Here is a 276,699-nt window from a genome sequence, read left to right as displayed (position 1 = left end):
AGGGCTACAGAGCTTCACAAAGCACCATTACCATATACTAACACCCACAGAAACATGTTATAACAGTTAAAACATCAAGAAAACCATTCAGCCAGAAGTTAAATGCCAAACATTGTAAATGCATTGAAAACCCTATTCAGGAGCTGAAAAGCACTTTAAAGCAATACAAAAGTGAAAGTCTCAAAATATGAATCTAAGGGTTACAGAATTTCACAAAGCACCTTTACCATCTACTAACACCCAAAGAAACATGTTACAACAGTTAAAACATCAAGAAAACCATCCATCCAGAAGTTATATGCCAAACATTGTAAATGCATTGAAAACGCTATTCAGGAGCTGAAAAGCACTTTATAGCAATAAAAAAATGAAAGTCTCAAAAACTGAATCTAATGGCTACAGAGCTTCAGAAAGCACCTTTACCATATATTAACATCCACAGAAACATTATATAACAGTTAAAACATCAAAAAAACCATTCAGCCAGAAGTTAAATGCCAAACATTGTAAATGCATTGAAAACGCTATTCAGGAGCTGAAAAGTACTTTAAAGCAATAAAAAAGTGAAAGTCTCAAAAACTGAATCTAAGGGCTACAGAGCTTCACAAAGCACCTTTACCATATACTAACACCCACAGAAACATGTTATAACAGTTAAAACATCAAGAAAACCATTCAGCCAGAAGTTACATGCCAAACATTGTAAATGCATTGAAAATAATATTTAGGAGCTGAAAAGCACTTTAAAGCAATAAAAAAATGAAAGTCTCAAAAACTGAATCTAAGGGCTACAGAGCTTCACAAAGTATCTTTACCATGTATTAACACCCACAGAAACATGTTACAACAGTTAGAACATCAAGAAAACCATCCATCCAGAAGTTAAATGCCAAACTTTGTAAATGCATTGAAAACGCTATTCAGGAGCTGAAAAGCACTTTAAAGCAATAAAAAAATGAAAGTCTCAAAAACTGAATCTAATGGCTACAGAGCTCCAGAAAGCACCTTTACCATGTATTAACACCCACAGAAACATGTTACAACAGTTAAAACATCAAGAAAACAATTCAGCCAGAAGTTACGTGCCAAAGATTGTAAATGCATTGAAAACGCTATTCAGGAGCTGAAAAGCACTTTATAGCAATAAAAAAATGAAAGTCTCAAAAACTGAATCTAAGGGCTACAGAGCTTCACAAAGCATCTTTACCATGTATTAACACCCTAAGAAACATGTTACAACAGTTAGAACATCAAGAAAACCATCCATCCAGAAGTTACATGCCAAACTTTGTAAATGCATTGAAAACGCTATTCAGGAGCTGAAAAGCACTTTAAAGCAATAAAAAAGTGAAAGTCTCAAAATATGAATCTAAGGGTTACAGAGCTTCACAAAGCACCTTTACCATGTATTAACACCCAAAGAAACATGTTACAACAGTTAAAACATCAAGAAAACCATCCATCCAGAAGTTATATGCCAAACATTGTAAATGCATTGAAAACGCTATTCAGGAGCTGAAAAGCACTTTAAAGCAATAAAAAAATGAAAGTCTCAAAAACTGAATATAAGGGCTACAGAGCTTCAGAAAGCACCTTTACCATATATTAACACCCACAGAAACATGTTATAACAGTTAAAACATCAAGAAAACCATTCAGCCAGAAGTTACATGTCAAATATTGTAAATGCATTGAAAACGCTATTCAGGAGCTGAAAAGCACTTTAAAGCAATAAAAAAGTTAAAGTCTCAAAAACTGAATCTAAGGGCTACAGAGCTTCACAAAGCACCATTACCATATACTAACACCCACAGAAACATGTTATAACAGTTAAAACATCAAGAAAACCATTCAGCCAGAAGTTAAATGCCAAACATTGTAAATGCATTGAAAACCCTATTCAGGAGCTGAAAAGCACTTTAAAGCAAAAAAAAAGTGAAAGTCTCAAAATATGAATCTAAGGGTTACAGAGCTTCACAAAGCACCTTTACCATCTATTAACACCCAAAGAAACATGTTACAACAGTTAAAACATCAAGAAAACCAGCCATCCAGAAGTTATATGCCAAACATTGTAAATGCATTGAAAACGCTATTCAGGAGCTGAAAAGCACTTTATAGCAATAAAAAAATGAAAGTCTCAAAATATGAATCTAAGGGTTACAGAGCTTCACAAAGCACCTTTACCATGTATTAACACCCAAAGAAACATGTTACAAAAGTTAAAACATCAAGAAAACCATCCATCCAGAAGTTATATGCCAAACATTGTAAATGCATTGAAAACGCTATTCACGAGCTGAAAAGCACTTTATAGCAATAAAAAAATGAAAGTCTCAAAAACTGAATATAAGGGCTACAGAGCTTCAGAAAGCACCTTTACCATATATTAACACCCACAGAAACATGTTATAACAGTTAAAACATCAAGAAAACCATTCAGCCAGAAGTTACATGTCAAATAGTGTAAATGCATTGAAAACGCTATTCAGGAGCTGAAAAGCACTTTAAAGCAATAAAAAAGTGAAAGTCTCAAAAACTGAATCTAAGGGCTACAGAGCTTCACAAAGCACCATTACCATATACTAACACCCACAGAAACATGTTATAACAGTTAAAACATCAAGAAAACCATTCAGCCAGAAGTTAAATGCCAAACATTGTAAATGCATTGAAAACCCTATTCAGGAGCTGAAAAGCACTTTAAAGCAGTACAAAAGTGAAAGTCTCAAAATATGAATCTAAGGGTTACAGAATTTCACAAAGCACCTTTACCATCTACTAACACCCAAAGAAACATGTTACAACAGTTAAAACATCAAGAAAACCATCCATCCAGAAGTTATATGCCAAACATTGTAAATGCATTGAAAACGCTATTCAGGAGCTGAAAAGCACTTTATAGCAATAAAAAAATGAAAGTCTCAAAAACTGAATCTAATGGCTACAGAGCTTCAGAAAGCACCTTTACCATATATTAACATCCACAGAAACATTATATAACAGTTAAAACATCAAAAAAACCATTCAGCCAGAAGTTAAATGCCAAACATTGTAAATGCATTGAAAACGCTATTCAGGAGCTGAAAAGTACTTTAAAGCAATAAAAAAGTGAAAGTCTCAAAAACTGAATCTAAGGGCTACAGAGCTTCACAAAGCACCTTTACCATATACTAACACCCACAGAAACATGTTATAACAGTTAAAACATCAAGAAAACCATTCAGCCAGAAGTTACATGCCAAACATTGTAAATGCATTGAAAACAATATTTAGGAGCTGAAAAGCACTTTAAAGCAATAAAAAAATGAAAGTCTCAAAAACTGAATCTAAGGGCTACAGAGCTTCACAAAGTATCTTTACCATGTATTAACACCCACAGAAACATGTTACAACAGTTAGAACATCAAGAAAACCATCCATCCAGAAGTTAAATGCCAAACTTTGTAAATGCATTGAAAACGCTATTCAGGAGCTGAAAAGCACTTTAAAGCAATAAAAAAATGAAAGTCTCAAAAACTGAATCTAATGGCTACAGAGCTCCAGAAAGCACCTTTACCATGTATTAACACCCACAGAAACATGTTACAACAGTTAAAACATCAAGAAAACAATTCAGCCAGAAGTTACGTGCCAAAGATTGTAAATGCATTGAAAACGCTATTCAGGAGCTGAAAAGCACTTTATAGCAATAAAAAAATGAAAGTCTCAAAAACTGAATCTAAGGGCTACAGAGCTTCACAAAGCATCTTTACCATGTATTAACACCCTAAGAAACATGTTACAACAGTTAGAACATCAAGAAAACCATCCATCCAGAAGTTACATGCCAAACTTTGTAAATGCATTGAAAACGCTATTCAGGAGCTGAAAAGCACTTTAAAGCAATAAAAAAGTGAAAGTCTCAAAATATGAATCTAAGGGTTACAGAGCTTCACAAAGCACCTTTACCATGTATTAACACCCAAAGAAACATGTTACAACAGTTAAAACATCAAGAAAACCATCCATCCAGAAGTTATATGCCAAACATTGTAAATGCATTGAAAACGCTATTCAGGAGCTGAAAAGCACTTTAAAGCAATAAAAAAATGAAAGTCTCAAAAACTGAATCTAAGGGCTACAGAGCTTCAGAAAGCACCTTTACCATATATTAACACCCACAGAAACATGTTATAACAGTTAAAACATCAAGAAAACCATTCAGCCAGAAGTTACATGTCAAATATTGTAAATGCATTGAAAACGCTATTCAGGAGCTGAAAAGCACTTTAAAGCAATAAAAAAGTGAAAGTCTCAAAAACTGAATCTAAGGGCTACAGAGCTTCACAAAGCACCATTACCATATACTAACACCCACAGAAACATGTTATAACAGTTAAAACATCAAGAAAACCATTCAGCCAGAAGTTAAATGCCAAACATTGTAAATGCATTGAAAACCCTATTCAGGAGCTGAAAAGCACTTTAAAGCAAAAAAAAAGTGAAAGTCTCAAAATATGAATCTAAGGGTTACAGAGCTTCACAAAGCACCTTTACCATCTATTAACACCCAAAGAAACATGTTACAACAGTTAAAACATCAAGAAAACCAGCCATCCAGAAGTTATATGCCAAACATTGTAAATGCATTGAAAACGCTATTCAGGAGCTGAAAAGCACTTTATAGCAATAAAAAAATGAAAGTCTCAAAAACTGAATCTAATGGCTACAGAGCTTCAGAAAGCACCTTTACCATATATTAACATCCACAGAAACATTATATAACAGTTAAAACATCAAAAAAACCATTCAGCCAGAAGTTAAATGCCAAACATTGTAAATGCATTGAAAACGCTATTCAGGAGCTGAAAAGTACTTTAAAGCAATAAAAAAGTGAAAGTCTCAAAAACTGAATCTAAGGGCTACAGAGCTTCACAAAGCACCTTTACCATATACTAACACCCACAGAAACATGTTATAACAGTTAAAACATCAAGAAAACCATTCAGCCAGAAGTTACATGCCAAACATTGTAAATGCATTGAAAACAATATTTAGGAGCTGAAAAGCACTTTAAAGCAATAAAAAAATGAAAGTCTCAAAAACTGAATCTAAGGGCTACAGAGCTTCACAAAGTATCTTTACCATGTATTAACACCCACAGAAACATGTTACAACAGTTAGAACATCAAGAAAACCATCCATCCAGAAGTTAAATGCCAAACTTTGTAAATGCATTGAAAACGCTATTCAGGAGCTGAAAAGCACTTTAAAGCAATAAAAAAATGAAAGTCTCAAAAACTGAATCTAATGGCTACAGAGCTCCAGAAAGCACCTTTACCATGTATTAACACCCACAGAAACATGTTACAACAGTTAAAACATCAAGAAAACAATTCAGCCAGAAGTTACGTGCCAAAGATTGTAAATGCATTGAAAACGCTATTCAGGAGCTGAAAAGCACTTTATAGCAATAAAAAAATGAAAGTCTCAAAAACTGAATCTAAGGGCTACAGAGCTTCACAAAGCATCTTTACCATGTATTAACACCCTAAGAAACATGTTACAACAGTTAGAACATCAAGAAAACCATCCATCCAGAAGTTACATGCCAAACTTTGTAAATGCATTGAAAACGCTATTCAGGAGCTGAAAAGCACTTTAAAGCAATAAAAAAGTGAAAGTCTCAAAATATGAATCTAAGGGTTACAGAGCTTCACAAAGCACCTTTACCATGTATTAACACCCAAAGAAACATGTTACAACAGTTAAAACATCAAGAAAACCATCCATCCAGAAGTTATATGCCAAACATTGTAAATGCATTGAAAACGCTATTCAGGAGCTGAAAAGCACTTTAAAGCAATAAAAAAATGAAAGTCTCAAAAACTGAATATAAGGGCTACAGAGCTTCAGAAAGCACCTTTACCATATATTAACACCCACAGAAACATGTTATAACAGTTAAAACATCAAGAAAACCATTCAGCCAGAAGTTACATGCCAAACATTGTAAATGCATTGAAAACCCTATTCAGGAGCTGAAAAGCACTTTAAAGCAATAAAAAAGTGAAAGTCTCAAAAACTGAATCTAAGGGCTACAGAGTTTCACAAAGCACCTTTACCATATACTAACACCCACAGAAACATGTTATAACAGTTAAAACATCAAGAAAACCATTCAGCCAGAAGTTAAATGCCAAACATTGTAAATGCATTGAAAACCCTATTCAGGAGCTGAAAAGCACTTTAAAGCAATAAAAAAATGAAAGTCTCAAAAACTGAATCTAAGGGCTACAGAGCTTCACAAAGCACCTTTACCATGTACTAACACCCACAGAAACATGTTATAACAGTTAAAACATCAAGAAAACCATTCAGCCAGAAGTTATATAACAAACATTGTAAATGCATTGAAAACGCTATTCAGGAGCTGAAAAGCACTTTAAAGCAATAAAAAAATGAAAGTCTCAAAAATTGAATCTAAGGACTACAGAGCTTCACAAAGCACCTTTACCATGTATTAACACCCACAGAAACATGTTTTAACAGTTAAAACATCAAGAAAACCATTCAGCCAGAAGTTAGATGCCAAATATTGTAAATGCATTGAAAACGCTATTCAGGAGCTGAAAAGCACTTTAAAGCAATAAAAAAGTGAAAGTGTCAAAAACTGAATCTAAGGGCTACAGAGCTTCACAAAGCACCTTTACCATGTACTAACACCCACAGAAACATGTTACAACAGTTAAAACATCAAGAAAACCATTCAGCCAGAAGTAACATGCCAAACATTGTAAATGCATTGAAAACGCTACTCAGGAGCTGAAAAGCACTTTAAAGCAATAAAAGAATGATAGTCTCAAAAACTGAATTTAAGAGCTTCACAGCTTCACAAAGCTCCTTTACCCTATATAAACACCCACATTTACATGTCATAACAGTTAAAACATCAAGAAAACCATTCGGCCAGAAGTTAAATGCCAAACATTGTAAATGCATTATTATTATTATTCAGGAGCTGAAAAGCACTTTAAAGCAATACAAAACTTTAAGTCTCCAAAACTGATTCTCAAGCCAAAATCTTGTCACAACTATGTTTTTTAATGCATTACATGGTTTCGTGTAAAACCTCTAGGTGAATGCCTAAAACAGGCCATACTGACTGAAAGCAACTGTATTTAATTCTATCCACATCTTACTTAGAAGATTTTGGCTTCAGAATCAGTTTTCGAGACTTTGAGTTCTATATTGGAAGTGACTTTCAGCTCCTGAATAGTGTGTTTTCAATGCATTTGCATGGTTTTGTGTAACACTTCTGGGTGAATGCCTAAAAAAGGCCATACTGAATGAAAGCAACTGTATTTCATTCTATCCACATAGTTGTGGCAAGATTTTGGCTTCAGAATCAGTTTTGGAGACTTTGAGTTTTCTATTGCTTTAAAGTGCCTTTCAGCTCCTGAATAACGTTTTGAATGCATTTTCATGGTTTTGTTTAAAACTTCCAGAAGAAAGGTTTCCCATCAAATATGACTGTTATACCAAAGTAATAGTCACTAATATCATGTTTACTTCTTTGCCACACATGATATGACAGTGCTTACATTTCTGGCTAAAACAGGTCAAACTAACTGAAAACAACTGTATTTCATACTATTCACATAGTTGTGACAAGATTTTGGCTCCGGAATCAGTTTTGGAGACTTTGAGTTCTGTATTGGAAGTGCCTTTCAGCTCCTGAATAGTGTGTTTTCAATGCATTTGCATGGTTTTGTGTAACACTTCTGGGTGAATGCCTAAAACAGGCCATACTGACTGAAAGCAACTGTATTTCATTCTATCCACATAGTTTTGACAAGATTTTGGCTCCGGAATCAGTTTTGGAGAATTTGAGTTCTGTATTGGAAGTGCCTTTCAGCTCCTGAATAGTGTTTTTTAATGCACTTTCATGGTTTCATGTAAAACCTATAGGTGAATGCCTAAAACAGACCATACTGACTGAAAGCAACTGTATTTCATTCTATCCACATAGTTGTGACAAGATTTTGGCTTTAGAACAGTTTTGGAGACTTTGAGTTTTCTATTGTTTTAAAGTGTCTTTCAGCTTCTGAGTAACGTTTTGAATGCATTTTCATGGTTTTGTTTAAAACATCTAGGCAAAAGGTTTCCCATCAAATATGACTGTTATACCATGTTAATAGTCAGTAATATCATGTTTACTTCATTGCCACACATGATATGACAGTGCTTATATTTCTGCCTAAAACAGGTCAAACTAACTGAAAACAACTGTATTTCATCCTATTCACATAGTTGTGACAAGATTTTGGCTCCGGAATCAGTTTTTGAGACTTTGAGTTCTGTATTGGAAGTGCTTTTCAGCTCCTGAATAGTGTGTTTTCAATGCATTTGCATGGTTTTGTGTAACACTTCTGGGTGAATGCCTAAAACAGGCCATACTGACTGAAAGCAACTGTATTTCATTCTATCCACATAGTTGTGACAAGATTTTGGCTTCAGAATCAGTTTTGGAGACTTTGAGTTTTCTATTGCTTTAAAGTGTCTTTCAGCTTCTGAATAACGTTTTGAATGCATTTTCATGGTTTTGTTTAAAACATCTAGGCAAAAGGTTTCCCATCAAATATGACTGTTAAACCATGTTAATAGTCAGTAATATCATGTTTACTTCATTGCCACACATGATATGACAGTGCTTATATTTCTGCCTAAAACAGGTCAAAATAACTGAAAACAACTGTATTTCATCCTATTCACATAGTTGTGACAAGATTTTGGCTCCGGAATCAGTTTTGGAGACTTTGAGTTCTGTATTGGAAGTGCTTTTCAGCTCCTGAATAGTGTTATCAAAATATTTGCATGGTTTTGTTTAAAACCTCTGGGTGAATGCCCAAAACAGGCTATACTGACTGTTAGCAACTGTATTTCATTCTATCCACATCATATTGACAAGATTTTGGCTTCAGAACCAGTAGTGGAGACTTTGAGTTTTGTATTGCTTTAAAGTAATTTCCAGTTCCTGATTAACGTTTTCAATGCATTTGCATGGATTTGTCTAAAACTTCTAGGTGAATGCCTGAAATGTTTACTTCTGTGCTACACATGATATGACAGTGCTTACATTTTTGCCTAAAACAGGTCAAACTAACTGAAAACAACGGTATTTCATGCTATCCACATAATTTTGACAAGATTTTTGATCCAAAATTAGTTTTGGAGACTTTGAGTTCTGAATTGGAAGTGCTTTTCAGCTCCTGAATAGTGTGTTTTCAATGCATTTGCATGGTTTTGTGTAACACTTCTGGGTGAATTCCTAAAACAGGCCATACTGACTGAAAGCAACTGTATTTCATTCTATCCACATAGTTGTGACAAGATTTTGGCTCCGGAATCAGTTTTGGAGACTTTGAGTTCTGTATTGGAAGTGCTTTTCAGCTCCTGAATCGTGTTTTTACAATGCATTTGCATGATTTCGTGTAAAGCTTCTGGGTGAATGCCTAAAACAGACCATACTGACTGAAAGCAACTGTATTTCATTCTATCCACATCTTACTTACAAGATTTTGGCTTCAGAATCAGTTTTGGAGACTTTGAGTTCTGTATTGGAAGTGCTTTTCAGCTCCTGAATAGTGTTTTTTAATACATTTGCATGGTTTTGTGTAAAACTTCTGGGTGAATGCCTAAAACTGTCCATACTGACTGAAAGCAACTGTATTTCATTCAATCCACATCTTACTTACAAGATTTTGGCTTCAGAATCAGTTTTTGAGACTTTGAGTTTTGTATTGCTTTAAAGTAATTTTCAGTTCCTGATTAACGTTTTCAATGCATTTGCATGGATTCGTCTAAAACCTCTAAGTGAATGACTGAAATGTTTACTTCTGTGCCACACATGATATTAAAGTGCCTACATTTCTGCCTAAAACAGGTCAAACTAACTGAAAAAAATGTATTTCATCCTATCCACATAGTTGTGGCAAGATTTTGGATCCAGAATCAGTTTTGGAGACTTTGAGTTCAGTATTGGAAGTGCTTTTCAGCTCCTGAATCGTGTTTTTTCATTGCATTTGCATGGTTTTGTGTAAAACTTCTGGTTGAATGCCTAAAACAGACCATACTGACTGAAAACAACTGTATTTCATTATATCCACATCTTACTTACAAGATTTTGAGTTCAGAATCAGTTTTGGAGACTTTGAGTTCTGTTTTGGATGTAATTTTCATTTCCTGAATCGTGTTTTTTCAATGCAGTTGCATTGTTTCGTGTAAAACTTCTAGGTGAATACCTAAAACAGACCATACTGACTAAAAGCAACTGTATTTCATTCTATCCATATCCTACTTACAAGATGTTGGCTTCAGAATCAGTTTTGGAGACTTTGAGTTTTGTATTGCTTTAAAGTAATTTTCAGTTCCTGATTAACGTTTTCAACAGATTTGCATGGATTCGTCTAAAACCTCTAGGTGAATGCCTGATATGTTTACTTCTGTACCACACCTGATGTGAAAGTGCCTATATTTCTGCCTAAAACAGGTCAAACTAACTGAAAACAAATGTATTTCATCCTATCCACATCTTACTTACAAGATTTTGGCTTCAGACTCAGTTTTGGAGACTTTGAATTCTGTATTGGAAGTGCTTTTCAGGTCCTGAATTGTGTTTTTACAATGTATTTGTATGGTTTCCTGTAAAACTTCTGGGTGAATGCCTACAACAGGCCATACTGACTGAAAGCAGCTGTATTTCATTCTATCCACATAGTTGTGACAAGATTTTGGCTTCAGAATCAGTTTTGGAGACTTTGAGTTTTGTATTGCTGTAAAGTATTTTTCAGCCCCTGAATAACGTTTTCAATGCATTTGCATGGTTTTGTTTACAACTTCTAGATTGGTTTCCATCAAATATGACTGTTATACCATGTTAATAGTCAGTAATATCATGTTTACTTCAATGCCACTTACAGTGCTTATATTTCTGCTTAAAACAGGTAAAACTAACTGAAAACAACTGTAGTTCATCCTATCCACATAGTTGTGACAAGATTTTTGCTCCAGAATCAGTTTTAGGGAATTTGAGTTCTGTATTGGAAGTGCTTTTCAGCTCCTGAATAGTATTTTTTAATACATTTGCATGGTTTTGTGTAAACTTTCTGGGTGAATGCCTAAAACTGGCCATACTGACTGAAAGCAACTGTATTTCATTCTATCCACATCCTACTTACAAGATGTTGGCTTCAGAATCATTTTGGAGACTTTGAGTTTTGTATTGCTTTAAAGTAATTTTCAGTTCCTGATTAACGTTTTCAATGCATTTGCATGGATTCGTCTAAAACCTCTAGGTGAATGCCTGAAATGTTTACTTCTGTGCCACACATGATATGAAAGTGCCTATATTTCTGCCGAAAACAGGTCAAAGTAACTGAAAACAAATGTATTTCATCCTACCCACATAGATATGGCAAGATTTTGGATCCAAAATCAGTTTTGGAGACTTTGAGTTCTGTATTGGAAGTGCTTTTCAGCTCCTGAATCGTGTTTTTACAATGCATTTGCATGATTTCGTGTAAAGCTTCTGGGTGAATGCCTAAAACAGACCATACTGACTGAAAGCAACTGTATTTCATTCTATCCACATCTTACTTACAAGATTTTGGCTTCAGAATCAGTTTTGGAGACTTTGAGTTCTGTATTGGAAGTGCTTTTCAGCTCCTGAATAGTGTTTTTTAATACATTTGCATGGTTTTGTGTAAAATGTCTGGGTGAATGCCTAAAACTGTCCATACTGACTGAAAGCAACTGTATTTCATTCAATCCACATCTTACTTACAAGATTTTGGCTTCAGAATCAGTTTTTGAGACTTTGAGTTTTGTATTGATTTAAAGTAATTTTCAGTGCCTGATTAACGTTTTCAATGCATTTGCATGGATTCGTCTAAAACCTCTAGGTGAATGCCTGAAATGTTTACTTCTGTGCCACACATGATATTAAAGTGCCTACATTTCTGCCTAAAACAGGTCAAACTAACTGAAAAAAAATGTATTTCATCCTATCCACATAGTTGTGGCAAGATTTTGGATCAGGAATCAGTTTTGGAGACTTTGAGTTCTGTATTGGAAGTGCTTTTCAGCTCCTGAATAGTGTTTTTACAATGCATTTGCATGGTTTCGTGTACAATTTCTGGGTGAATGCCTAAAACAGACCATACTGACTGAAAGCAACTGTATTTCATTCTATCCACATCTTACTTGCAAGATTTTGGCTTCAGAATCAGTTTTGGAGACTTTGAGTTCTGTATTGGAAGTGCTTTTCAGCTCCTGAATAGTGTTTTTACAATGCATTTGCATGGTTTCGTGTAAAACTTCTGAGTGAATGCCTAAAACAGACCATACTGACTGAAAGCAACTGTATTTCATTGTATCCACATCTTACTTACAAGATTTTGGCTTCAAACTCAGTTTTGGAGACTTTGAGTTCTGTCTTGGAAGTGCTTTTCAGCTCCTGAATTGTGTTTTTACAATGTATTTGTATGGTTTCCTGTAAAACTTCTGGGTGAATTCCTAAAACAGACAATACTGACTGAAAGCAACTGTATTTCATTCTATCCACATCCTACTTACAAGATGTTCGCTTCAGAATCATTTTGGAAACTTTGAGTTCTGTATTGGAAGTGCTTTTCAGCTCCTGAATCGTGTTTTTAAAATGCATTTGCATGGTTTCTTGTAAAACCTCTGGGTGAATGCCTAAAACAGACCATACTGACTGAAAGCAACTGTATTTCATTCTATCCACATCTTACTTACAAGATTTTGGCTTCAGACTTAGTTTTGGAGACTTTGAGTTCTGTATTGGAAGTGATTTTCAGCTCCTGAATTGTGTTTTTACAATGCATTTGCATGGTTTCGTCCAAAACCTCTAGGTGAATGCCTGAAATGTTTACTTCTGTGGCACACATGATATGAAAGTGCCTACATTTCTGCCTAAAACAGGTCAAACTAACTGAAAACAAATGTATTTCATCCTATCCACATAGTTGTGGCAAGATTTTGTATCCAGAATCAGTTTTGGAGACTTTGAGTTTTGTATTGCTGTAAAGTGCTTTTCAGACCCTGAATAACGTTTTCCATGCATTTGCATGGTTTTGTTTAAAACTTCTAGGCGATTGGTTTCCCTTCAAATATGACTGTTATACCATGTTAATAGTCAGTAATATCATGTTTACTTCATTGCCACACATGATATGACAGTGCTTATATTTCTGCTTAAAACAGGTAAAACTAACTGAAAACAACTGTAGTTCATCCTATCCACATAGTTGTGACAAGATTTTGGCTCCAGAATCAGTTTTAGAGAATTTGAGTTCTGTATTGGAAGTGCTTTAAAGCTCCTGAATAGTATTTTTTAATACATTTGCATGGTTTTGTGTAAACTTTCTGGGTGAATGCCTAAAACTGGCCATACTGACTGAAAGCCACTGTATTTCATTCTATACACATCCTACTTACAAGATGTTGGCTTCAGAATCATTTTGGAGACTTTGAGTTTTGTATTGCTTTAAAGTAATTTTCAGTTCCTGATTAACGTTTTCAATGCATTTGCATGGATTCGTCTAAAACCTCTAGGTCAGGGGTCGGCAAGTAACTTGGGCCACGGGCCAGTATTTTTCCTCGCCACTAGACGGCGGGCCAGAGTCTGGGTTACTGCCTATTTAGACGCTGCGATAGGTGCCCTTGCGATACGTGCACTCGCAACAACTAGGCCTATATGGAGAATGGGTAGGTCTACTACAAATAGCTAACGATAATAAACCATGTGCATGAGCCCATTGGTGGTCTGTTAACGAACTGTATCAACATGGTCGTCACTGTCATCCCAACGTGGTGGGTCGTCATCGTTGGTGCACATAAATACTGTCATCAAGTGAGAATAGGATTACTAGGACCTAGTCAAGGTTTTAATGTGAGGTGAAATCGGAACTTCACATTAATGCGAGCAAAAATTTAATTTTTTACCTGGCTTTTTCAGTTCCTCCTGGGATCTTATCCCTTCCATTTTATTTTTTTCGCTTCAGCTTAATCTAGCCAACTCCCTCCACAACAATAAATTATGGTTTGTGTTTGAGAAACATGCGCGACAACTGAACTGCACTTTTTAATGCACGGTCTGATCATGCGCTTAATTAGATTAAAACATAATGTAGCCTATTAGCTTACTTTTCAGTCACACAGTAACTTAACAAACTTAAGGCATATCCTGTTATTCGGTGTGTGAAAAAAACAAAGAGAAAGCAGGCGATCTTCTGGCCCAATTTAGAAGCGGGCAAAGCGGCCCACCGTGAATTCTCCCTATTCTCCCGATGGCCATTCCGGGCCTGAAACTATAAATTAATAAGCAATGTCGTGGGGGGTGCTATCGGGGTGCTTTGGTCTTTCTTGGGGGTGCTGAAGCACCTGCTAGCCCCTTCCTAGCGCTGCCATAGAGAGCGCTGCCCATGATTACTAACCATAACTGTGCTTTCACCTCAGGCGATCTGTCAGCCGTGAGGTGTAGCGATCATATGGTAGCGATGACATGGCGAAAAAATACTTCAGAAAAGTCAATAAGTGTATTCGACTTCATGCAGCGACGGCAGCGCCGACAGCCGGCTGCCTTGAAGCTGAGAATTCCATTGGTTACTTCAAGTCAACCGGGCTGCAGGCGACGCCGGCGCTGCATGAAGTCGACAACATCTAATGACACCATACCCAGTTTCCGGTTTCAAAATAAAAGTCGACGGGGAAAAAAACGTTATAAAAAATATATCATTGGAAATATTTTGACGGGCCAAATAAAATCGCTGGCGGGCCACAATTGGCCCGCGGGCCGCCTGTTGCCGACCCCTGCTCTAGGTGAATGCCTGAAGTGTTTACTTCTGTGCCACACATGATATGAAAGTGCCTATATTTCTGCCTAAAACAGGTCAAACTAACTGAAAACAAATGTATTTCATCCTATCCACATAGATATGGCAAGATTTTGGATCCAGAATCAGTTTTGGAGACTTTGAGTTCTGTATTGGAAGTGCTTTTCAGCTCCTGAATCGTGTTTTTACAATGCATTTGCATGATTTCGTGTAAAGCTTCTGGGTGAATGCCTAAAACAGACCATACTGACTGAAAGCAACTGTATTTCATTCTATCCACATCTTATTTACAAGATTTTGGCTTCAGACTCAGTTTTGGAGAATTCGAGTTCTGTATTGGAAGTGCTTTTCAGCTCCTGAATAGTGTTTTTTAATACATTTGCATGGTTTTGTGTAAAATGTCTGGGTGAATGCCTAAAACTGTCCATACTGACTGAAAGCAACTGTATTTCATTCAATCCACATCTTACAAGATTTTGGCTTCAGAATCAGTTTTGGAGACTTTAAGTTTTGTATTGATTTAAAGTAATTTTCAGTGCCTGATTAACGTTTTCAATGCATTTGCATGGATTCGTCTAAAACCTCTAGGTGAATGCCTGAAATGTTTACTTCTGTGCCACACATGATATGAAAGTGCCTACATTTCTGCCTAAAACAGGTCAAACTAACTGAAAACAAATGTATTTCATCCTATCCACATAGTTGTGGCAAGATTTTGGATCCAGAATCAGTTTTGGAGACTTTGAGTTCTGTATTGGAAGTGCTTTTCAGCTCCTGAATAGTGTTTTTACAATGCATTTGCATGGTTTCGTGTAAAACTTCTGAGTGAATACCTAAAACAGACCATACTGACTGAAAGCAACTGTATTTCATTGTATCCACATCTTACTTACAAGATTTAGGCTTCAAACTCAGTTTTGGAGACTTTGAGTTCTGTATTGGAAGTGCTTTTCAGCTCCTGAATCGTGTTTTTTCAATGCATTTGCATGGTTTCGTGTAAAACTTCTGGGTGAAGGCCTAAAACAGACCATACGTACTGAAAACAACTGTATTTCATTCTATCCGCATCTTACTCACAAGATTTTGGCTTCAGAATTAGTTTTGGAGACTTTGAGTTCTGTATTGGAAGTGCTTTTCAGCTCCTGAATCGTGTTATTTCAATGCATTTGCATGGTTTCGTGTAAAACTTCTAAGTGAATGCCTGAAACAGACCATACTGACTGAAAGCAACTGTATTTCATTATATCCACATCCTACTTACAAGATGTTGGCTTCAGAATCATTTTGGAGACTTTGAGTTTTGTATTGCTTTAAAGTAATTTTCAGTTCCAGATTAACGTTTTCAATGCATTTGCAAGGATTCGTCTAAAACTTCTAGGTGAATGCCTGAAATGTTTACTTCTGTGCCACACATGATATGAAAGTGCTTACATGTCTGCCTAAAACAGGTCAAACTAACTAAAAGCAACTGTATTTCATGCCATCCACATAGTAATGACAAGATTTTGGCTTCAGAATCAGTTTTGGAGACTTTGAGTTCTGTATTGGAAGTGCTTTTCAGTTCCTGAATAGTGTTTTTCCAATGCATTTGCATGGTTTCATGTAAAACTTCTGGCTGCATTTCTGCATTTCTAAAACAGACCATACTGACTGAAAGCAACTGTTTTTAATTCTATCCACATCCTACTTACAAGATGTTGGCTTCAGAATCATTTTGGAGACTTTGAGTTTTGTATTGCTTTGAAGTAATTTTCAGTGCCTGATTAACGTTTTCAATGCATTTGCATGGATTCGTCTAAAACCTCTAGGTGAATGCCTGAAATGTTTACTTCTGTGCCACACATGATATGAAAGTGCCTACATTTCTGCCTAAAACAGGTCAAACTAACTGAAAACAAATGTATTTCATCCTATCCACATAGTTGTGGCAAGATTTTGGATCCAGAATCAGTTTTGGAGACTTTGAGTTCTGTATTGGAAGTGCTTTTCAGCTCCTGAATCGTGTTTTTTCAATGCATTTGCATGGTTTCGTGTAAAACTTCTGGGTGAAGGCCTAAAACAGACCATACGTACTGAAAACAACTGTATTTCATTCTATCCGCATCTTACTCACAAGATTTTGGCTTCAGAATTAGTTTTGGAGACTTTGAGTTCTGTATTGGAAGTGCTTTTCAGCTCCTGAATCGTGTTATTTCAATGCATTTGCATGGTTTCGTGTAAAACTTCTAAGTGAATGCCTGAAACAGACCATACTGACTGAAAGCAACTGTATTTCATTATATCCACATCCTACTTACAAGATGTTGGCTTCAGAATCATTTTGGAGACTTTGAGTTTTGTATTGCTTTAAAGTAATTTTCAGTTCCAGATTAACGTTTTCAATGCATTTGCAAGGATTCGTCTAAAACTTCTAGGTGAATGCCTGAAATGTTTACTTCTGTGCCACACATGATATGAAAGTGCTTACATTTCTGCCTAAAACAGGTCAAACTAACTAAAAGCAACTGTATTTCATGCCATCCACATAGTAATGACAAGATTTTGGCTTCAGAATCAGTTTTGGAGACTTTGAGTTCTGTATTGGAAGTGCTTTTCAGTTCCTGAATAGTGTTTTTCCAATGCATTTGCATGGTTTCATGTAAAACTTCTGGGTGAATTTCTAAAACAGACCATACTGACTGAAAGCAACTGTTTTTAATTCTATCCACATCCTACTTACAAGATGTTGGCTTCAGAATCATTTTGGAGACTTTGAGTTTTGTATTGCTTTGAAGTAATTTTCAGTTCCTGATTAACGTTTTCAATGCATTTGCAAGGATTCGTCTAAAACTTCTAGGTGAATGCCTGAAATGTTTACTTCTGTGCCACACATGATATGAAAGTGCTTACATTTCTGCCTAAAACAGGTCAAACTAACTGAAAACAAATGTATTTCATCCTATCCACATAGTTGTGGCAAGATTTTGGATCCAGAATCAGTTTTGGAGATTTTGAGTTCTGTATTGGAAGTGCTTTTCAGCTCTTGAATAGTGTATAAAGACCCACAAAAACAAGTTTTAACAGTTAAAACATCAAGAAAACCATTCAGCCAGAAGTTATATGCCAAACTTTGTAAATGCATTGAAAACGCTTTCCAGGAGCTGAAAAAAACTTTAAAGCCATAAAAAAATGAAAGTCTCAAAAACTAAATCTAAGGGCTAAACGGCTTCACAAAACACCTTTACCATGTAGAAACACCCACAGAAACATGTTATAACAGTTAAAACATCAAGAAAACCATTCAGCCAGAAGTTACATGCCAAACTTTGTAAATGCATTGAAAACGCTATTCAGGAGCTGAAAAGCACTTTAAAGCAATAAAAAAATGAAAATCTCAAAAACTAAATCTAAGGGCTACACAGTTTCACAAAGCACCTTTACCATGTAGAAACACATGTTAAAACATCAAGAAAACCATTCAGCCAGTTCAATCAGGAGAGACCTGGATAAGTGAAAGATATTTATTACAGAATAATAAATGTACTACAATGTTTGGAGCTTGGACCCCCCGGGGAATTATATAAATCATTGGGCGCCTGCCCAATGCCCAAAGAAGAATCCCCCGCGGACTCCAGACACTGGTGGCGGTGGCACAGCCGACGACCAATCGAGCCGAAGATGGAGACAGGAACCTGGTGGCGACAGGGAGGTGGAGGGTTGCGCACTTGACAGCATGAACGAACTACACAGGGAGAGAATCGTATTTAAAGGCACGGATCATATGACGCCATGTATTGTAGGCGGGAGCGCTAATCAACCTGAACCCCAGTGACCGCCCGACCCGGGAACGGGGGAAGGTAGGGCGTTCTTAGCGGGAGGAGTGAGTAATGTAAACTACGATTGAGCCCGAGTGCAGAGATCGGTCTTGCCTGACTGAACTTGCGCTATGCTTCATTTCAATCAGGAGAGACCTGGATAAGTGAAAGATATTTATTACAGAATAATAAATGTACTACAATGTTTGGAGCTTGGACCCCGCGGGGAATTATATAAATCAACGGGCGCCTGCCCAACGCCCGAAGAAGAATCCCCAAAAGTAAAAGGGTAGGAAAGTAGAGACCAAACGAAAACATACTCACCAACAGGAGGAATCATGAAACCGCTGGGGAATAAGCAACACAAACACAACACGGAGAGCTGCCAACCTGGGTGCGAAGCACCGATCGGAGCGACCGCGATCAATACGAGAGTAGCTATACAGAATGACCAAGGCAAGAGCATACATACCCGGGCCGGATCCTTCAGATTTACATTTACATTACATTTAGTCATTTAGCAGACGCTCTTATCCAGAGCGACTTACAGTAAGTACAGGGACATTCCCCCCGAGGCAAGTAGGGTGAAGTGCCTTGCCCAAGGACACAATGTCATTTGGCTTGGGGCGGAATCGATCCGGCAACCTTCTGATTACTAGTCCGACTCCCTCACCGCTCAGCCATCTGACTCCCAGGAGACTTCAGGAGACGGCAAAGCACAGACAGATCCGTAGACCTGTACCTATACAGAGACGCTAAGGGAAAGAGAAGCATTGATTACGCTGTAGCCTCCAGGCCAGAGGCAATTGCCCTAGTGCATATTGAGAATGTGCTAGAGGGCCGACTCCCTCATGCTGTCGGAGTTTGCTTTGGCTGGCTGAGGCACGACGCCCTCAGATTGGCAGGTGAAAGCCTTTGCCGGCTTTGGTCGGCTAAAGGGCGCACGGCCTGTGCGGGCTGGAGGACCGACGTCCCCGCGTACATGACCTATGTAGGCTAGAGGGCCGACGCCCTTGAATCTATGTGCGAGGCCTGTGATGGCCGGAGGACAAAGTTCCCGCGTACGTGACCTAGGTAGGCTAGGGGGCCGACGCCCCTGAGTCTATGTGACAGCCTGTGCACTGGCTGGGGGACCGGCGTCCCCGCGTACGTATGTCTAGGTGTGCTATAGGGCTTACGCCCTTGAGTCTATGTGCACAGCCTGTGCCGGCTGGAGGACCGACGTCCCTGTGTACAGATGGCCTACGTAGGCTAGCGGGTGACGCCCATGAGTGTGTGAGTAGCCTTTGCCGGCTGAGGAGCATATGAGCCTTTGTTGGCTGGAGGACCGATGCCCTTGTGAAGTCACGTGCCTAATGTATGTACGCTATAGCCAGCCTAGGCTAGAGGACGCTGTCCTGAAGTGCAATAGCCAGTCAAGGCCGGGGCTAGCAACGCCCTGAGAGTGCAATAGCCAGCAAAGGCCATGGGACCGACGCCCCAATGTATGATGTGTAGCATGCGTTAGCTATAGCTATAGAGGACCGATGCCCTCATGTATCTATGTGATAACCTGTGATGCTGGAGGACCGATGCCCTCTGAATGATGTTATGGCATGCTGCGGAAGGCCTGGGATCAGCCAGCAACGGAGAGGGCATCGATGCCTGCAGACAGAGGAGCAGTTTACGCAAACATGTTGCCACCACCACCAGTTATTTGCAATTGCTCATCGAGAGCCATCAAGGCCGTAGCGATCTTTGGCATTGATGACGGCAGCATCATCGGGACGAAAGATATGACATGTACGCTGACGACGAACAGCTGCGTCGAGACCCACACTACAACCTGCGATGGCGAACTAGCAGCACCTATTCCAAAAAAATAGCCCATTAAGGACAGGAAAGGACAGAAAGGACCCCTGTGTGCAATGACGAGAGCCTTAAACATGTGGGTAGCCAAAGCATTAAGCATACATGATAAAGGCAAATAAATGCCAAAGGGAAGAACCATAAACCATGTAGGGGCCTAATTAAACAAGTTGGACAATTAAACAAAATGAACCTCGAAGTGCAAGAGAGTACCTGTAGGAAAGCAAACAAAGATAACTATACAGCAAGTACAAGAAGTTAAATCAGTAGTCTAGTAGTCTGCAGTCTAAGAAGCCCCCCCAAAAAACCCTGAAGGTGCAGCATATGAGCAATGGCGTATAGTGACTCCAAGCCAAGGCCTACACGCACCGTTTCAGAGACCCGCGATACACAGAACCAAGTACAACCGGGTAGAGAGGAGCAGCCTCCCCAAAGGGCACGGCAAGGTCTGCAATGCCCCACTAGCATGACAAGCGAATCGGCGTCCAACAGAAACAGCAAGCAGGGATGTCTTATCCGTAGTAACCTAGCCAAATGCCACTGAAGCGCACGTTTTACCAGCGCTAAAGATGTACATTCACACGGGAGGCGGATACGGGCTGCTTCTACCCGACCGGCCGCTGCATGAAGCCTCTGCGACCTGCGCTGAGAGATAGAAGCAGCATAGAATGGGGAAACGGAGGATAGCGATCCGTAGGAGTCACAACCACACGACCGTCCTAGTGATTAAGCGCAGGAGCAGGGGAGCGTAAGACCTCCCCCCCCCCCCCCCCCCACTGTAGGGAAGATGTGACATTTCACCTAGAAAGGGTACAAAGTCTGGTCTGCCCTCCTACGAAGCCTACTTTCGCTCAATTTTCATACATGTATTGACTAAGATAGCATGGATTTAAAAGCATAACTTGTTGCTCATCAACGATTCAAATGTGAACGGTAGATGAAACAGTTGACTTCACATTTCCTCTGCAAGAGGAAATGGTGATGTGCGATAGCTAGCAACCTCAGTTGAATTAGATCAACGAAGATATTGGGCAATCCGGTGCAAATGTCCTACCTCCATGACTTACGTCACCTTAGGAGTTTCCCTCAAGTGATATTGACATGCATTTAGCCATGCTATAAATTATTGTGAACCCCCCTTTGAAACAAGCTGAACCCCTTTAGAAACAAGCTATTCTAACAAAGGTGTCAATTGACAATTGACACCGTCAGAAATCTATCGTCGGAGAACCTTTAAAACATTTAAACATTGAAAAAAACTAACCTTATAGAAGAAAGCAGAAAAAGAGGTTGTGAGTCATCCAACTCCCCCTTCTCTGCTACCATTGGGAAGGCATAGTGGGTTTTGACACGAGACCGGAAAATGGGTATGCAACAGCAGAGGATCAATACTATGGCCAATAAGGTTAGTAGCACAGCTATCCCTATCCTCACACAGCTAAACCCCCAATCTCCCAAGCTTTGTCTCATGAATTCGAACCAATCAGTTTTGTGTCCTGCATTAGCCTTCATCTCCTCTCTCAGTGCTTTTAAGTCAGACATGGCTTGAGTGAATCGTCCTGTAGGGGCAGTGTTATTTGGTATAAATGTGCAACATACCTGTCCAATCAGAGTGCAATCCCCCCCACGCTCGGCCAGCAGCCAGTCCAATACCTGACGATTCTGCCAGGTCATTGCTGATGTTGCTGACAGCTGCTGTCCCAGGGTGGCGAGAGCCTCGTCAGTATAGTTAATGAAACGCTGCTGATTATAATACAGGTAATTGATCCATTCAGTGTTCTTATTTACCGTTATCCAGGGTAAGATGGATTCAAACCCTGAAGCCACCTCATTTCTAGCTTTAAAGTCATTGGGCACCCCCCTTGGCTGACCTATGGCATCGATTGTTACGTCAGATGTGAAAGCCCGCCTCTTGCGAGGAGCCTCCTCAAGTTTCTCTACTGCGTTCGTTGATGGCATTGCATGGGCAATTACTTGTGCTATACATGGTGTCAAGATTAATGCTGCTCATCCCTTTTCCTAAAACATCCCGTGTCATCCCACTTACCTCTCCCTCACCGAGCGATTCGCTCGGGAAGGGGTTCTGCGGTGTGGGGTCTGCCAGGATCGTCCCCTGCTCGCTCACAGCTGCATGTCTCTTAGCGGCTGCAAGAGTAGTGGCGTCATCGGGTTCACTGGCGGGGCTGCTGGAGGTCGATGGCCTCAGGTGCTGTCCCCCCTTGGTGAACCTTCACTGGCTCGACCCCTGGATCTGGTTTTGGTTTTACTTTCTCCTGGAATTAGATACAGTCCAGGAACAGGATACTTCTGTGGTCAGGGGAGAGTCTTATTCTGTTAGATGATCTTGGTGCATTGGTTGGCACTCTGTCATCATAGTGGAGGTGAGTTTTATAGAAACCGGGACAGAGAGATGGGTATACAGTCATAACAGCTTCAAGCTTAGGATGTTTAGTTTAGTCATAGCTTTTGTGAAACTTCATCAGGAACAATGTGGATGTAGGCATACATCTCCAATCCCCACATTCCTCTGCCACTCGCCAGTTGTTCTCCATGCAAGGGCAGTGGAGCCTGGGAGGTGTTAACTCCAGCCAACAAACATCGTTAATGTCATCAATAAACCCTGGTTCTATCAACCTAAACCACCTATGCATGTTGTTAACAATTACTTTAGTTTCACATTTCAAATGACAATATTGCTGTTGCATCCACCTCATGTGTCCCCGCTCCACTCACCCCCCTTCTTCCCAGTTGGAACGCAACCAGGAAGGGATTGTTGGCATTCGGCGGTTGAGTTTCATTTTCTGATCCCTCAAAGGGAGCAGGTTTGAGTGACTGTTCGACGTTGACCAGGGTGGCTTGGTAACTTCTGGCCCTGGATTTGGTCCTTGGCCTTAAGCACAACCTTGACTTCTGAGGCACGAGCAGGAAGCTTTCAACCTCAGTCTCAGGCCCAGTTCGAGGGCTGAGAGTTAACCAACGTCATTTGTGCGCTTTGCCTTTAGGACAGCACTGTCCTGTACTGTATCAGGGAAATCAGAGTCAATAGGTGTTATAGGTGTGACCAAGTTTGATGTGGGATTTATAACAGTGATTCCAGATGGACCACATGGTTGACCCTTCAAACTGTGTTGTGGTCATCGTTGCTCGTGACCCTGTGTTCAGGCAGTGTTTCTACACGGGGGTGTTGACTTTTCCCCCGGTCGCCTTTACTGGAGACTTGGCCACCAGGCTGAATACTGATTGGTTTCTCCGAGGCTCGTTCTCTCCTCCTTCTCCTTACTTGTATTCCTACAAAACATCTTGAACAAAAAAAGCTTCACCATAGTCTAAGGGTTAGACTATCAAAATTATAGATGTTACTTAGGGTGTGCTTTGCTTAATTATCAAATAAATGATCGATTTAAAATTGCCTCTGTTTCTGAGACCATAGTCCAAATTTTATATCATTAGCTCCCCCCTTCGCATAGTTTAATTATACGATTCCTAAGGGACAGAAAATATGTTAGTTACTGACAACCCAAATTCTTCATATTCCTTCACATATTTATAATATTTTTACCTCTTCTTTTAGTGTAGCGAACACCCCCTGTTCTGCTAGCCTCACCACTGCCTATCCGGCTTTCAAGCCGTCTGGGTCTTCGAAACATTGTGACATAACTCCTGACTCGTGACCTTGTCAGTAGAAATGTACCCCGTTTGACAAGATTTGCAATTTTGTGGTGTGTGTAAATTGTGATTGGATAGCCCACAGTGAGTGTTGATGCCTTCTCATACATGTGGTGTATTGCGGCTAAACCTTGATAGCATGGCGGCAAGGCTGCCTCAACTGGTGTCAGTCCACATGAATAGTAAGCAATTGGTTGCTTTCGTCCTCCGCTGGAGGACTGTGTCAACATTGCAGTGGCGTGGTGTGTGCGGTTGGATACATACAGGAAGAAGGGTTTCTCGTAGTTCGGGAGGGCCAGAGCTGGTTCCTGTTGTAGACTCAGTTTGATATCCGTGAATGCTTTCTCCCCCCCTCAGTCCATTTTTGTGTCTGTAGAGCGGTGACTCCTGCTTCTTTCATCATTTCTAGGAGGGGAGCGGCTACTGGGAAACTAGGCCCAGCGCCAGCACTTCTGGCTTGCTCCCCCACTGCCTGTTTTGAATGTAGCCTTCAGGGGGAGTCGTGAGCACTGCTTGTAGGCCGGACTTGAGTTGGAGTTTGTTCAGCTTCCGCACGTCCTCTCGGTCACTTTGCAGCCTTTTGTGTTCATTTTTCTTTTCCCTTAACACGGCATGGGTGATGTGTTCGCAAAACTGGGCAAAAGGCATGGAATAGAGACTCACTACGTCTCCTAACCGCCCCTGAACAGTCTCTGACAGGCCTCGAACGACCCCTTGTCGAAACATGGCTTGTTGCAGGACCTCTTCTTCTGGATTTTTTTCCAGTTCAGCTCTCCATTTTCCCAAGGTTTTGTGGATGAACGCCATTGGTGGCTCAGATGGTTCAATTGTCTCCCCCATCAGCATGTCCAGCCTGACCCGGTCCGGGAAAAGGGTTCTCAGATTCTCCCAGACTTCGGTGCGAATTCCATTGAAAAGATCTCCATCTTCTACATGTGAACTTAGGACATCTGCCAGGTGTCGTGAGTGCATGACGTCACTCAAGCTTCCCGCCCCCAGGGTACACCCAAGAATCATTTTTATGTCTCCAATGGCTATATTGTGGCCTAGTGTCTCTTGCTCAAACGCCTTAATCCACCTACTCGCTCCCTCATATGGATTAGGGAGCCGAGAAATTAGTCCTGTCATGTCCATTGTCGTCCAGGGCACATAGTACATCTGATCTCCTCTGACCAGGATGGGGGCTTGATAGTATGAGGGAGGCCTTCTGTCAAGGACTGGCCTTCCCTGACTTGCTTCTCTGTCTGGGAGGGGATGGACAGGGCTCTGGGCACGGGGAGGGGCTGGGGTCGTGGACCGGTCCATAAAGATGGATGAAGACCTTGGGTTCTCTGCCTCACCCGCATACAAGGTATTTCTGGGTGGGGCAGAGCTGCTCTTCTCTTTATCATATGGGGGAGGGGAGGCTCTATCTAGAGTCCCATGATCAGTTTTGGCTGCGAGCAGGCAAGCCTTAACTGTGTCACAATAGTTCTGTCCTTGTTGTTCGTACAGCTTCAGAACTCCAGCTTCCTCCTTCTGCTTTCTGAGTTTTTCCTTGACCGATCCAGAATGGCTGTGATTGACGACCAGGACCCTCATGTCGTTGCAGAGGCTTAGATCGAAGGTCCCGTGCTCCGGCCATGACGGTGTCATCTTGGCAGTGCGCTTAGCCCATTTCCTGTTCATCTCGAGGAGACGCTCTCGGAGAAGAGGATGTTGGAGGCTGAGGACCTCCTGGGCGGTCACGCGCGGAGGCCCAGCTGGCACGGTCTGGTCAGGCGACAGGATAGCTCTGGCTCCTCCCTCTACCGGTCTTTTTGGCACACTCATGATGCATTTGGGATGGAACAGGCAGATCTAAACTTAAGGATATGAGTATTACTGGCCAGTTTATATACATATGCCATTTGCGATATATAGATTCCTGTATCTTCCTTAATATACTTTAAGTGTAAATGTAAATACTTTAAGTGTTTGTTGAACGAGGCAAATGTACAGCTGACAGTAATGGAGACACACTCATTGTTCTCTCTTTTCATTTTATTACAGTCAACAGTTTTATTTCTACTCCTTTTATCAGTTTTCAAGCAACATGGGTCTAAATGCCCGGATCAGCGTCTGTAATGTTCAGCGAACAGCATGTAAGATACTTTTTTTACCACATTTGTTCAGTCTTTGCTTTTTGCAGTTTACTTTGATCATTTTATTTATTGAATCTTTGTTCTTGATTCGTTTTCTAAAACATTTCTTAAAAATGTTCTATCAAATAGTTAAATGATTGTTCTCTTAGAATTATAACACTCTTCATTAATTCAACCTTCTTATCATAGTTCTGATATACACACATACTTGAGCAACGCCCTTTGACCCTGCTCAGCCCCGCCTGTACAAGTCACTCTGCTCCCAGCTGTGAGTATGCGAATGATTGCGCAATAGACGCAGCTCTCTTGCCACAGGCTCCTTTTCCTGGTTTTCTTCAGGATTATACGTGTTAATATCAAAACTGTCAATAGATTTATTTCTTCGTTTTACCTGACTCCATTTCACACACATGTTTTTAGCATTTTAACGGAGATTTAGTCTTGTCCTCCTATCCTCCTGCGGCAGCTTTTGTTAACACAGCTGTCTCAGGGAGTTTCGGAGCTAGGCAAGACTTTTATCTCTTTGATTATGTCATCAAAACATTGTTTTTCATTATATACATTATCTACGGATATCAATCTACTGTTAAAGTTTATTCAGCACGTCTTGAGATGAATCATACGGATAGCTAGTCCTAACTCACTTTCGACTAAAGATCTAGTGGCCACTAGTTCCTTGCTGCCACTTTGTTGTTTAGTAGTAAAACTTTAGACAGGACGGATATTACAATAATACAATTTGTTGAGGTCTGTTAAAAAGGTTAGTCACGCAGATGCTCGTCAAATTTTTTACATCTCTGGCTAACATGATTTTTTCCAATAGCCTTGTTTTGTAGTGTAACAACAAACTCCAGTCATTCCACACGTGTTGATATCATTTGTTGACCCTTGAACCCTTGACTATTACCAGTTTAAATCAAGGTTTCTAAACGTTATGGTTACTCAGTTTACTCGAATATCTTTTTACTGGGCCATACATTGTTTTTGCCTTTTTGTCTTTATCTCCTTAGGAATCGCCGGATACTCCCCTAGCTACCCCTTACCGAATACGATAGTTTTGAAGGCTTTAGCAAAAAAACATTTACATTCATTATCCTTTCATTCAGGGAGACATACAAGTATCCTATTGTAACTCAACGTTTGTAACCGACTTCCTCTTCTTTCTCAGCCTTCTCACTTTGCTCAGTTCAAAATTCGTATATAGGCATTTGTCAGGTTAACAGGTTTTTAATTGCCTACCTTAGTCCAAATGTAGATTTCTCCTGAATCTCGTCGGGCTTCACCAGTTTTGTGGAAGGCTTCTGAAGTGGTTCTTATCGATCAAGAATATTAGGCTTTGAGTCGAGGAGTTCGGATTACAAAGGTCTGCTTTATTACAAAAGGTTCTCTGGGATTCACAATCGCTTAGAGCTTCTCAGCCTGAGAAGTTCCAACCTCCTTCATTTCCTCCAGGTCATTTATACAGTTCATACACGTTACACAAATAACTCTTGGCATCATCTCATCAATACGTGTTGGTCAATCTTAAACAGACCCTTGTCTGTTTGTTTACCGGTTGTCATGAGTCCATGGTCATCTCTATCTAGGGGAACAGACTCCATGTCACCCCGACCTTGCTTATCTGTGTGAAGCATACAGCTCCCTAACTGCCCTATTGGGAAAACACATTCTTGACACAGGAAGTTTGAGCTGGAACAGCCAAGTGCTTGTTCCATAACTGACCACGGGCCCTGAGCACAACAACATTGTGACTCATCTATATTATCTTGCGCACAGCCTAGTGCTTTCTACCCTGCTCTATGCCCTACTCTGGGCCTTGCCCTGATGTGACCCCAACATCCATATATCTCACTATAGGATGATTTCTTAGCCTACGACAACATTAGCAATGTTGCCAGTCTGTTGCCAATGACCAAGGGTTGCTACGTTTTTCCAGCAAGTTCAAGTCATTCCAGTGTTGTCCTCTTACCTTCAAATTCGTTCACCCCAGACTTAAACAACTGGTTTTCTGCTAAGTTTTCACATTTTCCTGCAGCTCATTTTTCTGAAATGTTCCCCTTTTTGTTTAGCATTCATCTTCTTTTCTTCTGTTTACTGCCTTCATCTTGCTCCAGGTCCTTTCAAAAATACCTTTCACAGCAGTATTGTCCAACTCAGATTCAGATTCACTTTATTAGCCATTTACAGTGTAACCTGCATTGGAAAAAATGTGCAAGTAGCTCAAATTGCAAAGTCAACACATCAGAGGACACAACATAAAAACAGACAAACAAGCCACATGTAGCCTCAATGTTAAAGATGCTCAATGTAAAAAATGCGGTACAATGAATCCATACATAAATAAATGTAAAGTGCCTAGTTTAAGATGCTTTGTTCAAATCACAGCTTGTGGAAAGAAACTGTGTAAATGGCGATCAGTAGAACATTTGGCAGAACGATACCTTCTCCCTGAGGGAAACATCTCAAAGAAAGCCCCTGCCGGATGGCCTGAGGCATCATCAGCCAGTTGTAAAGCTTGATTCAATAGTCTAGCTTTATATGTGTACTCCAGGAGCGGAAAAGTGCAGCCAATAATTCTGCTAGCTGAACAAACCACTTTATTCAAAGCCTTCTTTTCTTTTTGAGTGAGATTACCAAACCACACCGTAATACAACTAGTTAGGACACTCTCAATTACACAATAGTAAAAATTCTATAAAATCTTAGTATTTTGAGTAAACTCTCGAAGCCTACGTAGAAAGAAAAGGCGCTGTCTCGTTTTCTTAACAATATTAGTCGTATTAGAGCTCCAATTCAAATCATGAGAAAGAGTCACACCCAAAAATGTACATTTCTCAATAATCTGTATATCAGAATCATGAATAGTAATAGGCAACTGAATCCTATTGCGCCGAAAATTAATAACAGGTTCACACATTTTTGAAGTGTTCCAAAGCAAGTTGTTTTCATTACTCCATTGAACAACATTTTCCACCTCCTCGCGATAATGAGATTCATCGATTGAGCTGATCAGCCCAATGATAGCCCAATGTATCATCGGCGTATTTGATTATGACATTATTACCATGAGATGCTACGAGGTCATGAGTATACAATGTAAACAGCAGGGGGCTCAGAATACACCCCTGCGGTGAACCAGTGCTAACATATAGCTCATCTGAGATACAACCATTGATTTTGACCCTTTGTGGTCAACAAGTCAAAAATATAAAATCCATTTACAGATGGCATCATCAAGTCCAAGACATTTCAATTTTATGAATGAGCTTTGTTGGAACCATTGAGTTAAAAGCTGAACTGTAGTCAATAAATAGCATTCTAGCACATGATTTATGTGCATCTAGATGCTTATAGACAGAGTTTAAAGCAAAAGAAATGGGGTCCTACAAACTCCTCTCTTACCTCTGGCACCTTCCCCTCTGCCTTCAAACAGGCCAGAGTCACCCCTCTACTCAAAAAACCCTCACTTAACCCTTCTGTCCTCCAGAACTACAGACCGGTATCACTGCTACCCTTCTTTTCTAAAACAATTGATCGTGCTGTATCTAACCAACTGTCCAACTTTCTCTCTCAGAACAACCTGCTTGACCCCAACCAATCGGGCTTCAAGACCGGCCACTCCACAGAGACTGCCCTCCTTTCAGTCACCATTGCCCTCCAGTCTGCCAGAGCAGCTTCGAGGTCATCCGTCATCATTCTGCTGGACCTTTCTGCAGCGTTTGACACGGTTAACCACAAGATCCTGCTCTACAGACTTTCTGAGATGGGCATCACTGGCACTGCACTCCAGTGGATCTCATCCTACCTCTCGGGAAGATCCTACCAGGTCTCCTGGGGAGGCAAACTGTCAGACCCCCACCAGCTCTCCACCGGTGTCCCACAGGGCTCCGTCCTTGGACCCCTCCTCTTCTCCCTGTACACCACCTCACTTGGACCAATCATCACCTCCCATGGCTTCTCCTATCACTGCTACGCCGACGACACCCAGCTGTACCTGTCGTTCCCCCCGACCAATCCGGGGATCTCAGCTAGGATTGAGGCCTGCCTCGCAGACATCTCCGCCTGGATGACCGAGCACCACCTCCAGCTGAACCTCGCCAAAACAGAACTTCTCATCATCCCGGCTAAACCCTCCATCTCCCACGATCTGTCAATCACCCTGGGATCCGCGACGGTGACCCCCTCATCCTCTGCCAGGAACCTTGGGGTTACTAGGATGACGAGCTCTCCCTCACGGCCCACATCGCCGCAGTCTCCCGGTCTTGTAGATTCACCCTCTACAACATCCGGAAGATCAGGAGATACCTGTCTGAGCACTCCACCCAGCTGCTAGTCCAAGCACTGGTCCTCTCCAAGTTGGACTACTGCAACTCGCTGCTCGCTGGTCTCCCAGCATGTGCAACCCGCCCTCTTCAGAGGATTCAGAACGCAGCGGCCCGCCTGGTCTACAATCTACCCAGACGCTCCCATGTTACCCCGCTCCTCATCTCTCTCCACTGGCTACCCATCAACGCCCGTATCACATTCAAGACCCTGGTACTGACCTTCCGAGCAGTGAACGGGACTGCACCCGTCTACATCAAGTCTCTCCTGCAACCTTACACCCCCACCCGTCACCTACGGTCTTCTTCAGACAACCGCCTGGTGGTCCCACCGCTCAAGACTGCCCGGTCCCAACACCAGCTCTTCTCCTGCCTGGCCCCTCAATGGTGGAACCAGCTCCCCACCTCCATCAGGGAAACTGACTGTCTCCCCACCTTCAAGAAAAGGCTCAAGACGCACTTGTTCCGCGAGTACAACGGCACTTAAGAATGCTTGGCTGGACTTGTTAGTTAGTTTCCTCCAGGATCACTTGACTCTTATTGAGTGACTTGTTGCTCTTTTAGGTTAGATATAATTAAGTTAAGTCTTGTACTCGCTGTGAAATATTTTACTGTTGATTGTTCTTCTACAGGTACAGTCCTGCACTTTTGTGGTTCATGTTGGTTTTTTGTAACTTGTATAACTGCATGCTCTTATGGGTCTTCCCTTTGGCACTTGTTTAGCTTTTCACAATGTATGCTTCATGTTTTGGCTACTTGCAATGTTTGGGACTATCCCGTTGTTATGATCAGTGACCTATGCTATTTTGTAAGCTCTCTCTTGGAAGTCGCTTTGGATAAAAGCGTCTGCTAAATGAATAAATGTAAATGTCCTCAACACTTCTGTTTTTCCTGTATGCAAATTGTAGTGGGTCGACAGACACAGGGATTTGGTCTCTGATAAAATCCAACACCAACCGCTCAAAGGTTTTCATCAGGACAGATGGCCACTGGCCGATAGTCATTCAGACGGCCAGACTTCTTGGGCACTGGAATTATGATTGATCTTTTAAAGCTAGCTGGAACAGTGCAGTGACATGTTGAAAAGATCTGTCAGAACAGGAGCAAGTTGCTCGGAGCACAGATTAAGGACACGAGGAGGGATACAATCCGGTCCAGGTGCCTTCCTAACCTTCATCCTGGCCAAAACCCTCTGGACATCCTCTTGAATGAGGTTAAAACTCTGCTCATTACAAGCAGGAAAAACAACAGGTTCAACATTTCCGATTTCAAAGCGACAATAAAACTAATTTAGTTTGTTTGGCAAGGATGGATCAACATTAGTGATAGATCCTCTTTTAGGTTTCCAAGCAGTGATAGAATTTAACCCTTGCCACATACGTCGTGGGTCCCCTTCCATGAAATGACCCTCTATCTTAGCTCCATAAACTAGTTTAGCAGCTTTTATGGACCGCTCCAGAGAATATCTGGACAGTTTATAAGCAGCGGCGTTACCAGATTTAAAAGCCACGGCCCGCTGTGGCATTTTCCAATTCACATCCGCATTGTACCACGGGTTCTGACTAGCATGCCGTTTTATTACCTTTCTTGGAACACAGCAATCAATGCAAATGTCAATGTATCCAGTCACTGCATCACAATACTCATCCAAGTTTTCTGAATGGAACACAGACCAATCAGTAGCATCAAAGCATCCTTGTAGTTTCACTTCACTCTCCTTCGTCCAGCACTGAACAATACATGACGAAGGATTTGATTGTTTACTCCTCTGTATATATGTAGGAAGAAGTAACACAGAGGAGTGATCGGATTTTCCAAAGGCCGGTCTGAGACTGGATTTATAAGCAGATTTTACATTACTGTAACAGTGATCCAGGATGTGCGCTCCCCTAGTTGGATGTTTAACATGCTGATAGTAGTTGGGAAAGGCAATTTTAAAATTACATTTGTTAAAATCACCAGCTACTATAGCCACAGCATTAACCTTGGAATTCTCAAATTTGTGTACAATGTCACTTAATTCACTCAAGGCGACAGAAATGTCCGCCCGCGGATGTATGTAAACTCCACACAGGAACATCACCGAAAACTCCCATGGGAGAAAAAAGGGGCGGCATTTCAAAATAAGACATTCCAAGTTAACGTTGCAAGTTTTGTTCACGATGACACAATCCGTGCACCAAAGTTTGTTAATTAAAACAACACACACCTCCACCCTTCGATTTTCCGGTACGCTCCTTCACCCTGTCCGAGCGATGGACAGAGAAGCCCGGCGGCTGGAAAGAAGAATCCAGCACACCGCTGTGTAGCTACGTCTCTGTCAGGCAGTACACGGAGCAGTCCCGGGCCTCGCGCTGGGTCTTGATGCGGCTCAGCAGGTCGTCTTGTTCGGCAATGACTAGACATTTGCCAGGTAGATGGATGGCAGCGGGATCCTCGACTGGCAGCTGCGCAACTTCACAAGCAGCCCTCCTCGCTTTCCTCGGTGTCTGCGCTTCCGCCGCTGATAGCCCGTAGCGTCCCCACTCAGGGGCTCAGCTGTACAGCGTATGTGGCGATACCTCCGCCCAGTCCTTTCGCTCTTCTCCCGACTTCCGCGGCCCGACTCCTGGCCTTGTTTGCCTCGAGTGGGGCACGCATCGAAATCAGCACACCTCAGCCCAGTATTGGCAAATGACAGACCACAAACTTCCTCACGGATCCTCAGAAGTATCTCACGGCCATAACTTAAAGTGGCAATTGCATCAAAAACAAACACACAGGAGAGCTCTTGCTACGGTGCCCTGTCTCGGCACTATCTTAACTCAGATCACGGACCTGTTCAACCAACTAGATGGTTGTCAGTGTCATGGCTGTAGTTCTAGTACACTGCCAGTACTTTTTTTTCTCTCTTTTCTGTACTTTTCTGCATTGTTTCTCTTCTTTCAGATTTTTTCACTTTGTTTTGCATTTTTCTTCTCTTTCCTGTAGTTTTATGCCTTCGTCCAGCTCCAGCCCCTATTTAAAATACTTTTCGATCGCTTTGAAGCTTCAGCTTATAAATTTCATATATTTTTTACAATTTTCAGCTGTTTTAGCATGGTCAGCTATCCCCATTCAGGTTTTCAGCATTGTCACTGCTGTTTCGCAGGAACAGCCTTTTCTAGCTGTTGGAATGCTGCTTCAGCATTACAAGTATTGTTCTTTGAATCTTTATTGTTGGAATGCTGCTTCAGAATATAAATCAATATTCATAATATTCGAGTTTTCTTTTAAATCCTCTCAAACTTCTTAAAACTTCTCCAACTTCCAAATCCTTCTTCTTCCTCAATCTTTCAGCTAGAGCCACCATTTAAACTTTAAAATGTGGACAAAACCATAAAATATTTTAAAATAATTCAGCTTTTTGACATCTATTCAACTTTTTTCAATATCACTGATTATGTTTCATGACTTTTTCAACCCGTTTCTGAGATTTACATGGGTGTGTACGGGAAAGCCTAGAGTGCAGACTGAATCGCTTAAAGTGGAGGGGAGCTTCAGATGTCGTTGAAAACATATTTCTAGTTTGCCAGCATTGCCACAATTTTCGCTCTTCATGCTTCGTTTTTGGATCAATAGATAGCTAATTTTGTGCTGGTTGTAGAGAGTTGTATGTGGAATCCAACAGACTTGCACATTTATTCAGAGCCCCAGAAAGCGAGACAAAGTCCAACTCTCGCCCCATAGAGTCCAATGCAAATCTTGTGACAAATTCGTCAGAAAAGGCAAAAACAACCAGATTTAGAGACTGCCGGTAGAGTTGTATTTCTGACCGCACAGACATATAAAGGACATCTCTGGTTTCGGCAGAGTCTTGGGTCTCGGAAATTATCTTTATTTTTTGGATTGGACGTATAGTTTTGCGTCTAGGTTAACTTGTTTGAGGTGTGGATTCTAGCTAAATTTCTGGTATTCTCTGCCCTCAGCACATTAGCAGCCATAGCTGCACCATCACCGTGGCAAACACACAAACACGCGCCAGTCTCTTACACAGGTGATTGGTTTTAGCTGATTAGTGGAGACACAAGACAAGCTATTCAGTCAACTCGTCTCATTAAAAGACTAAGAGCACCACAACACAACTACTACCAGGACTGCTATATCTTATGCCACACTACAACTACTAATTCTGCAGATGCTGCTAATATCTCTTTTACTAACTACAATGCTAATGGTAGGCTACTGTTTTGTTCTACTGCGCCACCGAGTGCCTTCACTTGACTATGAGAAACCCGATAGCCATTGTCGGTTTATGCCAATAATATTATTGCTCCGTTTACATGTGTAATTAGTTGTACGATTACTCAAACACGTCTACATTATTCTTTTTATTAATCGTTGTATGCTCCACGGACAAAACTTGCACCATCATTCTTCTGCAACAAAATGTCGCTGTGTCTTCCTGTATCAGCCCCACTGCTGTATGTTTCATTCAATCAAAACATTGAATCCTACTAAGAAAGCCGAGTAAACGCACTCAATGATAGGCTACATCTGCTACTGATATTACTATCCCAACTATAATTTCAGCTGTTAAAACTATAATATTCTTGTTACAACTAGCCCACTTCTTCTTCTGTTTAACAGTTCAACTTTCAACTTCTCCCGCATTGTAGGCTATTTATGCTCTTAGCTTTGTTGATGCAGTTCAGCTTCCACACTGCCTCTTGAAATTCAACTATTTCTTTGATTGCTTCACAACATTCAAACATATTCTCGCGCATTGTATTTAAGCACTTAGCTTTGTTAGATGATGCAGTTCAACTTACACACTCCCCCTTTTGTGTGAATCATAATTTTTTTAAATTAATTTCAGCTTGCAGGTATTTTCTCATTTCTATATTTTCAGCCATTTAAAAAAATATATTTCAGATTTCAGCATTCCAACGCATTTTCAGCCGGAAATGCATGTTCTAGTTATTATTATTATTGTTTCTCTTCACACCCCTAAAACTCAGTCAATATTTGGACTACATAGACAACCTAGGTGTTAAAAGCTAGGTGACAGAGACGTTTTAGCACGCAAATTGGAGCTTGGATTACGAGTGAAAAATACCACCCCCAAAACATCCCAACCATTTGGCTTTGTTGAGAAAGCGATTTCGAGTGGAACTGCAATCTCGGATGTTTGATTTAGGTCGTCAAAGTCTTTGTAAATGAGCGAGTGCGGGTCGCCCGTGAGACCGCCTAGTCTTTTAGGCGGCAGCCATGCTAGAAAGCGTTATAGTAGTATTTTCATAGCTAATTTTATAGTTCAATCTTACACGAAAAAACAGAAAGAGGGACATTTTATGACGACATGACTATTGTGAACACATCCAGGTGGGGAGATTTTAATGCAGGTTGCTGTAAAAACTTTGATTTGTTTGCTACGTGAGAGCCCCGTCAGCCTCCATTGATGATTGCGGCAGCAACAACAGTGTTGTCAATGAATGTTGACACTCGTCAACAACAGTGTTGTCGATCTGCGTCTAATGAGTATTTTCTTAATTTCGTACCAGGGTCAATTCTACATCCAAATGGAGAGCAGTGTTTTAAAGATATGGCGATTGTGAAGAAAGCCAGCGGGTCAGCATATTTTTGTGATTTGTGTAAAACTTGGAATTTGAGTGAGACCGCGTCTTGTTTTGACGTTAGCCTCAGAGTCTCAGACTCTGCTCGCCCACTGGCAGTGTGTAGTAGTAGGCTATAGTCATGGGCGTCGCCGCAATGTAACTTGGGGGGGTCCCCCCCCAAAAATTGTTTGGACCCCCCCACATTTGCGATCAAAATATTAGTGCATGACTGGTCTACTAGTCCAGCGATCTTTCCATTGCTTCACAATCAAATCCGTTCCACTTTATAAGTAGGGAGAATACCCATAGCAATAGAATTCCACTCCACGTTTTGTAGAAAAACAGCATCAAGCACGCAGGTTCAACTCCCATACTCTTTGATCGACGCATCGCGCTTGTAGCTAGTAGCACTTCAGACATGACTGTTCCACAGACGAGATGGACATAAGGAGGGTTTTTTCGAGGAAGAGGAAAGTAAGTTGCCCAGTTTTCCCTACAGTGGCCAAAGCACCCTGATAAGACATTCTCTGACTATAATAGCATTAGTTAGTCACAAAGATCCTTCTGCAAACATTATGATTATTGCTAGCTAGATAAGCAAGCTTTTTACCTACATCTAGCACTAGGCAATACCATACTTTATTTACCCATTACAAGTGGAACAGCATTTGTTGATTTCTTAATCTGGGTCTGAAATATGTTGTGCTTTTGGCCGTGTTCAGACCTAGGCGTCTGTTTCAGGCAAAAAGAGGATGTTTTTTCCAAGTAGCTACAAAATAAATGGCTGGTGTTTTTTTTATTGCCATAACAACCGTGAGCTAATCTGGAGTTAACCTAGCTAACATGCTAGTTTTTCTAACGACTGAAAAAAAGAAGAAAAAAACCTTTATTTCAGAATTGTCTTCCAATTTAATATGGTTGCTCAACTTGTGATTTTGGCATTTCTGCAAATTGTATTGCTACATGTTAGTCTGTAAAACTGATTCAACCATTAAAACCATATATCCTCTGAAAGCTTATACCTTCAGGATGTTATTTAATGAGACAAGAGACATGTCTATCTCTCCATATTAGTATGCTGCCCATGCATAATAAATTCGGTATTGGTAAATGGAGTAGGCTATGTTTTTTCTGAAAGCTTACATCCTAAGGATGTGATCTGTGGAAAAGACTACAGGTTTGAACAGAAATTTGATCATTTCTGAACTGTCCAGTCATGCTTTATGGAAATGCTATTTTTTTATGTAGCCTATATAATTATTAGGCTACTAAACCTACACCAATTGTGAATTTCATATGCTGATAACATGATTTACATCTCAGAAGTCTTCATATGAAAAATCTACATTGAGCTTATTATTATCAATTATGAAAGAATGCTCAATGCATCTCCATGTCTCCTGATATAGGTGGTAGAGAGTAAGTCAGAGGCAGGGGCAGCATGCAGGGGCAATAGAGACAGCTCTGTTGCTGAGGTGAGTGCTGAAAGGTGACAGGTAGTTGAAGATGTCCCATTGCTTATTGGGAAGTTTAGTTTTCAAAATATTTTTATGTCCAGCCCCTCAGTATATGTATAACAACTATGGTAAATAGTTGTGGTAAATGCAAAAGAATGCGGGAAATTGCATCTAATCTAACTTTTCAACCCCAGCGTACTCTGTTGCTTAATGACATCAGCTGATTTGAAGCCTAAAGAATGTTCAAAGTCTATGAAGTTCAACGTCTTTGGCAAACTATTTCTCTGCTGATCAACAACACGAATGGTAACAAATACATTGTAAAAAGACCCACTGTGTTAAGTTACTATTGTTGGCAAGTAGCCGTGTAATAAGCGGGATAATGTATAGAACGCCGGTCATTATTGGAAACATAAGCCCCTTCAGGGCGAAACAAAACACCTTCGCTTCGCGTCGGGGTGCTGTTCGCCCTGTCGGGGCTTATTTTCCCGATAATGACCGGCGTTCTATACATTATCCCTTACAAAAGAAACGTTCTCATTTCCGGCGCTTTCAAACAATCAGTGAAGTGTGGATAGCAACGGCAGCTAGCTTGCCTCTATTAAACTGCTTTTGAATTAGCCATGTCCCCCTAAATTAATATCGAACTTATTTACGTTTTGGGGGGCTTATTTTCAGTTAACAGATGGTACTATTTGAATTTAAATTCCATCTGAAATACTGCCAGTGACAACGTTGTTACAGTAGCTTGTTTCAAAGGGGGTTCCTTGTTTCAAAGGGTGTTCTTAATGAATTATGCAATATGAGTAGGCTAAATGCTTGAAAATATCACTAGAAGGGAAAACGGACCCACCTGCAACCGACGCAAGCAAGCACACCCTACAATTTCACCAGAAATTGTACCCTCTCTAGTTATATTAATAATTACGATTGAAACGAGTGAGAATAGGAGTTAAGGGGGCCCCATGCCTGTCTTCGCTTGGGGCCCCCAAATCACTAAATTCGCCACTGCGCGCAGTCTCACCCATTGTGCCTATTATCCCCCTCCTAAATCATTTAATCTTACCATACTACCTACTCCGCCTAACTAACAATAAATACATTCACAAAAATACTACCGACAGGTTAATACAAATACCATCCCGCTACCCAATGTTTTAGCACACTGAATAGCTCCCCAGCGCTCACCTCATACAAACACCCCTGTCCTCCCACCAACAAAATCTTACGTTCCGTGCGCCCATGTTTTAAAAGACCCTTCCGACTTTCTGTCGGGTCTTTCCTCTGTCCGGACTTAGGATGTCTCCGTGCCACCGCCCAGCCCAACGTTCGCCATGCGGTGCACGGACGGCTCCCCCGCGACGGTATGTTGTTTGCTAGCAGTAACGGGCTACTGCGTTTAGAATAAGTTTCGGAGACTTTTAGTTTTGTTTTTGTTTTAAATTGCTTTCCAGCACCTGAGTAGTGTTTTCAATGCATTTGCATAATTTGTATAAAACTTCCGGATGAATGCCTAAAACAAGTCAAACTGACCGAAAACAACTGTATTTCATCCTATCCACATAGTATTGAAAAGATTTTGGCTTCAGAATCAGTTTTGGAGACTTTGAGTTTTGTGTTGCTTTAAAGTGCTTTCCAGCAACTGAATAGCATTTTCAATTCATTTGCATGGTTTTGTATCAAACTTCCGGGTCAATGCCTAAAACAGGTCAAACTGACTGAAAACAACTGTATTTCATTCTATCCACATAGTACTGAATAGATTTTTGCTTCAGAATCAGTTTTGGAGAATTTGAGTTTTGTGTTGCTTTAAAGTGCTTTGCATTTCCTGAATAGTGTCTTTTCAATGCATTTCCATGCTTTCGTGTAAAACTTTTGGGCAAATGGTTTCCCATCAACTATGACTATTCTACCTTGTTAATAATCAGTAATATCATGTTTACTTCTGTGCCACACATGATATGACAGTGCTTATATTTCAGCCTAAAACGGGTCAAACTGACTGAAAACAACAGTTTTTCATCCTATCCACATACTACTGAAAAGATTTTGGCTTCAGAATCAGTTTTGGGGACTTTGAGTTTTGTATTGCTTTAAAGTGCTTTTCAGCACCTGAATAGCGTTTTCAATGCATTTGCATGCTTTTGTGTAAAACAAACGGGAGAATGGTTTCCCATCAACTATGACTATTCTACCATGTTAATTGTCAGTAATATCATTTCAGTCAAGACAATCACGTATTAGATTTGAGTATTTATTGTTACATGACATGGACATGTAGATTCACTTTGGCGGAGTGGACGATCTAAGGGAAGCACTCCCTGCTTCCTCGATGCAACACATACTGTACATGACATGACATGACATATGAGGCAGGGAGCAATAGAGATATAATCCCCCTGGTGGATAGAACATACAGACATTATGGGGGAGAAGGGGATGGTGGAGGGTGGCAGCAGCACTGATCATACAACGAATGGCTGAGTGTGTGCGTGTGTGTGTGCCTGTCCGCGCGTCTTTTAAGGACGCCTTATCGGACGTGGCCCAATGGATATGCGCTGTTAACATGGGTGTGGTAGTGGGCGGAGTAAAGGAAGGTGAAGTAAGACGCCTTACGTCCCCAATAAATGAATGACACGCGCTGCCCGATTGCCCTGCCTCAACTAGCTGCGCTTATTTCAGTCAAGACAATCACGTATTAGATTTGAGCATTTATTGTTACATGACATGATTTACTTTGGTGGAGTGGATAATATAAAGGGAAGCCATCCCTGCCTCCTCGATGCAACACATACATGACATGACATATGAAGCAGGGAGCCATAGAGATATAATCCCCAAACACGCCTCCACTCCGCCAGACTATGTGTAGAACGGAGCGCCGCTGCTCCTGAGCCACAGGAGGACCCCCTGACATCCCACTACTTGCATATTAGTGGCGAAAACAAACGTTTTCTGGATGCGAGGGTAATGCTAGCATTAAGGATGACCAGGCCCAAACGGAATACGCGGGCGCAGAATTCCGACGCAAACCCGCGGATTTTCAAGTACAACGCATTGGTCTGAGGCAAAATGTAAATACACTATTCAACTCATATTACGGCTCTATTTTTCAAACGTTAGCCAAAAATGCTAAGAATTGAAAAGGAAACATTTATCGACCCAAATTACAGCAGGAGAAAGGGGCAGGGAGTTTTCAGCCGATATTTATCAGGATGGATCAATACTTTTTAGCAAAGTCTGTCAACATTCAATCGAACATATTTGCCATCAAACTGTTTGGAACATCTTTGGTCGCTCCGACATAAAAACAGGAAGGCTAGCGGAATTCCGCAGATTTCCGCAGATTTTCAGTCTGAATAACCGCAGAAAATGTGAAAAAAATCTGCGTATTCTGTTTGGGCCTGACGACGACAGACTATGACTGTGTGCATATCCATCGTATTACATACGATCTGATGTGCGGTTTACCGAGCCGTCCCACTCGCACATCCCGTCCAGACCCGGTGCTGGACGGAAGGTGAACCTGCGACAAGCCAAATACACCGACCATCTCCAAGGTACCCTTCTCATCCGACATCAGGCAGATAGCTACCTCTAGAGCTGCCCCTCTTTGCGCCCGTCAGCGAACCCATCAGGATGTACACAAAGACAGCATGTACGCTGGAACTCGAAGATATGTTTATCTAGTGAGAATGACTAGTGTCAGCAGAGCACCTGCTGTTCCCTGGCCGGTATCCAGGGTGTCTCCGCAGATATCTTGACTCGGACGCTGAATTCTGATCGATTGCTACCGAATCAAAGCACCTCTGCGGATCACCAGTGCTGAGCTAAGATCTACGGAGACATTCTACCATGCTTGTGATCCGGTAACCTCTCATCCATACTGGGCAGAGTAACAGCTATCTCTAGAGACCCATTCCTCTAGCGCCCGTCGGCAACCCCAAAGATGTACTGAAGTGGAATAATATCACACTGTTGTAATTATGAAGATGAAGAATGAGTATGGATTATATGATGACGAATGCCATTTAATCAATTTAATACTTTATACTTTTATACTTTATACTTATATGCTTTATATCTTTATATGTTATATCTTATACTTTTATATGTTACACTATTGAAAAAGCCTGATGCAAAGTTGTTGACTGTTTAGTATTTCCCCTAAAATATAGAAGGAAAATCAAGCCCAAAGTGTTAATCTGGATGATTGTGGATGGGTGCGAGATAAATCTATGTGAGCAACTTCCTATCATAAAAAACTACAAGACCCAGCTGCAAATGAGGCCGGAGCCCAGTGTAACTGGCCGTCAAGGTCAGAGTAGCTCTACAAAAAATAGATGAATTCTCTATGCACCTGCAACCTGAATCTCTCAGAGAGAGAGATCCAATAAGAAGTAAAATGAATTGTGACAAAACAAATATTGTACCAATAGTAAACTTACAAAAACTGATAAGGTTTTGATATAAAAGAGAGTGTTTGGAGAGGATTTCTTCAGTCTGGTTCTGCAGAATCACACTCACGTTTTTTTGGAATCACCGTGCCTTTTTGGATTCTAATAAAACTCTTTGCACCAAATTCTGTCGGATTTCCTGTGTGGTTTCAAACTTAGAGAATTTTTTGATCAAAGACTTAGTACTTTGAATTTAACTTCTTCAATTGGCGACCACGAACAGGGACAAAAGCGATAGGACCAGTCCTGTCTGGAGGGACAAGCACCTCAAATAAACGCAGTGGCCACACAAAAATATATTTATAAGGTAAGCAGCGTTTTTTCTTTTAGTATCTGCTTAAATTCTGAGCGTTTATGGGGTGTGAATCCGCCCAGGCTAGGTAATTGGTCTCCTTTTGTCAAAGACCCTATTTCTTTAAATTGGACTGATAAAGTTTTTTAGCGCATGGAAAACACAGTTTGATGCAAAAAATAAATAAATAATAATTATATGTTTATATGTATTTCGTATGTCATGTTAAAAGCCATGGCGCGGAAAGAATGAATGATTAATATGTCACGCTCAGCTATAATTTGCTGGCTTCTCGCTTGTTTAATATTTGCACTGTGTTTAATCTGGCTTGCCATAGCTGCCAAACGCAGCTATGGAAAGTGCCGAGCGCTTGATTTGGAGCTATCTGCCGCTGAGCGCTGGAGTGCATATTTGTGGTTTGTGAGCGCACTCTCAAAGCTTGTACGGGGTCGTCCGTGTGTAAAAAGTATAGTTTAGTGTCTGAAACACATATATTTTGGTTTCCCTGAGAGGCAGGGAGGAAAGACATTAATTCGTGTGTGGTGTAGCATACGAAAGTCCGCGGAGCAGGTTATAGCTTCGCTATCGGATGATCTCCTGAGGGTTTTTCAGGAGGTGGGTAACATCTGATTTCCCTGAGAGACAGGGGGTAAGGACACTATTTTGTGTGCGGGTATAGCGCATAATTTGTAGTCCTCAGAGCGGGTTAGCTCTGGTGTAATAAAATTTCCTGAGAGGTTTATCCAGGAAACATATATTTTGATTTCCCTGAGAAGCAGGGAGGAGAGACATTAATTAGTGTGTGGTGTAGCATACGAAAGTCCGCGGAGCAGGTTAAAGCTTCGCTATCGGATGATCTCCTGAGGGTATTCAGGAGGTGGGTAACATCTGATTTCCCTGAGAGACAGGGGGTGAGGACACTATTTTGTGTGCGGGTATAGCGCATAATTTGTAGTCCTCAGAGCGGGTTAGCTCTGGTGTAATAACATTTCCTGAGAGGTTTATCCAGGAAACATATAGTTTGATTTCCCTGAGAAGCAGGGAGGAGAGACTTCGTGTGTGGTGTAGCATACGAAAGTCCGCGGAGCAGGTTAAAGCTTCACTATCGGATGATATCCTGAGGGTTTTTCAGGAGGTGTGTAACATCTGATTTCCCTGAGAGACAGGGAGTAAGGACACTATTTTGTGTGCGGGTATAGCACATAATTTGTAGTCCTCAGAGCGGGTTAGCTCTGGTGTACTAAAAGTTCCTGAGAGGTTAATCCGGAAAACATATATAATTATTTGCGCGCACCAATGGAATAGCGATAAATAACACCGTTGGCCAGAATTTAATGCTTGTAAATTTGCTGAGTAGATAATTAGACAAAAGTAACATAAATTGTTGTATAATAGGTTGTTGAAATAGAGAGAAAACTACGAAGTGAGGCTGCGCTTTGCACAGCATTGTAAATATACAGCAAGGAAAGGGAACGCGGTGGAAGGTAATTCGTTGGCTGTGAGACAACTGAGTGGAGCAGGCGAGAGAGACCCGGAGTAGCGGTGGCTCCGCGAGAGAGACACGGCCAGTAGATAGACGCTGTCTGTCTTCTTGGACGGGGCAGCGGGTGAACTGACTAAAACATAGATTTATGTAAAGTGGTTTAAATATTGGCTACTAATCCCCGATATTTCTCAATCTTATTTTGCTTTAAAGTAACGGCAAACCAAAGAGCATTTGGAGACTTAGAGAGCAAAAAATAAAGTTGTATTTGTACTAAAGGCGGATCAGCATTAATTCCTGTTAAGAGATATAGGATTGTGTTGCTAAAATGTAAGTGTTATATAACGGGAAACGTAGACAAATAGGCTGATATATTTTTTCCAAGTGTTTGTGTCCAACCTAAAAGTATATGAAATAGTTTAAAACCGCCAGTCGCCCCAGGAGTTGTAATAGTTTCTCCCTAAACCCGAAGAAATATATTTTAGAAAAAGGCCGGTGAAACTCGGTGTAGTTTGGTCCGTGCGGCGTGGGGAGGGCAGACGTGCAGCGACACTCAGGCTGGGAGACGGAGTTGGGTCAAGAAGAAAGGTCTGAAAAATCGGCAGGTAAACGCTACTCTGCCCCTGACAGACACGCCATAGAAGTTACAGACAAACGACGGACAAATTGCTGTGTGAGACCCGGCGGAAAGCTCTGGTTCAGTGTTTCATGAGTTTGAGAGTTCTAAGCTGGGAGACACATAACAGGTGGATTTCTGGAACAGTTGAGAACAGATACAGATACTGTGTGGGGAGACTGTTTGAGCTTCAGCTTCAGCTGCCATCTGCATACATTTTGATCGTGGTGTGTGGACCCCTCCGAGTGGCCACGCCCATCTTACGCTCCCTAGCTCAGTTGAGATCCTTCCTCTCTCCTCTCCTCTCCTCACTCCCATCCCCTCCTCTCTCCCATCCTCTCTTCCCCCTCCTCTCTCCCCTCCTCTCTCCTAACTCCTATACACACACACACTACCAGCTCTCTCTCTCTCCCCACTCTCCGCTTACACACACAACATACAATCCTAACCTCTCCTCTCCAACACACACACACACACATTACCAGCTCTCTCTCTCTCTCTCTCTCTCTCTCTCTCTCTCTCCCCACTCTCTTCTTACACACACACATACATACAGTCCTATAACCTCTCCCCCCCACACACACACACACACACTCACACACGACCAGCTCTCTATCCCCACTCCTCCTCTCACACACACATACACACGCACACACACACACGCACACACACACACAGTCCTATAACCTGTCCTCTCCTACACACACACACACACACACACACACACACACACACAACCAGCTCCCTCTCTCTCTCCCCACTCTCCTCTTCAGTCCCCTCTCTCTCTCCCCACTCTCCTCTTCAGTCCCCTCTCTCTCTCCCCACTCTCCTCTTCAGTCCTATAACCTCTCCTCTCCCACACACACACACACACTCACTCACTCACACGCACACACTACCAGCTCTCTCTTTCTCCCCACTCCTCCTACTCACACACACACACCCCCCTTTCTCACACCACACATCTACGCACAACCCATTCTCACACCACCCATATACACACTCCCCCTACACACACACATTTACACACAACGCACACACCCTCACACACACATAATTCGCACTCTCTCTCTGTGCCTTTTTGCCTTTTGTTGCTATCATTGAATAGTGTTTGATGTACGGAGCTACAAAAAGATAAGGAAGGAAGGAATTTTTTAATGAGCTTGGGAAAGAGGCATCAGAGGCGAAGTTTGTGCAAAGCATTGTTCATTTTTGAACATTTCAGAAACCTGAGACATCCAGTTTAGAGACAACGATTTGTGTGACATTTAATAAATTGATATACTGAATTAGAGTGATAAAACTCCACTCTCTGCTAATTCTATTTGATTAATACAAATGCACACACATATTCAGGAAAGATGAGACTTTTCAGCTGATAAACTGAAAATTTGGCAGATCACCAAATCACTAATCCAGCCCAAAAGATCATTTTTCCTTGGCGTGTCTTGCCAACAAGCATTACATAATTGGTTTGAGTCTACAGGTCTGGCCCAGAGTTTGCAACAGACTGCAGTAGCCTCTATTCTGGTGACTTCTGTTTAAAAGGGCCCATAAGGCAGACCATAGCAGTACGGGACAGGCCAGCCACACATCCATCGCTGAGTATTACCGTTGTTCCCAGTGGGTTAAGTGAAGGTAGGAAGGTGGGATAAAAACACCCAGACCTCCAAGAAACAATAAAGAAAGGCTGGTGTAAGACCCCCAGGCCTGGCTTCAATAAACTAACTGGGACAACTAATTAGCTACTGAGTGGAGAAAAATTTAAATCAGGGAAACCGGACAATCAACTGAATTTTCCAGGTCTGTGGTCAACAGTGCACAACAAATTTACATGGGGATCATCGTCGTCGTCGTCATCTGCCGCTTGTCCGGGGATCGGGTCGCGGGGGCAGCGACCTAAGCAGGGAGGCCCAGACTTCCCTCCCCCCGGCCACTTCCGCCAGCTCTTCCTGGGGGACCCCAAGGCGTTCCCAGGCCAGCTGAGAGACATAGTCCCTCCAGCGTGTCCTGGGTCTTCCCCGGGGCCTCTTCCCAGTGGGACGTGCCCGGAACACCTCACCAGGGAGGCGTCCAGGAGGCATCCTAATCAGATGCCCGAGCCACCTCAGCTGGCTCCTCTCGACGCGGAGGAGCAGCGGTTCTACTCTGAGCCCCTCCCGGATGACCGAGCTTCTCACCCTATCTCTAAGGGAGAGCCCGGACACCCTACGGAGAAAGCTCATTTCGGCCGCTTGTATTCGCGATCTCGTTCTTTCGGTCACTACCCATAGTTCGTGACCATAGGTGAGGGTAGGAACGTAGATCGACTGGTAAATAGAGAGCTTCGCCTTTCGACTCAGCTCCTTCTTCACCACGACGGACCGATGCAGAGCCCGCATCACTGCGGACGCCGCACCGATCCGCCTGTCGACCTCGCGCTCCATTCTTCCCTCACTCGTGAACAAGACCCCGAGATACTTGAACTCCTCCGCTTGGTTCAGGATCTCCTCCCCGACCCGGAGATGGCACTCCACCCTTTTCCGGTCGATTACCATGGCCTCAGATTTGGAGGTGCTGATTCGCATCCCAGCCGCTTCACATTCGGTTGCGAACCGCTCCAGTGAGAGCTGAAGGTCACGGCCCGATGAAGCCAACAGGACCACATCATCCGCAAAAAGCAGCGACCCGATCCTGAGGTCACCAAACCGGACCCCCTCAACACCCTGGCTGCGCCTAGAAATTCTGTCCATATAGGTAATGAACAGAATCGGTGACATAGGGCAGCCCTGGCGGAGTCCAACCCTCACCGGAAACAAGTTCGACTTACTACCGGCAATGCGGACCAAACTCTGGCACCGGTCGTACAGGGACCGGACAGCCCCGATCAGGAAATCCGGTACCCCGTACTCTCGGAGCACCCCCCACATGAGCCCCCGAGGGACACGGTCGAACGCCTTTTCCAAATCCACAAAACATGTGTAGACTGGTTGGGCGAACTCCCATGTACCCTCCAGGACTCCGCGGAGGGTATAAAGCTGGTCCACTGTTCCACGGCCAGGACGAAAACCACATTGCTCCTCCTGAATCCGAGGTTCGACAATCCGACGGACCCTCCTCTCCAGGACCCCTGAATAGACTTTCCCAGGGAGGCTGAGGAGTGTGATCCCCCTAAAGTTGGAGCACACCCTCCGGTCCCCCTTTTTAAAGAGGGGAACCACCACCCCGGTCTGCCAGTCCAGAGGCACTGTCCCCGATGTCCACGCGATGTTGCAGAGTCGTGTCAACCAAGACAGCCCTACAACATCCAGAGCCTTAAGGAACTCCGGGCGGACCTCATCCACCCCAGGGGCCCTGCCACCGCGGAGCTTTTCAACCACCTCGGCGACCTCAGCCCCAGAGATAGAAGGGCCCCCCCCGATGTCCCCAGACTCTGCCTCCACGTCGGAAAGCGTGTTGGTGGAATTAAGGAGGTCTTCGAAGTATTCCTTCCACCGATCCAGGACGTCCCCCGTCGAGGTCAGCAGCGCACCATCCCCACCGTATACAGTGTTGACAGAGCACTGCTTCCCCCTCCTGAGCCGCCGGATGGTGGTCCAGAACCTTTTTGAAGCCGTTCGGAAGTCATTCTCCATGGCCTCGCCGAACTCCTCCCATGCCCGGGTTTTTGCCTCCGCGACCGCCAAAGCCGCGTTCCGCTTGGCCTGCCGGTACACATCAGCTGCCTCTGGAGTCCTACCAGCCAATAAAGTCCGATAGGCCTCCTTCTTCAGCTTGACGGCATCCCTCACCTCCGGAGTCCACCACCGGGTCCGAGGGTTACCGCCGCGACATGCACCGACCGCCCTGCGGCCGCAGCTCCGGTCAGCCGCTTCAACAATGGAGGCCCGGAACATGGCCCATTCGGACTCAATGTCCCCGGCCCCCCCCGAGACATGATCGAAGCTCTCCCGGAGGTGGGAGTTGAAGCTCCTTCTGACAGAGGGTTCCGCCAGACGTTCCCAGCAGACCCTCACATTACGTTTGGGCCTGCCAGGCCTGACCGGCGTCCTCCCCCACCATCGAAGCCAACTCACCACCAGGTGGTGATCAGTTGACAGCTCCGCCCCTCTCCTCACCCGAGTGTCCAAGACATGCGGCCCCAAGTCCGATGACACGACTACAAAGTCGATCATCGAACTGAGACCTCGGGTGTCCTGGTGCCAGGTGCACATATGGACACCCTTATGCTTGAACATGGTGTTCGTTATGGACAAACCGTGTCTAGCACAGAAGTCCAACAACAAAACACCACTCGGGTTCAGATCGGGGGGGCCGTTCCTCCCAATCACGCCCCTCCAGGTCTCACTGTCATTGCCCACATGAGCATTGAAGTCCCCCAGGAGGACGAGGGAATCCCCAGGAGGAGCGCTTTCCAGCACCCCCCCCAGAGACTCCAAAAAGGGTGGGTACTCTGAGCTGCCGTTTGGTGCATAAGCACAAACGACAGTGAGGACCCGTCCCCCCACCCGAAGGCGGAGGGAGGCTACCCTCTCGTCCACCGGGGTGAACCCCAATGTACAGGCGCCGAACCGAGGGGAAACCAGTATTCCCACCCCAGCTCGACGCCTCTCACCAAGGGCAACTCCAGAGTGGAAGAGAGTCCAGCCCCTCTCAAGGAGACTGGTTCCGGAGCCCACGCTGTGCGTCGAGGCGAGGCCGACTATATCTAGCCGGAAACTCTCTACCTCGCGCACCAGCTCAGGCTCCTTTCCCGCCAGCGAGGTGACGTTCCACGTCCCTAAAGCTAACTTTTGCAGCCGAGGATCGGACCGCCAAGGCCCCCGCCTTCGGCCGCCGCCCGTCTCACACTGCACCCGACCCCCATGACCCCTCCTGCGGATGGTGAGCCCACTGGAAGAGGGTCCCACGTTGTCTCTTCGGGCTGTGCCCGACCGGGCCCCATGGGAAAAGGCCCGGCCACCAGGCGCTCGCCATCGAGCCCCACCCCCGGGCCTGGCTCCAGGGGGGGGCCCCGGTGACCCGCTTCCGGGCAGGGGCAACTGAGAACCATTGTTGTATTTCTTCATGGTTGGTTTTTTGAGCCACTCTTTGTCTGGTCTTTCACCTGGAACCTGTTTGCCTTGGGGGACCCTACCAGGGGCATGAAGCCCCCGACAACATAGCTTCCAGGATCACTAGGACACGCAAACCCCTCCACCGCGGTAAGGTGGTGACTCAAGGAGGGGTACATGGGGATCATTCACGGTAAAAATAGTGGGAGGGCTATGGATGGCCTGGTGAGAGTTCCAATGGAGCTAATTATACGAAGCCACCCTAACGATAAAAAGTTAATTCAACGGTTTATGAAAAAATGGCATGCTCGCAATTCACTTTGGCCGAAAGAAGGATCCTTTGATTTGGTGTGCTGTGAGGATATGGAGAACAGTATCAAACACCATAAATCTGAAGACCACAGCGACAGGAGATTGGGCAAGAAGACTAGGGAAAGAGAAGTATTGAATTGGTTTAGAAGGGAGGGATACAGACGACAAGTGGCCAGAACAGTGCGGAAAATACGATACGAAGGAACAGAGAAGACAGGGAAAGAAACCAACCGCACAACAACAGGAACAGAGGAAGTACAGGGACAGAGCCCCTCAGCACCAACATGGCCTGTGGAGCCACCTCCATATTTGGACAGTAAAAACCCATTCAGAGTTGGACAATATCCACTCCTGAACACTGACCCTGAGGGAGAGAAAGTGAAAGGACAATTAAAATGAGATTTCATTTCACCCTCGACCAAATATCAGAAATCTATTCTGGACACAGAATAGCAGAAATATCAGACAGAAGAGAGCTGTTCGAGACTGGCATGGGACATGAAGACAAAAATTCAACATGTAGCAGTGAACAATCACAAGACCGTCTAGACAGACTGGAATATCAGAAGAAAACTGCAAGAAAAGCTGAATTGGAGGCCTTGGCTGACAGACTAAATTACCTGGAAAAAACAATAAAAGACTCCACCGAAGAAGAGTGGAGAAAACAAAAACAGAATGACCTTCATGACTCCAGACAAATGGAGTGTGAGGACACTGACGCAACACCTCCAATGTAATCAGATCAGTCATTTGGGGCACGCCCAAAACAAAAAAACTGAGATCAATCACTGAAAGAGTGGGGCAAACAAAAATGCCAAGACTGGGAGGAGTCAATACACAGAATGGAGAGTGAAATACACAACCTATCAACCAAATTAAAAAACCACAGAGATAAGACACCAACTCCCAGGTTAATACCTGAATTTCAACCAAACGAGGACCCCTACGATGCATGGCAACATCCCAGCAGCAGGGGGGTAATGCAAATAAGTCTGAACGGCATGCTAACTCCACAATACAATGGAGGTGGAGGAGGCTTTAAACGGAGAGTAACAACAGGAGAAGCACAGCTATGGGTGAGGGATGGAGGAAGGCTGGGGAGAAGATCCAGCCTAAACGGCTACCCAGAAGAAATAGGAGCAGAGGATCCAAACAATCCATCCCCGCAATGTCCCCTAGTGGTGAAAGGAACCGGACAAGATCCCTTGTATGTACCGTGGTCATTCATGGACATGATTGGCCTGGCAGGAAGGCTGCCTACACTCACTGATGGAGCTAACAAATGGATAACAGCACTGGAAGAGAGCACAGCAGGGGTGACATTGGCTCTGGGAGACATAAAGGCCCTGTTAATGCACACAGCCGGAAAACAGATAACAGAAGAAGTTTTCCATAGTGCACACTTGCCAAAAGTGGTGACCAGAAACCAAGTAGACAGCGTAGGTTTCGGAGGTCACCGCAACCTAATATGGGCAGAGCTAAGAAAACACTACCCAGAGAAGATGGATCCCTCCAAACTAGATGGCGTAATGCTGAAAGACGACGAATGTCCGACAACATTTCTGCATGATTTCCAACGCAGGTGGAGAGATGAGACTGGGGGCACCTGGAACACAAACAACACCACACAGAGACTGTTTATGCTCATGGTCAAAAAAGCTATGCCACCAAATATAAAAAAATGTCTGGACGGTGTAGTAGGCCTGATGAAAATGGACTGGCCATTGTTCTCAGAACATGTAGTCCACCATGTTGATAACTGCAGAAAAGAAAAACGAGAAGCAGAAGAACTGAATAAACAACTTGTCAACAAACTAACACAACTACAGCTGGGAGAACTGTGCAAGCGAAAGAAAGACAAAGCCAAAACACAAGCCCCAGTTGTAACAGCACAGGCCCAGGTTCACGAGAACCCTACACTCCAGGCCCCAGTGGTGCTCCAGTCATCACCTCAACCTCCTGCTCCACCAGGACCGGTGCAGGCAGCACCAATCAATTCCCCAGCTCCCGCCCTGCCACCAATCCATGTACACATTAGTTCCTCAAACTGGAAGGGTAGGGATGGACCCTCACAACGTGGTGGGAAACCACGTGGGGGAGGAGGACGAGGCCCACCCCCACAGCAGGACAGACAGACACTGCCCAACACCAATCCAACTGACAATCGACAAACAGGGTGTGCTGGAGATGTGGACAACAAGGACATTACAAAGCAGACTGTCCATCAAATCAGTTTTTGGCGCCAGCTGCAGACTGGCAATAGAGGTGCCCAGAAAAGCCTGAGGGGGAAAAAATGTCGCCAGTTATCTCATTACAACCACGAGAAGAACCCACCATATCAGTTACAGTGCAAGGCCGAGAACATGCCTTCATGGTGGACACAGGAGCGACATACTCATGTATTGGAAAAAATGGCTTCAATCTCCCCCTATCAAGTTCATCCATCCGAACTGTTGGCTTTTCTGGGAAAACACAAGTAATAGCACTTACGGAGCCACTCACGATGCAAATTGAAGGAAAAACTATTGTAGCACCTCTCCTGTATTCGGCACACACTCCCATCAATCTATTGGGAAGAGACATTTTATGTATATTAAAAGCCAATATTGCGTGTACCCAAAGCGGCCTGCGAATGGAGTTCCATGAAGATCCCGCAACTAACCAGATAATGCCAGTGATGGTAGAAAAAGAACTGCAAAACGTTTTAAGTCCACTAATGAATGCAGCAACAGAAGGCTCCCTCAGCCAGATGCCACCGCTGGCGTACTGGCTACAATTGGCCCCACAAAAATCTTCATTGATCCAATCATGGAAAAAATGGGAGCCGTGGGCACAAGCGTTAGTAGGTAAACCGAAATCGCAACTCATGCCACTTCATTGTACTCTTCTATATGACGAACATCAAAGTCACACGGACTATGCTGACTGTTGGATAGAGTTGATCAATAAAAAACAGTACTCTATCATCAGCCAGGATTTTTTTGTGGGCCCTGAGGGAGCTGCTGCAGCTGTAACACTCCCACCAGACTTGCAAGAATGGTATCAAATACAAAACTCTACTCCACACATTACACTAATGGCAACTGAAGGACATAGGACTAGAGAATTAGGACCAATGGTTAAAGCAACTTTACAGGTATTAGAATGGAGGCCCACAAACAATAAGAACATACACATATCCCCCGACACACGTTTTTATAGAATTTCTGCAAAGAATTATAACGTAGGGACAGCAGAGACAGTGATATTGAATATACAGACACCCACCAAACTCTGCTTACTTTCAGAACATGAAGATTTGTTAGAACAAGTGCCCCCAACCTTATGGTCAAAACACAAGACAGATGTAGGTTATGTAAAATCAGCAGAACCCATAAACGTAAACATAAAGGAGGGAGTAAGATTACCCTACCAGAGACAATACCCTCTCCGACAACACACCATAGACGGGATTAGACCGACCATTACAGGTCTAGTGAATGCAGGAGTCTTGATTGAAACTAAAAGCCCCTGCAATACACCCATCTTTCCAATAAAGAAGCCACATTCTAATGATTATTGATTGGTACATGATCTGCAAGCAATTAACTCCATTGTAAACATTCCAAAGGCGATTGTGCCCGATCCACATATATTGCTCTCGAATATCCCACCAGGCACAAAATGGTGTAGTAATGTTACAATGGTATAATCGCAGTACCTTTACACAAAGACTCGCATTATCTGTTTGCTTTCACCTATGAAGGTAAACAAATGACATACACTCGTTTGCCTCAGGGATTCCTGGACATCCCCGCGGTGTTTAATCGAGCGTTGACCCAGGACCTGCAAAATCTGCATGTTGCAAGTACCGTCTTACAGTACGCCGATGACATTTTAATTTGTAGCAGCTCAAAAGAGCAGTGCGAGAAAGACTCTGTCACGGTGTTAACACAGCTGGCAGAGGGAGGTCATAAAGTCAGTAAAGACAAGTTACAGTTTTGTCAGACAACTGTAGATTATCTGGGCAGGAGGCTTAGTGGGGACAGGAGACAGATAGCCTTGTCACAGATAGAAGCCATAGTCAAGGCACCCAAACCTCAGACGGTAGGACAAATGCTTACCTTGTTGGGAATGGCGGGATACAGCAGACCATGGATTTGTCATTATGCTTTCAAAACAGCACCTCTGCAAGCCCTTATTAGGGCTGCAGGGCAAACTAGCAATGCTGCTACATTGCAGTGGACCGAAGAGGCGGAGGGAGCTTTTTTAGCTCTTAAAAGTGACATGCAATCAGCCCCCGCCCTTGGCAATCCCGATTACTCTAAACCATTTCATCTATATGTTGCGGAACAAGCTGGATATGCTACTGCAGTACTGTTACAGGACACGCCTATAGGGAAACAACCATTGGCCTATTACAGTACAAAACTTGACAATGTAGAAGCAGGACTGCCACCCTGCTATCAGGGCTTGGCAGCCGCTGTTTTTGCGTTCAAGAAGGCGTCATCGCTGACGATGGGACATCCAGTAACTCTGTACATGTCCCATCAGCTATATGCCTTACTCACAAGCCCACGATTTGTGTTGACTCAGGCCAGGAGAACTGGCTAAGAGGTGATACTGTCTGCCCCAGAACTCACCATACAAAGGTGTGACACAGTAAACCCAGCAACTAAGATGGTGTTGCCAGTAGATGGGACACCACACGATTGTGTCCATGACACCGACATATTTATGTGCGTACACCAAGTCCTGCACAACGAACCTATCACAGCAGACCTCACATTGTTTGTGGATGGATCTTGCTTTAGAGATGCTGTGGGCAATCATGCGGGCTACGGCGTAGTGCAGCTCAAAGATGACAGCACATTTGAAACCATCCAATCTGTAAAGGTTGATCAACCATGTTCAGCCCAATTGGCTGAGATCAAAGCTCTTACAGCAGCATGCCTGTTGGCAAAGGGTAAGAGTCTTAATGTTTACACTGACTCTGCATATGCATATGGCGTGTGTCATGTGTATGGTAACATATGGAAGCAGAGAGGCTTCCGCAGAGCCGATGGTACAGTAATCAGCCACGGACAGTCCATTTCACAACTGTTGGAGGCCATGCATGCACCAACAGCCTTGGCCATTATTAAATGCCCTGCCCACCAAAAGACTGACACTCTCATTGCCAAAGGAAACAACATGGTCGATGAGACGGCCAGGCAAGCAGCAACGGGGACAGGGGCAGTAATGGGACCCCTTCAGGTGACTGAAGACCCTGCCCCACTCACCACTTTATCTTCTCTGGTTAGCCCTCAGGAAAAAGATATGTGGTTGAAACGGGGGGCCATGCAGAACACTCAAGATGGACCCAACAAAGGTCTATGGCGGAGCAGTCATGGTCATTTCGTCTTGCCTAGTACGTTGTTACGCTTTGCTATTAAGAATGCACATGGAACTGACCATTGCGCCAGGGGGGAGATTGTAAGACGCCTTCAAAGCGTGTGGTGGTCACCATATTTAACTGCCACAGTTGAAAGAGTGCTACACGAATGCGAAGTATGTGCACATTACAATGTTAGGAAGACATTTTCTGCTCCCATCTCACACATTCCAACGCCAGACGGACCATTTAGACATCTGATGATAGATGATGTAGACATGACACAACATATAGGAAGGCTGAGATACATCTTGGTAGTAATCTGTCAGTTCAGCAGATGGATAGAGGCGGTGCCAACTGCAGGTCCAGACTCCCGATCAGTAGCAACATTTCTGTGTAGAGAGGTCTTTCCAAGATTTGGAATCCCGGACAGCATAAGCTCAGACAATGGACCGCTTTTTGTGGCTGAAACATTTAAATTGGCATTGAAAATGCGAGGTATTAGACAAAGGTTTGGCTGTGTGTATCATCCTCAATCACAAGGGACAGTTGAGAGAGCCAATGGTATCTTGAAGGCCAAGCTAGCAAAAATCATGGCTGATGGTAAGTTAAACTGGGTACAGGCTTTACCGCTGGCTCTAATGGCAATGCGCTCAAGTACTAACCGACTAACATTTCTAACACCGCATGAAATGGCAACTGGAAGGCCACTTCCAGTCCCGTATTTAAGAGGACCCGTTGAGGGTCCTCCCCTTGAAAAATTGGAAAGGGAGCTGCAAAGCTACCTACGACACTTAACACAAATACATAAGAAAGTGTTCTCACAGGTAAAAGGGGCCAAGGAGGAGAGGGAAGCAGAGATTCCACAGAACCTCTAGACTGTTGTGCCTGGAGATTGGGTTTACGTTAAGGTATTCAAAAGAAAGTGAAACGAGCCCAGACGGGAAGGTCCCTTCAAAGTCCGTCTAACAACCCAAACAGTCCTAAAAGTTGAAGGTAAGAAGTTTTGGTACCATTTCAATCACTGCTGTAGAGCTGAAGATCCAGAACAAAATGAGGCACATAAGAGAGGAGCAGCTCGACCAGAGACAGAAGGGGCCGGTGTCACCGCCCCGCAGGGACTCCAGGATGGGGACGGACACTCCTCCCCGCAGGGACCCAGGCGATCTCACAGACTGGTCCAGCAAAGACTTGCAAACAACCAAAACACTAACAGCAGCTGCCCAGCTATTAAGAAATGACCAAAGCCCGAGGCAGCAGACAGCTGAGAGAGCACCAAGTGTTAGGGCCACCACGAGACAGGAGAGGGACGCCCCAGATTGTGCAACTAAGATACGATCAGGGTTAGGGATAATGCTAATATGGACAGCCATAGTGTTGGCAGGCAGCATGATGTGGACAATACGACACCTGACACCCCCCATATATCCCCAACAAAATCTAACTTTACAACTTGGTGGTACTTAGAACTATCATATATAACAGCTAAATCCATCATTTGTATTACTGAAACACAAAAACTGAAGCATGAACACATTGGAGTGCTTTATCTGATTCCCAGGATTGGCACACAAAGAACACATCGAACGCAATCGACTTTTATTTTGAAGGCTCCACAAAACCTGGCATATGGGGTATCGCCATTTACAGCTAGCGCTAAGCTACAAGGATAACTAGCTCATTTCAGGCACAGTTCAAGCCAGTTAGAAAAAATTGTGTAGAGGGGGCGGGGGGGTGGGGGCAGGGGGGGGCAGGACGCACAGACCTGGTTGGCTTTTGAGGGCTGTCACCGGGGCATGGAAGCTCCTATTGGTCAGATCGATATGTCAATAGAAACCTCTGAGTCTAGCGGCCATTTTAAGATCATCCCCGCCTTCGAACTCGACTCCAATTTCTTTCTACAAGCGATACTTACTTAGAGAATGAAAAATAATAATTTGACAAAGGAAGAATGAAGCAACAAGATCGTGGCTATGTGTCGATATAATTCATTGTTTGGACAACTACTCGACATGGTTTGATACTTTGGACCCTTGGGAATGTAAGCAGATGAGGTTTTGATGAGTTGTGTGCATACCTGGAACATTCCTACGTAATCGTAGGTACGTACAACTTTTTTCTGTAGCATTGTTGAAAGAACGGTCACCGGACAAAGACGTTGACTGTACTTTCTGTTGCGAGTTGAGCTTGAATTGGTTCATTTCAATGGAAGCACAAGAATCGTAGCTTTCCAACGAGGTATCATATGACTTAACTTGTTTCACCCACCACACATCCCCAAGAAAATGTAACCCAACAATATGCTTCACCCACCACACATCCCCAAGAAAATGTAACCCAACAATAAGCTTCACCCACCACACATCCCCAAGAAAATGTAACCCAACAACTTGTTTCACCCACCACACATCCCCAAGAAAATTTAACCAAACAACATGCTTCACCCACCACACATCCCCAAGAAAATTTAACCAAACAACATGCTTCACCCACCACACATCCCCAAGAACACCTGACTACACAACATATCTTACCCACCAAATATCCCCAACACGACCCAACCCTACAAAATGTTTTACCCACCAATGAGTTAAAAACACCAAAGGAAGATGTGCAGATGGCCGAGTGTGCATTAGCTGTAGGAACGCTGGCGGCAAATCTAGGATATATACCATTAGCTGAAGACGTCAATTTAATATATAGCATACCACCAGACCGAAACGTGATAATAACATCCAGCCCCGGTAAAACAATAATCTACAGTTATTCCCTGAGTACAATGTGCAAGAAAAATGGAACAACAACAGTAATAATAAAATGCTTGAAAACTCAATGTATTGATGTAAACGCAAAACAAGTAATGGATAACCAAAAAGCCATGAGCCTGATCAAAGTATACTCCGTGACCCGTCGAGTCAAACGCAGCCGGGATATTGGCTATACGCTAAAAACGGCGCAATTAAAGTCCAACATGTTCTATGACTGGCTGAAGTACTGAGCTCAGTAAGTAAGTCAGGAAACCTGTGTAGCATGTTACAATGCAAAAAGGCTTCCACAGATCAGGCCCATTCCAGGCAGCGCAATAGGGTCCTGTATGGACCTAGACCAGTGCTTTGCTTACTGCACTATGTACATGGCAAATGGTAATTACCAAAGTATGAGTAAGGATCCAATCCGTTTCCCCAATCATCTTCACACATCCAACCCCTCCACTGGACATCACCAAACATCAACCCCTTTCCCCAATCATCTTCATACATCCAACCCCCTCCCCCGGACATCACCAAACATCAACCCCTTTCCCCACACATCTTCCCACATCCAGCCCCTTTACTCTGAACCCCATCGAACACCAGTCATTTTCCCTGGACATCATCGGACACCTATTCATGACCCAGGACATTATCAGACATTTATCTTAACCATTTAGTAATAAGACATACTGTGTCACGATTAAACGCCTATATTATGTATTGCATGGAGCACTACTTCACAGTTTATCCTCTTCTGAAACCTGATAAATGTGCCTAAAAACGCCTAAACAGCATACCCAAAGTAAATTGACTGCTGTTCTTGAACTATTTGGAGTAGATGCATGTAAATGGATTCTTTTGAAAGCTGACACTCTGAAGTTATGTTCCTTGTTGTCAGGACCCTTGTCAGTCCTACTAGTGTTGATAAATAGAAGCTTGAACACAAGAAAAGTGAAAGTTTCTATTTCCGCCTAGATTTTGTTTTGAAAACACAGGCCTGAAGAGGCCTAGAGGTAGTAGGTATTAGCTGGAAGACAGGATTGGACCACAGGTTGGAGCCTTACCCAATTCAGATCAAAAGTGAAACATAATACCACAATATATTCATATTTGACACATGTTTTTATAAGAGTACATCCAGGCGTTTTCTAAAAGGGCCTTTTGGAGACTCCAGAATGACCCTTCTCACCAAGGTCAAATTCTTAGGATAAAAAGGTATAATTGTTATCTCTAATGAAAGGTGGTACTTAGAACTATCATATATAACAGCTAAATCCATCATTTGTATTACTGAAACACAAAAACTGAAGCATGAACACATTGGAGTGCTTTATCTGATTCCCAGGATTGGCACACAAAGAACACATCGAACGCAATCGACTTTTATTTTGAAGGCTCCACAAAACCTGGCATATGGGGTATCGCCATTTACAGCTAGCGCTAAGCTACAAGGATAACTAGCTCATTTCAGGCACAGTTCAAGCCAGTTAGAAAAAATTGTGTAGAGGGGGCGGGGGGGTGGGGGCAGGGGGGGGCAGGACGCACAGACCTGGTTGGCTTTTGAGGGCTGTCACCGGGGCATGGAAGCTCCTATTGGTCAGATCGATATGTCAATAGAAACCTCTGAGTCTAGCGGCCATTTTAAGATCATCCCCGCCTTCGAACTCGACTCCAATTTCTTTCTACAAGCGATACTTACTTAGAGAATGAAAAATAATAATTTGACAAAGGAAGAATGAAGCAACAAGATCGTGGCTATGTGTCGATATAATTCATTGTTTGGACAACTACTCGACATGGTTTGATACTTTGGACCCTTGGGAATGTAAGCAGATGAGGTTTTGATGAGTTGTGTGCATACCTGGAACATTCCTACGTAATCGTAGGTACGTACAACTTTTTTCTGTAGCATTGTTGAAAGAACGGTCACCGGACAAAGACGTTGACTGTACTTTCTGTTGCGAGTTGAGCTTGAATTGGTTCATTTCAATGGAAGCACAAGAATCGTAGCTTTCCAACGAGGTATCATATGTGTAGCAGTCTAAAAAAAAATAATGTTCAATTGAATGCGTTTTCACTGAGGGGGGGGTGCAAAGCATTTATGGCTCGCCGGCGAGCCAAGGATCCATTTTCTGAAAATATATCATCACCCTGTATGTGCACCCTTTCTTTTATTTTGTTGTCACTTCACAGGTTTGTTTTCAATGACATTCTAGTATGTTGTATTGTTGTCATTGCTTGTTTAATTTTGTCTCGTATAACCAACGTATAGTCACATATAGAACATATGCAGGAATCCATTACTTCTTAGTTTATGTTTATGAAACGGACCAATTTTTATAAGTAATAGGACCTCAGTGCAAAGCTCCTCAGTGTGGATGGTGAATGAGCAGTATGGTACAGTATGACGACTAGCGATGACTCAGTCTGTCACATATACGTAGAGGCTGGAACGGATACTCATGTCACATTATGAGCATAGTTAACCCATATGGCTCGCGCTATGCGTGTCATTGGCTACGGGGAGTTTCTAGTTCCCCATACCCTTATTATTTTACTCCCATGCTATGTGTTGCAATTAAGCTGAAAGCTTAAGCGAGTATTGGAAAGAAGGACAGTCCTCCAGGCCACCTAGGATGAGCTTCGCATCAACATGATGACATTTCTAAGTAAGGTTGAAATTAATAATGATTTCTTTTGTATTTTTTATGATTTTACTGTCACACTTAATGAGTGCCTTATGTGCTTTTGACTACTGATATTTACAATAGTGTTCACAGTATGAGTTGTGGTGAGATTCTACAAGTCTCACAGGGGGGACTGAAGTGGAATAATATCACACTGTTGTAATTATGAAGATGAAGAATGAGTATGGATTATATGATGACGAATGCCATTTAATCAATTTAATACTTTATACTTTTATACTTTTATACTTTATACTTATATGCTTTATATCTTTATATGTTATATCTTATACTTTTATATGTTACACTATTGAAAAAGCCTGATGCAAAGTTGTTGACTGTTTAGTATTTCCCCTAAAATATAGAAGGAAAATCAAGCCCAAAGTGTTAATCTGGATGATTGTGGATGGGTGAGAGATAAATCTATGTGAGCAACTTCCTATCATAAAAAACTACAAGATCCAGCTGCAAATGAGGCCGGAGCCCAGTGTAACCGGCCGTCAAGGTCAGAGTAGGTCTACAAAAAATAGATGAATTCTCTATGCACCTGCAACCTGAATCTCTAAGAGAGAGAGATCCAATAAGAAGTAAAATTAATTGTGACAAAACAAATATTGTACCAATAGTAAACTTACAAAAACTGATAAGGTTTTGATATAAAAGAGAGTGTTTGGAGAGGATTTCTTCAGTCTGGTTCTGCAGAATCACACTCACGTTTTTTTGGAATCACCCTGCCTTTTTGGATTCTAATAAAACTCTTTGCATCAAACTCTGTCGGATTTCCTGTGCTGTTTCAAACTTAGAGGATTTTTTGATCCAAGACTTAGTATGTTGAATTTAACTTCTTCAGTACGCGAGGCGCATGTTGTACCATCAATGTCCCTATGTGAGAATGAATAAACAAATGTGTCGGCAGAGCACCCGCCGTCCCTGGAGTCCAGGGCATCTCTAGAGATATCTCGATTCAGACACTATGGATTCTGATTGATAACCACCAGATCAGAGCATGTCTGCGGATCACCACGCCTAAACCGAGATCTAAAGAGATATTCTACTGTTATGGGTTAACAAGCCGACCCAGTCACCATCTGTAATACAGGCTCGTGTATTGACACACTGCAATTAGTAATTTGACAACGTGGCCGCAAGCTCGTTCACATCAAGCTCATAGATCTCTGGACTCCTACACTATCCAGGGCATTGGGGCGTACATGGCACTCGTAAGTCGAGGACGGCCAGTCCCCATCATTTCAGCGTGGCTAGGCACTTGAAGATGCCCAGGTGGCAGCCCCAATCCGGAAGCTTTGCGATGTATACCAATCCTGGGACAGCCCACAGCGAATCGTTGAGCGAACCAGGATTTTGTCATGGCCTTGCCGGCATCGGTGACAACAGGGACTCGGAAGGCGTCACCCGGCAGGTACCGTGACATAGAGGAGAGTGGACAAAACGCACTTAGTTCGAGAAATTACAATAGAGGACCCTTGCATAGTATCAGATTGGAATGTTCAGGACACAGTAAACGTCCACTGCAAAATAGTTTTGAATTCCCCACACTGTGAAACATTGAAAGGTTGTGAAAACACTGTTTCGAGTATTATCGCCGTATAGGGACCGAGTACCCTTGTTCAGTTGGACACCAGTAATTCGAAGAGCATAGCCCTATAACAAGAAATGTCACAGAGGGCTCACATACGCCCACAGAAGTGGCCCTCAACCAACCTAACCCTCAGTGGCCTATGTGCAAGATGGGTAGAATGATAGTAGACATAATCTTGATTCTCAATGCTGCTCTCTTGGCCCATTCGTCAGCAGCTTGCTGAGGGCTCCGAACACCATAATTGAATACCCCAAACCAGTGTTTAACACGTCTGCGCTGTGTGCTCCTTCGCCCCTGCTTAGACCACAAAGTTGCATCCTTCATCCACCAATGTGGATTGAAAACCTTCCTCATGTATTCGCCGGCAGTCAAACATAGGCCTACATGTGCGCCGCGCACACATCCGGGCCTAAGGTCTAGCACCGACCGAGAAATGGCGGCATGCTTGCCTATCGGAACTCCTGAAATGAAACAAGACGGTGCGCAACACCGTCTCTATAGCCTGAATGAATGCGAGCGCAATGAGATTCCCACACTGTGGTCCAAGTGAGCAGTCTGACTAGATTGATATGCACAGAACCTCCTTATGATGTGGACCTTGCTTAGATATCACAACAGTAAACTTTTCCCTACGCAATAACAAGCATCACGATGGAATGCAATTCGTGTTAATCCATGAGATATGTCTCAAGTGCCAGGAAGTAACCCCGTGGTCCACAGGGCCTTGTCCGGAGAGCTCGATAACCCCCAACCCAAAGAGGTAGCCGCGTCGGTACGAAAATCGAGGCGGCGGACGACTCCACGGAATCGTGATAGAAGAACTGACGCCACGCCAACGGCCGCACAGCCCACTCAGAATGTATATCCGACCGCACCAGTCGTCTACACTAGTAATTTGTAGCGCATCGAGAAGTCAGAGGATTTCAATTCAGAGGATTCAGAACGCAGCGGCCCGCCTGGTCTACAATCTACCCAGACGCTCCCACGTTACCCCGCTCCTCATCTCCCTCCACTGGCTACCCATAACAGCCCGCATCACATTCAAGACCCTGGTACTGACCTTCCGAGCAGTGAATGGGACTGCGCCCGACTACATCAAGTCTCTCCTGCAGCCTTACACCCCCACCCGCCACCTATGGTCTTCTTCAGACAACCGCCTGGTGGTCCCACCTCTCAAGACCGCCCGGTCTCAGCACAAGCTCTTCTCCTGCCTGGCACCCCAGTGGTGGAATCAACTCCCCACCTCCATCAGAGACACGGACTGTCTCTCCACCTTCAAGAGAAGGCTCAAGACGCACTTGTTCCGGGAGTACAATGGTACTTAGGAATGGTTTGCTGAACCCAACGCTAGTTTCCTCAAGGATCACAATGACTCTTGCTTAGACTGTTGCTCTTGTTTGTTAGTGGTAGCTGATTTAAACTGTTGTATTCTATTTTAGTTAATCCTATTTTTATTGCTTTCCTACAGGTACACCTGCACTTAGAGATTAATGTTGTGTAATTTTAACTTGTTTAACTACATGCTCTTATGGTTTCTTCCCTTTAGCACTATTTTTTGGTTGTTCACAATATGTACTTCTTGTTTTTGACTACCCGCAATGCTGTGGGGCTATCTTGTTGTTATTATCAGTGACCTATGCACTTTGTAAAGTTCTCTCTTGGAAGTCGCTTTGGATAAAAGCGTCTGCTAAATGAATAAATGTAAATGTAAATGTAAGTCCAACAGACGCAACACGAATTCTGGGACACAAACTCTGGGGCACGATGCATAGAAGCGGTGCCCGAAGCGGCCACCACGACGCCGAGGACATGCTCCGAGGGTAACGACGCCCGCATGAAACGCTATCAGGAAATGCCAAGAACTAAGGTAACGGGCCTACGGTCTACTCAAAGACAGATAAATGTCCACGCAATCGGACGCGTCCGAACACCTCGAGGCAGCGCGGGTGGAGATCACGGAACATCCTGCCAAATCGTCCAGCAGGTGCATGATGCCGACTGGTGCTCATTACCAGGATCCAACATGGAGCCACCGACAGCGTGACGATGTGTGCGGGCCGCTGCGACAGCCGATACCACTTTACAGAGAGTAGGCTACAGCTGCCGCCCACCGACGCCAATTAGGTTCCACTGAGAGGCATGCAGCAGAATGCGCGGACCAACTGGTAAATATAGAAAATTGAAATTGGTCGTTGATCTGCAGGCAGGCTGAGAAATAGCTGTCTGCTTGAGATGTGAATGCCAGAGTTAAATCCATTCCCTCAGAACAGACGACACAAGGGGGACCGTCACCGTTGCAATCGTTGGTTACTCGTGACTGATAACCTATGTACTTGCTGTGAATCCAAATATTGGCACTCCGAATAAAGCGTCTGCTAAATTACCAAATGTAAACGCAGTCACATTAACACTGATGATGTCACATCCCAACCTGCAGAGTCCCATTTCCGGGTGGTGGCTTCTCTCACCTCCCCCCCCCCCCCCCCCCTCTCCGGGACGCAATCCGCACGCATGATGTACCCCCCCCCCCCCCCCAGGGACTCAATCAGGAAGCGCCATATGCACCCGTTTCTACCATAATGACCACTGCGCGTGCTTGCTCTAAATACAAAATTCCCGAATTCTGGGAGATTTTATAGCATTTGTGGGCGTCCGGAAGCCGCTATTGAAATGCGGGAGACTCCCGGAACTCCTGGGAGACTTGGAATGTCTGTGATATAGAAAGGTTCGAAGCATGTCATGCAGATAGATGTACCTTCATGCGATGATGCAACAGTACCCATTGACCCACTAGCCACAGCGTAGGGGCACTCTGACGGCCCATCACACGTCAATTACACCCGCAACAATTTGCATAGCCACACTTGGCACACTTAGATGCATGAGTCCAATTATCCCCACGCTCCCACAGCATGAGTAATGCCCAAACCGTAGCTAGCTAGCTATGGTTGGGGCCCACAGCTTGCTAGTTTGTTCCTTGCGTTAAGTACCTAGCATGACACTCGTAGCTAGCAACGCTAGACCTGCTAGACTCTGGTGTTAACCGTTATGTTACCCTCTAGCCAGTAAATGTTTGCAACACCAGCATAGCGCATAGAGCTAGATAATCCGTATGCCCATTGGACGGTCATCTGAAATGTCCGAAGTCACACATCCGTGATGGTAGTCTACGCTTTGGGGCCCACACACAACGACAGACAGATACTGTGACGCTACAAAACTGGTTAACCGATAATATAGGGATACCATATTTCACCTTAGTATGTATTCGACGTTTGAATACATTTGGCTGCCTTAACATCTGGCTGGAGACAGCACACAAAATTAGCGTGTCTGGCTAACTGCACATTTACAGTTTCTATTGATCAGTGCGCACCCCTGAAATAAAGAAAATTACAGTGAACAATATTGACAAGCTGTTACGTAAGCACCGGCTAAAACATTCCCAAAATCAAAGTATTCCGTTTGCACAGCGTATACTACTGAATGCCATGGCAATCAAACAATACAATCGATTTAAAGAGCCGCAGATACACAAACCCTCTCATTCGGGTACGCCATTCCTGATTACCAGCCGGTGGTGTCCTAAGACACGGGACCACTTAATTCCTCCCCTGAAGTCAATGCGAAGTCGAAGGCCACAGGAGCGCCTCCGAAGCAGTACCGGGGATCGGCGGATCCACCGCCGTTGCCGACCCTTCCTCCAGCGCGACGACTCGAGCACTCACTTCGGCCAGAGACCTAGACGTCTAAAGGGGCCAACAGCACCGGGTCTTCCTCCCTTCCTGCCTAAAACAGGTCAAACTGACTGAAAACAACTGAATTTCATCCTATCCACATACTATTGAATAGATTTAGCACTTTTGGCACTTGTTTAGTTTTTTCACAATGTATGCTTCATGTTTTGGCTGATTGCAATGTTTGGGACTACCTCGTTGTTATGACGAGTGACCTATGCTCTTTTGTAAAAGCTCTCTCTTGGAAGTCGCTTTGGATAAAAGCGTCTGCTAAATGCATAAATGTAAAGTGCTTTTCAGCTCCCGAATAGAGTTTTTTCAATGCATTTGCATGCTTTCATGTAAAACTTCTGTGTGAATGATTTCCCATCAACCATGACTATTCTACCATTTTGATCTAGGTGCTTTATACCTGGGAAAAGGGTTTTGGCATTGTTACTAGTCAGTTAAATCAAGTTTACTTCTTTGCCACACATTATATGACAGTGCTTATATTTCAGCCTAAAACGGGTAAAACTGACTGAACGCACCTGTATTTCATCCTATCCACATACTACTGAAGAGATTTTGGCTTTAGAATCCGTTTTGGAGACTTTTAGAATCAGTTTTGGAGACTGAGTACGGTATTGTTTAAAAGTGCTTTTCAGCTCCTGAATAGCGTTTTATCAATATATTTGCATGCTTCATGTAAAACTTCTGGGCAAATGGTTTCCCATCAACTATGACTATTCTACCGTGTTAATAGTCAGTAATATCATGTTTACTTCATTGCTACACATGATATGACAGTACTTATAGTTCAGCCTAAAACGGGTCACACTGACTGAAAACAACTCTATTTCATCCTATCCACATACTACTGAAGAGATTTTGGCGAAGAGATTGTATTGTTTTAAAATGCTGAAAACAGCGTTTTCACAGCATTTTCATTGTTTTGTGTGAAACTTCTGGGTGAATGGTTTTCTTGTCACTTAAACTGTTTGAAATCAGTTTTGGAGACTTTGCGTTTTTTGTATCAATTTAAAGTGCTTTTTAGCTCCTGAATAGCGTTTTCACTGCTTTTTCATGGTTTTGTATGAAACTTCTGGGTGAATGCCTGAAAAAAGGCCAAATTGACTTAAAGAAACTGTATTTCATCCTATCCACATACTACTGACGAGATTTTGACTTTGGTATCAGTTTTGGAGACTTTCCGGTTTTTTATCGCTTTAAAGTGCTTTTCAGCTCCTGAATAGCGTTTTCAATGCTTTTGTGTAAATATTCTGGGCGAATGGTTTCCCATCAACTATGACTATTCTACCGTGTTAATAGTCAGTAACATCATGTTTACTTCTGTGCCACACACGATATGACAGTGCTTATATTTCAGCTTAAAACAAGTTAAACTGACTGAAAACAACTGTATTTCATCCTATCCACATTGTACTGACAATATTTTGGCTTTACAATCTGTTTTGGAAACTTTAAGTGTTTTATTGCCTTAAAGTGCTTTTCAGCTCCCGAATAGCGTTTTCACTGCAATATCATGGTTTTGTATGAAACTTCTGGGTGAATGGTCTCCCATCAACTATGACTATTCTACCATGTTAATAGTCAGTAATATCATGTTTACTTCAGTGCCACACATGACATGACAGTGCATATTTTTCAGCCTTAAACAGGTCAAACTGACTCAAAGCAACTGTATTTCATCCTATCCACATACAACTGAAGAGATTTTGGCTCTGGAATCCGTTTTGGAGACTCTAAGATTGTATTGTTTTAAAATGCTGAAAACAGCGTTTTCACAGAATTTTCATGGTTTTGTGTGAAACTTCTGGGTGAATGGTTTTCTTGTCACTTAAACAGTAATAACATGTTTTTGTGGCTGGTTTATACATGGCAAAGGTGTTTTGGAATAGATATTCTGTGTTCTTAATCAGTAAAATCATTTGCATTTTACTAGTTCACATTACATGACAGTGCTTAGATTTCAGCCTAAAACAGGCCACACTGACTCAAATTAACAATGGTTTTCTTGTTACTTTAACTGTTTTTGTGGCTGGTTTATACATGGTAAAGGTGTTTTGGAATAGATATTCTGTGTCCCTAGTCAGTAAAATTTGCATAGAACATCGCTGAAACATGGAGAGGGCTTGTATTTAGTAAAACATAAGATTATAATTAAAACAATAAAACCAATTTACATTGGCGAATTTAAGTTGTGTTCTTGGTTGGAATTATTTAAAATCAGTTACGGTGGCCCATGGGCACACAACACAACTACATTAGCAAAGCAAACAAGTTGAAAACACAACAACATTCTGACACAACACAACAACATTCACAAAAACGAAACATTTATAAAAACGCTGCATTTCAAAAAACATTCAACTACTTACAACACCAAGTGACAACTCAACAGCATTGGTTCGCCACAACAACATCAGCCGAGAACAGAACAGCATTACCAGAGAAGACAGCAGCATTAGCCCAAAACACAACAACTACGGGCAGTGCAAAGTGGAATTAGTTGGGTTCCCACCAAAATAAAAACTGCTGTTGTAAAGCCACTATTAAAGAAATCCAAATTGGATAACAGTCTGCTTGCAAATTACTGACCAATATCAAACCTTCCATTTATTAGTAAAGTACTGGAAAATATTGTTTTTGTCCAATTAAATAATTTTCTTGAATAAAATAACATTCTGGAAGTCTCGCAGTCAGGTTTCAGGAAATATCACAGTACTGAAACTGCTCTCACCAAAATAATTAGCAACCTCAGACTAAACTCTGATGCAAATACAGTCTCTATCCTTATCCTGTTAGATCTCAGTGCAGCATTTGATACCATTGATCACAACATCCTAATCAATAGACTGGAAAAGCTTATTGGGTTCACAGATAGTGTACTGTACTGGATGAAATCATATATCACAGGAAGTAAGTTTTATGTTAGTTTAGGAGACCATAGGTCTAAGAAACATGAGAACTGCTACGGGGTAGCTCAAGGAAGCTGCCTAGGTCATTACTTTTTTCACTTTATATGTTACCACTCGGTGCCATAATCAGAGAACAGAACGTGAATTTCCATAGCTATGCGGATGACACACAACTATAGATATCCACGGAACCCAACGATGCAACGGCCATCAATTCCATTACCAGCTGCCTGTTGGCAATAAACAAATGGTTGAATGATAACTTTCTTAAATTAAATGAAGACAAAACTGAGGTCCTACTTTGTGTCCCCAAATCCAAAACAGAGATGCTTACTAAGCATCTAGGAGGATTAACCCCCTGGTTTAACCAGAGGTGACAAGTGTAATCCTGGACTCAGAATTGAATTTCAACTCTCACATTAATAAAGTGACCAAAACTGCTTTCTTTCACCTGAGGAATATAGCGAAGGTACGACCATTCATAAACCAATATGATGCAGAGAAGTTAATTCATGCTTTTATATCCAGCCGGCTGGAATTTTCGCTGGTCTTCTCAAGAAAACCACTGAAAAGCTACAGCTCATAAAAAATTCTGCAGCTAGATTATTTCCCAAAACTAAAAGGAGAGAACCCGTTAGTCCTGTCCTTGCTACTTTACACTGGCTCCCTGTTACCTTCAGAATTGACTTTAAAGTCCTTTTCCTCACATACAAAGCTCTACATGGACAAGGACCTTGCTACATTGCTAACTCTCTTATAAACTACACACCAGCTAGAACACTGCCATCATCAAATGCAGACCTATTAGAGGTCATCGGAAGCAGTCATAAGAAGATTGCTGATGCAGCCTTTGCCAAATACACCCCCAAACTATGAACAAAGTACCCATAAATATTAGGAAAGCAAATACGCTAGACATTTTTTAAAGACAGCTTAAAACCTACCTTTTTACCAAAGCATTTAACAATTTTTTTTTATCTCAGAAGGGTTTTACAACTTTTAGTAGTTATATTATTGTTTTTATAGATTTCCTTTGTATTTCCGCTTAGATTGCGGCTTGTGTTTGACTTGCACTATTGCTTATCTGTTACATTTTATTTATTTTGTTGAGTTATTGTATTTTGTTATTTTGTAGTTTTTATTATTATTATAATCATTTTACTTTATTCTTGTTTTTTATGTTTTTTTGGGAAACCACAAAGACTGTGCGAGAGTGCATGTGTTTTGTTGTATAATTGGAAACGTAAGTGCAGCTCGGATCTAAGACGGATTCGAGAGACTGCAGATAGAGTGCGGCTTGTCTGGGTTGTTATATGTGTGGAAACTGCAAGTGACAGCTCGGATCTAAGACGGATTCGAGAGACCGCAGATAGAGTGTGGCTTGTCTGGTTTGTTATGAGTATGGAAACTGCAAGTGGCAGCTCGGATCTAAGACGGATTCGAGACACCGCAGATAGAGTGCGGCTTGTTATATGTGCGGAAACTGCAAGTGGCAGCTCGGATCTAAGACGGATTCGAGAGACCGCAGATACAGTGTGGCTTGTCTGGGATGTTATATGTGTGGAAACTGCAAGTGGCAACTTGGGTCTAAGACGGATTCGAGAGACCGCAGATAGAGTGCGGCTTGTCTGGGTTGTTATATGTTTGTAAACTGCACAAGGCAGATAGAGTGCGGCTAGTCTGGTTTGTTATAAGTTTTAGATCTATTACTTTTATCACTTGTATAATTATTTTTTTTGATTTTATGTAAAGCACCTTGAGCTGCAATTGTTGTATGAAATGTGCTATATAAATATTCTTACTTACATTAGACAGTCAGCCTCGGAACCAGACCATACACCGCGTCCGGAGTAGAAAGCAGGGTCCTTGCTCGATCCGTCTTCGCCAGCTGTTACCACAAGGGAGCTGTACACAATATGCCAGTATGCCAAGGTGCATATCCCCAGGTTCCCACACACCAAGGTAAAAACAAATACATCCCTTTTTGGAATACTTAGCGTTCGTTGTGTTACATCTGTTGAGTTGCGATTGCCCGTGTCAGTCGTGTGGATCTCCGCCTCTCGTTTGTCTCCCGTATATTTTCCGTTCTTCCCTGCCCACTACCCTCTGTATACAGGGAAGGGACCTATCCCCATGAATTACACCACTACAGTCCCATCAAGCTAATTGCCATGTAATTGGCAATTAGATTAGCAGCAAGCGTTTGTAGGCCAATGTCCAGGTCCTAGCAACGCAACCATAACAGACGCACACAATACATAAAAGTCCAGTTCATAATACACTTGGCATTTACAATAAATCATTACAGTACTTATTTCACTCATTAAAATGCAAATCAATTTATGACAATTTTGACATGCGTTCTTCTGGATTTTGTTTTTGTTATTCTGTCTTGAAGGACTTAAATTGTTGTCTCTAATCCAATATGTAATGATAGTATTCAATGACACAAATCTGTGTTCTAGAAAGAGTCACAGAGGTCCGATAATATCAGCTTTAATGCAGCAGTTGGAAATCAACAAGTACAGAGCTCTGGGGTTGTCTACGTCTCCCTACCCGCAACAGAGTTTGGGTTGGTTCACAAAGTCCAACTGAATATCTGTCCCTGCCCCAGCATATATTATACAGTGCAGTAAAACAAAAACACAAGAAGAGGGTTGAGCTTGTTCTCCTGTGCAGTAGGGAGTTGTTCTTGCCCACGCGTCCCACCTGCTCGGGTGCTGTCTCAGCCCGGTTTCAAGGTTACTTCTGAAATGGAGAGATAACGACACAAAAAACACAGCCTGTTTCCCACACCCTGTGTGAAACACAATGTTTAAGCCTGAGCACACTTTAAGTTCATAAGACATACATTTAATAAGCACAATACATAACTTTAATACATGCATCCTTTATAAAGTCGTGCGGCTATTGTTCCCGTTGCTATATTCACTAGTGCACAGTGCCCGTGATGCAGCTAATGATTAAAGTTCTAGAATTGTACTGTCATGTATTATAAATTATTTAGTCTCTCACTATTAAACTGATTAACCTACCATTACAATTATAGACTTATAATGTATTTGTCAGTGGGCTGATGTACAAAATCAGCAGGGGATCAAATATTTTTTCCCTCACTGTAGGCCTGGAGCCCATACTGCAGTGGGTCACAGCAGCAACCACCGTGGGAAGAGGCGGCAGTGTTCTCCACGACGACCAAAGGGCAGTGGTCCAAGTTTGGTGCTCTGCATCTGCGTGAGGGAGTGCTACAGCGGGCATGGAAGGAGCCAGCAATGGGGGAAGAGAGGTGGCAGGTGGTGGTCCCCAAGGGTCTGCGAGGGATGGTGCTTAAGGCCATATATTGAGCAGTAGGGTCGGGGCATTTTGGAGTCACAAAGACACTCACGCCAGAACTTCTACTGGGGGCAGGTCAGGAGGCACATGGAGGAATTTTGCCGCCACTGTGACCCCTGTATGGCACAGAAAGGTCCCACTGGTCGTTCACACGTGCCGCTCCAACAGGTTTTAGTGGGAGTTCCAATGGAAAGAGTGGCGGTGGACGTAGTAGGCCCGTTGTTGCGCTCCAAGTAACCGCTATGTCCTCTTGGACATACACTATTTTCCCAAATGGCCAGAGGCGTATGCCATTCCCAATCAAGAGGCAGATATCATTGTTGATGCCTTGGTGGAGGGCATGTTCAGTTGCTTGGATGTGCCAGAGACCCTACATAGCGATCAAGAGAGGAACTTGCCACCATGTGTGAGTGGTTGGGACCCACCCCCTCGCGGCCCCAGAGTGACGGCTGGGTAGATAGATTCAATCGCACCTTGGGTCAGCAGCTGGCCATCCTCACCTCTCAGCACCAGAGACCTCAAACAAGATGTCTGAGACAATAAATCTCAACACCTCAGTCATGTCTCTTCAGAGGACTATCATTTATAGGACACAAGAACACTAAGAACATCAGGCCCAGCCAAGCATTCCTAAGTGCGGTTGTACACTCGGAACAAGTGCGTCTTGAGCCTTTTCTTGAAGGTGGAGAGACAGTCAGTGTCCCTGATGGAGGTGGGGAGTTGATTCCACCATTGGGGGGCCAGACAGGAGAAGAGCTTGTGTTGGGACCAGGGCGCTCTTGAGTGGTGGGACCACCAGACGATTGTAAGAAGAAGACCGTAGGTGGCACGGGGGGTGTAAGGCTGGAGGAGAAACTTGATGTACTCGGGTACAGTCCCGTTCACCGCTCGGAAGGTCAGTACCAGAGTCTTGAATCTGATACGGGCCGTGATGGGAAGCCAGTGGAGGGAGATGAGGAGCGAGGTAACATGGGAGCGTCTGGGTAGATTAAAGACCAGACGGGCCGCCGCGTTTTGAATCCTCTGGAGAGGGCGGGTTGCGCATGCTAGGAGACCGGCGAGCAGCGAGTTGCAGTAGTCCAACTTTGAGAGGACAAGTGCTTGGACTAGCAGCTGGGTGGAATGCTCCGACAGGTATCTCCTGATATTTCGGATGTTGTAGAGGGTGAATCTACACGACCGGGTGGGCTGTGAGGGAGAGCTCAACAGGTGCGGGGGGGGAACGACAGGTACAGCTGCGTGTCGTCAGCATAGCAGTGGTAGGAGAAGCCATGGGAGGTGATGATTGGTCCAAGCGGGGTGGTGTACAGGGAGAAGAGGAGGGGTCCAAGGACAGAACCCTGTGGGACACCAGTGGAGAGCTGGCGGGGGCTCGTCACTTTGCCTCCCTGGGAGACCTGGTAGGATCTTCCGAACAGGTAGGATGAGATCCACTGAAGTGCAGTGCCAGTGATGCCCAACTCAGAAAGTCTGGCCAGCAGGATTTGATGGTTAACCGTATCAACTGCTGCCGAAAGGTCCAGCAGAATGATGACGGATGACCTCGAAGCCGCTTTGGCAGACTGGAGGGCAGTGATGACTGACAGGAGGGCAGTCTCTGTGGAGTGGCCAGTCTTGAAGCCTGATTGGTTGGGGTCAAGCAGGTTGTTCTGAGAGAGAAAGTTTGACGTTGGTTAGATACAGCGAGTTTAATTGTTTTAGAAAAGAAGGGTAGTAGTGATACCGGTCTGTAGTTCTGGAGGACGGCAGGGTTAAGGGAGGGTTTTTTGAGTTGAGGGCTTACTCTGGCATGTTTGAAGGCAGAGGGGAAAGTGCCAGAAGTAAAAGAAGAGTTAAGGACATGGAGAAGAAAAGTTATGATGGAGGGAAAGATGGTTTGAAAGAGAGGGGAGGGGACTGGATCAAGGGGACAGGAGGTGGGGCGATGAGAGAGAATGAGGTCAGAGATTTCTGCCTCGGACAGGGGAGAGAAATCATTTAGGGCGGATCTACCGGGGTGGCATGGGGTGGCAATTGCCACCCTAAAAATAGCCTTGCCACCCTAGTTGGCAGCTTTAAAAAAAAAAAGAAAAGTTGTGGCTCATCTGACATTTGCGAGAGCGAATAGCCTTCCTGTTCTTTTGTCGGAACGACCGAAGATGTTTCACAACAGTTTGACGCGGAATAGGCTATGTTCGATTGAATGTTGACAGACTTTGCAGAAAAGTATTGATCCATCCTCATAAAGATCGCCTGAACACTCACTGTCCCTGTCTATTCCTGTAATTTTGGTTGATTAGTGTTTCCGTCTCAATTCTTCAGGGCTGAATCTGAGCATTTTTGTATTGGCTATAGTCTAACATAAACGTTACTGTTTCAGTTTCAGGGTTGACAGACTTCCTTTGATTGCTATCACAGACCTAGGCTACTACCTACACTGGTGAAAATTGTCTCTGTTAACAGGTTGAACATTTTGCAAAGTATACAGACATATTATGAGTTGACAAGATTATTCAAATTTTGCGTCAGACCAATGCATTCTATTTGAAATTCCGTGAGTTTTTGTAAAACATAATTAGCTCGTGAATTTTGGGCCTGCTAATATTTACATTTACATTTACATTTATTCATTTAGCACAATAATAGCATAATAGCAATCATTTAGCACAATATTTAGCATAATATCCCACTGCAAGTGAATGCAGCACTAGACGACTCCAACCACCCTCCCAACTGCGCCAACTGAGACCGAGGTGAAATCCGTTTTATATTCGAGATTCAACAGACATTCATATTTGTACCTCTGTTCAGGCTACGTGTCATATTTAGGGACAGGGGTAAAAGAGTAGACAGCCCGAATGCCGAAAAAATCTAGCAGACATTCATTCAGACAATTCACAACATTTTCAGTGTTTCTTCAAAAAATGTGTCAAAATGGACCATACAAACTTCAAACTTGTGGCACATTTTTTCTTCTACTAGCCGGCCAAGTTGTCCAAACTTTGGTTTGATGATACAAATTTGTGTTCAGTGTTTCCTCAATATCTTTGATTTACGGCTTTAATAATGTGCCATAATAATGTAGCCTTATGTTTTTGAGTTAAAATGTCTTAATTTGGGGGCATTCCAAATAAACATTGATTCCAAATCAGCATATATATTTCTGCCACGGGGGTGCCACCCCTCAAAATCTCCTGCCACCCTCTTGCCACCCCATGAATATTTTTCTAGATCCGCCCCTGTTTAGACATTTAGTTGGGTCAGTTATACCTCTATGACTGACCCAACTAAGTGAGTGGTTAGGAAAGGTAGGTTCAGGGAACCGACTGCTAATGTCATCAACTTTTTTCTAAAAGACGAAGGAGAAGTCATCTGTTGTCAGGGTGGAGGGGGAGGGTGGGGGATGCGGGTTAAGAAGGGTGGAGAAGGTAGAGAAAAGTTTGTGAGGGTTTGAGGCAGAGTTAATTTTGTTCAGGAAGTAGTGGGTTTTAGCATCAGTTATGCGAGCAGAGAAGGATTTGAGGAGGGAGTGATGCTTATCGAGGTCCAGACAGTCTTGCGCCATCTCCTCTCAGCTGCCCGAAGGATGGACCGTTCTTCACAAATAACATCCGTGAGACATGGGCAGGAGAGAAGATTGCGCAGGCCTGGTTGACAGGGGACAGAGAGTGTCGAGTGATGCAGTTAGTGTGGATAACAGGGTGTTAGTGGCAGTGTCAGTGGGGTGGCACATGAATGGCACATCCATAAAATGTTGTAGGATATTATGATACACAAACAGGGCTGATGCAACAACATCTACAGTTTCTGTGCAAAGCTTGTTTAGGCTACATCAATGCAATATATTAAATAAATAGTGTCCCTTTGTTACTTTTAAAATAGTTAATGTCATGATTTAAAATGGTCATGATTTTAGACGTTAAACAATGTACATTTTCACAACACAATATTAATTTTCTCAACTAAAACAGCAAAGCTGATGTGTGCTTCGGCGTAATGGCTGTTTTAATAGACTGATATGCTTGTGCTACCTGATTAGTGAAGTAACTTAGACAGTTTCGTCAAGGATGTCTTAAAATTGAATGACTACCACAACGACAAATAGATAAAAGGGTAAGATATTATTTAAAAAACAGCACACAATCAGGATGCCATTTGTTGAGTGGTATTAAATAAAAATGTGTTATGAATATTAATAGGCTTGTTATTCATCCATCCATCTGTCATCTGCCGCTTTTCTGGGGGTCGGGATGCGGGGGCAGCGACCTAAGCAGGGAGGCCCAGACTTCCCTCTCCCCTGCCACTTCCATCAGCTCTTCCTGGGGGACCCCGAGGCGTTCCCAGGCCAGCCGAGAGACATAGTCCCTCCAGCGTGTCCTGGGTCTTCCCCGGGGCTTCTTCCCAGTGGGACGTGCCCGGAACACCTCAACAAAGAGGCGTCCTGGAGGCGTCCTTATCAGTAGTGGGTTGCACCAACTAGTCTTTGCTAAGACTGTCTTAAGTCCTAAGTCAGTCTTAGTTAAGAACGGTCTTAGGCCCATATCTAACGCCTGTTGCACCAACTGAATTTACGACCAGTCTTAACTAAGACTGGTGGTAACATGCGCGTTCATGAAAGTGCCCGTGGAATTTGAGAATGGAACGTGCGTTGCCATGATACCCATACATTTTTACCATGATGATACCAGGGATGCCAGACGCCTGGCGGAAACGCTGCTTGACAGCGATTGCCTCGGCCTCGTTAGGCAAGTTGACATAATGCGGTAGGCGGCGACTCAGTGCCAGCGAGACCCTACGAATAACTCTACGAGCTGTAGATTTATGCACGCCGATCATGCCCCCACGGTGTTTTGAAATGCACCGTTTGCATAAAACCTCAGTGCAATTAAAAGCTGTAACGTTGGCGTCAGGGCAGCATTTCGGTCTTCCTGAAAGCGCATATCGTCAGACAGTTCGTCCACTAGAGAAAAAATCTCAACCCTACTGAAACGAAACCTCTGAAATAACTCCTCATCATTGTACATATCCAGCGGGTTAGTTCTGTCTCGCACTACTCTCTCACGTCTTAGAGCGCGTTCATTATTCAATCTATAAATTAGACCCGCCATTGTTATAGGCTACTTGTTGTTTTAGCTGCACTCAACGGTTTTGTGAAAATTAGCCTACTATAGAAACCAACACAGGGCGTAACATTTAGGACTAGACTTAGGGAAAAAGCAACTTAAGTCAGCGTGGTGCAACAGGCGCAACATCATTTTAGACATAGAACGTTGAGTTACGCCAGTCTTAGCTTAAGACTGGTCCTAAATCCTGTTGGTGCAACCCGCTCCAGATGCCCGAGCCACCTCAACTGGATCCTCTCGACACGGAGGAACAGCGGTTCTACTCTGAGCCCCTCCCGGATGACCGAGCTTCTCACCCTATCTGTAAGGGAGAGCCCGGACACCCTGCGGAGAAAACTCATTTTGGCTGCTTGTATTTGCAATCTCGTTCTTTCGGTCACTACCCACAGTGTGTGACCATAGGTGAGGGTAGGAACGTCGATCAACTGGTAAATAGAGAGCTTCGCCTTTCGACTCAGCTCTTTCTTCACCACGACGGACCAATGCAGAGCCCGCATCACTGCGGACGTCCCACCAATCCCCCTGTCGATCTCGCGCTCCATTCTTTCCTCACTTGTAAACAAGACCCCAAGATACTTGAACTCCTCCGCTCGGGTCAAGATCTCCTCCCTGAACCGGAGATTGCACTCCACCCTTTTCCGGTCGATAACCATGGCCTCAGATTTAGAGGTGCTGATTCCCATCCCAGCCACTTCGCATTCGGTTGCAAACCGATCCAGTGAGAGCTGAAGGTCACGGCCCGATGAAGCCATCAGGACCACATCATCCGCAAAAAGCAGCGACCCGATGCTGATATCACCCAACCGGACACCTTCAACGCCCTTGCTGTGCCTAAAAACTCTGTCCATATAAGTTATGAACAGAATCGGTAACAAAGGGCAGCCCTGGCAGAGTCCAACCCTCACCGGGACACGGTCGAGGGACACGGTCGAACGCCTTTTCCAAATCCACAAAACATGTGTAGACTGGTTCGGCGAACTCCCATGCACCCTCCAGGACCCTGCCGAGGGTGTAGAGCTGGTCCAAAGTTCCACGGCCAGGACGAAAACCACATTGCTCCTCCTGAATCCGAAGTTCGACAATCCGACGGACCCTCCTCTCCAGGACCCCGGAAATGGCTTTCCCAGGGAGGCTGAGGAGTGTGATCCCCCTAATTCAGGAGTGTGATCCCCCTAATTCAAGTTCCTCGGGGTGAACATCAGCAATGACCTCACCTGGTCTGTTCACACGGACAAGGTGGTCAAAGCAGCCCGTAAGCGCCTCTTCTTCCTGAGGAGACTGAAGAATGGTATGGACTCGGTCATCCTCACTAACTTTTACAGATGCACTGTAGAGGGCATTCTGACTGGTTGTATTACAGTGTGGTATGGGAGCTGCACAGACAGGGACCGCAAGGCCCTACGAAGTGTGGTCCGTTCTGCTGAGTTCATCATCGGCAGGAAGCTCCCAGCCCTACAGGACACCTACCACACACATTGCCTAAGGAAAGCCAGCAGGATTCTAAGAGACTGTTCCCACCCATCCTTCAGTCTCTTTACCCCATTGCCTTCTGGCAGGCTTTACCGCAGCATTCCGGTCGCGCACACGCTGACTGGACAACAGTTTCTACCCAAGGGCCATCAGGCTTCTGAATGGACACTGATATGGACATTGATTTACTGCACACTAGTCACTTATACACTGTCACTTTCAGCTACTGGTTGCACTGTCAGTAACGTTGCACTACTGTACCTCACTGTACCTCGCCACCAGGCTCCTGTATGGTCATTGACATAGTCACTGATCTGCAAATTTGCACTATTGTACTGTACTCCACTTAGGTTAGAATAGGTTATAGGGTTGAAATAGGTTTTATGTGCATTTAGGGTTAGTATAGTGTACTATTTATTGTTATCTGTAATTTAGGAAGTTTTTGTATTAGGGTTAGTATAGTCGATTATTTATTGCTATCTCTATATTTAGGAAGTTTCACTTATTTAAGCTCAGCATAGATGTAAATTATGTTCTGTGTACTTATATGTTATGTTATGCCAGGTGCTTGCGTTGTCTTGTCTTAAGAATTTCAGTGCCCAGTCTAACCTTGTGTTGTTCTGTGTACCTGAAAATAAAAGACTTGGAGACTTGAACTAAAGTCCTACAGTAAAGTTGGACCACACCCTCTGGTCCCCTTTTTTAAGGAGGGGAATCACCACCCCGATCTGCCAGTCCAGAGGCACTATCCCCCATGTCCACGCGATGTTGCGAAGTCGTGTCACCCAAGACAGCCCAACAACATCCAGAGCCTTAAGGAACCCCTGGGCGGACCTCATTCACCCCAGGGGCCTTGCCACCGCGGAGCTTTTTAACCACCTCCGCGACCTCAGCCCCAAGGAGATAGAAGGCTGGGTTTTTCCTGGGTCAAAATGGGTCTTCGGTGCTCCAAACAAAAACAAAACAGTCTGTGTTACCGTGTCACCTTATTAGCAGATTTTTTTTTTTTTTACCATTTCATAAATAATGGGCTATGCTTGAGGAATTCATTTTGCTTCCACTTGAGATTAAAATAAATAGGCTAATAGATTGAGAATAGTCCGAGCCCCATGGTGCTATCATGTATGGTTCAAAGATTATCAAGGTTTACCTCTTTACATATATATGCAAACTACTGAAATATATATCAATATAATCTAGAACTAACTAGAGGTCAGAAATGGAACACAATTTATGAAATTCAAGTTTATCGAAGAAAGCTATTGTTCGCGCACATCACAGTTGCGTCTTGATCAGACAAGAAGACACTGTAGCGTGGTTTGCACGTTTAAGATTAGCAATATTTTGTTTATAATAAAGTATAGTAGTTCTTTGGGGCACCACCTCTGATTTGTGAAAGGAGCAGAGGAAACCTTATTTAATAATATTGAATAATAACACTCGTAATAATCAGTCTAATCTTAAGTAGTGAATTCTATGAAAGTAGAGCAGATCATATAACGTGAGTGCAAGGATTATACACAATGATTTATTTAAGAGAATGTAATTATAGTGAACACATACCAGATCAAGTTCAAGTCTTCTATTTGTCAGGTACACAGAACAACACAAGGTTAGACTGGGCACTAAAATTCTTAAGACAAGACAACGCAAGCACCTGGCATAACATAACATATAAGTACATAGAACATAATTAAATCTATGCTGAGCTTAAATAAGTGAAACTTCCTAAATATACAGATAGCAATAAATAAGATATGTTATGGTTAGTTGGGCTAAAGCAGTACAATAGGCCTAAATTCGAATGAGAGCGCACTACACAATGGCTGCTTAGAGCGCGTTTGGAGGGGGAGGGGAGAGAGAGGGGGGAAGAGGTAGAGGCCTCTATAGTAACAATGGACGATCAATGGCAACTGACCAAACAACGGTTAGGTTAAATCATTTGTAAAATACAATCAAACATCAACAATTAGATCACAACATGCCAATATGTCACAAGTAAGACATATTGCAAATCGCACTTTTGTCGGTTTGAAGAACGGAGTCAATGGTTCGTTGTGTACAACGAATAGAAAACGGAATCTCTCGTCAAAGTTCTGGGCGCAAAGTGAATGTGCAGGTTATGAGAAATAGGTTAGAGTGTGCACCTCAAGTTAATCCTACGAACAAGCCGGCGTGATTGTACATTTGGGGGTTTTATACTCCAAAGAACAGGGGGGGTTATCCATGTGAAGGTGACCTCTCTCATTGGTCATTTGCTCCCTACCTGGGCGTCGACCTGAGATCTGCCCAGGGGTGTGAAGTGGCCTTTAGCTTTGAGTTCCGTTATCTCAAATGTCCATGGAATGCTCAAACTTCAGAATATAACAATACAATGTTCATAACTGGTTTTGTTAGTATGATACAATTATTTTGATACCATGATTGACTGATTTAACTATACCTGAATGGGAGCTATAATCAAACATCAATTAAACAACGTTGTAGGTAAATGAGAAAAACACACATTATAACACATAGACTACTGTCATTGAATTAGTGTCCATGAGCCATGTATTCCTTGAGAATATGTTTGTAAATCCACACAAGAAAGTTCTTCCTTATAAACCCTTTTGTCTGATACTGTGGGACCGTGTGGCCTCTGCTCCTGATCCCATGCTGGGCCAGGAGCTTTGAAGTTCCTTCTCTGGGAGATAAGGACAAAAGGGGGAAAGACCCTTCCCTTGTCGGGGGTAAGAGAAGGTGTGATGGTACCATGCTTTGTCTGTTGACTCTCTGCAACAACACACTCAATCTTTCTATCAACGCGATTACTATTGATCAAAACAGAACAAGGGTTTGGCTGCACTTGAAAAATACTATTAAACATTCGCGGACATGCACTGCCGGCTCCAATAGAAGTTATAGCGAGCACATAGAACTTTATATATATTTTCTAATCAATGTATTTATTCCCAGGTGTTTTGCAATTTCCTTTTTTTTTGTGACTATGCTATATATTTAGCCTGACTTTGTCATACTCATAATTCTAGTCAGAATATGAGTCTGATAACTCTCCGTTGGGCTGTGACTATGGGGCGTGTTTCAACCGAACTCGTAAAACAAATGCATCTTCGCTCAATTGGATAGACCTACCACCAATACTGTGTTGTTTGTTGAAAACAAATTCAACCCAAGCGCTCTTTCGTGACGTTGTTGATTACGTTACTGTTGATCATCTGTCCATCATCGTATAAAGCCCGCCCTGGCAATTTCATTGGTCCGACCAGCTCCTGGTCTTATGAAGTTTGTCCCCAATACGAGCCCCTCCAGACCCAACTTCCCGACCATTTTTTTTGTGGGCGGGGCTTAGTTGGGCTGGCAGCCAGGCTACTATATATTATCATTCCAGGTTAAGAATACCAATGGAGGCTGCTTTAGAAATCGTTAATCAAACTTTAATTACAGTTTACTGGCCGCTCTGTCCATTCGCGCACCTCACAGTTGCGTATTGATCAGACAAGAAGACACGCTCATCATCTAGATTACTATTGATCAAAACAGAATGAAGGTTCAGCTGTAGCCTACTTGAAACATACTATTGAGAACATATTCGCTGACATGCATTGCGAAGAACACAGCTTATTTTTATACATTTTTTATCGCAGACTTTTATTGCCTTAGGCCAGGGGTGGTCAATCCTGGTCCTCGAGAGCCCCTGTCCTGCATGTTTTTGATGTTTCTCTGCTCCAGCACACCTGATTCAAATGAATGGTCATTACCCGGCTTCCACAGAGCTTGATAACAACCCATTCATTTGAATCAGGTGTGCTGTCTCGCGCTGCCAAAGCCACATTCCGCTTGGCCTGCCGGTACACATCAGCTGCTACTCGGCAATAAAGTCCGATAGGCCTCCTTCTTCAGCTTGACCGCATCCCTCACCTCCGGCGTCCACAACCGGGTCCGAGGGTTACTGCCGCGACATGCACCAACCGCCTTGCGTCCGCAGCTCCGGTCAGCTGCCTCAACAATGGAGGCCTGGAACATGGCCCATTCGGACTCAATGTCCCCGGCCCCCCCCCCCCCCCCCAAGACATGACCGAAGCTCTCCCGGAGGTGGGAGTTGAAGCTCCTTCTGACAGGGGATTCTACCAGCCGTTCCCAGCAGAGTCTCCAAAAAGGGTGGGTACTCTCTGCTTCCGTTTGGTGCGTAAGCACAAACTCCCTTAAGGTGGAGGGAGGCTACCCTCTCATCCACCGGGGTGAACACCAACAAACAGGCGCCGAACCGAGGGGAAACAAGTATTCCCACCCCAGATTGACGCCTCTCACCGAGGGCAACTCCAGAATGGAAGAGAGTCCAGACCCTCTCAAGGAGACTGGTTCCGGAGCTGATGCTGTACGTTGAGGCGAGGCCGACTATATCTAGCCGGAACCTCTCTACCTTGCGCACCAGCTCAGGCTCCTTTCCCGCCAGCGAGGTGATGTTCCACGTCCCTAGAGCTAGCTTCTGCAGCCGAGGATCGGGCCGCCAAGGCCCCCGCCATCGGCCGCCGCCCGTCTCACTGGCTTGTTATTCAATTAAACAGAATTCTTTGGTGTCCTTTTTAACACGTAAAATAAATTGTCACGTAAAATAAAGTAAAATAATGGTTTAGTACCATTTTAAAAACCTTTCTGAATAAATGTTGTACCTACAGCATAGCTATAACTTCAAACAGACATTTTGGTGTGTTATTTAAGAATCATCTTTTGGGGTGTATATTTTTTATTTAATTACATTTAAACAAAACACATTTGTATTTATAATTTGTATTAATCATTCAACATGTTACAAATCGGTCACTCCAGAAGTTATGTAGATATTCATATCTATTCTACAGAACATAACATGATCATTGAAACCATTTGCAAAGATGGGCATGTTATTATTATTATTCCTTAACATGTTGCATTTACTTCTCTGGAAAGTATTTTAATGTAAATACATTCATACATGGGGAATCATATCAACAATCAATATTACATTAAATTATATTTTGTTGTAACATTTCTGCCAATATGTGTTGGATTCTAAATCATTTCGGTTATTAAATTGGTAGATTTGTACTAAATGTTCTGCATTAACAGAGTAATTTGTAGAATAACCCATCAAGTTGTATTAGGGCACTACATTTTCAGTGAACAGTAAGCCCAAAATCTATTTACCCTTCAACCGTGCTTGATGCCGCACTTGCCGCACCTGTTTCGACACTAAGTCACTTGAAATTATAGGAATGTAATGCAGGCTTATTTTCCAGTTTAAAAAAATAGTAACATATTGAGCTTAAAAAGTAAATACAGGCAGACAATGTGCACAACACATGAAAACACGAAACAATTTGTATAGTTTATATGGAAATACAATCTGCAAAATGTCCATGTTTTTGAGGTCATAATAATTAATGTCAACATAAGATTGTGTTACTGAAGATATGTTCAATGATTAAAATATTTGAAATTAAGATGCAATGTGACCTGATTTGCTTTCTAAGACAGATGTATTTTATTTCTATTAGAATCCCTACAAGCAGATGAAAGATTAGCTAAAAATGAAAAATAAACAATCACAAAAAGGTTAAGGAAAAAAAAGTATCATATCACAGTCGTTTGCGTATAACCCCCAAATTAAGTTAAAATTGGGAATTCATTTTTACATGTAAATGTTGTTTAAAATGTGTGATATTTTTCATATCAAATGTATTGTACAAAAACAGCCAGTACTAACAGTACTATACTACAAAAAGTATATAGTATAAGTCCTAGTGCTGTTAAGTGAAAATTGTGGGATTGATTTGTAGGCACTGTAACCTCCTAAAATACAGATACTTTTTTTTGTCTAACCTTGACATAATTACTTAGATATTTCTATAGTTAGGCTTTCTAAACGAAAGGAAAGCTGATTATATACACAGATATTTTGTATTTAAGACATGTGTACTTATATCATGGAATGTTTTTGAGTTGATCTGACTGATTGATTGTCCATGACCTCAAATATTTCCCATCTATGTGATAAACCAACAAATACAAGACACAACAAAAACTGCTTGTCCAGAAATGCATTACAACAAAATCACAACATCCATTGTTAAGACCAACAAGTTATTATTTTAGTGATGACGGCATTCTGACATCAAACTACACGCATATGGTTTAAATGTTCCCATTGTAGACAAAATAGCTAAACAAATAATGAGAATGGATTGAAGCTGGGACAAGCACAGTCATATGGACATCTGCACTTTAAAGGACTAACAGCAGATTTAATTCTACTTAAAAGCACCCTAAGGGGGATGATAAATAAGCAGAGTTACTGGCACACTGGAAAATCTATGCAGATGAAAACCTTACACAAAAGACAGGGTCGAAAAGTACCTTTTTAGTATCATATTTGGACGATATAAACGTGTGGAAATAATCTGTTCACTGCACAAAATTTCTCCCTTACACCAAAACCTAACACCAATCACAACAACCTATTTTCCCTCCTCTCTTGTAAATCTCCCAATGTACTATAAGTGAGAACCACATGTGAAATTCATGAGCTGAGAAGTGTCAGATGACAGGAGCTCCAAAGCACTTAAGGCACAACTGTACATTGTTGCTGGGAGGCTGGTCAATGCGAAGCAGGACCTTGAGCTGATCTGGACTAAGTTCATCATAGGCTTGACGGTACTCCCTGTCGAAGGCCTCTGTAAAAACACATGAAAGACACAATTTTCAGCTTTTTATAACAAAAACAATGTACTTAGAATGTACAGTCATTCATCCATGACATCAATTTATTCTGTACATCCTAATCGTCCACCTACATTTCAGAGTTGATTTAAGATTAAAATGTCCCAAAGATGCAATTTGGCATGCATTATGTGAACATTTTGGTTGTACATAATACATATTAATTTACAACCATAAGCATAACAGCTGTGTAAAGGCAAAAAGGGTCACCTGTCACCAAATTATTCAGCTAATTAGTTGTCATTAATTGATGTATTTTACTCCAGATGAGCAAGGACAAGTTTTACATATGCTTTTCATTTTGTGCTTGGGATAGACAAACTTGGGTCTGGCTTAGGTAATGCACACACACAAAAAATGAGATATCAAATACAATTGGGAATATTGACCCCTTAATAAAATATATATAAAATGGTGTTATGTCTTTCCATAATTAAGCTAATTTACAGATAATTTATCTCAAACGACTATTTTTTTAACAAAAACTATATTATTTACTTGTAGTACTTGTATGGACCATCGACGTGGCCAATATCTATGTGCTTGATGATCAAACATTCAACAGTCGTACAGTTCCTGTTAGTAACTGTTACACCATACAATTAACTTACCCACATCAATGTTCTCCCGTCCCAATGCCACCAGTGCAAGAAACAGTATTTCTCTGTAGATGCTTCTGAGAGGCACAGAGAATACCACCCCCCACACAAAAAAAGAAGCTTTTTATCATTCATTACTTAGTATATCTGAAAACAATGAGGTGGTAACAATATATATATATATAATAACATTTGTGAGAGGATTGTATGAAACAACTCACCTCTGGCGTTTCACTTCCGGGTGGCGTTTCACCTCTCGAATTAGCAAGTTAATGGGGCCAAAGACATCGTTGGTCTGAATACTTCTGACAATACTATTTAGCAGGGTCCTTGTCTCCTGGTGGTCTGTTGGGGCCAAGGTCCCCTTCTTTTCCCCTATAAAACAACAGCTGGAAATTGTAAACTTCATTGAAAACGGTTTTCTCATCAATTTATGTTTTTAGAGATTGAAATGATTTGATTTTTTATCTTACCAAAATGTAATATTAAGTAAGAATGTTACAAAATATGTATCAGGATTAGTACCACAGTATACAATTTCACACATTTATTTCCTTTAATTTACTTCATTCCCATAAATATTCAAAAATGTAAGCCTAGAAATATATATTCTTGTATTGCCTTCCCAAGGTTCTTCTTCAACTTCTCCTGGTTTCCCATATCTGTGAATCTTGATGTATTTAATGTTTGTGTGTCTACTCACACAGTGCTCTCCAGAGCTGGTAGAGTGGTTCCCCAGGTTCCTGGTGGAGGTTGATATTGTCCCACAACAGCTGCACAAATACTTGTTTACTGTCCTGAGACAGAGATGTCTGAGGGAGCTACAAAGAAGCATGGACAAATAAACATGCACGAACAAAAATCACACACACACAAAAAAACAAATACATTGTATCCATCCGACAGATCACAATTTGTCCACTATGACGGCCGTTCACAAAGGAGCTCTATTGTAAAATGTACAGTACCGCAGGGTTCTGTCCTAGGTCCTCTGCTATTTTCTTTACATGCTGTCACTAGGAAACTTAATTTGAAGTTTTGGAGAAAATCTTCAGTGCTATGCAGATGACACCCATCTATACATATCCCTAGAGTAGTGTTTCCCAACCCTGGTCCTCAGGGAATCCCATCCTGCCTATTTTAGATGTTCCCCTGCTCCAACACACCTGATTCAAATGAATGGGTCGTTATCCAGCTCTGCAGAAGCCTGCTTATGATCATTCATTTGAATTCATGGCAGAACAACAGCAAATTTTGTACTTCTCAGCTTGGATAAAACATACTGATCAAACTCTGGCCAGCTGGTCAAAAATGACAGTGGACCCATACCTCTCATTTGAATACCATATTAAGGTACTGAAACTGCATTTTTCCATGTACACAAAATCACTAAAATAAGAAATTTCCCCTAAAAGGATGATGTTTACATGCATTTGTTAGATCCCAATTGGACTACTGCAATGTATTATTCTCTGGCCTGCCAAGTACCTATATCAAACATGTTAGACTGTTGCAAAATTCAAAGGCAAGACTGCTTACTAGAACCAGAAAATACAACCATATAACATTTACTCTCGCGTCTCTACATTGGCTCCAAAACCAGAGCTCATTTCAAAGTCCTACTCCTAACCTACAAATCAATACACAGATTAGGACCGCTTTACCTCTCTGGTATCCTTGCACCCTATCACCCAATGAGAAAACTATGATCGCAAGATGCCGGTTATCTTCCCATAATCAACGGTTCCCATAATCAACAAAAAAACTGCTGGGGCAGGGAACTTTGAAACTCCCTGTTTCAAAGGAGGCTGACACCATTTCAAAGCTAGATTAAAAACCTTTATTTATGGCTGCTTAGATTAAACTGTAAACAAAAAAAAAACATACCATAGCATAACATGAAGCCTTTTGTCTCCAGATTAAATTGAAAGCATCTGTATTTAAGATAAAAATAACATAATGAGAGCGAGAGAAAGAACCAACCTGCACTCCATTGTTGCAGTGTTCAGAGGTGAGAATGAGGCCTGCCAGGTTACTTGGCAGATCCAAACGATGGAAATACCACACCAGATTCCAGAAAATTATAGGATGCTGACTCAGGAATTTTTGAGTGTAGATAACCTGATATACAAACACAAAGAATACATAAATGATTATAATTTCACCAAAATAACAGTTCAAGTCTAATAAATAATAATAATAATAGATACTAATAATAGATAATACTAATAGAGTTTGTGTTAAGTCCCATGACATGAACATTTCACTTTAGCAGGCTATTTAACATTAACATGAGTTCCCCTAGCCTGCCTTTGGTCCCCCAGTGGCTAGAAATGTTGATGGGTGTAAACCAAGCCCTGAGTATTCTTCTCCGCCTTTGAGGAAACGAAAGCTCAAACGCTCGGTTTTGAAAATGTTCCTCTTAGGTCGTCAAAAGAGGGAAGGTTACCTCCCCTTTCCCTGCTTTGCCCGCTCAGAGAATCTGGCCAATTTGCCATGAGAAACTGAGCGATATTGTTTTGTCCTCATGGCTTGCAAACGAACGAAGCATGTTCAGTGTTTGGATGTACAAATGAAAACCAAAGTATTTGTTTAGTTCTTTCATCCGAGCCTCTGAAGAACCAGTGTCTTAATTTTATTTCCTCTGGAAATCCGCCGACACAACTTACCAAAGTTGTGTACGTGTGCGCCAAACATTTCAGCGACGACTGTTTCCTCAACTTGGGCCAATACAAAGCCGTAGTCTGGATCAGTACCAACTCTCCTTGGTCCAGCTACAAACCTCGAACAAGTAAGTCAACTAACGCTATATCATTTTGTTGCTTTACTGTATAGCCTATGGCAAGGCCGTAATCATAATATATTATGGGGGGGACAAATCTGGTAAAAATTTCCCCCCCAATATATTAATATAAAAATACAAATATAAATGATGTATGCTTCGACAAGCAACCACGGACGCTGTCCAAAATTATCATAAATTTAATTAGTCATGTTTGACATACCAAGGTGAAATTTTGCACGGTACTTCAGAATGATGTCATCTTGAAGCCTATTAGGTTTCAAAAATCATCAGTCAAAGTTATATTTGATTTATTGACACAAAGATATTGAGGTAATGTGGACATTTACATGTCTATCCTATTCTCATTACCTTTCAGCCATTTTGCATTGCATTCCTTATTCCTTTTCAAACTATAGAAAGACATGTATTCTACACATGTATACCAAGACAATTGGACTTAAGGGTCAAGAAAAGAAGAGTTTTGAAGGTTGTCCCAAATTTGGACAGCACAAGAACAATTCATAAGTCGGATGTTATGGGTCCTTGACATTTATTTGTTCCCCAATTTGGAGTATTGGGGTGCAGGGTAAATCATGTAGACTTTCTCCTGTGTCAAGCGTCAGATTTGACCCAAATATAAACAGCTCTAATACAGTCATATTTTGACATATCTGTGATTGTGGTCTAAAGGTAATTGTGGTCAGAAAATGATTAAATTACATTTTCATGAAAATAGGAGAAACGGCAAACGAGCAGTTCGTTTTTTATGAAAATTCCAAATGGCCGACGTCTAAAATGGCGGCCCGGGACAAAGTGATATCTTTCGACTTGGTATGCCACGGAGAATCAGAAGAGATGCAAAAAAAGTATTTGTTTGCATTACCTGACCAGTATGTGGTGCTGTGCCGAAACTGTGCAACTACCGGCAAATCATGCTTGTGATGACATTTCCAAAGGTTTATCTCCATATGGTAAATGGTTGCAGAGTTACATATATAGTTACATCTATATATAAAGATAACATCGAAGCTGGCAATTTTGGAAAATCTGACTGCAGTGTTTTTACACCATATGTAGGCTACTGTGTTATGGAGTCAAAGAACTTGCTAAATTAATTAACTGTCTGTTAAATGTCAAATACAACTAAAAGAGAGTTCCAATCAAATTAGATTTGTTTTAAACCTAAAAGGCTACCATTTCCTAAACTGACATTCACCAACTCAGAGCACTGAGTTTCAACATCCATTTACACATTTAGTCTCTATGTTTTACTCTACTCTTAAAGCATAACTATGTTTAACTTAATGTCAGCACCTCTCTGTCATCAATTGAGTGGGGGGTTGGGGCTTTTTATCCAACAAATTACACCCCTGAACTTTTAAAACATCAATGGCCTACTACAATTGTAAATATCCTTTGGCCTCTTCTCCAATTGGTCCTTGATACAATATAATCTAAAATAGAATATTTTCTGCCCATTCTGCACAGTTTTTTGGGTTCCTCTATTCTGCATTACTACACTTTGAAACTTTAATTTAGGCTTATACTATAGCAGTTACAGATATACAACACAGATGACAGTGAATAAGAGATAATGGTGGTGGGATGGTGTTCCACTGTTCTGCTTCTCTTTTTCACCACTCCTATGAAACATTTCTGCGCACCACTGCTTTTGCCTCTTAGTGCCTGCTATGCTGTAAAAAAGACTATATGACTACAACAATAATGTTAAATGCAACTGGCCTTTCTAACAGTATAACTGGCCCCAGCTTGGCACCCCAATGGTCTAGAACCTCCCATAGCTGCATTGCAAATTAGCCTTTTCATTAGGCCCAGTGGCAGACTCATGCTGTTTGAGGTTGTCAATGCACTAACTCAGAGCACTGAGTTTCAACAACCATTAGTACATTTGTATTCTATTTTTTTACTTTACTCTTAATGCTAGACTATGTTTAAGTTATTGTCTGAAATTCTCTGTCACCAAATGTCTATGGAGGAACCCTCCCTCACCAAATTGATCGGTCATGCTATCTTAAAAGTCTAGTCCTTAGTTTATTGTGCCAAAGAAGATGATAAAATGACCAAGCTGTGTTTGGTTGATTCAACTTTATAGTTCTGAAGAAGACCTTCTGTTTCTTTTAACAGTAGAATTAGCTATGGCCAAACTAGCCACAGAATGGCTACTAATCTAGAATGGCTACTAGACCAAGGAGTGAAGGTGGGGGCTTGGTTAGCCCACAATGTCCTGACACGTTGTGTGTGCGTCTCCCAAACCTTGCTCGTGTGTCAAGGGCTCTGGCCCCTTGTGTGTGTGAGAATTTGGAGCACGTGCGCTGAGGAGCAGAGGGAGAGAGGATTTGGGAAAAAAGCTCAAGAAATTAGCCAAGCATGCATATTTGAAATATTCACAATAAATCTACTTTTCATGTTACATTCAACTTTTTTTCATATTTGTGTACTAAACATTCTCAAGAGTCTTCATATGAACTTGTGATTGAATCACAATCACTGAATTTTGAATCACTTTTGACCGGCAGATGTGAAAAGCATTATTTTAGCAATAGCGATAAATTTGATTTGCTTTATATCAATCATTTTTGGAGGTATGAAGTTGCCTTTGCACATGGTAACATGTTGTAGTGTCTTCAACCGATATACCAACTTTGGTGTTGATATCTCAAAGATTTGCTGAGATTTGACCAAACTTCCTGTTTGGTTGCTTTGTTGCAGATTTTGATCTGCAACAAAGCAATCTTTGTTGCTGTACCAGACAAACTGTTTTTCATTTACATTCAGTCATTTAGCAGATGCTCTTATCCAGAGCGACTTACAGTAAGTACAGGGACATTCCCAAGTAGGGTGAAGTGCCTTGCCCAAGGACACAGCGTCATTTGGCACGGTGGGGAATCGATCCAGCAATCTTCTGATTACTAGCACGACTCCCTCACCGCTCAGCCATCTGACTCCCTGAAAATCAATTATAAAAATGCTTCTTCAGCATTCCAAGTATTGTTCTTTGAATCTTTATTGTTGGAATGCTGCTTCAGCAACTATTGTTCTTTGAATCTTTATTCAACTTCTTCTACTTCTTAAAATTTTAAATTTTTTACAAAACCTAAACTATTTTTTAGTTGCTTTTTGATATCTATTCAACTTTTTTCAATATCACTGATTGTGTTTCATGAGTTTTTCAAAACCTGAGACGTGAGAGCCTAGAGTGCTGACTGAAACGCTTTAAGTGGAGGGGAGTTTCGAAATTTTCTTCAAAAAAGATTTCTAGTTTGTCAGCATTGCCACAATTTTCACTCTTCATGCTTCATTTTTGGATTTCTCAAGGGGGTTTTCGGCACTCCGCTTCGCGTCGTGCTTAACAACTCCCCTTACCTGTTCTAAAATCAGCGTAAACCACGGACTCGCGGGGCTTATTGCTTTTCTAAAACTGTTACTACAAATATTTGATATGGTTTAATCAATAAAAACAATTAGAAACAAAATAGTTTAATAATAAACCGTCATTCTTCCGCTACTACAAAGTATAGTTCCTACATAAATCGTTGCCACGGAACAGCCAGATGGACATCTTTGCGCAGTAATATGGAATGTTAAAGAATGTTATGAGGACAACCTGTGAGGTTATGCTGGATTTTACAATGGCATGGAATTCGATATAGCCAATCACAATCAAGGATGGGAACAACCAGTTTTAGAAAGCTAATTTTGTACTGGTTGTAGACAGTTGTCTGTGGATTCCAACAGACTTACACATTTGTTCAGAGACCCACGAAAGCGAGACAAAGTCCAACTCTCGCCCGATAGAGACCAATGCAAATCTGGTGACAAATTTGTCAAAGAAAGCAAAAAGAACACGATTTTGAAACTGCCGGTAGAGTCGTATTTCTGACCGCACAGATATATAATGGACATATCTGGTCTCGAGTCTCGGAAAATATCCTTATTTTTTGGATTGGACGTGTAGTTTTGCGTCTTGGTTCACTTGTTTGAGGTGTGGATTCTAGCTACATTTCTGTTATTCTCTGTCCTCAGTGCGTTAGCAATCAATAGCTGCACCATCACCTTGGCAACGACAGACACGCACCACTCAGTCTCTCACACAGGTGATTGGTATTAGCTGATTAGTGGAGTCACAAGACAGTTTGATAGTATTTCAACCTGATACAATTTACAAGAGGTGACTCTGCAGGTGCTGCTACTATCTCTTTTACTACTATTGCTAATGGAACTGTTTTATTCTACTATGCCACTGAGTGCGTTTACTTGACCATGAGAAACCCGATTACTAGCAATTGCCGGTTTATGCCAATAATACGATTACTCCGTTTACATGTGTAAATAGTTATGCGATTACTCAATAAACGCATGTACATGATTCTTTTTATTAGTCGTTGTATGCTCCACGGACAACTTGCACCACCATCATCCTTCTGCAACAACGTGTCGCCATGTCTTTCTGTATCGGCCCTATTGCTGTATGTTCATTCAATCTACACATTGAATCCTACTGGGCCAGATAGCTACAAACTTATGCTCGGCGTCTAGCTGGCTACTTGTTACCAAGTAACAACTTTGTTACACGAGCATACTAGCGCCACAAACACACATTAAACACAGTTATCCTTTCTCTGTGTTAACAACTAGGCTATTTTAGGTAGACTAAATTAAATCATACGCACTGTGACTTTAAAACAAGTGGCAGACATGCGCAGTTTCCAAAAATTGGAAGCAACCTCCTGGAAATGAGTTTCTGCAATTTGGGACGTCTGTTAATAGCCTGGCTGCCTCCAACAGAGCGGTTTCAGACTCATATTCTGACTAGAATTATGAGTATGACAACGTCAGGCTAGTCTGTTAACCCAACTTTGGAAATCAAACACAAATTGCTACGATCGGCGTATTAGTATGCATGTAAACACACTCACTGTATCTGCTACTGCTATTACTATCCCAAATATAATTTCAGCTGTTAAAACTAGAATATTCTTGTTACGACAAGCCTACTTCTTCTGTTTAACAGTTCAGCTTTTCCCACATTGTATTTAAGCTTTTAGCTTTGTTAGATGATGCAGTTCAGCTTCCACCCTCCTTCTTTTGCGTGACTCACACATTTTCTTTTATCATTTCAATATTCAGCAGGTATTTTCAGCAATAAAAAAAATAAATCAGCTTTCAGCAGTCCAATGCATTTTCTGCAGAAAATCCACTTTCTAGTTATCTGTCATCTCTGAAGTACTTGTTCAACCTCCATATCATCTATTCTAGTCAAATTGTAAATGCTGTGGTAAGCTACAATCATGCAAATGTATTATGGATAATGTGGCCTTCATTTGTCTGCTGTTTCCTACGTTATAAATTGCTTATGTTACGCTGATCAAAATGTACTGTTATGTTGATCAAAATGTACTATATTGGTTCTCTGCTTAACTGTCCTACCACCACAAACATCTCAACGTGTAGTTCATAACAAAAGTCCTTACATGCACAACGGTTGAAGCATCTGCAAAGTCCCCCTGCTCAAGAAAGTACATGTACAGGCCCGTCTGATGTGATTGTCAAAGTATTTGTCCACTTTGTAAAAGATATGACTATACCTCTTGTGATTAACTTGTGAACGATGACAAGCCGGAATCAAAACAAGCTGAACTGAAATTGAAGTAACAAGGCTATTTTTTAAATGTAAGGCAGGGGTCGGTGAGTAACTCGGGCCGCGGGCCAGTATTCTAACTCGCCACTAGATGGCAAGCCAGAGTCTGGGTTACTGCCTATAGACGCTGCGATAGGTGCCCTTGCGATATGTGCACTCGCAACAACTAGGCCTACATGGAAAATGGGTATGTCTACTACAAATAACTACTGATAATAAATCATGTGAATGAGCCCATTGGTGGTCTGTTTGAATAATTTCATTATTTTAACGAACTGTCTCTACATGGTCGTCTCTCTCTCAACATGGTCGTCACTGTCATCCCAACGTGGTGGGTCGTCATGGTTGGTGCACATAAATACTGTCTCACCCAGTGAGAATATGAATACTAGGACCTAGTCAAGGTTTTTATGTGAGGTGAAATCGGAACTTCACATTAATGCGAGCGCGTAGAGCGTGCGACCGAAAATGTTTGCATTAATTTCAGTGCAAAATAGTTTTTTAAGCTTTATGTAGCCTAGCCTACTGTAAAAATTATGTTGGATTCGTATTCTTATATTTTCCGGATATCACAACCCAAATGTTTACCTGAAAGACTCAGGGCTTTTGAGATTTTTTCCCCCCACCCTTATATTTATGAAGTGACAAATCTTTCTTTTTTACCTGGCTTTTTCAGTTCCTCCTGGGATATTTTTCCTTTCCATTTTATTCTTTTCGCATCAGCTTAATATAGCTAACCTCCTCCACAACAATAAATGATTGTTTAGGGTTGTTTCCATAGCAACAACTTGGTGCACGTACCTTGTGTTTGAGAAAGCGAGCATGCGCGACAACTGAAAACAGCACTTTTTAATAAACGTGCGCTTAATTAGATTAAAACCTCATGTAGCCTATTTGCTTACTTATCAGTCACAGAGTAACTTAAACTTAAGACATATCCTTTTATTTGGTGTGTGAAAAAACTAAGAGAAAGCAGGCGATCTTCTGGCCCAATTTATGAGCGGGCAGAGCGGCCCACTGTGTGAATTCTCCCTATTCTCCCAATGGGCCTGAAAACTATTTATTAACAAGCAATATTTTGGGGGGTGCTATTGGGGTGCTTTGGTCTTTCTTGGGGGTGCTGAAGCACCTGCTAGCCCCACCCTAACGCCACCCATGATTACTAGCCATAACTGTAGCTTTCTTCTCAGGCGATCTGTCAGCCGTGAAGTGTAGCGATCATATGTCTATGGTAGCGATGACATGGCGAAAAAATACTTCCAAAAAGTCAATGACACCATGCGCAGGTTCCGGTCTCAAAATAAAAGTCGACGGGGAAAAAAACTATACAAAACAAATATTATCTGAAAAATTATCTGACGGGCCAAATAAAATCGCTGGAGGGCCACTATTGGCCCGCTGGCCGCCTGTTGCCGACCCCTGATGTAAGGAGTACAAAGTACAGATAATTGCGTGAAAATGTAAGGAGTAGAAGTAGAAAGAATAATTACTTCAGTTAAGTATAGATACCCAAATTTCTACTTAAGTAAGGTATTTGTACTTAATTACTTGACACCTCTGCGTTTAGATATCCATCCATTACCATCCGCTTATTCAATCAGGTCATGGTGGCAGCAGGCTAAGCAGGATGTTCCAGGTGTCCCTCTCCCCAGCAACGCTTTCCAGGCATTTCCAGGCCAGATGAGATATATTATGCCTCCAGCGAGTTATAGGTCTTCCCCGGGGTCACCACCCAGTTGGATGTGCCCAGAATACCTCCAAAGGAAGGCGCCCAGGAGGCATCCTAGTCAGATGCGAAGTAGCAGCGGCTCTACTCCAAACTTCTTCCGGATGTCCGAAATCCTCACCCTCTCTAAGGCTGAGCCAACGGAGGAAATTCATTTTGGCCGCTTGTATCTGAGATCTTGTTCTTTTGGCCACTACCCAAAGCTCATGACCATAGGCAAGGTTTGAACATAGATCGATTGGTAAATCAAAGCTCTGCTTTCCAGCTCAGCTTAAACTTATTTTCTTGGGGCAGCAACCCACTCCCAACCCGGAGGCAGCAGTCCACCATTTTCATGCAGATAACCATGGCGTCAGACTTAGTGGTGCTGACCCTCATCCCAGCCACTTCACACTCAGCTGCAAACTGTCCGTGTCTGAGTAGAGTTTGCTTCGCTTATAACATAATGTTCACTGTCTATTAACTGTCCTTATAATTGTTGATAGGCTGCCAACTTGAATAATAAAATGCAAATTATATTGAGTGACTTGTTCAACACAAAAATCTTTGTAATATGCACATAGCACATGTGTGCGTACAAAAGTGGGCGCCACAGCGAACATTCCAATTGAATATTTTCTGATATGAATTGCGACAAACACTTTAGTATGGCTTCATACTAAAGGCTTCTACTAATTACAAGGCTAGCAGGTAACATTAGCATGGTTGTGGCATTGCTAGTGTAATTCTAGGTAATTTTGCATAATTTATTGTAGGGTGTGCTTGCGTTGGTTGCAGGTGGGTCCGTTTTCCCATCTAGTGATATTTTCAAGAATTTAGCCCACTCATAACGCATAATTCATTAAGAACACCCTTTGAAACAAGAAACCCCCTTGAAACAAGCTACTGTAACAACGTTGTCACTGGCAGTATTTCAGATGGAATTGCGATTCAAATAGTAGTAACACAACCAAATACATAAACACGCTGCAAATATAGAAACGCGCTGCAAAAAGGAAAACACGCAAAACCCGAAGACAAATGCAAACAGAAAAATGCTGCATCCAGATAACACAACGGAAGTGCTCCAAGCCAGTGGGAGCGCTAAGTAGAAGAGTGTGATTTTAGAACCAGAGGGCAGATGAGAAGTTTGTTTTGAATAGGACCAAAATCGAAGTAAAGAGGCGACATAAAAAGATTAGAATTCATTTTTACATGTGCCCCTCCTCTTTGACAGTTTTTCAGAAGACTTACTTCGATGTTGATCCAAACTTTTCATATGCTCTCTCTTTCTCTCTCGCTCCATGGGGCCGAAAATCAAGATGTTCCACTTGGCTCTCCCTTTAGAGGCCTGGAAACTTCCGTTGTGAAAACTGGATGCAGCATTTTTGGTTTGCGTGCTTTCGTTTTTGCAACGCGTATTTGCAGCGTGTTTATGTATTTGGTTGTGTTGTGTGTATTTACAGCGTGTTCGCTGAATGCTGCACATGCGTTGTCAAATTAATGAAGATGTTTTGTTAATTTGCTTGTGTTTTGTCTATGCATGTGTTTTCTTAGTTTGCAGTGCGTTTGCACATGTCGGCCACTGGTGCTGTTCGCCCTGTCGGGGCTTATTTTCCCGATAATGACCGGCGTTCTATACATATATGTTGTGCACCTTCCTGCCAAAGCAAATTCCTTGTCTGTGCAAACTTTCATGGCGAATAAATCCCTTTCTGATTCGGCTACTTGCCAACAAAAATAACTTAACAAAGTGCGTCTTTTTACATTGTATTTGTTGCCATTCGTATTGTTCATCAGCAGAGAAATGGTTCGTCAAAGACCTTGAACTTCATAGACGTTGAACATTCTTTAGGCTTCAAATCAGCTGACGTCGCTAAGCAATAGAGTACGCTGGGGTTGAAAAGTTACCTGACTACTTGCGGAGTGCTACGAAAGACGTGAATCCGAGGCAAAAAGGCCACTTCCCTTGAAAGCGGTCAAATAGGCATAGCAACGGTCAAATATGAGAGGGAAGCCCCATTCAAGTGAATGGCGCATTCTACAGCATTAAGAACAGCCGTGTAATAAGTTTAGCCATAGCTGTGGCATTGAAGACAGTACTATAGCCGACTACTACACACTGCCAGTGGCAGTGGGCGAGCCAAGTCTGTGACTCAGAGGCTAACGTCAAAACAAGACGCAGTCTCACTGAAATTCCAAGTTTTACACAAATAACAAAAATATGCTGACCCGCTGGCTGTTTTCACAATCGCCATATCTTTAAAACTCTGCTCTCCATTTGGATGTAGAATTGACCCTGGTACGAAATTAAGAAAATACTCATCAGACGCAGATCGACAACACTGTTGTCGACACTCTTTGACAACACTGTTGTTGCTGCCGCAATCGTCAATGGAGGCTGACGGGGCTCTCACGTAGCAAACAAATCAAAGTTTTACAGCAACCTACATTAAAATCTCACCACCTGGCTGTCTTTACAATAGTTATATCGTCATAAAATTTCCCTCTCAGTTTTTTTGTGGAAAATTGAAGTATAAAAATAGCAACAAAAATACTATTATGACGTTTTGTAGCATGGCTGCCGCCTAAAAGACTAGGCGGTCTCACGGGAAACCCGCACTCGCTCAAATTACAAAGACTTTGACGACCTAAATCAAACATCCGAGATTTCAGCTTCACTTAAACGCTTTCTCAACAAAGCCAAATGGTTGGGATTTTTTGGGGTGGTATTTTTCACTCGTAATCAAAGCTCCCATTTGTGTGCTAGAACGTCTCTATCACGTTGTATCCATGGACGTTGTATCCATGCATCATTGTTAACGTGTGTTTACGTGGTGACGTAGCTAGCACAGATTACCCTTCGTCGACTAAAGGCACTTTGTCGCCACAAAAACGTTGTAACCTCCTAAACTGTGCAACGGAACGTAAATCCGAATAGAAGCAACGCAATCGCCACCAAGACGAAACTTTTGACACCACCGTTGTCTATGTAGTCCAAATATTGACTGAGCCTTAGGTGCGCGAATATAAACAAAAACAATTATAATATATATGTGAGATAACAATGGTTTGTGCTCGCCGACGGCAAGCACACCCGAACTATTATTATTATAGGGCCGTGGGTTTGGAGAACCGGACCATGGCAGAAATTAAGAAGAAATGGTCCGATGTAAATCCCGAAATAAAGAAACGAGTGGTGTCGCATCGTAACATTTCCTGATTGATTTTGTTGTTTGTTTGACACTCTCAAGTTTAAGTTAAGTTATTAAGTGGTGGCGGATTAAACATTACCATTTCAGTGTTCTCTGTGTATTTTCTGTATATCCGGCAAAGTGGGACATCCCGGAGTCGCAGAATTAGGGGGTGAATCCGGCGACTCAAAACGAGGGTTGGAGGAAACCGAAAAAACCGAACACAAAAAAAATACACTGCCTACATAGCTTCTCCGACCCCCAAAAAATGCTTGTACATCAGGACAATGTATATTTTCATTTCAGAACATGCACCGCATGGGTGTAAAACGTTAAAGCAGCAATTATCCATCGGATTAAAACGCACTGGATGAGACAACAGTCCATCATGTGACCATGACCATGTAAACAGCACAGGCAACTTGTGGGACTTATTTGAAAAAGTTAAGCAAATGTTGTTGTATTTTTGACATTTTTGCAGAGGGAAACAAGGCTAATAGCTAACCTACTCAACCAGCACAAGCGCAAGTGTCACAACCTGAAAATTCACCTCAAAACGCATCGAAAATGCAAACACAAGATTTTTGTGGAAGTTCAATGGGGAATAAAAACAAACAAGACGTATGACAACATTAAACACTACACTAACAGTAATTTTTCATTTAGGCAAATCTTTATCCATAGTGACAAAGGTGCCGTATCCAATAAAAACGGTTCCGGAATAGCCCTGGTTAGTAGGGGTGCAACAATTCAACAAGCCCACGGTTTGGTTCGTTTTTTTGGGTCACGGTTTCGAATAATGCCCACAGATGAGTAATCTTAATAGTTGTATCATCTGGACGTATTGGAACCTACGCATTTCTTTATTGATCATGTGCAGACTGACATTAGACCACGGATTTGGTATGGTAATGTTAAAATATAATTATTAAACAGTATCCTTTATTCAAAGACAAAGAAGAGGGGATTAACCCTGTTATTGACAGTACTACCAGCTGACTACATGATACACCATCATGGATTTATTATTTGCATTTACATATCAACATATTTCATGGAAACATAAATCCAGCGGTGGATATAACAGATTGATATCACGGAACTGACTATTTTCATGATTGCATGGATGTTATTAAATCTACATCCAGTGTAAGGACAGAGTTGGAACAAAACAGTTTTGGAACATAGTGATTGTATCCTATTTTGAGATGGTTCAGCTGTGCGCCCAAATGATAAAACTATTATTTCAGGATATTTCATAGTGGATAATTTAGGTAATTGTAACAAAGCCCATAGATCACGCGTTTCTTTTATTTAAGCTGCACATGATAGAATCAAACAGTTTATATAGCTCCAGTAGGAAGTGTTTAATGGAACATGTTATTTCTCGTTTTGAGAAATAACATGTATACCAAATGCGATACACTAAGAATACCAAATGCGATACACTCTTACAATGGAACTTCTTTTACATCTAGAGTAACCAAACTATTGACAGCTGCATTAGGAATTAATCGGACATGTCATATTTCTTATAACCCTCAAAGCACAAGTGGAAAGAACAAATAGGACCATTAAAGAAAAACTGGTGAAATTACATCAGACTAAACAGACAACTTGGATAAATGCCCTTCTACAGATGACTATGTATCAGAGCTATGGCTAATTCAGATACTGGATTGGCCCCCCATGAAGTTTTAATGGATAGATATTTTTCTTCTAGGTGCTCATGGACAAGACACCAGCAAAAGATTAACCTTGTTATAGGAGACTCAACAAAATTATGGGAAGCAGTTATGATTTTTTGTGTCTGAAAATAATCAACCCGTAACAGATTCTCTTCCCACTCCAGGCAATCCAGGAGTATTGATAAGTTTTAAGACGGGTGATTGTGTTTTAGTATGCAGTTTGAAAACAGTGGCTCAGAAGGATCAGCCAAGGTCCAACTCAGGTTATTTTGGTGACCAGAACGGCTGTTAAGGTGAAAAGCCAACCACAATGGATCCATGCATCTCGACTACGAAAAGCACCTCCTATAGCAGATGCAGTATAGGATTTATGGAATGAAGTAGACAGAACATCAAAGGATGGTTAATATTTCACACCCAAGCATAAATATTTAATTATCTTGAGTTTGGATATGGTGTTCTGGTTGCTCTTTCTGTTTCACGATATATAGCAGTGGAGACATTGGTGATGATACCGAGCAGTGAGCACCATGAGACCAGAAAAAAAAGATGGGGGATACTCCACAGAGAACTGGAATCAAGTTAGTGGTCGTGCGGAGCATCATCTCTCTTCTAGCGTTGATTACGGTCAATTATGCGGTAATGCTTGAACACCCTACTAATTTGGATGATTTATGGAATAATACCAAGGCAGGGATAGTGCTTTAAGAGGAATTCATTAAACATTCTAACTCTGATCATGTTCGTACACATGTACAAAGTAACTTTCCACCACCTGCAAGTATTCTTGAAGTTAAAGTACAGAATCATATTCCTATGAATGAATCAGACATTTGCTTAAGTTACCCGTTAATGACAACAGGGAGGTGTTTGTGCTATTGTGGGAATATTGTGGGTGCTTCCGTCCGAGTTTGAAGGTCTTGGTAATTTGTCTAAAGCTATTGACAATATTAGAAACATACAGAAGAATACTATTAGAACTAATCGAGATGCCAGAGTGTTAGGAGGATATTATAAGAATCAGAGCTTGGATGTCGTAGCTAACATGTTCAAAGAAAATACTCTACTGACATAGATCATGAGTTGCTTTTTCAGAATATTTTGTGCGCTAATGGTGAAATCTTTACAGTCCATTACCAACATTCGAGTCATAACCACAGGCACAACCACAATGGAGATTAGGATAGGTAGTGTTGCATGCCATGCAATGTCTAATTATGAGTGCAAACTGAGTTGAACAGATGGAGAAGGAGAAGTAAAGAAGGAGAGGAGAAGGAGATGAGACATCCTCTTTCTTGAAACTTCATGCATCATTGATAAATGTGATGGGAATTCAAATTTTTCCAGATTGATTTACAGGGCGCAGGCTTATCAGACATTTGTATAGAGATTTCACGTGTTGCAAATCGATTAAAATCAATTACAGATATAGAAAGAGGAGGGAACTGATATGCAGATTTTCTATACATATGTGAGTTGTCTCTTGCTGTGGTCAAGAGGTCACGCAGCAGGTCTCGGACAATACACATATAGATCGAGGAATGTGCTACTTTCACCTTTGGAAAGAGCAACATGCAGAAAATAGTACAAACGATGAGTGATGACCACATCACCTGTGTGTTGTTTTCCCTGTGCATTAAGTTGTGGAATGTGTACCGTTGAAGGACATGTTTTGGTGTTAACTATATTTGTATGTTCCAGCTCATGCATATAATGTCCATCTGAGAGACATGTTTCTCACTCATGCCTATCACTCTGTTGTGGACTGATGGTGTGATCTGAGCTCAATAGCTAATAAACAAAGTCAACTCTTTTTCATTGTGGTGCGTTCCTAGGCCCATCCTCCAAAAGAAAATCATCTAACAATATTTAAATTTCAGAACATGCACTGCATGGGTGTGAAACGTTTTTACAAGCAGCAATTATCCATCGGATTAAATTAACCCAAAAATGCCCTGGATGAGACAAACAGTCGATCATGTGACCATGACCATGTAAACAGCACAGGCTACTTGTGGGACTTGTTTGAAAAAGGTAAGCACATTTTGGTCTTTTTGACATTTTTTCCCTTGAGGGAAACAAGGCTAACAGCTAGCCTACTCAACCAGCAGAAGCGCAAGTGTCACTTGAAGGGCCTCCCCCTCTGTCTTAACCAGAAAATTCACCTCAAAACGCATCGAAAATGCTAACAAGATTTTTGTGAAACTTCAATGGAGGATGAAGATTAACAAGACAGAAAAACACAAACAGTATATATTTTTTTTCATTTAGGCAAATAATTTTACATAGTGACAAAGGTGCCTTATCCAATAAAAAAGGTTCTGGAATAGCCCTGGTTAGCATACTTTACATGTGCCTGGCTTCGTATGATTTGCCTCTCTTCAGCAGTGTTGCCAACTCCTCAGTAATTGAAAGTAGTGGTGCTGCGCGAGGCTATAGTGAGACTGAATGCCTGTGAATGCTTTGGGACGCGGCAGAGCTCACGGCAGCACCCGCTGCTCGTTGAGGACAGTACTGCGATCCGTGCTTTCATGTCAGAGTCTCTTAAAACACCAGCAAGTCTCCAACAACATTGAAGTCACCAGGAGGGTTTAGAAAGTAGGGGTGTCACGATACCAAAAATTCAGAAGTCGGTGCCAATACCATTAAAATAACACGATTCTCGATGCCAATTTCGATACCATGGTAAAAAAAAGAGGATTGTCTAAGATTCCATGTAGGCTACTTGAACCATGAACTTCTTTAAAATATTTAAAAAAATGGCAAAATGTCCTACAAAGACATACAAAACATGTGCAATAGAGCATAGCACAACATAATAACGTGCAATTAAGCCATTCAGCTAACAAGATGAACATGACATGAGTTTACCTTCTAAGCTATGGGCTAACGTTAAAACTACAGCTAACCTAAACTATGTACATAAGCCATTGTAACACACGTGCCCACCATCTCAAACATCATGTAATGTGTATTTTAGTATGACAGATTAAACAAACAGAAAAAGAGCATTCTTTGGATGTATTCAGAATTTCGCTGCGACTTCAACGAATATTGATTTATTTTGTATGATGCCAGATGTTAGCATCGGTGCTGCGCCTCTTCTGGAACTGAATCAGAATTTGAATTCTTCAAACAAATCCAGATGACGATCTTTCAGGTGCTTAGCTAAATTGGAAGTATTCCCCCTTGGTCTGAAGACTGCGGTAGCATTTTTAGCATAATGGCTTCTGCGGATTCATTATAACGCCACGGTCATCTGCCTCAAACGCAAACTACTTTTTTTTGCCTTTCTTGTCAACAAGTCGAAGCGGGGCGATCGCTAAAGCAGCAGTTGTTATCTTGTTTTTCTTAATGTAAACGTTGACTAGAACACTCCTGAAGGCGCAGCACCGATGCTAACATCTGGCATCGGCGCTCACGGTACTTACGGTGCTTCAAAAAAATGGGCATTGTCGGTGTTTTGTTATTTTAGCATCGGAAGGTACCGTAAGTATCGGTTCTCGTGACATCCCTATTAGAAAGATCACCAGATATAGCGAGAAAGTCGCTAAGTTGGCAACACTGCTCTGTGGGTGTTTGGTTGTGTAAAAAAAAATAATCTTGTAGATCCGATTAAACGCAACTTCAATGTGAAAACCGAACCGTGGGTAGTGTGTTGAACGGTTCTTTTTTTGGGGTTCGGTTTTGCACCCCAAGTGAAAATCAGCGTACGCAAGCTTTTCGTGCATACGTAACATTTATACATGAGGCCCCTGGTCTCCCTCATTCTCAAGTAGGGTTTCAAGCTCCTTACATTTCAGAAAATTACCTTGCACTGTGGGGATCATTGGAAATATTTGCAAGTCACTTTGGTAATAGATCCACAGAATCAGATGATCGGGCAGAAGCAATAGAGTTACCCATTACAGTGCAATTAATTTGCTAATTACTTCCTATGTGAGATTGAAAATGCAGGCTGTGGACAATATATGCACTTGTGGATATCTGGGATGTATATAATTAGTTTTAGTTTTCCTTTCTAAATGAAATGCTTAGATTGTGAACCAATGCATACACTTGATTAAATGTGTGTGAATGTGTAAGATACCTGATCTCCCTCATTCTCAAGTAGGGTTTCAAGCTCCTTACGTAGAACCAGGGGACTGAGATAAGGCACAGACACAGGTTTGGGATTGGACGTCTTCTGTCCTAGGACATCCTGAAACACACATTGAGAAGATTTAAATGTAGTAAAAAAAGTTAAGACATATGGAACCTACACAGGATGTTGTAAAGATAAAAAAGAAACAAATACATTTTAGGCATGCATATACATTTCAATTTTGTCGATCAAAACAGTTTTGTTAATAGACCAAACTGCAAGGGTACAGGGACCAACATGCAAGTGAAGAGTGGGCTGCATAACTAGAACAGAAAAAGATCAAACCAAGATGGTAATTATTACTGATTCAATCAGTATTAGAACCCACTCAAATCACACAGCTGTGGAGTCTTCCAGCTCTTCTAGTTTGCTTGAAAGGTGTCTATGGCTGAATTGTATAGGTTCCTTGAATTTGACTAAGTTGGTTAAATGTGCTGTAAGTTTGCTGTGAATAATTTGATATGGCTCGAAACAGTAAAAGCAACATAAAATATATAGCTGCAAGCAGTAAATGGGTTCTCCCTGAAAAACGTAAATAAATAAATACATCTCAATTTCTCCCAATGTACATTTTATGATGGAAAAGATAAATGACGAGCCTGCTAAATTATGTTCCAGAGGGGATGGGGTGACCAAGGCTAGGGATTTGGCTATGCAGAGCATTTGACAGTAAATTAAGAGGTTGCAGGTTCGAAACCACCCATTGTATGCTGCATTGGATAAAGGTTCCTGCTAAATTCATTAATTGTCACTATTAGTAAACAGGCTAACTTTTGAATTAGAAATTGCAGACATATTGGTGTAGCTTGGTGACGTTCTTGTCCCTATACTGATGGATGGGTTCATGTTTGTATTTAGCGGCCAAGCAGCTAAATGTGAAGGCACCTATTGTTTTTGTCATTAAAATAATGTTTTGGGGTCAAGCAGCTAAGGCACCTTTTGTTAGTATTATTTAAATATTACTATTATTATTTTTATTTAGGGCTGTCAGGCGATTAAAATATTTAATCCCGATTAATCGCATTATTTCAAATGAGTAATCGTGATTTATTGCATTTCATCGCAAAATTTATCAATCTGTGTAATCTGTTAAATTTTACCCCAATAAATGAGTTTTGTTTTAAAATAACTTGCGAGGGTTGTCTGTCTGCCAAATATTAGCGGAGCGAACGCTGCTGCTGCTCTGCTAGCTGTGTGCTTTGCATGCAAGTGATAGTTTAGGCTGGAAGTACTCCGGTGATAACTAAACTCAGCATGACAATCAGTACACACAGCCTTAGTTTTGTCAACCGGACCGTCTCGCAACTTTTGGAAATGGAACTTCCCATCTAAAAGCGCTCTCCCCATCATTCAGCTACCGTCAGCAGTCGAAGTCATGTGACGACAGCTGATTCCCAGGGTCAAAAAGAAACCTGCGTTAACATCACGATTTTTTTTGTCTTGCGTTATTAACGCATTAACTTTGACAGCCCTATTATTATTATTATTATTATCATTATTCTACGGTAGTCTATTATTTTCATTATTCTATGAGGCCAGCTGCGGATGGAAAGAAACTGTTCATGAGGTTTTGGTTGTGAGGTTTTGGTCCTGCTGGAGGGGAGTGGGCCAAGCAGCGAAGCTGCGTACACAACCTGTTGTGTCCCTACCTTTTCTTATTACCATTATTATTACACATCATCATCTTATCGAGTCTTTGGCAGCCCCTAGAAACATGGTTAGGTTGTCCCTAAACATTTGTGTTATGTGACCACTGGTCAATAGTTCAATAATTCCGCCATGTTGGATTTTACTGAAAGGTGTAAAATCTCATTTTGTCCAATGTTCCCCAAATTTGACACAGATTATCTTCAGACCAAGCTTCATGAAAGGTGAGAGAGATGGAGTTTTGATTTTAAAAATAGTTTGTCCTGTACAGGTAATCGAAATTGACGGTTAGCCGTAAAACAGGAAGTTGGGCCGTGTCTCAGCAAATCTTTGATCTATAGACCAATTTTTTGTTTGTAAACATTCTGGATCCGCGCAAAATGTGGTTGCAGAAAACCGGGAAATGATAGCATTTATAATGGCAAAAGGACCACACGGATAATACAAATAGTTAGATTTAAAAAGACCAAAAAGGTCAAGGAGGACAGCCTTTAAGAGAGAAAGCGATTCCCAATTTATTTGTCGCATCAGAATTTAGATTTGGGTCACGAAAGTCTCAAAATTTGAGTGAGAATGTCGCCTGGTAGACCGCATTGTCTTAGGCGGCAGCCAGTCTCTTGTCTTGGTCGCGTCATGTCACAAAGTTCATATTTTTACAGTTAGGTCAATTCTACATCAAAAGTTTTACACCAAAAAAGTCAAGCAGGGCATCATTCAAGATATATGGGCATTCTGTTTTTAGCCGGCTGGTTCGATTATTTTTGTGATTTGTGTAAAACTGGAAATTTGAGTGAGGCTGCATCTCACGGCGTTATACTGTTTTGACGTTAGTCTCAGAGTCAGACTCGGGTCGCTCACTGGCACAATGTTGTGTTTCACTACACCAAAAACGTCAGTGAGGTGTGCCTTTTGTAGATACAAGCCTGCTGAAGATAGCCAGCATCTCGGATTTCTTTAACTGAGCCTGTTTCATTCGTAATAAAACATTTTAAAAAAGAGAAAGCGACCTCCGTTAGCCAGGCTACTTTTGCCCGATCACTTGGTCAGGCTATTTAACGGTATCAGGGTCAAGTGACTTTTGTGCATGGACAAGGGAAACGTAAATTTACTTGTCCAAAGGACAAGTGCCTCAAAAAGTTTATGTCAAGCCCTGCAATCCAGTGGCCAGAGATATATGATGACTTGATCGACACTCCAAGTGTATTATACCTGGGAGAAGTTTGTCTTTTGCAACCGACATGCGCAGTTGAGCCTGCTGACAGTCGTGTGACGTAGGGTGAAAATGGGTGGCTATTGACTTGCCCGAGAACCACATGGTGAAATTTGGCACAGAGGTTGGGGAAGGCCAGTGGCTTTTCTTACCAAGTTTCATGCCAGTTCCTTGAGCACTGTAGCGCCACCAATGGGGCAAGGTTGATGGGTTTTTAAATAGGTAACTTTTGAACCGTATGACCAAAGATTAGGTATTGTGACAGCGGATGGCGACTATGATGGCAGCTTAACATTTTGGTGCTCTGCTTCTGGTGTCCACATTTTTTTATTTAAAGGTTTTGTGTTGAGTTTTCAGTAGTTAACTTCAAATGACACCACAGATGGCATCCAAATAAAAATTGGCATTCTATCTCTTCAAGAAAAGGCCTAAAGACAACGATCATCTGCACGAAGCGAAGATGCTCGATAAACAACTGTGCCATAAAGGTGAGCATGAGCAGCCACAATTAGGCATGAGGAACAGTCAATAATCAGCAATCGACTTAATTCACTGGAAAATATGTCAACCCATCTCATGACAGGCTTCCATTTACATTACATTTAGTCATTTAGCAGATGCTCTTATCCAGAGCGACTTACAGTAAGTACAGGGACATTCCCCCGAGGCAAGTAGGGTGAAGTGTCTTGGCCAAGGACACAACTTCATTTGGCGTGGCCGGGAATCGAACTGGCGACCTTCAGATTACTAGCCCGATTCCCTAACCGGGCTTGATTATATGCGAGTCTTGGTGAGTGAAATAAAAAAGCAAGGTTGGTAGCAAGTCTCACCTGAATGAGCTTCAGGATAAGCAACTTCTTTATGAGAAGACAGAACGACATAAGACTGGTGGGCTTACAGGAAGAGCCTGAAGGAGGGGATGCAATCCAGTTCTTGCAGTATCAAATTCCAAAGTGGATACCGGCCTTGCAAGGGAAGACGATTGAAATTGAATGCGGACATTCTCTGTACGCAAAGGACAAATACTCCAAGAATAGGCCATGAACCTTGATCTTCAAACTTCTCCTTTATAGTGACAGGCAAGCGATCTGGAAGGGACCTAGAGGTTCCTCATCCCTGATTCACGAGTGGGGAACGCTACGATTTTTCCTTGACTTCAGCAATGGTATGTTTATGAAAAGGAAAGCCTGGTACTGTTCACTGCGTTCAGTGGAGACTGACTCGGTAAACAAGAGTTTAATAATAGAAGTGCCGAGGGGGGATCATTTTGCCCAGTGAGAGAAAATAAAATTGTATTTACGCACTCAATCAAATTCCAGGACCCTGCTTCCTTGACTTTTCCTAGATACATATCTAGGAAAAGTGTATTTTATTACCCAGTATTTTTACATTTTCAAAATACCACCGGGAAAAGCAAATTTAGGGCTATTTCTCTCCTGCTTACTGTTAAATAGCTGCCAGGTGCATGTTCTGACATTTTTTCCAGCATTCCAAGGCTGCGACTCCATTTTCTATCAGCAGATGTCGCAAGGACTCCCGTATGCGAGTCTTCGTTATTCAGACAAGTTTAACATGTAGTGTATAAATATACTTAATATGTATACTCTATACATATATACAGTGCCCTCCAAAAGTATTGGAACAGTGAGGCCAATTCCTTTATTTTTGCTGTAGACTGAAAACATTTGGGCTTGACATCAAACGATGAACGTGAAACCAGAGATCAACATTTCAGCTTTTATTTCCAGGTATTTACATCAGGATCTGATGCACAAATTAGAAAATATCACCTTTTTGTTCGAACCCACCCATTTGTCACGTGAGCAAAAGTATTGGAACATATGACTGACAGGTGTGTTTTGTTGCCCAGGTGTGTCCTATTACATACATTATTCAATCAATAAATACCACTGAATGTCTACACTCAGGTTCAGATTGGGTAAGATAGGTTTTGTCTATGCAGACTGTATTCAGAGGTGAAAACAACATGAAAACCGGAGCGCTGTCTTTGGGTGAAAAACAAGCAATTGTGAGTCTTAGAGAAGATGGAAAATCAATCAGAGCCATTGCAGAAACATTGGCCATAGCCAGTACAACCATTTGGAATGTCCTGAAGAAGAAGAAAACTACTGGTGTACTAAGTAACAGACGTCGAACAGGTAGACCAAGGAAAACATCAGCAGTTGATGACAGAAACATTGTGAGAGCTGTAAAGAAAGACCCTAAAACAACTGTTAGTGAGATCAGCAACAACCTCCAGATGGCAGGAGTGAAGGTATCACTATCTACTGTTCGCAGAAGACTTCATGAACAAAAGTACAAGGGCTACACCAGAAGATGCAAACCACTCATTAGCAAGAAGAATAGGAAGGCCAGGCTGGAATTTGCCAAAAAGTACAGAGATGAACCTCAAAAATTCTGGGACAAAGTTTTATGGACTGATGAGACAAAGATTAACTTTTACCAAAGTGATGGAAAGGCTAAAGTTTGGAGAAAGAAAGGAACTGCTCATGATCCCCAACACACAAGCTCATCTGTGAAACACGGTGGAGGTAATGTCATGGCTTGGGCTTGCATGGCTTCTAGGACGGGCTCATTAATCTTCATTGAGGATGTAACACATGATGGCAGCAGCAAAATGAACTCGGAAGTCTACAGAAACATTTTGTCTGCCAATTTAAGGAAAGATGCAACCAAACTGATTGGCAGAGCCTTCATCATGCAGCAAGATAACGACCCAAAACACACTGCCAAAACAACAAAGGAGTTCATCAGGGGCAAGAAATGGAAGGTATTAGACTGGCCAAGTCAATCTCCAGACTTAAACCCTATAGAGCATGCATTTTACCTGCTTAAGAGGAGACTGAAGGGAGGAACCCCACAAAACAAACAACAACTGAAAGAGGCTGCAGTGAAAGCCTGGGAAAGCATCAAAAAGGAAGAATGCAAAAGTTTGGTGACGTCAATGGGTCACAGACTTGCTCCAGTTATTGAAAGCAAAGGATTTGCAACTAAATATTAAGTCTTATTCACTTAAATATGTTTTAAGTATATCTGTTCCAATACTTTTGCTCACATGACAAATGGGTGGATTCAAACAAAATGTGATATTTTCTTAGTTGTGCATCAGATCCTGATGTAAATACCTGGAAATAAAAGCTGAAACGTTGATCTCTGGTCTCACGTTCATTATTTGATGTCAAGCCCAAATGTTTTCAGTCTACAGCAAAAATAAAGGAATTCGCCTCACTGTTCCAATACTTTTGGAGGGCACTGTATATATATATATATACACACACACACCGGGCTACCTTTTCAACTGCTTGTTAACGCGAATAGCTAATCAGCCATCCACATGTCAGCAACTCAATGCAATTAGGCTTATAGACGTGGTCAAAACAACTTGCTTATACCAAGCATCAAAATGGGGAATGTAGCAACCGATAATGTAATAACGGCCAATAATGTAATAATGGCCAATAACGTAATAATTTAAATGTAATAAAACCAATAACGTAATAAATTGCCAATAATGTGATAAAGTTGTTGAGCCAATACTGTAATAACGTGTTGCCAATAATGTAATAACTTATTACGTTATTGGCTGGTTATTACGTTATTGGCCTTGCATTGAAAAAAAAAATAATAATTATGTACCGGGCACCTCTCTCTTTCTTAGGGCTAGCTTATTTTTATTTTATCATTTGGGTCTTAAGTCATTACAATTCTTACAGATAGTGTTGTATAAATAGACAGTTGCTCATAATGGTGTATGTATGCAAAGATACAGTTATTCTTCACAGTTATGTTTTTCAACTTTGAACACAGGATAATATAACTTGTGGGGTATACTACAAAGAGAGATTGGTGGGTTAGCGAAGTATGTTGTGCTCAAAGCAAGGGTATGTGGTGACACAAAAGTGGCTTTTTAACCTGGCTTTCATTTTTCATGCTGCAAACTTAACCTGGAACAGGTTATGTCTGAGGTTGGATACTCAGAGTACTATAACAGAACCCTAAGAGTGAGGTATAAATCCAAATGGACTTCATTGCTCCTTTAAGGCCTCCTGTGGAGGGGGGTTTGAAGGTGGAGGGGTATCTGTAAGGTCGGATATTTAATCCAACCTAATAATTATCTGTTGCAAGATGCAATATTAAGGCTAAAGAGTGACACTTTCTTTCCAGAAATTGAAGATAAAATAAAGTGATAACTCAGTTATTACATTATTTGCTCTGTTATTACATTTTCAAAGTTTTTTTTTCCAATCCAAGGCCAACCAGCCAATAAAGTAACAAGTTATTACATTATTGGCAAAAAGTTATTAAGTTATTGGCTCAACAACTTTATTACGTTATTGGTTGTATTATATTTAAATTATTACGTTATAGGCCGTTATTATATTAATGGCCGTTATTACATTATCGGTTGCTACAGGGAGGAAAGGGGATTTAAATGACTTTGAACGTGGCATGGTTGTTGGTGCCAAACAGGCTGGTCTGAGTATTTGAGAAACTGCTGGTCTACTGGGATTTTCACGCACAACCATCTCTTGGGGGTTACAGAGAAAATATCCTGTGAGCGGCAGTTGTGTGGAAGAAATGCCTTTTTGATGTCAGGGGAGAATGGGCAGACTGGTTCGAGATGATAGAAAGGCAACAGTAACTCAAATAACCACTCGTTACAACCAAGGTATGTAGAATACCATCTCTGAACGCACAACACGTCGAACCTTGAAGCCGATGGGCTACAGCAGAAGAAGACTACACTGGGTGCCACTCCTATTAGCTAAGAACAAGAAACTGAGGCTACCATTTGCAAAAGCTCACCAAAATTGGACATTAAAAGCTTGGAAAAACGTTGCCTGGTCTGATGAGTCTCAAGTTCAGCTGTGACATTCATCTGAATATGCATGATGCTATCATGTCAATATGGACCACAATCTCTGAAGAATGTTTCCAACATCTCGTTGAAAGTATGCCACGAAGAATTGAGGCAGTTCTGAAGGCAAAAGATGTTCGGACCCGGTACTAGCGAGGTGTACCTAATATAGTGGCCAGTCCGTCCAGACAGTCCGTCTGTCCAATCAGGAGGGTCCGTCCTCTGCTAGATAGGCCCTACCTTTTCCGTAAGAAGTTAATGTTGTTGTGTTTTATGATTTGTTGAAGTGTTTTCATATTTGCTGTTGTGTTCTCCTATTTGGTGTTTTGTTTTCCTATATGTCATTGTGCTTTATGATTTGTTGAAGTGTTTTCATATTTGCTGTCGTGTTTTACGATTTGTTGAAACGTTTTCCTATTTGCCATTGTGTTTTATGATTTGCTGTTGCGTTGTGATTTGCACTTCAGGGCCACCATATATAGCTCAGAATTTCCAATAAATGAAGAACATTACATGTTTTACCAGTATAACTGGATCTAACTAGACCATTGGATGTTTATGATGTCTCTGTGTTTGTTTATAGGGACTCTATCCTCACTTAAGCTGTCCCTTGTTGGCACAGGCAAGAGGTGAGGTGGTATCGCCTTCTCCTCCTCAAGCCCGTCTACCTCCGCTTCCTCCTCTACAGTGAGAACTCCCTGTTCTAACAAAGCAGCCTGCACAGACTCGAACAATTCTGTCTTTCGGGCCTGTTCCCTAACTGCTATCTGGTAGTGGTCCGCAAGCACACACAAGTCCGCCTTGCGCAACCCCACCAGCGACTCCAGGGAAGGGGCCTCAATCAGAGTAGCGACTGCAGACTCAGCTATCCTGAACGCAACTACGCCACAGAACTAGAGTCGGGACAGGAGTCAGGTGGCTGAGCGGGTAGAGCATCGGGCTACTAATCTGAAAGTTGCCAGTTCGATTCCTGGCTGGTGCACATGACGTTGTGTCTTTGGGCAAGGCACTTTACCCTACTTGCCACGGGGTGAATGTCCATTTAATTCACTGATAGATTGTTTGAAAACATCCCAGACCATAAAACTAAAAAGCTCTGGACGACTTGGCTCCTTCATTGCTGTTTGCAGCTATATTTTCCTGTATTATTAAAGTAATAACAATTACGGACTAATCACAAGGCAACTGAGGATGGAATGGGTAGGGGAGGCATTACATGTGACAGGAATATCATGAATGAATGTAAGACACTTACACAGACCTCATGCAGTCTACTGGGTAGACTTCTGGTGGAAACACTGTGTCCAGGTCTCTGAGCTGAGTCTAGGCTCTGCAGGAAACCACCCACACTATTACTGCGAGTCAGTGAACTTTCATGCTTTCCTTTCTCAACTTCCAGCAGGCCCAGGGGGTCCAGCTGCACTGACTCCTGTAGAACACTAGTATAACAAAAGAGATGCAAAAATTAAGACAAAAGTAAAACAGGAAATGCAAATCAATATAAAATTCAGTTTAATCATTTGAGTTAAATTCCACCATCTAGGAACAAACTAAACTGGTTAGGCATGCAACAGTCTCCATTCCCAAACAGCAGAGCTGGTTGGACAGCCCACAATTAAATACGTTGTTGTTTGTGGACTACCGTTTCTGAATGCCTGACAGGTAGTTGCTGCGTACTGTAATGTAACATAGTGTAGTGAATGACGGGGTTGTTAGGGGCAGCGGTCAAGCGCTGTGCTGACAATCAAGAAAGTGGCTGCACCTGCGAAAGGGAGTGTCGGGAGGCGTTTAAAAGGGAGAGGATCAATAGGGGAGGTTGTTGGTGTGGGAGCCGTTGTGGTGGACATCACGCAAGTGCAGCAAACTGTACGCAATCGGGGTATGGCTGCGTTCGCAGACCATTTAGGGTTGCCGGTGCGAAGACAGCGAGGGGGGACAGGGCGAGGTTCCTGGCGGGTTAGGGTGACATAGATAGCAGGGCTATAGGCGTACCCTTGTCCGCTCCCAGCCTGTGGAGGAGGCTCTCCTGCTGTTCTTGGAGCGGCCTTACAAAGCGCAGACCCCAGGGGAGGGTCTCAACCCCCTGGAGAGTTAAGTATAGTGCTTTTAATATCTACCTATTATCCGTTCTGTGTAAGCTACCACACACGGGTAATTTAAGGTAGGCCACGATTTTAGAGTGTAGAGCAGAGAACTAGAGTACCACGGGAGGCAACTGCGCACCCGTACGACAGAGAAACCCTGCCAGCTGTCCCGAGACACGTGTGACGTTGCGGTGAGTGTGGGCGTGATAGCACCGTGAGGCCATTGCATGCTGTGCCCTCAGGGGATCTGAGCGTGGGGGTGTGATACGTGTGCCGTGCCCCGTGGGGGCGTTTATAAAAGAGGGTCTGTCCAAGCAACAGACACCTTGGTTGGCCCGGTGGGTGTTTCTATGTTAGGGTGCCCTAATTCGTGTACCGGAATATCTGTGTGCCGGAATATCTGTGTGCCTGGCCCCATGCTGTACCTTGTTTTATGAATTCCAAGTAACCTTGTTGTACCCTGAGTGTTCCCTCTCCTATGTTCAGCTGTGTACTCGCACTAGCCTGGAGTAACTATCTACCCTCCATAGCGGAAGCAAGGTTTATTACAATAGCATACTCTACCATACCGTTTTTATTTTTTTTCCTCTTTTCCAAGCGACTTGGTTATTGCCAGTGGAACTGCCATGAGGCATTTGTGAGTAGGTTTAATAGATGTCAGTTTTAGTATTAAAATACAGCACATTCCCGATACTTCCAAATTCTACCACATACAGGACTTATGTATTACTGTGCAAATCTAAAATGTATTACACATTAATTTTGAAGTTTGAATGGTAACAGCCCAACTTCTCCCCGCCCACAAAAAAATTTGGTCGGGAAGTTGGGTCTGGAGGGTCTCGTATTGGGGACAACTACAGAAACCCAGAATCGGGACGGACCAATGAAATTGCCAGGGCGGGCTTTATACGATGACGGACAGATGATCAACAGTAACGTAATCAACAACGTCACGAAAGAGCGCTTGGGTCGAATTTGTTTTCAACAAACAACACAGTATTGGTGGTAGGTCTATCCAATTGAGCGAAGAGGCATTTGTTTTACGAGTTCGGTTGAAACACGCCCCATAGTCACAGCCCAACAGAGAGTTTTCAGACTCATATTCTGACTAGAATTATGAGTATGACAACGTCAGGCTATGGTAACAGTATATATCACAATATAATTTTTCTTAACATTTCTAGTCGGCCAGTCTGCCGAACTTGGATTTGGATAGAGTAAAGCAGGTGTCAGTCACATAAGTAGAATTTTCCAACTTTTGCAGTGCTTTTCCATGGAAAATTAGCTAATATGTAGCCTAGCTGTCAACAGTACGTTTATGGGATCACAAGAAAACTTAGCTCAATATTAAAATTGGGCTAGATAACAAACTATTACATGGCTGAATAATCAATTCTGTTGGCCTAAATATTATTTTACTATGTCAATAATGCAATAAACTAACCTGGCATCTTTGCTTACATGGCTACACTATGCATTTTTTTTAACGTTTCAAATCTTTGAAGGCTACACGTTGAACGTTGTTTCATATAAAACCGAAAGGTAAGCCTGAAAACAATTGCGTAAGATTGCTTGCTATGTTTGTTTAGATTGATTGTGATTTTTGCGTTAAAGCTCCGTAGGTAATTTTATGCTTTGAAAATCCATACCATGGGCCAAATTCATACCAGTATATTTCTATACCATTCATACCGCCCACCCCTACTTCAATTCATTAATGACAACCAAGACTGTTAAGATATCACATTTAAATGTGTGGAAAAGGGAATATTTTCATATTAAACGATTATTATTCAGTACACTGTGGCATTGGTAACCATCTGCAGTGGGCAATCAAATGTCCATCATTTGTTTCTGGGGAGGAGTATGGGAAGAATTTGATCACCTCAGGAAGGTTTTTCCAGCATAGTTAATGGTGTTAGCAATCAAAGATTGCAAAAGAATACACTATTGTCACTGGGTATGCCTTGGCAGTACAGTCATGGCCAAAAATATTGGCAGTGACAAATGTGTTTTGCAAAGTTTGCCACTTCTGCATCTGAAAATAATTGTTCACATTCATATGCAGGTATACTGGATTTATTCTTATTTTCATGTCCTCAGCATTTCATACACTTTAAAGGCTTTTATTGGCAACAAAAATGTAATACATGCAAAGTCCCTTCTTTTAAAGCAATCAAGTCTGCTCTTATAATCAAATCTTATAATGATTTCACCAGACTTTGTACTCGTTCCCTTGTGCAGATAATAGAAATGTTGGCTGTTCATTTTGTGCCAGATCCCAAAAACTGTGAAATGTGGGTATTTGTGTGAGCTACTCATTCAAATACCAGAAATATTACAACTACACAAAATGTTTTATGTTGTCTTATCAAATATTAAATGATAAGTCATTGTGGAGGAAATTATGAAACTAATAAAGAGCCCTATAAACCATTGTAAGAAGCGCAAAGAATGTACGTCAATTGTATGATGAGGAATGGGTTTAACTACAGCTGTAACACAAGAGTGGTCCATAAATTAAATGAACAAGGGACGTTCACTCTTAACTGACAGATACAGCTATTAAGGATGGCCAAGAGTTTTAGATTTTTTTACTATGATGACATCAAATTTCACTTTTATTACTTTCAAGTTTTTGCATAAAATGTGAAAAACTATTGGATAATTCCACACCTAAAGTCAGAGTTTTATTAAGTATTTAGTGTTGAACTTATTCACACTTGACTGCCAAGACAGCCAAATACCCTTCTTTTCTTGGTGTTTTATTCAAATACCCTTTTCAATTTAAATATTCACTTTCTTTCCTTTGAGTCACATTACCCCAGTGTTTCAATATTATTGCCGCAGTACTCACTGAACGAGTGCCCCACTTACATTTTATATCTGAACCGTAGCAGTGTCTCTCACTCAAGTTAATTAAGTACACGTGCTTTAGAGTGGCCTCCCTTAATCGATAGGCTAGGCTACTGACCATTTACAATAACTTGTTACGTCAATTATTAATTGGCAGCATTTAAGCCATTTTGATCATACTTTATGAGTGGAAGGGGTGTCTTTAAGTAGCCTAACCTTATTGCTTTAGGGGAAATACGACGAAAATATGTGCAATATTACATTAGCTATTAGACCGCAGACTATCACATTAACATGCTACGAAATATTGTGAACTTCCGTTTCCAAATCATAACTCTATTATACATTATTATTGTTCAGATGACTTTGTTAAAATATTACTCTAAGAAAAGGAAGACGCCTGATGATGAAGATAACCAGGTAGCCTAAGTCACATTAATAATTTGTTTTTTTGTGAACGCACCATTTTTTTCCGCTCAGAGCCCACAATGCTTAGTTTTTTTTATCTAGAGGAAACGCTAGTGGTGGCTTCTACAACATTTTACAATGTTATAACTGGTTGCCTGATGAAATATTAGACAGGTGACAGAAGCAGACAGGCAGGAGTAGTGCAGGTGGTGGATAGAGGAGGAGACCAGAGTGAAGTGCAAATACAAGGGCAGAGTGAAGCAGAAGAGCACAATGTAGCAGGAGAGAGGGCAGAAAGAGAGGAGAGTGGAGGAGATGGCTGCATTGTGTGTGTGTGTGGGGGGGGGGGTGTTGTTCGGACAGACCTACCACCACTGCTAACAAAAATCCTTAAGGAAACACTGCAACCTGTTGCCTACACAGGTAAATGTTACTGGAAAATCCAGTCACAGAAATTACTCAACTGTGTTTTACCCGTGTCAGTGTGAAACTGCTGAAAACATTAAATAATTTTGTTTTAAAGGACACAGATAGTTTTTTAGTATGCACCTTAATTATAGCAACTTAAGGAACATCTTTCATCCGGAAAATATCTGAATACCTCTTATGAGTTAGCGATTGGCCCTCTGAGGCCTCTGGCTTCTTCCCAGACAAATCTGTAAAGCTATGGAGGCCTGATGGAGCTACCACCTTGATCTCTGTTGAACCTGTGATTGTTGGGTGGTCGTAGTTGTTGCTGTGTATACTATCCCCTGATGAACTCGGTTTCAAATACCTGGTAGAGGAGATTCAATTGAAAGAAAAAAGGTAGACCATGTACTTATTATGGATCTAGATCACACTTTGGTTTAGATAGATATAGACACCTGTAGATAGTTAACAGATTTTCCCACTATGAACATTGCTAGATACTTACACATAATTTATTAATCCCAACTCGTCAAATATTGCAGCTTGGGCAGACCCCTTTGGCGTCACTAAACTGACGGCGGGGGGCACCTTATTTGTTGTTTTTTGAAGCCTTGGGTTGCACATCAATGTGCAACCTTAGGCGTCAAAAAACAGTATAGTGACCCCAAAGTGGTCTGCCCAAGCGTCAATATTTGACGAGTTGGAATGAGTATGGGTTGGTTATTTAATATTTCATATACATTTATTATATTTAAGAAAAGCACATCCAATGACAAAATCCATTACAATGAAAATGTCATGTCTGAATTTAACTAAATGCTGATTTTATGAGAATAAAAGAAAGAAAGGATTTGTTACCCAGTCGAGGTGCGCAGGTCTTGGAACTCAGCATGGAGCAGTGGCAAGAAAGGCGAGGAACAGAAGGGGCACGTGGTGTTGAGGTTTGAATCATCTGCTGTCCAGCCGGCCATGATCTCTTCATCATACACCAAAGCGTCACAGGAGCGACACTGAGAGCAGGTTGATATAAGTACCTACAGCGGACAAATACACCAGGGATTCATAATGAATATCTGTGCTAATTTTGGAACACACTGGACAAAATGTGTGGCCTTTTTTCTCCTTTTAAATATAATCTAATATGGTAGCCACTTCAATTCAGATGACATGATAAATTCATATCAAAAGATATCACGAGATGGAGGAATTACTTTTTGAAGGAAAATACGTCAACCATAAACCAAAACAAATGTTGTCTTATTGCAGCTGCTTGGACCCCAATAATAATATGAAAGGATAGAAACACAATGGGTGCCTACATAGCTTTACTGCTTGGCCTCCAATAATACTAGCCTGGCATTGCCAGACCAATTTGCAAAAACGTATTAGTATTACTCGATTAAATTCCTGGACCCGACCCGGCTTTCTTGATTTTTCATAGATAGGTGTGTTTCCTTCAAGTTAAATATCCAGAGCCTTTTATTTTTTTATCATTGTAATATCTAGAACATGCAGATATTGAGTTATTATGGAATACGTTCAACAAATTAAATTGTGAGTTTGTGTCTATGTTGTAATTATCTGGGAGTTGGTGGTATTAAAAATAGTATAAGTTCAGTAGAATTATATGATACTTTGATAGTTTGTATCTATTTTGTAAATGGTAGGTTAAACCATTTATTAACATTTAGACGCGTGAGATTTAAATATTTCCGACGGTCCCAACAGAGTAAGTTATTTTACCGAAACGAAAGCTAGCTAGCTTTGGTTAGCTTCCGTTACCTAGTTACCTAGCATAATAGTCGTAGCAATGCCACTACCATGCTAGTGTTACTTGTTAGCCTTCTCATTAGTACATTTTGAAGCCAAACTTAAGCATTTGTGGCATAGTTTTTGTCGATCTGAAAATATTCAGTTGGAATGTGGAAATCACATGTGTACCATGTTTTCCCATATGGGGGTCAGACTGGCCGGGGGTGTAAGCAATCATGCCAATTATTAAGACAAATTACACAGCTAGCATTAGCATTGTTGTCAAACAACGATGACAGGTTTGCTAGTAACCATCATGAAAAGAAAAAAGACAGGGCAAACTTATTAGCTTACTACAGCTAAAACCTTTTTAACCGGTGCCACTGTATAACAAAAGGCTGGTTATTCCTCATAGAATTCAAAAGTCCTTCCAGATAATAATCATAGGTTTGGATAGCAGAGTGGCACTTGGGGTGGATCAGATTATAGGGTTGGCATGTGCCACCCCAGGCCACTCCCTGAACAGGCCAATGCTAATCTTGTCTATGTAATTAACCCTGTAAAACACATTCACAAAGGCTTGTCAATCCTCACAATGCTATTGATTAGTAAATGTGTTTTGGGTATGGCCATCTGGCCATTAACTCACACAACCTGCAAACTTTCCTTCAAGTTAAATATCCAGAGCCTTTAATTTTTTTATCATTGTAATATCTAGAGCATGCAGATATTGAGTTATTATGGAATACGTTCAACAAATTGGATTGTGAGCTAGTGTCTATGTTGTAATTACCTGGGAGATGGTGGTATTTAAAAAGTAAAAGTTCAGTAGAATTATATGATGTCTGTGATGTTCACCATAGCTAAGTTCTGTGTTTTCTCTGTGAAAATTGAGAATTAATACCAAAACTTATACACAAATACATTATTTTAGGGTTGTAGTATTGAAAACTCCTATCTGTATCTAATTAATCATAATAAAATAAAAAACATTGAACTGATCAATGTGTTGCCCAAACAGCTGTAGCTAAATACTTGCATTAGCTAGAAACAAGTTCCGAAAGCTCTGGAATGTTTTGGAAGACTTTCTTTAGTTCAGGGACAGGTATAAATGTTCTGCTAGGTAGTGTTGTCACAAAAACCGGTACAGCCTTCAATATTGTAGGTGACTGTTACAGTCAGCAAATGAGTGTTGTTCAGTAGCTTAGTTAACTTAATTTTAGTTTTTTGATTTGGTATCGAAAATGGTATTGACTAAAGACTACTCAAATGTTGGTACTGTGACAAGACTACTGAGAGGTATCTAAGTAGTTAGAGAAGCAGACTTGTGAACTGCTTATTGCCGGTTGAGAAAATCACTTTTTGTGTTGGGGGAACGTGTTTTTTTAATGCATGTTATAAAAAAGATAGAAAATGATTGTCCTTCAAAACATTATTAATATACTGTGAAATCACATAGCAGCAATATTTGTAAACTAAAGGCCTAGTATTAAAACCAAACGGTATTGAGTAGGGATCACAACCTCTTCAGTGTCAATCTCACATGCACATTCGGCGGTTTACAGCGTTTAAAATGTTTAAACCTTTTTAGCCTATTTAATTTGGCTATAGACATTGCCAGAGAACCATTGAATTACACTTAATGAAGCTGGCTCGCAATGAACAAGCTTCTTTAACTTTTGAATTTTTCTGATATATATACCATCCTACCAACCCACCCAATTACCAACACAATGAAGCTAGCGATTGTATATTTGTGAAAATCACGTGTTAGGCTTCATTGGCTAGCTTCATTGGCTAGCCTATCTATGTTCAGACAGCGTGATCTGGAAAAGTGGAGCGCGAGTCAGCGAACAAAAATATATTTAGACACCTACGTGAAGTTAGCCCCACACCCAAAGCAAAATATTGGCAAAATAGTTTGTGCTCTGTTTGTGCAGTTAAAATGTTCATTCGTCCTGCTGTAATTTTTAAGATATTAAAGAATATGTTATAGGTTATACTGAGGTTCCTCAGACCCCAAACATGCTCCAAATGCACCCAAAACAGTGTTGTTTATTTGTGCCAATAATAGTAGCATATGTGCTGCTTAAATTCTTTTCTGAGACATATATAGCCGCTTTCTTACATCTTTAACATCTTTAAGCACATTTTGCTTACTCAAATCCAGCGACTATCGCAGAATAGCTGCATTAACTTAATTGGTTAATCCTATCCACTGTTGTTTAATCAATCTATCAATTGGAACTGTCACAAACATTCCTCCATGTTGTCAGTACAATGCATCTTTAGAACAAGTGTGGGTCTTCTTGTAGACACACAATACAACTCCAAGATGCTGGTGGTTGTTTTACCAAAGTTCACCCCCCCAAAAAACAAATAACTCATTACGCAACATATCGGATGAAGTAATGTTGCTACAACTCGATGCTCAAATTAAATGAGGGACATCTGTATGTGTTTATGTATCCCTCACCTCCAATGAACAATTTTGGTAGATGCTGGAGGCGGAAGCATGGAATGAGGACCCTTGCACTGACTTTTGACAGTCTGGACCTCTGTGTGATCTTCCTGGTGTTTGATCTAGGAAAACAAAAATATATAGATACACATTCATATCATGATCATGAACATACACAGACTATGATCTTCTATGATCTTCTGTGTCCACAAATCAATATGTTTAATGGTGCGTTCACAAACTCTGTGTATGTCACAGGTGCTGGTAAATCCCTATGTTGTCAATCTTATGTTGTAAAACATTTTTGTTGAAGAAGCCACATCATATAACTAGAGAGGGTACAATTTCTGGGGAAATTGTAGGGTGTGCTTGCTTGCGTTGGTTGCAGAGGGGTCCGTTTTGTAATGCAATTTTTACACTGATATTTCTGTATATTTTATATAAAAATGCAAATCCTACATATTATTTATAAAGATTACATAGATTTAAAAACACAATTGTTTCTGCTAATTTACAACTCAAAATACTAAGTACAACTGAAATAGTTGTCTTGTCATTTCCCCTGCAAGAGGGAATGGTGATCAGCAGCCTCATCGTTGAATCAAAACGAATATGTTTGGCAGACCGGTGTAAAAATGGACCTAATCTCTATGACTTAAACGTAATTTTAAGTTTTTCCCTTCTTGTGATATTTTCAGGCATTTAGCCTACTCATATTGCATTCATTCAGTAATAAATAAAAAACTTTGAAGCTTATTCTAACAACAGCTGAAAATATGTCCCCAAAAACGCAAATAACTCGACATTTATTTAGGGGAAAATCGCTAATTTATAAAAAGTTTGTAGCGAACATTGTCAGTAACAACACAAAATGCGATATAGCCCTGTGTGGAGAAGCTGCCCCGGTAAATTGTACTACTTCAGTACAGTACTAGACGGTGTTCGTCTTGGGAGCGATTGCATTGGTTGAAATCCATTTAACATGTACGGTTTAGGCTGAAATCATTTTTTTCATGAACAGATTGACAACGTTTAGGCTGTGGCAGAGTTCAGGTTAGCGGTCAGATAGTTCCACCTATTGAAAGACTTTTGATTTAAGTAAGGGTAGTGCCGAACATGTTCTGTCGCCGTTTGACTTCCTAAACAGCCGTGGAGATGTTTTTGTTAGCTACTGTACTAGTGTCTCGCGTAGGCTACAGCGTTGCAGTGAGCTACACTGGTTTGAAACTACAGGTAATGATAATTTCCCCCACAAATCGTTAACTTGTAATCTAATGTCATATTAAACCCTAAAACGAAAATGTATTTGTGAGGAATGTTTATTTTAACGATTGAAAACAAATGCATCATAGACCACTGTATTATGTGTTGCCCAGGCAACAGAGGCTAATGTCATGATGCTAATGCTTCAGTGAAATAGTAAACTACCGTTTCCGAAAGTAGATGTACTTCCTTAATAATATCAGCTTATATTGTACATTACACGTCACAATTGTATGTCATATTACAAAGTAAACTAAATAATAAATAGTTATTGTAGAGTAAATAGTTATCACTCTGTCCTCTTTGCTTATGGCGTTTCTGCAGCTGCTTGCAGTAAAGCAGTTAGCCTAGCTAGCTATCTCCCAGAAGTTAACAAGCTGCTAAACTAATGTTCTGCTAGAGGTAGTCACGAAAGTTTTCGTGACGTTAGTGACGTTAGTAGCTTCATTCACAGTGGATAGCAAGTTAGCCACCGTTAGCTTCACTTTTCGCCACAAAAACGTAAAACAACTACTTAAACCGTGCAATGGAACATAAATAAAAATACAAGCAACTCAATCGCTACCAAGACGAAACTTTTGACACCGATGGTGTTTATGTAGTCCAAATATTGAGGGATCCTTAGGGGCGCGAAAATAAACAATAATAAATATATATGTGATAGAACAAAGGTTGTGCTCTCGCCAAAGGAAGAAACACCCAATAAGCAAAATGTTCAAGATCACTGAATGGCTATAATCTGTCAGAAAAGTACAAATAAATCCAGGATTTTTTCTCTGCTAGTTAATTTAAAATGTACCAACATTCAAAGAATCTTCTTCAGCTATTTTTGTTACAGTTGAAAATGTGTTGCATATCTTTGAAAGCTTACAATCTGCACTTTCATAATACCTGCTCCAGTCCCATGTATTTACACTTTTATTACAGTTTCCGATTGCTTACCTGCATTGGTTGAAACTGAAGTCACATTTTTAAAATTCTTAACACAGTCTGCATTAGCAACATGCAGGCTGGCTTAACAGTTAATCTATCCTACCAAACTCCCTTAAAATGCAAAACAACTTTATACATGTCTCAAAAGAAGCTTGATTGACCATAACACTGGCAACAGTTCTCTCTCAGAAATCATACTTTTTCACTCATTACACACCGACTTAAAAAATTACAAAGAGAATTACAAAGATTATGAAGTGTTATGTTTGCAGTTTAAATTATTTTACACAAGAATCAGTACTTCTTGATCGAAAATGAACGAACACTTTTTTCCACTTTGAGTCCATACACGAATGACATAGAAATGCAACAGTTTGCTTCAGTATCCTTTATGTTTTCCATGTCTTTGTATATAGTACTGTAATATACGTGCTTTTGAAAAATACGAAGTTGAAACCCACAACCAAATGATCAATGATATTTCATTTGCAAGTAAGTGCAACAAACAAGTATAGTTACTATGATGGTTCTAGTTTTACCTCTCTCTTGCATTTGGCCATCATTTTGGCCCTTATCTCATCAGAGACCCCGTTCTTGGTCTTACTATACCTTGTCCTCCACGCATTCTCTCTTTCCCTGCCTCTTTTTTTTCCTCACCTACCTGTCTTCCTTGATTCTTTTTCCAAACGTCCAAATCATTCCAAAGCCGTCCTCTTTGGTCTTTTGGGTTACGAGACAAAAAACGGCTAAATCTGCTAATACAATATTACGTTTTATATATATTAAAACATGGTTACTGCAGAAATGCACAACATTTGCCATAATTCTGTTTTGAATGTGTTAACAGTTTTGGTAAAAGTGTGTTATTGGGGTGTGCTTGCCTTTCGGCGAGCACAAACCATTGTTATCTCACATATATATTATTATTGTTTATTTTCGCGCCCCTAAGGCTCAGTCAATATTTGGACTACATAGACAACATCGATGTCAAAAGGTTCGTCTTGGTCGCGATTGCATTGGTTCTATTGGGATTTATGTTCCGTTGCACGGTTTAGGTTTTAACTAAGTTTTTGTGGCAAAAGTGAAGCTAACGGTGGCTAACTTGCTAGCCACAGTCACTGACGCTACTGACGTCACAAAATATCGCGTGACTACCTCTAGCAGAACATTAGTTTAGCAGCTCGTTAACTTCTGGGAGATAGCTAGGCTAACTGCTTTACTGCAAGGGAGGAGCAGAAAGGCCACAAGCAAATAGGACAGGGTGATAACAATTTACTCATTTTACTTTGTGATACTTTTACTTTGTGATATGAAACACAATTGTGGAGTGTAATGTACAATATAAGCTGATACAAGGAAGCAGTTACGTCTACTTTCGGAAACAGTAGTCTACTATTTCACTGAAGCATTAGCATCATGACATTAGCCTCTGTTGCCCGGGCAACACATACTACAGCGGTCTATGATGCATCTGTTTTCAATCGTTAAAATAAACATTCTTCTCCAATACATTTTCGTTGTAGGATTTATTATGACATTATATTACAAGTAAACGATTTTTGGGTGAAATTATCATTACCTGTGGTTTCAAACTAGTGTAGCTCACTGCAACACTATACAGTAGCCTAGTAGGCTACTTACAAAACAGCGTTAGCGGATAGATAAAGACTAGTACTAACAGAACAGCGCTAGCGGCTAGGTAAAGACTACTAACAGAACAGTGCTAGCGGCTAGGTAGTCTAGTAGGCTACTGTAGTTAACAAAAACATCTCCACAGCTGTTTACAGTACTGTAGGAAGTCAAACGGCGGCACATGTTTTTGGTGAAACTATCTGACTAGTGACTACTAACCTGAACTCCATCCTAAACTTTGTCAATCTGTTCATGAAAATAATTCATTTCAGCCTAGACCGTACAATGGAAGTAACGTTAAATCGAATTCAACCAACGCAATCGCTACCAAGACAGTCTAGTAGTAGTTGTACCCTACAATCTACCGGGGCAGCTTCTCCACACAGCAGGGCTATATCGCATTTTGCCTTGTTACTGACAATGATCGCTACCACTGACATTCTTATGAATGAGTGATTTTCCCCTAAATAAATGTCAAGCTTATTTACGTTTTTTGGGGCATACTTTCAGTTAGCAGATGATACTATTTGAATCGCGATTCCATCTGAGATAGCTAGCTACTGCTGGTCACGTTGTTGTTAAAATACATTTCAAAGGGGGTTCTTTATTAATGAATTAATGCAATATGAGTAGGCTAAATAACTGAAAATATCACGAGAATGGAAAAACTTACAATGACGTTTAAGTCATAGAGATTAGGTACATTTTTACACCGGTCTGCCAAATGTATCCGTTTTGATTCAACTATGAGGTTGCTGATCACCATTCCCTCTTGCAGGGGAAATGAGAAGACAACTATTTAATTCTACTCTTCACTCTTAATATTTTGAGTTGTAAATGAGCAGAAAAAATATGCTTTTAAATCTATGTAATCTTTATAAATAATAAGTAGGCTATGCATTTTAATATAAAATATACAGAAATGTAATTTAAATACGGACCCCTGCAACCAACACAAGTAAGCAAGCACACCCTACAATTTCCCCAGAAATTGTACCATCTCTAGTTTGTAATGTAAGTGTGCAAGTTGTAATGTAAATTGTATGTAAGTGTGCATTTGAAAAGAATTGTTGCAAATACAAATACAGTGTTTTGTAGGTGGTGGAATATGAATGAGAACATCACAGATTTTGGAGAACATAGTCAATGCATTTCATGTAAAAGCAATGAAAATGATTTACAGTTTGGTTTGCACACACTTCTGTTTTGCTGACTGTGTTAAAGAGTTTGTTAACTGTTAAACTGTGTTAAGAGTGACTTCAGTTTCAACCAATGCATGTCATCAATCAAAACAAACTGTAATAATCGTGTAGTCGAAACATAGCTGTGGTTAGTAATTGTTTTCCTTGTCTCCTGGTTCATCTGATTACATGATTGGTGGGTCCCTCTTCCTGTGTCGCTGCTTCCACTGCTGCTGCCAAGGCTGGTGTTGCTCTGTGTCAGACCATTTGACACCATATTTGGGATGGGGCCACTTTGGGCGGGGTTATCCCCACCACCCCCAGACAGAAGCTGTTCATCCAGTCTGGCTGGGAAGCTTCCACCACCCTGGGATAACTCATCCTCGGAAAGGGAATTGACATGTAAATAAATTAATTGCTATGAAAGTGCAAAAACATTGTGCATACATGTGTGCGTAAGACATGCACATACAATCACATTCCCCAAAAAGTTGGGACGCTGTGTAAAATGTAATTAAAAACAGAATGCAATGATTTGCTAATCTCATAAACCCATGTTATTCACAATAGAACATTTCGGAGCAGCTTAATGTAATAGTCTAATAGCTAATGTAATATTGCACATACTTTCGTCCTATTTCCCCTAAATAAATAAAATTAGCATACTGTAAGACACCTTACAGTATGTTCTAAATGGCATAAATGCTGCCAATTAATAATTGACGTAACAACTTATTGTAAATGCAGTGGCCTAGCCTATAGATTAAGGTAGGTCACTCAGAAGCATGTACACTGTCTGCTTCATTTGATCTTGATAGGCTAAGCATTCTGTAGCAAATAATAACAATATACCCACTATTATTCATTAAAACAAGGCCACTTCAGCATAATAATGCACCTAAAATACAAACGTGAGCAAGGGCAGCAGTCGCTATCGAATCAACAGACGTGCAATTTCGCTAGCAGGGGAAGAATACAAACAACGAAAATCACCAGTTAACTTAATTTAAATTTGCAAGAACTATACACTAATACAATAACAGGCTTAAATGAACTGACAACATAAGTCATACGACTTAGGACGCACACGCGCAATCTCAACTCGCTGTGAAGCTGTGCTATTCTCCGACATGCGCTCTAACAATCACGCTGATAAACGGCCAAACATTTTGTACAGCTCTAATTCTGATACCGTGGCGGCAGAAATTTAACCGTGGTGGGCCGCCACGGAAAAATCAACATAGGGGAAACACTGATGTCTCAGAAGTTGGGAAGGGGCAATAAAAGGCAGGAAAAAGGATATGTTACTAAAAAGAAACAGCTGGAGGAACATTATGCAACTAACTAGGTTAACTGCAAATGGGTCAGTAACATGATTTGGTATAAAACAGTATCTTAGAGAGTCTCTCCGAAGTAAAGATGGGCAGAGGTTCACCAATCTGCAGAAAACTGCATCTACATGTTATGGAAACATTTCAGAATAATGATCCTTAAAGTAAAGTTGCAAAGACTTTGAATATCTCATCATCTACAGCAGTGGTTCCTAGCGTTTTTCATTCCCCTACTTTTACCTAAGAAAATCCCTAGCTCTAACCATTATTTTTGGAAACCGCGTCCTCTTGACAAAGAGGAGAGGACCATCCAGCTTGTGGTTCAAGAGCCTGCATCTCTGATGGTATGGAATGCATTAGTGCCTATATAATGGGGAGTTTGCACATCTGGAAAGGCACCATCAATGCTGAGGTTTTATAGAAAAATTGGCACGACTACTGAATTTTTTGTGTTGTGACACCCCTAGTCACTGACATCATTGCGGAAACTGTGCCCTATCTATAATTCCAGGAATCAGTGTGTGTGCCACCAATTTTATCACCGGCACTGTGTATTATCTATAGTTCAAACAATCTGTATTCGTATGTTTCACTGACATCTTAATTACCGGGCACTGTGCACTAGTGTGCCTAATATCAGATTCCAGTGTGAACTGGTCGCGGTCCTGAACTAATCCGTCCGTCCGTCATCTGCCGCTTGTCCGGGGATCGGGTCACGGGGGCAGCGACCTAAGCAGGGAGGCCCAGACTTCCCTCCCCCCGGCCACTTCCACCAGCTCTTCCTGGGGGACCCCGAGGCGTTCCCAGGCCAGCCGAGAGACATAGTCCCTCCAGTGTGTCCTGGGTCTTCCACCGGGCTTCTTCCCAGTGGGACGTGCCCGGAACACCTCACCAGGGAGGCGTCCAGGAGGCATCCTAATCAGATGCCCGAGCCACCTCAGCTGGCTCCTCTCGACGCGGAGGAGCAGCGGTTCTATTCTGAGCCCCTCCCGGATGACCGAGCTTCTCACCCTATCTCTAAGGGAGAGCCCATACACCCTGCGGAGAAAGCTCATTTCGACCGCTTGTATTCGCGATCTCGTTCTTTCGGTCACTACCCACAGTTCGTGACCATAGGTGAGGGTTGGAACGTAGATCGACTGGTAAATAGAGAGCTTCGCCTTTCGACTCAGCTCCTTCTTCACCACGACGGACCGATGCAGAGCCCGCATCACTGCGGACGCCGCACCGATCCGCCTGTCGACCTCGCGCTCCATTCTTCCCTCACTCGTGAACAAGACCCCGAGATACTTGAACTCCTCCGCTTGGTTCAGGATCTCCTCCCCGACCCGGAGATGGCACTCCACCCTTTTCCGGTCGATTACCATGGCCTTAGATTTGGAGGTGCTGATTCGCATCCCAGCCACTTCAAATTCGGTTGCAAACCGCTCCAGTAAAAGCTGAAGGTCACGGCCTGATGAAGCCAACAGGACCACATCATCCGCAAAAAGCAGCGACCCGATCCTGAGGTCACCAAACCGGACCCCCTCAACACCCTGGCTGCGCCTAGAAATTCTGTCCATATAGGTAATTAACAGAATCGGTGACATAGGGCAGCCCTGGCGGAGTCCAACCCTCACCGGAAACAAGTTTGACTTACTACCGGCAATGCGGACCAAACTCTGGCACCGGTCGTACAGGGACCGGACAGCCCCAATCAGGAAATCCGGTACCCGGTACTCTCGGAGCACCCCCCACATGAGCCCCCGAGGGGCACGGTCGAACGCCTTTTCCAAATCCACAAAACACGTGTAGACTGGTTGGGCGAACTCCCATGTACCCTCCAGGACTCCGCGGAGGGTATAAAGCTGGTCCACTGTTACACGGCCAGGACGAAAACCACATTGCTCCTCCTGAGTCCGAGGTTCGAACTTTCCCAGGGAGGTTGAGGAGTGTGATCCCCCTAAAGTTGGAGCACACCCTCCGGTCCCCCTTTTTAAAGAGGGGAACCACCACCCCGGTCTGCCAGTCCAGAGGCACTGTCCCCGATGTCCCTGCAAGAGACACTGCAACACTGCAGTGTCTCTGCAACACGCGATGTTGCAGAGTCGTGTCAACCAAGACAGCCCTACAACATCCAGAGCCTTAAGGAACTCTGGGCGGACCTCATCCACCCAAGGGGCCCTGCCACCGCGGAGCTTTTCAACCACCTCGGCGACCTCAGCCCCAGAGATAGAAGGGCCCCCCCCGATGTCCCCAGACTCTGCCTCCACGTCGGAAAGCGTGTTGGTGGAATTAAGGAGGTCTTCGAAGTATTCCAGCAGCAGCGCACCATCCCCACCGTATACAGTGTTGACAGAGCACTGCTTCCCCCTCCTGAGCCGCCGGATGGTGGTCCAGAACCTTTTTGAAGCCGTTGGGAAGTCATTCTCCATGGCCTCGCCGAACTCCTCCCATGCCCGGGTTTTTGCCTCCGCGATCGCCAAAGCCACGTTCCGCTTGGCCTGCCGGTACACATCAGCTGCCTCTGGAGTCCTACCAGCCAATAAAGTCCGATAGGCCTCCTTCTTCAGCTTGACGGCATCCCTCACCTCCAGAGTCCACCACCGGGTCCGAGAGTTACCGCCGCAACATGCACCGACCGCCTTGCGGCCGCAGCTCCGGTCAGTCGCTTCAACAATTGAGGCCCGGAACATGGCCCATTTGGACTTAATGTCCCCGGCCCCCCCCCCCCCCGAGACATGATCGAAGCTCTCCCGGAGGTGGGAGTTGAAGCTCCTTCTGACAGAGAGTTCCGCCAGCCGTTCCCAGCAGACCCTCACATTACGTTTGGGCCTGCCAGGCCTGACCGGCATTCCTCCCCCACCATCGAAGCCAACTCACCACCAGGTGGTGATCAGTTGACAGCTCCGCCCCTCTCCTCACCCGAGTGTCCAAGACATGCGGCCCCAAGTCCGACGACACGACTACAAAGTCGATCATCGAACTGAGACCTCGGGTGTCCTGGTGCCAGGTGCACATATGGACACCCTTATGCTTGAACATGGTGTTCGTTATGGACAAGCCGTGTCTAGCACAGAAGTCCAACAACAAAACACCACTCGGGTTCAGATCGGGGGGGCCGTTCCTCCCAATCACGCCCCTCCAGGTCTCACTGTCATTGCCCACATGAGCATTGAAGTCCCTCAGGAGGACGAGGGAATCCCCGGGAGGAGCGTTTTCCAGCACCCCCCCAGAGACCCCCAATGTACAGGCGCCGAACCGAGGGGAAACAAGTGTTCCCACCCCAGCTCGACGCCTCTCACCAAGGGCAACTCCAGAATGGAAGAGAGTCCAGCCCCTCTCAAGGAGGCTGTGCGTCGAGGCAAGGCCGACTATATCTAGCCGGAAACTCTCTACCTCGCGCACCAGCTCAGGCTCCTTTTCCCGCCAGCGAGGTGACATTCCACGTCCCTAAAGCTAGCTTCTGCAGCCGAGGATCGGACCGCCAAGGCCCCCGCGTTCGGCCGCCGCCCGTCTCACACTGCACCCGACCCCCATGACCCCTCCTGCGGATGGTGAGCCCACTGGAAGAGGGTCCCACGTTGTCTCTTCGGGCTGTGCCCGACCGGGCCCCATGGGAAAAGGCCCGGCCACCAGGCGCTCGCCATCGAGCCCCACCCCCGGGCCTGGCTCCAGGGGGGGGCCCTGGTGACCCGCTTCCGGGCAGGGGCAACTGAGAACCATTGTTGTTTTTCTTCATGGTTGGTTTATTGAGCCACGCTTTGTCTGGTCTTTCACCTGGAACCTGTTTGCCTTGGGTGACCCTACCAGGGGCATAAAGCGCCCGACAACATAGCTTCCAGGATCACTAGGACACGCAAACCCCTCCACCGCGGTAAGGTGGTGACTCAAGGAGGGCCTGAACTAATCTGCATGCGCAAAAGAGCAATAACAAACATGGAAACTTGGAATCAACTCCGGATCTTTTACCTACTTGATGAACACACAAAGAATAGGCCACACTTGTCCATGAAACGGCTTTTGATTCAACCGTCCAATTACTTCAGAACCCTAAGCGGTTAGGGAATCGGACTAGTAATCTGAAGGTTGCCAGATCGATTCCCGGCCGTGGCAAATTACGTTGTGTCCTTGGGCAAGGCACTTCACCCTACTTGCATCGGGGGGAATGTCCCTGTACTTACTGTAAGTCGCTCTGGATAAGAGAGTCTACTAAATGACTAAATGTAAATGTAAATTACTTTTGGTCCCTCGAAAAAGAGGGGCAACATATTGTAAAGCTGAAATTCATGGACTGGAATTTGATCGACTGCTCGGCGCTTCTAGTGTTAAAAGAATAGGGGATGCTACACATTGGTAAATATGGGCTTGTCTTAACTTTTTTGAGAAGTGTTGCTGCCATCAACATTATCCTGAAAATGGTACATTTCATCACTTTAAACATTTAATATGTTTTATATGTTCTATTGTGAATAACATATGGGTTTATGAGACTTGCCAATTGCATTGTAAAAAAATAAATAATAATAATAATAAGGGTTGTATGCATGTCCTACGTACTTACATAAGACATACATTTATTTACCATAAAAATGACAACGTAACAGTTTATGTATGACCGTGTAATATAGTTAAATTATTGTATGGATACAATTTCAATATTTGTTGAAATACTCTGCAATTAAACATTAATGACATTTTCTAAGAACTGCACTCACCTCATCATCAGAGTAGGAATAGGCAGAGGCTACTGCTCCCCACACTTTGCTAGCCACACTGGCTGCCTGTTTCATACCCAACTTCAGCACATCCATCTTGGGCCCAGAAAGCAGGGCATCCATCTTCATTCCAGAGAAAGAGTTGATGACTGAGCCTAAAGAGCCACTTTGGGATGACTTCACCCTAGTCAAAGATGATGATCTCTGACTATGGCTGGTTGCAGAGCTCTTTGTCTTGACGGCAAAAGTCTTGGAACGTGTGACGGCCAATGGGCTGCATTGTACTGTGTTACAAGACAAGTCTGAAAGGGATTTCATGGGAGCCACAGGAAGACTGGATCTCCGCTCAAGCTTGGCTGGGGGAGTGTTGGTGGAGTCATCCTGAATCTGCTCAAGCTCCATGCTGGATGCCATGATGCTTAGAGGGCTCTGAAGGGTCATGTACATTTCGATCTCTTCTGCCAAATTGCGGGAAATGACAGGAGGAGAATGTGGACGCTCATGGCTGGTCACAGAGGCAGACTCATCACTCTTTGACACCAAGCGTGAAAGGGGGTCAGCACCCACCTCTACATCCTCCCTCTCTAGGATGCCACCCCCAACCACTGTGTCTTCATCTTCTTCCTCCTGCAGTTTCTTCCTGCCTTTTTCATTCCTCTCAGTTTTTTCACCATCTAAAGTAGCAGTGTCCATTGTTGGAATTTTGTCCTGTAACAGTTTCCCTGGTATTAGACCAGGCCCATCCTCAGATTCTTCCTCAAAGTCTTTAAAAAGGGCTTTGGCTGCACTGAAATGTGAACTGGTGTCTCCAGAAAGGGCTGTGGCTAAGATACGGGCATCAGCACTCATGCGGATTGCAATGTTGTCTACCCCCTTCTCTAGAAGCATGCCAGCTCGGCTCTCAGCACTGAAACTGCAGCTGCGCTCAGAGAAGGTATTCTGATAATGGTGCTGCGGCACTGCAGTCTCCCCTGCCCTTGCTGGTTGAATGTATTTCTCAGATAGAGACACTTCTTCACTCTTCTTGTGCAGTGCGAAGAATTGGCCGGCACCTAAGTGATACAAGCAGACAGATGTAGTTCTGGCCTAGCTAAATGGTTCATTCAACTGCCCCGAAACAAAAAAAGTTTTTTTCACATTAAAATTCGAATCATCGCATGGCATTAATTAAACACTTTGGGTTCTAATGCAAAAGCTTTTGAGAAAAAGGAAGTTGTCTGTTAGGGGGACTGATGAGATCTACATCAGACTTGTCTCTGTTCGCCGCTAGCTGGCACGCTTCTGCACAGAAAAGGGTTTAGGATTTGTAGATAATTGGTCTAGTTTCTGGGCCAAACTTGGCTTGTTGAAAGATGACGGGCCCCACCCGAGCTGGAGTTGTGCTTTTCTTTTGTCTAGGAATATTTAAGCTATCTTAGAGCAGACCTGACACTAACTAGAACAAGCCAGGCCACAGTCTCTTAGAGAGTCTGATAGGTATGTTGTTTGGGACCCGATAGCTTAGTTTGTAGTGTAGCCAGTGTGGTTGCTGATGTAGTTTTTTCCCATTTGTCGGTCCCCCACCCCTTTTCCATAAAATATCTCAGCCTTCAATTATTAGGAATTATACCAATTTAACTAACCCTGCTCCCCCGTTGTCTATACTACTAAGTTTGCCACAAACAGTGCCACCTTTTCAGAGGAAATATCTATGACTAATGCTACCAAAAACCCATTCTGAAATATTGGGCTCCTAAACATCAGGGGCCTCATGTATAAAGGATTGCGCAGATTTCATACCAGAAGATGGCGTACGGCCAAAACTCGAAAAGTTGCTACGCACAGAAATATCCTGCACACCTTTCTTTTATAAATCACAATCAACATGAGATTGACCCCGCCTTGCCTTCTCCCATAAATGAATATGCAGGTGGATTATAAAAGCGCTCCTGAGGTCATTTCTTTGTCTGAATTACTGTATTTCTTTAAATAAACGCAGCACCAAATTATCAAATTATTTAATAAACACAACGGACTGGAGTACAAGCAAGTCCTCATCAGGTCCAGATCAGAATACTTCTCTACGTTGATTAGTAACAACAGGCACAGCGCTAAATTCCTATTTGATACCGTTGCAAAAGTCACAAAGAAAAATACACACGGTGTTAGTATAGCACTTCACCACAGCACTGAAACTGCATTAGCCAAGGTAGTCAATGATCTACTTTTAGCCTCTGACGCAGGCTCTATCTCTGTCCTGGTTCTCCTAGACTTAAGTGCAGCTTTTGACACTGTGGATCATCAAGTTCTCCTGCCACGTAAGGAGAACTATGGTGGGATTTCTGGTACTTCACTTCAGCGATTTAGATCGTATCTACCTGACAGATCACAATTTGTCCACTATGACGCCCGCCCATCCAAGAGCTCCACTGTAAAATACGTAATACCACAGGGTTCCATTGTAGGCCCTCTGCTAATTTTGCTCGACATGCTGCCTTTAGGAAACATAATTACAAGCTCTGGGTTAAATTTGACACTGCTATGCAGGTGATTCTCAGCTATACATGTATATAAAGCCTAGAGAACTAACACATGCTCTGTAAAATGTGTTTCTGTGATAAGAACTTAGATGACAGCAAATGTCCTTCTTCTCAATTCGGATAAATCAGAAGTGCAAATTTTTGGACCTAAAAAATACAGAAACAATTTATCTAATCTGACCTTAGACCTAAACGGCATCAAAGTCTATCAAAGCCAGGAGTCACAATGGACCCAGACCTTTCGTTTGAGTAACATATTAAGCAACATACAAAATTTCCTCTCAAAAGATGATGCTGAAAAACTGATACATGTATTTGTTACATCCCGATTGGACTACTGCAATGTACTGTTCTCTGGCCTCACAAGTACCTACTTAAAAAATGTATAGCAGGTGCAAAATACTGCTATTGACCAGAACCAGAAAGTGTAATCACATAACACCTACCCTTGTCTCTTTACACTGGCTTCCTATCCAAGCCAGAGCTGATTTCAAAGCAGGGCGCCAGACTAACTTTTTTTACTAGGAGCACAGTAGCCCCTGACTGAAATTTTTTGGAGCGCAAGCAGAACATTTAGGGGCACACCTTATATTGACCTGCAATGCATTTATTTATGTAACTAGAGAGGGTACAATTAAGTGGCAATTTTAGACCCTTTTTAGGAGTGCTCAAGCACCCCTAAATATATTCTCAGCACCCCTAAAATAATATGTTTTAAATATATTGTTTATTATCATTTGATGCTGGTAGTTCATGAAGAACGGGACATCCTTAGTTTTTTCATTCAATATTTTGCATAATAATACATAAATGTATTCATTGTTATCCAGTGAAATTAGGGATTTATATTAGCAAGGGGGTTTACGTTTAGCACTTTTGCAAGGCACTGTATTCACGTCACATTCTCATCGGGGGCTGAGCACCCCTAAAGGTCTGATCCTAGAATCGCCCCTGGGACAATTTTGGGGGAAATTGTGGGGTGTGCCTGTGTCGGTTGCAGATGGGTCCGTTTTTTTACTGTCATTTTTACAACTGATATACAGCGACGCACCATATAAGCTTGAGTTTAAATACATTATTTAATGTGACATTACGTACTGTAGGCCTACATGCAAGTCTTAGCTAAATGACTTAAATGTATGATGCACTTTTTGATCAGTCCTCCGACACTACAACACAATACTTGCTGAGTATAACAGCGCAACAGCTCAAACACAGGCAGGGATGGAGTAGCAACGCTAGTGCTAAATAAGTATTTAGCTGCTAGGCTCCATGACGCCGGGTAAGAAGGGCTCGTGAAACTGCTCATCAAAAGAACGAAGGGGCACCCATTTGTCTGGCAGATTAAGATGTTCGTAGGAACCTAGCGAAAGATTGCCTCAACTTTCCTAGACTTTTAGCTACCGTACTAATGCAGAAGGAACACTGATATCGTTGTCATACTAGAACGTCGTATCTGTGTCGTTGCTAACATGTACTGACATTGTGCACACTCAATAAATTCAAAATTTGTCGGTCGCACATGCGCGAGTGTTTGTAAAAAATGCTTGCATTGTCTAAAAAACTGGACGCAAAATGCGACCATTTGGTCGCAGTCTGGAGCCCTGCAAAGTTCTATTACTAACTAATCTCTGCATGAATTGGCACCCCTATAACTCTCTGGTCTTCTTGCACCCTATCACCCCCTAAGGTCACTAAGATCCAAAGATGCTGGCTATCTGGTGGTTCCCAAAATTAATTTAAAAAACTGCTGGAGGCAGGGCGCTCATATAGAGCACCTCTTCTCTGGAACAAATTACCTGTCTCAATTAAGGAGGTTGATACCGTTTCGACATTCAAAATTAGGTTAAAAACCTTTTTGTTTGGTCAGTTCTACGACTCCTAAAGTGTGTGTATATGTACTTTCAATGTTAACCTGAAGTGTGCGTTTGTCTGTATATGTATCATATTTAACTTTTAAATTACAAATAAAGCTTCTATTTGTTATGTCGCCCCATTTTGATTTTACAAATAAAGTAAACCTGTTACTGTTAGGGCTGCAACGATTAGTCAACGTTATCGACAACAAAAACTTGTCTACAAATATTTCTGTTGTCGACAAATCGTTTGATCTCATAGGACCTATTTTAAGTGCCTGGAATAACGTGATTTGACCAGTGCAGCGCTGTAGCGCTAGACTAATGCAGCCCTCCCATTTGATATCCAATAGAAGAAAACAGCGGTAAACATTTTAGGGGTGTAAACGGGCCTGAAAAAGTATTGTGTACCAAAGGGAAATTGTTTTCCATGGTAGCACAACGTGTATGCATGAACATTTAAAACGAAAGCATCCCCGCACGAGAGGAGATGGAAACGGCAGGAGGTGAGTGTGCTCAAGCTGGATGGCTAGTTAGCTACACCAGTTGATAATAACGGATTCTAACACCGTAGCAACATGTCCAAAGACAGCAGTTAGACAGTTCAGTGTATACGACCATCGTAATGAGACAAACAAAAAGCCAGTCCAGAAATTATACTGTTACTCAGTTTTTCATTGAACAGAACCCTGTTATCTTACAAGAGATTTGTTTACATTCCTACTTTTTTGGTCTGTAATACAACTGACTTACTTTAGTTTATTTATATTTTATATACTTTAAAGCAACCAAGTTAGCACACATATTCTAGCAGGCCTTAGGTACAATAGAAAATATTGTCAAAAGATGAACGAATCATTAATCCAAAGACTCGGTTGGCAGAAGAACGAAACATGTATCCGAAGACTCGGTTGGCAGAAAAACTAAACATTGATCCAAAGATACGGTAGGGAGGTGAACGATTCGTTCATCTGCCGGGTACGACTCTTTGGATAATTTTTCACGTGACCTGCAATGGCTCAGAAGAGGAAACAAAAAAGATTTGTTTACCTCATTCTTTCGCGTGACTAGGTTTGCTAAGACGTAATATTCATTCACAAGTTATAATTACAGGTTTTGTTATTTTAACTTGTTATTTGAAACTTTTTGTATTTTAAATTACAGATCAGTGCAGTGTAATTGTTTGCCGTGATAATCAAATGCTAGTGTGATAATAAATGGCCATTTCAAATCATACAAACTATCATGATGCATTATTTCAGTGCAGGAATTTCTTTTCAAATAGTATCTGCTGGTTTACATGAACTGACACATACATGAGAATATGATCAATGTTTGCAGTGGACGTATTTAGGTCATGGAATTGGCTATAAAATGTTGGGCAGCAAGCCCCCCACCATTTAAATGAACGAATGACTCAAAAAAAGATTTGAACATTTTACTGAACGAGATTCAAAGAACAGAAGTGAGTAAAATGATCCAAACTTCCCATCACTAGTTACCCTGAAATGAGGCAACCTCTGGTTTTCCGTTCCAGAAAGAGAAGTAACACAAACTGTGGGTCAGTGTCCATAGTAACTGACTCTGTGAACCTAACCTACTTGCTAGCAGGGTTTCCATAAGGCACTCTGCATTTCTACCTATCCCCTCTCACTTTCTGAGCCTGATACAGTTGGCAGACATGGGGTGTCCTTTCCTGGATCAGCCGACCGATCTCAAACAAAATGTAATTCACTTAGCTTTACTTCAGATGTGCATTAAGTCCCTGATGAATACCTACGTTTACGTTAACGTTTTCCGTCACACTCCAAAATCTACAACATTCTCAGCCCTTACATCGCTAATGTTACGCACCTTGGACGTGCACTCAGAACCGACCAAATGCTTTTTGGCACTGAAATAATGACAAATCACTGACATTTTATTTGATCTTCTTCATTGCCTACAAATAGAAATCCAACAATGAGTATGTATATAGGCTCTTGTTCCTACAATTAACCACCTTAATTATTTACCTGTAACCATGCACCCTCCTGTAACTGGTGTTCCAGCAAATCAATTTCAAGATCAGCCTTTATTCTTCTATTCTCATCATTTCAGTGTGTAACTGACAATTCCACACAAGCCTGTAAATAAAACTATGGGGAGAGAACTATCAGCAGCTACCATACATAGGCCTCTGCATCCATCTCTGCAGCAGCAGTCAATGTCTCTTCATAATTTTAAAGGGGCAATTGACTGTTTTTTTTGGGTATTTCACATTGTTCCTTAAGGTCTCCAAATAGGGTATGTAACATTGGTTGGGTTGAAAATGGCCCGAGTGCTGTTCTATGCCCTCTGACAGATCCTCTGAAATGTTCCCGGGAAAAAACACTAGCTTTTCTCCTTTTATGGTATGCTCATTAATATTTAGATAAGCTGCGCGCTGATTGGTTGGTTATCAACGAGTGAAGCTGGGAGCAAAAACGCAACACAGCCAACAGCAGCAGCACTCGCTGAAACACCCAAGTTGGAGACTTGAAATAAAAACGCGTAAATAAATCTATTGTGTCTACACAACACTGTTTTCAACAGATTGACTATATATCATTTGAAATGATAACATTACTTGTTTCCACTTCTGTTGTTAAAGCAAAGTGGATTGGTGGGTAGCACTTTAGGCTACAGTTTAGCAACCAGACCATATCGTGATTCTACTCGGCTTCAGTTAGCTATCTAGGCTAGCTCTAGATATCTTGCTGTAAAATAACATGACAAAGATCTGGACAAACATGCATTGTGAATTGTAGATTTTCATTACACAGGTTATTTATTTGAATGAAACAGTCAGGAACATGAATCAACGTTAGCCCCATTGCCAATAAACTAGGCTAAATTATCACACATTCTACCTATGCTCTTGCGTTAACTAGCAAGCTAAACTTGTTTACATGCTTACAGTCTAGGTGTTACTAGTAACAGTTACTAGCAATGCTAATGTATCCTGTATCTAGAACCTGCCTTTCTCCAGTTCTTTCAAATAGATTATCTAGACAGGCGTTAGCAATAAGCCAGACTGCTGTTCGTTTTCTGGCTATTTTTCGGAAGCTTCCCTTCTAATGCCAACTACAGCTAGTCTAGCTAGAGTCATTGGATGTGTGTAGAAACGTATTTAGCATTTTACCTGGTATGCTATATACAGGAAACGTTAGCATTGCTAATAACTGTTAGCACAACATCATACTGTCCTTATAGCTTGCGGTTGCAATGAGCATACGGTCGGAACAGCACCTCTTTCCAGGTTCAGCTTCCTAGCAAATCCTGCTTGAAATTGTCCAAGATTGTCAAAACTGTCTTGGGTAAAATGTTCAGAGCAAATGAATGATTGAGTGTCGAACTTCGCCGGAATCTTCTCATAGACAATGGCAGCCATGCCTGTTGAATGTTTGGCTCCTTGGGAAGACTGTGAGTGTTAGCCTTCCCTGTACAGCCTGGAACACAGCATTAACGACCGTGGTCCATTTTCAATATCCTTGTTATAATTCAAAACGTTCTTCTTTGTAATTCCTTATAAGTAGCCTACACAGAGCAGCACGCAGCTAAACTAGTATCGGAGATAGACGCTACCTCGGGCTGGTCTGGATGTAAATTCTGGGGCGTGACAAAGATACAGACCAGAGCCAATAAGAGGGCGATCACCGGTCCTACGTATGACCGGTAGCTTTGTTGAAAAGCTAGCGTTTTACAGCCAAATTTTTTCTTTTTGAGATTTGAATAGGAAAGAGGTGTCAATGGACTTTGATATTCACGGTATGTTCAGTTTACCCACCGAACTGTCGTTATTCAACTATGACAAAGTAAAATCGGTTTTGCAGTCAATTGCCCCTTTAATAATCATCCTGTGATGAAAAACATTCTGTTGGGGGTTTCTGCTACTACAAGTTGAAATAGGCACCAACTGATATTTACTTTTTATCATGTCAAATATGATTAAAATCAAGGTGACGTATAGGCTACAATCACAAGTTTATAGGCCTAAGCAAAATATGCCTTACCTGTTTGTTTTTGTATTTAATATACTGTTGAATATGCAAAATTTCCACCTGTAATATTAATGGAATGTGGTTAAATGTTCAATATATGGACTGGCTACTGCATTCAAATGTATGCATCGACTTGGCCAGGAATTGCCTCCCACGCCAATTGTCTGTCCTACACTGCTACTGCTGTGTTGCTTTTTTCCGGAATATATGCTCAGATTCACCATGAATACATATTAACACAGTTGATTTAACTCATTCAAATCAGCTTCCCATTTCCCATTTTAGTTTTCCATTTTAGGGTAAATCAACTCAGAGTTCAGGGTTAGGTTCACAGTTTGTTGACCCTGCTTTCTGGAATACCCCACTGGTCACTATTTCACGCAACAAGGATGGCAACGCCAGCCTGTACTCCAACATCCAATATTGGGAGTATCTGCACAATTTATTTTTCAACAATGCAGTGCTTAATATTTAGCAAAGAGTATGTGATAACAAAAACAACAAAAGGCTGTTATCAAGCCTGTGAACTTGTATACTGTTACAAACTGTCACACAATACCGTATCAATTATCATGTGCCAATAATACATTGCTATTGAACATTTTGTTTAGTTACGATTGTGGTGATCGTTTCGAATTTCCTTTCTGTCAATGCTTCTCACAAAGAAAACCACTAAGTATAGCTTTTCAAAATTACGAGGGATGTACCCCTGCAATCTAATTTGGCACCAGTTTCATTTTATATTTTTAAAAAAGATCTGAGAAGGAGGATGCAACACCTATGTGCAGAAGACACAGTTCTCAACATATTATATTGCTTCCATCGTTTTACTGACTCGCCTCTCAGATCCAGAATACTTTTGTTGAAGTTATTATTTATTGTGTTCTGTGCAACACACAACAACGTCATATGTATTTGATGAAACACTCAAGTCAGGTTTGAATCAACAATCCAGTTCTAGTCCCATGTCCAGTGATTCTGGAACGAATTAATTTTAAACATCCCCTTGTCTTTTACTCACCAGTGTCATCTCTTCCTTTGGTAGTGTCAAAGTTTCCCGTAGACAATTTCACTATGCTGGGGGCTGGCAGAGGCACATCGAAGTGGTAAGGGGGCTCAGCTTGTTCCACTAAACTAGTCATTCCCCCTGGAAAGACACACATGTAAAAATCTTAACTCACATGCAGACATTTGTGGTATATGCCATCAATATCCTTAAAATACCATCAATACCATTATTCTGTGCTTTGTTGATGCGGCCTGTGGTAAGGTCCTGATGTAACTCGTCTTTAGAGCCATAACCTTGGTAAGATTGCCCTGCTATGGGACATAAACACACATATATCCACATACATACACACATAGATCCAAAGCACATAAGAAAATACACACAATGCAAGCAGATGCATGAATACAGAAGCAGTGAAGGAATGGGCAGCTGGAGTCACAATTCATTTCCACAAACATTATTGTGTGGACGTGCAGTAAACAATTTGGAAGATCAAATCTGATCTCTCTTTTCAAACAATACATTTCTCAGATGTCAGCCAACATTTCTTTCCATTTGACTTACATTTAGTGTATTTTTTTTTATTCCTATTAAATCAAACTCTTCCACATGGACTGAGTCTCGTGTTCCTACCTCTTGTAACAATTGTGGGTTCTCTCTGGGCTGTCTTGTGAAGTGCCTGTTTAAACTGGGCCACACCACGCACCACATTACGCATTTTGGTCCACATGAAGGTGCCACTACGGTTACGGCAAGGCCATGGGCTCTCAAGTGCGGCCTGATGAAGAGAGATGATAAAACTGGATTATAGTTATTGTTAAATCACATTAAGAAAGGCAGACGTGTGCTTCGGATCCATCCAAAAAATCCAACGAGAATTTGTATAAGTTACCGAACTTCCGATGGTGCGCTGTTATTTTGAAATATATTATGCATAATATAAATTACATAATATAAATATATTATGTAAATGATCTTAAACAAGAAAAAGGTGTAGGTGAATATTGGTTTTATTTGAAACACAATTAAACTGTATAAAAAAAATTAAATCTTGAAGTGCTTCACTGAGCTGCCAAACTAAAACATTACAAGCATAATAAAACATTTCAAAATAGAAAGTGCTATTGACCTAACATTTCATGGCTCAAAGTCTTATACCGTGTCCCCCCTTGCTGTCGCATGCCCTTCAGATGGTCAACACCTGTAATTTGGTTGTCTTGCCCTTTGGCCTTAGCTAAATCAGCTTGCCACACTCTCCCTAGCATCAAAATCCTAGCTCCATGGGTTAGCTCCATGGCCCCGCTCCAAAACTCAGGGGTGGACAATTAATTTTGACAAAGTGCCACAAGAGAAACTTGAAATGTGTTGGAGGGCCGCATCAACAATAACTCAAACTTAATTCTGCTCACTATTCCTTTTTCCCCCCATTGTAAAAAGCAGTAAAGTATATATTTTAATTAGCTGCTACTGGTTATCAGAAGAATACTCCACTTTTTCTCTCAAGGTATTGACAACACAGCTGACAGGTTAGGCTCTCCCTGTCAATACACATGCTAGAAAGAGTTTTGGCTTGCTAATGTTGTTGCTAATGTTGCTAATGCTCTGACATTCTAGTTCTGCCATAGCATGTTTACGAACATCCAGCGGTGTGTATTTTCTTTGCCTCCCCTTTCGAATTCAGAATTCAAATTAGTAGACAAAAATGTTATCCTGAGAGAAGTGGATTTTGAGGGGTATAGCTCCATAGACTCAATTTCAGTTCAAGTTCAGAGCCCAGAAGTTTCTTGCTATATTAGACAATGGTTGTTTATCAATCTGAAGAACGCTGAGAACGCAAGTACATTCTTTTGAAGAATGTTCTTGCAAGCGTCCTTGCGAGAATGGTCTTGCAAGGACGAAGAATTAATTGAGATGGTTAGGGTTTTCCTGGACTCGCAGCACTATGATAACACTGACTATCTACAAAAACTAGATAACAAAGCTATAAAATGGTCCCTCTACCTTTAATTTTACGTTTTCTGTAGCCCTTGCTTCATCAATAAAATAAGAAAATTTTCAGCGACTACACTGCCTATTTCTCGTCACATTTTAATTCAGATGCTGATTTACATGTACCGTTTAGCTGAAATATGAAAAGTAAAAATTTGCAGTTGTGAGGTTTGTCTGCCTCGCTTGAGATCTTGCAATGACTTCTGGGGAATCAGAAGCGTTCTAGTTGGTCAAGTCACCATCCGATGCATCCTTGATAAAAGGGGCGGATCAAGAACATTTCCGGGTATTTTGGGCGTTCTTGGTAACTTGTGTTCTTTGGATTGGAACCGTACTTGGGCAATGAAAGATGACGTCAAACGAGTTCGCAAGAACACAAGGACGGAAAAAAAACGTGGATTGATAAACAGCCAATGGCCAGAAAATGTCTAATAAAGGGAGAACTCCCACTCTCGGGAAACTTTCGGGTTCTGAACTGGTTGCAGTTCCACTCAAGTTCCATATGAGGGCGCTAACGATCGAGTGTAGAATGAATGGTCTATGGAGATATACCCCTCAAAATCCACTTTTCTCAGGATATAATTTTTTGTCTAGTAATTTGAATTCTGAATTCGAAAGGGGAGGCAAAAAAAATTCACACCGCTGGGTGTTAGATTTTTTTAAATCGCCTTTCCGTTCTAAAAAGCCTTTAAAAATGTAATTGACATCATATACCTTACGACCAGAGCTACTGCTTGACGGCAAGCTCTGGTTACTTCCACTCTTCTCTCGAGGCATCGACAACACAGCGGACAGGTTAGGCTCTCCCCGTCAATACGCATGCTAGAAAGAGTTTTGGCTTGCTGATGTTGTTGCTTATGTTGCTAATGCTCTGACATTCTGGTTCTGCTTTGGATGCCATCAAACGGGATCTCTGGTTGTAGTCGGTCCTTTACTAACCAATCAGCATTCGTTAGCAGAATGCTAGCGTGTTATGGGCAACAACGACTTACCCTGTAAGAAATCGAAAGGACATAAGTACTCGTTCATTAAAATTTTGACCTGTAATCCATGTTGATCATGCAAAAACTAAAATAAAATCTGAGATTTATCAACGACAATCAGGCGAAAGAGACAAATGTATCCATAGACTCCCATTAATTTTGCACTCGACTGCGATCACTCCCAGTGGAACTCTGGTGGAACTGCAAAAAAATTCGGTACAATGGGGCTTAATAGGGAGTGGGCAGGCTGTCCTTAAACAGGCTCTGCAATGGCTGTTTATCAATCCACGTTTTGAGAACGCCAAGAACGCCAAAAATACCGGGAAATGTTCCTGATCCGCCCCTTTTATCGAAGATGTATCGGATGGTGACTTGGCCAACGAGAACGCTTCTGATTTCCCATAAGTCCTTGCGGAATTGCAAGACCATTCTCGAAGGACGCTTGCAAGAATGTTTTTCAAAAGATTGTACTTGCGTTCTTAGGATTGATAAACAGCCATTGTCTGACCATAGTATAAAAGTTTATTAAAACTAATCGGCAAACACAGTTGCCTACTAAATCAGTCCAACCAATAACACGATGTATGACTGGCGTAAGAACTTTATTAACCAATTAGATGCAACCACATTGACAACCATTGTCACCCATTACTCAGCTGTTTATATTGACATATTTCCCTGCTGCCGCGACAGCTCCAACCCATTGAAAGAGACGTGTTGTAAGTAATAATTTGATCAGTATAAGGCTGTTCTAAAACAAGTTTGTTTTATAAACCGTATTTTTCATAAGTGAGTGATGGTGTAAATAGTTTTAGTTCGCTAACGAGCCGTAGTTTGAACTATATAGGCTTGCCTACTGTTAGCTATGCAATTTGTTAATACCTCATTTCTGTCAAGTTTAATCAACGTTATTCACCTTATATGGAGTCAATGGTAGACCACGCAACACAAAACTTATAGTCTAAGAAATATTTAATCATCAAGGGGGAAAAGGAAGGGAGAAGGGAAAAAGTGGATATGGATATATCTCCTGAGCACTTGGACCAGAGCCACAAGGCAAAGGTCGGTTAGTACACAAAGAGAACAAAGAATTCCTCCCTAGTCCTCTTCTACGGTCCTATTGTCACATTTGTGCACTTGCAAAGGTTTGTACATGGCAGTTCATTCCCTTGGCATGTACATTTTCCCCTGACGCAATTTGTTTTCTTGCAGGTGCAGTGAACAAGCTGTCTGTCTGTGATCATTTAGCAGACGCTCTTATCCAGAGCGACTTACAGTAAGTACAGGGACATTCCCCCCGAGGCAAGTAGGGTGAAGTGCCTTGCCCAAGGACACAACGTCATTTTGCACAGCCGGGAATCGAACCAGCGACCTTCTGATTACAAGCCCGACTCCCTAACCGCTCAGCCATCAGACTCCTGACGAACTCCAGAGCAAGGATTGCCTCTGGAGCTGGTAGAAGTCATGAGTCCACCTCATGGAGCTCCTCAGCCATCTTCCAGCCATGGTTGATTGGATGAGGAAGTCTGGGTAAGAATACATTGACCTATTTCGGCAATTAGGAGAGAGTTTCACACCATCTGAAGACCTCAAACAGGCACTGGAGGCATTCACTTGTGACCTGTATGAAATGACCTCTCAGGACATTAATAAGGCCAGGGCTACAATGTTTAAGTCAGGCAAATGTTCTGAGCGGGACTTTATGCAGAAACATATACAGCGGGCAAGCTACCAGGCTGCAGTGCACATGAGGAGCCTGGAGTGTTACCCAGACATTCCTACTCCGATCAACCATGGCTGGAAGAGGGTTGGGGAGCTCTATGACAGCTGAGTAATAGGTGAAACGGGTGTCAATGTGGCTGCATCTGATTGCTTAATGATGTTCTTACGCCAGTATTACATTGTGTTATTGGTTGGACTGATTTAGTAGGCAACTGTGTTTGCCGGTGAGTTTAACAAACTTTTATACTATGGTTTTGACAAATGTGCCGCTAATTTCACCTCTTCAAAATCCACCTCGTCCCATTTTAAATTACAAAGTTGAACAGATGGGGGGCTTCGGCCCACCACCTAATTCTACCGATGCTAGATACAGGCAGGATACGTTAGCATTGCTAATAACTGTTAGCAACAACATCGTACTACAGCTTGCGGTTGTGATGAACATAAGTCCGGAGCAGCACCTCTTTTCAGCAACAGCTTCAAAGCATATCCTGCTTTACATTGTCCCAAGTTTTCAAAACTGTCCTCGGTGAAATGGTTCGAGCAAATGTGGAATTAAGGGTCAAACTGCACAGGGATCTTCTCATAGACAAACATCACAGCCCGCCGAGTGTTTGGTTCCTTAGGAAAACTCTGAAAAGTGTCAGCATTCCCTGTACAGCCTGGAACACTGCATTTACCACCGTAGTCCATTTTCAATATTCTTGAAAAACGTTCTTCTTTGTAATTCTTTGGAAGTACACAGAGCAGCAGGTGGCAAATTTGGGGGTGTGACAAAGGTACAGACCAGAGCCAAAACAGTGGTGCTATATTTGTGACCCTAACCCCTGAAGTCTCTATCCTTATCCTTATCCCAGATCTCAGTGTAGCATTTGATACCATTGATCACAACATCCTAATCAATAGACTGGAAAAGCTTGTTGGGTTCACGGCTAGTGTATTGAACTGGAAGAAATCATATATCAGTGGAAGCAAGTTTTATGTTAGTTTAGGAAACCAGATGTCTAAGAAACATGAGAACTGCTAGGGGGTTGCTCAAGTAAGCTGCTCAGGTCCATTACTTTTTTCTCTTTATATGTTACCACTCGGCTAAATAATCAGAGAACATAATATGGATTTCCATAGCTTTGCGGATGACACACAACTATATATATCCACTGAACCCAACGGTGCAACAGCCATAAATTCCATTACCAACTGTTTGTTGGCAATAAACAAATGGATGAATGACAAAACTGAAGTCCTACTATGTGGCCCCAAATCCAAAAGAGAGATGCTAACTAAGAATCTAGGAGGTTGAACCCCCTTGGCTTAAACCAGAGGTGACAAGTCTCAGTGTAATCCTGGACTCAGATTTGAATTTCAACTCTCACATTAATAAAGTGACCAAAACAGCTTTCTTACACCTCAGAAATACATAGCGAAGGTCCAACCATTCATAAACCAAAATGATGCAGAGAAGTTAATTCATGTTTTTATATCCAGCCGGCTGGACTACTGTAACACATTTTTCACTGGTCTCCCTAAGAAAACCATTGAAAGACTATAGCTCAGTCAAAATTCTGCAGATAGATTATTAACCAAAACTAAAAGGAGAGAACACATTAGTCTTGTCCTAGCTACTTTACACTGGCTCCCTGTTACCTTCAGAATTGACTTAAAGGTCATTTTCCTCACATACAAAGCTCTAAATTGACAAGGACCTAGCTACATTGCTAACTCTCTTATTAACTACACACCAGCTAGAACACTGCGATCATCAAATACTATTCGAGGTCACCAAAAGCAGTCATAAGAAGATTGATGATGCGGCCTTTGTCAATTACGCCCTAACATTATGGAACACATTACCCATAAATATTAGGGAAACAAACACGCTAGACGTTTTCAAAAGACAGCTTTAAAACCTATCTTTTTACCAAAGCATTTAACTAATTTTATGTCAGAAGGGTTATCCTACTTTTATAAGTTATATTATTATTATTATTCAGATTATATTGGGATCCACAAAGACTGTGGCTTGAGATACCGCAAAGACTGCGGCTTGTGTGTTCGGATTCCCGCTAAGACTGCGGCCTTTGTACAGAAGCGGTTTTTTTACTTTTATAACTTGTATTGTTGTTCTTATTGATTTTATGCAAAGCACCTTGAGCTGCAATTCTTGTATGAAATGTGCTATATAAATAAAGTCTTGTTATTATGAATAGATTCACAAATATCAGAGATGAACCATTTATCTATTGTTATTTATGCCTATATCCTAATTTTTGCATTGTATGTTGCAGTTTGTGTAGCTATACTTATTAAAAAAATAATGGGTAAATGGCATGACACATATTTTTGTGTCTGGTTGCATTATTTTATTTTAAATTATTTTAATAAATTCAGGATTCAACATGTATCATCTTATTTTATAAACGTATTCAGCGTGAATACATTTTTAATAATTAAAATTATATATATTATTGAATGTTTTGGCATCTCAATCCCTCAAAATGTCTTGTGGCTTAACTTTATAACTGCTATTTCTCTATATTTTATACAGAATAAGTATGCATGCTTATTATTTACGAAGATTGCATTTGTTACATTTTAGAGATATGCTAGATTGATAGGAATTGAGCAATCATGTGTAAAAAAAACTGTCCAAAACTGTCCTCAGTGAAATGGTTCGAGCAAATGTGGAATTGAGGGTCGAACTGCACAGGGATCTTCTCATAGACAAACATCACAGCCCGTCGAGTAATTTGTTCCTTGGGAAGACTCTGAAGTGACAGCACAGGTATATGATTATAAATTCACTAACGATTCGTTTAGCTGTAATCTAATGTCATAATAAATCCTAAAACTAACATTTATTTGTGAGGCATGTTTATGTTTATTTAACGATTGAATACGATGTATCACAGACTGCTGTCGTATGTCCAAAGTCCAAAGACGGTCTGGACTTTGATAAGTATCACTCCCTCCTTAAAGTCTTCTCTGCTCACATAACTGGTGCTAAAACCCACTACTTTCTGAACAAAATTAACTCTGCTTCAAACCCCCACAAACTTTTCTCTACCTTCTCCACCCTTCTTAACTCACCTCCCCCACCCCTCCACCCTGACAGCAGACGACTTCTTCTCCTTCTTTGAGAAAAAAGTTGCAGACATTAGGAGTCGGTTCCCTGAACCCAACTTTCCTACCCTACCACCCTCCATGACTGACCCAACTAAATGTCTAAGTTCTTTCTCTCCCCTGTCCGAGGCAGAGATCTCTGACCTCATTCTCTTTCATTGCCCCACCTCCTGTCCCATTGATCCTGTCCCCTCCCCTCTCTTTCAAACCATCTCCCCCTCCATCATAACTTTTGTTCTCCATGTCCTAAACTCCTCTTTTACCTTCGGCACCTTCCCCTCTGCCTTCAAACAGGCCAGAGTTACCCCTCTACTCAAAAAAACCCCCCTTAACCGTGCCGTTTTCCAGAACTAAAGACCGGTATCACTGTTACCCTTCTTTTAAAAAACAATTGAACGTGCTGTATCTAACCAACTGTCAAACTTTCTCTCTCAGAACAACCTGCTTGACCCCAACCAATCGGGCTTCAAGACTGGCCACTCCACAGAGACTAACCTCCTGTTAGTCAACACTGCCCTCCAGTCTGCCAGAGCGTCTTTAAGGTCATCCGTCATCATTCTGTTGGACCTTTCTGCAGCCTTTGATACGGTTAACCACCAGATCCTGCTCTCTGATTTTCTGAGATGGGCATTTCTGGCACTGCATTTCAGTGGATCTCATCCTAACTGTCGGGAAGATCCTACCAGGTCTCCTGGGGAGGCAAACTGTCGGGCCCTCGCCAGCTCTCCACTGGTGTCCCAGAGAGCCCCGTCCTTGGACCCCTCCTCTTCTCTCTGTACACCACCTCACTTGGACCATTCATCACCTACCATGGCTTCTCCTACCACTGCTACGCTGACGACACACAGCTGTACATGTCGTTTCCCCCAACCGATCCGGGGATCTCAGCTAGGATTGAAGCCTGCCTCACAGACATCTCCGCCTGGATGACCAAGCACCACCTCCAGCTGAACCTCGCCAAAACAGAACTTCTCATCATCCCGGCCAAACCCTCCATCTCCCACGATCTCTCAATCACCCTGGGATCTGCGACTGTGACCCCTTCATCCTCTGCCAGGAACCTTGGGGTTACCATGGATTCGAGTTCTCCCTCACAGCCCACATTGCTGCAGTCTCCCAGTCGTGTAGATTCCCCCTCTACCACATCCGGAAGATCAGGAGATACCTGTCTGAGCACTCCACCAAACTGCTTGTCCAAACACTTGTCACAAGTTGGACTACTGCAACTCGCTGCTTGACGGTCTCCCAGCTTGCGCAACCCGCCTTCTTCAGAGGATTCAGAACGCAACGGCCCGCCTGGTCTACAATCTACCCAGACGCTCCCATGTTACCCCGCTCCTCATCTCCCTCCACTGGCTACCCATCACGGCCCGCATCAGATTCAAGACCCTAGTACTGACCTTCCGAGCAGTGAACGGGACTGCACCCGACTACATCAAGCCTCTCCTGCAGCCTTACACCCCCAACCGCCACCTATGGTCTCCTTCAGACAACTGCCTGGTGGTCCCACCGCTTAAGACCGTCCGGTCCCAACACAAGTTCTTCTCTTGTCTGGCCACCATATGTTGTATTGCACATCACATTTCACAATTGTGTTTTTTATCACAATGATAAGTAAATTGTTCAGTTATGCTTTTGTTGACGCTCAGTGGCGGATCTGGAAAATGTTACATGGGGTGGCAAAGGTGGGGCAAGAAGTCTTGTCAGGGTGGCATGGGTAAATGGTACATGGGAAACCCTATATGTGAATGGCTTTAACAAAACAAAAATAGGACCTATTTTCAGCACGGTAGTGTAATGGCCCAAACCAGCCCACCCCCACCATGGGCCGAGCCATACTTGAACATTCGGGGCTTAACCCGAACCTAGGTGCTGTTGATGTCGTTATTTGAAATCCGAACTTCACAGTAATGCGAGCGCGTGGAGCGCGTGAGCAAAATGTTTTGCATTAATTTCAGTGCAAATGTTTTTGCTTTATGTAATATGAACTGGACTCATATTGTTATATTTCCGGAAATTACAACCAAAATGTTTACCTGAAAGATTCGGGGCTTTTGAGAAAACATTTTTCCCACCCTTGCAGGAACCTGGATTTATGAAGTGACAGATCTTTCTTTTTTTTACCTGGCTTTTTCTGTTCCTCCTGGCATCTTTTTCCCATCCATTTTATTATTTTCGCATCATCTTCATCTTTCTAACTCCCTCCACAACAATAAATGACGGTTTGGGGTTCTCCATGGCAACAACCTTGGTACACGCACTTGTGTTTGAGAAAGAGAGCATGCGCGACAACTTAAAACTGCACTTTTTAATGCACGGTCTGATCATGCGTTTATTTAAATTAAAACTTAGTGTAGCTTATTAGCTTACTTGTCAGTCACATAGTAGTTAACAAACTTAAGACATATTATTTTACTAGGTGTGTGAAAAAAAACTAGAAGAAAGCAGGCGATCTGCTGGTCAAATTTATGAGCGGGCAGAGCGGCCCATCGGGAATTCTCCCGATTCTCCCGATGGCCACTCCGGGCCTGAGCGCAGTGTTCAATCGAAACGAAACCGTGCATCTTTTAAAAAGTCAAAGTATTAAGCCTACAACATTTGTGTCCAAGATGCAGTGGACTAAAAGTATAAAACAGAAGACAATTCTCAAGAAGGCCTACTTATTATAGCCTAATTAAAAACGTATCACTATCTTTTTTAGGAAAGCTTAAGGCGATACAGTTGTTATGCTTTGCAGCTAACATTTCACAAACACGTGAGAGTAAGTGGATTTTATAGGGCTGCTTAATCATAAATGATCGATCTCCCAACTAGCACTATATTATTGTGTTGTAACGTAAGGTCGGCAGCGAGCAAAAAAGCAGCTGGGGGGGCAAGTCTCTAGAGAGGGGGGGCGGCTGCCCCCTCTTGTCCCCCTGTAGAACCACCCAAGTTGACGCTTTAAAATCTCAGTTGGAGACAGTGGCGGCTGGTCTACAGCGCCGCCCTCCCTGGTGAGAAGTGTTTTAGATTTTAGTTTTTTGTAAATAATAACTACTAATTTTAAGCATGACTGTGTTAAACTGTGTCTTCACTGTCACACTGAAATAAATCACCACATTTTACCTCACACAGCCTCAGTCACTTACTCACCTCCTCGAGAAACCCTTGCTAGCTAGCTATGTCGTCGAAGTCAAAACTATACCCGCAAAAATACAGAAAGGAGTGGGAATCAAAGAGTTTAAAGGCTGGCTGAAACCGTTAATTGGTGATGATACACATGCATACAGTCTGTTTTGTAAGGCCGAGTTATACTCCAAACTTTAAGACTTAAAAAGCACTTGGCAACTATTTTAAATATATCCATATCTGAATAATCAAATTCCCCAGAGTTTTCCTTGTTAAAATAACCTTACAAACTTTGTCTACTCCTCCTGCGTGAAATATTGTAATACAAACATATCAGGAATACAGACACTTAATAAAGGCAAAATTCTACAAAGTCGCTGCTGCCAATCTGGCAGAAAATAGCAGACGCTGTAAATGCGTAAGCTACATGACTTGTTGAAGATGTGACCATAATTACACATGTGCATTCCACAACGTTAAACTTTTGTTGCTGTATTATTTTAGTTGCAACCCTGCAATGGTAAACGATTGTGGGAGCAAATACAAAATAAATATAAAACCATCATTTTGTCGTATTGCATCATTTATAACTGATGGGTCAGAATGACCCGAAGATAAAACTAGGGTTAGAAGGTGGAAAAAAAAATAAAGAAATATGTGAGATTACATAGTCTGTGCCATGCTGACGCAAGCACACCAAATAAATATATATGACACAGAATATAGGTTGCGCCTTGCCAAAGGGCAATTTTGCTCACCCGGGCTGGAGAGAAGCCGGCTGTGCTCCATTTTGCTCCTAGTTTGAGACCTGACCCTCGGACCGTTAAGTTACTTGAACAGCTGATTTAACTAGCCTACTGCTAATGTGGGATTGCTAGAGCTAACCAGTACAAAGGCGCTAAATACAAGGCGTTGGGATCACAGCCTGAAAACAATGCTAGCTACATAATGTTAACATCCTGGCCTATACCTTACCCCTTTTCCACCAAAGTGAACCGGGAGGAAGTTCTGCGCTGGTGCTAGAGCCGGTTCGGAGCTGGTTCAATTTGCGAGCCTTCTAAGAACCGGTTTGCTTTGCAACGGGCTAGAGAGACACCACAGAGCCACGTCATTACGTCACTGTTTTTTTTTTAAAGCGCAACAGCCTAAACCATTTATGAATATAATAAGGTTGACCTAATAAAAGGAGATGATGGCATGGTCGGGGGCTGTATGATAAGTAATAATACAGATTGTCTACAGCAATAGACGATGGAGGAGCTCCTCTCCTAGCAGCCACTAGGTAGATGACAGGTAGTTCTCTATCATGAATTTCAACAACAAAAAGCCCAACAACTTTTCAGACACGATTTTCATTATATAAATTACACAGCATTGACCATGGAACAGGCTAAGGAATAAATTAGCAATCTCTTCTGTGTAATTCCATTTCCAGTTACTCGTATCCAGAGCGACTTACAGTAAGTAAGGGGGGTCAGATGGCTGAGCGGTTAGGGAGTCAGACCATTAATCAGAAGGTTGTTGGTTCGATTCCCAGCCATGCCAAATGACGTAAGTACAGGGACATTCCCCCGAGGCAAGCAGGGTGAAGTGCTTTGCCCAAGGACACAACATTATTTGGACCAGGAATCGAACCGGCAACCTTCTGATTAATAGCCCGATTTCCTAACCACTCAGCCAACTCCCCATTCCTTAACACATATACAGGCCCTTCACAATTATCGGCACCCCTGTTTAAGATGTGGTCGTGGATTTCTAAAAATTCTCATAAATAAATAAAAAAACATGCAAAAAAAGAGAAAAATCCAACCTTTCATTTAAGTACTTAAGTAGCATTACTTTGGTAGTAAAAGAAAAATCACACATTTAGAAAAAAAATTACTTGAAATCATGTGTCCCACAATTATTGTTAATGCTGATGTTAATACTTTGTTAAACCCCCTTTTGCCAACAAGACAGCACTTAATCTCCTCCCATGACATTTCACAAGATTGGAGAACACAGAGAGGGATCTTTGACCATTTTTCTTTGCACAATCTTTCTAGATCATCCAGTGTCCTGGGTCCTCTCTTATGCCCTCTCCTCTTTAGCTCGCCCCACAGGTTTTCGATTGTGTTGAGGTCTAGGGACTGAGATGGCCATGGGAGGACCTTGAGTTTGTGAGTGCTGAAATTTTTTTGTGTAGATGTTGCCACATGTTTTTGATCATTATCCTGCTGAAAGACCCAATGACGACCCATCTTAAGCTTTCTGGCAGAGGCCATCAGGTTTTTATCTAAAATGTCCCGGTAGTTCAAAGCGTTCATAATGCCATGCACCCTAACAAGGTTCCCATGGCCTTTGGAAGAGAAACAGGCCCACAGCATCACAGATCCTCCACCATACTTCACTGTGGGCATGAGGTGCTTTTCGGCATACTCATCTTTTGTTTTATGCCAGACCCACTTAGTGTTTGCTGCCAAAAAGCTCAATCTTAGTCTCATCTGACCAAAGCACACAATCCCAGTTGAAGTCCCAGTGCCGCTTAGCAAACTCCAGACGTTTATGTTTTTTAGTGTTAGTGAGAAAAGGCTTTTTCCTTGCATGCCTCCCAAACAGCTTGTTGGCATGTAGAGAGTGTCTTATGGTTGTTTTGGAGACTTTGTGACCCCAAGATGCAGCTCATTGATGCAATTCTGTGACAGTGAGCTTAGGACTTTTTTTTACTTTTCTTACCATCCTCCTCACTGTGCGTTGTGGCAAGATAAACTTGGGACCTCTTCCAGCCTTGTTTGTCACGGTTCCAGTTGTTTTAAACTTCTTAACTATTCCTCTGAAGAGATATGGGCAAGTCTACACAAGAATGTTTCAGCAGTCACAAACTCAAGGTCCTCCCATGGCCATCTCAGTCCCCAGACCTCAACCCAATCGAAAACCTTTTTTTTAGGGGTCATCTTTTACAACCAAAGTAATGTACTTAAATGAAAGGTTGGATTTTTCAATTGTTTTGCATTTAGGTTCAATGTTTTTTTTGTTTTTTTAAGGAGAATTTTTTGAAATCCACGACCACATCTTAAACAGAGGTGCCGATAATTGTGGACGCACTGTACATGTCAATACATGGTGGTTGTGGTTTAATGTCCTTTGAATACTGTATAAATATCGACAAATTGTAATTAGACTGGTCAACTTGACCAAACTTAGACACTTGTATACTGCCACATACACTACAGTTTCAATTATCAAACATGTAAAGATTTTGTTACCTTGTTGTAGTATCCATAGGTGATAGCATTAGGCTGTACACCAGCCCTCTTCATCTCCACTAGCACACGCACTGCCATGACAGGAAGTCCCCACACACCACACAGCTGCATTACTACACGATAACACACCTATAATGTTGAAAAAAGAAATATTAACTTCAGTCTGGTCTGTTTTAGTGAAAGTTCTTACAATGTCATATCATAGTGGTACCACACACAGTGTTTCCCCTAGCATAGTTTTGGAGGGGTGGCCCTTCTTATTTACACCTGATCACCTGTTGATGAATAGCCTACACTAGATCTACTGGCAGCGACCACATTTGTATGAATTTGCCTATTAGTTCCTCGCCAGCGGTGTCGGGCTGGGAATGGCATTTACTTCTTTGCATACTAGTTATGCTAACTTGTTTAGTCTTTACTGGCAACATACTGACGTTGCTTGTCCACAAATGTGACATGCTCTGTTGAAAAGGGGCGCATCGTTAATTTCTCAGTTGTTTACAGATTGTGAAAGTGATTGTAAGCTTTCAAATGACTGTCATACATCGTAATCTGAAAATTGTTGAAGAAGATAAGAGTATCTGAATGTTGGTAAACCTAAAATACTCTAGTAGAGAAAACCCCTTGAAAGATTCTAGACCTTTTCACGCATTCAGATTGTTTTTGTGTTAATCATTAAGCACAGTGTGCCATTTATTTCACCGCAGTGAAAAGAAAAATATATAAAATTCCAGGATCCTGCTTTCTTGAATCATCTTAGATATGTGTGCACCCAGTATTGTTTTACTTTTTCAAAATCACACAGGGAAAAGTTAGTTTAAAGATTTAAAGTTTCCTCCTGTTTCTGTTCAAATGCTGCCATCTGCACATTCAGACATTTTTTCCTAGAAACATCAGAGTTGCCTAACGTTGAAAAACTGGAAAAAAAGTTTTGCAGGAAGTACTTAGTAGGTGTCCATATATCACCTGATAATGGGGGATATATGGGGGTCCATATATCACCTGATAATGGACACCCTTGCAGCCAATCAGAATCGAGTATTCACCCAGACCATGGAATAAAATAAATTACACTATGCTGAATGACTGAACAGCTCCAAGAAACGTTCTAATGACTGCCAGCGCCATCTAGCAATCACCAGAGAACCATTGACCACCTAACCATCAGAGTATAGAAGTATTTTAAACTCTCTGACCTAACCACCTACAAGTAGCCTAGGGAAAACCGGCTGCACCATGAAGCAACTCAAATCACATCACGCATGATGCAGCCACAACTCAACTGGAAGCTTAGGTTAAAAACAACAATTATGAGTATTTAGTGATCCTAAACATGTTGTTTATTATATTGACCGGCTTCCTCACCACTTTAACATTTTCGGCTTCTAGCGGACAATACGGAATCCTGACAAGAGCCCCTTTTCACTGGACAATAGAAAAGGGTTGGCTTTTCTTGCTAAGCTACCTGTTCGTGCTGCAAGGTATCTCACACTGCCTTGCGGGGCCTGTCATGTGACTTCTATTGAAAATGAATGGGAGTCAGAATGAATAATGCCACTTTAATATATAAAAAACCTTAATCTGTCTAATGTATTGATTATATTATGTGTATATATGTATCACTGAATATACAAATGTAGTGATTTTTCCTGGCCATCTTTTGCCAGGAAGGAAAGTGATCAAGCTTTGTCCTAATGGGTGAGGACGGGGAGGATCGAACTGTTCGAAAAGAAAATATAGAAGGTTGCACATAAGAGCATACAAACAAACAAACAAACAAACTTTACCTCATCCAGTACTTCCACATCAGAGCTCCGCATCTTGAGGAGGACGGTGTAGGCTTGCTGCATGGCACGTTCTTTAGACGTGGCTAGACGCACTCCTGCAGGCAGACAGGTGAACCACAGGCTGTAGCAGTGGCTGAAAAGACATTTTGCCCAGAGTAGCGGGTTGGAGTAGAACCTCTTTGCCATCTTGTATGCAAGCTTGAGCTCCTGAGTAAGAAATAGAAAGAATCCAGATGTTATGTACTCAATATATTTAATGGGACAGCGTATATTATATTAACTCACTAACTGGAAAGGGCACATATATATATTTATACATATATTTGCCCTTGAATTTTGTGTGTGTCTAGTAATTTGAATTCTGAATTTGAAAGGGGAGGCAAAAAAAAATACACATGTTAGATTTTTTTAAAGTCGCCTTTCTGTTCTAAAAAGCCTTTAAAAATCTCATTGATGTCATACTTTAAGGCAAGCTCTGGTCACTTCCTTTTTTCTCTCAAGGCATCGACAACACAGCTGACAGATTAGGCTCTCCCTGTCAATACACATTTACATTTATTCATTTAGCAGATGCTTTTATCCAAAGCGACTTCCAAGAGAGAGCTTTAAAAGTGCATAGGTCACTGATAATAACAACAAGTTAGCCCCAAAGCATTGCGGGTAGCCAAAATAAGATGCACACATTGTGAACAACCAAAAAAAAGTGCCAAAGGGAAGAACCATAAGAGCATGTAGTTAAGCAAATTACAATTAAACAACATGAATCTTTAAGTGCAAGTGTACCTGTAGAAAAAGCAAGCAACAGTACAAAAAAATAAAATAAGATTAACTAAAATAGAATATTTTGCAGCAAATACAACAGTTTAAACAGTTACCACTAACCAACAAGAGCAACAAGTCTCTAAGCAAGAGTCATTGTGATCCTTGAGGAAACTAGCATTGGGATCAGCAAACCATTCCTAAGTATCGTTGTACTCCCGGAACAAGTGGGTCTTGAGCCTTCTCTTGAAGGTGGAGAGACAGTGTGTGTCTCTGATGGAGGTGGGGAGTTGATTCCATCACTGGGGGGCCAGGCAGGAGAAGAGCTTGTGTTGGGACCGGCAGTCTTGAGCGGTGGGACCACCAGGCGGTTGTCTGAAGAAGACCGTAGGTGGCTGGTGGGGGTGTAAGGCTGCAGGAAAGACTTGATGTAGTCGGGCGCAGTTCCGTTCACTGCTCGGAAGGTCAGTACCAGGGTCTTGAATCTGATGCGGGCCATGATGGTTAGCCAGTGGAGGGAAATGAGGAGCGGAGTAACGTGGGAGCGTCTGGGTAGAGTGTAGACCAGGCGTGCCGCTGCGTTCTGAATCCTCTGAAAAGGGCGGGTTGCGCATGCTGGGAGACCGGCGAGCAGCGAGTTGCACTAGTCCAACTTGGAGAGGACAAGTGCTTGGACAAGCAGCTGGGTGGAGTGCTCAGACAAGTATCTCCTGATCTTCCGGATGTTGTAGAGGGTGAATCTACAAGACCGGGAGACAGCAGCAATGTGGGCCGTGAGAGAGAGCTCATCATCCATGGTAACCAGAAGATTCCTGGCAGAGGATGAAGGGGTCACAGTCGCGGATCCCAGGGTGATTAAGAGGTCGTGGGAGATGGAGGGTTTGGCCGGGATGATGAGAAGTTCTGTTTTGGCGAAGTTCAGCTGGAGGTGGTACTCAGCTGAGATCCACGGATCGGTCGGGGGGAACGACTAGTACAGCTGCGTGTTTTCAGCGTAGCAGTGGTAGAAGCCATGGGAGGTGATGATTGGTTCAAGTGAGGTGGTGTAGAGAGAGAAGAGGAGGGGTCCAAGGACGGAGCCCTGTGGGACACCAGTGGAGAGCTGGCGAGGGTCTGACAGTTTGCCTCCCCAGGAGACCTGGTAGGATCTTCCCGATAGGTAGGATGAGATCCACTGGATTGCAGTGCCAGTGATGCCCATCTCAGAAAGTCTGTAGAGCAGGATCTGGTGGTTAACCGTATCAAACGCTGCAGAAAGGTCCAGCAGAATGATGACGGATGACCTCGAAGCCGTTCTGGCAGACTGGAGGGCAGTGGAGAACACATGCTAGAAAGAGTTTTGGCTTGCTAATGTTGTTGCTAATGTTGCCAATGCTCTGACATTCTGATTACGCATCGGATGCCATCAAACGGGAGCTCTGGTCGTATCAGTCCTTCACTAACCAATCAGCATTCACTAGCAGAAGGCTAGCGTGTTTTGGGCAACAACAACTCACCCTGTAAGAAATCAAAAGGACATAAGTACTCGTTCATTCGACTTATAATCCATGTTGAACATGTAAAAACTACAATCAAATCGGAAATTTGTCAACGACAATCAGGCGAAAGAGACAAATTTCGCCATTTAGCCCCTTAGACTCCCATTCAACATGCACTCGCTCGCGATCACCCCCAACGATTGACCCCAGTGGAACTCTGGTGGAACTGCAACTGAAATGTGTGCTTTAAGTTTGTGATAAACACATTAAATAATACTTATTTCATTCGATTAATAGTAAATAAGCTGTCCATGATTCTGTTCATCAAAAAGAATCTGCCTCTCACTTTCCCCAAAAATGCATTGCCTATTTCAGAGGTGGCAACATTGTGTGATGGTCATTTGACAAAATAGTTGCTGATTCTTCCTGCTATTACTGTTACGGGTGTTTTGTGTTCACTGTTTGTCTTGCCACACTGCAACTGTTTACCTGGCAGCAGGTCAAGCACCTTGCTCTCCACTTAACTTTGAAATGTGCTAATCCAGTAATAGTACTGTTCACTTTGTTAAGTAGACTGTGTTGTTAACTATGCAGCAAATTGAATTGCCTTCATCTGGTTGTATTTGCATTTTGTCGAATGTGATGACATTGTCTCTTTGAAGACTTTTTTTGTTGTTAAAACCAGAAAGCTCTGTTTATTTTTGGCTTGGGATAGGCTTCTGTTAATTTTGTACTATAGGCTTGACATAATGTGCAGAGGATAAATTAAAATCTGCCTCCAAAGTAATTGCACTTTCATGAGACCAAATCTAAGAAGTATCGGTACTCAATATCGGCAAGTACACAAATAAAAATACTTGGTTTGTAAAAAAGTGGTATCGGTGCATCCCTACAAAGGCTGATTGGAATTGAAGTGTGATAATGTTTGCATTTCCCTTTCATACTGTGTTGATTTAATTAGTTTTATGTAACTTCAGTTCATGTAGAGATAAGTCAGTCAACTTTGGTATTTAACTTATTGTATTTGTAAGTGAGTGTTTATATATTGGGCAGCAGATGGTGCCCTTGTCTCATTTTAAGTGCTCCTTTGCTTTTTGGTTTTCCATAGTAAGCTGCAGTTACCGGAGATAATATTCTCATTTGTAGTCAAAACGACCATTAAAGGAGGAAGGTTCTTTGATTCCTTTTTCCCTGTTTCTTCCACTTACCCTAGTACATTTACACATAACACAACGCAGGGACTTTGCGGCCTGAAGAATAGGGTTACATAATCTAACAAAACCATTTATCAATGTTATGCATACTTATGAAGCATATGCAAGGTATGAAAATGTTAAGGCCACAACCCTAAAGTTTCATTCCATTCACATCTTTTTGTGAATAAGCTTGGACAACCCCTAACATGAGGAACTGACCAATGAACTCTCAGACCTACAAACACACTCCCTCTTATTTGGATTATAAAAACCAACAACAAACAATAATTTGTTGAGTCCAGTGACTCAAGACCATTACTTAACTATTGTTAGTGCTACTACATGACTGTCCAATTTATTATCCGACTCCCTAATTCTCCCCCCTCTTTCCGCTCTCTTTTAACCTATCCATTGATAGCTCCCAATTGTTAATTTTGTATTAAACCCATAGCATATCCAGTACTTTTCATTATATTTTCAATTACCTCAATAAATCATTGTGTATCATTTTAACATGCGTAACTAGTATTAGTTAATTTACTCACGTTATCTGATCTACTTCTACTCTTAAAAAACAAATTCATTCCTTCAGAATAAGCTTCCGATTATTACATATTAACTTTAGGTTTCCTCGATGGGGGTGTTTGACGGTTCGGCGGGGCTTAAAACCAAGACCCTTTGCTCAGAGCCAAAACTACTGAGTTGCTGCGTGTCGACATTGCTGCAGACGTAAAATTCAAGTGTCACAACAACACTGTGAAGTTGCTGCATGCCAGTATTTCTAGATGTAGACGGGGCAACATATGTGCAACACCAACAGTCAAGAAGCTGCGTGCCTGCTCGTGGTTGAGACCTCCCGCTATGAACCAACACTACTGTAGAAGCTGTATGTCAACCTTATGGTATGAAACTGCAGTCTCGAGTGTAACATAGTGAAACCATTGATATGTCCATTTATTAACAAACATACAATGAAGGAGAGAACTGAGTTCCCGATCACCACCACCACCATGCCTCTCTCTTCCTAGTGCTTGTTCCGCCACGCCACTCTCTCAATGGTTTCAGAAGGGTAATGACCAAGGGAGCCTAGCGACACCAAGAAAGTAATGTGCTTCTAACAGTTGGGCAGAGAATGCGTCATCAAAAGGCTCTTCTTCTTAGGAAAACGACCCTGAGTTGCATCTCCTAAACAGAGAGACTAGTGCCTCCAGTCAGAAAACATCTAGAAGCTTTTTAATTATTATTTTCTTCAAATTCCAACCTGCGCTGATGTTTTTGGGAGAATAAGCAGTGGGCTCGCACCGTCTTACATAGGGAACCTGTAGTGGATACATTTTAAGCATAAGTTGATAGTTGCCTTCGCAACAGGGTTAAAACACAAGGAGCTATGGGCGCAGGCTCCATTATATAGAAACTCAAAGGTGCGTTGAGATGTATATAGTTAGGAGATAGTAGTATGGGGCACTTACAAAAGTCAAAATCATATAACATCTTCTTAAGTAGATGGTGTTTGATACATTTGATCAATTTTCAAAAATATATTCAAAGTGTTTTTGATGCCTTCATAACCTACTTTACTGGGTACAAACAGATTTTTTTTTGTTGATAATATGTTGAATCCACAGACCACAGAATTAAAGTTTGATTGTACCTGCTTGGTCCTCTTGGCCACAAGTGCGGGGCTACTAGACTGACTTGCATCTGCACTTTTCCCGCTCTGTGGTGGTCTCAGCTCTCCAGGGCAGTGAAACAGCTCCAATTTCAGATGTGGGAAACTCTTATAACTGAGACAGACAGTTAGTTAATGTGTGTTCCAAGCTCTTGTGTATCCTATAGGCATGGGCGATATGGGGCCGGTTGCACAAAACACCTTAAGTTAAGATTTTCCTTAAATTCAGAGTTAAGGTTTCCTTAAAATATAATCGCACAAAGCACCCTGAAGTCTTCACCTTAAGGTTTCCTTAAATGTTCCCTTAAGTATATAAAGTTCTCTCCTTATGTTGGTCGTATCCTTCCCGTAAAATGTGTTAAAGCGTTGCACGAAAGACCTTAGCAAACAAAGTAACGAAGAAAAATTAAGGTACCCCTGTCTTTACCGCAACATGATTGAGTTTATGGAGATAAAAGAACCCATCCCACAACTATAGCACTCTGTTAGGCTTCTGTGCTGTAGTCTAAACATGAAGACTATTTCTGCATCGGCTACCGCTGTAAATAAAGTAGCTTATGATAACTGTAAATAAAGTAATGTAGCTAGCTCTATATTTTTTATTTCTTGAATTGACCGCTTCACCAAACTTCTTGAGTGAATTTTTTATGCAATTTCGTCCTACATTCTTTGTTTTTTGTTTGCAGTTATTTGTGTATCAAATGTACGTTTTGGTATGTGCTTTCTTTTTTTGAATTTTTGTAGAAGCACAATATTTTCCTCCTCTGACCAATTTGGTTTTCTTGTCTTCTTTTCATAGGTCTATAAGCTAACTAGCTCTAGCTACTAAGGTGATGTACTAGCGATACAACTGGACAAACGCGGTCTCCATGGAAACAGTCAAATTTTACTGCTGTGCAATCACGTTCAATGTAGTAAATCCCTTATTCTGTTCTACCCCCTTAAGTAAATCCCTTAGCTAAGAAGAAATGTATCATTAAGTGTTATAATTAAGGAAACAACTTAAGGTGTTTTGTGCAACCGGCCTATGATCTTTAGGTATGTGTATTCTGCAATGAGGCACACCTGAAGCGAGCAGGGGGATTAAGTGCCTCCTCAGCAGGGGGTTCAGGAGGCATGACAAAGACTGTATGTTCACTCTTCTGTGATTCATCCAGCTCCATCAGTTTAGTCTCCTCTGAAGACTCACCTTCAACCTATGGAAAGATGAGACATGGTCTTTGTGGTAAATATCAACGCAAAACTTGACATTTAGGGTTTGATGCGCACAACCCAAACTGGGAAAGTAAATTGTAAACATGACATGTGACATGTCATTTAAGCATTCAGGAGTTTAAAAAAACATTTAACGCATGACAGTGTTGTACTAGATTGCACAATGAAAATGAGAAATTAAGCACACTGCTTTTTCTTTTTTTAATTGACGGTCATCATATGCATGTTCTATCACTATATCACTACTGTTCTATAATGTAATTACTTTGTTACTTTAATACTGATTTATCATTTGACCATATACTGTAATTTATCATATGTATTTGAAATGGAACCACGGATGAAGTTCCTTTATGTATTACTTCAGAACATTATTACATGATGACATCTGACAAAAGCATTGAACCACAAAATTCCTTGTTAAATATAGGTGCCTCAAAATTTCAACAGAACTGTGATTACCTTTGTGCCCTTGTCAGTGCCTTTATCAAAGGGGAAAAGCTGTGAGGAGGAAAACAGTGTTAATTTGAAGAAAAACAGATGATCTTAGTCAATAAAAGGGAAAGACCTAATAATATTTCTTATCCCAAAACCGTTTTCCACACACACACCTATTCTAGAGAGGCAAATTGTGACACACAGACCTACAGTATATAGAAAAAGTTAGCTTTGGTCTTACATAATCACAATGAGTTTGTGACAGTCAGTATTATTTTGTCATTTGTGATTATAATCTTCATCACATCAACTTTTATAATTGCACTCTTTGCAGTGAACTGCTTTGGCAAAACTGCTAAACAAACAAAGGGCAACAACACATCAATATGGGCCAAGATCAGGGTACACAGGAAGCTATGTTAACAGCCTATTTTCACCTTTTCAATGCAGTCATCAAAGAAGGCCAGGCCAGTGTCCTTATCACTGACAAAGGTGCACTCTTCGATGAAGCGAATAAAAATTTGAGTCTTGGTCAGTTGAGAGTAAAACTTCTGATGGGCACGGTCCCTGCTCTTTAGAAACCCTAGGGAAAGGAGAGCATGATCAAGTTGTGAAGGCTAGGGTCAAAAGACACAATATTTCTTAAATGATCATTGCCTATGTGCTGAACACAATGTTCTCTCGGGCTACTAATTCAATTAAGAAAAAACAAATCCTATTTTAATGGACATGACGGTGACGGTGTAGTCATCATTAAGCAATTCATATGGCAATGTTTGATCTTTCTAATAATATTGATACCTCCATTGCGGCACATTGGGATTACAAAGCAAAAAAAGCTACCGGGTTACAGAATATGTTGACATTAACATTTTCCAGGATGTGTATGAGCTATCAAAGATATCGGCCATTGGCCATAAGATTACAGTCAGACAGTAAACTAGTTAATGTAAATCTAAGTCAACAATGCAGTTTCTAATTTGGTGTTCGACAATACTTATTTGTTTGGACAGCGTTCTCCGATACTTCAGGGAGATATTATCATTATTATTTTAATTATTTGTATTACTGATAATGTGTTCCTAATTTGCTTTCTTCTTGATATCCATCCATACTATCTTTTGTTACAGATATGTTTACGGTTATTAATTTACAATGCTGCTGTAATGGTGCAATTTAGCCTTGAAATCAATAAAGTTCTTGTTTTCCTTTTCTATCTATAATATTATATAATTTACGTGAGGTTTCATGTCAGTAAGAAGTTCTGTGTTGTCTGCGTATACTAACTGAGAAACAGTATGTGCTCAGAAAGTAATTCTTATTGATGAACAAAAGTACGTTTGTAAAAAGAGTTGGATCCCATGACTTACATGTAACATGGATTGGTAATCTTGAGGCCTTGTAAAAAGAGAAGAGGAGGAGGAGAGGCCACACTCAAGCACAGAATCACAATATGTATCTAGGGTAGGAATAACAAAGGTGAACCCTGGCCCTGACCCTAAACACCACAGGCACGAAGTTCCAGGGGAATATACGCAGAGACACCAAGTTCCAGGACCAGAAAAGACACGTTTATCTTATGCGAGGCCAGGGGGAGCAGACTTTTTTTCTCCTGAAGGGTGAACCTCAATTTGGGGATCATTACAGAGTGAAGACTCCAATTCACCAGCCTGCTGCAGCAGTTTCTCAGTAACGTTTATTATCAGCCCACCAATCCTCTAGGTTTAATCGTATAAGTCTTTCAAAATAAAATATTTTTTTCTTGCACTCATCCATGACAATTATGTTTTAAGAACCTGTGCTGGTTATTAGTTAATGTATGTTTTTCATAGGTTTCTCCTCACCTTGTAGATCATAAAGAGAGTTTGCTGCAGTGGCCTTTTCAGAGGGTGCCTGGGTGATGGGTTTTAAGTATGAACGGTAGCCTTTAAGGATGGATGCCATGAAGCGCAGGAAAGCTTCCTGGATTTCCATCTCCAATGCAGTCATCTTCTTGTGCCAGGTGAAGTCTGCCTCAATAGGCGTCATCTCCACTGCAGAACCCTCCTGCACTGTATGCCTCACTGAAACCACAAATAGGGTAAAACTCTGTAAGATGAGTTTGAGTAAATTTCAATAGATAATTTCAATAGCCCTTTTAAATAAAAATAAATAAAAGTACACTTGTTTTAACATGTGTGACATGTTAAACAAATGTGTCACAGCTTGTATTTTTTTCTTCTCTCCATTATAATAGAAAAGTGCCATTCTCAACAGACAATATGTGATATAGTATATGGCAAAAGCCAAATAAACCAATAGGCTAAATTAATCAGTTCAGTGCAATTTGTTTTTGCCTTCTTAGCTTTCTGGTGCACAATAATCTTTTTGTCATTGATGTAGTAATAGTATATTTTTTGTAGGAATTTGGTCAAATTGGATGGCTTAGAGGAGATATAGCAGCCCTACCATGACACCCAGTATGTATCTGCAATTAAAGAGGCTTAATTCAGCATTCTACAGTATTTATTCGTAATTTATGGATACTATAATTTTGGCTCACTCTCTCATTTATTAACATTGCATTATGGTGATTACAGTACCCAAATTTCCAATTTGAGAGTTTACAATCAGTCTTTGATGAGTATCAGACATGATTCAGTGATCATTGAGGTAGTTTGTACCAGTGCCCAGTTGGTGCTGCAAGTTGGTCAGATAGTTTATAAGGCTCCTGCATGGCTTCTTTGGGAGGTTCTTCCAATTGCTGTGTCTCTTCTCATCAGATCTGAAAAGCACAAAACAATAAACAGGCAGAATGTTCATAATCACTAGAACTAATCAAACTGAAATAGTCAGTCCAGTTTGCTAAAAGTTAACACAACACACACAACATAATTTTCATTACTGCTGTTTTCATTGTACACAAATTACTTTATACTCATCACAGAAATATAAGTGATTATACTTAAATGATGAATTACATGACTGTTAGAGACTGGTACAAGTCTTTGTAGCAGTCACAACACTGAAACTTTATTCACACCTCTACTATAGAACTGTTTGTTCTGAAAACCTTCATGAAAGTAGAGAGTATTGTCTGAATGGAGCAGGTCATGATTACAGGAAACTATTTTGACCATGACAAAACATACAGTACTGTGCAGAAGTCTTATGCACCCAGAGGTTTTTACATGAATGTTGTCTCATATATATATATATGTTTTACTCCTGTATTTATGTTGCAGAATATATACATATATAATTTTTTTTTATTTAAAAATATTTCTTTCTGAAAGCATTTTTGCTTATACATTTTTTTACTTTTCAATTGCCTAAGGCAGTCCCTCCACCAAACACAACATATTACTGATGGTTCCTGACATACAGCCTAATAGATAGGCTGAAGCATTATTTTGTGGACAAATGTCAAGTAGGCATGTATTGTTTTTTCCCTGTGCCCAATTTGTCTGGATGTTAGTGGGGGTTCTCATCCAATTGGTATAATTATGAAATTATTTGGTTTGCCATTCCCAATACATTTTTGTCAAATAAACATACCTGTGCTACATCCATGAAATGGTATTATGCCCATACACAGCATGTCAAATGGATATACAAAAGCATGACCTAAATATTTTGTTATTAGTCAATTATATTTCAGTGTATTGTTGTCCAGGGGTATTCTTTTTCTCAGGAACTTTAGACCATATCTATTTGTTACAAAACACAGTGGACTGTATGTTTTGAGGAAAATATCGGTGACATAAATTCCTTTCCATTTATTTGGCTACTATCAAGTAAAATCAGTTCAAGGATATTAATGGTTAACTAGAACATGCATTTCCTGCTGAAAATGCGTTGGAATGTTGAAATCTAAAATTAGTTTCTTTAAATGGCTGAAAATACAGAAATGAGAAAATACCCGCAAGCTGAAATTAATTTTAAAAATTTATGATTCACACAAAAGAGGGAGTGTGGAAGCTGAACTGCATCATCTGACAAAGCTCAGTGCTTAAATACAATGCGGGAGAATACTTTTGAATGTTAGCAATCGTAAGCAATCGAAGAAATAGTTAAATTTCAAGAGGCAGTGTGGAAGCTGAACTGCATCAACAAAGCTAAGAGCATAAATAGCCTACAATGCGGGAGAAGTTGAAAGTTGAACTGTTAAACAGAAGAAGAAGTAGGCTAGCTAGTTGTAACAAGAATATTATAGTTTTAACAGCTGAAATTATGGTTGGGATAGTAATATCAATAGCAGATGTAGCTTATCATTGAGTGCGTTTACTCGGCTTTCTTAGTAGGATTCAATGTTTTGATTGAATGAAACATACAGCAGTAGGGCTGATACAGGAAGACACGGCGACACTTTGTTGCAGAAGAATGATGGTGCAAGTTTTGTCTATGGAGCATACAACGATTAATAAAAAGAATCATGTAGACGTGTTTAAGTCGCATAAACACGCATAACTAATCGCATAACTAATTACTAGGGATGGGACGTATGGCACTGACGCATCGATGTTTGTGTCGCAAAACCAATACGCACAGTTTCGAAAAAGTGGTTTGGAGCTTGAGTGAAATGACGATGCCACGTGATTGATGACGTTCAATGCTTCAGACGTCACAACTGGTTCAAAGCTGTGGCGCACTTCTAAACCTTAGAAGAGGGAAAGAAACCAGTGCTTGTCGTCTTAATAGGAGGCGAACACTACATTGGCAGAAGCGCAAACAGTTATTAATAGAGTACATAGTTATTATTAGAGGACGATTAGAGAATTATCATTAGCAGACGAGAAGTAGGTTATATTAGCATAAGAGTATAGTTCAGCAGCAGAAGAGAAGTAGGTTATATTAGCAGAAGAGTATAGTTCATTAGCAGAAGAGTAGTACAGTTGAGAATTATTAGCAGAAGAGCAGAAAGTAAAAGACGATAGAGTATGGATGCTACCGGAGTAAGAGAGCGATTCCCCTGAACCCTGTTATGGTACACTGCCTTTTTATATTGCACAAGCACACCCCCACTGTCCCCACAAGTATTCCCCCGATTCACAATACATATCACAAATGTAAGGAATGAGACAGCTATATAAGCAGAGTGGTTGTGTAAGCTACCACTCTGTATCAGCAGTCATTTAATACTTCCATAGCCTACACTTAAGCATTCTACCGCCCTTATACTGTTTGCAGAACATTACAAAGTGTGGTGTAGACCAGTACATCACAGTAAAACATATTTATTGTATGAAAATTACACAGTTCTCAAATACACATGTATGATTTTAATGAATGAACACGAAAATTAGACCATCACGTAGCCTTACAAAAATGAACGACATTGAATAATTAACGAGGCTAAGTACCGCCAGAAACTACTGGTACATCGCATTCAGGTGGTTTAAACGGCTGCTATAATTTTAGCTGACCACTAGATGTAACTGTGCTCTCCAATTTCAATGCGCCAATAGTTCGGCTCTTTGGTTCGGAGCAATCCGGAAGAAACCACCAAAGCTTCACAAGGCATTGTTCGCCCATCCCTACTAATTACACATGTAAACGGAGCAATAATATTATTGGCATAAACCGACAATGGCTATCGGGTTTCTCATAGAACGCACTCGGTGGCGTAGTAGAACAAAACAGTAGCCTACCATTAGCATAGTAGTTAGTAAAAGAGATATTAGCAGCATCTGCAGAATTAGTAGTTGTAGTAGTGGCATTAGATATAGCAGTATCGGTAGTGGTAGTAGTTGTGTTGTGGTGCTCTTAGTCTTTTAATGAGACGAGTTGACTGAATAGCTTGTCTTGTGTCTCCACTAATCAGCTAATACCAATCAACTGTGTAAGAGACTGGCGTGTGTTTGTGTGGTTGCCAAGGTGATGGTGCAGCTATGGCTGCTAATGTGCTGAGGGCAGAGAATACCAGACATTTAGCTAGAATCCACACCTCAAACAAGTTAAACTAAACTCTACGTTCAATCCAAAAAATAAAGATATTTTCCGAGACCCAAGACTCTGCCAAAACCAGAAATGTCCTTTATATGTCTGTGCGGTCAGAAATACGACTCTACCGGCAGTTTATAAATCTTGTTATTTCTTGTTTTCTGTGACAAATTTGTCACCAGATTTGCATTGGACTCTATGGGGTGAGAGTTGGACTTTGTCTCGCTTTCGTGGGGCTCTGAATAAATGTGCAAGTCTGTTGGATTCCACAGACAACTGGTTACGACCAGCACAAAATTTGCCATCTATTGATCTAAAAACGAAGCATAAAGAGCGAAAATTGTGGCAATGCTGGCAAACTAGAAATATTTTTTCAACGACATCCGAAGCTCCCTCCACTCTAAGCGTTTCAGTCTGCACTCTAGGCTTTCACACGTAGACACCCATGTAAATCTCAGAAACAGTTTGAAAAACTCATGAAACATAATTAGTGATATTGAAAAAAGTTGAATGGATATCAAAAAGCTGAATTATAAAAAAATATTTTAGGGTTTTGTCAACATTTTAAAGTTTAAATGGTGGCTCTAGCTGAAAGATTGAGGAAGAATAAGGATTTGGAAGTTGAAGAAGTTTTAAGAAGTTTGAAAGGATTTGAAAAAAAACTCAATCTCAGAAACAGTTTGAAAAACTCATGAAACATAATTAGTGATATTGAAAAAAGTTGAATGGATATCAAAAAGCTGAATTATAAAAAAATATTTTAGGGTTTTGTCAACATTTTAAAGTTTAAATGGTGGCTCTAGCTGAAAGATTGAGGAAGAATAAGGATTTGGAAGTTGAAGAAGTTTTAAGAAGTTTGAAAGGATTTGAAAAAAAACTCAATTGGAAACCCATGTAAAAATATTTATGAATATTGATTTATATTAATTCAAGCATACGAGGTACAAAGCTGAAAAGTCATAGCACCCATGGCATGAAACTGCTGATTTTTTCGATAGTTGAACGGTTTTAATAGCTGAAGATTTGAAGGCGCTGAAAGGTGCCACGGAAGAAATAGAAGAAAAATAATAAGTTGATTAAAGATTCAAAGAACACTACTTGGAATGCTGAAGCAGCATTCCAACAATTATAATGTATTAAATATATTTCTAAGTAAATTCAACAGGGCTCCCTTTGAATGGTGAATACAATCTCCAAAGCAATGCACCTGTCACTTCCATTCTCCCAGCTCACGTTTATAAATTCAAGAAAATAATTCACTTAAAAAATATGCATCTAGCTAGCAAGGCTAACACTCAAACTTAAAATAAATCAATGTCAACTTTTTACTCATGGTTGCTACGTCATATAATGGAACCTATATTCCTACAACAACCTGCTACATTATGTTAAGGCTGCCTCCGCCTTAACAGAGATGGCGGAGGCAGCGGCTAAACACGCGGCTCTTCTGAGTAAATATCGAATAAAACCAGAGATTTACACCACTGTAGACGGTCAAATAGTGGTGGAAGATGAGATCGTATTTTATGTATTACATTATAGTAATAATTTTAATACTGTAACATGTACATTTACAGGGTTTACAGAGTTTGTGCTTGCAGCAGACTAACGTGTTGACATATGCCCTTGTCTTGCAAGGGCACCACTTGGTCTACTGCAGCCTTGATTAATGATAAAATTTGAATTGTTATGCGTTAGACAACTTTTCAGTCATATGGCCGGTGTCCCCATTTTAGTCAGTCTTGAGTGTATATAGGGAAAAGTTTTACCAATCACTTTCAGTTCTGTTTATAATACAGCTCCGGAGCATTAGGCGCCTAGTCTTCATTGTGAATACCTTCGTTAACCATTGCTCTGAAGGTATGTTTTGTATTTGAGGATGTTTCATTATAATTGTATTGATTATCTTACTATTTAGATAATAAACTATTATTGTGCATTTTAAGTTACTTGTTCTCCTTGAAACGTATCTATCACGCTACGGCTGTACTGATTATATACAAAGACTTTTGAAGTAGGTTTTAACTTAAGGCCTCTGAGTGGATCTCCACCTTCCGAAGGCATTAACCGGAGCCTCTGAGTGGTTGGTTTACATATTAGGTCAGTGGTTAAATCCATATTATAGTAGAGATAAACAACTGATTAGTGGGTATGCATACTTTAAGGTCGGTGCTCTGATCAAGCAGACGATTTTTACCTTCTACCTATTTTGCCCAACCAAATCTACATGTGACTTTCGTTACAACATTTTTGGGATGGATACCGGCAAAATTATACAGAATGTTGATTACAACACTATATCACTGATGGTTGTGCTTGCTTTGAATAACCATTTAGGAATGTTTGCCTACAACATTTGAAAAGAAGGCCTATCACTTTTCACTAACAAGGTTTATACAATATTTAATGAAGTAACTAGGAAGTATTATAGTTTGGCATCATACGCTCAATTATGTATCATCATAGACCTCATAGATAGAGTTGAAGGTTTTTTGAATAAATTGTTCCTTTCATATCAATAAAATGTAACAAAACAGCAATGTTTATCCAAACAATGTCTAATTGACACATTGAGAGAATTGTAAAACAACTAAAGACATTTTGATCTGTTGGAGACTACAAGATTTAAATATTGTCATAGCTTACAGGTAAATAGTGTTGGTGTCTAAGTCCACACAGACCACATCCGGGGGGGGGTCATAGAGGTCAAAATAGCGGGAATCCACCCCCACAATGAATGGACAGGGGGCATTGAGGACACCCACCAAGGAGAGGGGGCACAGAGGGATGTATGGGCACTGCCACTGGAAAGGGAAAATCATCTGCAGAAAGACAAAGTAAAAGTTGAATTAAAACAAACGTGTACAGTAGTTCTGTAATAATTAGTCTAGCAGAATTATCATAGGGACTTTAAAACGTTAAATGTGTTTGTAGTTCTAGTTTTAAAGAGACAGTTGATAATACGTTGGGAGATGCTTATGAGTCACAAATGTCAGGAATCATCATTGTACTAAAGGATAAGCAACCAAGTACAAAATATGTATGTAAATGTATGTTATGCATAATAATCAAGGGTTCCCATCAACACAACATCTTGTCAAACCCAAGTATTGGGGGAAGTAACAGCAAACATAGTCATGGTCCAAGCACTTTGTTCAAGTTCTGCTAAAAGGTAATGGTAGAACCCAGAGTTAATTCAGTGTTTCCCACACATAGACTAATTTGCGGCGGTGCGCCACAGAATCAACACCAGCCGCCACATATTGCGTTTCGTGAAACATTTTTTTTAACGCTATTTAGGTTAAAACACGCAGCGTATTCGTTCAGCTGCATTTCCTTTCCCCTGCTCTCCCTCCGTCTCTCTGTCACTCATGCGTCTTTCTCACATATGCACACAGTCACAACGTCAGCAACAATGCATACATACACCGTTCTAGTAAGACCGACAGCTATATTAGCGAGCTTTCAGCATTAGTGCTGTAGCTAAAAGTCGAGGAAAGTTGAGGCTACTTTTCGCTAGGTACCTTACTCGAAGGTTCCCCTTCGTTCTTTTGGTGAGAAGTCTCAGGAGCTAGCTACTTACCCGGCGTCCTGGAGCCGACGAGTTAAATAGTTGTTAAATAGTACTAGCATGGCTACATGCATAATGCAGAAATGATATGTTAGTTGTTGTTAATTTTGTGAAGGTGTGAATCATTTAGGATTAATATTTAATGTAACAAATTATTAACAAATTAACTGTGTAACGAATTATTAACAAAGGAATTATTACGACGACCCCCCCTCCCCCCCCCGGTCTGACAACCCCTACCCCCCTCCCCGCCACAACTAGATTTCTAATCTGTGGGAAACACTGTAATTAAACCTGTCTTTAGACAATACATAATTGCAGGGTGAGTGTACTGTGTCCCAACCAAAACTACTTGAGAACTTCACTTTTGTATTGTTCTTAATTTACTAACAAGTAGAGGGCATAGAACATAGCCATAGACAATCAAAGTGCAAGTGGATTGCTAGAGTAAAAGAAAACTTGTGTTTGTATTAAATTCACTGTACTACTCACCGCCACTACAGCCTCAGCCACTCCAGTTAACACAGCAGGCCGTAATGAGTGCAGCAGGATTTTACTCTCCAGCAATACAAAGTTCAGCAGTGTGGCACAGTTTTCAGACCCCAAGTTCATCAGCAGAGTGCTGTAATCTGCGCCACTTAGGAATAGAACACAATTGTTTAAATAAACATGGCATTACCCAATAGTTAGAGGCACAGTAATGACTTACCCTAAAGCTGTTGACCACAACTACATAACAATGTTCATTTACATTTGAATACTTGTGTCCAAATAACAACAATAAATATTCAACTGTGGAAGAATGGTGTTTATCTGAACAATTTGTTAGAAGATTACTAGAGCTGTCCCCACTCAGTCGACTAGTCGTTTGTTTGGTTGATATGCTCTTGGTCGACTAAGATTCTTTTTTGTCGAGCAGCCGTATGGAAGTGTGAGATCTGATCCCGCTTGTGTCACCATCGCTTAATTAAATGAATGTTCTACAGAAATTGTAGATTGTATTATTTAAGACAAATAAAGCAATTAAAAAAATATATACAAAAAATAGGTGTTACTGTTTTCCCTTTCGTTAATCTGCGTTTTGTTTTGTTTAATGTTCACGGAACACGAGCACAATTGTAGCTGTTAGCCTAAACCAGGGGTCACCAACCTTTTTGAACCTGAGGGCTACTTCATGGGTACTGAGTCATACGAAGGGCACCCAGTTTGATACACTCTTCTGAAATAAAAAATGTGCTCAGTTTGCCTTTAGTTATGTATTGTTATTAATGATTAATGATATTCATCTATGTGAAGACACTGATCATGTTAATGATTTCTCACAATAATTATCAACAATGACTTAAAGCAATGACTCAGCAATTGATTACATTTGCTTACAGGATCACTATAACATTTCATAGGAAAAATCTTGCCAGTGACAAACCCTTTTGACAAATCTTAACTATGTAGCACCTTGTTTGAAAAATAAATCAATTATGTAATGTTTAAGAAAAATAAATTTACATATTTTCAAATAAATCGAATCACATTTTGACTAATGACCAAGTCTGCTGCATTTTTACAAAATAATCTTTTACATTTCATGAATACTCTTTTGAATGGAACACAATTTTTCCTATTTTAAATTCACAACATTTCATAGGAAAAATCTCAAATGTTCACTAGCCAGTGACAAACTCTTTTAATAAATCATTAACTATGTATTGCACCTTGTATGAAAAAGTAATCAATTATGTAATGTTTAAGAAAAATCAATCAATTATGTAATGTTTAAGAAAAATCAACTTACATATTTTCAAATAAATCTAATCACATTTTGAACTTATGACCAAGTGTGCTGCATTTTTACAAAATTATATCTGTTACATTTCATGAACACTATTACATTGAACACAATGTATCCTATTTTTGATTCAGCTTTGCAACTGACACTTTGTTAGTGGGAAGACTGGCATTGCATGCTGTTCACCAGTGTGTTGTAGTCTGGTGTGTAACTTGACACTGCAACTCTGAGTGAGTCTTGCAGATGTGCATCAGTGAGGCGGGTTCTGTGTTTGTTCTTGATGAAGTTCATGTCAGAAAATGCTGATTCACAGAGATAGGTTGAACCAAACAGGCTGGCAACCTTCATAGCTGCTGTGCTTACACCACTGTACTTTTCTGTGTCAACAAGGCTCCAAAAGTTTGGTGCAGCTTGGTGAGCTTTGAGGTGCAGGTCATTCTGCAATGTTACAATTTCAATCTCCACCTGTCCAGCATCCAAGTTGAACGTTGCACTTAGTTGCTCAGCAATGTCAGTTATGTCCTTGTTCATGAAAGGATTGGAGATGAATGAAACACATGGCTCAAGCTGATCAAGGTCACAAAACCTATCCTCAAACTCTTGTCCAAGTCTGTTTATGACTTGACAGTACTTTTCTGCATTTTTGTCCAATGCCTCAGATGCAGAAGCATTGTCTTTCAGCACCGACTGCACAGAGGGAAAGTGCAGCATTTTTTTTCTCTGTAAATGCACAGAGAAAATGTTCATCTTGGCTTTAAATGCATTTAAAGCACTTATCATGTCAACAACAGTCTTACCTTTGCCTTGCAGCTCGCAGTTCAAGTGGTTTAGTTTCCCAGTAATGTCCGTTAGAAATGCGAGGTCAAGTGTCCACTCTGTGCCCTCTCGCAGCGAGACATCTTCCCCTTTGGACTGCATGAACTCCTTGATTTCACCCAAAAGTGACAAAAAACGAAGCAAAACTCGTCCTCTGCTCAGCCATCGGATTTCTGTGTGTAGCAGCAGGTCGCCATATTCTGCTGACATCTCCTGCAATAGCACCTTGAAGATCCTGTGCTGTTTCGCTTTGGAGCGGATGCTGTTGATGATTTTCACAACGGGAGTCATCACGTGCTCAAAGCCGATCACTTTTGCACATAACGCCTGCTGGTGAATGATGCAGTGGTAATGCAGAAGTTTTGGGAAGTCTGGGTCACCTTTACAGTGCGCGATGAAACCTGCATGTCGGCCGATCATAGCAGGAGCCCCGTCTGTAGTCACCGCCACTAGCTTTTCCAGTGGCACCTTTTTCTGTACGAAAAACTCCTTCACCGCGTTGTAAACGTCAACTCCCCTCGTAGTTGTCTTTAAGGGCAGTAGTGTCAGGAGTTCTTCTTTTGTGTATAAATCTGCAAACACCATCCGGATAAAGACTGACAGCTGCGCTGTACTGCTGTTGTCCACGGACTCGTCGCACTGGATGCTAAACCACCTGCACCGCGCCAGATCCCGGTCCAGCTGCTCTGCCAGGTTAGTGGACATAGCTGACACCCGTCTAGTCATCGTCGATGCCCCCAGTTGGACATCGGAGAGAGTGGAGATTAGATTGGCTCCATTTTTCTCGTCTTTAAGTACAGTGTTGGCAATAATCATCATTGCTTCTTTGAACACTTCTCCGTCTGAAAAGGCCTTCTTCTTCTTTATCAGAAAATGTGCAGCTCTAAACGAGGCTTCGGTTGCTTTTATGGAGTTCTTTGCCGGCTTCGTGAAAAAAGACTGCTGCTTTCCCAAAGCTGCCTTTAGCTCACGGGCTTTTTCTGCCCGTAGCGCGCTTCCCGCGGGGTAGTTAGCCTGGTAGCTGTTGTGTGTAGCAAAGTGTCTCTCCACATTGTGCCGCTTTGCCGTCGCCACAGTCGCGCCGCAAATGAGACAAACGCAGTTTTCTTTCACACTTGTAAAAAAGAATTCTTCCTCCCATTCACCGTGAAAATTATAGGTTCTCTTCCTTTTTTCTGCCATGATTTTGGGGTAAGAATGTGCATTCAGCTCATGGATTCAGCTCCCCATCATCGCTGTTCCCGCTAAACGCTCAGCCCCGCGAACACTGAATCTTCCTTTGTCATGCGCACTCATCTTTGAACTAGAATAGGTCAGAAATCGACTGAATTATCAAAACTTCCATGAATTGTACAAATATTTTTTTATTTTTTATTTTAAAGATCTTGTCATATTCATATAGCCTACATATAAATGCAAGTGTGATTTTTTTTAGACGCAGCTCACTGGAGAGTTGTGCTATTTTTAGAACAGGCCTGCGGGCGCCTCAAATGGTCCTTGCGGGCGCACTGGTGCCCGCGGGCACTGTGTTGGTGACCCCTGGCCTAAACTCTACCATACTTTGTCTACGGTTGGTGTTATTAACCCTTTAGGTAAAATGGCAAAGAAATCTGCGTGTTATGGAGACTATGTTCTCTGGTCAGTAATGCTTAGAAGCCACTGGGGTGCATCTGATTAAAATGCCGGAGATGATGTACAGATCCAAAGTTGTTTTTTTATTGTACAGTTGAGAGGAATGGTGTTGGTTATATTTGCCTTTATGGGTTCTGTGTGTGTGTGTGTGTGTGTGCCTGTGTGGTTCTGTAAAGAAACAGAATACAACGGATTCTTACCATAATACAATAATAGGAATCTCAAAATATAATGCTAGTGAATACCTCACATCAATAATAGCCATATTATCTCAAGCAACATTCTTGTAATAACGTTACTGCAGTGACACTACTGTCTATACTGTCTGTTATTCCACGTAGACATTCCAGCCGCTAAAACAGCGCAAGTAAACATGTCACTAGCTGGCTAACAACGATTATGTAGCATTGCTAAAGTAACCAGACTCATAATGGCATAGACGTAACAAGAAGCATCAGAAATACTTACATGTATATGAACGCACACAATACAACACTTCTTTGGTCTACTCAATAAACTAATGTCCGCACTATACACTAGGCAGTCCACTACACCGCTATTCCCGCCACTGGGTATCGTCAGCGCGAGCATCCCCCGACTGCACTCCAATTGGCTGTACCAGTGGAGCCTTAAGGGGTGCATGCACTAACAGCATGACCCAACAGCAGCGAAAGGGCTGTTCACGTGCACAGTCTAAGGGGGCAAAACCATCAGTCCTTCGCGACACTGCGGTATGGAAACATTTTATCAAAGTACCGGGTGACTCGAAACATGTTGAATGCACTTTGCCAACAACGGTTTATATTCCATAGTTTGACGTTTAATATGATGTACCATTTGAAAACCGTAAATTGGCCTACTTTGCTAATTAATGCAAATACACTATTATATCGACATTCGGTAACAACAGGACTGGTGACACAAGGATTATCATTAGTAATAGCTCATTTTATAGAGGCTGAATCTGGAATGTCCAGCAGCTAGCTCTATATTTAATCAGATTGGGAACATTTTGTACATTTATGTTTGTCTCTTTGTCAATCACCATTTTTTCGTAGGTCTATGTATGTCTATGTATTCTGTCTTAAAACAGTGAGGTAAAACATCACACAAAATGGTTTGATGAAAAACATTGTGACATTTATAGAAAAGAAAAAACATTTCAAATTTAGATTAGACGATTTTCAGAAGCATTCAGTCGATACTTGGTCGACCAAAGAAAATCTTAGTCAAGGACAGCCCTAAAGATTACGTTGACCAATTAAAATGATTTTAGAACAACTTTCAGACAGAAGTACAGATACTTTACAAAAAAGGCTTGGATATTAGTCTGAAAATTGTGTAGTATAAATTATCCTATAAATAAGGACATTTAGTTACATTTTAATCTCCCTTTAAACTGGGGGTGTCAAATCCTTTCAGTTTATGGGACAAATACAGCCCAATTTGGTCTCAAGATTAATCTATAAATAACCAAATCCAATAAATAAAAAAAATCCTTTATTTAGAGTAAAGAATTACAAGTCCAACAACAATGGAATGGGAGTTATTGAAGAAGAAGTTATTCCCTGCCTTTTACTGTTTGTTTTGGGAAGTTTTGGGGCAAGGTAGGATCTAGACAATTTAACATCGTAGTGCGTTTGAGTATGGGTTTGCACCCTAACTTAGATCTCTGAATGTGTCACATCTTTGAATTCTTTGTCCACAAAAAGTACGATCTTACAGGGGGTCAGGTGGCTGATCGGAATTAGGGAATCGGGCTTTTAATCATAAGGTTGCTGGTTGAATTCCCGTCCGTGTCAAATTACATTGTGCCCTTGAGCAAGGCACTTCACCCTACTTGCCTCGGGGGGAATGTCCCTGTACTTACTTTAAGTCCCTCTGGATAAGAGCTTCGCAGCCAGTGTGGTCGGTCCCATTTGATAACATGGGCGCCGAAAGAAAAAAGACGGCGCTTCCAGGCGCCTCGCAGCAGATCGCAGCCAGTGTGTCCCAGGCGTTAAAGTGCTCCAGTGGGGGACATGAAACTTGCAGGCATGAAAACGGGTCAGGGGTGAAAAAGGTGAAAAGGATATTACCCCTCTAGGGGGGTCCGGGTGCATGCTACCCCAAAAGGAAAATTTGAATATTCCATATTTTAAAGCATCAATCTGATGCATTTTGAGATACTTTTTTGCCAACCTGGGGAGAACTGGAGAAACGTAACTTAAGCCATGAGTCAACAATTATTATGGCCTCCTTCCTAAGTATCTTGGGTCTAACATTTACAGTATATGAGGTAGGGATGTCACGAGAACCGATACTTACGGTACCTTCCGATGCTAAAATAACAAAACCCATTTTGTTGCCCATTTTTTTGAAGCACCGTAAGTACCGTGAGCGCCGATGCCAGATGTTAGCATCGGTGCTGCGCCTTCAGGAGTGTTCCAGTCGAAGTTTACATTAAGAAAAACAAGTTAACAACTGCTGCTTTAGCGATCACCCCGCTTCGACTTGTTGACAAGAAAGGCAAAAAAAGTAGTTTGCGTTTGAGGCAGATGACAGTGGCGTTATAATTAATCCGCAGAAGCCATTATGCAAAAAATGCTACCGCTGTCTTCAGACCAAGGGGGAATACTTCCAATTTAGCTAAGCACCTGAAAGATCGTCATCTGGATTTGTTTAAAGAATTCAAGGCAAGTTCTGATTCAGTTCCAGAAGAGGCGCAGCACCGATGCTAACATCTGGCATCATACAAAATAAATCAATGTTCGTTGAAGTTGCGGCGAAATTCTGAATACATCCAAAGAACGCTCTTTTTCTGTTTGTTTAATCTGTCATACTAAAATACACGTTACATGATGTTTGAGATGGTGGGCACGTGTGTTACAATGGCTTATGTACATAGTTTAGGTTAGCTGTAGTTTTAACGTTAGCCCACAGCTTAGAAGGTAAACTCATGTCATGTTCATCCTGTTAGCTGAATGGCTTAATTGCACTTTATTATGTTGTGCTATGCTCTATTGCACATGTTTTGTATGTCTTTGTAGGACATTTTGCTATTTTTCAAATATTTTAAAGAAGTTCATTGTTCAAGTAGCCTACATGGAATCTTAGACAATCCTCTTTTTTTTTACCATGGTATTGAAATTGGCATTGAGAATCGTGTTATTTTAATGGTATTGGCACCGACTACTGAATTTTTGGTATCGTGACACCCCTAATATGAGGCACAATGTGGTAAAGGCACCACAAATGGCTAAATGCATAACCCCCCAAAAGATGGTGGACATGCTGTAACTTAACCTGTCTACTCATCCATCATGATTGACAGCCAATACAAGTACCAGCGTATTTTGAAGTCAAAATGCGTATCCGCTACACAAATTGCGTACAGGTTGGCAGGTCTGCTTATTGATAGAATGGCAGGGATGGACTGGAAGTAAAAATAGGCGCTGGACTTTGATCCAGACTGGCCCACCAGAACCGGTCCCGTATACGCCACCACACCGAGCGCCTTGCTAATGCATGCAAATTCTGTCTGATGTGATGCTAGTTAGGGACTTCCATGGTTAATGCGAGCGCGCATAGCGCCCGAGCGAATTTTTTTACCTGATTTGAGCGAAAAATAGTTTTTGGAGCTTGAAACAAACATAGCCGTTTGTCCAATTGGTAAAATGTTGTGTAGTGAAGGTAATTACGTTTACGTTTCTAAGCCTGGTTTTCCATCTTTATATTGTCTCAAATTAGCTTTTCTGTCAGTGTCACTGTTGTGTGCAAGCGGCATTAAGCGCTGCATTCGTTCATTTGGAATTTTCAACCGGAACTTTAGCTAGCTGGCTAACGTTGCGTTCTCTTCTGCTGTGTTCAATGACTCAATTCATCAAGCTGTAGCTAACGTTAGCTAAGTTTATGTCAACAGAGCTCCTGGTTAACTAAACTTAAATATACCAGAAAATATAAAAATGATTGAAACCATCATTCACCAAATTCAGTCAAGTAAATCGCCGAGGCCAGGAGTGCTTTAGCTTCTGATGGTGGTCTGCACTGTTGATGCAAGGACCTTTGCGTTAATATTTCCATGCACTCGCGCTCCCTTCTGACACACGCACCTGTTCGCAGTTCACTGAATATGAATACCACCCCCCCCCCCCCCCCCCCCCCAAAAACAATTTCTCATCGAATCTACAAGATTCACGTAGGTCACCTATTTTGGTTTCAAAACGGCGATTTTCGCTGAAAGGTGAGGGATTTTCATGTCTGAACTTGGTGCAAGCAGCAATGAGGGGGCCAAGCAGACAAATGACTAAAACACATTTTAGATTTCCTCAAAACCGAGTTCTGAGTCAATATATTAAGTTCAGTGTGAATGCATAGAAGATTTGGTGAGATATGACCCAACTTCCTGTTTGAGGGCTAACCAGATGATTTCAATCGTCTCCGAAGGACAGATAGCTATTGATATAGATACTTTTCATAGCTTTTGTAAGGCTTGGCCTTAAGATCATTTGTGCCAATTTTGGGGAACATTGGACAAAATGTGTGGCCTATAAAAAGTTTTACACTATAAAATCAAATATGGCTGCCGCATCAATTTGGTTATTATATTTTGACATGTCAGGCATGGTATCTCCCAAGACATCATTTGACAAAGGAATCACTTATTTAAGGAAAACAAATCAACAGTTATTCGCCAAAACACTTCATCACTGTGCCAAATTTCAAAACTTTCCCACAGACAGTTATATGGGCTGTTATAGCTCTGGATAAGAGCGTCTGCTAAATAAATGACTAAATGTTATAGACTCCCATGGCAGAATAATAATAACTAGAAATGTACCAATTTCTGCTCATGTGTTGTTGCTCATCTTCACTTGAAAATACTAAGAGTGAAGTGTAACATAAAAAAGGGTTCTTTTCTCATTTCCCTTAGTCCAGGAGGTGATGGTGATCAGCCTTTTGGCAGCCTCATATAGTTGAAACAATTGCATCAAAAAGAGGAAATTGGACAATCCTGTGTAAAATTGTCAGAACCTATATTATTACTTTGCTGCCGGACCATTTTAAATTGTGATTTTTTTTTCTGATAACTGCCAGATACTCGTGACAACATAAGATAAAAGCACATCTAATTGGTTAAGAGGTTACTGGGCATGAATCATACATGTATCATCATCATTGTCATCCATCTTTTGCTGAAGCGGAGCCAGAGAGGATTTAGGAAATGGGAGATTTCCTCAAGTTTCTTAACATGGGTTGTCAATATTGACAACTCGAGTTATTTAAGGGAAAAAATTATAATATGACTCGGCTTCGGCGTTCTTAGAAATGTTTTCATCTTTGGGAAATGTGCTGGATAGAAACCTAATAAGAAAAGAGAACATTGAAGGGTACTGAACCATTTTAGGAAACAGCCTTCCATTACGTACAGAAGTTCTTCATTCAACTTTAGGATTCTGACGTTGCAGCAACATGCAATATGATGCAAGATGTTGTGTGATGGGTGTATACGAAATTTTTGCTATTGGGGATGTTAGAACACTATTAATGTGACACTGACAAAAAGACCTACATTACAAGATCAATTAGACAAACATACCTTATGGATCCCTGTGTTTATGAGACTGTGAACTGGACAAAAATATCATAGATGACACTGCTTGCAATTAAACCTATTCATTTTAAACTGACTTGCGTTCTGAATTCATATTTTTTAGGAGGGTAGACTTGAAGATAGTAATACTATTGCGAAATTATACTTTTCTATTTGGTCATATTATTATGCTTCATCATTAGAAGATTACAAATACTTTAAATTTCCAATTTAAGGCACTGCATATGCTGACTTGTTATAAATGGACAATATTTATACATCAGTTTTCTACCGTTACAGTACACAAAGTGCTTTAAAAAGGTTTGCCTCTCATTCAAGCAGTAGAGCTGCCATGCAAGGCACAGGCCTACCCATCAGGAGTAACTTCGGGATCAGTATCTTGGTCAAGGACACTTCAATACATTGACAAGATGAGCCGGGTATGAGACCGCGAACCCTGCGGTTGGTGGATGACCCGCTTTATCTTTTGAGCCACAGCTCATCTTTTTATCAATAATTTAGATGGCTGTCACAGTGCTTTTGTTTGTGAGGATTGCCTTTAAATTATAGTGTGGTACTGTTGCAAAAAATATAAGGACAATACCTAACATTCTTACCTGAGAGGTAATGGTGTACACACAGGCTGAGACAGATTCAAGGTATCGTGTGCAGATAGCTAAAGGAGACATAAAGAATCAAACGTCATAAAAACCAAAACACATGTCATCACAAATGTATAAAAACACAAAAAGGGCAGCATTCTCACTTGGACCAGGATCCTGGGCCTCTGAGGGGAAGGGAAGGGCACACTGTGCATGAAGTGTGAGATGTGTCTGTTGAGATAAACAATGTCCATGCAATCAGAGTAGGGGCAGGGGCAAAAACATCTAAATCAAATCATTTAAATTCTTAGTGACAGGTGTGAGTCGTTCGTTCTTTTTTCAAGTGACTGTTGCCTATGCTCAGTATAGAAATTAGAAATGATTATCCTTTGTGAACAAACCATTCACATCTTATATGCTATGCCTAACAGTCATAAGACTCAACCAATGACATAGTATAGGAAACATAATTGTTTGTTCACCACTCAACTGAGTCTATGCAACTGGCATTATTGATGAATTCATTATTATATTGAACATTATTGGTGAACAGCAGCAATGGTACAGACTTGATCAACCCGGACATTGCAGTCAGTACAGTACGCATCTATGTCTTTATATACTATAGGCAACTATAGGCACACTTTTGTGAACAAAAGACAAAAACACAATGATAGAAATGTGATGTAGCACAACAGGGTTATTGCTCTGTTTGAAGAACAGCTTTTGATCTTGAATTGTCAACTACCTATAAATCTAGACCTATGGCCCATTTTAGATCCAACATTGCTAGAATTTTATAGAAATCTGTACTCTATACTAGCCTGGCTCTGCCCTCCTACTTACTTCTGCTCAATTTTCATTTTGCTTCTGTACTAGGTCTGAGATTTCGGCATATTAGTCAGATTTTTCAAATCAACTTTTTACCGGTCCAATCATCAAAGAGAGGGAGTGGCTGACAACGATGACGTTGATGTTATGCGCTAGTTTGAGTTGTAGTTCTGTAAAAGCGGCGGGGAAAGATGCGAGCGAAGCCATTCAGTCGTTGTGGCAACGCTGCTGAATATCCAAAAGTTAAAGGCGGAGCAAGAAAAGTTTTGTTGGTGGTTATGATGTTGTGCCTCTCCTACCCACGGGATTTGGGAAAAGTTTGATTTTCCAGCTAGCTCCGTTAGTGCTGAAGGAGTTGGCTAAGGCGAACGTCAGCAATTGGTTATGGCAGATCCAGAGTGGCTCTGGGCAGATCCAATAGTTTTAAACTTCAACAGAGTACCCGCCTTCAAGGAAGTTAACACTTGGTAATGGAGCCATCCCAGACTCTCTGTACAAATGAAATGTACGAGAGTCTGGTTTGGACCAGGTTAACTCTATACTACAGATCCCTTCAATCTGGTCCCTGGTCTGAAGATATTCTGTGCCAAATTTGGTGAATATTTGATATTCATATTTTTATTTATTCATTCAAAATGGCAGCCACATCAATTCAGCTGGTATCACAATTTAACATACATCTCAGATACAGATCGCCCCCTAGTGGTTAGATGACACAACCTTTTGTAGACCTCTTTAGAACAGGGTCCCGAGCACTTGTACCAAGTTTGATGTCAATTCAACAAATATTTTCTGAGAAGATATGGTCTCACTTCCTGTTTTGGCGGGATCACCGACCTTAATCAGCTAAACTGGAAAAACTGTTTTGAAAATCAAAAACTATGTGAAAACGTTAGTGAGGCTTGATCTGAAGATAATTGGTGGCAAATGTTTGCTTATTGCAGCAGCACAGGGTCCCTAGGCCGTATACCAAATTTGGTGTTAATGCAGTAAAGAGGTGCTGAGATATGACCTCACTTCTATTATGGTGGCTTGGTTGACGACTTTGATTGGCTGTTCCAGTCAAAAGGTTTCAAAAAAAAAAAAAAAAAAAAAAAAAAAAAAAAAAACGTGATCTTTTGTGAGGCTTCGTCAAATCTGGTGAAGATTGGACAAACTTTATAGGAGAGGTAGCGAAAAAACGTTATATTCATTCATTCAAAATGGCGGCCATCAATTCGGCCACATTAATTTGATTGGCTGTAACTAACAAACGGTTGTGAAAATCAAAACGCCATGGAATAGCTTTTGTGAGGCTTGGTCTGAAGATCATCTGTGGCAATGTTGAAGACGATTTGACAAGAATTGTAGGAGAAGTAGCGAAAAAACACTTTTCCTTAACATTCAAAATGGCGGAGAATCTATAAAGCTGGGTATGAGGATTCGACTCGTCTTGATCCAGGGAATACAACGATACCTCGTTTTGGAAAATCTAGGCATATGGTTCAAAAGAAACGTGTGTAAACACACCTTCAACTTTGACCTATTGATGGTGCAAGAGGGTTTGAATGGGAGACATGAATGGGGGGACTGGCCCCAAAGATTGTGACAAATTTTACAACTTCTGACTATATGGTTCTAGAGGCTGCCATAGACTCCCATGGAAGAAGATGTGTAATAATAATAATAATAAGAAGAAAATGTACCTACACTTAATCCACTTAAGGTGGCTTCGGTGCTTGGCCACCAACTATGCTTTTCTGAACCAACACCTATTGGGATGGTTTATGCACATTTGTGGGTACATGCCACAATCAGCAAATCCGTCATCGTCCAACAGTCCTTTTGTTATTAACAAAAGTTCTGTTTGTAAAATTGTGTTTTTTATGTATCTAAAAGCTTAATGTCAAAATGGGAATCAGGTGGCTGAGTGGTTAGGGAATCGGGCTAGTAATGAGAAGATTGCCGGTTCGATTCCAGGTTGTACAAACTACGTTGTGTCTTTGGGCAAGGCACTTCACCCTACTTGCCTCGGGGAATGTCCCTGTACTTACTGTAATTTGCTCTTGATAAGAGCGTCTGCTAAATGACTAAATGTAATTTTTGTATTTAATTTAATTTAATTGCTAAATTGAGTTGGAAAAACATAAGACTACTTCATTCTAAATATATCTACAGCAAATAAGTAGTTTAGCTCTTGCTTTATAACTTTCTCCCCATTTCCCAAAACAGATTTGTAAGAATCTTACTTTTCAATCGGCAATGGATGTGGGCCTGAAACTGACAATTTGTAAAGGAACATGAGAAACTTGCGAAAGGACTCAAAAAATGGCCATCGGGAAAGCAGACAGATGCACTTGTTGGTGTTAACAGGTCTGTTGGGGATCATCTTCTTCTCCACAGTGGTAAGCAGGCCCAAGTGCACCTTCTGTTTCTCATTGAGTAATTCAACTGGGTAGGGTTCGTAGAATTGGATTGCTGCACCATACACCTACAAACAAGTAAAGGCCTCAGTGTTAACAGAAACATGATGACCATTCAACACTTTTCTTTTCATAAGCAATTGAATTATATGTGGTATTTAGGGTTATTTAAGATGACACATGAGTTATAGCCCTATTCACCAGAGGCCTGTTCCATAAAGGCCGCTTAAAAAAGCTGGACTTTAAGTCCGAAACCAGACTTGAATTAGTTTAATTAGTCAAGCAGGGCTATAGCGGGTTCCATAAAGGCCAATTTCAGCTCACGCAATCCTACTAATTCAAGTCAGATTTAAGTAGTCCAGCTAATTGCGCATGCACCCTATTCTTAAACAGCCCGAAAGGTAAAACATGGATCATACAATCCACCACGGCAAAAGCAATGCACACGGCCACGTGACTTCTTCCAGAAAGAATGTTCCCTTTAAGCCGTGTACTATGACAGCTCCCTCATCCACCACTTCATCAAACTCAGATAATTTAGATTGAGATAGGCCTACGTCTGATGCCTAAACATTTGAAATCACAAACTACTAGGTTTAGTGGGGGGACGCTAGGTACTAGTCCCCACCAATATTTTAGCAAACTCCTTTGTGCTGCAATTTTGATCGATTCCGGATTTTTTTTTTTTTGCATATTATATTTGCAAAACTCATTCGTGTTATTGTTTGTCGCCCAGAAAAGTGAAAAATATATTTCCAAGTTAACCAATGCGCCCTTGAGCCTGCGAGACAAGATTATGTCATTTAATTGGCTGAAGTGGCAGAGTCAGAAATACTTTGTGAATCTTGACTTGCAGAAAGAGAGCTGTCAGTAGTCTGACACTGTAAACTACTAAATACACCAGGAAATAATTAAGCCTCATATTAGTATTTTGTTTGGTCTCAGCATTGATATTTTTGACCCTTTTGTGCTTTGAAGATAGTTCACCGAATAACACTATGGTTTACTGTTACATGTGGTCAGCCGTGTACAATAATTGCCTGACAAGGATGATATTAAAAAATGATCCACTCAATATCATGCACAGAAAAAATCAGTAAGGTTATAATTCGCCAAACATTATAATACGCTGTCAAAAAATTCCAGTAGTAGTAGGACACCATTTTTTCATTCTTACATGAGTGTTTACTAAAACGTAACTGCTATGGTAGCCTGTTTACATGAGTCTTGATGATGTTAAGCAGGGGCTAATCTTACAGCTTGCCGTCCTCATACAATAATAAAATGAAGCAGTTTTTTTTTGAGCTACGGCATTGATAAGCTAATTTAGATTTGTTGATGTTAATGCCAAGACTAGGTATGTTAGTTCTTTATCAGTTGTGACATAAAACATAACCAGAAATGTGTACAAAAGCAATATAAAATTAAATAAGGAATTACATATTTATAAGTCTACTTAAGGCAATGACTGTCCTTGCTGTCTACAGAGCCAGACCCAACCCAAGAACAAATACCAGAAAGTAGGGCTACTACAGATACTAGTTAAGGGGATAGTGAAGATGCTGATGATGGTGAGTGTTACGTGCCTGCACGTTGTGTGGCCCTGCATGTCCTGTGTTCTGTTTTGTGTTGTTGTTTTGTGTTCTTTCTCCTCCTACTGGCTCTTCTTCCCATGTCATCGGTCTTCAGATGTGCACACCTGGGTCCAATTGGTCATCAGTTCCTCGCCACACCTGTTCCGGATCCCCATCAACCAGTTCCCTTCATAAGCCTGTGGTTCTGTGTGTTTTGGGGGAGAGAGTTGTGTGTTGAGCTGTGGCAGAGCTGTGGTAGGTTTGGTATCGGTTTCTCCCTCTGGTTTATGTCTGTTTATGCGTTTGGTTTAGAGGCCGGCTTGTGTCGTGTTTTCAGTTTCTCTTGTTCCTGTTTGTTGGCTTTATTGCGCACACCGGGACAAACGGGGATAGGTAAGACACCCCCGGGTCTACATTTCACACCCACGTAGTTACTATTTTTTGTTACTTCCCCAGGTTAGCAGTTAGCACCACCCACTGTCTTTTTTAGGTGCTTAGCACCGGTCTAAGGGGCAGGTTTTGTTTATGTTCTTTTCTTTGGTGCCACTGATTGTCCTCTTTGATCCCGGTGTTGCTGTGTACACTGAATAAACGACATATTATTCATAAGCGAGTCTCTTGGTTTGTGTGACTGCACCCTCACTGGCTTTACCTGTAGCCCTATGTGCGCACTTCCACCCCGAGCCATCGGGAGTCTTAACATAAAGTGGGGGCTCGTTCGGGATCCTTGATCCCTGTGCTACGGGTTTGGTTAGCGTTGGTGTGCAGTGCACACGTCAGCCGGTGGTGTTGGTTGGGGTTTTCTTGCTTCATCATGAGCACTTTTGATGTTGAGGGCTTTCTTGGGGATCCTTCTGTGGAGCAGATTGATGCCTTTAAGAAAGAGGATTTGTATGCCATTGCGGCACACTTTGGCTTGCTCCAGCACACCTGATTCAAATGAATGGTCATTACCCAGCCTCCACAGAGCTTGATAACGACCCATTCATTTGAAACAGGTGTGCTGGAGCAGGGAAACATCTAAAACATGCAGGACAGTGGCCCTCGAGGACCAGGATTGGACACCCCTGTTCTAGAGCGACCTGATTTTTTGCAGCCCGATGTGTTGGCACAGGACTTCCCTGAGGTATTTCCTGTGTGTGCAGTCACCCGTGCTCAAGCACATAGTCGGGATGGAGCGGTTGACTTGTCGGACACCCTGTTCGCGGCTGCGTTGTCTGGCCAGCCTGTGTCACCACCAGTGTTTTCTCGGGCTACAGCTGAGCCGAGCGTCCAGGCTGGGGTTGAGTGCGATACTCCCATCCCAGAGGCGATCAGGCTACCTATAGGCCGTGATAGTCTCATCGAGGCCCAGAAGGAAGACGGCTCTCTTGCCAAGTGTTTTGCTGCGGCTCTTGCTCCGGAGGGAGCTAAAAACACAGCAGCGGCTTATTTCATGGAGCACGGACTCCTGATGCGGCGGTGGAGGCCGCACGCTGGTTCTGAGAATTAGTGGGGTGATGTTGTTCAGCTTGTTGTGCCTACACGGTACCGACAGTCCGTTCTGTCGCTGGCTCATGACCATCACTGGTCCGGTCATCTAGGTGTCACAAAGACGTATGACCGAGTATTGAGACATTTCTTCTGGTCAGGTCTGAAACAAGACGTGTCTAGGTTCTGCCGCACATGTCATGTATGTCAGGTCACGGGGAAGCCTAATCAGGTAATCAAGCCTGCCCCTCTTCACCAAATCCCGGCTGTAGGGGAACCGTTCGAACACGTCCTGGTCGATTGTGTTGGTCCTCTGCCGAAGTCAAAATCCGGCAACCAGTTCCTCCTAACAGTAATGTGCCTTGCTACCCGGTACCCTGAAGCGATCCCTCTCAGGAGTATAACAGCCCAGTCAGTAGTAAGGGCCCTGATCAAGTTATTTTCTACTTTTGGCCTCCCTAAGACGGTACAAACCGATCAAGGTACCAACTTTCTCTCTGGTACATTCAAACAGGTACTAACATCTCTGTCCATAACACACTGGACCTCTAGTGCTTACCACCCCGAGTCGCAGGGAGCTCTCGAAAGGTGGCATCAGACCTTTAAATCAGTGCTCCACAAATACGTCATGGAGAGCGGGAGGGACTGGGACGAAGGCGTTCCCCTGGCTCTGTTTGCTGTGAGGGGAGTAGTGCAGGAGTCCCTGGGTTTTAGTCCAGCAGAGCTGTTGTTTGGTCACACTGTGAGGGGCCCTTTGGGAGTTTTGAGAGACCAGCTGATGGGCGAGAGTCCGCCCAACCAGCAAAACGTGCTGACCTACGTGAGTCGTTTTCGGGAGCGACAGCATGGGGCTTGCAGCATCGCTAAAGAGAACCTCTGTACTGCACAACGGGGTATGAAGCAGCAGTTCGATAGAAAAGCACTCCCACGGTCTCTGCAGCCGGGTGGCCTGGTGTTGGTGCTACTACCGATCCCTGGGAATTGCATGAGTGTCAGTATCTGGATGATGTGGTGGTACACTCGACAGAGTGGGGTGCTCATGTAGACTCGCTGAGAACCGTGTTTCAGCGGCTGGCCGACCCTGACCCTGACCCTGAACTTGGCGAAATGTGAGTTTGGGAAGGCGACTGTAACCTACCTGGGCAAACAGGTTGGAGGAGGCAAGGTGCGTCCCTTGGAGGCCAAGGTCGCGGCCGTGGCATCTTTCCCAGTGCCGACCACTCGGCGGGCGCTGCGCAGATTTCTCGGTATGGCTGGCTACTACCGAGGGTTCTGTAGGAACTTCTCTGAAGTTGTGGCCCCACTGACTGACTTGATCAGTCCCCTAGTGCTGTTTGTGTGGTCGGATAGGTGTCAAACCGCCTTTGAGAGCTGCAAAGCCCTCCTGTCAAACGCTCCGGTACTTGGTGCTCCTGATTTTGGTAAGCCGTTTTCCCTTGAGGTCGATGCCAGCTGCATTGGTGCTGGCGCGGTTTTGACTCAGACGGATTCCGAGGGTTTGGTTCACCCCGTAGGCTTCTTTTCAAAGAAGTTTAATCGCTGCCAGACGCTCTACTCAACAATAGAACAAGAGACGCTGGCTTTGCTGCTCGCTTTGCAATTCTTCGAGGTCTATGTTGGGTCTAGGGCACAACCTGTGGTGGTCTACACGGACCACAACCCGCTGATCACAATCAGCGCCTAATGCGTTAGTCTCTGGTTATGCAGAACTATAGCCTGGTGATCTGCCAAAAGAAGGGCACAAAGAATGTCTTCGCGGATGCGCTTTCTCGTGTGTGACACTTGCTGGTAGGTGGGTGCTGGGTGGTAATAATGTTGGTAGTGGTAGTAATGTTCGTGTTGTATGTTGTATGGGATGTTATGTTTGGGGTGTCGTCAGCCGTGGGCTGACTCTTTATGGGGGGGGGGGGGGGGGGGGTTACGTGCCTGCACGTTGTGTGGCCCTGCATGTCCTGTGTTCTGTTTTGTGTTGTTGTTTTGGGTTCTGTCTCCTCCTACTGGCTCTTCTTTCCATGTCATCGGTCTTCAGATGTGCACACCTGGGTCCAATTGGTCATCAGTTCCTCGCCACACCTGTTCCGGATCCCCATCAACCAGTTCCCTTCATAAGCCCGTGGTTCTGTGTGTTTTGGGGGAGAGAGTTGTGTGTTGAGCTGTGGCAGAGCTCTGGTACGTTTGGTATCGGTTTCTCCCTTATGGTTTATGTCTGTTTATGCGTTTGGTTTAGAGGCCGGCTTGTGTCGTGTTTTCAGTTTCTCTTGTTCCTGTTTGTTGGCTTTATTGCGCACACCGGGACAAACGGGGATAGGTAAGACACCCCCGGGTCTACATTTCACACCCACGTAGTTACTATTTTTTGTTACTTCCCCAGGTTAGCAGTGAGCACCACCCACTGTATTTTTTAGGTGCTTAGCACCGGTCTAAGGGGCAGGCGGGTTTGTTTATGTTCTTTTCTTTGGTGCCACTGATTGTCCTCTTTGATCCCGCAGTTGCTGTGTAAACTAAATAAACGACATCTCTTGGTTTGTGTGACTGCGCCCTCGTTGGCTTTACCTGTAGCCCTATGTGCGCACTTCCACCCCGAGCCATCGGGAGGCGTAACAGTGAGTGAGTGAGGTAGACAATTGTTGGCTGTTTTGACTTCTTAGTGAACTGATGTACCTTTGGCAAATACTTACACATAGATTTTTACAAAATAATACCCAGTGACTCTTTGTTGAGTGGTTAATTGAAAAAAAATCTACGAATTGGGTGCATTTCGTCAGGCACTGTCAAGATCATTGAGAAACAGAAAAATAAAGAAATAATTATAATACATATAGTCTGAGAAAAAAAGTAATGTCAAATTGATATTTGGCATGGAAAATTATTTATTAATAATAAAAAAAGAATGTGGCTATTTAACCTCTTCTGTTTCAGTTCGCTGGCGAGCCAGAAATGCTGCGCCACCCTCCCTCAGTGAGAACGCACTCAATTGTAAAAAAATTTTTTTTAGACTGCTACACAAATGATACCTCGTTGGAAAGCTACGATTCTTGTGCTTCCATTGAAATAAACCAATTCAAGCTCAACTCGCAACAGAAAGTAGCGTCAACGTCTTTGTCCGGTGACCGTTCCTTCAACAATGCCAGAGAAAAAAGTTTTACTTACCTACAATTACTTAGGAATGTTCCAGGTATGCACACAACTCATCAAAACCTCATCTGCTTACATTCCCAAGGGTCCAAAGTATCAAACCATGTCGAGTAGTTGTCCAAACAATGAATTATATCCACACATAGCCACGATCTTGTTGCTTCATTCTTCCTTCGTCAAATTATTATTTTTCAGTCTCTAAGTTAGTATCGCTTATAGGAAGAGACCTGGGTCGAGTTCGAAGGCGGGGATAATCTTAAAATGGCCGCTACACTCAGAGGTTTCGATTGACATATCGATTTGACCAATAGGAGCTTCCATGCCCTGGTGACAGCCCTCTAAAGCCAACCAGGTTTGTGCGTCCCGCCCCCCCCTGTCCCCCCCCCGCCCCCTCTACACAATTTTTTCAAACTGGCTTTGACTGGCTCTGAAATGAGCTAGTTATCCTTGTAACTTATCTTAGTGTTAACATAAGCTACAAGGATAATGCCATTAGTAAATGGCGATACCCCATATGCCAGGTTTTGTGGAGCCTTCAAAATAAAAGTCGATTGCGCAATATGTCAGTGTTCTTTGTGTGCCAATCCTGGGAATCAGATAAATCACTCCAATGTGTTCATGGTTCAGTTTTTGTGTTTCAGTAATACTAATGGGGGATTTAGCTATTATATATATGGTAGTTCTAAGTACCACCTTTCATTAGAGATAACAATTATACCTTTTTATCCTAAGAATTTGACCTTGGTGAGAAGAGTCATTCTGGAGTCTCCAAAAGGCCCTTTTAGAAAACGCCTGGCTGTACTCTTATAAAAATATGTGTCAAATATGAATATATTGTGGTATTGTGTTTGACTTTTGTTCTGAATTGGGTAAGGCTTCAACCTGTGGTCCAATTCTGTCTTCCAGCTAATACCTACCACCTCTAGGCCTCTTCGGGCCTGTGTTTTCAAAACAAAATCTAGGCGGAAATAGAAACTTTCACTTTCCTTGTGTTCAAGCTTCTATTTCTCAACACCAGTAGGACTGACAGGGGTCCTGACAACAAGGAACATAACTTCAGAGTGTCAGCTTTCAAAAGAGTCAATTTACATGCATCTACTCCGAATGGTTCAAGAACAGCAGTCAATTTACTTTGGGTATGCTGTTTAGGCGTTTTTAGGCACATTTAACAGGTTTCAGAAGAGGTTAAAGACTGAACTCTGTGGCGACACATGCCATTTTTAGAACGTTCCTTTGCTTGCTACTCATTGACTCCCTGCAGGCGACCAGGAGCTCCATTGCCTACCCCCCTGAGCATGGAGTCGACAGGGGCAGAATGAGCGAGACAGGCCCCCGTTGTACATGTTGTGGCAATCCACAGAGAGACCCAGCGCTGAGATGCACACAATTCAGGAGCCTCAACACCAAAGGAGGGTAAAAGTAGCCTGGCTGCCAGCCCAACTTCTCCCCGCCCCCAAAAAAATTTGGTCGGGAAGTTGGGTCTGGAGGGTCTCGCATTGGGGACCAACTACAGAAAACCAGAATCTGGGCGAACCAATGAAATTGCCAGGGCGGGCTTTATACGATGATGGACAGATGATCAACAGTAACGTAATCACCCACGACACAAAAGAGCGCTTAAGTTGAATTCGTTTTGAACAAACATGGCTACCGCTGGAGATTTGGGATGTTATGATTCTGCCATCGAGTCTGTTTTAGAAGACATCGACAGCGCATTAATTTTGAAAGAGGAACAGAGAGACGCAATCACGGCATTTGTCGATGGAAAACATGTTTTTGCCGTCCTTCCTACGTGATTCGGTAAAAGTTTAATTTATCAGCTGGCCCCGATGGTCGCGAAGAAGATGGGACATAATGAAAACCCAGTGGCCATTGTGGTTTCTCCTTTTCTTTTGTGGAGTTGTAATCCTAAACGGAGAACTTGTTCGTATATGCATTGCCCTTTATTGTTTCGCTCAAAAAGGTTGACCGTGTGAACAAGTACTCCCCCTACCCTTAAATTAATTTTACAACACCGACAAAAATCTTTTGTATTCATTCTTCAAGCATACTTCAAGTTTGCTTGCATTTTATTCAGTAAATATTTAGCTGCCTCTCAGTTTAGTTCTGTTGACAACAACTATGCGGCGCTTAACATACGTCACATACTCTGTTGCTCTGATTGGTTGTAGATCTATCCAATTGAGAGAAGAGGCATTTGTTTTCCAGGCCCGTTTGAAACACGCCCCGTAGTCAAAGCCCAACAGAGAGTTCTTAGACTCATATCATGACTAGAATTATGAGTATGACAACGTCAGGCTAGGGTTAAAGCACTTTAATTACCAAAAACAAAAGGATCAGGAGGCTTGCTCCACCCGTGTCAGATGCTTAGAGTCAATACTCAGGTGATGAGCCGGAGATACCAGTGACATAGTCCGGCTCCAACTCAGGCCTTGCTCCTCACCTTGGGGCCTTCTCTCTCTTTGAGCCCTGTCGACTCAGCTTTTGAGGCCATGGCCACTGATTGTGAAACGAATCCCAGCTGTGTGGCTCATTTATTGAGTGGGACGTGGGAAGCACTTAAAGGGCCGGCGCACGGCCTGGCAGCGAGGGGCTGAGGCCGCCTTCCCTAGTGTTGGCAGGCCTGGGCAGGCACAGTCTCTCTGGGGATGCCACACAGTAAACGCAGTAGCCGTCTCGACTTGTCATGACGGTTTTGCTAAGACGAATATGTTGGTTAAATGTTTCCTGGAAGATACGTAAAAGCTCAGACCCTCTCAGAGAACATAAGCGCCCAAGTGGGACTTATCCATGTTGCTGGAGGCTCTATGTAAGCCTCAAATTGAGTCAATCAACAGCGTACCCCTGTGCTTTGTTTCAAAACAAGCTTACTCCTCACTATGTCTAAGCTAGTGACTTGCGCGCCTCGTCCACACATGGATTGTCTGATCGTCTTTTACCCTTTTTTTAAAGTCAGTCTGGGGCCCTTGTGTGTTTATATCAATGACATTTATTCTTGAGCTGTAAAGGCCGATTTATACTTCTGCGTCTCTGTTAACGGACAGACGCATGCACGGAGTCGGACAGATTGGTTGAATTTATACTACTACGACGGCTCTGCGTGCTGAAAGCAATTCACAGCCAGAACAGCATATGGCGCTGCACTGCGATGCTAGCTAGGTTATCGAAAAGTCGGAGCAAATGTACAAATGAACCGTTTCATCAATAAAATAAGCACATTTTCAGCAACTACACTGCCCATTTCTCGTCACATTTTAATTCAGATGCTGATTTACATGTACTGTTTAGCTGAAATAAGAGTGGTAAAAACTTACAACAATGGTGGTCAAAGGATTCTGTTCTCTTGTTGGTCACGGCAACCCCGCCCCCACCCCTGACGCAAGCGGTTCTTAATACGGACCAATCATAGCCAAGGAGTATCCGTAAAAAGACGCACGGACAGACGGATAGTCAGGAAAATAAAGAGGCGCACGCAGAGCTCTACGAGGGCTCTGCGAGGACACGCAGAGGGCGTTTCTTGACGGAGAGTGTGCGTGTGCGTAAAAACGCAGAAGTATAAATCGGCCTTAAATAGGCTTATCAGATTGGAATGCTTCGAATGTTGGGTAACTGGGAAAGAGCAAATTGTCGTATTCAGATCCCCTATCACCACATCATTTCTCAGCTGTTCCATTAGCGTGCTCTCTTGATCGTTAGTGATCGCATCTATTATTTTTATTGTATTATCAGACACTGGCATTGCTTTCAGTTTTTGTGCTTCTCCCTCCCCACTCGTTTTTAAAATTTCCATAGATGCTTGCAAAACTAAAGTTTCTACAATGGTATTGTGGCTTCATAACATTTGCAACAAGTTTGCTCACCTCAAAAGATTGCCTTTTAGAAATAGACCTGCTGCTTATTCAGTTTGGCATGTTTCTTTTCAAAGAAAGATTAGACTAAATATTCTTTGTGTGGTCTCAAAAAGTATTTTGAGCTTATTGGGTTTCATCTTCTCTATAGACAAGACGTTACCACACAACAGACATTTAGGCTTCTCCTCATTGTTTTCTGTTATGCTAGTAAATCCATACTGAAGGAAAGTGTCATCATATGTTCTTTGTCTTGTACATGTCTGTTTCTTATTTGTAATAGAAGGGGTCTTGAAGGTCGGTGAAGAAATCTTTCCATGTTCTTTTACGTTTTATGCCTTCTGATTTCCATACAAACTTTGCACTCAAATTATGCTAGCCTCGTCAACATTAACGACGATTAATAACACGTTAATCAACATATGCTGAGCTTAGTTAACCACGTCCTCAACAATATTTCTCACAGAATGTGATTATATTTGTGGCAGCAGGTAGGGGCGGAGCCAGACGTAAAAAATTGGGGGCTCAGCCCAAACCTGTGCTCGAGTATCGGTTAGATGTGAGTGTAGATAGGGAACTTCCCCAAGTAATGCTAGCGCACGTTGCGCGCAAGACATTTCTTTTGTTATTATATTTGTTGAATGTATTTAACAATGAATATTATTATTTATACTTTTTTGTAGATTTTGCGTGTAAGGACATTTGTGTCACCTGTTATTAGCTACTTAGCTAGCCATGCAGGGTATGTTGTGGTCCTAGTGTTATGATTAATATGGTCCCTTTCTAAGTAACATGTCACTTATTTTGCAGTTCTCAGCTGCGTCTGTGGCAGGGTCTGTCTCTTTCTTATTCTCTCCATCTCCTCACCTTTCCTTTCAAACTCCATTTCACTGGTTGAATTTGTCTACTCTTTTTATATATTTTGTAGGCATGTTTTCTTATTGTGCTCAATAAGCACAACAATTGGTTCTCTCTCATATATATTTATTCTTTAATCTTATTATTTTCCCACCCCTAAAGATCCCGCAATATGTGGACTACATAGACAACGTCGGTGTCAAAAAGTTTGTCTTGGTAGCAATAAAGTTGCTTGTATTGGGATTCACGTCCCGTTTAGGTTTAGGCTTCAATTAAGTTTTTGTAGCAAAAAGTGCCTTGAGTGCTAGCCTAAGGGACCTCAGTGCTAGCCTAACGTCACAACACATTAGCAACGACAAATAGATATGACGTTCTTATAAGACATATAGCGATATCATCGAGCCCTCAGCATTAGTACCGTAGCTGAAAGTTGAGGCTACTTTTCGCTAGGTATCTACAAACATGTCTTAATCTGCTAGACAAGTAGGTTCCCTTTCGTTCTTTTTGGTGAGCAGTCTCACGAGCCCTACTTACCTGGCGTCATGTACCCGACTAGATAAATAGTTATTTAGCACTAGTGTTGCTACTGTATCCCTGCCTGAGTTTGTGCTGCTGCTCAGCAATTTAAGACTTGAATGTACAGTACGTAATGTCACATTAAATAATGTATTGGAACTCAAGCTTCTGTGATGCGTCGCTGTATCGTTGCACAATTGCAGCTGTGCTCCATTTTGCTCCTAGATTCAGACCTAGACCCGGTAAATTGTAGAACTAGCTAACAACTAGACTTCTGATGTGTGGGAATCGCAGGAGCTAACCAGTGGAAGGGCGAACACAAATACAGTGAAGATATTCACAGCCTAGAAACATACCCAACTGCAACCGACGCCAGCACACCCCTCAATTTCTCCCGAAAACCCTCTCTAGTATTAACTGTTGCATTTAAAGTTTGTTGTCACAAAAAATAATACAATTACAGGGTTAGCACCTTTCTTTTCTGTGAACACAAGGTATTTCTTACCTTTTCGCCAGAGGATATGGTTAAGACAAAGGTAGAGAAAACAGGCAGAGGGTATCGTGTGTTTGGTGCCCAGCATTCAATATTTGCTCCCATGGGCAAGCAAAACAAAGGAACAGACTCTGAGAGGGGGAAGGATTCATAATCTTCTTTTGGGTAACGGAAGATGAGGCCTGAAAGAAAGAGAACAATTTTTGTATTTAACAGTTGATCAATCATCTTGGACTCAACATTTTCTCAAAAACTAGAAGCGTCGAGCAGGGGTGATTTGACCCCTGGGTCTTTGTCAAATTTTAGTTTCATAATGCACCAAATGTTTTTAACTGGTGAAATGTCTGAACTGCAGGCAGGCCAGTTCAGCACCTGGACGAAGCCATGCTGTTGTAACAGATGTGGTTTAACATTGTCTTCCTGAAATATCCAAGGCCTTGGATAGTAGCTTACTTGTGCTTTCCAATCAGTATCTAGTTTTGATTGCTGTTACCGACACTTGTCCTGCTTAAAAAGCATCAAACTCCAGTCTGCTGTATTGTGGAAAATACCGTTTACATGTACAAAGGGTATAATGAATTGTTCTATATATGTCGTATATATGTAATTAGTATGTGGATACAAGAAAGTATGTATGTGGTATGTAATTAGATGGCTCAATAAAAGAAGTCATGTTATGTGACCATCCTTGTCGTCTGGCTCATAGAAACAACAAGAAGACAGGGTATTGCATTGAGTTGAGGAGCGGGAGGGTGTAGGAGACGTCAATCAAATTTAATTAATGTCCAAGTCAATCACAAGGTCGGCGGTTCAATTCCGCTTCTAGGTTTTTGTATTGAACTTCAGAAGGTTTAATTTGATCATCTAGCAAAGTATCATCACTACAATGGCCAGTAAACGCGTCCTCGATCGGTCCACCAAAAAGGGCCTGAGTGACGCGAGCCTGCACTGGGTGACGAAGTCATGCAGGCTAAAGTGGCACTCACTTTGCAAACAAATTGGTGGCCAAGCAGCGATGCTGCGGAGCCACGTAAGTGTTTCTACCTTTTCTTATTACTATTGGGTGTACTCACGCCTTCGGCGAGCACAACCATTGTTCTCTCACATATATATAATTATTATTTTCCCACCCCTAAGGCTCCGTCAATATTTGGACATAGACAACGATGGTGTCAAAAGTTGTCTTGGTCCCGATTGAGTTGCTTGTATTTTTATTTATGTTCCATTGCAGTTTAGGAGGTTACAACGTTTTTGTGGCAAAAAGTGTATTTTGTGCACAAAGGGAACTCAGTGCTAGCCTACGTCACAACGTCAGCACACGTTAGCAACAACGCATAGATACAACGTGCATAGATGTGTTAAGACTGTCGCACAGCAAGTATCATATTGTGCCGTGGTGTACTACTAGTAGCATCATACATTTAACAATTCAAGACTTGCATGTACTGTAGGTAATGTCACATTAAATAATGTATTTCAACTCAAGCTTGTGTGGGGCGTCGCTGTCTTCAATGCCACAGGCTAAACTTTATGTCAAAAGAAACTTTCATCATTCGGCACATTCAGTGAAGTTTGGCTAGCAAAAGCAGCTACAGTATAGTAGGCTAGCTTGCTCGTAGCACAATTCAGCACAATTCGTAGCACAATTCATCTTATCCACGCAGGGCTCTAGACTAAGACCAAATGGTCACTTTTGGCTTTTGTACTGACGATGATCACTTCCAGCAAACTTCTTTTGAATTAGCCATTTCAAAGAAATAGTTGAATTTCAAGAGGCAGTGTGGAAGTTGAACTGCATCAACAAAGCTAAGAGCTTAAATAGCCTACAATGCAAGAGAAGCTGAAAGCTGAACTGTTGAACAGAAGAAGAAGAATCAGGCTAGCTAGTCATAACAAGTTTTAACAGCTGAAATTATAGTTGGGATAGTAATAGCAATAGCAGATATAGTAGCCTATCATTGAGTGCGTTTACTCGGCTTTCTTAGTAAGATTCAATGCGTTGATTGAATGAAACATACAGCAGTAGGGCCAATACAGGAAGACACAGCAACACTTTGTTGCAGAAGGATGATGGTGCAAGTTGTCCGTGGAGCATACAACGATCAATAAAAATAATTATGTAGACATGTTTGAGTAATCGCATAACTAATTACACAATGGACTAATTGTATTATTGGCATACACAGACAATTACTAGTAATCGGGTTTCTCATGGTCAAGTGAACACACTCAGTGGCGTAGTAGAACCAAACAGTTCCATTTGCAATAGTAGTTAGTAAAAGAGATATTAGCAGCATCTGCAGAATTAGTAGTTGTGGTAGTGGCATAAGATATAGCAGCAGCAGCACTAGTAGTATCAGTAGCTAGTAGTGCTCTTAGTCTTTTAATGAAACGAGTTGACTGAATAACTTGTCTTGTGTCTCAACTAATAAGCTTAAACCAATCCCCTGTGTAAGAGACTGAGTGGTGCATTTACATTTAGTCATTTAGCAGACGCTCTTATCCAGAGCGACTTCTAATAAGTACAGTAGGTACAGGGACATTCCCCCTGAGGCAAGTATGGGTGAAGTGCCTTGCCACACGACACATTTTGCACAGCCGGGAATCGAACTGGCAACCTTCTGATTACTAGCCCGATTCCTTAACCGCTCAGCCACCTGACTCCCTGACTCCCTGACTGGTTGCCACGGTGATGGTGCAGCTATGATTGCTAACGCACTGAGGGTAAATTACCACATCAAACGTGCTAACATGGATCCAGCTATGAAGCCGCCGGGTTTGCTTCAGGGAAAATGTATAACCTTTAGATGCGTGAGTTCTAAATATTTCCGACGCTTCCACCAGAGTGAGTTACTTTTCCAAAACGGAGGCTAGTTTGCTTCCATTACCTAGCAACCTAGCATAATACTCGTAGCAATGCTACTACCTGCTAGTGTTAGCACTACTTGTTAGCCTCATAATTGTACATTTTGAAGCCATACTATACCGTTTGTCATATAGTTTTTGTCTATCTGAAAATAGTCGGTTGGAATTTTCAGAATCGCACATGTGCGACGTTACTCTGTGAGACCCGCATTCAAACGCATTAGTTTACTGTAGGAGTTCGTCCAGCCTCAAATACCACCTAAACGCAAAGTATCCCTTAGCTAATGCGGAAGATGTTATTATTTGGGTAGCACACATATTCTGAATGCCTTCGGTGGAATTGAAATGAGCCATTTTAATCTGGATTAATCTAGATTGATTCCAAGATTACAGTGAGATTAATCTAGATTTTTGTAATTAATCTATGCCCACCACTAGTAGTTTATAATGCTGTGTAGTTTCAACATGCCAAATTGTACTTTTATGCTACTGGTCTAGGGGCTGCCAATGACTCCCAGAGAAAAACATAATAATACAATCAATAACAATGGGTTCCCTCCTACCGGAGGAACCCTATTAAGAATACTAACAAAAACAATAGGTTCCCTCCTACCAGAGGAACCCTAAATATAGCTGCAAGCAGCGATGCGGATTCCTCCGGAAAATTGCAAAATATTATAAAAATGTACATGGTAGAAGATCAAGAGTTGGACAACAAGAGAGCAAAACTACTTCATGTTTGGCCAACAACAATAAGGCTGAATGGGAATTTGAACTCATGAGCATAAGTAACAAGTCAGTCACTCTATCCTCTCTGCTACACACCAACTGTTGAGATTTTATGAATAGAAAGGGCAAGGTATTAGCTTTGGTCAGGTTTGGGACAAAGGTTAAGAAACGGTTGACATTTCAAGGTGAAATTGCGCATGGTATTTCAGAATGATGTCCTCCTGTTTAATTAAACAGATAATCAATATCATGACCGGCCCAAAGGCTGCAGCTGGACCTTTGAACCTGTGACCTTGCACTCTGCAGGACACCTTCTCATTCCATTGAGCTATTCTCAGTGCTGAGAATCAGTGTGGTCAGTAACTGTATTAGAAAAAGGTAAGCCGTTTCTCCTGTGGCAATCATTGTTAGATTTGGCCAAAGTTTGAACAGCTGTAATTCAATCATATTTTTAAATATCAAGGTGAAATAGCATATGGTACTTCAGGATGATGTCATCCTCTAACTAAACGGATAATACAAATTATTACAGGTCCAAAGGCTGGATTTGAACCTGTGACCTTACACTTTGTAGGCCACCATCCCAGCACATTGAGCTATTCTCAGTGTTGGGAGGTAACAAGGTCAGTTCCTGTATAAAAAATGGAAGTCAGGGGAGTCAGATGGCTGAGCGGTGAGGGAGTCGGGCTAGTAATCAGAAGGTTGCCGGACCGATTCCCCGCTGTGCCAAATGACGTTGTGTCCTTGGGCAAGGCACTTTACCCTACTTGCCTCGGTGGGGAATGTCCCTGTACTTACTGTAAGTTGCTCTGGATAAGAGCGTCTGCTAAATGACTAAATGTAATGTAAGCCATTTCTCCTGTAGCACGCATTGTTAGATTTGGCCAAAGTTTAAACAGCTGTAATTCAGTGATCTTTTGAAAAAAAGCATTGAATCGGCTTTTATCACAAGTTATCGTGTGTCAAACACGGGATGTCCCAAGATATCATGAGACAAAGGAATCACTTTATAAAGGCAAACACATCAACAGTTATTGACCAAAACGCATTTTAGCTTCCTGCGGCTACGCCCAGTGATCACATGACACCAAATTCTTTGGACATCCTCAAAAGAAGGTTCCGAGTCAACATACCAAGTTTGGTGTTGATTTCTCAAAGATTTGCTGAGATATGACCCAACTTCCTGTTTGGTGTCTTTGCTGCTTTTGGTGTCTTTGCTGCTTTTGATGCCGGCTGCACCGGACAAACGGTTTTTAAAAATCAAAAATCTTCCTACTGGAGGAACCCTAATAATAATAATAATAAATACAGCTGCAAGCAGCAATGGCGGATTCCCCCTTCAAATGGCAACATTTTGTAAAATTGACATAAAAGATAGTTACACTGGGATTAACCAGAAGCCTTGAAACTGTAATTTCTGTCAGAATAAAAAATTTATCTTTGTACCTCTGACTGGATTTGAACCCATCACCCTTCACACATCAGCACTGCGTCTCATCTTCCTAAATCATTTACAGACTTAGACACCAGATTATTCCGTTTTTGAATCAGAAAATAAGACATTTCTCCAATGGCACCCATTGTCAGATTTGGTTCAAGTTTAAACAGCTGTAATTTAGTCCTATTTATATATGGAACATAAAAACGGGACAACGGGATGACTGGGTTGCTGCTGTAAAGAATAGCTTACTCGTAGTGCATTAAAAAGGTTGCTTGGGGTGCCATAACTTGTCATGTAAGGAAATTTCAAATCATGCCTAGCATTAGTGGCGATTTGGCCTGTCTTAGGTTCCTGAAATGAATTTGTGCAACAGACAAGGGATCCACCTGAACAATCAATTTACTTCATTAGAGATAACCGTTAGCGTTATCTCTACCATGCGTAGACTACAAGTACATTTAGTCATTTTAGCAGACGCTCTTATCCAGAGCGACTTACAGTAAGTACAGGGATATTCTCCCCGAGGCAAGTAGGATGAAGTGCCTTGCCCAAGGACACAACGTAATTTGGCACGGGCGGGAATCGCACCAACAACCTTCTGATTAATAGCCCGACTCCCTAACGGCTCAGCCATCTGACCTCCAGTTGCTAGCTACTGTGGTGAACCTGGCTTGTTTTGTAGTGGTTTACACTGTCTCACTAAACAGATGATTGGAGTGTTGTGATGGGCTCAAATAAACACACATTGCTATGTTTTACAACCGGAGGATTTATCGGAAGACTAGAAACCTTTTTGTCAGAATAAAAAAATTAAAAACTATGCCTCTGACTGGTTTTGAACCTGCAACCCTTTGCTTACCAGCACAACATCTCAGCCAATTGAGCAAATTCCCAGGCATGGAATACACAAAGTTCAATAACTGGATAATAAAAAAAGCTGTTTCTCCAATGGCGAGCATTGTTAGATTTGGTCCAAGTTCAAACAGCTGTAATTCAGTCATATTTTGACATATCAAGGTAAAACTTTGCATGGTACTTCAGAGGCATGTCACCTTAAAGCCTATTAGGTTTGAACCATCCTTCAAAAATACATTTGATTTAGTGACACAAACATATTGAGGCAATGTGGACATTTACATAAATACACCCCTTTCAGCCATTTGGTACTTGATTCAATTGCCTTAAGTAACATTTCTCAATACTTCAATGATACATATTTGTACCAAATTTCAAGTCAATTAGACCTTTGGTTCAAGAGAAGAGGAATTTTGAAGGTTTTCCAAAATGATCACTGTACAGGAAAATCCATCATGGCGGACCTTATGGGTCTTTGAGGCTTTTTTGTTTCTCATAAAAAATGAGGCATGCACACCAAGTTTCAGAAGAATTGGAGCAATGGGGTGGAAATGCCATCACTTTAATAATTTGACTTCTGGGTATGGCCTGTGGCACCCCCTATGGTCCGATGTGGCCCATATTTGGTGTGGGGGTACCCACTTGGATGTAGTATCAATGTGCCAAATTAGAACATTTATGACAAGGGACTTTTTGAGATATTGGGGCGCAAGGAGAAGAAAAATAATAATAAATATAGCTGCAAGCAGCAATGAGGTGGCCAAGCAGTCAAATGACCCATAAAACACAAGAAATCCTCAGAACAGGGTTTTGAGTGCATGCAGCAAGTTTGGTGTGAATCCATCAAAGATTTGCTGAGATACGACCCAACTTCCTGTTTGATGGCTAAATTGCACATTTTGATTGCCTGTACCGGGCAAACGGTTGTGAAAATCAAACAATCATGTGATGGCCTTTGTGAGGCTTGGTCTGAAGATAATCTCTGCGAAATTTGGTGAAGATTGGACAACATGTGTAGGAGGAGTAGAGAAAAAACATTTTTCAATGAATTCAAAATGGCGGCCGCATCAATTCGGCTATTATCACAAATGATGATGGGTCACACACGGGACGTCCCAAGATATCATGAAACAAAGGAATCACTTAATAAAGGCAAACAAATCAACAGTTATTGGCCAAAACACATTTTTGCTTCCTGCGGCCACGCCCAGTAATGACATGACACCAAATTAATTGGACAGCCTCAGAAGAGGGTTCCGAGTCATCACACCAGGTTTGGGGTTGATTTCTTAAAGATTAGCTGAGATATGATCCAACTTCCTGTTTGGTTGCTTTGTTACCAATTTTGAACGGTTTTGAAAATCAAATATCCTTTGATAATTTCTGTGAGGGTTGGTCTGATGATGATGTGTGCCAATTCTGGGGAAGATTTGACAAAAATTGAGGGAGGAGAAGCAAAAAACGTTTTTTTCACAAGATTCAAAATGGCAGAACATTTATATAACCGGAAATTGACACCATGGTGTGCGTTGAACTCGTCTCGATACAGGGAATCCAACGGTACCTCATTTTTGAAAATCGGTCATACGGTTCAAAAGTTACGTGTGTAAACACAAGTCCAACTTTGACCAGCTGGTGGTGCTAGAGTGCCCCAATGGGAGACATGAAACTTGGTGAATATAAAGAGGGGACTGTGCTTAATGAGTGTGCCAAATTTCACAACTTTTTACCATACGGTTCTAGGGGCTGCCGTAGACTCCAATGACAGAAGAAGTGTAATAATAATAATAAATATAGCTGCAAGCAGCAATGTAGGGGCCAAGCAGTCCAGAGCAGGACATGGCCTCCATAGCACTTGCGCAACAATTAAGTCACAACAACCTGTTGCACTCATGCAACACGCCAAGTTTGGTTGAAATATCTGTTTGCGTTCCAAAGTTGTGAGTGTTCAAAGTGTTTTTTTTCTGGTATAACACCGCAGGCCTCTTCTGCTCCACGTGGGAACGATGGAACCCAAGTTTGGTGACAATCGCACAAATGGTTGCTAAGTTACGCTCTCACGTGTCTTTTGCGGCTTCGCCGCCGCCTTTGATTGTCTCTACCGAACAAACGGTTTTGAAAATGGAAAATCCATCTGACACCTTTGTGAAGCTTGGTCTGAAGATCATCTGTGCCAAATTTAGTAAACATTGGACAACATTTGGGGCGTGTAAAAGGTTTTTACACTTTTCCATTAAATCCAAAATGGCGGCCGCGTCAATTCGGTTGTTATGAAACATTATCGATGGTCAAGCTTGATATCTCACAAGACATCAACAGACAAAGAAATTACTTTATTAAGGTAAACACTTCAACAGTTATTAGCCAAAACACGTTAATGCTTCCGGCCACGGCCCCTTTTAGTCACGAGACAATTTTTGGAGGACATACTCAAAATAAGGTTCCGAGTAGGCATATAAAATTTGGTGTCACTGCCTCAAAGAACTGCTGAGATAAGACTTTTTCCTTTTTGGGGTCTATTCTGTTGATTTTGATTGGCTCTCAGGGACAAACGGTTGTGGGGATCAAAATGCTCTACCAAAACTTTTGTGCGGCTTGGTCTGAAGAGCATATCTGGTCATTTTGAAGAAGATTTGACAAAAATTGTAGGAGGAGTAGGCTTTCAGAGGTTTTAGATAAAACCGGAAATAGCGGAAAATCTGTATAACCGGAAATTGACGCCATGGTGTGCATTGAACTCGGCTTGATCCAGGGAATCAATGGTACCTCATTTTTGAAAATGGGTCATACGGTTCAAAAGTTGCGTGTGTAAACACAAGTCCAACTTTGACCCGTTGGTGGCGCTAGAGTGCCCAAGTATGGGACATGAAACTTTGTGAATTGGACCAGGGGACTGTCCCCAATGAGTGTGCCAAATTTCACAACTTTCGACCAAGCGCGTATGGGGGCTGCCATAGACACCCAGTCCTAAGAATAATAATAATAAATATAGCTGCAAGCAGCAATGGAGGGGCCAAGCAGTCCAGAGCAAGACATGGCCTCCATAGCACTTGCGCAACAATTAAGTTACAACAACCTGTTGCACTCATGCAACACACCAAGTTTGGTTGAAATATCTGTTTGCGTTCCAAAGTAGTGAGTGTTCAAAGTGTTTTTTTTTCTTTCTGTTATAACACCACAGGCCTCCTCTGCTCCTCGTGGGAACGATGGAACCCAAGTTTGGTGACAATCGCACAAATGGATGCTGAGTTACGCTCTCACGTGTCTTTCGCAGCTTCGCCGGCGCCTTTGATCGTTTCTACCGAACAAACGGTTTTGAAAGTGGAAAATCCATCCTGACACCTTTGTGAAGCTTGGTCTGAAGATCATCTGTGCCAAATTTAGTAAACATATGACACAATTTGGGGCGTGTAAAAGGTTTTTACACTTTTCCATTAAATCCAAAATGGCGGCCGCGTCAATTCGGTTGTTATGAAATATTATTGATGGTCAAGTTTGATATCTCACAAGACATCAACCGACAAAGAAATCACTTTATTAAGGTAAACACTTCAACAGTTATTAGCCAAAACACGTTTATGCTTCCGGCCACGCCCCCTTTTAGTCACGACACAATTTTTTGAGGACATACTCAGAATAAGATTCCGAGTAGGCATATCAAATTTGGTGTCACTGCCTCAAAGAACTGCTGAGATAAGACTTCATTTCCTGTTTGGTGTCTATTCTGCTGATTTTGATTGGCTCTCACGGACAAACGGTTGTAGGGATCAAAATGCTCTACCATAACTTTTGTGCGGCTTGGTCTGAAGAGCATATCTGGTAATTTTGAAGAAGATTTGACAAAAATTGTAGGAGGAGTAGGCTTTCAGAGGTTTTTGATAAAACCGGAAATAGCGGAAAATCTATATAACCGGAAATTGACGCCATGGTGTGCATTGAACTCGGCTTGATCCAGGGAATCCAATGGTACCTCATTTTTGAAAATCGGTCATACGGTTCATACCGTTGGTGGCGCTAGAGTGCCCAAGTATGGGACATGAAACTTTGTGAATTGGACTAGGGGACTGTCCCCAATGAGTGTGCCACATTTCACAACTTTCGACCAAGCGCTTATGGGGGCTGCCATAGACACCCAGTCCTAAGAAGAATAATAATAAATATAACTGCAAGCAGTAATGGCGGATTCCTCCAAACATTGCGAACCATTGAAAAATGTATATTTTTGACAAATTGGAATTGTATAGAAAAATCTATGCTGCAGAATTACCAATGGGATACCAAATCTGAAATATAATACCATCAAGATCCACAAGGGCCTTTATTTCAACCCAAGGAGTGAAGGGAGGGGGCTTGGTTAGCCTATCCATTCCAGAAAGCCTTTGTGCTTTAGGGCGTGGAATGTAGCGCCACCTATGGGTAATGGTGGGACAGTTGTGGTGTGGTAATTACCCTTGGTCTATACTTTCAAAAAAGCTCGACCAGAGCATACCCCCCGCTCTCAGGGTACCGAGCTTCAGCTCAGTCATGATGCTGGGATGAATGCAGGCCTATATGTAGAGACCAGGGAGACAGACACACTGGCCAGCTGCCCTGATGGGTCCGTGGTAGATCATTAATGCGGGTTGTATCCTACAACGCTCGCGGCCTCTGAGTAGGACATACTGCTGCTGATAGATCAAGACGTTCGGTGGTGGACACATTGCTGGACGAGAGTGACATTGTCTGCCTTCAAGAAACCTGGATGGCCAAGCAAGATCTGGACAAATTGAACTCCCTACACAAGATGTTTCATGGTGCTGGAGAGTCCACTACCGATCTCAGCATGAGAATGGTTTGTGGGAGGATAGCTGGTGGTGTAGCTATACTGTGGAACATAAAATATGACCCAACGGTAAAGGTGGTGTGGCTTAACGTTGACTGTGCTATTGGGTTGGAGTTTAATCACAATGAAAATAAATGTACTATTGTAAATGTGTACACACCATATGAATCCTATGACCATGAGGATGAATTTCAGAACAGGTTAGCTTTTATTCAGTCCTTCATAGAGGACAATAGTTCATGTTGTGTCTATGTCATGGGTGATTTTAATGCTGACATGTCAGATAAGCGTTTATTCGCACAACATCTGCAGCAGTTCTGTAATGAAACTAAATTAATTATATCAAGCGTTATTGCCTGATACAAGTTTTACCTATATAAGTGAAACGTGGCACACAACTTCCTGGCTAGACCATATTGTAACCACAGCCGATGCTCATGACTCACTGGAAAGTATAGAGATGTGTTATGGGCTGGCCACCACTGATGACATACCAGTTGCTATGCTGCTAAATGTTGAGAGTGTACCCTTGTTGCTGGCCCCCCAAGAAAACTGGACTGGTCAAAATTGACCAAAGAGGTTATGCACAGATATTCTCTATTAACTGACAGCTTACATAGTGATGTTGCATTTTCTAGGGATGCCCTAATGTGCACGGATATGAACTGCAAGGATAAACATCATGCTGAAAAGCTCTGTGCCATGTATGATGATATTGTCAAATGTCTTTATGCTTCCAGTGAACCTTTTATTAATCACAAGAGTAAGGTCCCTAACGCACGGCCTGTCTGGAATGAGTTTGTGTCTGAGCAACATGCTGCTGCTAGAGAAGCCTTTAGAGTCTGGTCAGAGGCAGGCAGACCCAGACAGGGAGTGCTGCTTGATAACAAAAACCTCACAAATGCTAGATTTAAATATGCACTCGTTTCATTAAGAGAAATGAAAACACAATGAGAGCAGACTCGCTGGCCAGAAAGATGCAGAATAACAATCTTACTGACTTCTGGAAGGAGGTCAAGATCATAAATAATAACAGAACTCCCCTCCCTTCTGATATCAAAGGGGTTAGTTGTCCAGAGAAGATTGCTGATCTATGGCATGAGCACTACAGTCAACTATTTAATTGTGTTAAAAGTAACACAGTGAGAATTGATAATGAATATAAAGGTATCTCTGCAGACTTGATAGTTAGATCAGTAGATATTTATGATGCCATCCACATGCTAGACAACAACAAAGCTTGTGGTATGGATTGCATTTCTGCAGAGCATCTAAAAAATGCCAGTTATAGACTCAGTCCATTTCTAGCCATGTGTCTCACTGGAATTATGGTTCATGGTGTTCTACCGAACTCTATTATGTCAGTACTGTTAGTGCCTGTTGTTAAAGATAAGGCTGGTAAACTGAACAGCATAGACAACTATCGACCCATTGCATTGGCCAGTATCTTGTCTAAAGTGTTTGAGAGAATTATTTGATTGAAATTGGAAATGTATATTCTGACTGCAGAAAATCAGTTTGGTTTTAAAAGAAAACATGGTACTGATCTCTGTATCTATGCTCTGAAGGAGATTGTCTCAGGTACACAAGTCTTAATTTATCTGTATTTTTATGCTTTATTGATGCTTACAAAGCTTTCGATCGAATTTGTCATGAAAAACTGTTTATGAAGCTAATAGCGAGAGGTGTCCCTAAACCTCTTGTGAGGATTTTGGTGTTCTGGTATGCCAATCAAACTTTTCATGTTAAATGGAACTATGTTGTATCAGCTCCTTTCCATGTTGGTAACGGACTTCGACAAGGAGGAATTTGTTTTCCCTTTTTGTTTAATATGGATATGGACGACTTATCAAGCCAGCTGAATAAGACAAATACAGGCTGTCTTGTTGGTGAATCTATTGTCAATCATCTGATGTACGCAGATGATCTGGTTCCACTCAGCCTGTTGCAACAGATGCTATGGGTGTGCTCTCAGTATGGCTTAGATCATGATATAAAATATAATGCAAAGAAAAGCCACATAATGATAGTCAGAAGTAATCAGGACAGGAAATTAACCTTCCCTACCTTTTATTTATCTGGCAGTCCCCTTGGTGTTTGTGAGGAAATAAAATATCTGCCATGTCATTTCTGATGATTGGACAGATGACAACGATATGTATCAACAGCGCTGTAAAATATATTCTCAGGCCAGTATGTTATTAAGGACGTTTTCTATGTGCTCAGATTCAGTTTAATGTTCCCTGTTTAGAACCTACATAACACCATTGTACACTGCTCATTTGTGGTCTATGTACAGGTAAAGGAGTATACAGATACTGAAAGTAGCCTACAATGGTGCTTTTAGATTGCTACTTAATGTGCCAAGGTGGCATAGTGCTAGTCAGTTGTTTGTGTCTAAGCACGTACCAACCTGTAAGGCAATCCTGAGACAACTGATGTATGGTTTCAATTATGCTTTTAGATTGCTACTTAATGTGCCTAGGTGGCATAGTGCTGGTCAGTTGTTTCTGTCTAAGCACGTACCAACCTGTAAGGCACTCCTGAGACAACTGATGTATGGTTTCATGTGTCGACTGGACAAGTCTGAGAACTGAATAGTAGAGGCTCTGGTCAACCCTCTAAAGAGCTGCTATCGATTACTTGGAACTTAAGACTACATTGGCACAAAAGTCTTCATACTTTTTATGCACTGTATTATCTCTGTTTTATGTTTTCGTTTTACTCTCTTTTTTATAGCTCTATGTCTGTTATTTTATGTGGAACTTGGCGTCTGAAATAAAGATTTATATATATATAAATACATATATATATATATCAATGTTTCAGGATTTGTATAACTTTTTACCATTGCATACAAAATCGGAAATGCAATACTAAAAAGATCAGCTTTTGTTAAGAGATCCAAGATTACAAGATCCACAAGGCCTTTGCTAGAAACCAAGGAATGAGTGGGGGCTTGGTCAGCCCACACTCTCCTGAAATGTTGCGTGTGCGTCTTGCCAAGCCCGCGCGTGTGTAAGTTAAGGCTGAGTGTGTGAGGATGTGGAGCACGCGCGGGCAGGAGGAGGGGAGACATTCATTGGAAATTTGGCTAGAAATTAGCCAAGCAAGCATGTTTCAAATATTCACCAAAAATCGACCTTTGATCTTACAGTCAACTTTTTCACAGATTTGTGTTATAAACATTCTCAAGAGTCTTCATATGAACTTGTGATTGAATCAGAGTATCAGTTTTTGACTGGCTGATGTGTAAAGCATTATTTTAGCGTTAGCGATAAGTTCAATTTGCTTTATATCAATCATTTTTGGAGATATGAAGTTGCCTTTGCACACGGTAACATGTTGTAGTGTCTTCCATCGATATACCAAGTTTCGTGTTGATATCTCAAAGATTTGCTGAGACATGACTTCACATCCTGTTTGGCGGCTTTTCTGATGAATTTGATTGGCTGTACCGGACAAACGGTTGCGAGGATCAAAATTCTTTTCAATAACTTTTGTGAGGCTTGGTCTGAAGATCATCTCTGGTAACTTTGAAGAAGATATGACAAAAATTGTAGGAGGAGTAGGCTTTTAAAGGTTTTTGATAAAACCGGAAATAGCGGAAAATCTGTATAACCGGAAATTGACGCCATGGGGTGCGTTGAACTCGGCTTGATCCAGGGAATCCAAAGGTACCTCATTTTTGAAAATGGGTCATACGGTTCAAAAGTTGCGTGTGTAAACACAAGTCCAACTTTGACCCGTTGGTGGCGCTGGAGTGGTCTGATGGGAGACACGAAACTTGGTGTAGGTATAGAATCAACTGTCCTTAATGAGTGTGCCAAATTTCACAAAAAGTTGTCGAAGGGTTCTAGGGGCTGCCATTGACTTCCATGGAACAAGAATAATAATAAAACTAACAATAACAATAGGTTTCCTCCTGACGGAGGAATCCTAATAAAACTAACAATAACAATAGGTTTCCTCCTGACGGAGGAATCCTAATAATAAAACTAACAATAACAATAGGTTTCCTCCTGACGGAGGAATCCTAATAATACCACCAATAACAATAGGGTTCCCTCCTACCGGAGGAACCTTAAATAACAATAGGTTTCCTCCTGACGGAGGAATCCTAATAATAATACAACTAACAATAACAATAGGTTTCCTCCTGACGGAGGAATCCTAAATATAACTGCAAGCAGTAATGGCGGATTCCTCCAAACATTGCGAACCATTGAAAAATGTATATTCTTGACAAATTGGAACTGTATAGAAAAATCTATGCTGCAGAATTACCAATTGGATACCAAATCTGAAATATAACCTGTTCTGGAGACTGTTAAATGTGCCTAAAAACGCCTAAACAGCATGCCCAAAGTAAATTGAAAGCTGTTCTTGAACCATTTGGAGTACATGCATGTAAATGGACTCTTTTGAAAGCTGACACTCAAGTTATGTTCCTTGTTGTCAGGACCCCTGTCAGTCCTACTGGTGTTGAGTAATAGAAGCTTGAACACAAGGAAAGTGAAAGTTTCTATTTCCGCCTAGATTTTGTTTTGAAAACAGAGGCCTGAAGAGGCCTAGAGGTGGTAGGTATTAGCTGGAAGACAGAATTGGACCACAGGTTGAAGCTTTACCCAATTCAGATCAAAAGTCAAACATAATACCACAATATATTCATATTTGACACATGTTTTTATAAGAGTACATCCAGGCGTTTTCTAAAAGGGCCTTTTGGAGACTCCAGAATGACCCTTCTAACCAAGGTCAAATTCTTAGGATAAAAAGGTATAATTGTTATCTCTAATGAAAGGTGGTCCTTAGAACTATCATATATAACAGCTAAATCCCTCATTAGTATTACTGAAACACAAAAACTGAAGCATGAACACATTGGAGTGATTTATCTGATTTCCAGGATTGGCACACAAAGAACACTGACATATTGTGCAATCGACTTTTATTTTGAAGGCTCCACAAAACCTGGCATATGGGGTATCGCCATTTACAGCTAGCGCTAAGCTACAAGGATAACTAGCTCTTTTCAGAATCAGTCCAAGCCAGTTAGAAAAAATCGTGTAGAGGGGGCGGGGGGGGTGGGCGGGGGGCGGGCTGGACGCACAGACACACCTAGTTGGCTTTAGAGGACTGTCACCGGGGCATGGAAGCTCCTATTGGCTAAACCAAGGTGTCTATCAAAAGGTCAGAGTGTAGCGGCCATTTTAAGACTATCCCCGTGTTTCTACTTGACCCAGATCTCATGCTATGAGCTAAAGTGCGTTGAGAGACAGAATTTTTTTTTTTTTTACGAAGTAACAATGAAGCAACAAGATCGTGGCTATGTGTGGATATAATTCTTTGTTTGGACAACTACTCGACATGGTTTGATACTTTGGACCCTTGGGAATGTAAGCAGATGAGGTTTTGATGAGTTGTGTGCATACCTGGACATTCCTAAGTAATCGAAGGTAAGTACAACTTTTTTCTCTGGCATTGTTGAATGAACGGTCACCGGACAAAGACGTTGACGCTACTTTCTGTTGCAAGTTGAGCTTGAATTGGTTTATTTCAATGGAAGCACAAGAATCGTAGCTTTCCAACGATGTATAACATGTGTACTAGTCGAAAAAAATTATTTATGATTTTTAATGCGTAATAACTGGGGGAGGAGGGGGCAGTGTTTCGGGCCCGCGGAAATGGGATAATAAAACTAACAATAACAATAGGTTTCCTCCTGACGGAGGAATCCTAATAATAAAACTAACAATAACAATAGGTTTCCTCCTGACGGAGGAATCCTAATAATAAAACTAACAATAACAATAGGTTTCCTCCTGACGGAGGAATCCTAATAATACTAACAATTACAATAGGTGCCTCGCAGCTTCGCTGCTTGGCCCCTAATTACAATAGGTGCCTCGCAGCTTCGCTGCTTGGCCCCTAATAATACTACCAATTACAATACGTGCCATGCAGCTACGCTGCTTGGCCCCTAATAATACTAACAATTACAATAGGTGCCTCGCAGCTTCGCTGCTTGGCCCCTAATAATAAGAAAAGGTAGAATCACTTATGTGGCTTCGTGGCTTGGCCACCAAATATAGCTGCAAGCAGCGATGCAGGTTCCTCCGCAAAATATTATAAACATGTACACTGTAGAAGATCGAGAGTTGGACAACAAAAGAGCAAAACTACTTCATGTTTGGCCAACAACAATAGGCTTAATGGGGATTTGATCAAGATGGCGCCGACGAAGGCAGCCACGGTAGCTAGGTGCGCTCTGTTTTGTCTTATAATTCAGTGTTCTGCCAAAACCTCCGGGGTTCTCTAACAAGAGAAGAACTTCTAAACATCAGGACTACAACTCCTGTGGATTTATTTCCCACTTTTCTGCTCCCAGCGGCAGAATTAGTGGGAATTATAGTCAAAGCCGCCCTCGGCTTTGTCCTAGCAGTGAAGCGCCGTAGAAGAGGCAAACGAGCCGGTGCACTGGTGCGACTCCGTCGGCGTGGGGCACGCACAGCGTTACTTCACAGCGTATATTTCTCTCCAACGTGCGTTCACTGAGCAACAAACTGGATGAACTTCAGCTACTGGTGTGGAAAACTTTCATTCATCTTCCGTTTTGTGCTTTACGGAGACATGGCTGAGTGAACTGATCCCAGAATCTGCGCTACAGCTAGTGGGTTTCAAACTGCTGAGAGCGGATCGTGACCCTGTGCTCTCTGGCAAAACGAAAGGTGGTGGTATTTGTTTTTACATTAACAGTGGCTGGTGTGAAGATGTGACAGTGATTCTGCAGCACTGTTCTCCTGATCTGGAATCATTTTTTATAACTGTAAACCTTTTTACTCGCCACGTGAGTTTGCTTCATTCATACTGGTCGGCGTCTACATGCCCCCTCAGGCTAGCGCCAACGAGGCTCAACGTGTGCTCGCTAACTAGATATTGTGCGTGGAGCATAAACATCCGGATTCCTTGGTTATTGTGCTAGGCGACTTTAACAAAGGCAATCTCACTCAAGAACTCCCCAAAAACAGACAAAGGGAACACTTTGGATCACTGCTACTCTACAATCAGTAAAGCATACCATGCGGTTCCCCGAGCAGCACTGGGTCACTCAGACCACGCCATGGTTCACCTGATTCCTGCATACGGGCAGAAGCTTAAGCGCTGCAAGCCTGCTGTGAGGACATCGAAACAGTGGACCAGTGAGGCTATGGAGGAACTGCGGGCGTGCTTGGACTGTACTGACTGGGATATGTTCATGACTGCCTCCAATAGTCTGGATGAGCTCACAGAGGCTGTGACATCATACATAAGCTTCTGTGAGGACTGCTGTATACCAACACGCACCAGGGTGAGCTACAACAACGACAAACCCTGGTTTACAGCTAAACTCAGAAGGCTGAGGCTGGACAAAGAGGCCGCGTTTAGGAGTGGGGACAGGGACAGTTTCAAGGAGTTGAAGAACAGGTTTAGCAAGGCGGTGAGAGAGGCTAAACGACTGTACTCAGAGAGGCTGAAGCGCCAGTTCTCTGCTAACGACTCTGCTTCTGTCTGGAGTGGGCTCAGGCAGATCACCAACTTCAAGCCCAGAGCCCCCCACTCCACTAACGACTCTCGTCTGGCCAACGACCTGAACAAGTTCTACTGTCGTTTTGAAAGACAATTGGACAGTCCTGTACAACTCCTTTCCACCCGTGAGGCCTCTCCCCTCCCCCCCTCTACAGTGACGACCCTCTCCATTCAGGAGAGAGAAGTGAACAAACTGTTCAAGAGACAGAACCCCCGCAAAGCAGCTGGGCCGGACTCTGTCTCTCCAGCCACCCTCAAGAACTGCGCTGACCAGCTGTCTCCGGTGTTTACCTACATCTTCAACACCTCCCTGGAGACATGCCATGTGCCAGCCTGTCTCAAGTCCTCCACCATCATCCCTGTGCCCAAAAAGCCCAGGCCAACTGGACATAATGACTACAGACCCGTCGCCCTGACCTCTGCGGTAATGAAGTCTTTTGAGCGCCTGGTGCTGGCACACCTTAAAGCCATCACAGACCCTCTACTGAACCCCCTGCAGTTTGCCTACAGAGTCAACAGGTCTGTGGACGATGCAGTTAATATGGCCCTCCACTTCACCCTACAGCACCTGGACTCCCCAGCATCCTACGCCAGGATCCTGTTTGTGGACTTCAGCTCTGCCTTTAATACCATCATCCCCGCTCTGCTTCAGGACAAGCTCTCCCAGCTGAACATGCCTGATTCCACCTGCAGGTGGATCACAGACTTCATGTCTGACAGGAAGCAGTGCGTTAAGCTGGGAACAAAAGTCTCTGATTCCCGGTCCATCAGCACTGGATCTCCCCAGGGTTGCGTCCTTTCTCCTCTACTCTTCTCCCTGTACACCAACAGCTGCACCTCCAGTCATCCGTCCGTGAAACTCCTGAAGTTTGCAGACGACACCACCCTCATTGGGCTCATCTCTGGTGGAGACGAGTCTGATTATAGGTGGGAAGCAGACAACCTGGTGACCTGGTGCAGCCAGAACAACCTAGAGCTCAATGCTCTCAAGACAGTGGAGATGGTTGTGGACTTCAGGAAGAACACAGCCCCACTCACCCCCATCACCCTGTGTGACTCCCCAGTCAACACTGTGGAGTCCTTTCGCTTCCTGGGCACTATCCTATCCCAGGACCTCAAGTGGGAACTGAACATTAGCTCCCTCACCAAGAAAGCACAACAGAGGATGTACTTCCTGCGGCAGCTGAAGAAATTCAACCTGCCAAAGACAATGATGGTGCACTTCTACACAGCCATCATTGAGTCCATCCTCACCTCCTCCATCACCACCTGGTACGCTGCTGCCACTGCCAAGGACAAGAGCAGGCTGCAGCGTATCATCCGCACTGCAGAGAAGGTGATTGGCTGCAATCTGCCTTCCCTCGAGGACCTGCACACCTCGAGGACCCTGAGACGGGCGAAGAAGATTGTGTCTGACTCCTCCCACCCTGGACATTCCCTGTTTCAGTCACTCCCCTCTGGCAGAAGGCTGCGGTCCATCAGGACCAAAACCTCACGCCATACAAACAGTTTCTTCCCTTCCGCTGTTGGCCTCCTCAACAAGGCCAAAGCTCACACTGACTGAATGTCTTTAAAAACATTTAACATTTTGCACTACACTCAATTCCTGTAATATTTGTATTTTATATTGTATTTTTAATTGTAAATTGGCAACTTATATTTTACTTATTGTATATTTTATTTTAATTGTATTCCACTTAGTATTGCTAGTTTATGTATCCTTAGTATAGTTAGACCACATATTTAAATTTAAGATTCCTATATGTTTACTGTATGCACCTTCCTGCCAAAGCAAATTCCGTGTCTGTGCAAACTTTCATGGCGAATAAATCCCATTCTGATTCTGATTCGAACTCATGAGCATAAGGTTACAAGTCAGTCTCTATCCTCTCTGCTACACACCAACTGTTGAGATTGTATGAATAGAAAGGGCAGAGTATTAGCTTTGCTCAGCTTTAGGACAAAGTTTAGGAATTTCAAGGTGAAATTGCATGAATTTGTGCAGGGTATTTCAGAATGATGTCATCCTGTTTAACTAAACTGATAATCAAAATGATGACAGGCCAAAATATAATGGCTGTATTCCAACCTACTACTTTAGACTTTACAGGTCACTATCCCAGCCCATTGAGCTATTCTCGGTGTTGAATATTGTCATGTTCAGTTACTGTGTTAAAAAGTAAGCTGTTTCTCCTGTGGTGAGCGTTGTTAGATTCAGCCAACGTTGAAACTGCTCCAATTCAATCATATTTTGACATACCAAGGTGAAATTGTTTGTGGGACTTTAGAATGATGTCATCCTATTGAACTAAACAGAAAATCAAAATGATGACAGGCCAAAAGATAATGGCTGGATTCCAATCTACGACCTTATACTTTACAGGTCACCATCCCAGCCCATTGAGCTATTCTCAGTGTTGAATATTGTCATGTTCAGTTACTGTATTAAAAAGTAAGCTGTTTCTCCTGTGGTAAGCATTGTTAGATTCAGCCAAAGTTGAAACTGCTTATACATTTCCTATCAAAATGGGACAACAGGATGACTGGGTTGCTGCTGTAAAGAATAACTTACTTATAGTTTTTATAAAAGGTTGTTTGGAGTGCCATAACTTGTCATTGTAGGGAATTTCAAATCATGCCTAGCATCAGTGGGGATGTGTCCTGGCTTAGGTTACTGAAATTAATTTGTGCAACAGACAAGGGATCCACCTGAACAATCAATTTACTTTATTAGAGATAACCATTAGCGTTATCTCTACCATGCGTAGACTACAAGTAGCTAGGTACTGTGGTGAACCTGACTTGTTTTGCAGTGGTCTACACAGTCTCGCTTAACAGATGATTGGAATGTTGTGATGGGCTCAAATAAAAATAAACATTGCTATGTTTTACAACCGGAGGATTTATCGGAAGACTAGAAACCGTTTTGTCAGAATAAAAAATAAAAAACTATGCCTCTGACTGGTTTTGAACCTACAACCCTTTGCGTACCAGCACAACATCTCAGCCAATTGAACCATTCCCAGGCATGGAATCCACAAAATTCAATAACTGGATAATCAAAAAAGCTGTTTTTCCAATGGCGAGCATTATCAGATTTGGTCCAAGTTCAAACACCTGTAATTCAGTCATATTTTGACATATCAAGGTAAAACTTTGCATGGTACTTCAGAGGCATGTCACCTTAAAGCCTATTAGGTTTGAACCATCCTTCAAAAATACATTTGATTTAGTGACACAAACATATTGAGGCAATGTGTACATTTACATAAATACACCCCTTTCAGCCATTTTGTACTTGATTTAATTTCCTTAAGTAACATTTTTGAATACGTCAATGATACATATCTGTACAAAATTCCAACTCAATTAAACTTTTGGTTCAAGAGAAGAGGAATTTTGAAGGTTTTCCAAAATTATCAAAGTAGAGGAAAATCCATCATGGCGGACCTTATGGGTCCTTGAGGCTTTTTTGTTCCTCATGAAAAATGAGGCATTCACACCAAGTTTCAGAAGAATTGGAGCAATAGGGTGGAAATGCCATCACTTTGAAAATCGGACTTTTGGGCGTGGCCTGTGGCGCCCCCTATGGTCAGATGTGGCCCATATTTGGTTTGGGGGTACCCACTTGGATGTAGTATCAATGGGCCAAATTAGAAAATTTATGACAAGGGACGTTTTGAGATTTTGGGGCGCAAGGAGAAGAAAAATAAGAAGAAGAATACCAACAATAACAATAGGTTCCCTCCTACCGGAGGAACCTAATAATAATAAGAAGAATACCAACAATAACAATAGGTTCCCTCCTACCGGAGGAACCTAATAATAAGAATACCAACAATAACAATAGTTTCCCTCCTACCGGAGGAACCTAATAAGAATACCAACAATAACAATAGATTCCCTCCTACCGGAGGAACCTAATAATAAGAAGAATACCAACCATAACAATAGGTTCCCTCCTACCGGAGGAACCTAATAATAATAATACCAACAATAACAATAGGTTCCCTCCTACCGGAGGAACCCTAATAATAAGAAGAATACCAACCATAACAATAGGTTCCCTCCTACCGGAGGAACCTAATAATAATAATACCAACAATAACAATAGGTTCCCTCCTACCGGAGGAACCCTAATAATAATACCAACAATTAAAATAGGTTCCCTCCTACCGGAGGAACCCTAAAAGGAACAATTGTTATTGTTAGCAGCTTCGCTGCTTGGCCCCTCAATATAGCTACAAGCAGCAATGAAGGGGCCAAGCAGCATTCGATATCTTTCTTCCAAGATGGCGCCGATTAAGGCGGCCGTGGTTGCTAGGTGCGCTCGGTTTTGTCTCGTTTTGTATTTTAATTCAGTGTTCTGCCAAGATTTCCAGGGTTCTCTAACAAGAGAAGTACTTCTGCACATAAGGACCACAACTCCTGTGGACTTATTTCCCACTTTTCCACGCTTCCAGCGGCAGATTTAGTGGGAATTCTAGCCAGTGCCGCGCTAGGCTTTGCTCATGCAGTGAAACGCCGTAGAAGTGGAAAGCGAGCGGGAGCGCTAGTTCGGCTACGCAGACGTGGAATCCGAACAGTGCTTCCAGGTTTTTCCTCTCCAACGTACGTTCACTGTGCAACAAAATGGACAAACTTCAGCTACTGATGATGAAAAACAGAGACTTTCTTTCATCTTCGGTTTTGTGCTTCACGGAGACATGGCTGTGCGATTTGATCCCGGACACCGCCTTACATCTGGCAGGCTTTCAACTCGTGAGAGCTGATCGGGACACTGCACTCTCTGGCAAAACCGAAGGCGGTGGTATTTCTACATCAACAGTGGCTGGTGTGTAGATGTGACAGTGATTCTGCAACATTGTTCTCCGGATCTGGAATCATTTTTTATAATCTGTAAACCTTTTCATTCGCCACGAGAATTTGCGTCGCTCATTCTGGTCGGAGTTTACATGGCGCCGGGTCCACAGGTTAAAGAGGCCCAACGCACGCTCGCCGACCTGATTCTGAGTGTGGAGCGAGCAAACCCGGATTCCCTTGTTATTGTACTCGGCGACTTTAACAAACGTAATCTCAGCCACAAACTCCCTAAATACAAACAATTCATCAAATGCCCAACCAGAGAAGAGAACACTCTGGATCACTGCAACACTACAGTCAGTAGAGCCTACCACACCGTCCCTCGTGCAGCACTGGGCCACTCTGACCATACCATGGTCCATCTGATTCCTGCATACAGGCAGAAATTAAAGCTCTGTAAACCTGTTGTGAGGACATCAAAACAGTGGACCAGTGAGGCTATGGAGGATCTGCGGGCGTGCTTGGACTGTACTGACTGGGATATGTTCACGACTGCTACCAATAGTCTGGATGAACACACTGAGGCTGTGACATCATACATTAGCTTCTGTGAGGACTGCTGTATACCAACACGCACCAGGGTGAGCTACAACAACAACAAGCCCTGGTTCTCAGCAGAGCTGAGAAGGTTGAGGTCAGAGAAGGAGGAAGCTTTTAGGAGTGGGGATAGAGAGAGATTCAAGGAATCGAAGAACAGGTTTAGCAAGGCGGTGAGAGCGGTTAAACAACTGTACTCTGAGAAACTGAAGCGTCAGTTCTCTGCTAACGACTCTGCTTCTGTCTGGAGAGGGTTAAGGCAAATCACCAACTACAAGCCCAGAGCCCCCACTCCACCAACGACTCCTGCCTGGCCAACGACCTGAACAAGTTCTACTGCAGATTTGAAAGACAATTGGACAGTCCTGAACTATCCCTTCCCATCCATGAGGCCTCCCCCATCCCCCCCCTACTGTGACAACCCTCTCCATTCAGGTTGAAGTTAACAGACTTTTCAAGAGGCAGAACCCCCGCAAAGCAGCTGGGCCGGACTCTCCTGTCACCCTCAAGCACTGCGCTGACCAGCTGTCTCCTGTGTTTACAAACATCTTTAACACCTCCCTGGAGACATGCCATGTGCCAGCCTGTCTCAAGTCCTCCACCATCATCCCTGTGCCCAAAAAGCCAAGGCCAACAGGACTTAATGACTACAGACCCGTCGCCCTGACCTCTGTGGTAATGAAGTCTTTTGACCGCCTTGTGCTGGCACACCTCAAATCCATCACAGACCCCTTCCTGGACCCACTGCAGTTTGCCTACAGAGCCAACATTCACTGCAAAAAAATGAAAATCTGTTCTAGTTAAATTGCCTTATATTAGTATATTTACCTTGTCACACTCATTTCTGGGTTTATTTACTCATTAAGAATGGAGATATTTGACTTGTTTCAAGAAAAATCTTCTTGACTTACCTTACTTGGGTAATAAAACTAGTTTTAAACAGATTTATCTTAAATTACCGTAGAAAAATTCTGTAGCCATATCAACAGCTATACCTTAAGCACATTTTACTTGTTTCTAGACTCACTAAAACTTGATTTAAGAATGGAGGCCAACTAACTAAGATAACATGTAAGAATTAAGGGCAAACAGAGAATGAGAGCCTTGCAAACTCTTTGGATTGCCTTTCTCCTGTGCATATAAACCTGCATCTGAGTAACCTGAGTAATTTCTATAACATACTGTGGTCTGCAAGAGATTTACAAATATTCTTGTAGTTTAATTTTGAAATAGTTTTGAGATGGAAATGACGTCAGATTTCGTGCTTTCCCGACCGTTTCTCTTCTCCACCTTTTCACCTCAGCACTGCCTCTCAGGATCGTGACTTTTGCTCTGTAACGGTAAACTATCTGCAGTCATCCAATTTAGTTGCTAGTAATGTCTGTGCGTACTTATGTTTTACTTGTGCCGTTAACACCGTACTTAACTAATTTGAATAATCAAATCTCAGTAAATCCGTCATGATTGAAAACATTTTAGTCTAGTTTGATAGCTAATTAAGTCTCATATGGTCGATGCCTCAGCTAGGGTGGCTAATTTGCGGCTGGCGTCAGTGAAATAGGAACATAGAGAATGTTGCCTCAGCTAAAGATTCGTAGCTAGTACTGTTCAAATTATACATACAAATGTGTAGGTTTTTGCTAGCTCCAAAGTTTGGATGGACTATTAGCTAACTCTGCTGTGGGTCAGCGCAAATGCTATTTTTATAGCTAAGTATTAACATTGGAGTGAACTAGTGTTGCACAGTAAACCTGTACTAAAAGAGACACTCTTACATAGCTTCAGTGTTCCCGTGCATACATAGGAGACAATCGTTAGCAGTGATCGTTAATGAGTGTAATGACAAATCATGGTCAGAATTATGATGGCCCATGCTACACCCCATCATCAGATATGCAGTACATAGATACATCTATATCAATATAGACGGTATTACATTGTTCAAAAATTTTGATCTTCCATGGCACATTGTTAAGTTTATAGTCATGAATGAATCACTGCAAAAGTCCTTGGAGATTTGCTGCATGAGAAGAATGCAACTTTAGCCTTTTTAACGGTCCAAAGCCGACTGGGATGCCTTTATTGGCTAGATAACATTTAGATCACCATATAGATCACCTTGGCTAGATAACCATGTTTCATGTCTTTGACCTTTTTTGTTTTTGAAGCTGCAAAATTTGTTGCAATGTTTTTATTTTAGTATACCAATTTTCTGATTTGAGCAAATAAACAAAATATTTCCTTGATGGAATATATTACAATAGATTACATGCTCGTGATGACATTACCAAAGTTTCGACTCCATACGGTAAACCGTCACAGAGTCAAGGCCTCACGTCCGCTTTACAACCTCTTTGTCAAAATCGTTTGCGCGTTATTTGTGAACGGTTTGACTCATCGATCAAATTTTGATAACTTTTTGTCGGCATGGTCTGAAGAAGATCTGTTGCAATTTTCATGAAAATCGGAGCAACGGCCTAGGAGGAGTTTGAAAACGTTAGCATTTCTTAAAATACAAATGACGGAAAAACCATCATGACGACAATTACGTCAGAGGGTTCAATCGAATCGTCTGCATCCATGAAATCCAATGATACCTCAATTAAGACAACAGCCTCACGGTTAGAACAACGGCATCACGGTTCAAAAGTTGTAGGCGTAAACCCCCCTCAACTGTGACGCTATAGAGTTTCAGGGATCGACATGAAACTTTGCTGACAATAATCAGGAGATAATTATCAGTTCCAAATCACTGTGCCAAATTTCTAAACTTTGCACCAATCGCTATGCATAATAATAATAATAAATATAGCTGCAAGCAGCAATGAAGGGGCCAAGCAGCATTCGATATGGAAATTCAGTAGCTAAAGAACCAAAGCAACCCTAGCAGCTTTGCTGCGTGGCCCATAATAAAACAACAAAAAAACTAAAAAAACAGGTGCCTCGCATTCGTTTCTCCTCCATCGTTAAACTGTGACACCTAAAATGTTTTACCTTGTCCAACGGTTGCTAAGAAACAAGAAACCAATCCGATTGGTTTACGCTAGCATTTAATCCTCCTAATTTACATAAAGTTAAGAATATTTCAGCTCGCAACGCTCCGCTCACCTTCCCACGATGCACTACGCAAGTGTTAACACCCGGCTTCATTTAAAATGAAAAGGAAGCCGACACTCCGCTCTGCCCACTCCGCTGTAGTGGACACGCACCCTTACAGTGAAATAGAGCCACATTTTTGACAGTTTTAGGTATATTACCCGTGTTAGAGGTAGCTAGCTTAACAGCAGGCTATACTTTACCCACAACCATCAGTGCAAGTGTTATGTTAACTAGCAATGGCACTAGGGGATGCTTCTGTTGCGTGTAATGTCCATTTCAGAGCACCACTATTTAAATCGACAACTATGGAGTTTATTAAGTGAACAACATCTGTGTTGTAATTTAGTCCTGTGGACATCTGGTTTCAGTACCCAACTCTATCCAAGAAGATGATTAAAAAAAGTTATCTGACTTACCAGCTTTGTAATTGATAGAGTTGGAGGCAGACACAGACTTTTTGTAACACAGAAAAACACTGGAGCCCCACTGGAGAAAAACAAAAAAATAAATACTTTTTTTACTATTTACCCTCATGTCAGAGACAGCAAAAGCTGTAATCCATTGAAACATAGAATACCTATTATTGCTAGTTATTAGTTTGTCTGGGTAACAACAGCCATTTTACTGTATATTCATGATTTAATGTGTGCAACTATATTACACTCACCATTCCACAGTTAAGGTTCTTGTCAACTTTGCAGAATGTGTGTGGAGGAGTCTCCCCCTTGCTGGTAATTATGACACAGATGTCAGTGACTGCCAGGGAATTCTGGGGCTGGACAGGTGGTGCGCGGCGGAAGGTGATGAAGATGCGCTGTGAGGTGGCTGAGCTGTTGTTGACATTGGCACATCGACCATATGGGGTGGCCTGGATGATCTCACAGCCCTGGATGAGTCGCTCCTGGCCTTCATAAAGAACCCTTCATGTATTCAAAGAATCAATGAGATGAAGGCGAAATAAGTTACTGGCAACAGTGAACAGTGAATATTCAGTATGAAAAAGACAACACAAATTAAAAGCTAAATTCATACAATGTTGGATAACAGACAACAAATCAGATTATAATGAATAAGTAAACATATGTCACACGTGCTGGTAGACCCCAAAGCTGCGCCATTTGAGTTTCAGCCAAAGCCAGCTAACCAGATATTTTTTGGCTGAACCAGCTGAAATTATTTGAATCAAACAATAATTCTATCTATCACATAGATATACACACACGAAAAATACATTAAAACTAAATCAATTTTGCACAGCGGATTCGCCGTTTTGGACTAGAATGCCGTTTGTCGTTGTGTCAGGACTCGTGTTTTATCGATATTTTATCGATATTTTTGTACTCTTAAAACTTGGAAATATTGAGATCTAGTAAATCAGTATAACATACACATCAGTAGACATGAAGTGGCAGCTTCAGCCATTTGTAGCTATTAACATTTAGGCGGCTGTAGCAGCCATTTAGGTTTTGGCTGAGCTGGCTAGCCAGCCAATAACTTCATTAGCCAGCCATTATTCTCAAAACAAATAGCTTTGGGGTCTACATGCTGGTAAAAAAGGTCTGCATGTCGGCAATCTTCAAATTACTCTAGGACAGGAATGTTTAATTTATTTCCATTTCAATTTTTTTCAAATTTAGAAAATTTGAGTTTTGAAGTAGTCACTCAATATAATAAAGAACATGTTTGGGATAAGTGAATCCTTAATTTACAATTTTCTAAATACTATTAGCCACTGCTATTAACAAACATATCCCTGCTGGTAAGATAATAGACAATTGAAATGTAATAGAATTGTTTTTCATTGGCAGGAAGCTCCCAGCCCTACAGGACACCTACCACACACGTTGCCTCAGAAAATCTGGCAGGATTCTAACCGTGCGTGTCCACTACAGCGGAGCGGAGTGTCGGCTTCCAATCCATTTTCAATGAAACCGGGCGTTGACGCTGGTGTAGGGCATTGTGGGAGCGTACGCGAGCGTCAACGCCCGATTTCATTGAAAATGGATTGGAAGCCGACGCTCCGCTCCGCTGTACTGGACACGCACGGTAAGAGACTGTTACCACCCATCCTTCAGTTTCTTTACCCCGTTGCCTTCTGACAGGCGTTACCGCAGCATCCGGTCGTGCACACGCAGACTGGACAACAGTTTCTAACCAAGGGCCATCAGGCTCCTGTATGGTCATTGACAGTCATTGATTGTCCTCTTAACACACTGTCACTCTCAGCTGCTGGTTGCACATCTGATGTAGATCTAGATGTAAATTATGTTCTGTGTACTTATATGTTATGCCAAGTGCTTGCATTGTCTTGTCTTAAGAATTGCAGTGCCCAGTCTGACCTTGTGTTGTTCTGTGTACCTGACAATAAAATACTTGAACTTATCTTGGAGTACATGCATGATGGGAATGAAAATGTAGCCTACATGATTCACAACACTGTTGTCTGCCATGAAACAATCTGTTTGTACTTGGGTAAGTTTAATATCAATCCATCTGTCCTGTTTAGGGACTTTGTGATCATCTTGCTCACATGTGTATAATGCCCAGGAGCTGAACCATCAGTGTTTTCACCTTTAACATTGTCTCCTGGTATTGGAAACTCTCAACTAGACACAGGAACATTCTGACCCCGGTGGTCAACTAAGGCCAGCAACATCAAACCATTGCAACTCCTGAACCTAGCCTATACAACAGGTCCATAATAAAAAAAGGCAACCTACAACCTGCAACCTACGATAGGAGGTAGAAACCTGAAAAGTCACAGCTGGTAAGCCCTGAAACTGCTGAATGTTTTAATAGCTGAACAGTATTAAAAAGCTGAACATGTGAAGGAGCTGAAAGGTGCGACGGAAGAAATAGAATAATCATATGAATAAAGATTCGTAGAACAATAGTTGGAATGCTGAAGCACCATTCCAACAAATATCCACCCCCCTGCCCATGAGCACTGCAGCTGCTGAACTTGTTGTGTACTTTGTTCTTTGTTTGTCCTACACTAAGTAGCCAGAATTACCAAAGTTAATCTAACCGAGGAAAGGATCCAACGAAGTGGTATGTGTTGCGTTGAAGACATCGTCATGGCAGTTACTTGTGTCATCGCTCTATGACGACCAGCAACATAAGGGGTACCATCTGCAGTGAAAAAACAAACCTAGCAAGAACAGTCAAATGGGTACCTTGCAGTGGAAAAGCACCAAGAGTTAATGATCATGAGTAAAGACAACCCTCTTTACACTTGACCATTAACTCTCAATGTCATGGTACCAACTCAACTCATAGACTTGCATGAACTCTGCCAGCCCCAGGTTGGCTCCCTGTCTTTTGTGGCCCATGAATACAGCATTCATGAATGAACATGAAGTAACATCTATCACAACACTTATATTAGGCACATTGAGAACAACTGTCATTCTGCTCACTTCTGTGCACTTTTGTACTATTTGTATCTTTATATTGTAAATTGTCTGGTTACATTATATTTTATATTTGTTATTAGTATAAGGTAGACTTGTACCTTTAGTATAGTTAGACCACATATTTCAATTTTTAGGATTCCTATATGTTTAACGTATGCACCTTCCTGCCAAAATAAATTCCTTGTCTGTGCAAACTTTCATGGCGAATAAAACCCTTTCTGATTGTTCTGGAATCAGAGGTTGGATTTCCTATCCGATAAATCAAAGACTGTAAAAACTATTACAGAATAAAAAGATTTATATGGCAATGTAGGCCTGTATGGGTAGCCCCTTTGTCACTGGTCACCCAAACACTCGTCTGGGACAGTCGTTGATTTGCATGAATGCTAAAATGACAATCACACATTAATGACACACCTCTGGAGTGGTGATCTCAACAGTTGAAGAGGAAGGTGGACAGAGGAAGACTCTGAAATTATCATTAAAAGCTGTGTTCTTGTAAATATAGTTCTAAACAGCTTTTAATGTCATGTTTGATATGATTTTGTTTTTTTATTTTATGTATTACATTCTAGTAATAATTTTTATATCGTAGCATGTACATTGACAGGGTTTACAGAGTTTGTGCTTGCAGCAGACCAACGTGTTAACTAGTTGTGGGCCGTTATCGGCGCTAACGTGCTGCGTTAATGTGAGACTCATCGGGAGATTAAAAAAATATCGCCGTTACTCTATTCTCAAAGTTGGGTAGGGAGTTAGGTCTATACCACACAAGCTATGATGACTTTCACCTTCATATTTTAGCGCGGATGTATACCTAGCCAAATTGCACTGTAGGGGGCGAGAACGAGTCTTCGAACCTGTGTGTATGCCTTGTGTATGATATGACCACATCAAACGTGACGCGCTAACATGGATGCAGCTATGAAGCCGCCGGGTTTGCTTCAGGGAAACTTTATTTTTAAGAAGCTTCCCAATGGAAACTTTGACAAGACTAAGGTTGCACCCGCAATGCAGAATTAGTTTACTGTACGAGTTCTTCCAGTCTCAAATACCACCTAAACGCAAAGCATCCATTAGCTAATGCGGAAAATGCCAGGCCAGCACTGTAGCGCAGGAGAAAAGTCGTCGTCAAGCTACTATGTTTGAGTGCAACCGAGGCAAGCCCGTCACCACAGCTCTATCGGCCAAGCTAACTAATCTCCTTGCTCACCTGGCTTGAGAAACCTGTTCTTAAAGACTTACTTTTAGTCATTATTTGGGTAGCACACGTATTCTGAATGCCTTCGCCGGAATTCAAATGAGCCATTTTATTCTAGATTATCACGGTTACGGTATATATATCACGGTATAGAGAGCCTATAGTGTCTTGCTGAGTGAACACCGGGACCGCCGTATTGACTGCGAGTAATCAAGGCTACTGTTATATTGCATTTAGCTCAAGAGCTCAAGGGACAGCAGTTAGATATCTAGGGATGCACGATATTGAATTTTAGCCGATATTCGATATGCCGATATTTACAAGCTCATTTTGGCCGATTGCCGATGCCGATACCGATATATACACATCTGCTTTTTAATTATTGAAAAGTCTCTCCTGTACTATAATTAATCTGTTATTATGATGGTGTACTTGCTGTAGATAAGGGACATAAACTTGATTTGTATAATTTTTTAAATAGACATTCACTCATGAAAACTATTGAAATTATTTCAAATATGGCCAGGGCTCCAGACTGCGACCAAATGGTCGCATTTTGCGACAAGTTTTTGAGGCAATGCGAGCATTTTTTACAAACACTCGCGCATGTGGGACCGACAAATTTTGAATTCATTGAGTGTGCACAATGTCAGCACATGTTAGCAACGACACAGATACGACGTTCTAGTATGACAACGATATCAGTGTTCCTTCTGCATTAGTACCGTAGCTAAAAGTCTAGGAAAGTTGAGGCCATTTTTTTGCTAGGGACCTATAAACCTAGCTAAAAGTCTTGGAAAGTTGAGGCTATTTTTCACTAGGTTCCTACGAACGTCTTATTCTGCCAGACAAATGGGTTCCCCTTCGTTCTTTTGATGAGCAGTTTCGCGAGCCCTTCTTACCCGGCGTCATGGAGCCTAGCAGCTAAATACTTGTTTAGCACTAGCGTTGCTACTCCATCCCTGCCTGTGTTTGAGCTGTTGCGCTGTTATACTCAGCAAGTATTGTGTTGTAGTGTCGGAGGACTGATCGAAAAGTGCATCATACATTTAAGTCATTTAGCTAAGACTTGCATGTACAGTACGTAATGTCACATTAAATAATGTATTTAAAGTCAAGCTTATATGGTGCGTCGCAGGGGCGATTCTAGGATCAGACCTTTAGGGGTGCTCAGCCCCCAATGAGAATGTGACATGAATACAGTGCCTTGCAAAAGTGCTAAACGTAAACCCCCTTGCTAATATAAATCCCTAATTTCACTGGATAACAATTAATACATGTTGGTATTATTATGCAAAATATTGAATGAAAAAAACCAAGGATGTCTTCATGAACTACCAGCATCAAATGATAATAAACAATATATTTAAAATATACTATTTTAGGGGTGCTGAAAATACATTTTGGGGTGCTTGAGCACTCCTAAAAAGGGTCTAAAATAGCCACTGAATTGAACCCTCTTTAGTTACATTAATAAATGCATTGCAGGTCAATATAAGGTGTGCCCCTAAATTTTCTGCTTGCGCTCCTTAAATTTTTAGTCAGGGGCTACTGTGCTCCTAGTAAAAAAAGTTAGTCTGGAGCCCTGATGGCAGATTTATTTATATTTTCAAGTCACAATTTTCATACTTGAACAGTACCTCCTTGAACTTGAACAACTACAGTTTCCTTAAAACTGTGTTGTTGACAATGACACATTCTTGACACATATGCACAGAAATGCAGCTGTAACTGTCAACTTAAAATGTCATCACTGACACTTTACAAACTCCGCAAATAGCCATTTTGTCATCATCCTTTGATACTGTGAAGTCCTGCCACACAGCCGACATGTTGAATCATGTTGTTGGCGCTCATTGTAACTTCTAATACTGATTGTTCCGATCCTTGATTCTGATTGGCTATATAGTGCGCATAATACGTCATCTTATCGGCCAGGTACATCGGCAGAAAGTTTCATATCTAAAGGTGCCGATAATTAAGTTTTGAAGCTTTTATCTGCCGATACCGATGACGTGCAGATATCATCGTGCATCCCTATAGATAACTAGTTTAAACTGGTCAAAGAGTAGCTAGCCAGTGAGTCATTTTCGGTTGCAGGGTACTCGGGGTACTCAAGCCGCCTTTTGTTTGACAGTAATTGGGGGCGTTGTATCTGGGCATTAGCATATTTAAGGTGGCTAGCACTACAGAGGCAGCCTTGTCTGGCAGCCTCGGTGCAAGAAGACTCGGTCGAACAAAGACAAGGGAGTCTATCTGAGGGAGTCTGCCGACGGGGCCCGATCTGATAAGCGTCACCCTATTTATATTATATTCCACCTAGAAAGTTATACATTTTGGTCCTGCTGGCTCGAGAGCTAGTCTTGGTAACATGATTAGTATTTTTTTTCTTAGTGTCAGCTCATGTTAGGAACCTTGGGTTCATTATTGACTCGGACCTTGGGTTAGTCAAGCAGATTAAGATCTTCTCCACCTGCCCTCTCTCTTTCTATAGGGCCATAGAACTGACAGTCTGCTGTGAACAAGGCAGACTTCATCCCGGCGTTTGCATCTCATGCTTCTCTTCATGCCCTTGCACTGACAGAGACATGGATCCGCCCAGAGAACACTGCAACTCCAGCTGTTCTCTCCGTCAACCACTCCTTCACTAGCTCACCCCGCTCAACCGGGCGGGGTGGTGGGACAGGGCTGCTTCTATCCCCACATATGAAATACACATCCACACCACTCCCTGTTACTGCCTAATCATTTGAACATAATTATGTTATGCTAACTGATCCTATCAAAGCATGCTTAATTGTTCTTTATCGCCCACCATCGCTAGCCGACTTTGTGGAGGAGCTGGACATGCTCCTCAGCGTCCTCCCGGATGATGGAACCCCCCTGATAGTCCTTGGGGACTTCAACATCCACCTCCAAGGAACGCAGGCCGTCGACTTCTTGTCTCTCCTGACTTCCTTTGACCTGACGCTGCTGAGCACACCGGCGACCCACAAGGCAGGCAAACAGCTAGACCTCATCCTGACACATAACTGTATCACTGACGTAACCTCTGTAACCCCACTGCACATTTCTGATCACTACTTTATCCAATTCTCTGTCTCTTTGCCTCCAACTCCTCCTACCTCCCCTCCCCTCCCTTCGTAACTTTCCGGCGCAACCTGCACAATCTTTTCCCTCCTGCCTGTGGCTTACGGATGTTATTCATGAAGAATGGTCCACCCTTCGGGCAGCTGAGAGGAGATGGCGCAAGTCCAAAGATGGTCTGGACCTTGATAAGTATCACTCCCTCCTTAAATCCTTCTCTTCTCACATAACTGGTGCTAACACCCTCTACTTGCTGAACAAAATTAACTCTGCTTTAAACCCCCACAAACTTTTTTCTACCTTCTCCACCCTTCTTAACCCACCTCCCCCTCCCTCCACCCTGACAGCAGTGGACTTCTCCCCCTTTGAGAAAAAAACGACAACATTAGCAGTCGGTTCCCTAAACCCACCTTTCCTACCCTCTCACCCTCCTTGACTGACCTAACTACAGGGATGCAAACACATGTATGGTCAAAAAAGAGAGAGGTAATTGAAGCCCTCGCCCCGTGGCAAATATCCACATACTTACATTGCCACCAGCCCCCTGACATCCCTGGCCCACCCGTATATGCACAGAGTAAAATTACATTCTGACGGTCAAAATACACAGACACTAATTTGTAATATTCTATTTCATTTTTTATTCCGAGACATAAACTCTTATTAAATTATCTAGCACTTCTTCTGGTTTTATTCCTTCTTCCTCTTCTTCCTGGATACCTCTAAGGGCACTAAATGTTGATGATCCTGGCCCCTCCTGAATGGCCCCTCACCACAAGATCAATGGAGGACAAGGCCTGTGGGTTCTTACTTTTGAGAGGTAGTTTGTTCTACTTGCCACAAGCTGTGTATGCCTTGGTCACCTTCCTAATAAAATCCATGACAGTATGAGATTTCTTTAAGACTGCAAGGGAAGCTCGGCTTCTCCTAAAACAGGCGTACTCAATTAGAAACTCAAAAGGTCCACTCACCAAAATTCCATTCAGTCCAGGGTCCGGAACGGACCATGGTTTATTTTTCTGGCCCTTACCTCTCCCATTGACTCCCATTCAAAATTGACTTAGGTTTAGGAGGGCACAGTACCCGTGCCCCTGGTCATCTTTCTCCCATAGACCAGAGTTCTGGGGGTAATTTTGTTCAAAGTGTCTATGCTTTTTGTCATAGTGACATTTCACGTTACCTCTACCACTTTTGACAAGGGCAACCGTCTCATTGCAGATCAAACACATCGGTTTTGTGCTCCCCACCGGCAACACAAATGCGGAAGGAAGAAACAGGTAGGCTAGCTACCGTTAGCAAATCGATTAGCCTGCGTTGTTGCGAATGACACACACAACCTGCGTTACCCACAGGGGTTGCAGCCAACGTTGAGTGAGTGAGTTGTCATGGTGATTACAGTTATTACAGCTCCTGATTGGAGCTTTAGATTGGACACGGAAGATATAAAGCAAATCTAGCAGGAAAAAAATATAGGCTATAGCACAAAATCACGCATCAATGATTTGCGTCTAGGTTGCGACTGGGACCCCAAAACAGCCAGGGACTTTGAAACACAGACCCTCCCCCTCCACTTTCTCCCTCTCTTTCTTTTTGGCATACTTGTCTCTGTTTCTGCATCTGCTATTTGATGGTCACAATAATCAGTTAACTATATTCAATAATAAAAATCAATTCAACAAACTAATTGCCATATACTAACCCTGTTTTAACAGGGTCTGACTATTTTGTACAGTTGCATTGCTGCACCTGTCATAGTCTCTCCACTGGACCCTGTCACAACAGCAGCCTCCATCTCTTTCCCTGTTTCACCTGTGCCTCCATAGAACAGAAAAATCAAGACAATTGAATTTGAGCCTCATAGTCGAGTGGAGTAGCTAATGTTAATTCGGAAAATTAGTCTTATTGCCGAAAACAGTGACAGCGATAGGCATGGCGAGGGAGCAACTTCCAATGAAGAAATTGTTGATAAAAAGGGTTAGTCTTGTTCAGTTATTTGGAAGTTGTTTGGCTTTTTGAAATCTGACAAAGAGCAGGACAGTGTTCGGTGCAAATTGGTGTACAGTAGTAAACAAACAGGTGGTTACCAAGTCTGGTAATACGACAAACTGCAAATGTGGACTTCTTGTTGACCTCGACCTACGGTCTCGGTTAACAAACGTTTTAACAAATCTCTGCTTACAAAGGTGTTGATAGATCTGTCCATATTCGTTTTTTTATATAATATAACAACACGTAGGAAAATCCCAAATCAAACACGACGAATCTGGTGCCGGCGCCGTGTTGTCAACATCTCCAAGGCAACCGCTTGCTAGGTGCGTAAATCATTTGGGGACCTCTGGAGAGGTCTGCAAACGGTTTTGCGGATTTCTTATAACGTCTCTGGACATATAAAAACAGCGTTTTGGTCCAATTATAATACTAATATATATGAAACCTTTTTTACCATCTGAAGCAAAATCACTCGTTGGAACATGCAGAAAGTGTGAGTTTGCGCCGAGGTATTGATAAGTAGGCTATTGATAAAAAGCAAGGTTTTAAAGAGCTTAAGTTACAGTACTTGACCCCAGGTACGTGCTCCCTGGCCGCAAACATTTCTCTCACACTGCTCTGCTTAAACCTTATGCCATTTAGATGAGTGCCCTTTTTTCTTGCCCATTTATTTAACTTCATTTAAAATATATAGCCTACATATTGGTTACATTATAAGGTTTTTTAGAAGAAAAAACCCAATATGGTTTGGAATGATATTTGAATTTTCGAAATGTCGAAAATACAGATGCTTACAGCTGCTTGCACCAAGCGCCTCTGGTACAGCCGCATCTTCGGGCTGCAAACTCTCTCCTCCTCCGTCTTTTGACGTCCTAAACATTTATTCTATACTTGCAGCATTTGTGCAGCATTTGCTTACAGTGCCCGTTGTTTTGTATCTCTACCTTTTTCAGCGCCACCCTTTTCTCATTTTCTTTTCCTTTCCATTTCTTTGCTAAAGAAACAACGATGTTAGCTAAAATAGCTCCAACGAATTGGCTGTACCCGGAAAACTATAGATTTTTGACCAATCGTGATCTGTAAACTGGACGGACAAGTGCACCGTTCAAGTTTACACGGGGGCAATGCCCACCCCCATCCTTTGGATTTTGGATCGCTTCAGTTAAACAGATGCTTGGTATTCAGGACGTCTTCAGAGTGAGCGTAAACTAGTCGGCACATTTTCTTTTCTTGAATAGTACCGTGGCCATAGCGGCCGTTCGTATGACCGGCCGTTCGGGAAATCTCCCGATTCTTCCAAAGGCCAGTCCGACCCTGGTCTAGGTATTGCGGTCTGGATCTGGACCGGAGTTCGTTTATTGAGTACCCACCGCAGACAGTAAAAGATACGCAACAAGAAGAAACACCAGTGGTTCACGCTTGCGCGCATTGGCTACTGCTGATTTGCTTATTTCATATTTACTTGTTTGGTGGAGGCCATCCAGAATTACTGTTGGTGCAATTATAATCAGACCCCCGCCCCTTAAAAAAAAACTCTTAGGATCTGCACGATTCACGCAAGTCACCCAAACTGACGTGAAAAAAGCGAGAGGCGCGAAAAAGCGCGCTGTTTGCATCCCTGCAACTAAATGTCTAAACTCTTTCTCTCCCCTGTCCGAGGCAGAGATCTCTGACCTCATTCTCTCTCATCGCCCCACCTCCTGTCCCCTTGATCCTATCCCCTCTCGTCTCTTTCAAACCATCTCCCCCTCCATCATAACTAGGGATGGGCATTCGACTAAATTGTCTTAATCGATCGTCGGGAGAATTAACGATCGATTTTCGATTAATCATTAAAATTTTAATATTAAAATTCACAATTTATAGGCTATATTAAAATGCAGTGAAAATAGAAAAAACACAGCGTGTTTCCGCATTGAGATCTGTAGTGTAAAGGGCCCTATTATCGTCCACTCTAAATCTCCAACGTTCGGGGCCCTATTATAGTCCACAACCGTTTCTTCCGTTCATTTCTTAAAGAAAATATGCAGCAGCAACGAAAGAAAGTAACTCATCGATATGTGCACATCTTATTATGCTGCACACCAAATTACAGCTTCTTACTTCGAGATTTGAGTGTGTAAATACGCTCTCAAACCATATGTGTAGCATCTGCCTTCCGCAGCGTCAAACTGACAATTCTCCATTGAAAGTGGTTGAGTGGATGATAATGGGACCCCCTGGCTAACTGCTAAAATCAGGAAAGTGACATTTCTAGGCATATCCGGATTGGATTTCAATACCGGAATGTTATAATATAGGTGTGTATCTATATATTAAAGTATAATGCTGTGACATAGGCCTAACGTTTTTAATTTGAAGTATAACGACATTTTGGTAACATTGCTAACGAGCGTCGAGAACTAGGTGGACGATAATGGGACCCCTTACTAGGTATTACAAGAAAAACAACTATTTCTGTAACTCCTAGAAGCGGAGCCGACAGCTAGAAGCCTGTGTTCAAACACAACTGACCCTCGTTTTTTTCCGGCTAATTAACAAAGCTTCATAAAAACCTTCGCCCTCAACAATACTTAAGGGTAGCATATCCATCTCGATGGACTTACAGATCCGTTGGGTAATTTTCTCTGCTCGTTGTGCATCGCAGCTCCTCCGTGCTAGCACCAAGAGCAGGATGCACCGCCACTAACCAGGGTCGGATGTACGTTCTTCAAGTGGTACATCATTTGAGTCGTGGAGGAGTTGTATTTATACTCAGCTTTGCAGTATTGGCAGTGAACAAAGGAATTTTTTTGTCAATATGGTCTCACGCTACACTTCGCCGTGACCTCTTCATATTTACTTTTGAAATAGCTACATGGAAACTCGCCGGTAATTGAGTAGGCCTGTGGCGTTTTTTGGTAAAATGTTTAGCTAATTGCTGCCACATAGCGAAATCCATTGCAATCCTTCAAGACTCACACTACGCAACAGAACACGCATTAGTTTTATCGATGGACAAATAATGTTATCGACTAAATTCTTAATGATCGATAATTGATCGTCGATTAATTATGCCCATCCCTAATCATAACTTTTCTTCTCCATGTCCTAAACTCCTCTCTTACCTCCGGCACCTTTCCCTCTGCCTTCAAACAGGCCAGAGTTACCCCTCTACTCAAAAAGCCTTCCCTTAACCCTGCCGTCCTCCAGAACTGCAGACCGGTATCACTGTTACCCTTCTTTTCAAAAACAATTGAACGTGCTGTATCTAACCAACTGTCAAACTTTCTCTCTCAGAACAACCTGCTTGACCCCAACCAATCGGGCTTCAAGACTGGCCACTCCACAGAGACTGTTCTCCTGTCAGTCACCACCTCCCTCCAGTCTGCCAGAGCAGCTTCAAAATTATCCGCCATCATTCTGCTGGACCTTTCTGCAGCGTTTGATACGGTTAACCACCATATCCTGCTCTCCAGACTTTCTGAGATGGGCATCACTGGCACTGCACTCCAGTGGATCTCATCCTACCAGTCGGGAAGATCCTACCAGGTCTTCTGGAGAGGCAAACTGTCAGGCCCTCACCAGCTCCCCACCGGTGTCCCACAGGGCTCCGTCCTTGGACCCCTCCTTTTCTCGCTGTACACCACCTCACTTGGACCAATCATCACCTACCATGGCTTCTCCTACCACTGCTACGCTGAAGACACGCAGCTGTACTTGTCGTTCCCCCCGACCGATCCGGGAATCTCAGCTAGGATTGAGGCCTGCCTCGCAGACAACTCCGCCTGGATGACCGTGCACCACCTCCAGCTGAACCTCGCCAAAACAGAACTTCTCATAATTCCGGCCAAACCCTCCATCTCCCACGACCTCTCAATCACCCTGGGATCTGCAACGGTGACCCCTTCATCCTCTGCCAGGAACCTTGGGGTTACCATGGATGATGAGCTCTCCCTCACGGCCCACATTGCTGCAGTCTCCCGGTCGTGTAGATTCACCCTCTACAACATCCAGAGGCGCCAGGTGCTGTAAGCAGCTGTATTTTCGGCACTCATCTAAATATGCACAACATGTTTTGGGGCTTTAAATAATAAAAGTGCTATGTGGCTCAAATGCAATTGTCTTGATTTTCTGTTTTGTGTATTAAAGCTAGGGGTGCACCGATCCCCTCAAAACATTTACTTTGCAGACATTGCAAACAGCCGACGAACTAGTTGGGGTTGCAAGCGTGAAATATCTCCACACAGCCAACTCTTTGGCTCGCTCCATGTTGCTTTTAAGTTTCTGTCCACTGGTTGGACACGAGCTGTATACCGCACGGTGCAATGCTTCAAGGTAAAAACTTCCATGGTTTACACACCAGCAACAACAAATAAATAAGAATTCAAATATTTTTGGAATTTTTGAATGTTTACAATGTTTGGTTTCTGTTTGATTACATTTACATTTAGTCATTTTAGCAGATGCTCTTATCCAGAGTGACTTACAGTATGATTACTATTGTATGTTTGACCAATACACTATTTTTTTCTACTGCTACATTTTATTTATTTTAATAGGCCCTACGTTTGATTACATTTTATTTTCGCATTTTGAATGCACAATTGTTGTTTTAATAACAAACAAATAAGAATGCAGTAGATTACACCTGTTATTTTGTCTTAGTTAGGAAAGTCTGGTGCCTTTAGTATTTTCCACATGGTGGAAAGAAGGTATAAGGTGGGAGGTATACAGTTAATTATTAATTCAAAAACGGTATCGGATCGGTATCGGGTATCGACAGATACACAAAGCCCAGGCATCGGTATCGGGACTGAAAAAGTCGGATCGGTGCATCCCTAATTAAAGCAGCCACAGGTGACACAGGGCAAGAGATGGAGGCTGCTGTGGTGACAGGGTCCAGTGGAGAGACTGTCAGGGGCAGCAATGCAACTGTACACAATAGAGTCAGACCCTGTTAACAGGGTTATTATATGGAAATTAGTTTGTTGAATTGTTTGTCATTATTGAATATAGTTTTCAATTGATTATTGTTCTTTTGCAACATCAAATAGCTGATGCAGAAACAGAGACAAATATGGAAAAATAAAGTTAGGAAAAAGTGGAAGGGGGGGGGGGGGGGGGCGGGCCAGTCTGTGTTTAAAAGTTCCGGGCAGTTTTTTCGGTCCCAGTCCGACCCTGTCAAGACCCCATCTATATGTAAAGATAACATCCAAGCTAACAATTTTGCCAAATCTGACTGCAGCTTTGTATACCATATGTAATGTGTTATGGTTGTTGAGTTAAACAACTTGCTAAATGAATTAAATGTCTGATAAAATTCAAATCCAACTATAAATGTATAAAAGAGAGAGTCCCAATCAAATCTGAATTATTTTAAAACTAGAGGTTTAAAAGCCTACCTTTGCCTAAACTGACAACCACCAACTCAGAGAACTGAGTTTCAACATCCATTCCATACATTTAGTCTCTATTTTTTCCTCTAATCTTAAGGCATGAATATGTTTAACTTAATGTCTGCAACTCTCTGTCACCAACTGTCTATGGAGTGGGGGGTGGGGGCTTCATATCCAACAAATTACACTACTGAACTTTTAAACAGATCTAATGGCCTACTACAATTGTAAATATCCTATGGCTTCTTCTCCAAATGGGCCTCGATACAATGCCTTTAAATATTTTTTGCCCATTCTGCACAGTTTTTGGGGACTTTCCACACCAACACCCTTTGCCCAGTTCCTCTATTCTGCCCTACTACATGTGATTTCCAACACCAGTTGCAATCAACCCTGCGCAGGGTCGACTTTTTAATGCAAGTGCTGAGGAGGTGCTAGATCATTGACAGGGGGAGCTGCGCAATTACATAAATTATATATATTAATAAAGAAGCAGTACTTCTCTTGAGAGGTTTTTATTCAGATGAATAATCATTGGATTCAGGTCAAAAGTCTATCACTTGAACTGGTTTCACCACTTAAGACACTACGAGTCAGCAGCTTGGCATACTGGGACATGGAAAGGATTAAACATTTAGACTTTCATCCAACTAAGAAATGCTGGTTTGTCCTTTTTCATCAGTGTCCTCAAAAAAACTGTCTGCAGAGCTACTGTGTCTGAGGGGTGACTGTCTGTCTCTGGAGGGCTGGCAGGCAGGGGCAAGCAGGGCCTGCAGGCAGGGCAGGCCAGCTGGATGAAGCTGTCCTGGGGGTCAGGGCTGAAGAGAAGCTGTCCAGCTAGACCATTCTTGTGACTTTTGGTCAAACTGTTCAGAAGTTATAAGTAAAAACAGCCTTTTGTCGCACGTCCACTTTGGCGTGCTCTTCAAAATCGTTTGTACGTCAACCAGAATTTCATAAATGTTTGTCAGGTGCTCTGAAGATGATCTGATTACATTTGTGAAAATCACAGAGTGACGGACTAGGAGGAGATATGGAAAAATGTGATATCTTTTGAATTGGTATGCCATATCAGAAAAGAACTATCTAGTAGTTTTTCAGAAAATTCAAAATGGCGGAAAAACGTTAATGACGGAAACAACGTCATAGGGTGCATTCCAGGGTTTTTCCTGGGTCAAAATGGGTCTTTGGTGCTCCAAAAAAATATATATATGTATTCTTTTTTTTCTTTTTTCTAATCAATTTATTTATTCCCAAGTGTTTTGCATCCCCCCACACACACACACACACATATTTTCGTCCTATTTCCCCTAAAGCAATAAAGTTATAAAGTATGTTTTAAATGGCATAAATGCTGTTACTTTTTATTAATTAAAACTACTTCAGCATAATAATTCACCTAAAATACAAACCTGAGAAAGGGCAGCAATCGCTATCAAATCAACAGACATGTGCAATTTAGCTAGCAGGGGAAGAATACAAACAACGAAAATCACCAGTTAACTTGATTTAAATTTGCAAGAACTATAGACTTATACAATAACGATCTTAAGAACTGACAACATAAGTTATACGTTCTCAAGGACGCACACGCGCAATCTCAACTGCGGTGTGAAGCGCGTGTCCGTGCTATTCTCCGACATGCACTCACTGCTGATATACGGACTAAACTTTTGTACAGCCTGATTTCTAATACCATGACGGCAGAAATGTAGCCATAGAGGAAACACAGCACTATATGTTATCATTCCAGGTTAAGAATACCAATGGAGGCTGCGTTTGAAATCGTAAATCAAACTTTTGTCAGCATTTTGAGTGGAAATGTAATTTCCATTTGTAGGCTACAGGTGTACTATTCGTGCATGTCGGGCTGGCCCTCGCAGCGGAACGACAGTTTAGTGGCCGCTCTGTCCATTCGCGCACCTCACAGTTGCGTATTCTCAGACAAGAACACACGCTTATCAACTTGATTATTATTGATCAAAACAGAATGAGGGTTCGGCTGTAGCCTACTTGAAACATACTATTGAGAACATATTCGCTGACATGCATTGAACACAGGTTTTTTTGCCTTTGGCGCTCGGGATTTGTCATTGGCGCTTGGGAAAACGGCTTTGGCGCGCGCCAAAATGTTCTCTATGTAGGAAAAACCCTGCATTCAAATAGTCTTGATCCAAGGAATCCAATGATACTTCATTCAAAAGTTACATGCATTAATGCACCTCCAACTTTGACCCATTGGTCAAATTTCAAGACATGGGCTCAATTTAAGACATGGAACTTGGTGAAAAGGATCAGGAGACTGTCCCCAATGAGTGTGACAAATGTAAAAACTTTTTACCATACAATTCTATGGGCTGCCTTAGACTCCCATGGTAGGATAATAATAAAACTAACAAAAACAATAGTGTGACAATCAAAAACAATTGTGTGCCAATTGAACCGCCCCAAAACAATAACTCAGAAGCAACATACTTACCCAATATCAATAAGTGGTGGCTTCCCACGGCCCCTCTTGTAGCATAAGAATAGATCCGGGCTTTTGAGGCTTCCATGGTTGAGGTTGGCTTGCTGCCCACTGTAGGTGCTATCAATGCAGGTGAACCCCTCTGGCACTGTCTCACCAGCTGACTTGTTAATGACTGCTAGGTCAGTAATTGGAGCTTTGGGCCCGCCAGACTTTGTGTCTGACAGGTCCTGTTCCAGGGGTGTGGATTTGTCCGTTAGCCCAGCCACCACAAAGTAGTCAGTCACATGGTGACCCTTGTCTTCAATCATGGCTTTCACTCCCTGTGAAAAAGTGAGAATGCATTAACAGTGTCTATAAATATTTTATCCAATGCGACATGCTAAAACATTATTTGAAAATCATGGCTCCAAAGTGCATAGGGTACTTTGGTGGCTGAGTCAAGGAACAATCTGTATAGCCACAAGTAACTACATGTAATTTGACAAGCAAAATACAATAAAAAAATGCAACAATAACATATCATTGCTTACATAAACAGCAACAATAACATCTGTAGCTATATGATTAATGTATGATGAACCAATCTTTAATCTTCAATAAAGAAGGAAACATTTTCAATATTGAACCAGTTAACTTTAGCATGAAGCTACTTTGTATTCTAATCAAGGTAAATTGGTCTTCAGAACAGTGTTTCCCCTCCCACTGTTTTGGACGACCACCCGCCTCCCTAAAAGAATAGCAAAATACTAGTGCTGTCAAACGCTAAAAATATTGAATTGCGATTAATCGCATTAATGTCATAGTTAACTTGCGATTAATTGCAATTAATGGCACATTTTTATCTATTCTAAATGTCCATTAATTTATTTTTGTCCCATAATCTTTTCTCATTTTGATGCTCTTATCAAAATGGAAAAGTGGATCGGACTGCTTAGTGCACAAGTTTTTTTTTCTTTTCTTAAAACAACATTGCAAACGCTTGGCTTTAACGAGGGGGCGGAGAATTCTTATCAGCTGTGTGCTTGGCCATCAAGTGGTATTTCAGACTGGACATGCTGCAATGATTGCTCAGTTCACAACGACAAAACACAAAGATCACTTTGGTCTTGTTAATGGAACCATTTGGCAACTTTTTAAAAGTAAATGTTCCATTCTGAATTTTGTTGGCATCCATTTCGGCGTCTCGCACTCGCCATCCACTCAAAACGTAATGTTAGCCTACTACTCTTTATCCGGCTTGCAAGCCCAAACAAGTGTGTGCTGCGTGCTTGTTGTTTTGTTTCCGGTCTAGCTAGAGCCGGTGTGGTGTTGTAGTTTTTCTAACGTCAATAGTTGCTGCAACAGCATGTGAGAAAAACGACAACGTTTGCTTGGCCAAAAAGAACGTTAGTCACGCGATAAAGAAAAAGACGCCGTTAAAATGGGTTTGCGTTAACGCCGTTAATAACGCATAAAACTGACCGCACTACAGAATACACTATTTCAGAAAAACTGATGAGATATAGCTATTTTCACACAAACAGGCAATTTGCTTTTTGCTTGTCGCCTCAAGTTTAATTCATCTGCAAGTAAAGTTTGCGCAGCGTTGCCCTTGTTATCTTCACCTTAGTGCTGAAACAATGAATCGATTAAAATCGATTATTAAAAGCGTTGGCAGTGTTTCCCACACAAAGACTAATTTGTGGCGGTGCGCCACAGAATCAACACCGGCCGCCAGACATTGCGTTTCGTAAAAAAAAATGTTTTATCGCTATTTAGGTTAAACCACGCAGCGTATTCGTTCAGCTGCATTTCCTTTCCCCTGCTCTCCCTCCGTCTCTCTGTCACTCATGCGTCTTTCCCACATATGCACACAGTCACAACGTCAGCACACGTTAGCAACAATGCATACATATGCCGTTCTAGTAAGACCGACAGCTATATCAGCGAGCCTTCAGCATTAGTGCCGTAGCTTAAAGTCGAGGAAAGTTGAGGCAACTTTTCGCTAGGTACCTTACTCACATTTACATTTAGTCATTTAGCAGACGCTCTTATCCAGAGCGACTTACAGTACTCGAAGTTTCCCCTTCGTTCTTTTGGTGAGAAGTCTCAAGAGCTAGCTACTTACCCGGCGTCATGGAGCCGACCAGTTAAATAGTTGTTTAGCACTAGCGTTGCTACATGCATAATGCAGAAATGATATGTTAGTTGTTAATTTGTGAAGGTGTGAATCATTTTGGATTCATATTGAATGTAAAAAATTATTAACAAATTAACTGTGTAATGAATTATTAACGAAGGAATTATTACGAATTATTATACGTTGGGCTAGTAATCAGAAGGTTGCTGGAGCGATTCCCCGCCGCGTCAAATGATCTTGTGTCCTTGGGCAAGGCACTTCACCCTACTTGCCTCGGTGGGAATGTCCCTGTACTTACTGTAAGTCGCTCTGGATAGGAGCGTCTGCTAATGACTAAATGCAAATGTAAATTGACCGAGGTGAAGTCAGTTTCATATTCCACATTAGTCTCACATTCGAAAGATGCTACTTTGCAGCGTTGCGTTAGGGACCGGGTGAAAACTACCCATCTAATTTTTTTTTATGTAGACTTTTATAATATTTTTTATGAATATAAAATCGCAAACAGACCCCAGAGTATATTAACAATGTCTGGTATACTTCAACAGCCTTAACTTTTTCAATGAAGTTTCAAATAAATTGATCTTGAATTAAATAAATCTTAAAGTTTTTCAAAAATGTGTCAAATCTCAAATATACACCAGATTATTCTAATAAAGTCTGGCCTACTCCACAACATTTCAATTTTCAATAAAGTTTTAAACAAAACTCAAATAAATTGCTCATCTCTGAAAATAGAATTAAATACACGCTAATATTAAAAACTTTTCTTAAATTGTGTGCCTGTTTGTACACATTCAGAATTTTTTTTGCACTGTGAATTTGCACTGTCAGTTAAATTTTTTAATAAAGGTTTGGAAATTAATGTTTTTTTTTTTAAATCCGATTAATCGATTAATCAAAAAAAGAATCTACAAATTAATCGATTATTAAAATAATGGTTAGTTGCAGCTGTACTTCACCTAATTGCCTGTCACTTAATACACTAGGGCTGCCGATCCACTGGCAGCGACTAAATTAATGTGAATTAGCCTACTCCTCATGAGCGGCTCTGTGTGGGAATATAATTTACTTCCTTTCATGAATGTCCTTGCTGTGCTATCTAGGATGTCATACTTAGCAACATACTAACATTGATCGTCCACAAATGCCCTAATAAACACATGAAATAGGGTTTGCTTCTCTTGCTAGGCAGCCTGTTCTCCTGGCTCGCGTTGCCAGCTATCTCCTACTACCTTGCGGGGCCTGTCACGTGACCTCCATTGAAAATGAATGGAAGGCAACATTTTGCCCGAAGATGAGACTCTCTTCCATCTGTGCAATAAACCTACTGGTTATGAGGATGTGTAAGATTGATTATAATGTTTTCGTGGATTGCGGAAGATTCCTTACGATAGATTGATAGGACGCGTAGATTGATTGCGGTGTTTGCATTAAACTTTAGGTACGGTAATTTTATGCCATGCTTGGCGATAATGGGCTTTAACAAATCGTATTTCTAGAAGGCTCTACCGCGGTTAGCACGGTATAGTCAATTCACATCGTAGGGCAAATTCATACCTGTATATTTCAATGCGTTCATACTGTCCACCCCTACTCCTGGCCATGTGACACTGACATGGCCAGGAGACACTGAACCCCAAGTTGATCCTGATGGGCAGGTCAGGGCCTTGCATGGCAGCTCTGTCGCCGTCAGTGTTTGATTGTGTGTGTGAATGGGAAGAAAAAATGTAAAGCGTTTTGAGTTCCGCTAGATAAAAAAGCGCTTCATAACATTTACCATTTAAAGGAGCGATTGATTGCCAAACCGATTTTACCTTTTCATAGTTGAATAACGACAGTTCGGAGGGTAAACTGAACTTACAGTGAACCTCAAAGTCCATTGACACCTCTTTCCTATGCAAATCTCAAAATGATTTTTTTTTGCTGTAAAACGCTAGCTTTTCAACAAAGCCACCGGACTGACATCAATCCAGGAAACGCCTTTTTTGGCTCTAGTTTGTATATTTGTCACACCCAAAAATGTACATGCAGACCAGCCCACTCACTGGTGTTGTTGCCCAGTCCGAGGTAGCGTAAATCTCCCATGCTAGCTATTACAAAGAATAACGTTTTGAAGTATAACAAGGATATTGAAAATGGACCACGGTCGTAAATGCTGTGTTCCAGGCTGTACAGGGAAGGCTAACACTCAATCTTCCCAAGGAGCCAGGCTTTCCGCCCATAAGGGGGGAAAGCTATCTGGGGCCCCAGAGAGAGGGTTTAAGAAATGAAAACCAATTTTATTTTGAACTGAACTACTCACCATTACTTTAAAAAAGTTAGCTGCAAAGCTTAACAACTGTATTGCCTTAAAGGGGCAATTGACTGTTTTTTTTGGGTATTTCACACTGTTCCTTAAGGTCTCCGAATAGGGTATGTAACATTGGTTGGGTTGAAAATGGCCCGGGTGCTGTTCTATGCCCTCTGACAGATCCTCTGAAATCTTCCCGGGAATAAACACTAGCTTTTCTCCTTTTATGGTATGCTCATTAATATTTAGATCAGCTGCGCGCTGATTGGTTGGTTATCAACGAGTGAAGCTGGGAGCAAAAACGCAACACGGCCAACAGCAGCACTCGCTAAAACACCGAAGTTGGAGACTTGAAATAAAAACGCGCAAATAAATCTATTGTGTCTACACAACACTGTTTTCAACAGATTGACTATATATCATTTGAAATGATAACATTACTTGTTTCCACTTCTGTTGTTGAAGCAAACTGGATTGACTTAGGTGGGTAGAAGGTTAGGCTACAGCTTAGCAACCAAACCATATCGTGATTCTACTCGGCTTCAGTTAGCTAGCTAGGCTAGCTCTAGATATCTTGCTGTAAAATAACATGACAAAGATCTGGACAAACATGCATCGTGAATTGTAGATTTTCATTACACAGGTTATTTATTTGAATGAAACACAGTCAGGAACATGAATCAACGTTAGCCCCATTGCCAATAAACTAGGCTAAATGATCACACATTCTACCTATGCTCTTGCGTTAACTAGCAAGCTAAACTTGTTTACATGCTTACAGTCTAGGTGTTACTAGTAACAGTTACTAGCAATGCTAACGTATCCTGTATCTAGAACCTGCCTTTCTCCAGTTCTTTCAAATAGATTATCTAGACAGACGTTAGCAATAAGCCAGACTGCAGTTCGTTTTCTGGCTATTTTTCGGAAGCTTCCCTTCTAATGCAGACTACAGCTAGTCTAGCTAGAATCATTTGATGTGTGTAGAAACGTATTTAGCATTCTACCTGGTATGCTATATACAGGAAACGTTAGCATTGCTAATAACTGTTAGCACAACATCATACTGTCCTTAGAGCTTGCGGTTGCAATGAGCATACGGTTGGAACAGCACCTCTTTCCAGGTTCAGCTTCCTAGCATATCCTGCTTGAAATTGTCCAAGGTTGTCAAAACTGTCTTGGGTGAAATGTTCAGAGCAAATGAATGATTGAGTGTCGAACTTCGCCGGGATCTTCTCGTAGACAACAGCAGCCATGCCTGTTGAATGTTTGGCTCCTTGGGAAGACTGTGAGTGTTAGCCTTCCCTGTACAGCCTGGAACACAGCATTTACGACCGTGGTCCATTTTTAATATCCTTGTTATAATTCAAAACGTTCTTCTTTGTAATTCCTTATAAGTAGCCTACACAGAGCAGCGCGCAGCTAAACTAGTATCGGAGATAGACGCTACCTCGGGCTGGTCTGAATGTAAATTCTGGGGCGTGACAAAGATACAGACCAGAGCCAATAAGAGGGCGATCACCGGTCCTACGTAGGACCGGTGGCTTTGTTGAAAAGCTAGCGTTTTACAGCCAAATTTTTTCTTTTTGAGATTTGAATAGGAAAGAGGTGTCAATGGACTTTGATATTCACGGTATGTTCAGTTTAACCTCCGAACTGTCGTTTTTCAACAATGACAAGGTAAAATCGGTTTTGCAGTCAATTGCCCCTTTAAGCTTTTCTAAAAAAGATGGGTGATCTTTTTGTACTTTGACTTTTTAAAAGATGCACGGTTTTGTTTCGATTGAACACTGCGCTCAGGCCCGGAGTGGCCATCGAGAAAATCGGGAGAATTCCTGATGGGCCGCTCTACCCGCTCATAAATTAGACCAGCAGATCGCTTGCTTTCTCGCAGTTTTTTTTTCACACACGGAATAAAATGATATGTGTTAAGTTTGTTAACTGCTATGTGACTGATAAGTGAGCAAATAAGCTACACTAAGTTTTAATTTCAATAAACGCATAATCAGACCGTAGTAAAAAGTGCAGTTTTCAGTTGTCGCGCATGCTCTCTTTCTCAAACACAAGTGTGTGTACCAAGGTTGTTGCCATGGAGACAACCCTAAACCGTCATTTATTGTTGTGGAGGGAGTTAGCAAGATGAATATGATGCGAAAATAATAAAATGGATGGGAAAAAGATGCCAGGAGAAAGTGAAAAGGCCAGGTAAAAAAAAGAAAGATCAGTCACTTCATAAATGTAGGTTCCTGCAAAGGTGGAAAAAAAATGTTTTCTCAAAAGATCCGAATCTTTCAGGTAAACATTTTGGTTGTAATTTCCGGAAATATAACAATATGAGTCCAACGTAATGTTCACATTACATAAAGCTAAAAAACAAAATTGGGAACTGAAATTAATACAAACATCTTGCTCACGCGCTCGCATTACTGTGAAGTTCGTATTTCAGATAACGACATCAACAGCACCTAGGTTCGGGTTAAGCCCCGAATGTTCAAGTATGGCTCGGCCCCTGGTGGGGGTGGGCTGGTTTGGGCCATTACACTACCATGCTGAAAATTGGTCCTCTTTTTGTTTAGTTAAAGCCATTCACATATAGGGATTCCCACGTACCGTTTACCCATAACACCCGACAAGACTTCTTGCCCCCCCTTTGCCACTGTGGAAGAAATTTCCTGTGTGCTTACATTATTCACTAATCAATAGAACTAGTCATTACATACTAGTTAGTATGTTCTCATGTAAGCTTGCTATTAATAATAGTAGATTGTGTCTATGTGTCAGGATTAATAGATGTTCGGGATCAGGTGAAAGTACTGCTGAACTCTAGTCTGAGAGTTGTCATGTGTTGGGAGCAGTGAATCTCTTTCTCTGAGACTGGTGTAACCTCATTACTGCCTGACTGTCACTATCTATGTTTACATTCTTGTACATTCTTACATATTGTCAGAGGTCTGGTTTTCTCTCCCAATCTGCAGATTGATAAATACTTATTATAATCCAGAACTCAACTGAACTTAGTCACTCCGTTTATGAAGAGACGGACAAAACACTTTCTTCATCACCACCCCACGTAATAATTCCTTCGTTAATAATTCGTTACACAGTTAATTTGTTAATAATTTGTTACATTAAATATTAATCCAAAATGATTCACACCTTCACAAATTAACAACAACTAACATATCATTTCTGCATTATGCACGTAGCAACGCTAGTGCTAAACAACTATTTAACTGGTCGGCTCCATGACGCCGAGTAAGTAGCTAGCTCCTGAGACTTCTCACCAAAAGAACGAAGGGGAAACTTTGAGTACTGTAAGCCGCTCTGGATAAGAGCGTCTGCTAAATGACTAAATGTAAATGTGAGTAAGGTACCTAGCGAAAAGTTGCCTCAACTTTCCTCGACTTTTAGCTACGGCACTAATGCTGAAGGCTCGCTGATATAGCTGTCGGTCTTACTAGAACGGCATATGTATGCATTGTTGCTAACGTGTGCTGACGTTGTGACTGTGTGCATATGTGGGAAAGACGCATGAGTGACAGAGAGACGGAGGGAGAGCAGGGGAAAGGAAATGCAGCTGAACGAATACGCTGCGTGTTTTAACCTAAATAGCGATAAAACATTTTTTTTTACCAAACGCAATGTGTGGCGGCCGGTGTTGATTCTGTGGCGCACCGCCACAAATTAGTCTATGTGTGGGAAACACTGAGATGTCAGGAGAGGGGTTCCCGTATGAGAGTGTTCTGTTATTCAGACAAATTTAATATATAGTGTAGGGCTGGGCGGTATGACGATATATCCGGTACATACCGTGCAACGGTAGAAATGTGTCTACCGGGAGAGATTTGGCTATACCGTTTCAACCGCGGTATACTTTTCAGTGTTTCCCACACAGACTAATTTGTGGCAATGCGCCACAGAATCAACACCGGCCACCATATATTGCGTTTCGTAAAAATTTTTTGTCGAATTCTTTCAGCTGCATTTCCTTTCCCTGCTCTCCCTCCGTCTCTCTGTCACTTACGCGTCTTTCTCACATACATAGTCACAACGTCAGCACACGTTAGCAACGATGCATACATTCTAGGGCTGTCCCCACTTGGTCGACTAGTCGATTTTCTGGTCGATATGCTCTTGGTCGACTTAGATTGTTTTAGTCGAGCTGCCATATGGCATTGTGAGATCTGATTACCGCTTGTTTTGGTATTTTGCACACGGCACGAGCACAAGTGGCTGCAGAACTACAAGCTCTGCCATAGCCTACTTTGTCGGTGTTAGTCAAAATGGCAAAGACATCTGTGTATGTGTAAGACATCTGTATGGCGTCAATAATATTTTAAATTTGTAGTACATTGTAAGAGGTCCTAAATACCATCGGCATTCGGTTACAACAGGACTTGTGATGAGAGTCTTGTTATTACTCTCATCTCCGAATAAACGTACCGGTACCCGAAAAATCCACCCGAAAAAAAAAAATTTTACCCGAAAAATCCACCCGGTACATTCTTATTTTGGACGGTACGTTGATTTTTTGGGGGGGAAATCGAAACAATTTTAGAAAATTCCATGCATTTTTTTCGGAAGGGAAGATAAATTTGAACAATTTGATGTGAAAACGTTAGCTACCTTAGCTTGCTAGCTACTGCAAGTAGCTTACATTAGCCAACGACATTAGCTACCAACTGGTTGTCAGTGCAAGCTAGTAAATGTTAGCCAGAGCCTCATTATGGCTCTGATGTTAGCTCTAGCTACTGTACACTCACATAATTATTTATGCGAGTGTACACATGCGTGCTGATTTGGCAATTTTCCGGGGGGTACTTTTATTCCGGGGGGTACTTTTATTAGATTTTTAGGATTTGTCCGGGAGGTACTTTTATTCCGGGGGGTACTTTTATTCGGAAGATAAGAGTAGTAGGCTATTAGCGGCTGAATCTGCAATGTCCAGCAGCCATTGAGTCAGATCGCGAAAATGTTTGTACGTTTTTTTGGGGGGCGTTTCAAAGTTTGATTAGTCGATTTTCAGACGTTTTAGTCGAGTTTTGGTCGACCAAAGAAAATCTTAGTCGGGGACAGCCCTAATACATTCGCCTTTCTAGTAAGACAGACAGCTATATCAGCGAGCATTCAGCATTAGCTTAAGATCTAGGAAAGTTCAGGCTACTTTTCGCTGGGTACCTACGAATATGTCTTAATTGAAGGTTCCCCTTCGTTCTTTTGGTGTCTCAGGAGCTAGCTTCTTACCCGGCATCATGGAGCCGACCAGTTAAATAGTTATTTAGCACTAGCGTTGCTACTTGCATATGCAGAAATTATTTGTTTGTGGTTGATTCTGTGAAGGTGTGAATAATTTGGGATGAAGATTTAATATAATAAAGTTCTGTGTAACAAATTATTAACGAAGGAATTATTTTTAAACCCCCCCCCCCCCGTTTGTCTGAGGGCATTACAGATCCGTATTGCGCTGTGAGTACTAGGTCACCCCGCGGATGGCATGACTCAGGCGCATCAGCCAATCAGAACTCTCGTACTGGTAACTTTGAGTCTTGTTTTTAACTCAAGTGTTGTCTCATGTGAGGCAGTTGTTTTTGTTTGTAATAAATAATCAAGTGTGATGATGAAGTACGGTATGGTTATATAGTACCATTTCTTAATTAAATTGACTATATTTACTATATCAATTACTATACCGTGATATATACCGTAACCGTGATATAAAATTACTCATACCGTGATATGAGATTTTGGCCATATCACCCACCCCTAATATAGTGTATATATACCCAATATAGATAGTGATTTAACATATGAAGTGCATTTGTTTCACATACATTTGTGTGGAGATGGTATTTAAGCACAATTGTTATGTCCCATAATTTTTTGAAATGTCCCATTATAAAAAATAAATAAAAATAAAAATAAAAAAAACACAGATTCACATACATTTGTGAATTGATCTGAACCCCTAGCAGACTGAATCGCGATTCAAATGTGAATCGTTTTTTCTCCTACCCCTACTATTTAGTCCGTAGATATAAAGGGAACAAAACTAAACAAATTATCTGGTCAGGCTATTTGTAGTAGATAGGTTGCCTATTGATTTATCAAATGCAACTCTCGTTTTACATGTGCTACTGCTCTTGCGTAACCCGCCATCTACACTTGAAACTGGAGTCCCAATGTTACAGTAATAGTTTAAAACCAAACTACACATTCTCAAAGACTATGCTATTATTTCGGGAATATTATCCACTGCGTTATGGCAGAAAAGTTTTTCCTCAAATGCGTTTTGCAGATATGGGAGACTGGCATTGGTCACGGTTTGGAATGAAAGGGAGAAAACAGGAGTAACACTGCAGATATCGCTCATTAAAACGTAGCATTTTACAACGTAGTTAAGGCGGCAGGCGCTTAGGCAACACACCGCCTTAAATGTAAAGTGCTGCAGGAAACCCTGAACAGTTAATAGCAATGCTAATGTCTCCTGTTTCTAGCATAGGTAGAATGCTAAATACGTTTCAAATACACATCAACATACCTTACTTAGCAAATGGCCCATCTAGGCTAGCTGTTAGTCGCATTAGAAGGGAAGCTTACGAAAAAATAACCAGAAAACAAATGATAGTCTAGCCTTTTGCTAACGCCTGTCTAGATTATCTATTGAAAGAACTGGAGAAAGAAAGGTGCTCTTGCGTTAGCAAGCTAAACTAGTTTACATGGCTTACATTTTCAAAATGACAAACCATCGCGACCCAAATGATATGAAAACCTTTCACGTCTTTCGTAGCACTCTGCAAGTAGTCCGTTAACTTTTCAACCCCAGTGTACTCTGTTGCTTAGCGACATCAGCTGATATGAAGCCTAAAGAATGTTCAACGTCTACAAAGTTCAACGTCTTTGGCAAACTTTTTCTCTGCTGATCAACACTACGAATGGTAACAAATAAATTGTAGAAAGATGCACTGTGTTAAGTAATTTTTTCGGCAAGTAGCCGTGTAATAATCGGGATAATGTATAGAACGCCGATGGTTATCGGGAAAATAAGCCCCTCCAAAAGGAAGCTACAACCCTCTGCTTTGCGTCGGGGTGCTGTTCGCCCTGTCGGGGCTTATTTTTCCGATAATGACCGGCGTTCTATACATTATCCCTTACACATACGCCACCACAGCTGCCCTGCTAATGCATGCACAGTCTGTGTTCGATGAGAGGGTAGTTCGGAAAGAAAGATAGGTACTTCCACACTTAATGCACCAAAAATTGTGGGCCTTTATTTGAGCACAAAATAGTTTTTTGAGCTTTATGTAATATAAACATATGCCGTTTTTTCATTGGTAAAACCTTGTCTGGTGAAGGTGTTGTCTCCATTTTTCAGCCCCACCCTTATGTTAGTTAACCTGGTTTTCAATCGTTATTCTTCTCCCGGTGCTCCCGATGGCCAGTCCGCTACTGTGGGGCGGTGATGTATTTTTAAGTCATGTTATTTTAAATTCTCGTGCTGTCAGGGGGTGCTGTAGCACCCTCAGCACCCCTAGTTCCCTTCAAAAGGAATCCATGCATATGTATGTATTTATTTAAACGAGTTTGAAGCTCATTATTCGTACCCTATGTTTCTGGTTGGATTTGGACCTGTGTTGATGTGTCTGGCTCTGGCACACGCGTTCTTTTAGTACCTTTCTGAAGCCAGGCTAACATAACAACTTACAACCTCCGAAACTCGACACACTTTTTTGTTTCAGAGTGTGTTATTGTATTAGTCTACAGACTACTTAAGTTAACTGGTGATTTTTGTTGTTTGTATTCTTCCCCTGCTAGCTTAATTGCATGTCTGTTGATTTGATAGCGATTGCTGCCCTTGCTCACGTTTGTATTTTAGGTGCATTATTATGCTGAAGTAGTTTTAATTAATAGTGGGTATATTGTTATTATATGCTACAGAATGCTTAGCCGATCAAGATCAAATGAAGCCGACAGTGTACATGCTTTCAAGTACCTTGATCGATAGGCTAGGCTACTGACCATTTACAATAAGTTGTTAAGTCAATTATTAATTAGCAGCGTATTTCTGCCATTTAGAACATACTTTACGTAGCCTAACTGTATTCCTTTACGGAAAATAGGACAAAGATATATGCAATATTACATTTTTTATTAGACTATTACATTAACTTACTACGAAATATAGGGTTAGTACTTTATTTTGGCCGAGGGGGTGGGGGTCGTATAGACCTGCCCCCACTGCAAAAAAAAATCCTAGGGGGAAACACTGAGTACAGGCCCACTTCGAGCACTGCCTATGACAAAATAATTATGAAAACATATTTGCCGACCCAATTTTCATCCCCCGCCACCCACCCGTGGGTTGCGACCCAGACTTTGTAAACAATGGGCTAGGGGTACTCAAATTAATGTTAAATAATCTCAAGGTGAAATTTTCATGCCATTGGACCTTTTAAGTGCATATCTGTATGCAATACAGGTTCATTATTGTTCAGTATTATCCAGAGCGGCTTACTATAAATAATTGATCATGTTTATATTACATAAACCTCAAAAAACGAGTTTGTCGTCGTCGTCGTCATCTGCCGCTTGTCCGGGGATCGGGTCGCGGGGGCAGCGACCTAAGCAGGGAGGCCCAGACTTCCCTCCCCCCGGCCACTTCCGCCAGCTCTTCCTGGGGGACCCCAAGGCGTTCCCAGGCCAGCTGAGAGACATAGTCCCTCCAGCGTGTCCTGGGTCTTCCCCGGGGCCTCTTCCCAGTGGGACGTGCCCGGAACACCTCACCAGGGAGGCGTCCAGGAGGCATCCTAATCAGATGCCCGAGCCACCTCAGCTGGCTCCTCTCGACGCGGAGGAGCAGCGGTTCTACTCTGAGCCCCTCCCGGATGACCGAGCTTCTCACCCTATCTCTAAGGGAGAGCCCGGACACCCTACGGAGAAAGCTCATTTCGGCCGCTTGTATTCGCGATCTCGTTCTTTCGGTCACTACCCATAGTTCGTGACCATAGGTGAGGGTAGGAACGTAGATCGACTGGTAAATAGAGAGCTTCGCCTTTCGACTCAGCTCCTTCTTCACCACGACGGACCGATGCAGAGCCCGCATCACTGCGGACGCCGCACCGATCCGCCTGTCGACCTCGCGCTCCATTCTTCCCTCACTCGTGAACAAGACCCCGAGATACTTGAACTCCTCCGCTTGGTTCAGGATCTCCTCCCCGACCCGGAGATGGCACTCCACCCTTTTCCGGTCGATTACCATGGCCTCAGATTTGGAGGTGCTGATTCGCATCCCAGCCGCTTCACATTCGGTTGCGAACCGCTCCAGTGAGAGCTGAAGGTCACGGCCCGATGAAGCCAACAGGACCACATCATCCGCAAAAAGCAGCGACCCGATCCTGAGGTCACCAAACCGGACCCCCTCAACACCCTGGCTGCGCCTAGAAATTCTGTCCATATAGGTAATGAACAGAATCGGTGACATAGGGCAGCCCTGGCGGAGTCCAACCCTCACCGGAAACAAGTTCGACTTACTACCGGCAATGCAGACCAAACTCTGGCACCGGTCGTACAGGGACCGGACAGCCCCGATCAGGAAATCCGGTACCCCGTACTCTCGGAGCACCCCCCACATGAGCCCCCGAGGGACACGGTCAAACGCCTTTTCCAAATCCACAAAACATGTGTAGACTGGTTGGGCGAACTCCCATGTACCCTCCAGGACTCCGCGGAGGGTATAAAGCTGGTCCACTGTTCCACGGCCAGGACGAAAACCACATTGCTCCTCCTGAATCCGAGGTTCGACAATCCGACGGACCCTCCTCTCCAGGACCCCTGAATAGACTTTCCCAGGGAGGCTGAGGAGTGTGATCCCCCTAAAGTTGGAGCACACCCTCCGGTCCCCCTTTTTAAAGAGGGGAACCACCACCCCGGTCTGCCAGTCCAGAGGCACTGTCCCCGATGTCCACGCAATGTTGCAGAGTCGTGTCAACCAAGACAGCCCTACAACATCCAGAGCCTTAAGGAACTCCGGGCGGACCTCATCCACCCCAGGGGCCCTGCCACCGCGGAGCTTTTCAACCACCTCGGCGACCTCAGCCCCAGAGATAGAAGGGCCCCCCCCGATGTCCCCAGACTCTGCCTCCACGTCGGAAAGCGTGTTGGTGGAATTAAGGAGGTCTTCGAAGTATTCCTTCCACCGATCCAGGACGTCCCCCGTCGAGGTCAGCAGCGCACCATCCCCACCGTATACAGTGTTGACAGAGCACTGCTTCCCCCTCCTGAGCCGCCGGATGGTGGTCTAGAACCTTTTTGAAGCCGTTCGGAAGTCATTCTCCATGGCCTCGCCGAACTCCTCCCATGCCCGGGTTTTTGCCTCCGCGACCGCCAAAGCCGCGTTCCGCTTGGCCTGCCGGTACACATCAGCTGCCTCTGGAGTCCTACCAGCCAATAAAGTCCGATAGGCCTCCTTCTTCAGCTTGACGGCATCCCTCACCTCCGGAGTCCACCACCGGGTCCGAGGGTTACCGCCGCGACATGCACCGACCGCCCTGCGGCCGCAGCTCCGGTCAGCCGCTTCAACAATGGAGGCCCGGAACATGGCCCATTCGGACTCAATGTCCCCGGCCCCCCCCGAGACATGATCGAAGCTCTCCCGGAGGTGGGAGTTGAAGCTCCTTCTGACAGAGGGTTCCGCCAGACGTTCCCAGCAGACCCTCACATTACGTTTGGGCCTGCCAGGCCTGACCGGCGTCCTCCCCCACCATCGAAGCCAACTCACCACCAGGTGGTGATCAGTTGACAGCTCCGCCCCTCTCCTCACCCGAGTGTCCAAGACATGCGGCCCCAAGTCCGATGACACGACTACAAAGTCGATCATCGAACTGAGACCTCGGGTGTCCTGGTGCCAGGTGCACATATGGACACCCTTATGCTTGAACATGGTGTTCGTTATGGACAAACCGTGTCTAGCACAGAAGTCCAACAACAAAACACCACTCGGGTTCAGATCGGGGGGGCCGTTCCTCCCAATCACGCCCCTCCAGGTCTCACTGTCATTGCCCACATGAGCATTGAAGTCCCCCAGGAGGACGAGGGAATCCCCAGGAGGAGCGCTTTCCAGCACCCCCCCCAGAGACTCCAAAAAGGATGGGTACTCTGAGCTGCCGTTTGGTGCATAAGCACAAACGACAGTGAGGACCCGTCCCCCCACCCGAAGGCGGAGGGAGGCTACCCTCTCGTCCACCGGGGTGAACCCCAATGTACAGGCGCCGAACCGAGGGGAAACCAGTATTCCCACCCCAGCTCGACGCCTCTCACCAAGGGCAACTCCAGAGTGGAAGAGAGTCCAGCCCCTCTCAAGGAGACTGGTTCCGGAGCCCACGCTGTGCGTCGAGGCGAGGCCGACTATATCTAGCCGGAAACTCTCTACCTCGCGCACCAGCTCAGGCTCCTTTCCCGCCAGTGAGGTGACGTTCCATGTCCCTAAAGCTAGCTTTTGCAGCCGAGGATCGGACCGCCAAGGCCCCCGCCTTCGGCCGCCGCCCGTCTCACACTGCACCCGACCCCCATGACCCCTCCTGCGGATGGTGAGCCCACTGGAAGAGGGTCCCACGTTGTCTCTTTGGGCTGTGCCCGACCGGGCCCCAAGGGAAAAGGCCCGGCCACCAGGCGCTCGCCATCGAGCCCCACCCCCGGGCCTGGCTCCAGGGGGGGGCCCCGGTGACCCGCTTCCGGGCAGGGGCAACTGAGAACCATTGTTGTATTTCTTCATGGTTGGTTTTTTGAGCCACGCTTTGTCTGGTCTTTCACCTGGAACCTGTTTGCCTTGGGTGACCCTACCAGGGGCATGAAGCCCCCGACAACATAGCTTCCAGGATCACTAGGACACGCAAACCCCTCCACCGCGGTAAGGTGGTGACTCAAGGAGTTTGCGCTCAAATTAATGCAAAGAAATTTTGCTTGCATTACTTGTTGAAGTGCTTCAAAATGTACAATTAGGAGGCTAACAAGTAACACTAGCAGGTAGTAGCATTGCTATGAGAATTATGCTAGGTAATGGAAGCTAACTAAAGCAACCCTCTATGGACACATTGAAGCTTCAGTCGCCATTGGCTAGTACATTTATTTTACTCGCCAGACTTTTTGCATGAACAATGCAACTGAAAAAAGTACATTATCCGTCTGAATTATTCTTTATGTTGTATATGGATTTAATCTACCATTTTTTTGCAAATGGCTTTATATTGCCACTTTACTTCAGCCACCTCTCCACAGCTGATGATGGATCATAGCCTACGGCTTAAGCTCTGGGCCTTCTGTTGAAATGAAGATCTGGTCTGAAAAGCGTGAGGATGCGTGACTGCTGCGGACATCTGATTGTATTCTCTTTTGGGCACTGAAGGCTCTTTCGCAGTTGGCAGAGCTGATTAGCAGAGCAAGAATAATCTGAACAAGGAACAATCTTAAATTGTCTTGAAAACAAAAAATGATTAGGTGTTTTCTGCTTAGACTGGAATTGTAGAATTGCATCCATCTCTTTGTGCATGACGAGTGACGTAAAAAGCAAGTCGATCTTTTTTGTGACAAAAAGCGACAGCGGCAGTGAAGCGTTTTCACCTCAACCTTTCAAAGAGTGAACTTTAAATCTTAGAGTAGAATAAACTTGTTTAAATAAGCCTAAATACAAAACTTCCTACCTAGTAACCAGTAGAGCAACCATGACAGTTTCCTGCTAGCACGCGTAACTATCTCAGGAATTTAAGGTCGGCATAGCGACGGACGCGTCCTTGCTTCGGAATGGCATTGTGACGTCAGGTAGGACAGTATTTGGCCCTAGGACACTATTTGGCCTGACAGCCCCCCTCCAAAAGTTTTAATTTATCATTGTTACAACAAAACCAAAGACTTATAAGTTATGTTATTCTGTATATGTTTAACCATTTATTAAACACATCCTGGATATCAAAATAAAAATTTTATCACATTTCTAGTAATACAAATTAAGATAATAGTCAGCAAAACAATTTACTTTTTAACCTCAAACATGCCATGACAGCCATCTCTGCATGACTGTCTGGCTGAAACTGTGAAACCTCTGGTCCCTCAATGCTAATATATAAAAGCTTCCATAGCATTTCATCAGTACGATACCGAGTACCCAAGTCGACACCATTTTTCTGCTGCAGTTCAATAGCCTGGGGGAACGAGGCGAACGGCTGGTCCGTCTTAATTACGTGAAATGCCGTTGTTATAAGTCGTGCAATAACACGATGGGCATCTGCATTTAAAGTTGTTTGCATTTAGCAGATAGCAAAACATATGAAGGATGTTTACTTTTACGATGCAATGTTTTTTTTCAATCAATAATTTGCAGTGGCCCGATCGGGACAGTGAGTTGCTAGTTTAACTGTCCCGACGTTACTTTTTACTGGCTTCAGGCCATCGGGCCATCGTTATGTTGAGCCCTGCCTGACTTATTTCTGTTTACTTTGAATGTAATGTTGAAATTTGTTGAAATGCAAGCTGCATTGGTTGTTGCATTGTTGATAGAAAGTCATATTTGTGACTAAGATTAGTTTTCTTAGAGAAGAGAAGGTAAATCATCTGTTGATTTTCTTACCCAATCAAACAAATTAGCAACCTCTTAGTAGCAAACTCCGATTTGAGATTCTGAGTAGCAAACAAAAAAAAATCGAGATGGATCAATAATCGTTTGTAGAATTGATAATCGTTTTAGAATCGAATTGTTGACCTCTGAATCAGTATCAAATCGTGAGGTGCCAAGAGATTCCTACCCCTAGTGTTAAGCCCAATTTATACTTAGGTCGCAGACACTTTTGAAAAGGTCGCCGACAGAAATGACGTCACGGTCAACGCTTTTAACTGGGCTGCAACAACGAATCTATTAAATCGATTTACTAAATTCACACTAAATACATCAAAACAGTGTGTTAATTGACCGAGGTGAAGGTAGTTTAATATTCGACATTCGTCTCACATTCGGAAGACGCTACTTTGCAGCATCGCGTTAGGGACCAGGTGAAAATAACCCATACCATTTTGATTTTTGGAATATAAAACCTCAAACAGACACCAGAGTATTTTAACAATGTCTGGTATACTTCCACAGCCTTTACTTTTTCAATTAAGTTTCAATGAAAATGATAAGAAAATCACAAATCTTTGAAAATAGCTGAATTCTCACAAATCACTGTTTTTTTTTTTAAATTGTGTCAAATTTCTGAAATATACACCAGATTATTCTGACACAACCTTTCAATTTTCAATAGTTTTAAACAAAACTCAAATAAATTGCTAATCTTGAAAAATAGCATTAAATCCATGCTAATATTAATAACTTTTTCAAAATTGTGTGCCTGTTTGTGCACATTGTGAAGATTTTGTGCACTGTGAATTTGCAGTTTTGTTTTTGAATAATGGGTTGGAAATGTAGGCTTTTTTAGATAGCCAATTGTTGTTTTAGATAGCCAATTCAATAGCCTATTGTTATTGTATTCGTTAGTTTTATTATATTTTTTTATTTTTCCTTGCGCCACAATAACTCAAGATGCTATTGGTAACTACTTTTCTAATTTGGCACAGTGATAATACATCCGAGTGGGTACCCCCACACCGAATATGGGACACCTTCGACTGTAGGGGGCGCCACAGGCCAATCTAATTGGGTTCAAGATTACATCACTCTGACGTACCGTAGACAATTTTACCTTGGTATGTCAAAATATGATTGAATTAGAGCTGTTTCAACTTTGGCAGAATCTGACACTTACCATAGGAGAAACAGCTTACTTTTTTATACAGTAACTGAACATGACAATGTTCAACACTGAGAATAGCTCACTGGGCTGGGACGGCGACCTGCAAAGTATAAGGTCGTAGTGGGGCTGGGCGATAAATCGATAAAAATAACTATCCAAGTAATGACTTCCCTCGATAAAGATATCGTAACATTAATTCATTTTCAATAATATCGATAGAGAATAATTAGGAACAGCAGTCCATTTAATTTCTGTGATGCAGCAGGAAGTTGCGGAGAAATGGTAGCCTACGCTCACAAAAATATACTGAGCACCTCGAGTGGAGTAGCTAATGTTAACCGTGGAAAATTAGTCTTATTGCCGAAAACAGTGGCAGCGATAGCAATGGCGAGGGAGCAACTTCCAATGATGAAATTATTGATAAAAAGGGTTTGTTATTCAGTTATCAGGAAGTTGTTTGGCATCCTGTTTGAAATCCGACAAAGAGCAGAGCAATGTTCGGTGCAAATTGGTGTAGTAAACAAACAGATGGCTACCAAGTCTGGTAATACGACAAACTGCAAATGTTTGTGTCCTCAACCTACGGTCTCGGTTAACAAACGTTTTAACAAATCTATGCTTACAAAGGTGTTGGTAGATCTGTCGAAAGTCCATATTAGTTTTTTTATATAATATAACAACACGTAGGAAAATCCCAAATCAAACACGACAAATCTGGAGCAGACGCCATGTTGTCAACATCTCCAAGGCAACCGCTTGCTAGGTCTGTAAATCGTTAAAGGTCCGCAAACGGTTTTGCGGATTTCTTAGAACGTCTCTGGACATATAAGAACAGCATTTTGGTCCAATTATAATACTAATATATAAGAAACCTTTTTTACCACCTGAAGCAAAATCAGTCATTGGAACAAGCAGAAAGTGTGAGTTTGCGCCAAGGTATTGATAGGTAGGCTATAGATGAAAAGCAAGGTTTTAAAAAGCTTAAGTTACTTGACCCCAGGTACCTGCTCCCTGGCCGCAAACATTTCTCTCACACCGCTCTGCCTAAACTTTATGCCGAGTGTGGGGAAAAAGTTGAGGAGGAGACTCATTTGGCTACTACTACAGATCTGTGGTCTATCGTTTAATTATCGTTATCGAATGTAAATATAAATATCTATATCGATAATTTTGTACCCATATCGCCCAGCCCTAGGTCGTAGGTTCGAATCCAGCCACAGTAATTTAGCCCGTCTTAAATTTGAATATCTGTTTAGCAAACAGGATGACATCGTTCTGAAGTACCATGCCCAATTTCAGCTTAATATGTTAAAAGATGAATTACAGCTGTTTAAACTTTGCCCGAATCAAACAATCCGTACTACAGGAGAAACGGCTTCTTTTTTTTGTACAGTAACTGACCACAGTCTCATCCTTGAGGGTAGCTCAATGGGTTGAAACGGTGTCCACAATGTGCAAGGTCACAGGTTCGAATCCAGGCAGTCATTTGGCCAGTCATCATTTTAATTTTTTGTTTAGTTAAACAGGCAGACATCCTTCTGAAATACCATGGGCAATTTCATGCAACTTCACCTTGAAATGTCAACCCTTTCTTAACCTTTGTCCCACAGCTGACCAAAAACTAAGTCATATCACGCAGTCGGAGCATAGCTAGATAATCAGCGTCAGCACCCTTGGGTACCCAGCATGCAGTGTGGCATGTCAAAAAACGCAAAGACTTGTGGAAAATAGTTTGGTTACAACAGCCGTGCGAGGGATTTCAGTTGTTGTGTTTGTTCAGTTAGATATTTGTAATGTTATTGTTGATTAGTTAATATAATCTTGTTGGTCACCCTGATTGTGCATGCTGTGTAGTTTAATACCATAGAGTCGGCTACTGTACTGTCACAGGCTACTCTTGCACGGAGTTGAATATGAGCTCTGCCCTTACCCCGTTGCCCACATGACTATTGTTGGTTATGCATTGACAGAGTCTGGAAAATAAATCAACTCAAAAGAAGTTTATTTATCCTATGAAAAGTTAATAATCAGCCCTTACTAATCATTAAATCTCAGCGGTTGGTGTGTAGCAGAGAGGCTACAGAGACTGACTTGTAACCTTATGCTTATGAGTTCAAATCCCCGTTTAGCCTATTGTTGTTGGCCAAACATTAAGTAGTTTTGCTCTCTTGTTGTCCAAGTCTCAATCTTCTACAGTGTACATGTTTATAATATTTTGCCATTTTGCGGAGGAACCCGCATCGCTGCTTGCTGCATTTTTTGTTTTTTTATCAGATTCATCGATTTATCAAATAAAGAATCGACAGATTAATTGATTATTAAAATAATCGTTAGTTGCAGCCCTAATTTTAACCGTCGCTTGGAAGTGTCGCCCACCAGGAGAAATTTCTACTGGCGCTGATGTCGTCACAGTGAACATTTTAAATTGAACATTTTAAATTGTCAGTTTCTCTGATCGATCACCTAGGCTACAAAGCGTTAACAATGTAACCATAGCTATGAATGTAACAGTAAAACGTGAACCTTGAGCAAAGGCGACTGTTTGTCGAAGCATGAATGCTGCAGCCTGAGCCACACTTTTTTTTCGTCGGCGACCATATCAAAAGTGTCGACAACATAAGTATACATTTGGCTTTAAGGTGCTATTATCATCAATCTGATTATCTACATTTTTCTATGTGTTTTGTATTATTTTGTAACCTATCCTGCTATTAGAAGTACAATTTATTCAAATAAATTATGGAATATTTCATTTATTTAACTACTCAATTTGTGTTATTTTCCCGTTTTTATAAAGTGTGTCTGCCACGTGAAAATACTTGAATCAACTTGAATCAAAGTTGGTTACTTTTCTGCCGCCACGGTATCAGAATTAGAGCTGTAAAAATGTTAGGCCGTCTATCAGCTGTGATTGTTAGAGCGCATGTCGGAGAATAGCACAGACGCGCTTCACAGCGCAGTTGAGATTGTGCGTGTGCGTCCTTGAGAACTGAAAGTCGTATAACCTATGTTGTCAGTTCATTTAATCCTGTTATTGTATTAGTCTATAGTTCTTGCAAATTTTAATTAAGTTAACTGGTGATTTTCGTTGTTTGTATTCTTCCCCTGCTAGCGAAATTGCACGTCTGTTGATTCGATAGCGATTGCTGCCCTTGCTCACGTTTATATTTTAGGTGCATTATTATTAGTGCTGTCAGTTAAACACGTTATTAACGGCGTTAACGCAAACCCCAATTACCGGCGTCAATTTTTTTATCGCGCGATTAACGCTCTTTTTGACCTAGCAAAACACGTTCACATTCTGTTGCAACAACTACTGACGTTAGAAGAACTACAATACCGCACCGGATCTGCCTAGACCGGAAACAAAACAACAGGCACGCCACACACACTTGTTTGGGCTTGCGAGCCGGCTAAAGAGTAGTAGCAGAGCCCGTTTACGGATATTAATCATTCTCTGTTAGTAGGCTAACGTTACATTTTGAGTTGATTGCCAGCGCCAGACGCCGAAATAGATGCCAATAAGATTCTGAATGGAAAGTTTACTTTTAAAAGGTTGCCAAATGGTTCCATTGACAAGACCAAAGTGATCAGTGTGTTCTGTCGTTGTGAACACAGCTGATGCGAATTCTCTGCCCGCTCTTCAAAGCCAGCCGATTGCAATGTTGTTTTCAATTTAAAAAAAACATTTGCACAAAGCAATCCAAACCACTTTTCCATGTTGATAAGAGCATTACAATTTGAAAAAATTATGGATGGAAAAGAAATCAAGGGACATTTAGAATAGATAAAAATGTGCGATTAATTGCGATTAATCGCGAGTTAACTATGACATTAATGCGATTAAATATTTTTATCGTTTGACAGCTCTAATTATTATGCTTAAGTAGCCTAGTTTTAATGAATAAATAGTGGGTATATTGTTATTATTTGCTACAGAATGCTTAGCCTATCAAGATCAAATGAAGCAGACAGTGTACATGCTTCCGAGTGGCCTACCTTAATCTGTAGGCTAGGCCACTGCATTTACAATAACTTGTTACGTCAATTATTAATTGGCAGCATTTATGCCATTTAGAACATACTGTAAGGTGTCAAATGTTATTTCTTTAGGGGAAATAGGACGAAAATATGTGCAATATTATATTAGCTATTAGAATATTACATTAAGCTGCTCCGAAATATAGGGTTAGTAATTTGTTTTGGCCGGGGGGTGGGGGGGGGGGGACCTGACCTGCCCCCACTGCTAAAAAAAATCCTAGGGGAAACACTGCGTTACATTAAAATGCTTGTGTTGAAGGTGATACATTGCCTTGGGTGATTGTTGAAAGAAGCCAGATCGCAGACAATTTGCCTTTGTAGTTATGAAAATACTGTTTATTTTGTGCCAGTCACAATACTGCGATCAATTCTGAATAACGAGTAACCTTTAAATGCAAACATCCACAATAGAAAACGTCCGTATCGTAGCTCTAACTTAAATTTAAGGTGGAAGCTCATGTTGAAATTAAGTTATTTTACGTTATTTTGACCAAAATAGGCAACCACCAATAAGTATTCATCTTAAATGTCTGAAATACCTAGCTAGTCGACACACCTATTCCCAAACACCTGCAGAGTTTTTTTTCCACGTAATAAACTCCTTGAGGTGGGGGTGTCAACTGTTGCGTCAGGCGGCTTCTTAATAATGAGGTCAACATCGACTTCTCAACACTTTAAACTCAGTATGTTAAAATATTTTTAAATAGGCCCGGGAAAACGTAGGCCTTTTTAAATGCTCTCTCTATACATTTGCATTTCATATTTCCTAAAGATCGAACATTCAAGATAGCAACCAGTAGTTCTATCTAATTATGGAGACAACGTTGTTAGCCTAGGTGGCTAGCTGGCACTAGTTTATGCATACAAGTCCTGACAAGGTATTGTATCGAGTATGTGGTACACTTTCCTGCTAAGTCTTATAGCTAACTCTATTGGTAAATTATCAAACATCTACACTCATGGTATACTAGTGTGATCCTGTTCTCTAGCTAATCTCAAAGTTACCCTAACTATAGGATAGCCAAGCATACTTACCAGCTCACTTGTACAGACGATACTGCTACTGACATAGAGCCTAGAGGCAACTTTCGGATTTATTTCCCCAAGTTAATCCGTTATTGTTTTCAATATACTGTATTAGTTTTTTTTCCTGCAATATCAAAAGCACAAAGTACCTGCTCCGATGAGAATATATACCAGGAAGTGTGCTCTCAGCACACTTTGGCTAAACTTGCAGCAAACTGTTCATACTAGTTCATACGAACAGACGCCATATTTGTGTTGATAGTTGTCAAGCCTTGCTCCAGAGCCTATCTACGGAGAGCCTTTTAAGCCCGATTGTACCCAATTTGGTTGCAGTTCCACCAGAGTTCCAATGGGGGCGATCGCCGGCATGAGGTAATGAGTGCAAAATGAACGGAAGTCTATGGAGCTAAACTGCTAAATGTGTCTCTTTTGCCTGATTGTCGTTGAGAGATGTCAAATGTGATTGTAGTTTTTGCTAGTAAACATGGATTATAGGTCGAAAATTGAATGAACGAGAATTTGTCCTTTTGATTTCTTACAGGGTGAGTTGTTGTTGCTCATAACACGCTATTATCTGCCAATGAATGCTGATTATATGACGTTATTGACATTTTAAATTGCTTTTTTGAAGAAGAAAAAAAGCGACAAATCTAACACCCAACAGTGTAATTTATTTGCCAACTCTTTCGAATGCAACATTCAAATTACTGGTCAAAAAATTATATCCTGAGAGAAGTGAATTTTGAGGGGTATAGCAGAGCCTGTTTAAGGAGAGCCTGCCCACTCCCTGTTAAGCCCCATTGTACCGAATTCTGTTGCAGTTCCACCAGAGTTCTACCGGGAGTGATCACGGTCGAGTGCAAAATGAATGGGAGTCTATGGAGCTAAACGGCTAAATGTGTCTCTTTCGCCTGATTGTCGTTGATAAATCTCAGATTTGATTATAGTTTTTGCATTTTCAACATGGATTACAGGTCAAAAGTTGAATGAACGAGTACTTATGTCCTTTCGATTTCTTACGTGGTAAGTCGTTGTTGCCAATAACACACTAGCATTCTGCTAACAAATGTTGATTGGTTAGTGAAGGACTGACTACGACCAGAGATCCCGCTTGATGGCATCCGAAGCAGAACCAGAATGTCAGAGCATTAGCAACATTAGCAACAACATTAGCAAGCCAAAACTCTTTCTAGCATTTGTATTGACAGGGAGAGCCTAACCTGTCAGCTGTGTTGTCGATGCCTCGAGAGTAAAGTGGAAGTAACCAGAGCTTGCCGTCAAGCGGTAGCTCTGGTCGTACGATGTGTATGACGTCAATGCCATTTTCAAAGGCTTTTTAGAACAGAAAGGCGACTTTAAAAAAATCTAACACCCAGGGGTGTATGTTTTTTTGGCCTCCCCTTTCAATTTCAGAATTCAAATTACTAGACAAAAAATTATATCCTCAGAAAAGTGGATTTTGAGGGGTATAGCTCCATAGACCTTCATTCATTCTGCACTCGACCGTTAGCTCCCTCATATGGAACTTGAGTGGAACTGCAACCAGTTCAGAACCCGGAAGTTTCCAGAGAGTGGGAGTTCTCTCTTTATTAGACATTCTCTGGGTATAGCTCCATAGGCCTCTATTCATTCTGCACTCACTGGTGAGCGCCCTCAAATGCAACCAGAGTGGAACTGCAACCAGTCCAGAACCCGGAAGTTTCCTGAGATTGGCATTTGACATTGGCTGTTTATCAATCCGAAGAACGCTGAGAACGCAAGTACATTCTTTTGAAGAACTTTCTGGCAAGCCTCCTTGCGAGAATGGTCTTGCAAGGACGCAAGGATGGAGAAAGAATTGAGATGGTTAGGGTTTTCCTGAACTCGCAGCATTATGATAACTCTGACTAACTACAAAAACTAGATAACAAAGCAATAAAATGGTCCGTCTAACTGTAATTTTACGTTTTCTGTTGCCCTTGCTAACTAGTGTCTGCACTGCACTGAGATGCTACTAGCTAGGTTATCGACAAGTCGGAGCAAATTTACAAATTAGCGATTTCATCAATAAAATAAGAACATTTTCAGCGACTGAACTGCCTATTTCTCGTCACATTTTATTTCAGATGCTGATTTACACGTACCGTTTAGCTGAAATATGAAAAGTAAAAAATTACAGTTGTGAGGTTTGTCCGCCTCGCTTGACATCTTGCTATGACTTCTGGGAAAACAGAAGCGTTCTCGCTGGTCAAGTCACCATCCGATGCATCCTCGATAAAAGGGGCGGATCAGGAACATTTCCGGGTATTTCTGGCGTTCTTGGTGACTTGTGTTCTTTGGATTGGAACCGTACTTGGGCAATAAAAGTTGACGTCAAACGAGTTCGCAAGAACACAAGGACGGAAAAAAAAAACGTGGATTGCCCAAGTACGGTTCCAATCCAAAGAACGCTGAGAACGCAAGTACATTCTTTTGAAGAACGTGCTGGCAAGCCTCCTTGCGAGAATGGTCTTGCAAGGACACAAGGACGCAGAGGTAAGTTATTCTTTACAGCAGCAACCCAGTCGTCCCGTTGTCCCATTTTTATAGGAAATGTACAAGCAGTTTCAACTTTGGCTGAATCTAACACCGCTCACCACAGGAGAAACAACTTACTTTTTAATACAGTAACTGAACATGACAATATTCAACACTGAGAATAGCTCAATGGGCTGGGATGGTGACCTGTAAAGTATAAAGTATTAGGTTGGAATCCTGCCATTATATTTTGGCCTGCCATAATTTTTATTATCTGTTTAGTTCAATGGGATGGCATCATTCTGAAATACCCTGCGCAAATTCATGCAATTTCACCTTGAAATTCCTAAACTTTGTCGCAAAGCTGACCAAAGCTAATACTCTGCCCTTTTTATTCATACAATCTCAACAGTTGGTGTGTAGCAGAGAGGATAGAGACTGACTTGTAACTTATGCTCATGAGTTCAAATCCCCATTCAGCCTATTGTTGTTGGCCAAACATGAAGTAGTTTTGCTCTCTTGTTGTCCAACTCTCGATCTTACATTTACATTTATTCATTTAGCAGACGCTTTTATCCAAAGCGACTTCCAAGAGAGAGCTTTACAAAGTGCATAGGTCACTGATAATAACAACAAGATAGCCCCACAGCATTGCGGGTAGTCAAAAACAAGAAGTACATATTGTGAACAACCAAAAAATAGTGCTAAAGGGAAGAAACCATAAGAGCATGTAGTTAAACAAGTTAAAAATTACACAACGTTAATCTCTAAGTGCAGGTGTACCTGTAAGAAAGCAGTAAAAAATAGGATTAACTAAAATAAAATACAACAGTTTAAATCAGCTACCACTAACCAACAAGAGCAACAGTCTAAGCAAGAGTCATTGTGATCCTTGAGGAAACTAGCGTTGGATTCAGCAAACCATTCCTAAGTACCATTGTCTACATTGTCATTGTCATTGTGACAATTGTCATTGTCATTGTCTACATTGTCATCTTCTACAGTGTACATCTGTGTACAGTGTACATCTACAGTGTACATGTTTATAATATTTTGCAAAGGAACCTGCATCGCTGCTTGCAGCTATATTTATTATTATTCTTGTAATTTATGTCATGAACACATTGGTAAAAAGTTTTTAAATTTGGCATATTGAGACAACATGCCACAACAACGGCCCAAACACAGACTGGCCCACATCAGACCATAGGGGGCGCCACAGGCCACGCCCAAATGTCCACTTTTCAGAGTGATTGCATTTCCACCCCATTGCTCCAATTCTTCTGAAACTTGGTGTGCATATGGCTCATTTTTCATGAGGGACAAAAAAGCCTCAGGGACCCATAAGGTCCACCATGATGGATTTTCCTGTACAGTGATCATTTGGGAAAATCTTCAAAATAGATCTCCTCCTACAAAAAAGGTCTAATTGACTTGACATTTTTTACAGATATGTATCATTGACATATTAAAACATGTTACTTAAGACAGTTGAATAAAATACAAAATGTCTGAAAGGAGTGTATTTATGTAAATGACCACATTGCCTCAATAAGTTTGTGTCACTAAATCGAATGTAATTTTGAATGATGGTTTTTCAAACCCAATGGGCTTTAAGATGACACCATCCTGAAGTACCCTGCAAAGTTTCACCTTCATATGTAAAAATATGACTGAATTACAGCTGTTTGAGCTTGGACCAAATCTGACAATGCTTGCCATTGGAGAAACATCTTATTTTATTATCCAGTTGATGACTCAACATGGCAGATTCCAGGTCTGGCAATGGCTCAATTGGCTGAGATGTTGTGCTGATAAACAAAGGGTTGTAGGTTCGAAACCAGTCAGAGGAAATGTTTTATTTTTTTGGACAGAACGGTTTCTAGTGTTCCGGTCAATCCTCCGGTTGTAAAACATAGCAATGGGTGTTTATTTGAGCCCATAACAACACTCCGATCATCTGTTAAGCAAGACTGTGTAAACCACTGCAAAACAAGCCAGGTTTACAACAGTAGCTAGCTACTTGGAGTCTACGTATGGTAGTGTCAGATTTACAACCGAATTAGCTTGAATGAAGTATATTGATCATCAGACATCTCTTTGAAGTACAATAAACAATTTCACCTTGGTATGTCAAAATATGATTGAATTAGAGCTGTTTCAACCTTGGCTGAATCTAACAACGCTTACCACAGGAGAAACAGCTTACTTTTTTGTACAGTAACTGAATGTGACACTATTCAACACTGAGAATAGCTCAACGAGCTAGAACGGTGATCTGCAAATTATAAGGTCGTAGGTTCAAATCCAGCCACACTGTTTGAGTCTGTCTTAAATTTGAAAATATGTTTAGTTAAACAGGATGACATCGTTCTGAAGTACCATGCACAATTTCACCTTGATATGTCAAAAGATTATTGAATTACAGCTGTTTAAACTCAAATCGAACAAACCACGCTACAGGAGAAACGGCTTTCTTTTATTATACAGAAATTGACCAGAATTTCTCAGCCATGCGCGTAGCTCAATGGGTTGAAATGTTGTCCTGTAAATCGCAAGGTCACAGGTTTGCATCCAGGCACAGTCTTTTGGCCTGTCATAATTTTGATTATTTGTTTAGTTAAACAGGCAGACATCCTTCTGAAATACCATGCGCAATTTCATGCAATTTCACCTTGAAATGTCAACTGTTTCTTAACCTTTGTCCCAAAGCTGACCAAACACTAATACTCATCATGCAGTCGGCACCCTTGGGTACAGCCCAGTTGCCCACATGACTATTATTAGTTGTGCATTGACTGAGAGTCTGGAAAGAAATCAACTCAAGAAGAGTTTCAATATTCTATGGAAAGTTAATAATGAGCCCTTGCTAATCATAAAATCTCAGCGGTTTGGTGTGTAGCAGAGAGGCCAGAGAGGATTTTTACCTTATGCTCATGAGTTCAAATCCCCGTTCAGCCTATTGTTGTTGACCAAACATTAAGTAGTTTTGCTCTCTTGTTGTCCAAGTCTCGATCTTCTACAGTGTACATGTTTATAATATTTTGCCATTTTGCGGAGGAACCCGCATCGCTGCTTGCAGCTATATTTAAATGTTTTTCTATTTCTATCAGTTCATGGTCATAATAATTTAGTGTGTTGTCAGTTACTAATGATTCAACATAATTTTAACTGTACAGTAGGGTAAGATTTAATACAAATGCAGAACAAATTACTTTAATGTAAGTTACATTAAATGACACCACATGAGGGAAATGAAGAGATCCTTAGATTAGAGTACAGCTTTCATACTGGAGATATGAATACTTTACATTTGATTCCAAGCGTGGAACAGGCAACAGGATACATAGCTAGGACATTAGTCTATTTTCCTCCACCACAATAATATTGGTTTAGGACATTAGGGAATCCTATATTTAATATGTAATAGTCAATCTCATCTTAAGGAATGAATTTGTTCTAAGTGTCGAGCCAATCGTAACATTAGTGAACATGCATTTCAAAATAACTTTACAATGAATTTATCCAAGTAAGGTAAACAGATCTTATGAACAAGTTAGATTATGGGTTTGATATGAGATATTGGTTTCAATGAACAGAATGAAATGGTCTAACTTAAAGACAGAAATGGTACAGTCAATGATTACATCCTTACAAATCATAAACAGAGCTCACACCAATGCCACGTCGGGGAGGAAAGAGCTTTAGCCATTATTACGTTTGATCTGGGGTTGATCAATGAGTTTGAGGGCGGTTCGCGCCAAAGGTCCATTTGAAGAATCTGAAGTTAGAAGCAAGATCATGTGACTTGAATCTGCGGGATCTCAGTCAAGTCGCAATTAGAATTGCGTTTTTGGTTCTTCTGAAATGTCCTCTTTTGAAATTTCCAGATTTGTCCTTCCTTCACACCTACCAAAGGTGTGATCTGGTCTCTGGATGGTTCATAAGATTGTCCAAATATTGTTATGGACATCTTGGTACAGTTAAAAAATACAGTTGAATGATTTGTTTTATTATAATAGCTTTGTGTAGATACCAAGATAGACGTGGTTATCTTTCAGGAAGAAGGAGTAGTTACTAGAATCAAGATTTCAGTAAACACAACATTAAAACAAAGTCACAAACATGACACAAATATCCCTCTCATAATTCTCCACCTTGTACTCTTGTAGTAAAACTGAAGTCTAAAGAACTTTCCTCAAAAGTTCTGATTAAGGTATGTTCCTTGTTCAACTGCCGCCAAAACGGATAGCAAATGGTTGCTGAAGACGTGTTGTCTCAAGCAGGCCCTTTGAAGTTTGCAAGCTAGCAGGAGGGCTGAGATTGGTTAGCCCCCCCCCCCCCCCCCATTGTCTGATGTGATTGAATAACTCTTC

The 276,699-nt window shown here is 41.9% G+C and overlaps 2 protein-coding genes across 10 annotated transcripts; both read right to left on the bottom strand.

Annotated features, from left to right (window-relative positions):
* Nucleotides 1–18,372: 18,372 nt before the first annotated feature.
* Nucleotides 18,373–28,043, bottom strand: LOC124487166. 3 transcript variants are annotated; one of them, XM_047049278.1, is made up of 2 exons: nucleotides 27,571–28,043; nucleotides 18,373–26,071 (listed from the first exon to the last, which is right to left on the bottom strand). In XM_047049278.1, the coding sequence occupies exon 2, from the start codon at nucleotides 26,018–26,020 to the stop codon at nucleotides 24,629–24,631; it is 1,392 nt and encodes a 463-aa protein (XP_046905234.1). In that variant the 5' UTR covers nucleotides 26,021–26,071; nucleotides 27,571–28,043; the 3' UTR covers nucleotides 18,373–24,628. The 3 variants fall into 3 exon arrangements, with proteins under 3 accessions (XP_046905234.1, XP_046905233.1, XP_046905232.1); XM_047049277.1 differs by having other exon boundaries at nucleotides 18,373–26,052; XM_047049276.1 differs by having other exon boundaries at nucleotides 18,373–26,047.
* Nucleotides 28,044–83,564: 55,521 nt separating this feature from the next.
* On the bottom strand, nucleotides 83,565–270,207 carry dennd4c (DENN/MADD domain containing 4C). Of its 7 annotated transcripts, none has more exons than XM_047048963.1 (33): nucleotides 269,837–270,207; nucleotides 245,587–245,897; nucleotides 228,704–228,956; nucleotides 228,453–228,522; nucleotides 201,269–201,438; nucleotides 189,189–189,430; nucleotides 186,294–186,360; nucleotides 186,145–186,203; nucleotides 176,214–176,358; nucleotides 174,797–174,972; nucleotides 168,892–168,992; nucleotides 168,073–168,291; nucleotides 166,666–166,811; nucleotides 166,253–166,291; nucleotides 165,641–165,771; nucleotides 164,558–164,690; nucleotides 159,474–159,680; nucleotides 157,687–157,815; nucleotides 144,153–144,297; nucleotides 143,744–143,830; nucleotides 143,532–143,657; nucleotides 134,114–135,165; nucleotides 128,275–128,467; nucleotides 123,092–123,198; nucleotides 119,722–119,897; nucleotides 119,054–119,227; nucleotides 114,360–114,543; nucleotides 105,315–105,425; nucleotides 88,177–88,314; nucleotides 86,897–87,014; nucleotides 86,415–86,568; nucleotides 86,206–86,267; nucleotides 83,565–85,548 (listed from the first exon to the last, which is right to left on the bottom strand). In XM_047048963.1, the coding sequence occupies exons 2-33, from the start codon at nucleotides 245,883–245,885 to the stop codon at nucleotides 85,412–85,414; spliced, it is 5,550 nt and encodes a 1,849-aa protein (XP_046904919.1). In that variant the 5' UTR covers nucleotides 245,886–245,897; nucleotides 269,837–270,207; the 3' UTR covers nucleotides 83,565–85,411. The 7 variants fall into 7 exon arrangements, with proteins under 7 accessions (XP_046904919.1, XP_046904917.1, XP_046904920.1 ...); XM_047048961.1 differs by having other exon boundaries at nucleotides 86,206–86,270; nucleotides 269,837–270,205; XM_047048964.1 differs by having other exon boundaries at nucleotides 86,206–86,270; nucleotides 114,366–114,543; nucleotides 269,837–270,205.
* Between the last annotated feature and the right edge of the window lie 6,492 nt (nucleotides 270,208–276,699).

This window comes from Hypomesus transpacificus, chromosome 25 (assembly GCF_021917145.1).
Source record: "Hypomesus transpacificus isolate Combined female chromosome 25, fHypTra1, whole genome shotgun sequence".
Classification (NCBI taxonomy): Eukaryota; Metazoa; Chordata; class Actinopteri; order Osmeriformes; family Osmeridae; genus Hypomesus; species Hypomesus transpacificus.
Note: the sequence above shows the minus strand (reverse complement) of the source record. Positions and strands in the feature narration are given on the sequence as shown.

Excerpts from the sequence above, each read along its gene's own strand:
- LOC124487166 (XM_047049278.1), bottom strand. The coding sequence starts at position 26,020 with ATGAGTGTGCCAAAAAGACCGGTAGAGGGAGGAGCCAGAGCTATCCTG.
- dennd4c (XM_047048961.1), bottom strand. The coding sequence starts at position 245,885 with ATGATTGAAGACAAGGGTCACCATGTGACTGACTACTTTGTGGTGGCT. Across the intron at positions 166,292-166,665 it reads TTGATGACTGCATTGAAAAG|CTTTTCCCCTTTGATAAAGG; the intron begins GTGAAAATAGGC and ends TCCTCCTCACAG. Across the intron at positions 157,816-159,473 it reads ATGTGGAAGTACTGGATGAG|GTGTGTTATCGTGTAGTAAT; the intron begins GTAAAGTTTGTT and ends TCAACATTATAG.